This window comes from Phragmites australis, chromosome 2 (genome assembly GCF_958298935.1).
Source record: "Phragmites australis chromosome 2, lpPhrAust1.1, whole genome shotgun sequence".
NCBI lineage: Eukaryota > Viridiplantae > Streptophyta > Magnoliopsida > Poales > Poaceae > Phragmites > Phragmites australis.
Genome location: NC_084922.1, coordinates 51,036,940 through 51,277,206, shown reverse-complemented (window position 1 = coordinate 51,277,206; position 240,267 = coordinate 51,036,940). Strand labels below are relative to the sequence as shown.

The window sequence follows — 240,267 nt, the reverse complement described above, 5'->3', positions numbered from 1 at the left end:
AACTGCTCCTAGCTCCTAGCTCCTGGTGGTAAAGTGGTTTTGCACCGTAAGACACACTGATCCTCATACTCAAACTTGATCCTAATTTGAAACTAAAATCTTCTTGAAACCACAATGACATAGAAACGGATGTTATAAAACTGTTGTACCAGAAGCTCTCTGGCTTGGTATCTAGTATTGTAGTATTGCACCATACGTCGAAGAACTATTGGTACAACAGTATCACAACATCTGTTTTATATCTTGCGTTATCCGAGTGGCAATAGTAAAATACAATTATGTTGAACCAAATGTGTTTTCTACCACTCATTCATATCTGCCTAGTGCCGCAATCTTGAACATTCAACTTGCCACTCATTTAGTTAGGGAGATGGGGAGACGAGCTCGGCAGATGAGGAGATGGGGGCAACAGGATCGGGAGATGTGGCAACAGGCTTGGGAGATAAGGAGATGGCTTAGGCTCGGGAGACGACTCAATCTCAGGGAAACGAGGGCGGATGCGAGATCAACAATAGGCTCGGAAGACATGGAAGATGGACCCAAGGGTTAGAGATGGTTGAAGTGGCGATGGTGGTCATCGCACCACTTCGACCGCCACTGCCCCTCGAGATCGATTTCTAGAGATGAGAGCGAAGTGAGATGGTGAGTAGACTGAGGGAGACATGCTAATTTATAGAAGGATTATCATTATCGATTCGTATTTTGAACCGACAGTGAAGTATCACTGCCGATTCTTAATAATCCATGATTAGATCTGTTGGTTCAGCTTATACCTTATCACTACTAATTATTTTTGAACCGACAGTGAACGAGGGAGCAGGGATGACCCTTTTGTAGTAGTGCCAGACTAAACATGTATATTTGTATCTATCAAGCCAGACTAGAATAGTGGATGTGGCCAACCAAACACATTTCTTCCTAATATTATACATATCCACACGAGCCATACTGGGCAAATTTAGTCAATCAAACACACCCTATATAACCTCACCGACACCGAGGGCCATTCTATTTCACCGTCGTCCTTGCTAGGTTAGGTTTCTAGCAGTGGGGCCCTGAAATGAGGCTGTCGGTTTGTAAGGAATTGACACTACCCTAGAACAGGTATTTACGGACATATTTTAAACCCTATAATAGACGGTTATAAGTTCTGTCTCTGCAAAAATTTATGTGATATCGAGCTTATTACAGACGGTTTTAGAACCGTCTGCAATAAACTTACACACAGATGGATTTCCTAGATACTTACACACAGATGAATTTTCTATATAACCGTCTATGTATAGTAAAAGTCATAGATGGTGTTTGTTTAAACCTGTCTGTGAGTACTGAGAGTCACAGGCAGGTTTTGTTTGAACCCGTCTGTATTAATTATTACAAAAGTATATTTTTTAAAATCGCCTATCTTAGACATGAAGCAAATTCGCTTATAGGAGGAAAGTGGTCACACAAATATATACTTTATGATTCTTGAATTAAACACATTGACACATTATTCATAACACAAAACATATGCATTTACATATCATAAAGTTTAAGAACATCACACATTATTCAAAACACATAAACCTAACTAGCTATATATTATTGGTCGATCGACACCATATTCCAAAATGATGAAATGATTGATATCATGGCGATACCGTATTCAAAAAGATAAAAAGTGATCGACAAACTTGGGTAAATCGACGCTATCTATCAAAAAGATGAGATAATAGACATCATCTCAGCCTCATGCGTTTCAGCACAATATCAACCCAAGCATCATCTTCAATTAGCAGCTCGCAGTCATCCAAATCTGGCTGCACCTTGACTATCTCATGCATGAGCCAGAAGCAGATTGCGTTGTTGCCAAACAACTAGCCATGGTTCAACAAAAATGGGCATTCAAGCATGCCTTGCAATTGATGGAAATATTTCCATTCTAACGAACAGTAACGGAGAAATTTCCATTCGGTAGAACGAAATAAAGAACGTGGTTGACGGTGTACACATGGTCAACGGAGGGTTTTTTTTTTTACAATAGCGAAGAAAACAAAGTGCACCGAGCCGAAGTCGACGCCAAGCATCCATGCCGTCGACGCCGCCATAGGGACAACCACATCCTGCCACCTTCTGATTGCCGTGAATTGCACCATCGCACATCTATGACGGAAATAAGATTGTGCCATTAGTTGCACATATCGAAGCAATGAAAACCTAACAAACTCAAACTAAACTGCGAAGGGAACCATATGATAGTCACCTTAGTGCAGTGAAAGGGATTTGACCCCCGTCAAGATCTCGTTTCTCTGACGCTGATGACAAGTGAGGACGCTTCTCAGTGCAGTGGAACACTTGGATATTGCGAGTTATGAAGAAAAATACTCCTCGTCGCTTTATATTGAGGGGAGACGATGGGTTGTCCGTGTGGGAAGCCAAAAGAGCATGAGGAGATGAGTGGGTTGTGTGTGTGGGAAGCCAAAAGAGCCTGGGGAGACGAACAATCAAATTTGAAAACGTTCGTGGGTCTTTAAATGCAGATCAGTGTTTATAAAATCTGTCTATGTTTACTGAAATAGATATAGATGGATCTAACAAGAAATCATCTGTGATAATATCACTAAAAGGATAATGATGTCGTCTAGAGGGGGTGAATAAGTGTTTTTACAAAAATTCATCCTATTTTACTGTTAGCCTAAACTTGTAGTGAAAAATAAATTAACAGATTTTTCACAAGTAAAAATCATAAATATACTAGGCTCAAGTAGTGCACAAGCACCCTAAATAAGTGTAAAAGTTGCAATCCTAGAATGACAAAGATTATTCAAAACTAACAAAAGATATGCAAGAAAACTTTAGTTGAAAATCCTGAAAATATTGATCATCGGAGGTTCCAAGTTCAATCCGGAACCACCGGGTTCAGATCTGATTATACAGAATCCGGAACTTCTAGGTTAAATCCAGAACTTCCAGGTTCAATAGAGAATGAACTGAAAACTGAAATTAAAGGACACCTAAGTAGTTCTAGCTCAAACCAAATGAAGTCGTGTGTTCAAATAATGATTCTAAGTAGATCAACAAAGGACTTACAATCAATTTCACACGAGCAAGTAGATCGAGCAATATGCATAAGTAGTGAGCAATAACTCAAGAACAAGGATATAAGAGAGTAGATACAAGATTTGTTTTTTGAAATTCGTATACCGCCTTTAGAGGTTCCTACGTCTTCGTTGAAGAGCTCGGTCACACTTGAGCCGGGCCTCTCTCAACCATTTTCCTCTCCAAACTAGGTCATACTTGAGCTAAACCCGGAGTATCCGGGTTAGCCCGGAACATCCGAGTTTAGCATAGCTGGACTTTTGAAAATAACGATAACTTTTGATCCCAAAGTCTGATTTCGGCGATTTTGGACTCTACGGAAAGCTTATTCAGAGGGCTACACATCCCAGCTAAATTCATGATCTCAAAAACATTTGATAAAGCTAGGAGCATACCAAAACCCAATTCTGACACTTTCGTCATTGGATTCCTAAATCGAACTCTCACTTTGGGTTGATTAGAAACTCTTGAGCACTGAGACATGACAAATAGCTCTACGTTACATCCCTCTTAATAGTGCGGATACCAATACTCAAATTCAAATGTAAAACTCGTTTGAACCAATTTGAGCCTTTGAAAACCTTCAAGTACCACTTTTTTCTTTCAAACCTTGAGGATTGCCAACTTCTATAGCGTATTCACTCCATCTCTTCTTGATTCTTCATGTGACTTATGTGAATAGCCCATAGCTTCCCATGACTTCGCACGGTATTGACGCAAACCATTCACTTGCTATTTACCACCGTCTTGGTCCTTCAGCATCAAGTCATTTGCTTGTCCTTCACCACCGGATTGTCTATCGCAGCCGAGTCTTGTTTGCCCTTCAACGTTTTACCATAGAAAACTATTTTGTATCCAATATTTTTGATAAATTTACTTTATCATATATGGAGTCCAATCTTATTCTTCAGTCTTAGTATATATAATATCTCAATTTAACTCATGCCTTCTTATGGATCCTAACCCCCAACTCACTCTCATGCACAAAGCACATGTGTTAGTACATAAAATTTCATTGACAACTTTATACCTTTAGTTACTTGATCTCCACAAGTTATTTAGCCTTCATGATTCAAGCTTCTTCTTCTTCTTATGAGTATCACTAAGATCTCAATGACTTTGATGTAATTCTTTGAACTCATGACATTTCTCAATGAATCCATACTTCATTACTTATGCACCTCCTAGGGAATACCCTAATAACAATTCTGAATATAATTGTTAGTCCATATGTATTATCATTATGTTAACTGAGCATCACCTATAGCTTATTTATCTTGATGCATATCTCTTATCCATATATTATCTATGGAACGGCATACTAACAATTCTCAGTAACATTATTAGTCCATATGTATTGTCATTAATTACTAAAACAACACTTAGTGGCTAGATACACTTTCAATCACAAATAGTTGTGACTGTATAATACAAATAGACGGATTAATAAAAATCATTTATGGTTCATTCACATCTAAATATTTATCTTGTATAGACATATCTATCTTAACACTTATATGAAAATATTTTATCTAAGAAACTATATGCGATATATATCTGGTTTCAATTAATGATTCTGTGTACCTTGAAGGCCGTCGTTGCTCATGTCACGCCCGGTGGCTGGCGTCGCTGTTGATCGGTCACAGAATCTGCATGCATGATGCCTCGATGGCAGCCGCCCCGCGACTGCGAGTGCTCCGATCTGAAGTACCTCGAGATGATGTTGACCTAACCAACATGTACCTACGTAACTTTCGCCTGAATTCTTTCCTGACCAAGCAGCGTAACTCAGCTGGTACGTTAACTCTTTCTTAACTAATTATTTAGAGCTAGCTGGAATTAAGTCTAAAAGTTTAAGCTCATACTTTAAATACCATATACACAGAGGAGTTAGATCGATCGAGAAGCTAGCTAGCTAGTATGTAGCTACTGCATTAGGTCGATCGAGATCAACTCAGCTCCCTTAATCTGGGCTCTACTTTATGGAGTAGTTAGGAATGCATGGTAACATGCATGCTTTCGTAGCGTAGCAAGCGTACGTGTTACTCCTAGCTACTTACATTTGAGTCGTATTAGTCGTGTCACTTTGTCCCCTCCTACGCGACTTCCCAGGCAAGGCACTGAATTGACCTCGATCCACTTCTAAGCTAGCAGGCTGCCCTCCGATGCTCAAAGTCAAGTCTCTGCGGTGCCATCCATCTCCCATAAGAACCCCTCATCTCCGCACACACAATCACAGCCACCCAGCAGTAGCTAGCCACAGAACAGATAAATTGATCATACAGATCGAGGAACAACTTCATTGAAGCTCCTGCCTCAATGGTGGCGGGGCGCAGCGGCATGTTGGCTCAGCAGCTGGTACTAGGCTGCCTGGTGGTGGCGGTGGCCCTGCTTGCGCTGTCGGGCGGCGTGGACTCGGCGACGGGGACGAACGGGACGACGCCGGTCGTCAATCCCCCGCGCCGCACCAAGTACATCCGTGTAAGCTCCAAAAAGCGCAACTACGAGGTCTCCTGCACCGACGAAGGCAATCCGTCGTGCTACATCCGCTGCCCAACGCGATGCCCCAACTCTTGCTTCGTCTCCTGCGAATACTGCTTGAGCTTCTGCCGTACGTACCGATATATAAAGCTCCCTCGATCTCTTCATTTTTTATCGGTCCTTCGCCCTTACCATAATTACAATATATACCTTTTCTAAGTACATATATATTGCCGTACGTACCCTTACCCATTTGAATTTCATGTGCATATTATACATGTAGAGTGTGATATCTTCCCGGGCACTTCTTGCGGCGACCCTCGCTTCACCGGCGGCGACGGCAACACCTTCTACTTCCACGGCAAGAAGGACCAGGACTTCTGCATCGTCTCCGATGCCGACCTCCACATCAACGCCCACTTCATCGGCAACCACAACCCCGACCTCAAGCGCGACTTCACCTGGGTGCAGGCCCTCGGCGTCAGCTTCGGTGAGCACCGCCTCTACATCGGCGCCCGCAAGGCCGTCGAGTGGGACCAAGACGAGGACCACATCCAGATGGCCTTCGATGGAGTGCCTCTCGACGTCGACACCGTCAAGAACGCCCGCTGGGTGTCCAAGGCCCTGCCCGCCCTGTCCGTCACGCGGATGGACGCTGTCAACACCGTCATGGTGGAGCTCGATGGCGTCTTCAGCATCTCGGCCAGTGCCGTTCCCATCACCGACGAGGACAACCGGATCCACAAGTACGGCAGGACGGAGAGCGACAGCCTCGTGCACCTCGACCTTGGTTTCCAGTTCCATAACCTCACCAAGGACGTCGACGGCGTGCTTGGCCAGACCTACCGCCCTAACTACGTCACCAGGCTGAACATCACGGCTAAGATGCCGATCATGGGCGGCGCACCAAAGTACCTCTCGTCGGGTCTCTTCTCGACGGACTGCGCCGTCTCCAAGTTCCACCGCAGCGGTGGTGTCGTCACCACATTCGCTTCTTAACTATATTGCAGCCCGGCCACTGATCCGTGCCATGAAATAGTAAGTCAAAAATATCCATCACCAGTGTCGTGTGTAGGGTCATCTCTACATATAAACGTGCGTACGTGCTAGTGAGGTACACACGTGCACCCGGCCCGTGACAAGGAAGAAATAATAAGCTAGTAAGGAGCTCTATAATCGAATATGTTCTTCACTATTCATTGTTTTGAGAAAATGTGACATGTAATTCTTGTTCGAATTTGAAGTCATCTGACTGATGAATAAATTATGCTTATGTTAAATTTTGTTCATATTTGTGTTGAATTGTTCATTTGGAATCGTGGGAGTCAATGCGCGTAAAGGAATTACAAGTTTACAATTAGTTCTTCAACCGCCTTGAAATTTAGATTCTTTAACTGAAAGTAACTCACCATTTAAAATTCATAGTCTTCAATATACTTACGATTCATGCTCCAGTCGATTGTGAAGTCTTCTTCTTTAGCAATGGTGGACGATGGTGGTGTCAGGCAGTGGATTAGGGCTCATGTTCGTCGGTGCCCCTATTATTTTATAGGGTCTACGGAGGAATCATTGACTAACTGTCACTACTCAGAATGGATTATCACATGCGGGTTTGGTTTTCATCTGTGTAAAAGTATCTGTGATATCGAGCTTGTCACAGATGGGTAACACTACGTCTGTAATATAGCTACATACGGACGATTTTTGTTGATGTCTGTCTGTATCTTATGACACATTGTAGATAGTTTTTCTTAATGTTCGTCTGTGTCTTCACATCACAGACAAGTTTTCTTAATATCCGTCTGTATTTTATGATACATCACAGATAGTTTTTTTTAATATCCATCTGTGTCTTATGACACATCAGAGACGTATTTTCTTAATGTTCGTCTATGTCTTATGACACATCACGGATATTTTTTAATGTCTGTATGTGTCTTATAACACATCACATATGATTTTTCTTAATATCCGTCTGTGTATTATTACATATGATTTCTATAAAAAATCGTCTGTGACTTTTGGCATACCAAGATGACTGGTCATTTTACAGATACGTTTGTTTTAGCAACCGTCTCTGGTTGCTTTGTCAGTGACGGGTCATAAAAAATTGTCTGTGACACACCGTCTGCTTTCGTTATTTCTGTGGTAAGATGTAGAATTTGTGGTAGAGCAGTTGCGCGTGCGCCCGTGGCAAGAGGTGGTGATGTCAAACCAGCGTCGGCAAGGCATTAGAGACAAGTGGGGCTTGCTGGCAGCGGGGTGATGGTAGAGGGGCTAACAGACGGATGGGGGTGTTACCGGTTGCTGCAGAGGGGAGCAAAATCAATTATTGGAGGGGCTAGCTGGCAACCGCACACTGGCACATATGAGACATCGAGAGGTGGGGGCACATGAACTGAGTGTGCGGTGGGGTGCTATTACGCTGACTAGGAGGATGTAATGGTGGGATGGCTTGTGTTTGAGGGTTGGCTTATTCTGTGAGGGATGAGGAAGCAGGAGAGCTGTTTGATGGAGGTGCAACGTCGAAAGGATGCGTACATCAAATTTAGAATTGACAGGAAATTGGGATAGCTTGTTATGTTTTTGGGCTAAGAGAAAAAGCGGGCTCTTGTAAAACTTAGGGCTTTTTTGAACGCGGGATTGGAAAAACATAAGAATAGAAAAAAAAATATATAGGAATATTATGATACTATGGTGAATGAAAGACACAGGAATTTTAAAGTAAAAGTCAATTGGACAGGTTTGGCTCGAGCCTACTCGAGCATGAAAAAAATAAGCTCCGGTTGGATGCTGAAAATCCTATGTTTTTATAGGATCAGTACAGTATTCCTACGAAATTCATTTGCCTGATTCCTTTAAACCTAACGGCATGAACAGGACTAATTCAAAGGAATGGAAAATCCTGTGAAAATCCAATGAACCAAAGAAGTCCTTAACGGTATGCATGTGCCTGCAGTTGTTCTGGTTTCACGTCCCGTTATTATTGTTGCCACGTCCTCCATGGCTCTAGTGCACGATCGTACATGAAAAATTTTCGAGCATGTGTACCGTGCAATTTAGGTATTGGCCCATGCCCATCCCTGGTGCAATTAAGGGGCGAACAAAATCCAACGGCTGGCTGGCTTGGATCACATGCAGTTTGCGTAAAGTCCAGGTCGTTAGCTGGCTACTTAGCTTGCATTGGAATGATGGAATCCCATCCCATATGGAGACTGGAGTACTCCTACATACTAGTAAGCATAAAGCCTAGGTGGGCTACATGCAGGGGTGCGATAGCTGCCACTGCCACGAGTCGTCAATGGGCAATGGCTATTCCAGAACTAAGCAAAAGAAACGTCCAAAAACGCACACAAGAAAACACAGTGAGCTACATCTACATGTATGATGTAGGGGGTGCTGGGGGCTGTAGCATCCCTGTCAGCATGTCCCTCCTTTAGGGAGACAAGTGGTGTAGAAGAAGAGGAAAAACACTTAAGGAATGCATCAGAGGGTACCATGTTCTTCTTGCGCTACTAATATGGAGCTCCTTCAGTTACATCAGATACTGCTAAAATTTGAATGGCTGAGAACAACAACATGACAGCCACAAAAATGCTGCTAGAAATATGTTTACTCAGACATGCATTTCCTTCTTTTAGACTTCACGAAGACTCCGTTTACTGAGAATTAATAGTGAAACGCGACCTTGAGATGATCAGGGGTCGTATTTTCTCCCTAAACTGACAAATTTGCATAATTGTCTTTAACTAAGACGACACACTCCTGAAAAGACAATCCATGGTTGCTCAAGAGACTTGTGAAAAGACATGCATCGGGATGAAGATTGGTAAAACTCCACCAGGGTTATACACATGAAAAACATCAATCACCATACCCCCCCCCCCCCCACATCATCTTGTTCGGCATCATCACGACAAATCGCATATGATCCGGTGGTTCTCTTTATGAGGATATGAGGAAAGAAAACACGGACTGCTAAAGCAAAATTTTATAACTATGTTATGCAGTACAAGTAGCGTATCAATTATACTGACTGTTGAGAATCACATAAGGCAAGAATATCAGGTGGTATGTTCATCCCAAGCTCATGACAACGAACATAAAAGTCAACTTAGAAACTACTCAAATATCATGGGAGATTTCTTTTAGGAGTTGTCATTGTCGGACTCTTTTTGGATTTCACTTTGCATCTTGTATCAATCCTAAATCAGTAGCTGATATATAAATAAATATAATAGCATCACAACCATACAACAAATAAGATACATTACCATAATAAAAGCTTACATTACCGAATTCAATACATCAACGGCCCGGCATGCCAAAACAAAAGAAACAACGGCAGTAGAACGATAGATAAGTCCATTTTCTACAGGCAACTTGGGTACGGATGTAGTTTTAAACTTCTACTCTTCACCATCACTATTCCTGAAGTCATACTCTAGTTCCTCATCTGAATAACAAGCAAGAGTAAAATACTTAGCAAGCCCTAGCCTAACACTACTCAAAAAGTTTGATAGATGCTTAATGGGTAAATCAAAGGTTAAGACCATACGGCTTAGTTTGAGTGAAAAGCTAGTTTTAATGCAGTGGAGTTATATTTAATCCATATTTCAAAACCTTTGAAAAAGAGACATGTTTAATTGTTAACTATATTTGTTGGTCCTGGAAAAGCTATTCATTCCTCACAATTTATAAGTTTTAAGCTGATTAATACACTTGCGGTGCCAGAAAACTAGAGAAATTGAAACATCACCCTTCAAACTAATTTTATCGCCCCTGGCGGGTGGGGCGGGGCGAGCTGCTGCAATTATCTTTCTTCGGTTGAGGTTGCACTGCAAGTACCGGTATCACCCGATGCCCACGACCCACTACACGAGTTGCGTAACTTTTTGTTGCGAAATTCTTGCAAAACTCGAGCGTTCCAGCCTCGTCCTCTGCTCTACATCTCTGCATCTGTCATGTGGTTTTCCTGACTCGCAACCTATCACTAGCTCACTCATTGTCACTGGCAGCGTGATCATATGGGATTTTATCACGTTGTATATAAATGCTATATTTATATAGAGCGTGATAAAATAGATAAAAATAGAGTATTATAAAGGAACTTATTTTTTTACCATATAACCTGAGGCTAGAAATAATTTTAAAAATTAGTACATAACATAATAAAAATATTAGTGAATTTTCTCAGATTGTTGAGATTTTATTTAAGATCCTAACAATTATTAGAGGTTATAGAGGTAGCATTATTTGGAGAATTTTGATTTAAATTCTACGTAGGATTTTTATGTGAATCCAATTAAAATGGGTTGCACATAGATTATGGAACACGTACAAAAAGTTATAGGATTTTTTAAAAGATAGAAAATTACGGATTTTTGAAGAAATAGAAGACCGCCGTACCCATAAACAATACTATTGGTGAACAGTAAATTTCGAACAGTAGACTGACGGAATCGCAGAAATGATAGTTTTGTGAGAAGAAACCCCAAGATAGTGGTAGTTTTGTGAAATAACAGCAAAAAATAGTAGTTTTGTGACTATTAAACCAAAAAAATAGTGAGTTTATGAAATTAACTCTTTATTTTATAGATGTCTATCCAATGTAAAACGGCTGACACACTAGTATCCCAATTCAAAAAGTGTCGAATGCAACAGTTTGATAAATGCACTGTGTGCAGAAATTCAAACTAACACCTAACTAAATCAGGAATCCCAAACTGTATATTTCCTTGATAGCGAATCTATTTACTTCATCCAATTACCATATTTTTCTATTGACTGTTGCAAAAAGAAAATGTTTTCCTTTGTCTTGGACCTGTAGCTGTTTTGCTTGCTCTTTCCTTAACCACGACAGCACAAAACTAACAGTGAACCAATTGGGTCGATAGTAAATAAACATATCATCATTGATTCCTTGTTAATTTGATATTTAAATGGAGTTATTACATCATACTAAAGTAATCCAGGTCGATAGTAAATAAACATATCATCATTGATTCCTTGTTAATTTGATATTTAAATGGAGTTATTGCATCATATTGCATCATACTAAAGTAAATAAACATATCATCATTGATTCCTTGTTAATTTGATATTTAAATGGAGTTATTACATCATACTAAAGTAATGCAGGTCGATAGTAAATAAACGTATCATCATTGATTCCTTGTTAATTTAATATTTAAATGGAGTTATTGCATCATACTAAAGTAATTGCATTTCCATGTTTGCACATTTGAGATTTTAGCAGCATCTGGTGATTGATATTGAACTGCTCTCTGCTGATCATTAAAATCAGTGATTAAGAAATGGAAGTCTGGAACTAGATCTATGAAACTTGCAACAAGATTACTTAGGGCAAGTGGCAAGACTGATAATCTACGGTCTGCAAAACATAACAGTTCTCTTATTGTTGCAGAGATGTTGTCCAGTAAGTACCTCGAAACACACTTATGGTGCTAGAAAACCATTGAAATCCGAACATCAGCCTCCCAAGCCAATTTCATCGCCCTAAACGATGTTATCTTGAAAAATCGGCATTTTCCCTGCAAAGTGGAGACAGTCAGACATTCCCTTATAGATTTCCAAAGCAATATCTTCCTTAGCTTTCCAGAATGCCAAAATGATCCGAAATTGGATGTGCAAATCAATGGTTATGACCTGATTACTAAGCTACTCTCTTGCTTTGGAGATCTCCCGTTACTTCCCTTTAAAATAAAAGTTTTTAGTTACAACCTCGCAAGTACCAACACATGGGTTCTTGTCTACAAAATCTACTCTCTCATCCAGTAAATGCTTCGAAACACACTTGCGGTGCTAGAAAATCAGAGAAATCCAGACATCAATCTCCCAAGTCAATTTTAGCACCCTAAAAGACATTATCTTAAAAAATCGGTATTTTCGCTGCATCGTGGGGATAATCAGACCTTCCCGTATAGATTTCCAAAACAACATCTTCCTTAGCTTTTCGGAATGCCAAAGTGGTCTAAAATTGGATTTGTAGATCAATACTTATGACCAGATTACTAAACTACTCTCTTGATCCGGAGGACCCCGTTACTTCCCCATAAAATATAAGTTTTTAGTTACAAACTCGCAAGGACCAACACATGAGTTCTTATCTAGAAAGTCTACTTTCTCATCTAGTAAGTGCTTCGAAACACACTTGCGGTGCTAGAAAATCAGAGAAATCCGGACACCAACCTCCCAAGCTAATTTTATCGCCCTAAATGATATTATCTTGCAAAATTGGTATTTTCTCTGCATCGCGGAGATAGTAAGAACTTCCCTTATAGATTTCAAAAATAACTTCTTCCTTAGATTTCCATAATGCTAGTGGTCCAAAATTGGATGTGCATATCAACGTTTATGGTCCGATTACTAAGCTACTCTCTTACTTTGGAAGTCCCCTGTAACTTCCCCATAAAATAAAAGTTTTTAGTTACAAACTCGCGAGAACCAACACATGGGTTCTTGTGCAGAAAATCTACTTTCTCATCCAGTAAGTGCCTTGAAACACACTTGCGGTTCTAAAAAACCATTGCAATCCGGACATCACCCTCCCAAGCCAATTTCATCACCCTAAACGACGTTATCTTGAAAAATCGGTATCTTCGCTGCATCGCGAAGGCAGTCAGACCTTCCCTTATAAATTTCCAAAATAACATTTTCCTTCTCATACCAGCAATCCTCCCAGAGGACACGCCCCCATGAGGCATCCTCCACAAAGATCTACCTCGCTCACCCCCGCCAAAATAAGTTTTTACCACCCGTGGTTTTATTAACACCAACACACCCAATTTTACTCACACACTCACATCACCAAGCACACCACCACACAACACACACATTTTGCAAAAGCATGTATCATGATCGAGTGAGTAATGCATCTCCAAAGAGACAAAGTATTGATCCTAAGCATAATGGTACCAAGGCATTATCCATCACTATTATAGCAAATGATGGTGTATTCCTAGGGTCGGCATTGCATAAGGTATGTGGTAGTGGAAACATGGCTGTAACATACTCGGATATAACTAGATCAACTTTAAAATAAATTACATAGCATGCAAGTGTATAACTACCAAATTTTAGTTGTCATGTTCATTATTTGAGAGCATGGGTTCAACATTATCAAGGAATTATGACTCGCCTTCATTGATGATGTCTCTCCATCTTTACTCGTAATTCAGGTTATTTCTTTTCGGACAAGTCTTTCCATTCGGCCCTTTCCTCGTATTCTTGCTCGTACTCTTAAACTTCTAACAAACGTAGTTTAGTCGATAAGAGTATAATCAAATAAACCTAAATTTGAACTTAAGAGTAACTCCAAATCCGAAAGAACTCCAAAGCTAAACGGAAAACCTGATCAACTCATTACAACTATGCTAGTGTGATTCTATAGGTTAGCTAGCTATGAAAAAGCCTACTAGGATTTTCTAGGTGTAGCCGTGTAGATATGTGCATGTGTGTCGGTATAATTCTAAGTGCTAAAGTGCGTACTTGTAGGAACTCATGTATGTGGTTGGTGTATATATATCATGTGTGCTCCTTACGTATATATTCACATGAATAAACAAAAGATGTGCCCCATGGGAATCAGCCCGCGTGTCGAGACAGAAGTAGCAGACGAGAGCCAGCCAACGCGGTGTGTAGTACAACTCAAGGGATGTACATGGGCCGCCGTAGGGCCCATTTCCTGATAGGAGGGAGGGGTGGCCTTCATCGTCCTCGGCTTCTGTCCACCGTCAATGCGGCGAGGGGACTCAACGGGAGGTGCAGATGTGCGGCGATGATAATGGCCATTGACATGGCATGATGGGACGGAATGGTGCAGAGCCACAACGTCTGTGACACCGCACAGAGCTGAGCAGTGTGTGTGTTTGCGTGCGGGTGAAACACCATCATGGCACGGCTACGGCTTCAATGATGGGCTTGCCATCGCAGCTCAGACAAAGGAAACACCGGTGCTTAGGAGGAAGTGGAAAGAGACATGCAGAAAGAGACGAGACGAAGGGGGCGAGGGGAAGCAATGGGAGAAAGACGACGGACGATGCGACACAATAGTTAGCATGGGTCGAGGCACGTGGAGGAGCTGAGCCGGGGTTTGCAGATCAAGCTGAAGAAAAGGACGTGACCCGATGGAAAAAAAAAAGACAAAAAAAAAAGGAAGAAGTCATTTGACCTCCTCAACTTTTGCGGTTTGAGTTGCCGAGGGAGCCCACATACTTAGTTTCAGTTGTTGAGGGAGCCAATGTGTTGGGTTTTACGTCTGAAGGAGGAAAATCAGATTGAGGCAAGAGTTGGAGGAGGTTAAGTGGACTTCTTCCGAAAAGAAAAGAGAGGGAGAGAGAAGGGTTGGGCTGAAAAGATGAGAAGGAGATGGGCGGCTGGTTGGTTTGATGGGCCGGACTGGGTGAGAATGATAGATTCGGTCCAATAGGGCTTTAGGGATTTGGAAATAAATCTAGGATTTTCACAGAATTAAGAAATTCAAATTTGAATGCAACTCAAAATTGAACTGCCAACCGAAATACAAATAAACTTAGAGAGCACTTTTGTGAAGGCTTTTAGTTCTTTTAAAAGAAATCAATTTAGGTGCATGCTTGGGATATTTTGCTCTAATTAATTTGTTGCAAATTAAAAAAACAATTTTTTAGTGAATTTTATAAATGATGAAGCACGAGGTGTTACGGTTATCATTTAAAATCCATGTTGTTGATGTAGAAATCCTTGTTATTGTTGTACTGGATTGAGATCCTCTGACTATATATATAGGAGGTAAATAAATTTGTTATTGATTTAGTGTATATATTTATGATATTTAACCATTTATGCAACTTGGCGCCTAACAATAACTCTATGTGCGAGTATGTTGCGTTTTGTGCACGAAGATGATATTTTTGCAAAAAAAACACAAATCAGCACATTCTGGAAGCATAGGAGTAAGACGCGAACAAAAACAAGGGAGACTGAATGAACAAGACATTGAAACCTATCAAGGAGGCCGAGAGGACCAACCCAAAGAAACTGGGCCCAGTGTTGCACGTCTCGGAAGCACTATAAGATCTTCAAAATCCAGAGTGTATTTTACTAATAGCCGACGGTTATTGTCCTTATATAGAATTTTTTTGAAGTGGGCGATGGTTTTCTATCCTAATTTGGATTATTTCCCAAGGGTGAAATGAATTAGTAACAAAAAATCACCGACCAATAATTCCCAACATAATATCACCATCGACCATTTAATAAATAATACTCAGGAATTGTCCAAATAGACTAGAAAACTATGTGAACCGTCTAAATTGTATTCTAATTAATCATTAGGGCGATTATTTATATAATCACGACCATGATGGTTAACAATGATCCAATTTTGATAGTCCCGATATGTGTTTTATGTATAAGATCAGAATAAATACCTTTACAACATGATTCACCATATTAAGATATAATAAGAAGCGAGTAATAAAATTAGATTACAAGTCTTTAAGTGTTTATAATTTTATAATAATTTACCTAACGAATACTAGAAGGATAAAAGACAGTTTCATCTCCTAGTGGGTTAGAGTCGCTACACAACGAAAAAAATATATGAACGACAAAAAATGGGTAGTGCTATATGACCATAAGCACCACCTCATTATATCTTGTGAGCATCTACACCTACACATAAGCAATCTTCTATCCTGAAATCATTGACATAACACATCTATCATTGGAAACATCTCAACTCGTCATCAACAACACCATCCATTCCCAATATACCATGACAACGTTCTAATATTGAAACTCTACGATTGATGCAAATGGATAGAAGTATGCTTATAAACGAGAGTACGGTAATTCAAATTGATCTTACACCATGTAAGGGGTACATATTTACCCACATGACACGAGGACCAGTCGGATACTTGTGACAACCTTTTTTAATTGAGCTCCGACCATTTGAACATGCTCCTATAGGTGCCGAGGTCCACTAGGGCTACTTCCGAAGCACACTAGATACGCCTAAAGATACGGAGGTAGCTAGAACTACTCTTCAAACAAACTATATACCTCTATAATACTATCATGTTCACAACACCTTTACGACATTACATCTACAAGCCTATTATGCCCATGACATCATATGAAAATAAGCCAAAAGGTCACAGCTACAAAAGATATTCGGCTTATCTTACCATTATATCAACATGTGATAAGTACGAAAAGTACCAAGACTAACTACAACAACAAATGATGCTTAACTGATGCAAGCGGTCTATGGCATCCGAGTTTCTCCCCCAACTTACCTGTAGCACCGCCCACATCTCATCTCATGCTCACAACTCATACATCCCAACATCATCATTGTGTTTTGTGAACAAATAAAAGCCTTAAGCTCGCGAACGATGGTCAAACCACCGCTCATTTTCTACTGATGACCTGAACCTTCTAAGCACATCGTGTTCATTTTAAGTTTGACAAACACATAACGATAACCCGTGTTACAATGGATCAAGAGATAAACAACATCAAGGTAGTGCAATGCAATAATTAGGATCTACCCATCAACCCGACAACGACTAACTAACATGCATAACATACATAAAACATAAATTATCAAATTAGACATCATGTGATCCAACATAATAGATAATAGATAGAGTATTCTTATATGCTTTCTTTGGTGGTCAGTTGCTTCATACACAAAATCACAATCAGGTTCCACCTCAAGAATACCCATGTCGCTCTTTGGTTTATCGATCGTTAAAAGAAAGAACGGTGCATCATAATTAACGTAACAAAATGATATGATACATGTACCGAATGCCATGAAAATATAACGGGAGATGAGGTATTTGCAACAAGAATCACTTGAATTACGGTTCATTAGCTTATGGTATAATGATTTAAAGAACATCGACAATTTAAACAGCACTTTCATACCAAGATATATTTTTCCTAGAACGAACTGTCAAGTGGTTTCATAATTTTAGGACATGATATTAACTATGGTTTAATAAAGCTGAAACACATTTAGTTATTTAATTAATTATCAAAAGGTATTTTCTTGAGTTTCAACATTTTTAACATGTAATTCACACTTATAAGAAGCTGACACAACTAGTTTCATAATTTTTAAAGTTCGTATGAATTAACTACGAAATACACAAGCTATCAGCAAAGTAAAAGAAAAGGAAAAACGTGTGATGAACAATAAATCTAGAAGTTTAGGGTTGAGGTTGGCACTTTTGGGTGGTCGTAACTTCCGGGTGAGGTTCCGAGCGAGGGTTCTCAATTAAAATTGCTCGGATTAACCTGAAATTTCCGGGTAGAGTTCTTGGGTATTTTTAGCTAGGATTATTTGGAACTTCCGGGTTGTAACCTAGAACTTCTGGGGTGTAGCAGAACGCGAGTTTTGTGATAATTCTTTGGCTGATTTAACTTGTATATCTTTCTAATTTGAGGATAAGCGTGTTTGACTAACCCAAAGGCTCTAGGCTCTATCTACCCACAATAACAAAGCTAAATCCCGGGTTCTACCTCATCCAAATTCCTCCTATAAACTCCAAGTCATCAAGAACGAAGTGGTATTTCGGAAAAGCAAGAATGCCACTGCAAAACTCATCCAAAGCAAAACAAAAATGTGCATTCCCACCACGAGATCCTAGGGAACTTACTCAAGGTTCTTGTTGAGGCCGGAGACCTTCGAGTGTGGAAGAAAATGGAGGAAGAAGATTGGAGAAGAGTATGAAGGCTGCTAAAAATTTTAGAGCAAAGGGAGTGATTAATTTGATTTGAAAATCCAAATTTTCATGCATGCAATAAAATCTTGGGTGGATGGAAAACTTAGGAGGTAGGGATTGCAATGGGTGACATGCATACTTTGATTCTTGCTCTTAGGGTGGGATTTGGGGGAGGAAGAGGAGCTTGAGGGGGAGAGAGCTGCAGCTCTCTTGGGCTGTTTGGTTGGGAGAGTGAGAGGGAGAGGGAGCACGGTGGGGGAGGAAGAGAGGAGCTGCTGCTAGAGCTGAAAAGAGAGAAGGAGGCGGGCCAGCTCAAGTGGGCCCCACTAGAGAATAAGGTTATTCCAGCTGCAAATTTTATTCTTTCTTTCTCTATTTTATTAATCCAAAATGAGGTACTCTAATACTCCAATAACTCTAGGAATTTTCATGCCGCGATTACAAAACGAGATGAATCCATTTTAAATAAATTCACCCACTACGTAAGCGGAGGTTAAACTAAAAGAAAACTCAATGATCAGGTATTTTTATTACTTTGAACAAAAGTAAACCGTCATTTAGAATAACAAACACTTATCGTATGTTTAACAAATAAATATGATGCGTAATGACATGATCATAGAATTGGCACCTGATAAAAACTCTCGACCAAAATTTCTAAATAAAGATAACATTAACAAAAAGACACTCGGGAAGTCTCAGAGAACTTGGAGTGAGGAGTGCTGCGCAACACTATTTCCAAGGTGGGCCGTTTTGGCCCATCTTTCTTTGAGAGGTGGTTTCTACCGATTTTAAGACTTATGGAGGGTTCCTCATGTATTTTGGAATCCATCTACATTGGTTTTTTCATCTCTCCAATAAAAGGACTTGTGGGGCTGGCACTACTACAAAATTATTTTTCAGAATACCTAGGGTATCTTTTCATAAGCGGTTTATATGACAAACTGTTTGAGTAGTTGGTAGGGTCCCCTTGCGGTTTCGAGCCACCTACATTAACAAATTTCAATATGCACTCCTGTGTAAAAAGTCATTTAGATTACCACAGGTAGTCACTTGTGGTAATGATACGATTTCTAGAGGTGGACGATATAAGAAGTCACATATGTAAAAAGTTATTTGTAAGGTGATTTCTTATGTGAATTTCCTCTGGTAATAAGATGATTGTCACAGGAAGACCACATAATTAGCCATCTATGATAATAGATGATAACTTATCTTAAAAAAATTCATACCTTTTTTATACAAAGTTGAATGAGGACAAACTTTATATGAAAATTATAGATATTGGTGAGATATACATATTTGTAGCTAATTTTTTTTTATTTGAAGTCATTTCAATATCCAAATAATTATTTAAAGTTTCAGATAAAAAAGATCAAAAAGATTTCGTATGCTATTAGTATCACCATTACTTTTGTAGTGAGATGATAAGAATGTATCTGAGAGGTCCCGGGTCGAGTGCCAAAAACGCGTGAAAAATCGCGTGACATGCGACGGTGTGGCTGTGGGTGTGAGATTAAAAAAAAAGGATTTTTTTAGACAAAATACGTCTATTCAAAGACCGACCATCACATATGGTTCCTTAAGATCCTTTACGCCTATAGAAATCATTCGTTTTCACGTACCTTCTAACAGAGACGGATGGTTAAACGTCTTTATAAATATGTTACCATGCAATTCCGAAACTGTTTCGGTAGCAATGTGCCTATAAGTACAAAACGTCATCCACTTGCGTATAAAGACTACTTACAATTGATTTGTATATATTTTCACTCGTATACAAGTTGTGACTGTACGATAGAAACAGCCGGATTTATAAAAATCGTCTATGATTCATTCAAATCTAGACGCTTATCTTATTATAGATATATTTATCTTAACAATTATCTAAAAATATTTTATCTAAGAAACTATCTATGATATATATCATCTGCTTTAACAATTCTGTGTACCGTGAAAACCGTCGTCGCGCATGTCACGCCCGGTGGCCGGCGTCGCTGTTGATCGGTCACAGAATCTGCATGCATGATGCCTCGATGGCAGCCGCCCCGCGACTGCGAGTGCTCCGATCTCAAGTACCTCGATGATGTTGACCTAACCAACATGTACCTACGTAACTTTCGCCTGAATTCTTTCCTGACCAAGCAGCGTAACTCAGCTGGTACGTTAACTCTTTCTTAACTAATTATTTAGAGCTAGCTGGAATTAAGTCTAAAAGTTTAAGCTCATACTTTAAATACCATATACACAGAGGAGTTAGATCGATCGAGAAGCTAGCTAGTAGGTAGCAGTTGGTAGCTAAGTCACTAAATCAAGAGAGTCTTCATTCAAGAGAGGGAAAGAGTTAAAAGTCAGCGAGATGCGATATGTGTTTATAGGGGAGATGTGTAGTTTTATTCATCTGTCTCATCCATTACAATGTTAACCTATTTATAGCCCGCACTCAACTACTCTACGTCATAATTTATAGTATTACCCTCTAATTTTCACATTCTCGGTATATTCAGATATTTTGGTACTATTAAGTACATTTACACATATCTCAGAACTCTTTTGACCACAAACCAATGATAATTATACCCCGAACTGCTACATGGGCTTCGACGAACGCGCGCCTACGCCCGAGCCCCTATAAGGCCAGTCGCAAACAGACCTTCAGAGCACCTTCCACCAGCTTTGACGCTGCGTCCCAAGTCACCCTTTGGTCTCTGTCCGACGGCCTTCTAGGGACTTTGCCTACGTTGTTACTCGGCATCGCAAGTCAACATTCGGTCTCCGTCTGAAGGCCCGCCAGAGGCTTCACCTGCGTTGATACTTGGTGCCGCGGGTCGACCTTCGGTCTCTATTCGAGGGCCCGCCAAAGGCTTCCCCTGCGCTTCCTGAAACATAGCTGCATTATTTGTCAATGTACGGCCACCAGTGGACTTCGACTCACCATCTGAAGGGGCGCGTGAGACCATTCCCTAACAGTAACCCCCTACAGGTAAGGTTCATCTTCGATGGGCCGAACCTATGAATCAAAAAATATAGCTGAATGTCATCCCCTTCGGCCCATCGAAGACCCATGAGGGCTCATTTTACCTTTTAGCAGATAGCCCCTCATGTTGTTCATCATCCTTTTTTTTTTTTATATATGAGGATATGACCATTCTGCCCCTAAACAACAGTCAGGGCTCGATGACGCTAAATTTCTTCGACTCAAGATGAACCATCATTTACGGCAATGGTTTAATTTCCGACACGCCTCGTTTCAACCATTGTTAACCCTGTTTTTCACCACTATAAATGCGCTCCACCCGGCGCTTCAATTTTCACCGCTTGAATCTGCTAAAGTTGTAGCTCTCGTACGAAGACTCTCGCAGTGACATTTCTTTCTGAAGCCCACTGAGAATGGCTCCAAGAGGCAAGACAAGCCGCCCGAAGACTTATTGGATCGGGAAATCTAAGGTTGACGAAGAAATCCTGGTTGGACTAGTAAAAGAGGGTTTGATCAGTGATGTTTCGAAGGTTAGGCTCCCGAAGGGCCAAGAGACTCCGGGGCCTGAAGATGACAAAGTCATTGTCTTCGTCGACTACTTTCGAACAGGGCTTCGCCTTCCTTGCGATGAGATGGTGCTGAAGATTCTGAAGCTGTTTGAAATCTACCTCCACCAACTAACGCCGAACACCATCGTTCGACTCGGCCTCTTTGCTTGGGTAGCATGTTCCGAAGGAACAAAGGCAACGGCCAGGGCCTTCACCGTAGCCCACAAGCTCCATCACCAACCGAAGCCGGTTTTCATGTGTAACGTGCAAAGCGAAGCCCACTATGGCTGCTTGAACTTCACTTATTGCGCTGGCCTGGCCACGCCAGTCGTGGCATACAAAAACATATGGCCGAAAGACTGGACGCAATGGTGGTTCTACCACAAGGTGGACTAGGAGGAGTTTCTCGTGTCCAAGTGCGAAGAGGTCACTGGCGATAACCTTCTCTGCTCGATTTCCTTGGAAATTACTATATATGACATTGCACAACTGCTCCCATGAGTAAATGGATTATGGAGGCAACACGGAGTACCACGACCCCGCTATCCCCTTGATCGCTAACACAAGGGCCTTCGACAGTACCGTGTCATCTCCTCCAGCGGATTCAACTGCCACCACGAAACTCATAACAAACTCCTTCGGATCCGACTCTCTGTCAAACATTACCACCTAGGCATCTTGAAGCCCGAAGGCCATGGTCGGTTCTGCAAACTAACGGAGAGCGGTGATTCTGGATCACTCGCGCATGACCTATACCGAAGGTCTTGCGCCGGTCATGTTGCAACAGCTGATGGAGGAGTCATGTGGCGAGTCGGTTTATCTGCGCACTGCAACATGTCTTCTTGCATTTTATCCAGTGTTCTTTTGGCCTCGTCGGCTCGCCAGCGATACTCCGCAGCCTTCCAACTCGCTACCAAGCTATCCAGCGTGCACTTTTTCCTTGCAATCTGCCTCTCCAATTCTTCGGCTTCTAGCCTGGTAGCTCTTTCCTCTTCTATTTCATCTTTGTCTTCATATTCTTCGAAGTTACCAAGGTTGTCCAACTCTTCGATAACATGTGCCTTTCCCCTTTCTCCTGCCAAAGCCTCGAAGCGGGCACAAAGGTTAGCTTCTACCTTTCGCATTGCTGTTGTTGCATCTTCCTGGAGAGCTGCTTCGTGATGATCTCCGTCCTTTGGAGGCACCACATTCACATCATCATGTCCTTGCTGGCTGCCGTCAGCTCCACCGGTTGAAGTGTTGATCAGCTCCGACACCGTCGAAGGGAGTGTCTCGGCCAAAGCCCCAGCCAGAATCAGCTGCTCCGGCAATGTTGCGAATGTACTGAGTGGCTTCATCTTCTTTTTAGGTGGCATGACTTTAGATTGTTCGATCCCCATGATCGGCGCCAACTGTTGGTAGCTAAGTCACCAAACCAGGGGAAGTCTTCGTTCAAGAAAAAGAAAGAGCCGAAGGCGGCGAGATGAGACACGTGTTTATGGGTAGATGTGTAGTCTCATTCATCTATCTCATCAGTTACATTGTCGGTATATTTATAGCCCATACTCAACCACTTCACGCCATAATTTACAGCATTACCCCATAATTGCCACATTCCCGGCATATTCGGGGTATTTTGGTACCATTAAGAATATTTGCACATTTATAATTATACCCCAGACCGGTACATGGGCTTCGATGGACGCGCGCATTCGCCCGAGCCCCCATAAGACCAGTCGGAAACTGGCCTTTAGGGCACCTTCGACCAGCCTTGACATTGCGTCCTGAGTCACCCTTCGGACTCCGCCCGAAAGCCTGCCAGGGACTTCGCCTACGCTGTTACTCGGCGTCACAGGTAGACCTTCGGTGTCCGTCCGAAGGCCCGCCAGAGGCTTTGCCTGCGCTGATACTTGGTGCCACGGATCGACATTCGATCTTCGTCTTAGGGCCCGCCAAAGGCTTTGTCTGCACTTTCTGAAACACAATTACATTATTCGTCAATATTCGACCACCAGTGAACTTCGTCTCACCATTCGAAGAGGCACGTGAGATCAACTCAGCTCCCTTAATCTGGGCTCTACTTTATGGAGTAGTTAGGAATGCATGGTAACATGCATGCATTCGTAGCGTAGCAAGCGCACGTGTTACTCCTAGCTACTTACATTTGAGTCGTATTAGTCGTGTCACTTTGTCCCCTCCTACGCGACTTCATATGTATTGTCATTAATTATTAAAATAACACTTAGTGGCTAGATACACTTTCAATCACAAACGGTTGTGACTGTATAATACAAATAGACGGATTTATAAAAATCATTTATGGTTCATTCACATCTAAATATTTATCTTGTATAGACATATCTTTCTTAACACTTATATGAAAATATTTTATCTAAGAAACTATATGCGATATATATCTGGTTTCAATTAATGATTCTGTGTACCTTGAAGGCCGTCGTTGCTCATGTCACGCCCGGTGGCTGGCGTCGCTGTTGATCGGTCACAGAATCTGCATGCATGATGGCATGATGCCTCGATGGCAGCCGCCCCGCGACTGCGAGTGCTCCGATCTGAAGTACCTCGAGATGATGTTGACCTAACCAACATGTACCTACGTAACTTTCGCCTGAATTCTTTCCTGACCAAGCAGCGTAACTCAGCTGGTACGTTAACTCTTTCTTAACTAATTATTTAGAGCTAGCTGGAATTAAGTCTAAAAGTTTCAGCTCGTACTTTAAATACCACACACACACAGAGAGGAGTTAGATCGATCGAGAATCTAGCTAGCTAGTATGTAGCTACTGCATTAGGTCGATCGAGATCAACTCAGCTCCCTTAATCTGGGCTCTACTTTATGGAGTAGTTAGGAATGCATGGTAACATGCATGCTTTCGTAGCGTAGCAAGCGTACGTGTTACTCCTAGCTACTTACATTTGAGTCGTATTAGTCGTGTCACTTTGTCCCCTCCTACGCGACTTCCCAGGCAAGGCACTGAATTGACCTCGATCCACTTCTAAGCTAGCAGGCTGCCCTCCGATGCTCAAAGTCAAGTCTCTGCGGTGCCATCCATCTCCCATAAGAACCCCTCATCTCCGCACACACAATCACAGCCACCCAGCAGTAGCTAGCCACAGAACAGATAAATTGATCATACAGATCGAGGAACAACTTCATTGAAGCTCCTGCCTCAATGGTGGCGGGGCGCAGCGGCATGTTGGCTCAGCAGCTGGTACTAGGCTGCCTGGTGGTGGCGGTGGCCCTGCTTGCGCTGTCGGGCGGCGTGGACTCGGCGACGGGGACGAACGGGACGACGCCGGTCGTCAATCCCCCGCGCCGCACCAAGTACATCCGTGTAAGCTCCAAAAAGCGCAACTACGAGGTCTCCTGCACCGACGAAGGCAATCCGTCGTGCTACATCCGCTGCCCAACGCGATGCCCCAACTCTTGCTTCGTCTCCTGCGAATACTGCTTGAGCTTCTGCCGTACGTACCGATATATAAAGCTCCCTCGATCTCTTCATTTTTTATCGGTCCTTCGCCCTTACCATAATTACAATATATACCTTTTCTAAGTACATATATATTGCCGTACGTACCCTTACCCATTTGAATTTCATGTGCATATTATACATGTAGAGTGTGATATCTTCCCGGGCACTTCTTGCGGCGACCCTCGCTTCACCGGCGGCGACGGCAACACCTTCTACTTCCACGGCAAGAAGGACCAGGACTTCTGCATCGTCTCCGATGCCGACCTCCACATCAACGCCCACTTCATCGGCAACCACAACCCCGACCTCAAGCGCGACTTCACCTGGGTGCAGGCCCTCGGCGTCAGCTTCGGTGAGCACCGCCTCTACATCGGCGCCCGCAAGGCCGTCGAGTGGGACCAAGACGAGGACCACATCCAGATGGCCTTCGATGGAGTGCCTCTCGACGTCGACACCGTCAAGAACGCCCGCTGGGTGTCCAAGGCCCTGCCCGCCCTGTCCGTCACGCGGATGGACGCTGTCAACACCGTCATGGTGGAGCTCGATGGCGTCTTCAGCATCTCGGCCAGTGCCGTTCCCATCACCGACGAGGACAACCGGATCCACAAGTACGGCAGGACGGAGAGCGACAGCCTCGTGCACCTCGACCTTGGTTTCCAGTTCCATAACCTCACCAAGGACGTCGACGGCGTGCTTGGCCAGACCTACCGCCCTAACTACGTCACCAGGCTGAACATCACGGCTAAGATGCCGATCATGGGCGGCGCACCAAAGTACCTCTCGTCGGGTCTCTTCTCGACGGACTGCGCCGTCTCCAAGTTCCACCGCAGCGGTGGTGTCGTCACCACATTCGCTTCTTAACTATATTGCAGCCCGGCCACTGATCCGTGCCATGAAATAGTAAGTCAAAAATATCCATCACCAGTGTCGTGTGTAGGGTCATCTCTACATATAAACGTGCGTACGTGCTAGTGAGGTACACACGTGCACCCGGCCCGTGACAAGGAAGAAATAATAAGCTAGTAAGGAGCTCTATAATCGAATATGTTCTTCACTATTCATTGTTTTGAGAAAATGTGACATGTAATTCTTGTTCGAATTTGAAGTCATCTGACTGATGAATAAATTATGCTTATGTTAAATTTTGTTCATATTTGTGTTGAATTGTTCATTTGGAATCGTGGGAGTCAATGCGCGTAAAGGAATTACAAGTTTACAATTAGTTCTTCAACCGCCTTGAAATTTAGATTCTTTAACTGAAAGTAACTCACCATTTAAAATTCATAGTCTTCAATATACTTACGATTCATGCTCCAGTCGATTGTGAAGTCTTCTTCTTTAGCAATGGTGGACGATGGTGGTGTCAGGCAGTGGATTAGGGCTCATGTTCGTCGGTGCCCCTATTATTTTATAGGGTCTACGGAGGAATCATTGACTAACTGTCACTACTCAGAATGGATTATCACATGCGGGTTTGGTTTTCATCTGTGTAAAAGTATCTGTGATATCGAGCTTGTCACAGATGGGTAACACTACGTCTGTAATATAGCTACATACGGACGATTTTTGTTGATGTCTGTCTGTATCTTATGACACATTGTAGATAGTTTTTCTTAATGTTCGTCTGTGTCTTCACATCACAGACAAGTTTTCTTAATATCCGTCTGTATTTTATGATACATCACAGATAGTTTTTTTTAATATCCATCTGTGTCTTATGACACATCAGAGACGTATTTTCTTAATGTTCGTCTATGTCTTATGACACATCACGGATATTTTTTAATGTCTGTATGTGTCTTATAACACATCACATATGATTTTTCTTAATATCCGTCTGTGTATTATTACATATGATTTCTATAAAAAATCGTCTGTGACTTTTGGCATACCAAGATGACTGGTCATTTTACAGATACGTTTGTTTTAGCAACCGTCTCTGGTTGCTTTGTCAGTGACGGGTCATAAAAAATTGTCTGTGACACACCGTCTGCTTTCGTTATTTCTGTGGTAAGATGTAGAATTTGTGGTAGAGCAGTTGCGCGTGCGCCCGTGGCAAGAGGTGGTGATGTCAAACCAGCGTCGGCAAGGCATTAGAGACAAGTGGGGCTTGCTGGCAGCGGGGTGATGGTAGAGGGGCTAACAGACGGATGGGGGTGTTACCGGTTGCTGCAGAGGGGAGCAAAATCAATTATTGGAGGGGCTAGCTGGCAACCGCACACTGGCACATATGAGACATCGAGAGGTGGGGGCACATGAACTGAGTGTGCGGTGGGGTGCTATTACGCTGACTAGGAGGATGTAATGGTGGGATGGCTTGTGTTTGAGGGTTGGCTTATTCTGTGAGGGATGAGGAAGCAGGAGAGCTGTTTGATGGAGGTGCAACGTCGAAAGGATGCGTACATCAAATTTAGAATTGACAGGAAATTGGGATAGCTTGTTATGTTTTTGGGCTAAGAGAAAAAGCGGGCTCTTGTAAAACTTAGGGCTTTTTTGAACGCGGGATTGGAAAAACATAAGAATAGAAAAAAAAATATATAGGAATATTATGATACTATGGTGAATGAAAGACACAGGAATTTTAAAGTAAAAGTCAATTGGACAGGTTTGGCTCGAGCCTACTCGAGCATGAAAAAAATAAGCTCCGGTTGGATGCTGAAAATCCTATGTTTTTATAGGATCAGTACAGTATTCCTACGAAATTCATTTGCCTGATTCCTTTAAACCTAACGGCATGAACAGGACTAATTCAAAGGAATGGAAAATCCTGTGAAAATCCAATGAACCAAAGAAGTCCTTAACGGTATGCATGTGCCTGCAGTTGTTCTGGTTTCACGTCCCGTTATTATTGTTGCCACGTCCTCCATGGCTCTAGTGCACGATCGTACATGAAAAATTTTCGAGCATGTGTACCGTGCAATTTAGGTATTGGCCCATGCCCATCCCTGGTGCAATTAAGGGGCGAACAAAATCCAACGGCTGGCTGGCTTGGATCACATGCAGTTTGCGTAAAGTCCAGGTCGTTAGCTGGCTACTTAGCTTGCATTGGAATGATGGAATCCCATCCCATATGGAGACTGGAGTACTCCTACATACTAGTAAGCATAAAGCCTAGGTGGGCTACATGCAGGGGTGCGATAGCTGCCACTGCCACGAGTCGTCAATGGGCAATGGCTATTCCAGAACTAAGCAAAAGAAACGTCCAAAAACGCACACAAGAAAACACAGTGAGCTACATCTACATGTATGATGTAGGGGGTGCTGGGGGCTGTAGCATCCCTGTCAGCATGTCCCTCCTTTAGGGAGACAAGTGGTGTAGAAGAAGAGGAAAAACACTTAAGGAATGCATCAGAGGGTACCATGTTCTTCTTGCGCTACTAATATGGAGCTCCTTCAGTTACATCAGATACTGCTAAAATTTGAATGGCTGAGAACAACAACATGACAGCCACAAAAATGCTGCTAGAAATATGTTTACTCAGACATGCATTTCCTTCTTTTAGACTTCACGAAGACTCCGTTTACTGAGAATTAATAGTGAAACGCGACCTTGAGATGATCAGGGGTCGTATTTTCTCCCTAAACTGACAAATTTGCATAATTGTCTTTAACTAAGACGACACACTCCTGAACCAACAAGAACAGAGTTCACATCACTCAGTCTATAGGTGAGTACAGTCCATGGTTGCTCAAGAGACTTGTGAGAAGACATGCATCGGGATGAAGATTGGTAAAACTCCACCAGGGTTATACACATGAAAAACATCAATCACCATACCTCCCCCCCCCCCCCCCCACATCATCTTGTTCGGCATCATCACGACAAATCGCATATGATCCGGTGGTTCTCTTTATGAGGATATGAGGAAAGAAAACACGGACTGCTAAAGCAAAATTTTATAACTATGTTATGCAGTACTAGTGGCGTATCAATTATACTGACTGTTGACAATCACATAAGGCAAGAATATCAGGTGGTATGTTCATCCCAAGCTCATGACAACGAACATAAAAGTCAACTTAGAAACTACTCAAATATCATGGGAGATTTCTTTTAGGAGTTGTCATTGTCGGACTCTTTTTGGATTTCACTTTGCATCTTGTATCAATCCTAAATCAGTAGCTGATATATAAATAAATATAATAGCATCACAACCATACAACAAATAAGATACATTACCATAATAAAAGCTTACATTACCGAATTCAATACATCAACGGCCCGGCATGCCAAAACAAAAGAAACAACGGCAGTAGAACGATAGATAAGTCCATTTTCTACAGGCAACTTGGGTACGGATGTAGTTTTAAACTTCTACTCTTCACCATCACTATTCCTGAAGTCATACTCTAGTTCCTCATCTGAATAACAAGCAAGAGTAAAATACTTAGCAAGCCCTAGCCTAACACTACTCAAAAAGTTTGATAGATGCTTAATGGGTAAATCAAAGGTTAAGACCATACGGCTTAGTTTGAGTGAAAAGCTAGTTTTAATGCAGTGGAGTTATATTTAACCCATATTTCAAAACCTTTGAAAAAGAGACATGTTTAATTGTTAACTATATTTGTTGGTCCTGGAAAAGCTATTCATTCCTCACAATTTATAAGTTTTAAGCTGATTAATACACTTGCGGTGCCAGAAAACTAGAGAAATTGAAACATCACCCTTCAAACTAATTTTATCGCCCCTGGCGGGTGGGGCGGGGCGAGCTGCTGCAATTATCTTTCTTCGGTTGAGGTTGCACTGCAAGTACCGGTATCACCCGATGCCCACGACCCACTACACGAGTTGCGTAACTTTTTGTTGCGAAATTCTTGCAAAACTCGAGCGTTCCAGCCTCGTCCTCTGCTCTACATCTCTGCATCTGTCATGTGGTTTTCCTGACTCGCAACCTATCACTAGCTCACTCATTGTCACTGGCAGCGTGATCATACGGGATTTTATCACGTTGTATATAAATGCTATATTTATATAGAGCGTGATAAAATAGATAAAAATAGAGTATTATAAAGGAACTTATTTTTTTACCATATAACCTGAGGCTAGAAATAATTTTAAAAATTAGTACATAACATAATAAAAATATTAGTGAATTTTCTCAGATTGTTGAGATTTTATTTAAGATCCTAACAATTATTAGAGGTTATAGAGGTAGCATTATTTGGAGAATTTTGATTTAAATTCTACGTAGGATTTTTATGTGAATCCAATTAAAATGGGTTGCACATAGATTATGGAACACGTACAAAAAGTTATAGGATTTTTTAAAAGATAGAAAATTACGGATTTTTGAAGAAATAGAAGACCGCCGTACCCATAAACAATACTATTGGTGAACAGTAAATTTCGAACAGTAGACTGACGGAATCGCAGAAATGATAGTTTTGTGAGAAGAAACCCCAAGATAGTGGTAGTTTTGTGAAATAACAGCAAAAAATAGTAGTTTTGTGACTATTAAACCAAGAAAATAGTGAGTTTATGAAATTAACTCTTTATTTTATAGATGTCTATCCAATGTAAAACGGCTGACACACTAGTATCCCAATTCAAAAAGTGTCGAATGCAACAGTTTGATAAATGCACTGTGTGCAGAAATTCAAACTAACACCTAACTAAATCAGGAATCCCAAACTGTATATTTCCTTGATAGCGAATCTATTTACTTCATCCAATTACCATATTTTTCTATTGACTGTTGCAAAAAGAAAATGTTTTCCTTTGTCTTGGACCTGTAGCTGTTTTGCTTGCTCTTTCCTTAACCACGACAGCACAAAACTAACAGTGAACCAATTGGGTCGATAGTAAATAAACATATCATCATTGATTCCTTGTTAATTTGATATTTAAATGGAGTTATTACATCATACTAAAGTAATCCAGGTCGATAGTAAATAAACATATCATCATTGATTCCTTGTTAATTTGATATTTAAATGGAGTTATTGCATCATATTGCATCATACTAAAGTAAATAAACATATCATCATTGATTCCTTGTTAATTTGATATTTAAATGGAGTTATTACATCATACTAAAGTAATGCAGGTCGATAGTAAATAAACGTATCATCATTGATTCCTTGTTAATTTAATATTTAAATGGAGTTATTGCATCATACTAAAGTAATTGCATTTCCATGTTTGCACATTTGAGATTTTAGCAGCATCTGGTGATTGATATTGAACTGCTCTCTGCTGATCATTAAAATCAGTGATTAAGAAATGGAAGTCTGGAACTAGATCTATGAAACTTGCAACAAGATTACTTAGGGCAAGTGGCAAGACTGATAATCTACGGTCTGCAAAACATAACAGTTCTCTTATTGTTGCAGAGATGTTGTCCAGTAAGTACCTCGAAACACACTTATGGTGCTAGAAAACCATTGAAATCCGAACATCAGCCTCCCAAGCCAATTTCATCGCCCTAAACGATGTTATCTTGAAAAATCGGCATTTTCCCTGCAAAGTGGAGACAGTCAGACATTCCCTTATAGATTTCCAAAGCAATATCTTCCTTAGCTTTCCAGAATGCCAAAATGATCCGAAATTGGATGTGCAAATCAATGGTTATGACCTGATTACTAAGCTACTCTCTTGCTTTGGAGATCTCCCGTTACTTCCCTTTAAAATAAAAGTTTTTAGTTACAACCTCGCAAGTACCAACACATGGGTTCTTGTCTACAAAATCTACTCTCTCATCCAGTAAATGCTTCGAAACACACTTGCGGTGCTAGAAAATCAGAGAAATCCAGACATCAATCTCCCAAGTCAATTTTAGCACCCTAAAAGACATTATCTTAAAAAATCGGTATTTTCGCTGCATCGTGGGGATAATCAGACCTTCCCGTATAGATTTCCAAAACAACATCTTCCTTAGCTTTTCGGAATGCCAAAGTGGTCTAAAATTGGATTTGTAGATCAATACTTATGACCAGATTACTAAACTACTCTCTTGATCCGGAGGACCCCGTTACTTCCCCATAAAATATAAGTTTTTAGTTACAAACTCGCAAGGACCAACACATGAGTTCTTATCTAGAAAGTCTACTTTCTCATCTAGTAAGTGCTTCGAAACACACTTGCGGTGCTAGAAAATCAGAGAAATCCGGACACCAACCTCCCAAGCTAATTTTATCGCCCTAAATGATATTATCTTGCAAAATTGGTATTTTCTCTGCATCGCGGAGATAGTAAGAACTTCCCTTATAGATTTCAAAAATAACTTCTTCCTTAGATTTCCATAATGCTAGTGGTCCAAAATTGGATGTGCATATCAACGTTTATGGTCCGATTACTAAGCTACTCTCTTACTTTGGAAGTCCCCTGTAACTTCCCCATAAAATAAAAGTTTTTAGTTACAAACTCGCGAGAACCAACACATGGGTTCTTGTGCAGAAAATCTACTTTCTCATCCAGTAAGTGCCTTGAAACACACTTGCGGTTCTAAAAAACCATTGCAATCCGGACATCACCCTCCCAAGCCAATTTCATCACCCTAAACGACGTTATCTTGAAAAATCGGTATCTTCGCTGCATCGCGAAGGCAGTCAGACCTTCCCTTATAAATTTCCAAAATAACATTTTCCTTCTCATACCAGCAATCCTCACAGAGGACACGCCCCCATGAGGCATCCTCCACAAAGATCTACCTCGCTCACCCCCGCCAAAATAAGTTTTTACCACCCGTGGTTTTATTAACACCAACACACCCAATTTTACTCACACACTCACATCACCAAGCACACCACCACACAACACACACATTTTGCAAAAGCATGTATCATGATCGAGTGAGTAATGCATCTCCAAAGAGACAAAGTATTGATCCTAAGCATAATGGTACCAAGGCATTATCCATCACTATTATAGCAAATGATGGTGTATTCCTAGGGTCGGCATTGCATAAGGTATGTGGTAGTGGAAACATGGCTGTAACATACTCGGATATAACTAGATCAACTTTAAAATAAATTACATAGCATGCAAGTGTATAACTACCAAATTTTAGTTGTCATGTTCATTATTTGAGAGCATGGGTTCAACATTATCAAGGAATTATGACTCGCCTTCATTGATGATGTCTCTCCATCTTTACTCGTAATTCAGGTTATTTCTTTTCGGACAAGTCTTTCCATTCGGCCCTTTCCTCGTATTCTTGCTCGTACTCTTAAACTTCTAACAAACGTAGTTTAGTCGATAAGAGTATAATCAAATAAACCTAAATTTGAACTTAAGAGTAACTCCAAATCCGAAAGAACTCCAAAGCTAAACGGAAAACCTGATCAACTCATTACAACTATGCTAGTGTGATTCTATAGGTTAGCTAGCTATGAAAAAGCCTACTAGGATTTTCTAGGTGTAGCCGTGTAGATATGTGCATGTGTGTCGGTATAATTCTAAGTGCTAAAGTGCGTACTTGTAGGAACTCATGTATGTGGTTGGTGTATATATATCATGTGTGCTCCTTACGTATATATTCACATGAATAAACAAAAGATGTGCCCCATGGGAATCAGCCCGCGTGTCGAGACAGAAGTAGCAGACGAGAGCCAGCCAACGCGGTGTGTAGTACAACTCAAGGGATGTACATGGGCCGCCGTAGGGCCCATTTCCTGATAGGAGGGAGGGGTGGCCTTCATCGTCCTCGGCTTCTGTCCACCGTCAATGCGGCGAGGGGACTCAACGGGAGGTGCAGATGTGCGGCGATGATAATGGCCATTGACATGGCATGATGGGACGGAATGGTGCAGAGCCACAACGTCTGTGACACCGCACAGAGCTGAGCAGTGTGTGTGTTTGCGTGCGGGTGAAACACCATCATGGCACGGCTACGGCTTCAATGATGGGCTTGCCATCGCAGCTCAGACAAAGGAAACACCGGTGCTTAGGAGGAAGTGGAAAGAGACATGCAGAAAGAGACGAGACGAAGGGGGCGAGGGGAAGCAATGGGAGAAAGACGACGGACGATGCGACACAATAGTTAGCATGGGTCGAGGCACGTGGAGGAGCTGAGCCGGGGTTTGCAGATCAAGCTGAAGAAAAGGACGTGACCCGATGGAAAAAAAAAAGACAAAAAAAAAGGAAGAAGTCATTTGACCTCCTCAACTTTTGCGGTTTGAGTTGCCGAGGGAGCCCACATACTTAGTTTCAGTTGTTGAGGGAGCCAATGTGTTGGGTTTTACGTCTGAAGGAGGAAAATCAGATTGAGGCAAGAGTTGGAGGAGGTTAAGTGGACTTCTTCCGAAAAGAAAAGAGAGGGAGAGAGAAGGGTTGGGCTGAAAAGATGAGAAGGAGATGGGCGGCTGGTTGGTTTGATGGGCCGGACTGGGTGAGAATGATAGATTCGGTCCAATAGGGCTTTAGGGATTTGGAAATAAATCTAGGATTTTCACAGAATTAAGAAATTCAAATTTGAATGCAACTCAAAATTGAACTGCCAACCGAAATACAAATAAACTTAGAGAGCACTTTTGTGAAGGCTTTTAGTTCTTTTAAAAGAAATCAATTTAGGTGCATGCTTGGGATATTTTGCTCTAATTAATTTGTTGCAAATTAAAAAAACAATTTTTTAGTGAATTTTATAAATGATGAAGCACGAGGTGTTACGGTTATCATTTAAAATCCATGTTGTTGATGTAGAAATCCTTGTTATTGTTGTACTGGATTGAGATCCTCTGACTATATATATAGGAGGTAAATAAATTTGTTATTGATTTAGTGTATATATTTATGATATTTAACCATTTATGCAACTTGGCGCCTAACAATAACTCTATGTGCGAGTATGTTGCGTTTTGTGCACGAAGATGATATTTTTGCAAAAAAAAAAACACAAATCAGCACATTCTGGAAGCATAGGAGTAAGACGCGAACAAAAACAAGGGAGACTGAATGAACAAGACATTGAAACCTATCAAGGAGGCCGAGAGGACCAACCCAAAGAAACTGGGCCCAGTGTTGCACGTCTCGGAAGCACTATAAGATCTTCAAAATCCAGAGTGTATTTTACTAATAGCCGACGGTTATTGTCCTTATATAGAATTTTTTTGAAGTGGGCGATGGTTTTCTATCCTAATTTGGATTATTTCCCAAGGGTGAAATGAATTAGTAACAAAAAATCACCGACCAATAATTCCCAACATAATATCACCATCGACCATTTAATAAATAATACTCAGGAATTGTCCAAATAGACTAGAAAACTATGTGAACCGTCTAAATTGTATTCTAATTAATCATTAGGGCGATTATTTATATAATCACGACCATGATGGTTAACAATGATCCAATTTTGATAGTCCCGATATGTGTTTTATGTATAAGATCAGAATAAATACCTTTACAACATGATTCACCGTATTAAGATATAATAAGAAGCGAGTAATAAAATTAGATTACAAGTCTTTAAGTGTTTATAATTTTATAATAATTTACATAACGAATACTAGAAGGATAAAAGACAGTTTCATCTTCTAGTGGGTTAGAGTCGCTACACAACGAAAAAAATATATGAACGACAAAAAATGGGTAGTGCTATATGACCATAAGCACCACCTCATTATATCTTGTGAGCATCTACACCTACACATAAGCAATCTTCTATCCTGAAATCATTGACATAACACATCTATCATTGGAAACATCTCAACTCGTCATCAAGAACACCATCCATTCCCAATATACCATGACAACGTTCTAATATTGAAACTCTACGATTGATGCAAATGGATAGAAGTATGCTTATAAACGAGAGTACGGTAATTCAAATTGATCTTACACCATGTAAGAGGTACATATTTACCCACATGACACGAGGACCAGTCGGATACTTGTGACAACCTTTTTTAATTGAGCTCCGACTATTTGAACATGCTCCTATAGGTGCCGAGGTCCACTAGGGCTACTTCCGAAGCACACTAGATACGCCTAAAGATACGGAGGTAGCTAGAACTACTCTTCAAACAAACTATATACCTCTATAATACTATCATGTTCACAACACCTTTACGACATTACATCTACAAGCCTATTATGCCCATGACATCATATGAAAATAAGCCAAAAGGTCACAGCTACAAAAGATATTCGGCTTATCTTACCATTATATCAACATGTGATAAGTACGAAAAGTACCAAGACTAACTACAACAACAAATGATGCTTAACTGATGCAAGCGGTCTATGGCATCCGAGTTTCTCCCCCAACTTACCTGTAGCACCGCCCACATCTCATCTCATGCTCACAACTCATACATCCCAACATCATCATTGTGTTTTGTGAACAAATAAAAGCCTTAAGCTCGCGAACGATGGTCAAACCACCGCTCATTTTCTACTGATGACCTGAACCTTCTAAGCACATCGTGTTCATTTTAAGTTTGACAAACACATAACGATAACCCGTGTTACAATGGATCAAGAGATAAACAACATCAAGGTAGTGCAATGCAATAATTAGGATCTACCCATCAACCCGACAACGACTAACTAACATGCATAACATACATAAAACATAAATTATCAAATTAGACATCATGTGATCCAACATAATAGATAATAGATAGAGTATTCTTATATGCTTTCTTTGGTGGTCAGTTGCTTCATACACAAAATCACAATCAGGTTCCACCTCAAGAATACCCATGTCGCTCTTTGGTTTATCGATCGTTAAAAGAAAGAACGGTGCATCATAATTAACGTAACAAAATGATATGATACATGTACCGAATGCCATGAAAATATAACGGGAGATGAGGTATTTGCAACAAGAATCACTTGAATTACGGTTCATTAGCTTATGGTATAATGATTTAAAGAACATCGACAATTTAAACAGCACTTTCATACCAAGATATATTTTTCCTAGAACGAACTGTCAAGTGGTTTCATAATTTTAGGACATGATATTAACTATGGTTTAATAAAGCTGAAACACATTTAGTTATTTAATTAATTATCAAAAGGTATTTTCTTGAGTTTCAACATTTTTAACATGTAATTCACACTTATAAGAAGCTGACACAACTAGTTTCATAATTTTTAAAGTTCGTATGAATTAACTACGAAATACACAAGCTATCAGCAAAGTAAAAGAAAAGGAAAAACGTGTGATGAACAATAAATCTAGAAGTTTAGGGTTGAGGTTGGCACTTTTGGGTGGTCGTAACTTCCGGGTGAGGTTCCGAGCGAGGGTTCTCAATTAAAATTGCTCGGATTAACCTGAAATTTTCGGGTAGAGTTCTTGGGTATTTTTAGCTAGGATTATTTGGAACTTCCGGGTTGTAACCTAGAACTTCTGGGGTGTAGCAGAACGCGAGTTTTGTGATAATTCTTTGGCTGATTTAACTTGTATATCTTTCTAATTTGAGGATAAGCGTGTTTGACTAACCCAAAGGCTCTAGGCTCTATCTACCCACAATAACAAAGCTAAATCTCGGGTTCTACCTCATCCAAATTCCTCCTATAAACTCCAAGTCATCAAGAACGAAGTGGTATTTCGGAAAAGCAAGAATGCCACTGCAAAACTCATCCAAAGCAAAACAAAAATGTGCATTCCCACCACGAGATCCTAGGGAACTTACTCAAGGTTCTTGTTGAGGCCGGAGACCTTCGAGTGTGGAAGAAAATGGAGGAAGAAGATTGGAGAAGAGTATGAAGGCTGCTAAAAATTTTAGAGCAAAGGGAGTGATTAATTTGATTTGAAAATCCAAATTTTCATGCATGCAATAAAATCTTGGGTGGATGGAAAACTTAGGAGGTAGGGATTGCAATGGGTGACATGCATACTTTGATTCTTGCTCTTAGGGTGGGATTTGGGGGAGGAAGAGGAGCTTGAGGGGGAGAGAGCTGCAGCTCTCTTGGGCTGTTTGGTTGGGAGAGTGAGAGGGAGAGGGAGCACGGTGGGGGAGGAAGAGAGGAGCTGCTGCTAGAGCTGAAAAGAGAGAAGGAGGCGGGCCAGCTCAAGTGGGCCCCACTAGAGAATAAGGTTATTCCAGCTGCAAATTTTATTCTTTCTTTCTCTATTTTATTAATCCAAAATGAGGTACTCTAATACTCCAATAACTCTAGGAATTTTCATGCCGCGATTACAAAACGAGATGAATCCATTTTAAATAAATTCACCCACTACGTAAGCGGAGGTTAAACTAAAAGAAAACTCAATGATCAGGTATTTTTATTACTTTGAACAAAAGTAAACCGTCATTTAGAATAACAAACACTTATCGTATGTTTAACAAATAAATATGATGCGTAATGACATGATCATAGAATTGGCACGTGATAAAAACTCTCGACCAAAATTTCTAAATAAAGATAACATTAACAAAAAGACACTCGGGAAGTCTCAGAGAACTTGGAGTGAGGAGTGCTGCGCAACACTATTTCCAAGGTGGGCCGTTTTGGCCCATCTTTCTTTGAGAGGTGGTTTCTACCGATTTTAAGACTTATGGAGGGTTCCTCATGTATTTTGGAATCCATCTACATTGGTTTTTTCATCTCTCCAATAAAAGGACTTGTGGGGCTGGCACTACTACAAAATTATTTTTCAGAATACCTAGGGTATCTTTTCATAAGCGGTTTATATGACAAACTGTTTGAGTAGTTGGTAGGGTCCCCTTGCGGTTTCGAGCCACCTACATTAACAAATTTCCATATGCACTCCTGTGTAAAAAGTCATTTAGATTACCACAGGTAGTCACTTGTGGTAATGATACGATTTCTAGAGGTGGACGATATAAGAAGTCACATATGTAAAAAGTTATTTGTAAGGTGATTTCTTATGTGAATTTCCTCTGGTAATAAGATGATTGTCACAGGAAGACCACATAATTAGCCATCTATGATAATAGATGATAACTTATCTTAAAAAAATTCATACCTTTTTTATACAAAGTTGAATAAGGACAAACTTTATATGAAAATTATAGATATTGGTGAGATATACATATTTGTAGCTAATTTTTTTTATTTGAAGTCATTTCAATATCCAAATAATTATTTAAAGTTTCAGATAAAAAAGATCAAAAAGATTTCGTATGCTATTAGTATCACCATTACTTTTGTAGTGAGATGATAAGAATGTATCTGAGAGGTCCCGGGTCGAGTGCCAAAAACGCGTGAAAAATCGCGTGACATGCGACGGTGTGGCTGTGGGTGTGAGATTAAAAAAAAAGGATTTTTTTAGACAAAATACGTCTATTCAAAGACCGACCATCACATATGGTTCCTTAAGATCCTTTACGCCTATAGAAATCATTCGTTTTCACGTACCTTCTAACAGAGACGGATGGTTAAACGTCTTTATAAATATGTTACCATGCAATTCCGAAACTGTTTCGGTAGCAATGTGCCTATAAGTACAAAACGTCATCCACTTGCGTATAAAGACTACTTACAATTGATTTGTATATATTTTCACTCGTATACAAGTTGTGACTGTACGATAGAAACAGCCGGATTTATAAAAATCGTCTATGATTCATTCAAATCTAGACGCTTATCTTATTATAGATATATTTATCTTAACAATTATCTAAAAATATTTTATCTAAGAAACTATCTATGATATATATCATCTGCTTTAACAATTCTGTGTACCGTGAAAACCGTCGTCGCGCATGTCACGCCCGGTGGCCGGCGTCGCTGTTGATCGGTCACAGAATCTGCATGCATGATGCCTCGATGGCAGCCGCCCCGCGACTGCGAGTGCTCCGATCTCAAGTACCTCGATGATGTTGACCTAACCAACATGTACCTACGTAACTTTCGCCTGAATTCTTTCCTGACCAAGCAGCGTAACTCAGCTGGTACGTTAACTCTTTCTTAACTAATTATTTAGAGCTAGCTGGAATTAAGTCTAAAAGTTTAAGCTCATACTTTAAATACCATATACACAGAGGAGTTAGATCGATCGAGAAGCTAGCTAGTAGGTAGCAGTTGGTAGCTAAGTCACTAAATCAAGAGAGTCTTCATTCAAGAGAGGGAAAGAGTTAAAAGTCAGCGAGATGCGATATGTGTTTATAGGGGAGATGTGTAGTTTTATTCATCTGTCTCATCCATTACAATGTTAACCTATTTATAGCCCGCACTCAACTACTCTATGTCATAATTTATAGTATTACCCTCTAATTTTCACATTCTCGGTATATTCAGATATTTTGGTACTATTAAGTACATTTACACATATCTCAGAACTCTTTTGACCACAAACCAATGATAATTATACCCCGAACTGCTACATGGGCTTCGACGAACGCGCGCCTACGCCCGAGCCCCTATAAGGCCAGTCGCAAACAGACCTTCAGAGCACCTTCCACCAGCTTTGACGCTGCGTCCCAAGTCACCCTTTGGTCTCTGTCCGACGGCCTTCTAGGGACTTTGCCTACGTTGTTACTCGGCATCGCAAGTCAACATTCGGTCTCCGTCTGAAGGCCCGCCAGAGGCTTCACCTGCGTTGATACTTGGTGCCGCGGGTCGACCTTCGGTCTCTATTCGAGGGCCCGCCAAAGGCTTCCCCTGCGCTTCCTGAAACATAGCTGCATTATTTGTCAATGTACGGCCACCAGTGGACTTCGACTCACCATCTGAAGGGGCGCGTGAGACCATTCCCTAACAGTAACCCCCTACAGGTAAGGTTCATCTTCGATGGGCCGAACCTATGAATCAAAAAATATAGCTGAATGTCATCCCCTTCGGCCCATCGAAGACCCATGAGGGCTCATTTTACCTTTTAGCAGATAGCCCCTCATGTTGTTCATCATCCTTTTTCTTTTTTTATATATGAGGATATGACCATTCTGCCCCTAAACAACAGTCAGGGCTCGATGACGCTAAATTTCTTCGACTCAAGATGAACCATCATTTACGGCAATGGTTTAATTTCCGACACGCCTCGTTTCAACCATTGTTAACCCTGTTTTTCACCACTATAAATGCGCTCCACCCGGCGCTTCAATTTTCACCGCTTGAATCTGCTAAAGTTGTAGCTCTCGTACGAAGACTCTCGCAGTGACATTTCTTTCTGAAGCCCACTGAGAATGGCTCCAAGAGGCAAGACAAGCCGCCCGAAGACTTATTGGATCGGGAAATCTAAGGTTGACGAAGAAATCCTGGTTGGACTAGTAAAAGAGGGTTTGATCAGTGATGTTTCGAAGGTTAGGCTCCCGAAGGGCCAAGAGACTCCGGGGCCTGAAGATGACAAAGTCATTGTCTTCGTCGACTACTTTCGAACAGGGCTTCGCCTTCCTTGCGATGAGATGGTGCTGAAGATTCTGAAGCTGTTTGAAATCTACCTCCACCAACTAACGCCGAACACCATCGTTCGACTCGGCCTCTTTGCTTGGGTAGCATGTTCCGAAGGAACAAAGGCAACGGCCAGGGCCTTCACCGTAGCCCACAAGCTCCATCACCAACCGAAGCCGGTTTTCATGTGTAACGTGCAAAGCGAAGCCCACTATGGCTGCTTGAACTTCACTTATTGCGCTGGCCTGGCCACGCCAGTCGTGGCATACAAAAACATATGGCCGAAAGACTGGACGCAATGGTGGTTCTACCACAAGGTGGACTAGGAGGAGTTTCTCGTGTCCAAGTGCGAAGAGGTCACTGGCGATAACCTTCTCTGCTCGATTTCCTTGGAAATTACTATATATGACATTGCACAACTGCTCCCATGAGTAAATGGATTATGGAGGCAACACGGAGTACCACGACCCCGCTATCCCCTTGATCGCTAACACAAGGGCCTTCGACAGTACCGTGTCATCTCCTCCAGCGGATTCAACTGCCACCACGAAACTCATAACAAACTCCTTCGGATCCGACTCTCTGTCAAACATTACCACCTAGGCATCTTGAAGCCCGAAGGCCATGGTCGGTTCTGCAAACTAACGGAGAGCGGTGATTCTGGATCACTCGCGCATGACCTATACCGAAGGTCTTGCGCCGGTCATGTTGCAACAGCTGATGGAGGAGTCATGTGGCGAGTCGGTTTATCTGCGCACTGCAACATGTCTTCTTGCATTTTATCCAGTGTTCTTTTGGCCTCGTCGGCTCGCCAGCGATACTCCGCAGCCTTCCAACTCGCTACCAAGCTATCCAGCGTGCACTTTTTCCTTGCAATCTGCCTCTCCAATTCTTCGGCTTCTAGCCTGGTAGCTCTTTCCTCTTCTATTTCATCTTTGTCTTCATATTCTTCGAAGTTACCAAGGTTGTCCAACTCTTCGATAACATGTGCCTTTCCCCTTTCTCCTGCCAAAGCCTCGAAGCGGGCACAAAGGTTAGCTTCTACCTTTCGCATTGCTGTTGTTGCATCTTCCTGGAGAGCTGCTTCGTGATGATCTCCGTCCTTTGGAGGCACCACATTCACATCATCATGTCCTTGCTGGCTGCCGTCAGCTCCACCGGTTGAAGTGTTGATCAGCTCCGACACCGTCGAAGGGAGTGTCTCGGCCAAAGCCCCAGCCAGAATCAGCTGCTCCGGCAATGTTGCGAATGTACTGAGTGGCTTCATCTTCTTTTTAGGTGGCATGACTTTAGATTGTTCGATCCCCATGATCGGCGCCAACTGTTGGTAGCTAAGTCACCAAACCAGGGGAAGTCTTCGTTCAAGAAAAAGAAAGAGCCGAAGGCGGCGAGATGAGACACGTGTTTATGGGTAGATGTGTAGTCTCATTCATCTATCTCATCAGTTACATTGTCGGTATATTTATAGCCCATACTCAACCACTTCACGCCATAATTTACAGCATTACCCCATAATTGCCACATTCCCGGCATATTCGGGGTATTTTGGTACCATTAAGAATATTTGCACATTTATAATTATACCCCAGACCGGTACATGGGCTTCGATGGACGCGCGCATTCGCCCGAGCCCCCATAAGACCAGTCGGAAACTGGCCTTTAGGGCACCTTCGACCAGCCTTGACATTGCGTCCTGAGTCACCCTTCGGACTCCGCCCGAAAGCCTGCCAGGGACTTCGCCTACGCTGTTACTCGGCGTCACAGGTAGACCTTCGGTGTCCGTCCGAAGGCCCGCCAAAGGCTTTGCCTGCGCTGATACTTGGTGCCACGGATCGACCTTCGATCTTCGTCTTAGGGCCCGCCAAAGGCTTTGTCTGCACTTTCTGAAACACAATTACATTATTCGTCAATATTCGACCACCAGTGAACTTCGTCTCACCATTCGAAGAGGCACGTGAGATCAACTCAGCTCCCTTAATCTGGGCTCTACTTTATGGAGTAGTTAGGAATGCATGGTAACATGCATGCATTCGTAGCGTAGCAAGCGTACGTGTTACTCCTAGCTACTTACATTTGAGTCGTATTAGTCGTGTCACTTTGTCCCCTCCTACGCGACTTCATATGTATTATCATTAATTATTAAAATAACACTTAGTGACTAGATACACTTTCAATCACAAACGGTTGTGACTGTATAATACAAATAGACGGATTTATAAAAATCATCTGTAGTTCATTCACATCTAAATATTTATCTTGTTATAGACATATCTATCTTAACACTTATATGAAAATATTTTATCTAAGAAACTATATGCGATATATATCTGGTTTCAATTAATGATTCTGTGTACCTTGAAGGCCGTCGTCGCTCATGTCACGCCCGGTGGCTGGCGTCGCTGTTGATCGGTCACAGAATCTGCATGCATGATGCCTCGATGGCAGCCGCCCCGCGACTGCGAGTGCTCCGATCTCAAGTACCTCGATGATGTTGACCTAACCAACATGTACCTACGTAACTTTCGCCTGAATTCTTTCCTGACCAAGCAGCGTAACTCAGCTGGTACGTTAACTCTTTCTTAACTAATTATTTAGAGCTAGCTGGAATTAAGTCTAAAAGTTTCAGCTCGTACTTTAAATACCACACACACACACAGAGGAGTTAGATCGATCGAGAATCTAGCTAGCTAGTATGTAGCTACTGCATTAGGTCGATCGAGATCAACTCAGCTCCCTTAATCTGGGCTCTACTTTATGGAGTAGTTAGGAATGCATGGTAACATGCATGCTTTCGTAGCGTAGCAAGCGTACGTGTTACTCCTAGCTACTTACATTTGAGTCGTATTAGTCGTGTCACTTTGTCCCCTCCTACGCGACTTCCCAGGCAAGGCACTGAATTGACCTCGATCCACTTCTAAGCTAGCAGGCTGCCCTCCGATGCTCAAAGTCAAGTCTCTGCGGTGCCATCCATCTCCCATAAGAACCCCTCATCTCCGCACACACAATCACAGCCACCCAGCAGTAGCTAGCCACAGAACAGATAAATTGATCATACAGATCGAGGAACAACTTCATTGAAGCTCCTGCCTCAATGGTGGCGGGGCGCAGCGGCATGTTGGCTCAGCAGCTGGTACTAGGCTGCCTGGTGGTGGCGGTGGCCCTGCTTGCGCTGTCGGGCGGCGTGGACTCGGCGACGGGGACGAACGGGACGACGCCGGTCGTCAATCCCCCGCGCCGCACCAAGTACATCCGTGTAAGCTCCAAAAAGCGCAACTACGAGGTCTCCTGCACCGACGAAGGCAATCCGTCGTGCTACATCCGCTGCCCAACGCGATGCCCCAACTCTTGCTTCGTCTCCTGCGAATACTGCTTGAGCTTCTGCCGTACGTACCGATATATAAAGCTCCCTCGATCTCTTCATTTTTTATCGGTCCTTCGCCCTTACCATAATTACAATATATACCTTTTCTAAGTACATATATATTGCCGTACGTACCCTTACCCATTTGAATTTCATGTGCATATTATACATGTAGAGTGTGATATCTTCCCGGGCACTTCTTGCGGCGACCCTCGCTTCACCGGCGGCGACGGCAACACCTTCTACTTCCACGGCAAGAAGGACCAGGACTTCTGCATCGTCTCCGATGCCGACCTCCACATCAACGCCCACTTCATCGGCAACCACAACCCCGACCTCAAGCGCGACTTCACCTGGGTGCAGGCCCTCGGCGTCAGCTTCGGTGAGCACCGCCTCTACATCGGCGCCCGCAAGGCCGTCGAGTGGGACCAAGACGAGGACCACATCCAGATGGCCTTCGATGGAGTGCCTCTCGACGTCGACACCGTCAAGAACGCCCGCTGGGTGTCCAAGGCCCTGCCCGCCCTGTCCGTCACGCGGATGGACGCTGTCAACACCGTCATGGTGGAGCTCGATGGCGTCTTCAGCATCTCGGCCAGTGCCGTTCCCATCACCGACGAGGACAACCGGATCCACAAGTACGGCAGGACGGAGAGCGACAGCCTCGTGCACCTCGACCTTGGTTTCCAGTTCCATAACCTCACCAAGGACGTCGACGGCGTGCTTGGCCAGACCTACCGCCCTAACTACGTCACCAGGCTGAACATCACGGCTAAGATGCCGATCATGGGCGGCGCACCAAAGTACCTCTCGTCGGGTCTCTTCTCGACGGACTGCGCCGTCTCCAAGTTCCACCGCAGCGGTAGTGTCGTCACCACATTCGCTTCTTAACTATATTGCAGCCCGGCCACTGATCCGTGCCATGAAATAGTAAGTCAAAAATATCCATCACCAGTGTCGTGTGTAGGGTCATCTCTACATATAAACGTGCGTACGTGCTAGTGAGGTACACACGTGCACCCGGCCCGTGACAAGGAAGAAATAATAAGCTAGTAAGGAGCTCTATAATCGAATATGTTCTTCACTATTCATTGTTTTGAGAAAATGTGACATGTAATTCTTGTTCGAATTTGAAGTCATCTGACTGATGAATAAATTATGCTTATGTTAAATTTTGTTCATATTTGTGTTGAATTGTTCATTTGGAATCGTGGGAGTCAATGCGCGTAAAGGAATTACAAGTTTACAATTAGTTCTTCAACCGCCTTGAAATTTAGATTCTTTAACTGAAAGTAACTCACCATTTAAAATTCATAGTCTTCAATATACTTACGATTCATGCTCCAGTCGATTGTGAAGTCTTCTTCTTTAGCAATGGTGGACGATGGTGGTGTCAGGCAGTGGATTAGGGCTCATGTTCGTCGGTGCCCCTATTATTTTATAGGGTCTACGGAGGAATCATTGACTAACTGTCACTACTCAGAATGGATTATCACATGCGGGTTTGGTTTTCATCTGTGTAAAAGTATCTGTGATATCGAGCTTGTCACAGATGGGTAACACTACGTCTGTAATATAGCTACATACGGACGATTTTTGTTGATGTCTGTCTGTATCTTATGACACATTGTAGATAGTTTTTCTTAATGTTCGTCTGTGTCTTCACATCACAGACAAGTTTTCTTAATATCCGTCTGTATTTTATGATACATCACAGATAGTTTTTTTTAATATCCATCTGTGTCTTATGACACATCAGAGACGTATTTTCTTAATGTTCGTCTATGTCTTATGACACATCACGGATATTTTTTAATGTCTGTATGTGTCTTATAACACATCACATATGATTTTTCTTAATATCCGTCTGTGTATTATTACATATGATTTCTATAAAAAATCGTCTGTGACTTTTGGCATACCAAGATGACTGGTCATTTTACAGATACGTTTGTTTTAGCAACCGTCTCTGGTTGCTTTGTCAGTGACGGGTCATAAAAAATTGTCTGTGACACACCGTCTGCTTTCGTTATTTCTGTGGTAAGATGTAGAATTTGTGGTAGAGCAGTTGCGCGTGCGCCCGTGGCAAGAGGTGGTGATGTCAAACCAGCGTCGGCAAGGCATTAGAGACAAGTGGGGCTTGCTGGCAGCGGGGTGATGGTAGAGGGGCTAACAGACGGATGGGGGTGTTACCGGTTGCTGCAGAGGGGAGCAAAATCAATTATTGGAGGGGCTAGCTGGCAACCGCACACTGGCACATATGAGACATCGAGAGGTGGGGGCACATGAACTGAGTGTGCGGTGGGGTGCTATTACGCTGACTAGGAGGATGTAATGGTGGGATGGCTTGTGTTTGAGGGTTGGCTTATTCTGTGAGGGATGAGGAAGCAGGAGAGCTGTTTGATGGAGGTGCAACGTCGAAAGGATGCGTACATCAAATTTAGAATTGACAGGAAATTGGGATAGCTTGTTATGTTTTTGGGCTAAGAGAAAAAGCGGGCTCTTGTAAAACTTAGGGCTTTTTTGAACGCGGGATTGGAAAAACATAAGAATAGAAAAAAAAAATATAGGAATATTATGATACTATGGTGAATGAAAGACACAGGAATTTTAAAGTAAAAGTCAATTGGACAGGTTTGGCTCGAGCCTACTCGAGCATGAAAAAAATAAGCTCCGGTTGGATGCTGAAAATCCTATGTTTTTATAGGATCAGTACAGTATTCCTACGAAATTCATTTGCCTGATTCCTTTAAACCTAACGGCATGAACAGGACTAATTCAAAGGAATGGAAAATCCTGTGAAAATCCAATGAACCAAAGAAGTCCTTAACGGTATGCATGTGCCTGCAGTTGTTCTGGTTTCACGTCCCGTTATTATTGTTGCCACGTCCTCCATGGCTCTAGTGCACGATCGTACATGAAAAATTTTCGAGCATGTGTACCGTGCAATTTAGGTATTGGCCCATGCCCATCCCTGGTGCAATTAAGGGGCGAACAAAATCCAACGGCTGGCTGGCTTGGATCACATGCAGTTTGCGTAAAGTCCAGGTCGTTAGCTGGCTACTTAGCTTGCATTGGAATGATGGAATCCCATCCCATATGGAGACTGGAGTACTCCTACATACTAGTAAGTAAAGATGGCCAAATGGGCCAATCGGGCCGGCCCGGCACGGGCCCATCTCGGCACGGCCCGAAATCGGCACGGCCCGATTGGCCCATTTACTGTTACGGGCCGTGCCGTGCCGGCCCGCGTGCCGAGCCGTCGGCCCACGGCACGGCCCAACTGTCACCGTGCCGTGCCGGGCCGGCCCACGGCACGGTCGGCACGATGGGCCCGGCCGGCACGATGGGCCCGTTCGGCACGATGGGCCCGTTCGGCACGGTGGAGGCACGATAGGCCCGTTTGGCACGACGGGCCCGATCGGCACGGTGGAGGCACGACGGGCCAGGTCGGCACGGGAAGGCACGACGGGCCCGGCCGGCACGGGAAGGCACGACGGGCCCGGCCGGCACGGTGGAGGCACGTTGGGCCCGTCAGCACTCAAAAAAATAGGAAAAAAATCAAAAATAATAGCTAAAAAATCAAAAAAACAATAAAAAATATGGAAAATAAATACATAACATCTTTATTGATTGGTTGCCTCGTTAAAAACCTTTCTACTAGAAGGAAAAAAGAGTACAACCAATGATTATGCTCCGAAAATTACATGGTTTCATTAGAAACCCCAGAATTTTGCTTGCAATTTTTCATATGCTTCCTCAAGTGTCCCGTTCCATGTGAAGATCTGGCACCTATTTCTATACTGCATATATTACACTTAGCAAATCTTACCTGTTCCCCGTTAATTTCTTTGAAGACCTTTTCAAAATGTTGCCACACTTGAGACCATACACCTGAGTTCTCGGCGCCTTGATCCATGAATTGAAATATGGAATTAGTTTCTTGATGTGAAGTGAATACTGGCTACTTGGCTAGCAAATAGGAAAAGAGAGATGGGTGGGCAGGGTGGAGTTTGAGATGGAGTAGATGGTATTTATAGGGATGAGAGGAGAGGTAGGTGGGGGTGGGGCCGCGGGGGGTATTTTAAAAAAATAAACAAAAAACATGAATAAAAAAACTTAGAAATAATAGGGGCACATGATTAATTCTAAAAATGAGCTTTATTGATAGGTTGCCTCATTAAAAACCTTTCTAGCAAAGGAAAAAAGAGTACAACCTAGCTCAGAAAATTTAAAATTACATGTTCTCATCAGCATCTAGATACAAATTTTGGAATGATTCTTCAAGCTCAGTATTTTCTGCAGTGTGTTGCATTCGTGCTTCAGCTTGTTCCCAATCCTTTACTATGGTGAGTATTTCAACCATCTCACTTGACAGATTTGTTCTTCTCTCTTCGATTATCCTTCCTGTAAGACTGAAGGCAGCCTCAGAAGAAACTGTAGATACAGGAACTGTTAACAAATCTCGCGCTAACAGTGAAAGAACTGGATAATTCGTCTTGTGCTCATGCCACCATTGCAGTATGTTGAAGTTTTCTTGTTCGTGGCTGATAACGTCACTGTCGATGAAGGTAGTTAGCTCCCCTCCGGATGTTGAAATTCCGGTGCCCGTAGACGATCGTGACGAAGAGTCTGAACTTCTTGATGAAGAACCTGCACCAAATATTTTTCCCCACGTTGTCGTCTTCTTACTTGTTGTGGGTGCTAGTGGAGGTCGTTGCAGGCGAACTCCGCCATACTTTGTTTCATATTTACTATAAACTTCGAATAACTTAGAACGAACATTAGTATAATAATTAGAATAATCATGGCCAAGAGCATCACCTAGAATTGCGAGAACTCTACAGAAAGCTGCAATTTTAGCTCTAGGATCTAAAATAAAGGCAAAAGCGTATAACAAAGGAATTTCTTTCCAATACTTTAAGAATTTAGATTTCATAGGAACTACACAATCTCTTAAAAGATTGTCATTTTCATAGTTGTTTAAATGAGTAGCAATTTCAACAATATTATGCACTACTAAACAAGATGTTGGATAATAAACTCCTGATAAACTCACAGTTGAATCATAAAAAAATTCAAGAAACTCCAGTATCCTTTCAGCAACATACCAATGCGCTTCCGTGAGTAAAGTTTGACCCCCATGCTGATGGTAATGTGTATGAATAAACACACCAAATGTGCTCTTATATGGTATCAAATTTTTAAGCATCAAGAAAGTAGAGTTCCATCTCACCGGCATGTCCAGAGCAAACTTACGTGGACGCACACCCATTGCAACACAATACTGTTTATATGCTGCAATTCGTTGGTTAGAGGAGTTCACAAAAGATATTGCAGTACGAAAATCTTCTAAGTATCGCGATAACCTCTTCAAACCGGATTTTACTATAAGATTGATAATATGACAAGCACAACGTTGATGTAACAAGAAAGATTCAGCATAGGTACTAAACAACGGAGTAAGAATATCCATTGCTCTAGAATTTGCACCGGCATTATCTAAAGTGATAGAAAATATTTTATTCGTGAGGCCAAAGTCTGCAACTACTTGAGATATTTTTTCAGCAATATTTTCACCGGTATGCGCGTTGTCAATCAAGCGAAAACCTATTATTCTCTTTTCTAATTCCCAATCATTATTAACAAAATGAGCAACCACACTAAGATAATCCTCTCTAGCCCTACCTGCCCATATGTCCGAGGTCAAAGCAACTGAAAATGTACATGTTTGCAACATTTCTTTAAGTTTGCTACGACACGTATTGTAGTATTTTACCATATCCCTACTAGTTGTCTGTCTAGAAACATGCGTGAACCTAGGATTATGAGCTTGCTTAATGTAATCTTCAAATGCAGCAGACTCACCGATATTGAGTGGTAGATCCGCTCTTGCAATGAAGCGACATAGCTCTTTTCGAGCATTGGCAGAGTCGTACTCCCAATGATGAACAGAGCCGTCGGGGTTGTACTGCAACACCGTCTGCTTCATGGCTGCTCCACTCTTTCGCTTGCAACTTATGGCGTGCCTCTTCAAGTGCCCCGTTCCACCCGAGGGCTTTGCAGATAATTCATTTTTACAAATATAACACTTAGCATACCTGACACTTACCCCATCTTTCTCTTTGTAGATCCTTTCAAAGTCTTGCCAAACATCGGAAGTACCGGCTCTTGATCTTTTAGACCCGCTGCTTGCTAATGTGTGCGCACTTGTAGAGCCTGACGATGGCACTCCTGCTGCATCACCTGGATCTGGATGTGAACCAACCGGAGGTTCACCGTCGGGTCCATCATCACCTGCAGCACTAGTATCAAAGGGGCCGTAGTCCCCTGTGAGTCCTTGGAGAAAAAAATCATGATCTATGGATGTATCATGATCACCGGCATCCATGATCAATGTCGAATGACACTACAAAAATTGCAAATATTCAGAGTTAGAAATAATCAAATAATAAAACTAATAATAAAATAAGACTCAACAACGATGCAAAAAAATCACCAAGATTTCTTCAACTTCAAGATAGCAAATCAGCAGGATGACGATTTTGGAATTGCTCGGATTTTTTTGCAATAATTCAAACTAATTTTGCCAAATTATCGCTAATTCTCACGAACTTTGAGACAAGAATGAGAGGAGGAAACAAGAGAGAAAATGGTGTTGCTGGTGTGGAATGGAAGGGCAAGGTGCTCCTCTATTTATAGGTGAAAAATGGTGATTTTTGCAATTTTTTTCGAATTTTTTGGAGCTCAAACGGTCACAAAACGGCTATAAAATTCAAAAATATCGGGTTAACGGGTTAAACGGGCCGTTCCCGGCCCGTTTAACCCGTTAACCCGCGTGCCCCCGCCGGCCCATCGTGCCCCACGTGCCGGCCGGGCCGTGCCCCCCCGCGGTGGGCCGTGCCGTGCCGTGCCGGCCCGGCCGTGCCGTGGGCCGCCGCGTGCCGAGCCGGCACGGTGGGCCGTGCCGTGCCGGGCCGACCGTGCCGTGATGGGCCGCCGCGTGCCGTGCCGGCCCGGCCCGGCCGTGCCTCCTGGGCCAACCGTGCCTGAGCCGGGCCGTGCCGGGCCGTGCCGTGCCCGTGCCGCCCGTGGGCCGGGCCGTGCCGTGCCGGCCCGTCTCAGCCGGGCCGTGCCGTGCCGGCCCGCCGTGCCGCGCGCTCGGCCCAGGCACGGCCCGTGGCCTCGTGCCGTGCCGGCCCGGCCCATCTCGGCTCGGGCCGGGCCGTGCCTGGGCCGTGCCTACAGTTCCGTGCCTCGGGCCGGCCCAATAAGCACGGCCCATTTGGCCATCTTTACTAGTAAGCATAAAGCCTAGGTGGGCTACATGCAGGGGTGCGATAGCTGCCACTGCCACGAGTCGTCAATGGGCAATGGCTATTCCAGAACTAAGCAAAAGAAACGTCCAAAAACGCACACAAGAAAACACAGTGAGCTACATCTACATGTATGATGTAGGGGGTGCTGGGGGCTGTAGCATCCCTGTCAGCATGTAGCTCCTTTAGGGAGACAAGTGGTGTAGAAGAAGAGGAAAAACACTTAAGGAATGCATCAGAGGGTACCATGTTCTTCTTGCGCTACTAATATGGAGCTCCTTCAGTTAGATCAGATACTGCTAAAATTTGAATGGCTGAGAACAACAACATGACAGACACAAAAATGCTGCTAGAATATGTTTACTCAGACGTGCATTTCCTTCTTTTAGACTTCACGAAGACTCCGTTTACTGAGAATTAATAGTGAAACGCGACCTTGAGATGATCAGGGGTGGTATTTTCTCCCTAAACTGACAAATTTGCATAATTGTCTTTAACTAAGACGACACACTCCTGAACCAACAAGAACAGAGTTCACATCACTCAGTCTATAGGTGAGTACAGTCCATGGTTGCTCAAGAGACTTGTGAAAAGACATGCATCGGGATGAAGATTGGTAAAACTCCACCAGGGTTATACACATGAAAAACATCAATCACCATACCTCCCCCCCCCCCCCACATCATCTTGTTCGGCATCATCACGACAAATCGCATATGATCCGGTGGTTCTCTTTATGAGGATATGAGGAAAGAAAACACGGACTGCTAAAGCAAAATTTTATAACTATGTTATGCAGTACTAGTGGCGTATCAATTATACTGACTGTTGACAATCACATAAGGCAAGAATATCAGGTGGTATGTTCATCCCAAGCTCATGACAACGAACATAAAAGTCAACTTAGAAACTACTCAAATATCATGGGAGATTTCTTTTAGGAGTTGTCATTGTCGGACTCTTTTTGGATTTCACTTTGCATCTTGTATCAATCCTAAATCAGTAGCTGATATATAAATAAATATAATAGCATCACAACCATACAACAAATAAGATACATTACCATAATAAAAGCTTACATTACCGAATTCAATACATCAACGGCCCGGCATGCCAAAACAAAAGAAACAACGGCAGTAGAACGATAGATAAGTCCATTTTCTACAGGCAACTTGGGTACGGATGTAGTTTTAAACTTCTACTCTTCACCATCACTATTCCTGAAGTCATACTCTAGTTCCTCATCTGAATAACAAGCAAGAGTAAAATACTTAGCAAGCCCTAGCCTAACACTACTCAAAAAGTTTGATAGATGCTTAATGGGTAAATCAAAGGTTAAGACCATACGGCTTAGTTTGAGTGAAAAGCTAGTTTTAATGCAGTGGAGTTATATTTAACCCATATTTCAAAACCTTTGAAAAAGAGACATGTTTAATTGTTAACTATATTTGTTGGTCCTGGAAAAGCTATTCATTCCTCACAATTTATAAGTTTTAAGCTGATTAATACACTTGCGGTGCCAGAAAACTAGAGAAATTGAAACATCACCCTTCAAACTAATTTTATCGCCCCTGGCGGGTGGGGCGGGGCGAGCTGCTGCAATTATCTTTCTTCGGTTGAGGTTGCACTGCAAGTACCGGTATCACCCGATGCCCACGACCCACTACACGAGTTGCGTAACTTTTTGTTGCGAAATTCTTGCAAAACTCGAGCGTTCCAGCCTCGTCCTCTGCTCTACATCTCTGCATCTGTCATGTGGTTTTCCTGACTCGCAACCTATCACTAGCTCACTCATTGTCACTGGCAGCGTGATCATACGGGATTTTATCACGTTGTATATAAATGCTATATTTATATAGAGCGTGATAAAATAGATAAAAATAGAGTATTATAAAGGAACTTATTTTTTTACCATATAACCTGAGGCTAGAAATAATTTTAAAAATTAGTACATAACATAATAAAAATATTAGTGAATTTTCTCAGATTGTTGAGATTTTATTTAAGATCCTAACAATTATTAGAGGTTATAGAGGTAGCATTATTTGGAGAATTTTGATTTAAATTCTACGTAGGATTTTTATGTGAATCCAATTAAAATGGGTTGCACATAGATTATGGAACACGTACAAAAAGTTATAGGATTTTTTAAAAGATAGAAAATTACGGATTTTTGAAGAAATAGAAGACCGCCGTACCCATAAACAATACTATTGGTGAACAGTAAATTTCGAACAGTAGACTGACGGAATCGCAGAAATGATAGTTTTGTGAGAAGAAACCCCAAGATAGTGGTAGTTTTGTGAAATAACAGCAAAAAATAGTAGTTTTGTGACTATTAAACCAAGAAAATAGTGAGTTTATGAAATTAACTCTTTATTTTATAGATGTCTATCCAATGTAAAACGGCTGACACACTAGTATCCCAATTCAAAAAGTGTCGAATGCAACAGTTTGATAAATGCACTGTGTGCAGAAATTCAAACTAACACCTAACTAAATCAGGAATCCCAAACTGTATATTTCCTTGATAGCGAATCTATTTACTTCATCCAATTACCATATTTTTCTATTGACTGTTGCAAAAAGAAAATGTTTTCCTTTGTCTTGGACCTGTAGCTGTTTTGCTTGCTCTTTCCTTAACCACGACAGCACAAAACTAACAGTGAACCAATTGGGTCGATAGTAAATAAACATATCATCATTGATTCCTTGTTAATTTGATATTTAAATGGAGTTATTACATCATACTAAAGTAATCCAGGTCGATAGTAAATAAACATATCATCATTGATTCCTTGTTAATTTGATATTTAAATGGAGTTATTGCATCATATTGCATCATACTAAAGTAAATAAACATATCATCATTGATTCCTTGTTAATTTGATATTTAAATGGAGTTATTACATCATACTAAAGTAATGCAGGTCGATAGTAAATAAACGTATCATCATTGATTCCTTGTTAATTTAATATTTAAATGGAGTTATTGCATCATACTAAAGTAATTGCATTTCCATGTTTGCACATTTGAGATTTTAGCAGCATCTGGTGATTGATATTGAACTGCTCTCTGCTGATCATTAAAATCAGTGATTAAGAAATGGAAGTCTGGAACTAGATCTATGAAACTTGCAACAAGATTACTTAGGGCAAGTGGCAAGACTGATAATCTACGGTCTGCAAAACATAACAGTTCTCTTATTGTTGCAGAGATGTTGTCCAGTAAGTACCTCGAAACACACTTATGGTGCTAGAAAACCATTGAAATCCGAACATCAGCCTCCCAAGCCAATTTCATCGCCCTAAACGATGTTATCTTGAAAAATCGGCATTTTCCCTGCAAAGTGGAGACAGTCAGACATTCCCTTATAGATTTCCAAAGCAATATCTTCCTTAGCTTTCCAGAATGCCAAAATGATCCGAAATTGGATGTGCAAATCAATGGTTATGACCTGATTACTAAGCTACTCTCTTGCTTTGGAGATCTCCCGTTACTTCCCTTTAAAATAAAAGTTTTTAGTTACAACCTCGCAAGTACCAACACATGGGTTCTTGTCTACAAAATCTACTCTCTCATCCAGTAAATGCTTCGAAACACACTTGCGGTGCTAGAAAATCAGAGAAATCCAGACATCAATCTCCCAAGTCAATTTTAGCACCCTAAAAGACATTATCTTAAAAAATCGGTATTTTCGCTGCATCGTGGGGATAATCAGACCTTCCCGTATAGATTTCCAAAACAACATCTTCCTTAGCTTTTCGGAATGCCAAAGTGGTCTAAAATTGGATTTGTAGATCAATACTTATGACCAGATTACTAAACTACTCTCTTGATCCGGAGGACCCCGTTACTTCCCCATAAAATATAAGTTTTTAGTTACAAACTCGCAAGGACCAACACATGAGTTCTTATCTAGAAAGTCTACTTTCTCATCTAGTAAGTGCTTCGAAACACACTTGCGGTGCTAGAAAATCAGAGAAATCCGGACACCAACCTCCCAAGCTAATTTTATCGCCCTAAATGATATTATCTTGCAAAATTGGTATTTTCTCTGCATCGCGGAGATAGTAAGAACTTCCCTTATAGATTTCAAAAATAACTTCTTCCTTAGATTTCCATAATGCTAGTGGTCCAAAATTGGATGTGCATATCAACGTTTATGGTCCGATTACTAAGCTACTCTCTTACTTTGGAAGTCCCCTGTAACTTCCCCATAAAATAAAAGTTTTTAGTTACAAACTCGCGAGAACCAACACATGGGTTCTTGTGCAGAAAATCTACTTTCTCATCCAGTAAGTGCCTTGAAACACACTTGCGGTTCTAAAAAACCATTGCAATCCGGACATCACCCTCCCAAGCCAATTTCATCACCCTAAACGACGTTATCTTGAAAAATCGGTATCTTCGCTGCATCGCGAAGGCAGTCAGACCTTCCCTTATAAATTTCCAAAATAACATTTTCCTTCTCATACCAGCAATCCTCACAGAGGACACGCCCCCATGAGGCATCCTCCACAAAGATCTACCTCGCTCACCCCCGCCAAAATAAGTTTTTACCACCCGTGGTTTTATTAACACCAACACACCCAATTTTACTCACACACTCACATCACCAAGCACACCACCACACAACACACACATTTTGCAAAAGCATGTATCATGATCGAGTGAGTAATGCATCTCCAAAGAGACAAAGTATTGATCCTAAGCATAATGGTACCAAGGCATTATCCATCACTATTATAGCAAATGATGGTGTATTCCTAGGGTCGGCATTGCATAAGGTATGTGGTAGTGGAAACATGGCTGTAACATACTCGGATATAACTAGATCAACTTTAAAATAAATTACATAGCATGCAAGTGTATAACTACCAAATTTTAGTTGTCATGTTCATTATTTGAGAGCATGGGTTCAACATTATCAAGGAATTATGACTCGCCTTCATTGATGATGTCTCTCCATCTTTACTCGTAATTCAGGTTATTTCTTTTCGGACAAGTCTTTCCATTCGGCCCTTTCCTCGTATTCTTGCTCGTACTCTTAAACTTCTAACAAACGTAGTTTAGTCGATAAGAGTATAATCAAATAAACCTAAATTTGAACTTAAGAGTAACTCCAAATCCGAAAGAACTCCAAAGCTAAACGGAAAACCTGATCAACTCATTACAACTATGCTAGTGTGATTCTATAGGTTAGCTAGCTATGAAAAAGCCTACTAGGATTTTCTAGGTGTAGCCGTGTAGATATGTGCATGTGTGTCGGTATAATTCTAAGTGCTAAAGTGCGTACTTGTATGAACTCATGTATGTGGTTGGTGTATATATATCATGTGTGCTCCTTACGTATATATTCACATGAATAAACAAAAGATGTGCCCCATGGGAATCAGCCCGCGTGTCGAGACAGAAGTAGCAGACGAGAGCCAGCCAACGCGGTGTGTAGTACAACTCAAGGGATGTACATGGGCCGCCGTAGGGCCCATTTCCTGATAGGAGGGAGGGGTGGCCTTCATCGTCCTCGGCTTCTGTCCACCGTCAATGCGGCGAGGGGACTCAACGGGAGGTGCAGATGTGCGGCGATGATAATGGCCATTGACATGGCATGATGGGACGGAATGGTGCAGAGCCACAACGTCTGTGACACCGCACAGAGCTGAGCAGTGTGTGTGTTTGCGTGCGGGTGAAACACCATCATGGCACGGCTACGGCTTCAATGATGGGCTTGCCATCGCAGCTCAGACAAAGGAAACACCGGTGCTTAGGAGGAAGTGGAAAGAGACATGCAGAAAGAGACGAGACGAAGGGGGCGAGGGGAAGCAATGGGAGAAAGACGACGGACGATGCGACACAATAGTTAGCATGGGTCGAGGCACGTGGAGGAGCTGAGCCGGGGTTTGCAGATCAAGCTGAAGAAAAGGACGTGACCCGATGGAAAAAAAAAAGACAAAAAAAAAGGAAGAAGTCATTTGACCTCCTCAACTTTTGCGGTTTGAGTTGCCGAGGGAGCCCACATACTTAGTTTCAGTTGTTGAGGGAGCCAATGTGTTGGGTTTTACGTCTGAAGGAGGAAAATCAGATTGAGGCAAGAGTTGGAGGAGGTTAAGTGGACTTCTTCCGAAAAGAAAAGAGAGGGAGAGAGAAGGGTTGGGCTGAAAAGATGAGAAGGAGATGGGCGGCTGGTTGGTTTGATGGGCCGGACTGGGTGAGAATGATAGATTCGGTCCAATAGGGCTTTAGGGATTTGGAAATAAATCTAGGATTTTCACAGAATTAAGAAATTCAAATTTGAATGCAACTCAAAATTGAACTGCCAACCGAAATACAAATAAACTTAGAGAGCACTTTTGTGAAGGCTTTTAGTTCTTTTAAAAGAAATCAATTTAGGTGCATGCTTGGGATATTTTGCTCTAATTAATTTGTTGCAAATTAAAAAAACAATTTTTTAGTGAATTTTATAAATGATGAAGCACGAGGTGTTACGGTTATCATTTAAAATCCATGTTGTTGATGTAGAAATCCTTGTTATTGTTGTACTGGATTGAGATCCTCTGACTATATATATAGGAGGTAAATAAATTTGTTATTGATTTAGTGTATATATTTATGATATTTAACCATTTATGCAACTTGGCGCCTAACAATAACTCTATGTGCGAGTATGTTGCGTTTTGTGCACGAAGATGATATTTTTGCAAAAAAAACACAAATCAGCACATTCTGGAAGCATAGGAGTAAGACGCGAACAAAAACAAGGGAGACTGAATGAACAAGACATTGAAACCTATCAAGGAGGCCGAGAGGACCAACCCAAAGAAACTGGGCCCAGTGTTGCACGTCTCGGAAGCACTATAAGATCTTCAAAATCCAGAGTGTATTTTACTAATAGCCGACGGTTATTGTCCTTATATAGAATTTTTTTGAAGTGGGCGATGGTTTTCTATCCTAATTTGGATTATTTCCCAAGGGTGAAATGAATTAGTAACAAAAAATCACCGACCAATAATTCCCAACATAATATCACCATCGACCATTTAATAAATAATACTCAGGAATTGTCCAAATAGACTAGAAAACTATGTGAACCGTCTAAATTGTATTCTAATTAATCATTAGGGCGATTATTTATATAATCACGACCATGATGGTTAACAATGATCCAATTTTGATAGTCCCGATATGTGTTTTATGTATAAGATCAGAATAAATACCTTTACAACATGATTCACCGTATTAAGATATAATAAGAAGCGAGTAATAAAATTAGATTACAAGTCTTTAAGTGTTTATAATTTTATAATAATTTACCTAACGAATACTAGAAGGATAAAAGACAGTTTCATCTCCTAGTGGGTTAGAGTCGCTACACAACGAAAAAAATATATGAACGACAAAAAATGGGTAGTGCTATATGACCATAAGCACCACCTCATTATATCTTGTGAGCATCTACACCTACACATAAGCAATCTTCTATCCTGAAATCATTGACATAACACATCTATCATTGGAAACATCTCAACTCGTCATCAACAACACCATCCATTCCCAATATACCATGACAACGTTCTAATATTGAAACTCTACGATTGATGCAAATGGATAGAAGTATGCTTATAAACGAGAGTACGGTAATTCAAATTGATCTTACACCATGTAAGGGGTACATATTTACCCACATGACACGAGGACCAGTCGGATACTTGTGACAACCTTTTTTAATTGAGCTCCGACCATTTGAACATGCTCCTATAGGTGCCGAGGTCCACTAGGGCTACTTCCGAAGCACACTAGATACGCCTAAAGATACGGAGGTAGCTAGAACTACTCTTCAAACAAACTATATACCTCTATAATACTATCATGTTCACAACACCTTTACGACATTACATCTACAAGCCTATTATGCCCATGACATCATATGAAAATAAGACAAAAGGTCACAGCTACAAAAGATATTCGGCTTATCTTACCATTATATCAACATGTGATAAGTACGAAAAGTACCAAGACTAACTACAACAACAAATGATGCTTAACTGATGCAAGCGGTCTATGGCATCCGAGTTTCTCCCCCAACTTACCTGTAGCACCGCCCACATCTCATCTCATGCTCACAACTCATACATCCCAACATCATCATTGTGTTTTGTGAACAAATAAAAGCCTTAAGCTCGCGAACGATGGTCAAACCACCGCTCATTTTCTACTGATGACCTGAACCTTCTAAGCACATCGTGTTCATTTTAAGTTTGACAAACACATAACGATAACCCGTGTTACAATGGATCAAGAGATAAACAACGTCAAGGTAGTGCAATGCAATAATTAGGATCTACCCATCAACCCGACAACGACTAACTAACATACATAACATACATAAAACATAAATTATCAAATTAGACATCATGTGATCCAACATAATAGATAATAGATAGAGTATTCTTATATGTTTTCTTTGGTGGTCAGTTGCTTCATACACAAAATCACAATTAGGTTCCACCTCAAGAATACCCATGTCGCTCTTTGGTTTATCGATCGTTAAAAGAAAGAACGGTGCATCATAATTAACGTAACAAAATGATATGATACATGTACCGAATGCCATGAAAATATAACGGGAGATGAGGTATTTGCAACAAGAATCACTTGAATTACGGTTCATTAGCTTATGGTATAATGATTTAAAGAACATCGACAATTTAAACAGCACTTTCATACCAAGATATATTTTTCCTAGAACGAACTGTCAAGTGGTTTCATAATTTTAGGACATGATATTAACTATGGTTTAATAAAGCTGAAACACATTTAGTTATTTAATTAATTATCAAAAGGTATTTTCTTGAGTTTCAACATTTTTAACATGTAATTCACACTTATAAGAAGCTGACACAACTAGTTTCATAATTTTTAAAGTTCGTATGAATTAACTACGAAATACACAAGCTATCAGCAAAGTAAAAGAAAAGGAAAAACGTGTGATGAACAATAAATCTAGAAGTTTAGGGTTGAGGTTGGCACTTTTGGGTGGTCGTAACTTCCGGGTGAGGTTCCGAGCGAGGGTTCTCAATTAAAATTGCTCGGATTAACCTGAAATTTCCGGGTAGAGTTCTTGGGTATTTTTAGCTAGGATTATTTGGAACTTCCGGGTTGTAACCTAGAACTTCTGGGGTGTAGCAGAACGCGAGTTTTGTGATAATTCTTTGGCTGATTTAACTTGTATATCTTTCTAATTTGAGGATAAGCGTGTTTGACTAACCCAAAGGCTCTAGGCTCTATCTACCCACAATAACAAAGCTAAATCCCGGGTTCTACCTCATCCAAATTCCTCCTATAAACTCCAAGTCATCAAGAACGAAGTGGTATTTCGGAAAAGCAAGAATGCCACTGCAAAACTCATCCAAAGCAAAACAAAAATGTGCATTCCCACCACGAGATCCTAGGGAACTTACTCAAGGTTCTTGTTGAGGCCGGAGACCTTCGAGTGTGGAAGAAAATGGAGGAAGAAGATTGGAGAAGAGTATGAAGGCTGCTAAAAATTTTAGAGCAAAGGGAGTGATTAATTTGATTTGAAAATCCAAATTTTCATGCATGCAATAAAATCTTGGGTGGATGGAAAACTTAGGAGGTAGGGATTGCAATGGGTGACATGCATACTTTGATTCTTGCTCTTAGGGTGGGATTTGGGGGAGGAAGAGGAGCTTGAGGGGGAGAGAGCTGCAGCTCTCTTGGGCTGTTTGGTTGGGAGAGTGAGAGGGAGAGGGAGCACGGTGGGGGAGGAAGAGAGGAGCTGCTGCTAGAGCTGAAAAGAGAGAAGGAGGCGGGCCAGCTCAAGTGGGCCCCACTAGAGAATAAGGTTATTCCAGCTGCAAATTTTATTCTTTCTTTCTCTATTTTATTAATCCAAAATGAGGTACTCTAATACTCCAATAACTCTAGGAATTTTCATGCCGCGATTACAAAACGAGATGAATCCATTTTAAATAAATTCACCCACTACGTAAGCGGAGGTTAAACTAAAAGAAAACTCAATGATCAGGTATTTTTATTACTTTGAACAAAAGTAAACCGTCATTTAGAATAACAAACACTTATCGTATGTTTAACAAATAAATATGATGCGTAATGACATGATCATAGAATTGGCACCTGATAAAAACTCTCGACCAAAATTTCTAAATAAAGATAACATTAACAAAAAGACACTCGGGAAGTCTCAGAGAACTTGGAGTGAGGAGTGCTGCGCAACACTATTTCCAAGGTGGGCCGTTTTGGCCCATCTTTCTTTGAGAGGTGGTTTCTACCGATTTTAAGACTTATGGAGGGTTCCTCATGTATTTTGGAATCCATCTACATTGGTTTTTTCATCTCTCCAATAAAAGGACTTGTGGGGCTGGCACTACTACAAAATTATTTTTCAGAATACCTAGGGTATCTTTTCATAAGCGGTTTATATGACAAACTGTTTGAGTAGTTGGTAGGGTCCCCTTGCGGTTTCGAGCCACCTACATTAACAAATTTCCATATGCACTCCTGTGTAAAAAGTCATTTAGATTACCACAGGTAGTCACTTGTGGTAATGATACGATTTCTAGAGGTGGACGATATAAGAAGTCACATATGTAAAAAGTTATTTGTAAGGTGATTTCTTATGTGAATTTCCTCTGGTAATAAGATGATTGTCACAGGAAGACCACATAATTAGCCATCTATGATAATAGATGATAACTTATCTTAAAAAAATTCATACATTTTTTATACAAAGTTGAATGAGGACAAACTTTATATGAAAATTATAGATATTGGTGAGATATACATATTTGTAGCTAATTTTTTTTATTTGAAGTCATTTCAATATCCAAATAATTATTTAAAGTTTCAGATAAAAAAGATCAAAAAGATTTCGTATGCTATTAGTATCACCATTACTTTTGTAGTGAGATGATAAGAATGTATCTGAGAGGTCCCGGGTCGAGTGCCAAAAACGCGTGAAAAATCGCGTGACATGCGACGGTGTGGCTGTGGGTGTGAGATTAAAAAAAAGGATTTTTTTAGACAAAATACGTCTATTCAAAGACCGACCATCACATATGATTCCTTAAGATCCTTTACGCCTATAGAAATCATTCGTTTTCACGTACCTTCTAACAGAGACGGATGGTTAAACGTCTTTATAAATATGTTACCATGCAATTCCGAAACTGTTTCGGTAGCAATGTGCCTATAAGTACAAAACGTCATCCACTTGCGTATAAAGACTACTTACAATTGATTTGTATATATTTTCACTCGTATACAAGTTGTGACTGTACGATAGAAACAGACGGATTTATAAAAATCGTCTATGATTCATTCAAATCTAGACGCTTATCTTATTATAGATATATTTATCTTAACAATTATCTAAAAATATTTTATCTAAGAAACTATCTATGATATATATCATCTGCTTTAACAATTCTGTGTACCGTGAAAACCGTCGTCGCGCATGTCACGCCCGGTGGCCGGCGTCGCTGTTGATCGGTCACAGAATCTGCATGCATGATGCCTCGATGGCAGCCGCCCCGCGACTGCGAGTGCTCCGATCTCAAGTACCTCGATGATGTTGACCTAACCAACATGTACCTACGTAACTTTCGCCTGAATTCTTTCCTGACCAAGCAGCGTAACTCAGCTGGTACGTTAACTCTTTCTTAACTAATTATTTAGAGCTAGCTGGAATTAAGTCTAAAAGTTTAAGCTCATACTTTAAATACCATATACACAGAGGAGTTAGATCGATCGAGAAGCTAGCTAGTAGGTAGCAGTTGGTAGCTAAGTCACTAAATCAAGAGAGTCTTCATTCAAGAGAGGGAAAGAGTTAAAAGTCAGCGAGATGCGATATGTGTTTATAGGGGAGATGTGTAGTTTTATTCATCTGTCTCATCCATTACAATGTTAACCTATTTATAGCCCGCACTCAACTACTCTACGTCATAATTTATAGTATTACCCTCTAATTTTCACATTCTCGGTATATTCAGATATTTTGGTACTATTAAGTACATTTACACATATCTCAGAACTCTTTTGACCACAAACCAATGATAATTATACCCCGAACTGCTACATGGGCTTCGATGAACGCGCGCCTACGCCCGAGCCCCTATAAGGCCAGTCGCAAACAGACCTTCAGAGCACCTTCCACCAGCTTTGACGCTGCGTCCCAAGTCACCCTTTGGTCTCTGTCCGACGGCCTTCTAGGGACTTTGCCTACGTTGTTACTCGGCATCGCAAGTCAACATTCGGTCTCCGTCTGAAGGCCCGCCAGAGGCTTCACCTGCGTTGATACTTGGTGCCGCGGGTCGACCTTCGGTCTCTATTCGAGGGCCCGCCAAAGGCTTCCCCTGCGCTTCCTGAAACATAGCTGCATTATTTGTCAATGTACGGCCACCAGTGGACTTCGACTCACCATCTGAAGGGGCGCGTGAGACCATTCCCTAACAGTAACCCCCTACAGGTAAGGTTCATCTTCGATGGGCCGAACCTATGAATCAAAAAATATAGCTGAATGTCATCCCCTTCGGCCCATCGAAGACCCATGAGGGCTCATTTTACCTTTTAGCAGATAGCCCCTCATGTTGTTCATCATCCTTTTTCTTTTTTTATATATGAGGATATGACCATTCTGCCCCTAAACAACAGTCAGGGCTCGATGACGCTAAATTTCTTCGACTCAAGATGAACCATCATTTACGGCAATGGTTTAATTTCCGACACGCCTCGTTTCAACCATTGTTAACCCTGTTTTTCACCACTATAAATGCGCTCCACCCGGCGCTTCAATTTTCACCGCTTGAATCTGCTAAAGTTGTAGCTCTCGTACGAAGACTCTCGCAGTGACATTTCTTTCTGAAGCCCACTGAGAATGGCTCCAAGAGGCAAGACAAGCCGCCCGAAGACTTATTGGATCGGGAAATCTAAGGTTGACGAAGAAATCCTGGTTGGACTAGTAAAAGAGGGTTTGATCAGTGATGTTTCGAAGGTTAGGCTCCCGAAGGGCCAAGAGACTCCGGGGCCTGAAGATGACAAAGTCATTGTCTTCGTCGACTACTTTCGAACAGGGCTTCGCCTTCCTTGCGATGAGATGGTGCTGAAGGTTCTGAAGCTGTTTGAAATCTACCTCCACCAACTGACGCCGAACACCATCGTTCGACTCGGCCTCTTTGCTTGGGTAGCATGTTCCGAAGGAACAAAGGCAACGGCCAGGGCCTTCACCGCAGCCCACAAGCTCCATCACCAACCGAAGCCGGTTTTCATGTGTAACGTGCAAAGCGAAGCCCACTATGGCTGCTTGAACTTCACTTATTGCGCTGGCCTGGCCACGCCAGTCGTGGCATACAAAAACATATGGCCGAAAGACTGGACGCAATGGTGGTTCTACCACAAGGTGGACTAGGAGGAGTTTCTCGTGTCCAAGTGCGAAGAGGTCACTGGCGATAACCTTCTCTGCTCGATTTCCTTGGAAATTACTATATATGACATTGCACAACTGCTCCCATGAGTAAATGGATTATGGAGGCAACACGGAGTACCACGACCCCACTATCCCCTTGATCGCTAACACAAGGGCCTTCGACAGTACCGTGTCATCTCCTCCAGCGGATTCAACTGCCACCACGAAACTCATAACAAACTCCTTCGGATCCGACTCTCTGTCAAACATTACCACCTAGGCATCTTGAAGCCCGAAGGCCATGGTCGGTTCTGCAAACTAACGGAGAGCGGTGATTCTGGATCACTCGCGCATGACCTATACCGAAGGTCTTGCGCCGGTCATGTTGCAACAGCTGATGGAGGAGTCATGTGGCGAGTCGGTTTATCTGTGCACTGCAACATGTCTTCTTGCATTTTATCCAGTGTTCTTTTGGCCTCGTCGGCTCGCCAGCGATATTCCGCAGCCTTCCAACTCGCTACCAAGCTATCCAGCGTGCACTTTTTCCTTGCAATCTGCCTCTCCAATTCTTCGGCTTCTAGCCTGGTAGCTCTTTCCTCTTCTATTTCATCTTTGTCTTCATATTCTTCGAAGTTACCAAGGTTGTCCAACTCTTCGATAACATGTGTCTTTCCCCTTTCTCCTGCCAAAGCCTCGAAGCGGGCACAAAGGTTAGCTTCTACCTTTCGCATTGCTGTTGTTGCATCTTCCTGGAGAGCTGCTTCGTGATGATCTCCGTCCTTTGGAGGCACCACTTTCACATCATCATGTCCTTGCTGGCTGCCGTCAGCTCCACCGGTTGAAGTGTTGATCAGCTCCGACACCGTCGAAGGGAGTGTCTCGGCCAAAGCCCCAGCCAGAATCAGCTGCTCCGGCAATGTTGCGAATGTACTGAGTGGCTTCATCTTATTTTTAGGTGGCATGACTTTAGATTGTTCGATCCCCATGATCGGCGCCAACTGTTGGTAGCTAAGTCACCAAACCAGGGGAAGTCTTCGTTCAAGAAAAAGAAAGAGCCGAAGGCGGCGAGATGAGACACGTGTTTATGGGTAGATGTGTAGTCTCATTCATCTATCTCATCAGTTACATTGTCGGTATATTTATAGCCCATACTCAACCACTTCACGCCATAATTTACAGCATTACCCCATAATTGCCACATTCCCGGCATATTCGGGGTATTTTGGTACCATTAAGAATATTTGCACATTTATAATTATACCCCAGACCGGTACATGGGCTTCGATGGACGCGCGCATTCGCCCGAGCCCCCATAAGACCAGTCGGAAACTGGCCTTTAGGGCACCTTCGACCAGCCTTGACATTGCGTCCTGAGTCACCCTTCGGACTCCGCCCGAAAGCCTGCCAGGGACTTCGCCTACGCTGTTACTCGGCGTCACAGGTAGACCTTCGGTGTCCGTCCGAAGGCCCGCCAGAGGCTTTGCCTGCGCTGATACTTGGTGCCACGGATCGACCTTCGATCTTCGTCTTAGGGCCCGCCAAAGGCTTTGTCTGCACTTTCTGAAACACAATTACATTATTCGTCAATATTCGACCACCAGTGAACTTCGTCTCACCATTCGAAGAGGCACGTGAGATCAACTCAGCTCCCTTAATCTGGGCTCTACTTTATGGAGTAGTTAGGAATGCATGGTAACATGCATGCATTCGTAGCGTAGCAAGCGCACGTGTTACTCCTAGCTACTTACATTTGAGTCGTATTAGTCGTGTCACTTTGTCCCCTCCTACGCGACTTCATATGTATTGTCATTAATTATTAAAATAACACTTAGTGGCTAGATACACTTTCAATCACAAACGGTTGTGACTGTATAATACAAATAGACGGATTTATAAAAATCATTTATGGTTCATTCACATCTAAATATTTATCTTGTATAGACATATCTTTCTTAACACTTATATGAAAATATTTTATCTAAGAAACTATATGCGATATATATCTGGTTTCAATTAATGATTCTGTGTACCTTGAAGGCCGTCGTTGCTCATGTCACGCCCGGTGGCTGGCGTCGCTGTTGATCGGTCACAGAATCTGCATGCATGATGGCATGATGCCTCGATGGCAGCCGCCCCGCGACTGCGAGTGCTCCGATCTCAAGTACCTCGATGATGTTGACCTAACCAACATGTACCTACGTAACTTTCGCCTGAATTCTTTCCTGACCAAGCAGCGTAACTCAGCTGGTACGTTAACTCTTTCTTAACTAATTATTTAGAGCTAGCTGGAATTAAGTCTAAAAGTTTCAGCTCGTACTTTAAATACCACACACACACACACAGAGGAGTTAGATCGATCGAGAATCTAGCTAGCTAGTATGTAGCTACTGCATTAGGTCGATCGAGATCAACTCACCTCCCTTAATCTGGGCTCTACTTTATGGAGTAGTTAGGAATGCATGGTAACATGCATGCTTTCGTAGCGTAGCAAGCGTACGTGTTACTCCTAGCTACTTACATTTGAGTCGTATTAGTTGTGTCACTTTGTCCCCTCCTACGCGACTTCCCAGGCAAGGCACTGAATTGACCTCGATCCACTTCTAAGCTAGCAGGCTGCCCTCCGATGCTCAAAGTCAAGTCTCTGCGGTGCCATCCATCTCCCATAAGAACCCCTCATCTCCGCACACACAATCACAGCCACCCAGCAGTAGCTAGCCACAGAACAGATAAATTGATCATACAGATCGAGGAACAACTTCATTGAAGCTCCTGCCTCAATGGTGGCGGGGCGCAGCGGCATGTTGGCTCAGCAGCTGGTACTAGGCTGCCTGGTGGTGGCGGTGGCCCTGCTTGCGCTGTCGGGCGGCGTGGACTCGGCGACGGGGACGAACGGGACGACGCCGGTCGTCAATCCCCCGCGCCGCACCAAGTACATCCGTGTAAGCTCCAAAAAGCGCAACTACGAGGTCTCCTGCACCGACGAAGGCAATCCGTCGTGCTACATCCGCTGCCCAACGCGATGCCCCAACTCTTGCTTCGTCTCCTGCGAATACTGCTTGAGCTTCTGCCGTACGTACCGATATATAAAGCTCCCTCGATCTCTTCATTTTTTATCGGTCCTTCGCCCTTACCATAATTACAATATATACCTTTTCTAAGTACATATATATTGCCGTACGTACCCTTACCCATTTGAATTTCATGTGCATATTATACATGTAGAGTGTGATATCTTCCCGGGCACTTCTTGCGGCGACCCTCGCTTCACCGGCGGCGACGGCAACACCTTCTACTTCCACGGCAAGAAGGACCAGGACTTCTGCATCGTCTCCGATGCCGACCTCCACATCAACGCCCACTTCATCGGCAACCACAACCCCGACCTCAAGCGCGACTTCACCTGGGTGCAGGCCCTCGGCGTCAGCTTCGGTGAGCACCGCCTCTACATCGGCGCCCGCAAGGCCGTCGAGTGGGACCAAGACGAGGACCACATCCAGATGGCCTTCGATGGAGTGCCTCTCGACGTCGACACCGTCAAGAACGCCCGCTGGGTGTCCAAGGCCCTGCCCGCCCTGTCCGTCACGCGGATGGACGCTGTCAACACCGTCATGGTGGAGCTCGATGGCGTCTTCAGCATCTCGGCCAGTGCCGTTCCCATCACCGACGAGGACAACCGGATCCACAAGTACGGCAGGACGGAGAGCGACAGCCTCGTGCACCTCGACCTTGGTTTCCAGTTCCATAACCTCACCAAGGACGTCGACGGCGTGCTTGGCCAGACCTACCGCCCTAACTACGTCACCAGGCTGAACATCACGGCTAAGATGCCGATCATGGGCGGCGCACCAAAGTACCTCTCGTCGGGTCTCTTCTCGACGGACTGCGCCGTCTCCAAGTTCCACCGCAGCGGTGGTGTCGTCACCACATTCGCTTCTTAAAATTAAGGAGCTCTATAATCGAAGAAATAATAAGCTATAAGCGCTGGTGCTTAAACCATTAATCCGAAAAAACTAAGGAGCTCTATAATCGAATATGTTCTTCACTATTGATTGTTTTGAGAAAATGTGACATGTAATTCTTGTTCGAATTTAAAGTCATCTGACTGATGAATAAATTATGCTTATGTTAAATTTTATTCATATTTGTGTTGAATTGTTCAATTGGAATCGTGGGAGGAGTCAATGCGTGTAAAGGAATTACAAATTTACAATTAATTCTTCAACCACCTTGAAATTCAGATTCTTTAATTGAAATTAGCGCACCATTTAAAATTCATAGTCTTCAATATACTTGCGATTCATGCTCCGGTCGATGGTGAAGTCTTCTTCTTAATTTGGTGACGATGGTGGTGTCAGGCAGTGGATTAGGGTTCATGTTTGTCAGTGCCTCTAGAATTTTCTAGGAGCCTAGCTAGGGAGGAATCATCAACTAACTGTAGGATTTGTGGTAGGGCAGCCGCATGCGGTTGTGGTGAGAGGCGGTGATGTTAAACCAGTGTCGGCAAGGAATCAGACATAAGTGGAGGTTGCTGATAGTGGGGTGATGGTAGAGAAGCTAACCGATGGATGGGGATTTTGCCGGTAGCTGCAAAGGGAAGCAAGAACAACTATTGGGGAACCGGCTCCTTTACTTTACTTTAGCAGTATCATGACTTTGTTCCTCTGTGAGCCGTCTAGATTTGATGCTACAACACACAATAGTATTGCTACATCAAAATCATCGCAGTATGTTTACACCCAATGCATGTGCTACAGTGCTTTACTGTTTGCGACACTGTTCACCCACTCACAACTTATTGTTTATGGCACTGTTCACCCATGCCTTTTCTTAGCAACATCAGAGGATTCAAGTCCAACTATTGGAATCGGCTTCTCTCACTTTGCTTAGTCAAATGATAAACAGTACCATGATTTTATTCCTCTACCATCGGATTGGAATAGATCGTCCAAATTTGATGCTATAGCGCACCACACATCGGAACATATGAGACATCGAGAGGTGGGGGCATAAGAGTATGGGGGTGGGGCGCTGTCACGTTGACTAGGAGGATGTGATGGTGGGCTGACTCGAGTTTGAGGGTTAGCTTATTCTGCGAGGGATGAGGAAGCAGGAGAGCTATTTGATGGAGATCGAAGGTCGAAAGGATGTGCACATCAAATTCAGAGTTGACATGAAATCGGGCTAGCTCGTTACGTTTTTGGGCTAAGAGAAAAGGCAGGCGGGCACTATGGTGGGCTGGCTCGAGTTTGAGAACGATGTAGTCGGCTCGCCGTGCCCATCCGGTGGCAACGACAAGGTTTCCACTATGGGCGTTGTGTCGGGTGCACAGTCCCGCCGTTGTGACATCGTCGCACAAGCCTCCAGGTGGTTAGTGACCAATAGTGGAGCGTAGTCAAATGACTCCTTAGAGATAAGAGTGAGCGTTGGAGCCGAAGACAGACATGTTATCTGACAGAACGGGAAGGACTGCTCGTCAAAAATGACGTGACGAGAGGTGACCATGCGACTCGTCGTGGGGTTATAACATCGATAGCCTTTGTGGTTGAGAGAATATCCTAGGAAAACGCAGATGGTCGTAGAATGGGCTGGCACTAAGGAGGAGCTCAAAGGGAGCAACAAGTAATGTCGCCATGCACGGTCGCCAATTAAGGAGGTATGTAGATGTGGCAAGAGCTTCGGCCAAGAAGTTTGTTGGTAGAGAGGCATTATTATGCCCATTTATTTATGTTGAGATTCGTGCTAGAGGAGTATGTAAAAAAAAATATAAGGTAGGTAAGAGAATTAATTGATATATGAGTATAAAATGGAAGGGATGGACAGATGAGATAGACCATATATGTGCAACGGCATACGGAGTTGCATTTTCCTGAAGGAGACCTCGTAGTTGCGCTTCTTGCCGAACTGCATGTTTAGGTTTGAGGGTGATGAACTTGGAGTTGCAAGGGGGCACGCGGCCGTTCAACCGCTTGCGACGTGGAGACCTCCCCGCCGCTGAGGCGACGCCGCACGACAGCACAAGCGTGACCACCAGGTAGCCTAGTACTGTATGTTGTTGTTCACCCACTCACAACTTACTGTTTGCGACATTGTTCACCCATGACTTTACTTAGAAATATCAGAGGATTCAAGTTCAACTATTGGAATCGGCTTCTCTGACTTTGCTTAGTCAGATGATGAACAATATTGTGACTTTGTTCCTCTACCATCGGATTGGAAATAGATCGCCTAGATTTGATGCTACAGCGCACCGCACACCGGAACATATGAGACATCGAGAGGTTGGGGCATAAGAGTATGTGGGTGGGATGCTGTCACGCTGACTAGGAGGATGTGATGGTGGGCTGACTTGAGTTTTTGACGATTAGCTTATGCTGTGAGGGATGAGGAAGTAGGAGAGCTATTTGATGGAGATCCAACGTCGAAAGGATGTGCACATCAAATTCAGAGTTGACATGAAATCAGGCTAGCTCATTACGTTTTCGGCCTAAGAGAAAAGGCAGGCGGGCACTATGGTGGGCTGGCTCAGGTTTGAGAGTGATGTAGTCGACTCGCTTGCCCATCCTGTGGCAATGGCAAGGTTTCCACTATGGGTGTCGTGTCGGGTGCACAGTCCCGCCGATGTGACGTCGTCACACAAGCCTCCAGGTGGTTAGTGACCAATAGTGGAGCGTAGTCAAATGACTCCTTAGAGATAAGAGTGAGTGCTGGAGCTAGAGACGGACATGTTATCTGACGGAACGGGAACGACCACTCGTAAAAAATGACGTGACGAGAGGTGACCACGCGACGCGTTGTGGGTTATAACATCGATAGCCTTTGTGGTTGAGAGAATATCCTAGGAAAATGCAGATGGTCGTAGAATGGCCGGGCACTAAGGAGGAGCTCAAAGGGAGTAACAAGTCATGTCACCATGCACGGTCGCCAATTAAGGAGGTATGTAGCTGTGGCAAGAGGTTCGGCCAGAGGTTTGTTGGTAGAGATGCATTATTAGGTTCGTTCATTTGCGTTGAGATTCGTGCTAGAGGGGTATGTGAAAAAAAATAGAATAAGTGAGAGAATCAATTGATGTATGGGTATAAGATGGAAGGGATGGATAGACGAGATAGACCATATATGTGCGATGGCATACGGAGTTGCATTTCCGTGTAAGAGACCTCATAGTTGCGCTTCTTGCCGAACTGCATGTTTAGGTTTGAGGATGATGAACTTGGAGTTGCCCGGGGCACGCGGCCGTTCAACCGCTTGCGACGCGGAGACCTCCCCGTAGCTGAGTCGATGCCGCACGACAGCGCAAGCGTGACCATCAATCAGCCTAGTACCAGCTGCTGAGCCATGCCGCCGCGCCTCGCCATTGTTGCCACAGTACAATTTATCGACGAGGATCTTGTTCCTCGTTCTGTGGCTATGGTGCCTGCAGGCTGCTATTTTGCGGTGATCGTGTGTGCGGTGACGAAACAGTGAGGTTCTTAGCTGTCGGGAGATGGATGCATGGAGGCCAGATAAAGAAATGATGATGATATGCGACTTACTCCTAATCGACTTTGAGGAGCTAGTAGCTAAAGTGGAGGTCAAGCGAATTATTTGGGAACCAAGTCGCGTAGGAAGGGACAAAGTGACGATTATAATACAAATCAAATACATGTACTTCTACCTGATGAGCTGCTAGCATGCATGCATAAATTATAGGGCGAGGAGAGTTGACCTACGTACATAAATTAAGGAGATATTCTGAACTAGCTTCCTTCAATTCGTCTCTCTCTGTGAAGTATGATCACAAAAGTTTCGACTTATATATTATCTAAAAAAATGGTTTCGACTAATATAATTCCAGCTAGATGTAAAGAAAGAAGTAGAGTATCATCCGAGTTACGTACGCTGCGGCTTGATCGGTCTGGAAACATTCACCCATTCAGGCCAAAGATACGTACGTACTCCGTCAGGTCAACTATTAAGCCCAACTTGCGCGCGAACACTGAACACACTCGCCGGATGCATGGCGTCGAGGCATGCATGTTGATCGATCCGTAACACATTCATTTGCTGCATAGTACTGGAATTATATGAACTAAGATATCAAAATGGTTATCATGTTTTTACCTGGACATATATTACGAGATTTAATACAGACAAAACTGCATAACGAGACAATTTTCAATCTCGATATGTAATTTATAAAGAAATGGATTGGACGGCTAATTCCGACACAATAGCAATAATGATGCAATTATTCTTTGCAAAGATGGCTTTTTTTGCGTGAACATCCCCTGTGTCTAGTTAACTTGTTGACACATTTATTTATGCTCTCACGATTGCTTACCAAATGATTAACGTGTGGAGTCATTCTTGTTGCGTCGACGTCAATGCGAATTAAGGTAACTTTAATTATTAGTAGCTAGGCCCGGGCGGTGACCATGGAGATGCCGGCGAGCGCCGCGCGGAACGTTGCGACGGCGCAGTCGGTGGCGAAGATGTCGGAGGAGACATACTTGGGCGCCCCACCCATAACCGGCATGTTGGAGCTGACGCCGAGCTGGTTGATGTAGTCGGGGCGATAGGTCTGGCCGAGAACGCCGTGCACGTCGTCGGTGAGGTCGTAGAACTTGAAGCCGAGGTCGAAGTGCGCGAGGCTGTCCTCCTCCGTGACGCCGTAGTTGTGGATGCGGGAGTCCTCCTCAGTGATGGGCACAACGTTGGCCATGACGTCGAAGACCCCCTTGAGCTCTACCATGACGCCGTTGGTTGCGGCGGTCCTCGTGACGGACAGCCCCGGAACGGCGGTGGACACCCACCGTGCGCCGCTCTCCTCGGGGATGGCAAGGGGCTCACCGTCGAAGGCCATTTCCAGGTGATCGACGTCGCTGTTCCACTTGGCGGCTTTCTGGGCGGCCATGTAGAGGCGGTGGTCGTCGAAGCGGATGCCGAGGGCCTGGATCCAGGTGAAGTCGCGGCGCATGGTGGGGTTGCGCTTGCCGATGAAGTGGGCGTTGATGTGGAGGCCGGCGTCGGTGAGGATGCAGAAGTCGTGGCCCTTTTTGCCGTGGAAGTAGAAGTTGTTGCCGTCGCCGCCGGTGAAGCGCGGGTCGCCGCAGGACATGCCGGGGTAGAACTCGCATACTTGCACGATCAATCACAAAATGAAATTAAAAACATGCATGCGTGCATGAGCTAGAAACACAAGCTTGTGATGAAGAGTATATATATAAGTGCAACATGGTGCGTACTGCAGAATGTCTCGCAGCTGGGGCAGAGGACGATGCACTGGTTGGGGCATGGCTTTTTGCACTTGGCCACACAGCCTGGTTTCTTATTCTTGTAGTCATAGCACGCTGTGTCCTGGTTCCTCTTGAATTGTCCCGGGTTGATAACTTGGGAGTGCGGCGGCGGCGGCGGCAGCGGCAGCGGCGCAGGTGCAGAGGCGGCGGCTGTGCGCACCACTGAGACCACCATCACCACCACCAAGGCGGCAATAATTGCACCTGCAAGCTGCCGGGCCATTGCTAATACTATGAGAGCTTGGTGTGGAGGTGGGGGCCAGGGGAAGGCGAAGGTGCCCATTTATATATATCTACCTAGGGTGCGCTAGTTGCTGGTCGCGTGGACGTTCTGTTTCCGACAACACGCCGAAAGATTGACACCTCATTATTAATGGATCTCAAAGCACAAGTTATGGCAAATAGACCTTTATACAAACCGTTTCTACAAATAGATTGCTTGAAAAACTATATGTAAAAATAGACCCTTTTTCTTCTGTTGATGCTAACGGGGCGGAGGTATAACGTCTCAGCGTCACCTTCTTTGATGCCGAGCCTCTTGCCACACGTCACACGTTCGATGTCGCTTGCTGAGGGATCTTAGGGCCGAGGACTTATATTTAGGATAAGAGGAAGTATGCCACAGCTGCACATGTCTGTTAGCAAATTTGGATGCTAAACTCATGTCAAACTCACTTTGTCTCTTTGAAAAAAATTAGTTTTCATTTGGTAACAAAAACTTAGTCGGGTACCTTTTTAATCATTTATACTGCGCCATACACACCACATAATTGATTAAGCTCCACATATATATGTGCTTACTAGAGCATAAATCGTTGGAGTTTTAATAAGAAAGTGATTAAAATTTTCAATTTTGTTTTCCCATTTTCTGAAAAAACAAAAAGGAAATTTGGAGGGGGTGTTGTATGTAGCGGGGCCACCTGTCATCTATAGCAAGAGAGGAAAGCGAAGTATGCATTGTTGCTGTGTGCAATGGAAGCACAACTGAGAGTTGGGAGGAAGGGGATGTTCTGAGTGCGCCTAACTCCGATCCCGTCCGTGAGCTGCGACGGCGACCAATTCCTCAAGTGCGCCGGCCGGCGATCCGATTCTCGAGGCTCCCTCGTTGGGTTCATACATAGCGGCCTGCGCTCCCTGTCACACAAGCATACATACAGGTACTAGCTCCTGCTCCTCAAAGAGAAAATTATACAGAATTCCACCGCTCCCCATGAACGGGGTGAGAGCGTTGGGCTCACTGGATCTACGCCGGCGAGGCAGCTTTTCTATGAGTGTCACCCCCTCTGCGGTACTGTGCTACAACCTCCCAATCCTCAATCCGCCGGTCGTCTTGTCGTGGCCGCCGAACGTGCTAAGCGTTGGCAAAGTCGGGGTGCTTGTTCTCCCTAGGACAGCGTCACAGACGTGCTTTACCTTGCATCTGCAGCTTTCGTCGTCCATCTGTGAGAAAATCTCTTTCCTCTTCTCTTCTGTGCCTTTAATTTGACTGCACGATTATTACAAACAAGTCACTATCCCTATCAAGTGTCCCACTTGAGATCACTAACACATTCATTTGCTTGAATAATATTAGATAACAGTATTTGCTGGAGCACTGGAGCTAGCTATATCATGATTTCTTTGCAGCATGCCATAACTTATAAAACAACCTTCGATAAACACTGGATTCTCATTGCTTCCTTTCATTTGCCCGAAATTTGGATGCATGATCTTTTGAAATTTCTAAGTCATAGTCACAAGGGTATCAGGAGTTTCTATGCTATGAGCATCTGAATTGCGCAAATTAATCTTGTGGGCGTTCAATTGCACTGGTAAAAAAAAAGTCATTTTAGGTTACATGCAATCAACATATTTAAACATTGATCATCAATATCTTTTTTATATTTTGAATAAACTTTTAATAATGTTATAGCTACTTTTGTCTTCAAAAGTAGTTTCATAATATTATAACTTCGTTATATTGTACATATATTTTGTAATTATAATTAGTGGTCAAAGTAGTGTCTCGGTGACCGTTTTAATATCCAAAACGACACTCTTTTATGACTGCAGGGAGTATGTTGTATTGAGAATTAAGATATCAAATGGTTATGATGTTTCCTCATGAACAGATGAACTTATATTAGGAGATTTAATTAAATGCAAACCAAAGTAAATAACGAAAGATGTCTTCAATCTCGATGTAAACAAATGGACTGGCGATTAATTCCAGCAAATTCATGGCAATGACGATTACAATTATTCCTTGCGAAGAAACATCCCACGTTCCTGCGGACAATATTATATTATTTCTACACTCATGATATTGATCTGGGCCAAATGATTAGCGTGCCGTGGCATGTTTTGTTGGACCGACGGCAATTTAATTAGTTTTGAAGAAACTTTAGTAGGCCCTGTCGGTGACCATGGAGATGCCGTCGCGGCGGGCGCCAAACCTTGCGACGGCGCAGTCGGTGGCGAAGATGTCGGAGGAGACGTACTTGGGCGCCCCGCCCATGATCGGCATGTTGGAGCTCACGCTGAGCTGGTTGACGTAATCGGTGCGATAGGTCTGGCCGAGGACTCCGTGCACGTCGTCGGTGAGGTCGTAGAATTTGAAGCCGAGGTCGAAGTGCGCGAGGCTGTCCTCCTCCGTGACCCCGTAGTTGTGGATGATGGAGTCCTCCTCGGTGATGGGCACAACGTTGGCCATGACGTCGAACACCCCCTTGAGCGCCACCACAAAGCTGTTGGTTGCGGCGGTCCTCGTGACGGACAGCCCCGGCACGGTGCGCGACGCCCACCGTGCGCCGCTCTCGGTGGGTATGTGGATGGGCTCGCCGTCGAAGGCCATGTCAAGGCGGTCGACGTCGCTGTTCCACTTGGCGGTCTTCTGGGCGGCCATGTAGAGGCGGTGATCGGCGAAGCGGATGCCGAGGGCCTGGATCCAGGTGAAGTCGCGGCTCATGGTGGGGTTGCGCTTGCCGATGAAGTGGGCGTTGATGTGGAGGTTGGCGTCGGAGAGGACGCAGAAGTCCTGGTCCTTCTTGCCGTGGAAGTAGAAGTTGTTGCCGTCGCCGCCGGTGAAGCGCGGGTCACCGCAGGACATGCCGGGGTAGAACTCGCATACTTGCACGATCGATCACAAGAAGAAATTAAAACATGCATGCATGCACGAGCTAGAAACACACAGCTTGTGATGAAGAGTGTATATATATAAGTGCACGCGCATGGTGCTTACTGCAGAATGTCTCGCAGCTGGGGCAGAGGACGATGCACTGGTTGGGGCATAGCTTCTTGCACTTGGCTACGCAGCCTGGCTTGTTGCCCTCGGAGTCAACGCACGCCGTCTCCTGGTCCCTCTTGAATCTTCCCGGGTTGATAACCTGGGCGTGCGGCGGCAGCGCGCGCGGCGCAGGTGCTTGCGCAGCTTCAGAGGCGCACAGTACTAGGGCAACCACAACCAAGGCGGCAACCGCACCCGAGAGCTGCCGTGCCATTGGTGGCGCTAATGAACTCAGCTCGCGCTATATGATCTGGGTAGCTAGCTAGCTGTGTGTTTTGCTGGTGGGGAGGACGGAAGGGGAAGGTGATCGATGCCAATTTATAGGCCGGCTGGGGTGGCCCATGCATGAAGCGGGAAACCGAGTGAGATAAATATTTTTACAGTCAGTTTTTCATGACAGTTCATTTAAAAGTCGACTGAAATTATTAACTTATTTGTAGTAGTGCTCGTTCCGCCTGGGCCGGGATGAACGTACGTACGTCGGTACTAAGCGAGAGAGCACCTCGTACGTAAAGCGGTTAGAGCATCGCTTCAAGTGCATGCATGCTGCGCGCATCTGAATATGGGCAAGAAGCCTGCTGCTGCTGCTGCTGCTGCTTTCTGTGCACAAATTTAACAATGAGCTAGCCAAGATTAATTTTACGTACATGCATGTGACTACCATGCATGCAGGAGTGGTGGTCAAATCATTTTTTTTTTTACCAAGGAATCACTTGCAGATGCAGGCAAGCAACCAGTGTAATAGTATCTAGCTAAAAAGAATTGAAATATAGTTTGCCACCAGCAGGGACGGCCAGAGATTGATTAGGACGATGAAAAGGTAAACACTTTGCCGAATAAGTCAACTAGCTACTTGTTCGCTCAATCACGCCATGTACTAATTATAAACAAGTAATAATTAATTAATAAGTCAGTCTTTACATCTGTCGACTGAATTTTTTTTTGACAAATTAACCAAGTTTTACAAAAAGCTCTGACATTAGAAAATTGGACTAAAGAGTCTGAAATTTTCAGAAATCAAATGACAAATTTAAAATTGATCATCCTAATGTTCATATGCTTGAGTATGAGTTCGAGAATTCGGACGATAATGATGCTGATGTGTGTAGCCGAATGGGCTTGGTCTTCTAAGTCTAAACCATTCGTTTGCTATTCTCTTAAGTTGATTCCTCCCAAAAATCGGCAAGAAGAAATTAAATTTACTTTTGATGTAGCCAAGTGTGATAGGATTTTCGATTATTTGCTACAAGAAAAACAAATTAAACTTCCTCATAGTCATATAATTCCACCATTAGAAAAATTGAAGAGGCGAGCTTATTGTAAATGGCATAATTCTTACTCTCATGCTACTAGCGATTGTAATGTCGACAGATTCAATCAGCCATTAACGAATGATAATTTAAATTCTCGGAGATGCAAGTTGATAAGCAACCGTTCCTGGTTAATGTAATTAATCTTCAGAACAAGAGTGTTCTAATTCGTCCAACTCAAACTGAATTAGCTAAAGGAAAAAATGTGATCGTCGGTGAAGATAGGCCAAAACCTTTGAGAGAGAACAAGAATTTGCTAAGAGCAGTGCTACTTGAGAAGACTCCCGAAGGCAAGGAATTGATCAAAGTTGTGTTGAACACTTCGACCCCCGGGAGGCATGGCAATGCTAGGATGATCAAACCCAAAAATCCGGAGGTTGGCAGGTGGAAGATTAATAAAGCCAAAGGACATGACAAGTTTGTGAAATTCAAACCCATGTTCGAGCAACTTCTGTCCAAATATAAAAAGGATAAGGCCGTCCAAACTCATACGAATCGATCAAATAATCTCAAGTGACCAAAATCACCTTTGAAGCAAGAAGTGTATGGTCATCATCAACCAAAGGAGGATTGTGTTGCTGCTACTCACCCACCACTTGGGCCGGCACCATGGCCATAGATGCCTCCTCCGATGTCTTTTCCTCCTTGCCCAATCTAGGGTTATAATGGTATGTGGATGCCTCCTCCTCCTGCGCAATTAAATTATTTTTATCCGGGATGGACAACACCATGTAGACCAGTATTTGATAGAATACCACGTCCTGTCAATGACCGATTATGGCAGTCTAGTGATGTTCGACATGATAGAAATGCGAAGAAGGTATACCGGGTCAAGGAAAGTGTTGTTTCTATTCGAACTTCAGATCCTAGTACTGCTGAAACAAGGACCATTACTGCTAATATTATTGAAATAGGGTCAATGAAAGTGGTAGGCGAAGAGCTTGGTAAAGAACCGATTGCTATTAGCAATAAATCGGTCACATCTGAAAGTATACCTACTGCTGCGTATGTTGTTCCAAATGATGATAATTATGAGGCAAATAGCAGCTGGTGGTGTCCCTTCGGCTTATCTCACACAAAAAAAGAGAAGATTGCAGCGGCTACGCAGACAGGAATTAATGGAGCAGCAAGTTGAAAAATTGCGGTATGACACTTTCAATGAAGTTAAGCCAATGAAACCCGCGAAGCAAGTGTGGAGACCCAAGGTAAATGCAATGATAGCTCCTACATCAACCCATTTTTCAGCAACAACACTGGTGCTTATACAAGAAGACAAGGAAGATGAGGATTTGATTGATTATGATGATTCACCGGTGCACCCTAGTGATGCTTCACCGACCGAAAGTATGGATATAAATATGGTTTTTATGTTACCTTTGGAATTTCATGTTGTAGATGAAGGTAAAGTGGCTCAATTGAATTTGGGGTCAAAAGAAGCTGTTTTAGAGAAGCCAAGAGAGACAGATCGGCATTTGAGGCCCTTGTATGTGAAGGGTCATATTAATGGGAAGCCAATTTCTAGGATGCTGTTGATGGTGGAGCTACTGTAATTTGATGCCATACTCAACTTTCAAGAAGCTTGGTGGAGATGATAGCAAATTAATGAAAACTAATTTGGTGCTCAATGGATTTTCATGTGATTGTAATGAGGCCAAAGGGGTTATCTCTATGGATCTCACTATTGGAAGCAAGACATTATCCACTGCCTTCTTCGTTGTCGAGGTGTAAGGTAACTATAGTGTTATTCTTGGGCACGATTGGATTCATGAAAATGGTTGTGTGCCTTCCACCTTGCATCATTTTTTAATTCAATGGGTGGATGATGAGGTAAAGATAATTCATGCGGATACTTTGGCCTATGTTGCGTTGGTTCATGCTTTAGCCGATTGGAGATACGACAATGTTCAGTGCTTGCATTGATTTTAGAGATTTGAATAAAGTTACTCCTAAAGATTAATATCCTATGCATGTAGCCGACATGGTAATCAATGATGCTTCAGGATATAGAATAATTAGTTTTTTTGATGGTAATGCTGGTTATAATCAAATTTTTATGGTCGAGGAAGATATGTCTAAAATGGTTTTTCGTTTTCTTAGTTTGTTTGTTTATTTGAGTGGGTTGTTATGACTTTTGGTTGAAAAATGCCGGTGCTACTTATCAAAGAGCGATGAATTTAATTTTTCATGATTTGCTTGGTGTCATATTAGAAGTATATATTGATGACATAGTTATTAAATCAGATGGCAATAATTCTCATGTAGCCGATTTACGTTTAGCCTTTGAACGAATGTGTCAGTATGGTCAGAAAATAAATCCACTCAATGTGCTTTTGGTGTGTCGGCTGAGAAGTTTTTAGGCTTTATTATGCATGAGAAAGATATAGAGATATATCCTAATAAAATAGAAGCTATACAAAAAGTTCAGACGCCTACCTGTAAAAGAGATATACAGAAATTTCTGAGCAAGGTGAATTACCTGAGAAGATTTATATCAAACTTGCCCGGCAAAATCAATGCCTTTTCACCTATACTTCAGTTGAAAAATGTGACCGAATTTACTTGGCAGGAAGAGCAACAGTGTGCATTTGATAAGATTAAGAAATATTTGTCTACTCCTCCGGTGATTCGGACGCCTAAAGTTGGATTAACTTTTCGGCTATATATTGCTGCAGGAGATAATATGATTGGTGTTGTTTTGGTACAATAACTTGATGGTAAAGAGTATGCAATCGCTTATTTGAGCTGACATCTTCTGGAAGCGAAGACAAGATATACTTTTATTGAAAAATTATGCTTATCGCTATATTATACTTGCACAAAGTTAAGGCATTATTTGCTATCCAGTACTTGTGTAGTAGCATGTCAAGCCGATTTGATTAAGTATATGTTACAAAAGCCAATTTTGAGTGGTAGAATTGGTAAATGGGCTTATGCACTTATATAATATGATTTAGCTTATAAATCATTGAAATCTATGAAAGGTCAAATTATAGCTAATTTTATTGTTGACTATCAGATTGATGATAAGCATGATTTAGATGTCGATTTTATATCTATTAAACCATGGAAGCTTTATTTTGATGGTTCGGCTTGCGGAGTTAGACAAGGTGTTGGTATTATTTTTTGTCACCAAGATGTGCTGTTTTTAAAACATCTTGTCATCTAGAATATTTTTTAACTAATAATCAAGCCGAATATGAAGTTCTCTTGTTAGGATTAGAAATTTTGAGCTCCATTGATGTGAAGAACATAAAGGCTTTTGCTGATTCGTTGCTAGTTGTGTAGCAAGTTTCCGGTAATTATCAATATTTTGATAGATCACTAAATAGTTATCTTATAACTGTCTAGATATTATTGCTATTTTGGATGATTTCACTATCAATCATGTGTCTAGAGGTAATAATTTTAGAGCTATGATTTAGCACAAGGGTTATCAAGTTGGTAGAGGTAAATTCTTTGTGATTGAAAGACCGATGCTTGAAAGTGTTGATCCTTGTATAGCCGAATATAAATTTTTAGGTTCAGTTGTATCTTATTCATTGGGAGACAATGTTGAAGTTGCTGAAGGTGAAGATTGGAGAAAGTATCTCATTGATTACTTGAAAAATCCAAGTAAGAGTGTCGATAGAAAGATTCGGCGGCAAGCTTTCAAGTATACATTGTTGAATGATGATATATAACATCGGAATGTGGATGGTGTGCTTCTCAAATGCTTGGATTCTATTGAAGCTAGAATTGCTATGGGAGAAGTACATAAAAGCATATGTGGCACACATCAATCAATGTGCAAGATAAACTGGTTATTGAAGAGAGCTAGTTTTTATTGGACTACTATGTTTAATGATTGCTTCAGGTATTATAAATGATGCGAGGTGTGTCAAAAGTTTGGTGATATCCAATTAGTTCATGCTGCTATGATGCATCCTATTATGAAACCATGGTCGTTCCGAGGTTGGGGTTTGGATTTCATTTGCTTTATTTTGGTGGCTATTGATTATTTTACTAAGTGGATTGAAGCTGTTCCTCTCAAGAACATGACATATAAGGAGGTAATTGACTTTATTTTAGATCATATTGTTCATAGATTCGACATTTCGCAGACTTTAACTACGGATTAAGGTACTTCATTCATGTCGCACCAGGTATGTGAATTTGCCGAATCATTGAAAATTAAGCTTCTTAACTCATCTCATTATGCTCAGGCCAATGGTTAGATCAAATCTAGTAATAAAATTTTGATTAAACTTATCAAGAAGAAAATAGAGGAACATCCCAGGAGATGGCATGAAGTTTTTATCAGAGGATTTGTGGGTACATCGTATATCTAGATATTGTACTACTAAAGTAACGCCGTAAATCCTAATGCTTTGAGATTAGTCGAGCAGAATAATCTATCGACTGTGAATTATTATGATCTAATGATGGACATGATTGATAAAGTGATGGATGAAAGGTTGAAAGCTTTGAGATAGATTGAGAAAGATAAGTTGAGGGTAGCCAAAGCTTACAACAAGAAGGTAAAAGCAAACTCATTTCAGATTAGTGATCTTGTGTGGAAGACTATTTTGCCTGTAGGATCGAAGGATAATAGGTTTGGCAAATGGTCTTCGAGTTAGGAAGGTCCATACAGAATTGTAAGCATTGTCTCTGGAAATTCTTATTTGTCTGAAAGTTTGCAAGAAGAGAAATTGTCTAAAGCTATTAATGGACGATACTTAAAGAAATTTTATCCTAATGTATGGCAATATGCTTAGAAGAAATAAGGCCAATATATTAGCTACCACCGTCCTAAGGTATTCATGGCCGATGTCTTGATCATCGCCCTAAGAAACGTAAAAGTAGAAAAAATATATTTTTTGGACGCAAGCTTCACCAAAAAAACAGGGGGCATGTGTTGACAAGCGAAATTGGCATGTTGTGAAGAATTTCGGTTCTGAAAGTTTTCTGGTTGATCGGTGAACAGTGGTCCGACCAGATGAACAGCAACCTCCGACCAATGAACAGTAACCTCCGACTAGTGAACAGTCATCTACGACCAGTGAACAGTGATTTTAGACGGTAAATAGTGATATCAGATTATTGGACACGATCAGTGGTCGTGACCAATGACCAGACGACCAGTGAGCATGGTTTGTGTATTTAGTTGGTCTCCAGACAAATAGAAGAGTTGTTTGATTTGAATTAGAAGTCTTAATCTCTTACGGATAAGATATGCTGCCCTTTAAATATGAAAGGATCATAACCGATTGAGGACATCAAGTAACCGACCAAACACAATTTACTTTACCTTTCGTCTTTTACGTAGCTCTCGTAGTCCCGTTCCTTTTTCATATCTATATTGCTTCATGTTCTTGATCTTGACGATCAAGGATAAATCGCCGGTCACCCGCACTCCGACGGGGTTCCTCCCGAGCGTGGGTGATGAAGAAGGTTCGATGACGTAGCGTCACGACCAAGGTATTTTAGGTGCTGCTCGCTGAATATTGCACATAAAATACTCGGCGTGTTTGACGTGACAACTTCCGCACTCCGACGGGGTTCCTCCCGAGCGTGGGTGATGAAGAAGGTTCGATGACGTAGCGTCACGACCAAGATATTTTAGGTGCTGCTCGCTGAATATTGCACATAAAATACTCGGTGTGTTTGACGTGACAACTTTTCGCGTCAACAGATGTCTACCGATTCGAAAACTGAAGATTTACCTCTACAGTTATTCTGGGCGATCTCTCTCGTGTAAGTTAATTTGTCTTCGATCCAACGAAAAATGTTTCCATGATATTTCTCAACCGGAACTGTCAGCGCTTCTGGAATTGTCAAACGAAATATGGTTTTGTAATAAAAGCCTGTATTGTAAGATAAGGAAAACGTACAAAAACAAGAAGAAATACACACTCGTATGTAAAAGAGATGGAGAAAACAGCTGTTCTAACATACTGACACGGAAAACTAAAAACAAAAAATACAAACAGGTCCCTTAAGACTCCAGTGCTTGCTAAAAATAGAAGCGAAAATACAGAGGATGTCCATCGGCCGGGGACATGCCTCGTGTTTCTCCAATCCTGGACTTAGCAGATAGCCAGAAGACGGTAAAGGAGGAGCTCAGATCCACTCGTGACAAAACCACAATCAACGAAAAATGTTTCCATGATACAATTTGGCTAGCGAAAAAAAAAAGTGTGCCACAGGAGTGTAAGCCCCGTTCTGTTGGTCCAAAGGGAGACCAAGTGAATAACTGTGAGATCGGCCATTTGACCCAGAGCTGACTCCCTACGATTGGGCTCCACACGCGTCTCAGCCCCCCACCGAGGCGGGGAGAGCCAGCTCGTGGGCCGTTCCACGTCTCCGTGGGCGCATCGCTGCGCATGGGGGCCCGGGGACTTTCCAGGGCTGGTTATGCCCGCTCACTTCATCCTGTGGCGTGCCAGTAGCGCCCCCTGCGCTCGTTTATAAACGCGGAGATTTAAAACTGAACTAGCAGTATGGGACTATTATCATCAGACAGCCTCAAATGTGTCCGTGCATCCGACGACACGCACATCGGCAGCTTATGGAGTTGTGGGCCTCCTAATCACCCCAAAGCCCAAACCCGCGCGCGCCTCAGGGCTCTTCGTCCACCCCTCGCCCCAGCCGCCGCCACGCCCATGGCCACCACCACCACCACCACGCGCCGCCGGCCGCGGCGGGGCTCCAAGGGCCCCAACTCCGACCTCTCCCGCACCCTTACCGACTGCACCCGCCGCGGGGACGCTGCCGCCGCCATGGCCGCATTCGACGCCGCCGTCTGCGACCCCGACGCGGCCACCGCCCCCCGCCTCGCCGCCCACCAGTACAACCAGCTCCTCCACCTCCTCGCCACCGCCGACCGCTCCTCGTTCCCCAGCCCAGCCGCTGCCGCCCGCCGGGTCTTCGCCCACATGCTCCAGGCCGGGGCCGCCCCCTCCGAGGCCACAATCACCTCCCTCGCCCGCGTCACCGCCTCCGACGAGGCCTTCGAGCTCGTCGCGACCATGAAGGAGAAATACGGCCTCACCCCGCGCCTCCGTTCATACAGCCCCGTGCTCGCGGCGTTCCGGCGAGCCGGGGAGGCCGCGAAGGCCTACGCGGTTGAGGACCACATGAAGGCCTCCGGTGTCTCACCTGAAGAGCCCGAGCTTGCGGCACTCCTAGATGTCAGCTCGAGGGCTGGGGACGTGCACAAGGTGTATGAGTATATGCACAAGCTGCGGCAAGCAGTGGACTGCGTCAGCGAGGAGACTGCAGCGGTGGTGGAGGGTTGGTTCAGGAGCGAGATGGCGATGATGGCCGGTAAGACTGAGTGGGATGCCACTCAGGTGAAGGACGCCATTGTGGCGAACGGTGGTGGGTGCCATCGCCTTGGGTGGCTTGGAAGGGACCCATGGACGGTGCAGCGAGTGAGAGTTGGGGCAGATGGTCAGTGTGGAGGGTGTGGATGCCGGCTAGCTTGTGTTGATATTGACGTGGAGGAGACGCAGAGGTTTGCTGATTCTGTCGCTGGTTTGGCCCTCGAGAGGGAGACCAAAACAAATTTCAGCCGGTTTCAGGTGCAGATCCTCTCTCTGGTTGCTGTATTAACTTGTCTCTCTAGCTAAATTGGTTGATATGCCATAGATTTTGTTAATTCTTGTTACTTTGCTGGCAGGCATAGTCAAGCATTCATTTGCTTACTTTAATTTGATCTAAAAAGTAGCATTGCTTTGTGTGATCAACAAGAACATACATTGGAAAATTAGATAGGGAGATAGTAGCTCGCCATTTTCTTCAACAGCTACTTACGGTGCTATACTGCTATGCTGTGGCATAACTGAAAGGTAGTGTGGTAATATGCCCTATTTGCATTGATTTCCATATCCTTCAGGGAAACTTGTGAGTCTGTGACAATAAGGCATCCTTAAAACACCTTGTGGTTTCTTGTCATGCCTTTACATAATTGCTGGCGTAAATCCTAATAATTAGGCAAATACATCATTTATAAACCATCCTATAACCAAAGCACTGCATTACATGTCTAGGTACTAAAGCTAGCTTACTGAAGTAATTAGGGGCCAGTCAACACATGCTTCAGATACTCTATTTATTGGACGCTTGTATTGAGACAATATCAATTTGTATATAAAAAAAGGTTTCACAATTTGAGTAATATGACTTCTATAGGAGTGGTTGGAAGCAAATAACGAATATGAAGCTATAGTTGATGGTGCAAATATTGCACTGTATCAACAAAATTTTGCGGACGGCGGTTTCAGTTTGACTCAGGTCTGTGCACCGTTTTACACTGAATTTGACATTTTGATGTTGCCAATTAAGCCAGATGTGCTAATTCATGTTCAATTTTTCATGCTTAATATAGAGCAGTTGGATGCCGTTATAACAGAGCTATGTGATAGATATAGTGGAAAATGTCCACTTGTTATACTGCATAATAAACGAATTGCCAGGCTTATGGAAAATTCATCTAATAGACATTTGATTGAAACTTGGAGAGCAAACGGGGCACTGTACACTTCACCAAGTGGGTCAAATGATGACTGGTAATGCTCCTCAATTTCTAGTCTTCAGTATCCCTGCACATACTGTTTTGCTTGGTGCATCAGCTTAAAATATTACTGTATGCTAAATTCTCAAATACAATTGGAAACACCTTGTGCGCACTGTTTTTGTAAATTGGGAGGTGTATTTTAACCTGTAATTTTGCACAGATCAGTAGCATGTACAGTTAGATTTTATCTTTAATTTTCACCAATCCCTCATTGTTATGTTTCACTCCTGGATGTTTCTAATTATACAAGATGCAACCTTTCAGGTATTGGTTATATGCAGCAATCAGACTGAACTGTTTGCTTGTGACTAATGATGAAATGAGAGATCACATATTCGAGCTTCTAGGATTGTCCTTTTTCCTGAAGTGGAAGCAACGTCACCGAGTGAGCTCTGCAAAAACAATTTTATAGTTTCCATTCTCCGTGCATAGTTTATTAGCACAGATGCCTGGTTATAGAAGTTTAGACTTTAGAATGCCAGTTTGAACTAAAAACAATGTAATTAGTTCAGGGCCTTGATCCTTTTGAAACCTGTTTTGTTACAACTGTGCAGGTCAAGTACACCTTTAATAAAGGAAAAGCAGTGCTTATGATGCCACCCCCTTATTCTTCAGAGATTCAAGTAAGTGAGTGTTTCAGGCATATTCTAGAGCTTAGTATCTGCTGTTTGCTCACGTGATCTTCATTACAGGAGTCGGAGATGGGATCTTGGCACGTGCCGATGGAAGAGAAGTCTGGTGATGAGAGAGTTAGGATTTGGCTTTGTATTAGTAGGACAGGGAGCTGCAAAGTACTTGATGAAGCTCCTGTGAGTAATGGAGTTGTCCAGGATTTACTTCCAACTGAGGCATCTAATGGAATGCAGCAGAGGCTACCAGAAAATAAGGCCGAGTCAGTAGCTGGTAAAAGAAAGGATAGATATTGATCGCCTATCCAGCTGCAGCATCTATCGGGGAGTTGCCATCGGTGAGAAATTGAGGCTTACTATGTCTCTGCAGTCTTGGCTGTGCATTCAAATGAGGCGGTCCGAGAATAGGGATGCAATGATAGTGCCATCCCAAGTCTGTGGGATGACGAACATTGTTAATCAGACCTAGAATCGCTTGAAGTTGTGCACAAATTGGGTTATATTTCAGGCGAAATTTTTTGGCACCAAGGATTCGGTTGCATCCATGACTAATGACACACTGGGAAACTGAATTTGGTTGTACCTTTTTTCCTTCCTCCAGTTAATGAAAAGGTGAATTGCATTCTGGATGCATGATAACCTTTCCAGTTGACATTGTTTAGCGATACCTTTCTGAAACTCTTTATCAGAATGTTGTACTAGCTAACGTGGTTTTCTTCTTTTACCAAACGAAGCGGTATTGGGATTTTTATTTTACAAGATTACAGATCTTAACCCATCATCCGCATCCAATATATATAGCGAGAATAAACCAGTGCACCGAAGGAGAAATGGAAGTTTTAGGATCAAAATCATTTCCTCAAGAAACAGAGGGGTCAGTGTGTCGCCTTGTATTTATACTATTAAAATTGATTTTCCAACCCATGTCGTGTCATGAACGGTACAGCCAGACTGGATGTTGGTGTGTATATGAAGTTGATACTATGCTAGATAGCTACAATTCGAATTTTCATTACTTAGGATCTATTTGGTAGAGTTTTAACTATCTAAATTTTCTGAAGAGATCGATTCTCTAATAAAAGTGATTCGAGTGATTCTCTAATAAGACGATGATTATATCAGCATACTGAAGCTGCTGGAAAAAAAAAACAGAAGACAACTTATTCCACTATCTTTTATTGAAAAGAGTCATGCCCTTCATGCACCAACAACTACCATGACCAAATGGATGGAAAATATTACACCATCAAATCTACAGTCCTACAAAGTAGGATATGATAGTCAACACGAAAACCGATACACAAGCCTAATGTATCAAACAACTAATCCGAAATTACACGCCTTTCGGAAGTCCTGTGACTGAATCAATCAATGCTTGGCTTTCATCGGCAACAACCTTTGGGCCAGCCCCAAGCCTGCTGCAGATGAAGTAGCTAACACCGCCCTTGAATTTTTGATCCGGCATCTTCATCTCTGGAGGCGCTGGAAGGGCCTCTACGTCTTGTATGGAATGCAATCCGGCATCACTTAGAATTGATTTATCGCCAACCAAATAGCTGCAAGATCATGTTGGTCAGATAGATCCATAGGGCTTTTCAATACACTTAGTAACAATACTTCTAATCGTGAAAATATCAAGCACACCTGCTCAAATCATTATCTTGTGGAGGGAAACAGTATAAGAGCTTCTGGAGGAGAAGGGTTGCAGTTTTACGGTTTGGTGCAATTAGGACCGCATTAGGCCCAGCATCGAAGGTGTAGGCAACCTGCATTACAAATGCTCAACAGGAATTAGACGTCTACAACACAGAAGTCTACTGCATCCACACTCATAAATGGCTTCACTATCACATCAATTGCACCAGCCAGTACCATGCTCTTGCAGTATGGATGAAATGCATCAGACACCACAACTAGTCTAAGTAATAAGTACAAGTATCACCAGGGCTGAGTTGAAAAAAACTGCCTTAGGGCTTTAGGTACTTCCAACTTCTGATGACAACTTGATAGATATCACACCCAACAGAGGCATTTAAAAAACTTTGGCTCTAGAGTACAGTACACACGTTAATAGTTCACACCTTCTGGTCTTCATGGTGACCATCAGAAAAGAAAAACGGATTCAAAACATGAGAAGAAACTCAATTTTTTGCTATTTTAGAAATATCTTAAGGGTATTACCACAATTCACTCTTGAGGTTACATTACTCCATCAAGTGAAGCAAGTCATACATCTTTTGGCCAATGCAGTAAAAACTACTCTAACTGATATATTCAGGGAAGTATAACCAGCCCTATTTGATGGTAACTAGAGAAATATTCACTAATGTAGCACAACAGAACCGACTATATGTTAATTTCTAGGATAGAGTTCAGGAAAAAAAAAAAGATAGCAGATGTTCAACGACAGCAGAAATTACCTGTGGGGTTCCTTCTGAGTGGTTCCACTTTTCCACAAGGCTAATTATCCTGTGATTGGTTGAGAAAGCAATTTTTAACTCTGGGAATTCAGCAGTAACAGAATCCAAAACGGATGCACTGTTAAAAAACCGACCTGTGTGATGTATCATTCATATAGAAGATGGGCGGGCTCGTGTCTAAACACACAGCATGGAACTGGTTGCTATCTGCACAAGTTAACTTGGCAAAGGATTCAAAATCACGATTCTTGATAGCCTCTTCCATTTTCAACACCCGACTTGGTACTACAGTCTGGAACATAAGAACAACCAGAGTAGTGCACAGTAAGAACAGGAAAAGAAGTTAAAGTCACATATCAGTTTAAAACCCAAAACACTTGATAGTGTTCCACAACAGTGAAAGGATATTCAGATATCAAAAGTGCAGGTAAATGATTATGCCTCCTCGATGTTTTTCTGAGAAATTTTATCTCTAACATGTAACAGTTAAAACAAAAACAAAAAATCAAGTCCAAGATGAGTCACCTGGGCCCTGTACTGCAAGAGGGGACTTGTTTCAACACTGTCTTGCATCCCACTCGTGCTACTCATTTCCTTTTGCTTTGAACTGACCTAATTCCACAAATCAATGTGTCAACTATTTATGATACCAGATAAAGCACAATAAGAGAAAAAAATTACTAGTATAAACATGAAAAAGAGTAACTATGCAACTCAGAGAGTCAGAGTGCTATCACTGAAGCCACAGGACAATGAGCAGAAGATGTAGTAGGAGGTCATGTGGAATATAGATCACATACCACTGCAATGATAATAACAAGATCATTCCAATGCGCCTCATCAGCAAGTTGTACCGCAAAACTGTCGCTTCCATCATCATTCTGAGAGCATAAAATCAGACCTCACTCAATCGTTATTCAATCGGAAATGCGTACTTTTAACCAATGCTATTTCTCTGCCAAAGCCATATTACTCACTTTTCCCATACACCATTTCACAAATCCACCATATATACTGCGGCAAGCACTTCCAGACCCCTGCCTACATTGAATAGATGAATATGGATTTTACAAGAGACAAGTTCTTGGCGTGCTGATTGGTAAAAACAAAGTACTCGTTGCACTATCTAAACAAGCAAACAGCATGAAAAAGCTAGAGCATAAAAAGGTAGAACTAGATACTGTACCAATAACATGAACTGACCTTGCTATTGAAGAAAGTTCTCCATAATCTTCTTTCACATTCATTAGCTTTCCAAGGGTGAAAACTGCAGCAGTATTAAAACAATAAATGATATGATGTGTTGCATGGTTTACGAAAGCTAGAACATGAAGAAATGTTTATAAGCAGCTAAGAAATAGTGAACCTTCATTTGATCTTGGATAGTAATATGTGGAGCAAATTTAAGTAATATGTGGAGACAATTGGACTACTACTTGAACTGTTAATAGCACATGCAGGTGCATTTAGAAACTTAACAGAAAATTTTCAAGCATAAAGCATAAACAATGAAAGCTTGGAGATGGCATGTACTTTCAAAATGTTACAGATTTGCAGTTTTCGCTAATGTAATTGTCCAACAGACTATCATTCGTTGCACTAGGGACAACCAGAAGTCAACGACAACTTATATTTGAGAGCAGAGGGAGAGTATCATGATATCAGTCAGAAGACTCTTTACCGAGACAAGCAAAGCCAGCAGCCGAAGAGGCCAAACCAGCAGCGGTGGGAAAGTTGTTGTACGATGCTATGTGAACATGCAACTTCTCCCAGTCCTCTTTCTTGATCCTGATCCCCTTCTTCTCATCCTCGAAATCACGAGCGCGCTTCCGGATCTCTCTCAAGCAGTTCTGAAACCTTCCTCCTGACAGCGAGATCTCCTGCTCAATCCAAACCAAAAGCATATCTCAGCCGGTCCATACTAAAGGACTCGCCACAATTCACAGTTATGATCATCAATTTAAAGCCCGATACTAGGATTCTATATCTGCCACTTTCTCAATGTCCAAAAGAAATCATAGACACTGGCACACGCGAAACAAAAAGGTTGCGATTTTTTTTATTCAACAAACGACAAAATTTAATGGAGCTCTGTCGACTTGTAATTATAAATGCGAGAAGCTTTTAAATAGATCCGATCCAGATCTAGGCAATAACTGCCAATTCGATCAGCACAAGCATCAACTACACTAGCACACTTGGAGGTTCAATCCTACCCAAATTAGTGTAATTGCGTTCGAGCGAAGAATGTATCAGACGACTGATGATATAGGTAAATAAAAGAGTGGCGGTAACACCTAATCAAACAACTAAACAGTTGAGGCGGCGGCGGCAAAGGGTTTAGCGGCTGGAGGTGAGTTAAAGTCGCAGTGAGCTACGAACCTTGCCATTGAGCCACATGCGGTCGGAGGGGAAGGAGGGGCTGACGGCGACGGTAGTGGTGGCGGAGAGGTGGTCGGGGTCGAGGGTGACGCTGACGCTGTCGTTGACGGGGAGGATGAGCGCCTCGTCGCGCTTCCCCCAGTACTTGATCACGGCGATGTTGGTCGGAGACCTCCCCGTCGCCATGAGCACCCACTGCCCCTCCGTGGCCATTGGATCCCTTGCGCCGCTTCGGGATTCGCCGGGGATCGGATGTTGGCGCGCGACGGCCGGCGGAGACTACGAGGTGGGGAGGGGAGGGGAGGGGGAGCGGGGAAGCACCGAAGCAGGCAGGGGCTTAAGAGGGCCCAGGGTTTTTTTTGCATGCACACCCTCCTTTTCTTTCGAAATTATTTTGGTTTTTTTTTCTTGTCCTTATGTTTGATCAGTGCTCCTAAAATTCGAAAAACTTCAGCTCTACTCCGCACAAATTCTCTAAATTCATGTCCAAATTTAAATCAAATATTTTACGACTGGCGAACCACCTGTGCAACTTGCCATAGAGCACAACTTACTCCACCTATATTATATATGTATGTATCTTTGATTATCGCCATGGTTGTAACGTAATTGTACTGTAACTGAACAACACATGTACATGCATGCATGGCAAATTAACATAAGACCTGATAGATTGAGACGAACGTATGAATCTGTACGTTCAACTTGTGAGATTAGGCCGTGCAATTTGCTTGATGCACATGCATGCCATGCGGAGCATGATCCAGAATCAGAAGACTGACCTATAGTTTTACCACAATCTTCAACCAAAATCTAACACCCCGCGCAAGTTGCTTGATTACTCTTTTAGTTGTCCTACTCGTAGCAGTCTCTCTTTTAATTAATTTATTGGATTGGAAGAGAGCATATCATCATCATGGCTAAAAAAAGAAAGAAAGAAAGAAAAGATGCATTGGCGGGTCATGAGTTGGCGTAGTGGTGCCGCCCACGTCGTCGTCGTCGTCGCCGGTAGTTGGCACAACTGTACGTATATGGTCTGGATCCAGCAACCACCTTCTAGCCTGCTAGTCATCCATCAATTCATCATCAGGGATACGGCGCTGCATCCCCTTCCTGTCTCGATCTTGCGCTGCATGCTAGCCGGCATTGTGCATTAGGGCCGGTGTGCTTGCTTGCAGTTGCAGACAGGAGAGACGACGTACCAGCAGGCCCCCCCGGGAAGAAGGGAGGATCGTATCCAAGGCGCGTGTTCCATGGTGGACATGGGCGGCACCGGCGAGGAGGAGGAGACGGAGGTCGGTGGCGCCGGCGAGCAGCAGCGGACGGAGATGGAGATCGGGTGGCCCACCGACGTGCGGCACGTGGCGCACGTGACGTTCGACCGGTTCCACGGCTTCCGCGGGCTCCCCGTGGAGCTGCAGCCCGAGGTCGACGGCAAGGCGCCCAGCGCAAGGTCGATCTTGATTATTCTAGCTTCTCCCTGCTCCCTCCCATGCATGCGAGTAGCAGTGCTGCTTAATATATACTCCTATCTTTCTCTCTCACACTTGCATTGCATGCATGCTTAATTACGCACGCGAGCTGCTGAGCACGAATGAACGAACGTCGTTGCAATTGCATGGATGATAAAATGCAGCAAGACGGTGTTCGGCGTGTCCACGGAGTCGATGCAGTGCTCCTACGACTCGCGAGGGAACAGCATCCCCACCATCCTCCTGCAGATGCAGCAGCGCCTCTATCACCAGGGCGGCCTCAAGGTGGAAGGCATCTTCAGGATCACCGCGGAGGACAGCCAAGAGCAGTACGTCCGGGACCACCTCAACTCCGGCCTTGTACCGGACGGCATCGACGTGCATTGCCTCGCCGGACTCATCAAGGTAGCTCAACGTACACATAAATTAAAGCTGCGTACGATGATGCATACATGGATATGCTTTGTTGGGAAATTAGTCCAATTCATCCATCCATTCTGTAATTCGCAGGCTTGGTTCAGGGAGCTGCCCGGCGGCCTGCTGGACTCGCTGCCGGCGGACGAGGTGACGCAATGCCAGTCGGAGGACGACTGCGCCCGCCTCTGCACCAGGCTGCCACCGGCGAAAGCCGCCCTGCTCGACTGGGCCGTCAACCTCATGGCCGACGTCGCGCGGGAAGAGAAGGCCAACAAGATGGGCACGCGCAACGTCGCCATGGTCTTCGCTCCAAACATGACACAGGTAGTAAAAGTAAATCAAATCAATCGTATCCATCTGTATATTTTGCTGCAAGTTAATAAGATACAATTGTGACTGATCGATGCATGACGCCGGCCGGCTGCTAATTCTGATTAAATTCATTGCAGACAGTAGATCCGTTGACAGCGCTCAAGTACGCGGTGCAAGTGATGAACTTCCTCAACATGCTCATCGAGCGAGCGCTCAAACAAACCGATCAACCGCCGCAGCAATCTTTCTGACGCGTCCTCTGAAGCTTAATTCTGTGCTCCAAGCTCCTATGACAAACTGAAGAGGCATCACGCATCACTATTATTGTCGTCACCTTCGAATTAATCAAATTAATTAAGTAGCAATTTGTCGAGAGATGTAGTAGAACTAATGGTTTAAGTGTGTGATCGTGGTTTGGTTTGATTTGATTACCGTAGGATTCAGCAAATCAGCGGCGTGCGTTTTCTGTCTGATAAAGTCCTGGCTATTAATCTAAGGTTTGAGGTACTGTCACTGCAGCATTTATTCATCAGCTCCATGCGTTTGTTTTCTGCGGTTTCTATTTTTTTTAAGTAAATGGTTAATTGTCTGTTGATAGATATGGATGGAGCCAAATCTGTCGAACTTTGGGCCGTCTTTAACTTCTCTTTGCTCCTGAGCCTTGTCTACACATCACCCACTCCGTTGCCTCCTCACCTTATCCACACCCCGCCGCCTCTCCACCGTCCCGTGCGCCACCTCCACCGCCTTTTACCTTGCCGTCATCGTCTCCAGCGCCGACGTGGTCTGCCCTCCTCCATCGCTCCTCCCCCCCCCCTCGTCGTCATCGCTTTTCCTCCCTACGCTCCCCTACTGCCACCGCCTCCCCGCCCGTCCCCGCCCTGCTCTAGCGGCGCCCCCATCGCCGGATCCACCTCCCTCAACCCCCATCGCCACTAACCACTACAACCATGATATCCCCGCTGCCATCCCTGTCCAACCATTGGTCCTCCGCCGCTCGCGGTCGACGGCGCCCCTGCCTCCATGACCGCCTCCGTAGTCAGGCCGACGACTTCCCTAGGGCTTCCCTCTAAATTTGGGGACCATAAATCCACCCGAAATCCTAAACCCAACCCCTAACACTAACCCTAGTTATCGTCGGAGAAGACAAGCTCATCGTAGCAGTCGCCGGTAAGAAGGCCACATGAATCTTGGCGTGGATGGTACAATAAGAAATTCGATAGATTTCTCATTCATTTTTCTATTTATAGATAAATAGATTTTTTATTTTTTATCCTAACGCAATAGAAAACGCTAGGAATCAAATTCGAGCTGTACAAAAATTCAGTCAAAATACCAAAAAAAAAACTTCAGGAAGAACAAAGGCCGGAATAAATAAACTATTTCTCGGCCCAGCCTAGCTCGGCCCAGTGCATACAAGGTCACGCGACTAATTCCATAGCAACACAGGGGGCACCATGCAAAAGCGCAGCTCGTCCTTCCAGAAAAACCTTCGCCTCGTCGAGCCTAGGGTTTCTCCTCGCCGCCGCCGTCGTCTCGCCGCTCCGATTCGCCTCCACGCCCAGGTAAATCCTTCGAGCCCGAAAATGCACCTCTCTTCCTTCTCTCGTCGGCGCCCTCGTCGCCACCATCCCCCCGTGATGGAGGCCACTGTCGTGGAGTGGAGATCCATCCGGAGGATCTGATTACCTCGTTCGTTGGTTAGGATGCCCTAGCTTGCTTGCACGGATCGCTGTTTCGCTCCGCAGAGTCTTTTCTTTGCTATAAGATGAGCCAGCGGACAAGTAGATTTCTGTTACTGGGAATCGCTACCTAGAAGTTTCATTCGAGCAAATAATGATATAGTTTTTCAATGTGCAGATTGCAGGCTCTACTTGGTGAGCCCTCGCACCGATGGCGGAGGAAGCCAATGTAAGCACAAAGTTGCCGCCTTTCTTCCCCTAGTTATGTGGTGTCTAGGATTTTAGGTCTGAATTAGTAGTGATTTGTTTCTCATGTGGTCCTCGCCTTTGTTGAAACAGGGAAAGAAGGAGGAGGAGGAGTTCAGCACGGGCCCTCTGTCAGTGCTGATGATGAGCGTCAAGAACAATACCCAGGTTGGCCGATTTCTTCTACTATTGAGATCTCAGTTTACTGCAGAGCACAGTTTCTTCTTTACTTTCTGTCTTTCTATATTGATATCGTCTTCCAAGCATGAACTATGAATATGCTGTATGCTCGTCATGTAACCTGGCCACACGTTAGCTGAACATCCTGTTATCTGAGGTTCCTGCTGTCCTGTTGTGTTAATGCTCTGTATTTTTCTCAGTTAGCTTCCCTGAAAATTAGATGTATCATCAGGTTTTATGTGTCCATACTTTCTGTATATCCTTTGCTCTAGTGTGATTGTTGCTGCTGTATTTTTACTTTTTAGCTGAGACATCTGACAAGTAGCACTGTGTAACCTGACGCTCCTGTTTCAGCAAATCATAGGAGCCATCTCTACGTTTCTTAGCGAAAACATGTTCTGTAGCTGTGATTCTCACATTATTTGCTTAAACATATCATGTAACTTTGATTCTCACATTATTCTTGTGCATGATGATGTGGTAGTCTTAGTATTCGGTATCGACAGTTGTGAGTATAGTACTAGTACCTCTCCATCCTAGGATCCTTGGTCCTCTCTATCTACCTTCCTACATTACGGTTACGGGCCATGTATCCATTTTGAATGTTTTTATTATGAAGTGGTTTATGGTTCTTTGCCTGGATTTGTTTTCTGAATTGAATTAGTTTTCTATCTGATTTATCTGATGTTGAGTTCATTCAGCCAAAATTGCTTGTCACTTGCTCTTTGGATTGCTAAAAACGTATCATGGAACTTTATTTCTTTGATGAATAGCAAAAGTAAGCCATAAGATGTATGCAATAACTGATTCGCATACTTGTTGCTACGAACCGCCAGACAAGCAAGTCTCATTGTCTCAGATGGCCGTATTTCCTTTCGCTTGACCGAAATTGTGCATTTTATAACCCTGGACCTTTGTTTCCTACAAGTGTGCTAGGTATATCATTGTTACCCAACAACTGTATCATTGTTTCTCTCTGATACATCGCACCTCAATCACTTTATGCTGAATTGCTTAGTACTGAGTTACTGACTGGTGACTGCAGATAGTGTGCTTTTTAACTGCACTTTATTCTGATTATATATCTTCTCCTGTGTCTTAGGTTCTTATCAATTGCCGGAACAACAAGAAGTTGCTTGGTCGCGTGAGGGCATTTGATCGGCATTGCAACATGGTTCTTGAGAATGTTAGGGAGATGTGGACTGAGGTATATGACACGTTCTTCCAGCTGTTGAATAGTTTCCTTCTCTTGTATTGCTGTGTTGATTAACATATGTTGCTTCTGTTACAGGTACCCAAGACTGGTAAAGGCAAGAAGAAGGCTCTTCCAGTGAACAAAGACAGGTTCATAAGCAAGATGTTCCTCCGTGGGGATTCAGTCGTCATTGTTCTCAGGAACCCAAAGTGAGTTGGACAGTGTCTTGTACACGAGAAGGGTCTCTTTGCTACATTGCTATCTAGTCTGTATGCCAAATATTCTAGACATGGAAGTGTAAGAGACGATTCTTGAGCCAGAATTAGCCATGTTCATGGTTGAGTGTTGTAGTTGAATGCTATGAAATTTACCTCTTGTTGCTGACTTGCACTGGTAGTTTCTGTTTGGATCATCTATATATCGGCTGAAGACAATTTTAAAACTCCACTGTTTCAATAGTTGATTGCCATTCTGTGAATCGTCAGGTTCTTAATGGTATGTAATTGCGAAATGTACGGTTCTCATTTGAGAATAGTAAATGCCTTTTTTTTTGCTGAAAGAGGTGGTGCACCTTTAAGCACGATCAAATCACACCTTATATTTGAGCAATAAATTTTGTTGTGGACAATCCAGTTGTAACTCAGTTTTTTTTAGGACTCAACCGAGCTAAGGCTTTATCCATCACACATAATGTCACAATCATGGTCCAGCTGTAACTTATGATCGGCAGTTTATTAACGTCATTCACTCATTCATCACGCTTACGGTTTCAATCATGGTCCAGGTGTAACTCAAGTGGAATTATAAAAAGGAAAGGAACTATGGTTTAACGAACAAATATTATTTAGAGAGTCGTGTGCACAATCGGGTCCATGGCTCAGTGGTAGACTGCAGATCAAGAGGTCTCCGGATGGGCCCCTTCTCGTTCTTCTTCCTTTTCTTTTGGCTGCTCCCCTCTCCTGTTTAAGCTACATCGACTAACATTCGAGCACTGCTGCACAATTGTTGTCTGCAGGCACGATCATTTAAACAGTAGATGCAAATCCATCACCGGCGCTTGAACATAACAGTAGTTTAGAAGAAAAAAATTGCACTTGAACAATGGAGCACTGTCTTCCTCACCAGTATTCAATAATAATCTATGTTTCCTTTCTTTCTAACAAGTAATGAATTACAGAATCTGAGGTCAATGATCTCTCTCTCTCTCTCTCTCTCTCTCTCTCTCTCTCTCTCTCTCTCTCTCTCTCCAGCGAGCTAAAGAATGGGCATGGAAGCAGGAATGCATGATGCCATATAGTAAGTAACTCACGCAGTTCTCCAGTGGTCAGAAAACTTTGTTATTACGAAGTGATGTACAGTAGTAATTTGCTTATCCCTTTTGGACATTCACTCGTGCTCTCCTCATGCTCCAGGCCTTCAACTGAGGCACCCTGACGGTGCTAGTGCCGTTGTTGAACGCGTACATGCGAGTGCCGCCATCGACGAGCGCCACCGGGTAAACTCTGGCCATGATGCAGACCCTGCCACCGCCACCGAAGCTTTCCACCGCGGAACGATCAATCTGCATGTTGCCAGAGGTATTACTGCTGTTACTCATCATTCCTTTTGTTTCTTACATGAGCGCATGAAGAACAGTGGAAGCAAAGCCCCCAACTCACCAACGTTCTCAAAGATATCTTCTTCTCTTTCTCGAGGTCGAATTCGAAGAAGCCTCCATAGGCTGGTGTGTACAGCTCTGGTCTCAAGGACGACCTGCAAAAACGAAACAAATTCTATTGCTTAATTGATGCAACGAAGGGTATGAAGTTTTTATAAACATCAGGATATCTGAAATTTTTAGTGAAAACTGAAAAAGAAGAGATGAAATTGTATGTACTAACCTTCTCAGATCAGAACACATAAGGATCATGTACTTCTGCTGTGATTTGTAAACTCTGAAGTGCACATCTGTGTGCTCTTCCATGTTATCAGACGCAAGAACCACAAGTCCAAATGGACCCACGCCGCCATGAACCGACGCATCTGCTTCCCGACAATGCTTCTCGGGGTCCAAAAGCCAGGAAGGATCAAAAGGGTCAGCACTATCTATGTCTGAAGGCTCAAAATCTATCTCCACATCTGCCTGTTTCAAGAAAATGATGTGCCGGATCAGCTACATTTGCTACGGAAAACATACCGAAATGGCAAAACCTAAGCGCATATATAGTTGATTGTCACAGATTTGACTGTTATGACATCTAGTTGAAGTAAGAAAAGGGTTGTTTGGACGATCAAGCAAGCAAGTGTGACCAGGAGAAACTAGCCTGTAAAGTATCGATTTCCTTAATCTCAAACAGACTCCCTTTCTTGAGCTCCATGCCTTGGTGGCTGACTTGTTTTCTTCGAAGCGACTCGATCTCTTCAACAGGCCATTGCAGCAATTGCTTACTGTCGCTATCTAACCATATAGTCCTGGGGATTGCCTAAATGTGACAAATGAGGATACATAGTTACGCCGACAAAAATGCGTGTTAAAGCAAGGATCACTAATTCAATAGAAAATAGTTGCTGCAGTTAGAGGTAGATTTGCTTACATGGATCCCAGCCCAACCTTTGGCAACATCATCTGACGAACTATCTGTCTCATTAGTCCAACCCCATATAATCCTCCTGCCCTTTCTTGAATCGAAGAACGACTTTGAAGCATAGTAATTTCCATAATCAATCCTCAACCACAGTCTACGGTCATCAAGGACGGTATCTGGCGCAAAGGTATCACTTTTCAGATCATAAACACCAATCATGTACTTGTCGCAGTAATCTAGGCTCATTTTGAGGACATGCTTAGCGCCATTCGGGATAGCTGCAGACAAGTCCAGTCCATTGTTCTTGCCGGGCAGTACTGCGAAGAAATCAGGGCACTCCCACATGGTGGAGGCATTGGAAGAGTACAGTGGGTGATCAACTCTAGTCCAGTGCTGAAAATCCTCACTCTTGTACAAAAGTGCAGCACTGTAGCCGTTCAGCTCAGCCCCAACAGCTATCCTCCATAGTCCATCCGGTCCGATCCAACCGGTTGTCGGATCTCTGAACTGATTTGAGTTCAAGCCTGCTCCGACAGGTTCGATCAGCGGGTTGTTGTCAGATTTGATCCATTCCCTCAGGTATGGATCAGAGAGGTTGTTTGGAAACACAATGTTTTGGACCTGACGCTTCTCCGTGTCGGCACCGGTGTATATGATGGCAGGCTTGTCGCCGGTGAGGATTGTGGCTGAACCTGTCCAGCAACCGTTTATGTCACTAGGAGTAGTCCGTTCTATCGCTGGTTCAAGCCGGATCCAGTTGATGAGATCTGTTGAGACCGAGTGGCCCCAAACTATGTTACCCCAGAGTGAACCGTTTGGGTTATACTGGTAGAATTGGTGATATATACCATTGTAGTACATTGGTCCTGAAAATTGAAGACAACCTAAGTTTTGGAATGCTTCAGCTTCTTCTACTCTTTGTTTGAAGTGGTGTGAGAAACATACATACCATTTGGATCTTTTGAGTTGTCGTAGATTCGCAATGATTTCCAATTTATCAAAATTTTGAACAAGAAAAAGGAGAGAGATGATGTCAGAAACTTGTGATCAATTTTAGACAGTACAAACAGAAGCAAAGATGCTAGAGTTCATAACATGTCAAAACTTCATTTCTTGCCCAAGTACTACGGAAGATCTTTCTGATATGTCAGACACATATTTTCAGTTGGCATAATAGGAAAAGACTCTTGCATTTGCAAAATATGGCAACCGAATACAACTTTTGTGTAATGGATAGCTTCGATTTGCACATGCATCTAAGTATGGCTATCACCATTTTATGGTGTTGCTTAACATCTAACTGCAGTGCCATAAATGTGAGCATCTATCCTATGCGGCATTCAGCAACAGGATTGCACAAGTTATGAGTTGGCTACCTAACTTCCCCGCTCATATCATGAACACACAAAAATTAAGGTCACACTAGTCCACTATTGGGTTCAAATTCTCTAGTTAGTATTTTTTTTTTCAGAGAAAAAAGGAAACTGCCTCCAGTTGGGAAATATTAGATCAGTTGACTTTCTTGAAATCAGGAAAAGCACCTCAAATCAGAGAATACACGACATGACCAAAAGTCAACAGGTGAAAACTAGAGACGAAAGCATAGAGAAGCACATACCATTTATCCAGTTCTTGGGAGGCTGGAAGTGGTATGCAGTTCTGTACTTGTTGCTCACAATAGAGGAGACCTTTGGAGACTGTGGATACAGGAGGACTCTCTTTGTGGCCTCGACTCCATTCTTGCACTGAAGGTTTGATTCGTGGGAGAAAAGTGCAAGAAAGAGAAGAAAGGCCCAGAGAGTCCATGGTTGGAGTTGGAGCTTCGCGGCCATGGAGGAGATGGGGATGTTAGATTAGATGGGAAGACTTTGTTAACTCTTAACTTGATGAGGTAACCAGTACTAGTAGTTAAGTAAAGAACACTTGCTTAGGTTGGCCCAAGTAGGTTTTCAGAATATTCAAAGGAATACTTTATTCCCACTGACTATGGCTGGCCACTTTTCATCCAAAACCTTGCTCTGTAGAAATATCACAAAAGAATACGACGTTGAGGGGGTAATAATATACTGAAGTGATGTGTGACATTGCTGCAAATCAAGGTTCAAAATGAAAAAAGAAATCGAACCATATGAAATAAGTACTACTGTACAGATAAATATTTTTTAAGACCCCGAAAAGAAAACATAGTTGGAAGAATCAACCTAAGCTTCATTGTTGTAGTTTTTGTATTGACTTAGTCCGTGGACTTGGAAGTTCCAGGTTTTTCTTCCTCCTTCGTCGCTTCCTGATCTGCATCTGCATCTGCTGCTGTTCATGTTCCCATCCACATGTTTCTTTCAGCCTCCTCGGCATGACTACCCCTCAATTTCTCTCCAATTATTTGTCTCCTCCGAAGCTTCTGTCTGATCTAGTATGCAGTCCACAAGGTCTCTTCTATGGTGAGCGAGGAATACATGACTACGCACGCACCACTCATTTCCAGCCTAGCTCCCAAGAACAGGGTCGAATCAATGGCGTGTCTTGCGATCACCAGCTCCCATTTAGCTGTTTCATTTGTTCCTGCAGTATCAAATCAACAACGAATCACAAACTTAAAATACTAGTAATTTCCAAAACTGTATATGTCTTTGTTTTGCTGTATGAGCTGGAGCTGCTTTGGCCACTGAAAGTCTGGAACCTGTTCATTTGATTGAGACTGAATGAATACTGGTCTCAATCTTTATTCTGTGTTGGACCGTCCGTCCACTTGTTGCAACATGATTCTGACTGAACCGAACCAATGAAATGCTGGTGAGGTGATGAATGCCGTTGTGGATGTCGATGTTTCTGTGAAGATGATGGACGGAAGGACAGACAGATAGACAATTACAGTGATAAAAAAAAGGGAATTACAAATACCCTCTACAAGTCATTTGAAGTTACAAATACCCTCTATAAGTTTTATAGTCGGATTTACCACCTCACAAGTCTAATCCTGTTGCAAAATCTCCCCTACGGTTCTCACTTGAGATCATATTAACATATTTGCTATGTCGTGATATTGATTCTTCCACGTACGCTAGTAGCATAGATAGGAAATGATTGGAGAGGGTTTAACTAAGTGTTAGGACCACTAAACGTCTTTTTTTGTCTAATTTGTGTAGAGAATTGTAATGGCATATTTGATTCAATGGACTTTATAGTTCACTGTTAGTCTCTTCCTCATCCTTATATTTTTATGCTAACAGCCTATGTGGAGCACACCAGTGATATCATGGCAAATATGTTACTATGCCACCAAGTTAGAATCCCGAGGAAGTATCTTTGCAATAGGTTTAGATTTGCAAGGCGGTAAACACAACTATTTTACTTGTAGGGAGGTATCTGCAACTTCAAGTGATTTGTAAGGGGGTTATTTATAATTTTCTAAGAAAAAAATTACAACCTCAAAAAATAAATGGAAAAGTTGACAGCTGTGGGATTTGAACCCACGCCCTTTCGGACCAGAGCCTAAATCTGGCGCCTTAGACCACTCGGCCAAACTGTCCAACATGTTACGTTAGGAATAGTTCTTTTAACATACAATTCCGATAGCAGCTTACATTTTTTTTTGGCGGTAAATGTACTAATTTTCTTCTGACCTTGCGTATTGCAGTTTTTTTGCCGGTAAATTAATATGAAGGGCAACTGTTTTTTTCCCTGCATTCATCTTTACTTACTTTAATGGCATAGACGCACGAGAAATCGCAACTTCATGTTGTTTCAATACGTAACTCAAACTCAAGGCATTGTGATTTCAGATTGCTGCCAACGCAAGGCTTGTCCCGCAATCGAGTTTTCAACAGCTCGCTTTCAATAAAAGCAGTGTGCACCTGATTTTCTTTTTAAAAAAGAAGAGTTTTCAACAGTTCAGAATCAAACAAAATATCGTCATTAAATTCCCAGTACTTCATTGATAATAGGTTAACGCAATGTAGCAGCCAACCAGGGAAATAGGACGTCTTCCTGTGCTCTTGGTCATGTTTTACACGGATGGTTCACCATTGAACATGTGACGAGAATATTGACAAAACAAGCGAAGATAGAACATTTGCGTTGCCACATGACTACAGAATCTTAAGAGTGTCTATAAAACATCAGCCACACGGCTTCTTTGTACAGATCGATGTTAGCTTCCACATGATTTTTCTTAGCGTAGAGAGAACCGGCCACGAAACGGCTATCCATCACGGTCCTGCACATTTACCAGTCTTCATCCTGGGTAGCCCTATGGAAGCACAGCACTGTGCACACAAGAATGAAGAAGGATGTGAACTCGATGAACATGGCACCGGTCTCAATTAGGCCAGCGTGCCTCAGAATTGCTGGAATGGCAATGCTTCCCATGGCAGACGCACCAGTCAGGAATTTTGCAGCATTAATCCATCTGAAATGATTAGTGCCTCCGAGTGATCAGTATTGTATTGATGAACATGAGATAAATAATGCAACAAACGAGTATCCTAAGCAAATTCCTCTAAGTGGCCTACTCTGTACGACTGTACATCTGTAAATTGTACATATCTGAGTTGTTATCCAATACATGTGATACAGTTTTCCAAAAGTAACCAACGGCATCAAACATTAGAACTTACCCTCCACCATCCCTGCTTGTCAAGAACTGTGTAGATCCACCGCCAAAGAACATGCATGGCATTGGCACAAGGACATACATGAGAGCTGCATAAGTAAAAGAGTATAACAATGTCAGTAGAAAGACCATGATGGCTTTGTCATTGATTGAGGAGGGTAACAAATTAATAATCACCTGCTAACATGGGCCACCAATTGTTGTACAAAGCACATGCCTGTACCATCAAAATAAAAACCAGACATTATAGAAGTAACAGCTTAGTCAAATGACAATAGCATGACGAACCCATGCTGCCTTTCAAACGAAAATGATACAGGTAGGATGTAGCTTGATGGTGTCTGGTGTCTACACAATCTTTGTGTGCATTAACTACAAAGTGGTTTTCCCAGCATGCATGACTCTTAGATATGATGCTTCTACAATAATCCTGGCAAGCAACTGATGCTCTTTATGCTTTTCTATTTCATGTGTATCATGTTTATGTCACAATCACAGGACAAACTAATGGACGTAAATTGTAGGCACGGAACGTGAGATCAAATTTTTAAGTCAATGGACATAAATTGTAGGCATAAAGCATGAGATCGAATAGTTAGGTTCTCGCTTCTCAAAGCTACTAATGCATGCCATAAGTAACAGTTAACTGTCATCATATAAAGCTTTCAGAAATCTCATTTAGTTCCTCAAAGATGCTAATAGGAGCATTAAATAAGTGAGCACCTCGTACCAGTATTTGCAGTAGAATGGTCGTGGAGAACATAAACGCGAGTCCAGCGAGCCTGTAACAGAAGGAATTAAAATGAAGAAAACTTTGTGTGAATGCAAAACAAAAGTTCAAAAAGATTCATGACAACAAACTTACACTGTCAAGACAAACACCACGAGTACGTGAACGGCATCATCCAGCACAAAGGTACGGAAGCCAATCAGATAAAGAGCAGATAAAGTTAGCCACGGAAGTCAACTCTTGAAGCAATTTGAAGAACAAAGATAGCTGGTAATCTGATCCTTGATACTCAGAGCACTAGAGTCTAACAAAAGTTTGGAAACAACAAACTAGTCAAACGCAAAAGATCGAAACCAAGATGAAAACACTATAGCCAACTACATTTCGTGGACTGTTTTGCACAAATCTAACTTGTACACTACAACTGCTAGTGCCAACACACAAGACCAATACCATAGGATGATCTAACTGGATCCGAGTTCTCAACGAATGCGACTGATCAAACAACCTTATGCTAGTAAATCACTTTCTCTAAGACTAATCTGGACAATTTCCATTTATCCAAAGTGAACACTTACACAACGTCCTGGATCGCACTAACAATCCAGCGCTGGCGCTGCAACAAAGGAAACACACCCAGGTACCTAACAGTTCCATACCCTAAAGCACACCACCCATAATCCAATTGGGATCTCCCGAGCCCTAATTCGCTGAAACCCCTAGCAAGTCGATCCCCCCCCGATGCCATACTCAAATCGGAGCTCAGACGACGCAGAGATCGACAAGAATATGGAATAAGTGACTGAATTTTCGGGGAGGAGGAGCCCTACCTTGGACGGTCATCGCCATCTCCGCGAGCAAAGCCAAGCGAAGCGCGCCTTCCTCTTCTTCCCCCACCTCACCTGCTTCGCTGTCCCCCGTTCTGACCGACTCGTGCTATAGCGCCGTCCCGTTCCGTCTTGTTGTAGACTGGCAGGTGGACCCCACGTAGAGATGAAGCCCCACATGTAAGTTGGTGTACATGAATAGCTTTAGCGAGCGAGGCCAACGCCGCGCGCCGTTAGGTTAAGCTATCAACAGAGGCAACGAGCGCTTCACTCCCCCGGCGGCGGCGCTTGAGGAGGAAGAAGAAGCCATGGGGCGCCTCACCGCGGAGAAGGCGGTGCTCGAGGCGGGCTCGGAGGGACGCGGCGCCACGGTCCTCAACCTCTCCCACCGTGCCCTCTCCGACGTCAGTGCAGCCCCGCCCCTCCCCTTCCCCCTCCAGCTCGGTTGCTCATCCTTTTCGCTGCGTGGTTGGTCGGTGTGCAGGTGTCGTGCCTGAGTAGCTTCAACAACCTGGAGCGCCTCGACCTCGGCTACAACTGCCTCCTCACCCTCGAGGTAGCTGGATTACACTTATTAAACTGGTCGGTGCACAATTATATTCTTGCGTGCAGTATGTTAACGTCAAGCACACAAAATAAAGATACAAGTTTTATGTACATTTTTTTGTGGCATTTTCATACTGGTCGATATGACGTGGTTATTGTTTCGTGACCCTGTCTGCACACGCTTATAATAGACCGATAGACAATATCGTAAAATCGTCCTAGAGTGAAATAACTTGATGGCTCTCTTCTTTAATGCAATGACACACAGTTCTCCTGCATGTTCGAGGGGAAAAAAACATGTTTGTTGAAGCTGTAGCTCTTATGTTACCCTGTGAACCTGAACCTGTCTATATTTGCTTTCATTTGGCACTTATGGATATGGCTTTTATGTGGTGAAGGGTTTGTCCTCCTGTGTCAATTTGAAGTGGCTTTCGGTTATCGAAAACAAGCTTGTGAGCTTAAAAGGTGTCGAGGGGCTCTCAAAGCTGCAGGTGAGCTACCTTTCTGCCTATGCATTTCCATGTGGCTTAATTCAGTACTGAATCTAAGTGAACTACTTGACTCACCACACTTGCAATCGTTCTCCCCTTCGGTTGTACAGGTATTGAATGCTGGCAAGAACAAACTTACAAAAGTGGATGAGGTCACATCTTTAACAAGCCTGGGAGCATTGATTCTGAATGGTATTGTAATGGATGAATGCTAGAGACTGTCAATTACTCTTCTTTCCCTTGTTGGTAACTTGCTTGATTTCATCAGAGGATCTTTGCAATTCCTAATGCAGATAACAATATTTCTTCCATCTGCAAGCTTGATCGACTGCAAAAGTTGAATACACTTGGTATGTATGTCGAAATAACACATATGTAGTAGCTCGAACTGGATCGCCTTACCCTGTCGACACATACTTATATCCTTTCTTAAAATGACATCTTGGTCAACTCTAGTAATAGAAATCAAAATGTTTGTAGCTTTTGTAAAGAAGAGTAAGCTTGAAATGTAAAACTGTATGCAACTTTGTTGTCAGAACTATAAGGAAATTTGCATGATAAGTAATAGTTGTGCATAGGACGTTCATTTTGTTTCTGTCTATATACTGTAACTATATAGTTGTTTATATTTAGTAACTATGAGACAATAAATTAATCATGTTTCCTTTCACTTAGTATTGATTTTTGAACATTTACTCTGCTGTAGTTCTTTCTAAGAATCCTGTTGTTACTATTGGCAATGCTTTGGTCAAGGCTAAATCTATGAAAAAGGTAGTGTTCACTTCTCTATTCTTAGTAAACATATAAAAATGCTTTGTTGCTTTTGTATGAAGCATTTCTAGCTTTGAATGACTAATGCGTCATTGTTACTTCTTTCCATAGCTATCCTTGTCTCACTGCCAAATAGAAAATATTGGATCTTCTCTTGCTGCGTGCGTGGAATTGAAGGAGCTTAGGCTTGCTCACAACAAGATCAGTGTATGATTTCATTTGGTGATCTTTTTGTACGATTGCTGTTGGTACCATGCATTGTCTTGATGATTTTTTGACATCTTGTTTGTACTTTGACTTGCAGACAATCCCTTCAGTCTTGGCCAAAAATGTCAAGATCTTGAACCTTGATTTAGGAAATAATTTAATTGAGAGGGATTCAGATTTGAAGGTTTGCACCTGATTAATGTTTCCCACCTAATCTATCATGATTAATTCAGACTGTTACAATCAATTGTTTGGTTGCCAGGTCCTTTCTGAATTGCACTACTTGAGGAACCTTAATTTGCAGGGAAATCCTATTTCTGAGAAAGACAGTCTTGCGAAAAAGGTGATTTCCCTCACTTTTTAGCATGGATTGCAGACTCTGGAGTAACTCCAATATTCTTGCAGGTTAAGAAATATGTGCCAACGCTGCGCATATTGAATGGAAAGCCCATAGAGGCCAGCTCCAATTGTGATAAGAGCTCTAGAAAAGAGAATCTTCCAAGCAAAGATAAAAACATGTATGATCATGATTCCCTTGAGATTGATACAAGAAAGAAGGATAAAAAAAGGAAGCAGTCAAAACAACAATTAGAGGGCCCTGAAGAGCCTGCAGTCGAAACTGTCCCCCCGGGTGTCATCACTACTGCTCCAAGCAAATCTGAAGTGCTAGATGGTAAGGAAAGGAAAAAGGAAAAGGTAGCCATGGAACATGTCAATAATAGCAAATTAAAGAGGAAGGATGATAAATCTTCTGTCGATGATGCCAGTAGAATGGACAAGAAGGAAGCCAAGAGGAAGAAATTTGTTGACAAAGAAGATATAGATGCTGAAGGAATTGACAACACAGAAGTTTCATTTGCAGATTTAGTGTCTTCCATAGAGGACAGTCAAGAGCCTAAGCGAAAGGACAAAATCCAGGAAGCAGCTCCAGATGGAAAAATTGTTGGTGGCTTGGTAATTGATCACACGAAGAAGAGAAAGAAGTCAAAAGGTGCAGTCACCATCACCGACTCCTCTACTCTTAAGCTGATATCCTCTGTGCCAGAAGTAGGGGCAGGCGGACTCGGTCTGTCAGGATGGGATGAGTAGTGTCTAGACTGATGACTGATGGATAGTGTTTTACTGTAAATCTCTTGTAGCGTCATCTTGCAAGAAGACTTATGTAGCCACTACCTTCTGGTTTCTTTCAACGGTGCTTTCGATCGTCGCACTTCAAAAATGTAACATCTGACTTGCAAATCTTGTAGTTTGGAATTTCGTGGACCAAACATTTTTATGTGAACTTAAGTGCATGCTTTTCTTTTCTCATAAAATAAACCTCTAGTTTAGTTAAGATTCAAAACTTTACAAATCATTTATACAGGAAATCTAATGTAGTGCTGGAAATTTAAGAGCAACAGAATGTCAAGAATCTGGTCTATCCAGCCACTCCAGATAAACCAACGTAAACTTTGCCACGAAGAGATCATATATAGGTTTTTGACAATTGAACAGCCAGCTACCACCACTATCCACTACCATAATGAAATCGATGTAAACATGACAATAAAAGCACAGATGCATCATGGAGGAATGGCTAATTTGCTGCAAACAAACTTTGCAAAATTTCATTCCTGTCGACCTTGTTCCATTCGTCTGTGTATGCTGTTTGAACAATTGGACTTGAACGTAGCTGCTAAAATCCTAACTCCATTCATTTGTAGGGCTAGGCCTAGGCTGATTCTGAGCTAGGCATAGGCGCCCATTACAACATCATTAAAAACAAAACTCCACGAAGGATTCTTCATGTCCACCAGAGGTCATTGTGTAGGGGTACTATTGCAACCGCTTGCAAACAAATTCATATGGAGGAACTTTGTCGACTGCAAGGGGGGCAAGAAAATCAAATTAAATCATAAACTACATATTTTCAACTTCATATATCAAATATAATTCAAAACCAGGGTGGCATTAAGAAGCATACCATTTCCCCAGCTAGCCATTGTGGGTTGCGAAGCTAACATCTTCCGGGCAAATGCTGTAACGTCATCTAGAGTCATTTCATCCATACATTGAAGGAAGTGATCAATAGGCTTCCTGTTGTGATGCCAACAAAGAGTAAAAAGGATCAATAATTTTCTAAGCGAGCAAAGATAGCATTGAAGTAACAAGCATGCTGATTTACCTGCAACCGTAAGTCAAAAACTGCCTTCCTATATCTTCTGAAACAATTACCTGCAGTGAAGTTGACAGAGAATGTCAAATCTTATTGAAGTATACCTGACATAAACGGGAAAAGAGAATAGGGACGCAAAATTACCCTGGATTCAAGATTCATTAACACGGATGAAATCGTTGAGTTTTTCGCTCGTTTCAGCTCAACCTCTGTCACTGAATACATGCAAATCACATGTTTTAGAACAGGCTGTTTCAGTGAATATTCCGAGCCCATCCACCAAGTAGGACATGACACATACCTTCTCCAGGCGTTGCAATAGCAATCAACTCATTTATCGCAACATCAATAGCCTTTGCAACAAAATCTGACGGCTGGATTAATTGAAATAGACAAAAGATATATCAAATCCCCATACAAAAAGGAAAAGGCAAAGTCGCCATGTTCAAATTTTAAAGACAAAAGCATAGTTTCAGCACAAGCCAAACTACTGTTGTTCATACTAGAATTGACTGCTCCAAGATGTCAGGCATATCTCTAGCATAAGTTTGTGATAAGAAAGCAAAGCAAGTCCATCCAAGATGCTTAGGAGTAATGGGACGATTGAAGCTCACTTTGGCAGGAAAGTATAATTATCATGTTGACCAAGTTCAATCATCACTGCACTTATTCACATTGTGTCTTGTATATAGACTGATTAGGCTCCCATATCACCAGCACGAATTCACTGGAAGACAGGTACATCAATGCCGGCTAGTGCCTGCCGGAAGTTGTGGGGATAAAAGCAGGAATGATAATATAGTAATATCAATAGAGACTTGATCCACATGCTTTAGCTACTCCAAAAGTCATAATCACAGAACATGATCAAATAGCTAATTTACAAACTTTAGTTGAAAGCTGCAACAAATTTAATGAAGCAAATATACAAGACCCAGAACCACATAGAAAAGATTAGCTCACCGTTGTCAAGTAGATACCAAAGAGTCCACTATTATCATATACATTACTAAATGCTGAAAAAGATTGGACAGAATGATATTTATTTAGGACCCGCAGATCTGCAAAGAAACAACAACTGAACTTAGCCTTTACCAGAGATTTCATCCACCTCGAAAACTGCGGAAATAACCAAAACTGCCAAAAAAAAAAACTGGATAATGCAGCATGTGCCACAATTCTTTAGTGTAAAAACAGCCATTAAAATGACCAGAATCTAACCACAGTCAACACCATAGCAATCCTACTACAGTTGAACAATCACAGAGAGTTCAAGACTTACAAAGCCGTGAATGCATCCCTTTTCCAGGACCACCAGAGGAGAATGAACCACCACCACCCATTAAAGTCTGCAAAATATCATTGTTGCGAATGAGCATTCATGGATTAACGATTAGAAAAAGAAGACACAATACAACCAATGTACCTCAGCTGATAACTAGTGAAATTCAGAGTATTAACTCTACCTGCATGACGGTCATAATTGTAGCATCTCTCTCTTGAAGCCAGCCCCCTGGCACTTCAAAAGCTAATGCAACATGTGTCATCTGCATAAGGCAGGGAGATGAGAGAATTGCCAATCTAGCATGTCGATGTAGAACAAAAGGAATACGCCAAATGAGGAGGGGGGGGGGGGTATTTTCTGTAGATTGGTAAGAACATATTACATCTGAATCTGTTTTGTGTCTGGAATCACCACCGACATATGTAGACTTTGGCTTTTCCACTGGGGACCCCTTGTGCCAATCAGACAATAAAGGTTCTGCAATGTCTAACAAGTTTTGATGATCAACACCTGATGCTGCTAGGACCAAGCGGTTGGCAGTAAAATTTTCCTGTTACAAAATAGCATTTTTCTCACTCTTTTTGCATAATATTTCTTCATCAATTTGTAGAAAGAAAACAGAACAATGAAATGTACTAAGTCGTTTCTTATGAGGAAAGCAGAATGAAATGTGATACAGAAACAGGGCCTTACATGATAGAACTTTTGAATGATGTTGCCATTGATTATCGCAAGAGCATCCTCGGGAGCTATTAGCGGATTTGCAAGAGCACCTGTATACCCAACAAGGTTGAGTGTTTCGTTAAGAAACTTCTCCGGATTCTTTTGTAGCTCCTGGACCTCTTCTCGAGCAAGGGCCAGCTGAAAGCGACACAAAAGTCACCATGGATAACGAACGAAAATGCCTAATTACTATATGTTGTGGGAGAGATTATCTATTGAGCCCAGCATCCAGTACCTGCCGTTCGACTTCGTCCTGGAGGAACAGCGGGTTCCTCACACAGTCGACAAGCACCTCGACGGCCTGTGGCAGGTAGGCCTTGAGCGTGTCGTAGCTGTATACCATCTGCTCCCTGGACGCGGAGGCGCCGACGTTTCCTCCGGCGGCCTCAAGCTCCTGCACAATCTGCAGGTGGCTCCGGTGCGCGGTGTCCTTGAAGGCCAGCTTCTCCAGCAGATGTGAGACGCCGGTGGACTCCCCGGTCTCGTAAATCGAACCAGAATTTACGAACACCCCAATGCACGCTGAAGGCCCCTGTCGCAGAATCCCCCACAAAGCATCAGCTCCAAGCCCCCCATCGCCGCAGCCCGCAGCACAGCACACGCAACGATGACGTGAACTATAGGAAAACAGAGGAAGGGAAAACTGAGCGGCGGCGCGGCCGTGTTTACTACCGGGACGTCCTCGGAGGCGACGCGGATGCCGTTGGGTAGCGTGGTGATCCTGGTGGGGCTGCGGCCAAGCTGGTCGGGGAGGCACGGAGGGAGGTCCAGGCCGGGGAGAGGGCGCAGGAGCGAGGTGCCGCGCAAGGCGGAGGCCGAGGCGTCTGCTCCGGAGAGCCGTCGCGCCGCCGCGGTTTCCACTCCGCGCAGCTGCAGCGCAATGCGGCGGGAGCAACCAGTGTCAATCAAGCAGCGTCGCTGGCTGCTATATGCAAGAGGAGATGCGGGTGGTTTACCTTGCGGAGGAGGCGAGCGGAGGAGCGCAGCATCGCGGCGAGGTTGGAGGGAGGCGACGGGGGAGACTTTGGTTGGTTTCACCCAGTCGGCAAGGCAAGGGTTTTTGTTTCGTTTACTGGGCCTGCGCCTTCTACTGGGGGCCCAATAGAAAGTGCGAGCATTCCTGCATGGGCCCGGACCGGCCCGGCCCTTATCCTCCACACACAAGGCAGGCAGGCAGGCAGGCCGGCCAGCCAGCGGTAGCTGCTGCTGCTTCCTCCGCCTCCGCCTCCGCCTCTCATGGAGGCCTCCAAAACCATCCATGGTCAGGACCGCGTCCTAGTTCTTCTCCGCTAGAGGACCATCCAGGAGGTGCCTCTTCCCCGCCGCTGCCAGCCACGGCAAGGTCGTAACTCTTCCTCAGCTTCTTGGAGCTGAATTGAGGACGCAATGTTGCTCATGACTGCAATTCTCAATTCTTGTGTTCAACAGGACCTCCAGACCCACTCAGAGTCAGAGAGATGTAACGATGGTGGCGTTCAGCGAGTAGCGTCAGGCAAGGTGACAGCTCGTGGCGGCCTGTTCGCCGTTGCCGCAGCGGCCATGAGCAGCGTCGTACTACCGTGCCATGCCTCCGCCTTGGCTTTCGATCTGCACCTGTACCGGGCGCTGGCGGTGCTGGCTGACCTGGACCCCGCGACGGCCAAGACGGTGGCCGGCGCTGTCGGCGTTCGGGTTCCTCTTCATCCTGCGGATCGTCATGTCGTGGTACCCGAGGCTCCCCGTGACGGAGTTCCCATACGTGCTGGCGTACGCGCCCACGCAGCCGTTCCTCGCCATCAGGGGTTCGTCTGGTTCGGCCTCGTCAGCTTCCTGAACGAGATCCTCGTCGGCCCACAGGGGCTGCTCCTGCTCTTGCTCCTATCCCAGCAGGTCTAGCAAGCAGCTTATTTTCAGTGATCGACCAGTGCATGTTTTGTGTTCATCGTCCATCGTGTCAATCAATGTACAATGATCGAACGATCGGAGGGCTCCGAACTTTTTGTGCGTAGGGGATGAACGGATATGCTTGGTACTTCTGATTCAATACTTAGTTTATTTTTTTAGCTTAGTTAGATGAAAGTAAATTTTTAATTTATTTTTTGAGTCGACTCAATAGAAAAAATACTAGTAGCCATTGTCCTGGGCAACACCACAAATTTGGCAGCTACAGGTCAGGCAAGACAAAAATACATCAAAAATATGGATTTCTATAAAATTAGTCGCCATTTACAAAGAGCACGCTTCGTGCCCATGCCCACCCATACAAAAAAATAATTGCTAACATGCCGCCATCCGGTTTTGATGGCCACCGCCGACTTATTGTGTATTTCTTTCTTATAAAATCAATCAGTTTGGGATAACAAAGGCTATATGTACTATGCTATCCTATTGGAGCCGCAAGGCTCCAAAGAGATCAATTAAAACCTTTCCCCTCTCCTAACACTGGTGTATATCCTTCTGTATCACAAAATTTCTAACACGCGAACGAAAATCTTCAACAAGTCGTTGGCATCCCAGTGGAAGAGTTTCTTCTTGTGCATTGCGGTTGCCTTCCTGGCTTGTAAAGAAAGACAGCCTCTGATGATTTAGCAACAGATGACAACAGCTCTTTGTACAACTGACATGTAACTAACGATCAAAGTGAGATGACGGCATTGATTATTGGTGGATGGCACATAGCTCCCACTTTCCTTCACCATCAATCAGTCTCAGTTCCAAGGAATGGAAGGGTATGAGGGCAGGTCTCTGTAGGTGAATAAATAAACAGAGACAAGGCTTCAGCAACACGCATTTCACACATGGCAAAGATATATAGGTTTAAATTGTGAGGGGCCACAAAAAAACAACTGCCGACTAGAAACAAAAAGGTTCCAGCACAAAAATGGAAATCAGACCCAATTCCCGGTTACTTGTCCACATTCCGTTTCAAGATTCAGGATGGCAACATGAAATACTTACTTGTGAGGAGGTGATGACTGTTATGCCCATGTTAGTTGCTAGCCTGTACAAATGCTCCTCAACATCGACACTTGTGGCACTGCAAAGAGTACGCTTTGTAAATGCTGCGCAGTGATTGATCTAGAAATGGTAATGAAAATACCAAAAACGTTGGGACATACTTAGTGCACTCATCGAGGATGCCATATTTCGGACAGTGGAAGAATAAACGAGCCTGAAAAGAAAGCAGTTATTCCCACTTAGCACAAAGGCAGCGATTCATGGGAAACATATGGAAATTTGTTAGACAACAAATGCAGGTTAAAAATGTAGGTCTTAATCACTGACCATCCCCAGCCTCTGCTGTTCTCCCAAGGATAGGATATCTTCCCAGTTAGGAGTAGCATCCCAACCTTCCCTTTCTAGAAGATAGACCAAGCGAACATTCTCTAGAATCGTCTTCAGGTGATCATCCAACAACTTGGAAGCTGTGGACTTGTCACCTGCACACCAACGTTTATGGTATAATGCCATGTCACCAAAATCAATAAAAAAGATGGACGACCCTGGCCTACAATGGTGACTTTAAGCCTGGTCTATAAATATGCTTATAACAATAAAGGAGATGATCAACAAACTAAAAATTTATTAAGATTCCCAATTATAGCAGCAAATGTAACTTAATTTTAATACTTTAACTTTATAGAAAGCGATAACAATTGATGTATACTTCTAACTTAGTTAAGGAGGTTATGTAATATATTGAGGGTTAAATATTGCATAGTTAATAAAAACAGCTAGACATCTGCAGAGATCGGTGGCACCTACTTGTTTTTTTTTATGGGAAACTGTGGGGGGAAAACCCCCAGCAAGATTTTATTGCCACAACAAACTAAAAAGGGGATACAGAAAGGGAGGAAACTAACCTGAGAGAAGAACAAAAGCCCTCGAGAGGGCCAAAGATAAAGGAGCAGAAACAAAAGAAGAAGGCACCTACTTGTTTCGTACGACAGCATCTTCAACTCTGCCTCCTCACGCGAGAGAGGGTATATGATCTGATCCCTCAAGGTTCCAAGACAAGTATATGGACGTTGAGGAACATTAAAAATTCCTTCGGATGGCTTGGTCAGTCTGCCAGAAGCAATGGGCCACAAACCTTGGAGCACCCTAAAAATGGAACTCTTCCCACTACCATTTGGACCTTCAAGGGGAAAAAACATAAAAGATATTAGAGAAACAATGTTATCACGGTGCTAAACTTAAGTAAAGCAGAAGCTGCAAAATGACATACCAGTCACAAGAAGGCTTTTTCCTGGAGATACATCACAAGACAACTGGCTAGCCAATAGCTTCTGCGATGGCGTTACGATATCCACGTCACGGAAGGAAATGATTTCTTCAGAGGCGGCATTAATAACATTAGAAGGCACCACGGGATCTAGATGAACAACAAAACCAAACTCAGGTGCAAGTGATAGCATCAAGAACAAAAATAAATAAATATCATTTTGTTATCAGCTGACAGTTAACCTGCCATTCCACTACCTACTAGCACTAAGGTCCAGCATGACTTGACTTACTGCTTTGTGATGCCTGTAGAAGCTCCTCAAGCTCAAATATTCTATTAATACCACCAGAAAGTTCAAGAAGCTTCTTATGTAACTCGAGAATATCACCAAATGCTACGAAGCTTTGTGACACCACAGATGCCAAGAACCGCAAAGCATGTGCCAGCTCTCCTGTAATTCAGAAAAACAAGTCTTAGAAAATGAAAGGATTTTCAAGATATCTTTTTTTGAAATAGAACTTTCAAGATTAATTAACCTTGAATTGAAGTCAAAGCTCGGTCTCCCTTGTGCTCCAAAGCATATAACATACTCAGCCCCCATGTCACATTATGAGGTAGTTGCTTTGTCACAAAATCATCAAAAATACCATAAAGCCACCTTTTTCTCAATAGAAGCTTCGAGTGGTCAAGCCATGTTGTGAATTTAGCTTCGATCATCTGATTTTTTGGGGAGAAAACACAATGTGAGGGCATAAAAATTTACTAACATATCATTATCAGATGGTAAAATATAGAATTGTCATTTTAGCATTTTGATTTTAATCTGCAGACAAACTCGTGATTGAACTACATATACAACACTTGGTATTTAGGATTCTGATTGAACCTCAAACCTCAAAACTGTGATTAAAGATAGCACCAGAAATTACCAAACAACACACTGTTCACAAGCATCACAATACGGACATGTGATAATTTTGAGCAGCATTCATGTGGTATGAAGAAACTTACAGCCTTTTCCCTTGATCCACCACCAAAGAAAGCTATTGACTCAGCATGTGTCCGCAATCTTGAGTGCATGAACCTTCGCATAAAGGTTACAAGGTCAACACTTTTAAGCTTTTTAAATGATAAGAAAGTGAACTTTGCTAAGGCTCAATGAAGTATGTACTAACCTGAATGTGCCTTCAAGTTCTTGTTCTTGGTTTGCAAGATCACCAAAGTCAGGGGACACGGCTCTTAGAAACCCAAGACCTAAGAGCATGTAAGCATACAGTATAGCAACTCCTCTTCGCCCAGACAAAAGCTTCATTCTCCATGTAAACCTGGTGAACTCCACTAGTTACAAACCTCACTAATTAAGGAACACATAGCCCAAGCTCTGAAACCATGAGAAACTCACCAAAGAATGTCAACTAGTGGCTTCACCATTCCAGTAACCAAGCCAGCAAGATCATTGGTCAACTTCTCTACATCATGTGTTATTCTTTGGTCTGCATCCATACTCATACCCGGAATGTTGAATACCTGCAAAAATAAACTTAAACTGCTCAGTTCTCCTGCAAACATAGATAATACGCTCAATGCAATACACAAGCCCATTCTGCAACCCAAGATCTCTAGTGAATTTGCAATAAGCACACCCCTCGGCCATCCAAAAATGTAAAAAGTGTTAGGCGAGCAAGCTAGAACCAAATTTTCAAAAGGAGGACCAATAGAAACTTTAGCTATCCAATCGACAGTCAACTTAGTCATAAAAATTAACCCGGAAATCAACCTGATTGATGCAGAAAACTTTCAGTATCACGCCTTTGAATCGGCCCACTACACATTTTCAATATCAACTGCCAGAATACTTCAATGTTCTGGTGGTAAGCAACTTAGGAAGTTTTTATAAACAGATTAATCAAATACTTATTGCCAAATGCAGAGTAAAAGACGATGGGGTAAATTGTCACATTCTCAAAACCTTATTTCTCCAATAACTCCAGATATATGGGCCAATAATAAGGTGGTGCAAGACTGAAGTTATACACTACTATGCAGGCACATGAGTGATACACCAAAACCAGATGCAGGTGAACAACCAAACAAGATTTGAGAGTCAAGCCAGAATTCTCGAATGCCTGCTCATCCAAACTGATAGATGATGTTATGCATGCCACACAAAAATACAAATGACAGATAAAGGAAAGAAACACTGCCACAAAATGCAACAGAAGGCCGCTTGATGAGTATTCTGTTGGAGACCAGTTCACCTTGTAAAAAGCATTTCTTTTCAAATAATATTGAAGGAGATGGTTGGTCATGCGAATCCGCCATCCAAGGGCAATTCTTGAAGTAAGATTTCTGTAAAAAAAAAGGACTTAATCATACTATGAAACAATTTATATAAATCAGTTGAGTGCACAGTAGCTAATATGTATGCTTAGGAGATTCCATGAGGCACCAAATTTAGTATCTACAAAATACTCCAAATGAGTGGAACCGCAAATTACCTCAGTGACGGTGACACAATGGAATTTGCAGCACTTTGCAGCACACTGATGCAAGTCAAACGAATGAAGGCAGCTTTGTCCTGCTCCAAGACATACTTAACGCTTGTTCCTGTCAAAATGAAATATATTAGAAACTAGGCACACTATCAGTTCTACTTAGTATAGTTAGCGAAGAGTAGCAAACAAACTACCATTCAACGAAGCTATACGATCTGAAATCCAAGTGCGAGAGAATACAAGTAGTGCAACTGCAAGCAGCTGCCCTCCTTGCTTATCAAATAGCTTTGGAACCTGGAAATCAAATATTCGAGAACACTATTAGAGAACTGATGAACTTATAGCTGCTCACAGCCAGATGTGTGGTATGTTTGCAACTTTGCATTAATCCAATTCAAGATTTAAGCTGCTGATGTCTTCAGATGTAATACCAATTTCGAGAGTAAGAGGTCACTGAATACTAGGGAGCGTAAGTAAATGAGAAAGTAATTGCATATTAACGAGCGAAACATATCCTAACACCATTAAAGGGATTATGAAATGCAACCGTGTACCAGTATTTGAGACATTGCAGCAACTCTGACAGGCAAAGGTCTCGGGGAGCATTGCAATTGTGTGACAATAGGTGATTGTGCAGTATGTTCCATTTCCATACTGGGGGAAGATGCTATGACCTCTGTTGAATAGGACTGTTTGTTGGGCTTCGATGATGCATTACCCTGAGAAATAAAATCCAGTTAAAGATCAAGACGAGCAAAATAATAACACAAAGAAGTGGTATTCTGAAATCAGAAGTACCTTGGTACTGGTGACAAAAGCCCTTTGAACAGCAAGTGCATCAGACTTGCGATCAGTTTCTGATAACTTCAAGACATCAAACTCTATTTCAGGAGAAAAGGAAGAACCATTTCTACAAGAATGAAAGCAATTTCAACCTTACTTTGTCAGTGCTTCAAAAGAAAAGAAAAACATAATTTCATGTCTATAACCTGTTATCCTGAACATTCCACCCTCCTTCACCATCCAAGGACAAAACGATATCATGAAATGCAGCTAATGCTGGACGGTGAGATATTGTTATGCATGATGTGCCCATTGCTCGAACCCTTTTGCAGAAGCGTTCTTCCATATCAGTTGTCACAGCACTAGTACATTCATCCAGGATAGCAAACTTGGGCTTATGATAGAACAGTCTAGCCATTCCTAGTCTTTGCTGCTCGCCAAGAGACAATTCATCACCCCAGTTAACTTCCATATCAAGAGGATAGCGTTCTAGCAAGTATTCCAGATCAACCTGCAACCATAAAACAGCATTAAGGATTTCCAACAAAGTTTATTACGTGCTTGTTTCAGCTGTTTGGGAAAACAAAGTACACAAAGGAATATTGTATAGCTTAAGAGGCTAATTCATGAACCACATAGATAAGATTGTTATTACATTCTTTAGAAGAACCACCATGCCACCATAACTGAGTGGTTCAGTTTCCTGGTCAGCTGTGAGCGGATAGATTAACTGGTCACGAAGTGTTCCAACAGCTGTATATGGTTTCTGGGGGACATAAAATATTTCCTTATTGAGATTAGAACCAACACCAGGTTTGACAATATGACCAGATACCAGCGGCCACAGACCCCCAAGAACACGGAAAAGGGAGCTTTTTCCACTACCATTGGGACCTGAAATCAGAGTAATGATGCATCACGACATTAATTTACCATGGATGCTACTTTCATGTAAGGTGAAAGCATGGAGATAAAAATAGCATTAGCATACACATAAAATGTCCAGAAAGAAACATCTACTTGACACATTAACCTTACACACGTTCAAGCAGATGAATTTCTCCTTTCTTTCTTTTTTTAGGACTAAGCGGATGATTCTTGACAGCTGATAAGGCTGTTAAGTGCGTCATCAGCCAAAAAATAATTAAAATGTTTGATCCAAGGTTAGTCATCAGTAGAATCCATGAACCACACTATCAAGTTCAATGCTTTGGGAAAAGAGCCTGAATCTGCTTGGTTTGATAATTTTAATTGGCCTTTAAGCTGAACAGAACATCTAAGGCTACTTAAACAGAAGGGTTGAAGGAAAGAAGGCCAATGATACTCAAAAGAAATATAAAAAATTCTATGCTGCAAGCTGCCTGCTGCACCTGTTGCCACGAGTTCTTTTCTACAAGCCGGTTTAGCCCTTCTTTTTAGTTAGTTTTCCCAGTGCAGTAGCCTATGGTATTGTGTTTTCTTCTTCTTTGATAGTACTGTAGCGGCCTGTGCGCAAGAATGGCAGAGCTCTTGCTCTGTTATCGGAATTTTTTTTGCCAGAGCTCTTGCCAGGTTATCGGGAAAAAAAAGAATGAAATATCTATACAACATAAGCATTGAAGCTAGACCAGTGCAAATTGTAATGCCTCTGTAGCCAAGGATCAAGCAATTTCAGGCCAAAGTGCAGGTTTCAAGACTAGTCCCAGAGCAATGCTCTACAGTCAACTGACTGATTTCAACAGGGGGGGTGTGAAAATATTGGACTATGACACCAACAATATGTTGTATCATACTATCGTACTGATAAATGAGAGCATCTTACTAAAAGGAAAGGCCAAATTATTCTTGCACGAATTTTCTCATTCCTTCTTGCATTGCATTGTGAACATTCAAATACTCAACAATCAATTCAATTTCCGTAACAGCAAGCATTGAGATAACTAACATAGATCCAGATTTACGGGAGCAAATATGTAATAGAGAATTACCAGTAATCAAAAGATTAGAGCCTGACTCTAACCGGAGCTTTAAATCATCAACCAAGACATTCCCAGAGGGTGTCACCACCTGCAACCAATTATTTCTTAGAATCTTCATATAGGATACGGATAGAAAATTAGTATGATATATTATTACCTTGACACCTGAAAATTCTATATAATTTGCCTCACTGATATAATTTCCAGGAGAACAGTTTTGATTCATCAATCTATCACGAACACCAGACAGCTCGCGTGAGACATCCAGTAACTCATGAATACGGTCAGCATAGCCACTGCAAAAGGAAGATAGTTAATCAGCACCAAATACTTGCATTTGAAATTTTCAAGCTCATATATACGCAAACTGAACAGTAGCTTGGTTGGTTAGTGCCTCCAGTAGAGGGGACACCCACCCGGGCTCGAACCTGGGGCGCACCAGTTTGTGGGTACCTCCCCTGAGAAATTGGTTTCAACGAGTTCCCTAACCAGCCAGGGTTCGGTACTCCCCTACCTTAAATTTAAAAAATGCCCGGGGGGAGTCTCTCCTCGTGGTTGAGAAAAAAAACTCATATATACTAGAAAGGCATGAAATAATCCTCACAACATGATGAAACTGAAGTCTAATTAAGAGCATATATAACATCATAAATTGCTCCATTCTCAAATACATTGAAAATCTAGAAACATGAATTACCAATACAGTTCTCGGAAACTGGAAGTCGATACTTAAGGCAAATTGCTCAATTTACAAGCAACATATTTCATTTACAGCTAAACTTTTTAGGAGCCATTTAAGCTATGCGATTGACAGATACAAAGTCAAACTACTTTATTAGTGTGTACTTAACCTACAGGTGGTATCAGCATTAGATGCAATGGATTAAGTAGTTACCTGAGAATATTTAAGCGCCTTGAACTGATAGAAAGGGTCCCAAGAGAATGAAATAGTGACATTATCACACTGGTGTGGTACCGAAGGTTGCTCAACATCTCTGCCCGTCCTAATGTGGATGAGTCGGGTCTAAGATTTCCCGCAAAGAAAGGTTCAATGATTAGGATAACTCCCACAGTGGCGCCAAGATACTTCAGAAGAAAATCTTGAATCATGCCAAACCACCAGTTTTCATGAAGAACAACATTCAAGTGCTTAACAAGTGCCTGGAACCGCTGCATAATATGTGATGCTTCTCTGTTCTCACCACCATAAAATGCCACGCTCTCAGCATGGGTTCTCAATCGTGAATGGAGTTGGCGATATTCCCCCTCTAGCTGTTGTTCTGTGGACTTCAACTTGCCAAAAGCAGGAGAAAATTTTCTAATTGTACCACCAGCACCTATAACATATGCCTGAAAGCACCCACTTATTAACAATTTAACTAAATAAGGAACAAACTGGTGCCAATTCATAAAGAGCAATATTTGATCTTTTATAGAAGAATTACCAGAATCCATAAAACATATTTCGGACTTGCGTAAGAGCAGAGGCGCCAGATATATATTAATCCTTCTGCAACTGCAGCCAGATCATCCTGTACAAGGTCACTTAGTTCTGAGCAAAACTTTGGTATATCGCTCGCAATTCTTTGCTCTGGGTTTGAGATCCGATGATCGACATGAGAGATCTTGTAGTAAACCATGTTCTGGACATAAGGTGAAAAAAATCAACAGCTTATTACAGGAAGCATGTATTCAAAATAGAAACCAGTAAGCATATATTCAATATAGAAAAAGCGAGTTAGTTCATTGTTCTTGGGGAAGACAAAAGTGGACAAATTGAAATCATAAGGAACAAAGAGTGCATACGGTTGGGTTATTCGAACTTTATAACCCAACATACCTCAAAATAATCAGCATGGACAAGATCCGTCAAAATTTTCTTGAAGCACAAACCTAAGGACCCTGTTAAGTACTTTGATGTCTGATATATTGTGGTTTGGAGAAAGCATAGAAGAAGATTTTCAATAATCAGACGAGCAAAGGTTGGAACACGCCGAAGGAATGTAGCTCTAAACAAATACCCCTGGACTTTTGCTAACCTGTGGCCAACAGCTGTACGCAAGACCTGCAGAAAGAGGTGCATCAGCCTACTGCTTTAGAGTTTAGTCTGATAAGTAAACGAGTATGCATAACAAAGCTCTGTGTTTTACATGTAGTTGGAGAAGCAAATATAGTGTCACATTGTACACAACGGCAAGGAAAATGTCCAACGTAGTTGAAGAGAAAACAGGAAATACATGTTCAGAAAGCCAAGCTCTTTAATGATTAAGAGTTAAGACTCAGATACAACTAATCGTAACTAATCAGCAATCAAGAGGGCAACACAGTAACACACCACAAAACATAACCTCTCGCGCAAAATACAATGAGAAACAGTAGAAATGCAAATAATGATTAAAAAAAGGCTAATGAAGTGAATATTTTTGGAATAACACCTAGCTTACATGCATGTTTTGATATTCAGAGAATCAATATGACCAATAAATGAAATGAGCATAATACAGAAAACTATATAACTTACTGCTGTCATTATTAAGCCAAGAAGGTAATTCCTTCCATTTGGGCCAATCTTCTTAAGTAAAATAGCAGCCAGAAAATGTAAAGACTTCAGTCCATTTTTCTTTTTCCTTGTTTTAATCAATTTACCACCAACACCGTTTTGTGTACTTCTCCTTTTATTCCCAGTAAGTGTGTTTGCATCACTGCAAGGACACGCTTCCTGGTGTTTTTTCCATCGGCCTGACTGGGCGTATGCTAAAGTTCCACCAGCAAGCAGTGCACCAGAAACAACTGCAAGTGTTCTCCTGTACACATTTGAGAAACGAAGAAGCACAAGTTAACAGCTAAGGATCAACTAGCCAATTTTTAAAAAACAGTATTTTGAATCAGCATACCTTCTTGAAGACAAAAGGTTGCGCCCATGTTCTGTTAGTTGTAATAACTGAAGCGAAGCCATTGCTGCTAGATTGGCCTCTTTGATCAGATATATATAGCTAAAACCGAACAGTTTAGCAGTGAGAACATATGAATGACTGAGGAGACACAAATATCGCCAGGCAAGATTGTCTACTGCTAGGATGCAGCATCAATGGATCCAATTTCAACCAGTGAAGATGCAACAGACGACTGTACAAGACAATTCAACCTGCAGTGCAAAGACATAGTTAAGAAAAATATAGAAAGAAAATAACCAGGAGCTCAGTAAACAAAATAGCCAAAAAAGAGAGGGAAAAGTAGCAATACATTAGTAAGTGTCAGGTTTGAGATAAATTAGTTCCTGCATCAGCAATAGTAAGGATGTGAGATCCATCCTCTAAAGCATGAACAAACTTATTAAGTGTCACAACCCCCTGCCCCGCAGACGCATATCCATGGAGGATCTAAGAACAGTTCCATAACCCAGTAAGCCAGTCGGTGGAACTGGTTATAGCAGTTGAGCACCTTCAAGTGCCCGGTACTCCTCAAAAATTGATAGACAATGGTAACAGTTGATAACAACTAGCCAACTAGGTAGCTATAAACCGCCTAAAGACATAGAGAAAGTCGATGACAGAACTGTTGACAACCAGCATGCTTATCTGACATCTACCCCTTCATAACCAAAGCCATATCACGTTTCTCACACAGCAAAAGCAGCATCAGCAGGAATAGCATGAAGGGGCTTCGTCTCCCACCTACTAGCTTCATCACCAACAAATCAATGACACCAAACTCACCAGGCCAATGGACCGTCCGGTCACCTAGGGCTACAAAACATGGTACCAGTAGCATGTCCTCGGAGCCACGCACCGGATCGATTTGAGCCCATCGATATTCACTATTGAATGAGGCCATTGCAGTAATGAATTCCATGGAACCCAGTTGAGCGCCCACCAAGTACTAGTAGTATGCAAAAGGTTGAGTATTTACTGCTCCCTGCCCCCACTCCAGTTGTGTTGGGTAACCACCTGACGCTACAATTGAGTTTACACGCGTGGTTTCGGCGACGAGAAGCATACAGAAACAGGAACTGAAACTGACGCGATTCAGTTGGAGCACAGCGATCAGTAATGGCGGCGGCGCAGGAAGCTAGTACCCTCGGGCGGGTAAAGAATTCATGGCCCCCCTAAAGCAAAAGGCAATCTTTTTAGCAGCGGCGCAGTAGATACGAAAAGCGATCGAGCAACCTACTGGTATAAGCGGAAGCAGGAACTCAATCCAGAGCCGGCCAAAAAACAGTCAATCCGATCGAATTCGGGCGATACAAGCCAAGTCGGAGGAACCTAAAGGTGCGAAGAGGAGGAGGAGCGGGTTGGGCGGGTACCTGAGTCTCACCACCGATCGGGGATGGCCGCACGGAGGCGAGGAGGAGGTGTAAGGGAAAAGAAATTGGAGAGGCGGGCGGATAAATAAGAGACGGCGAGGAGGAGTAAGAGGTGTGATCGGTCACGGTCCGATGGTCGGCTCGTCGTCGTCGGTCTCCCTCCCATCCACGCCAAAACTCCTCCTCCACCCCTCCCCACGTGGTCTCTCTCTCTTTCTGCGATGTTGCGACGCAAATCATCAGGACACGGATGGCGTCTTATTCATCGACAAATTATTACTGAACGGTTTGTTTTAGTTTTAGATCGTTAGAATTCAATTTAGTACGTAGAATATGTATAAACTTATTCTATTAAATTATGAATTGTGAAATTTTATAGTATAATTTAACTTATGATAGTAAGAAATTGTTTTTATATTGTGATAGCTAGTTTTTCCTTTTACTTTTAGAGTTAAAATCTATCATCAAAATAAAACAAATAGACCTAAATAAACGGTTGGTTTTTAAGTTTAGGATAAACTCCTTTTTGGTTGGGACATATTTTGTTGTACGTGTGCCAAAATTGCTTTCCAGCCAAATGTGCTTTCAACTTTCTCCAGAATCCCAATCCGTCGTTGATTCTTTTTTTTTTCCTGAGTTCCTAACCGTCCTTGATTCCCCATACCCCATCTCTTTTTTTAGTGAAATCCGTCGTCAATTCCTATGCTGGATTTGGCTACTTCACATGTATGACATGTTTGGTTCTGGTCCCAACAGGCTAGATAAATCAAATTTTGGTCATGAGTAAAATTGAAGCAATAACAAAATTTGGTAGAAAAAATATTATTTGGTTTGTGATCAAACTAAGTTAGGGCAACGGTAAATTTAAGGTTAGAAGTGGGTATTTGGATGGTAGACATGTCAAATTTTGGTCAACTTGTAAGTATGATATGTGGGCCTCACACAGTAGTAAAAAAATTAGCGTTAAAATATAGTCAGCATGGGTTTTGATTGGTAGATTTATAAAGATCGATGATGTTCTAAAAGGAAGATGAATTAAGTACACCGAAAACTAATCAGCTCTAAAAACTAAATAAAATAAACCTATATCAATTTCTATTAAATCTATTATAGTTTTATCTAGTATGTCTACTCTACCGTTCAAAATGGTTTGCAAACTATAACTAATTCTAACAAACTACTTTATGAAAAAAATATGCAAAGATAGATTGCAAGTAAGTAAATACGGAAACATAAAGTTGACAGAGAGGGCAAACTCAGCAGAAGAGATTTTTATCTCGTGGTAAAGATGATAAACGTCATCTCTAGTCTACGTTGGAGTAGTCACCTGGGCTTTTGCTCCCAAACAACGCCCGGTCATGACCATCGAGCCACCTAGACTTCAAGTAGGTTGAGCTACCAAGTCACAAAGGCAAGACTCACCACAAGCCTCTCTTCTGGTCATTTGTTGTCGTCTTCACTTTAGAGTTTCAGCCACCAAGGCAAGGGTCCCCGCGTCCCCATACAAATTTCTTGACGTCGTTCCACACAAAATCAGAGGATCAACAAGCTTGAGCTACCAAGACTCAAGGTGCCGAAGAGTCATCAAGACTCTAAGATGCGGGCGTACCACTTGGTACGAGGTATGATCACTCATTAATCACATCTCTAGGTAGTAATACCTAGCAACAACTCTCTCTAGGCCTAATAGTACTCATCACTCTGCTAATCTTATGTTAATTATCTTGAATGATCACTTTTAGTATTTTGGTGATTTAGATGTCTTCTCAAGTGCATATGAGCTTCTCTGTACTTCAGCACACTCAAATGGTCGAGTAGGAGGTATTTATAGCTTCAACCCCGTGAACTAGCTGTTGCTTCAACAGCCATATTTTGTTGTACTTACTGGATGATTCGGTGTGTGCAACATTACAAGCATTGGACCATCCGACGTGTACTATCTGCGAACTAGCCATTGGAACTCCACTGAATTGCTCCAGCAAAGCTTTCTTAGTATGTGTCGGACCATCTGATGAGTAGAATTTATTTCTCCACTGAGTCGAGAGAAAATCTTCTGGAAAATACTCCGCTGAAGCCTCTGATGTATATGTCTTTTAATCGTCGAACCATGCGGCGTTCAAACTCTTTCTACCACCGAAATACAACTCATGGAAAATGCTCCAGTGTGTTCATCACTTCAACACCGAACCATCCGGTGTGTTTTGCTGAAATACATCTTCTGAGTCAAAACACTCCGGCGTGTACAATTTTCTGAGCGCTGGACTATCCGATGTGTACAAACGTCTCTGATGAATTTCCCAAATTCTGTAAAATGCTCTGGTGTGTACTCAGTGCTCCAACATCGGACCATCCGGTGTAGTCTTGAATTTTCTCTTCGAAGTCAAAACACTTCGCGTGTAGAACTTGTTGAGCACTGAACCATCTGGCGTTAACAATCTTTTCAGAACTCATCCATTCAAACTTTCTTGAGTTCCGCTTCGGTGACTTCTTCATGCATTGCATTTATGAGACATACTAAAGCATATATTTGATAAACATGTTAGTCTCATTGACTATGTTACCATTAATCATCAAAATCGCATATGGTCTAAAAGAGCCATGTTCGCTACAAGATTTCATTACAAAGAACACTATGGTTCAATCATATTTGTAATCAGATAAATGGTTTAGCAATTATTGTCATTAGAAAGATGATTAGCCAAAACGCAACACATTTAATGCATCCAACAGCTAGCTGACACATCATCTCTAGCTCTCGTGCGACCAAGCCAAAATGCGGGTGAGAGAATCGGTCGCTCGAAAGTTGCATACTCTCTTTGTTTACTGTGTATGGGTAGTTCCAAAATTTCTTTGGCTAGGCCAAATTTTGGCCCCCCAACCAAATAGAAGACAAACTGACCGAATAAAGCTAAAATTTGGCTTGACATGTTGGGGCCGAGAACCAAACAGGCCTATAGGCCCGTTCATTGGATTAGCTCCGCCCCACCTGCCTTGAATGAAACTTGAAAGCCTGCCACGCATGCATGCGCCTACCTAGCTACCTAGACAATTTCATTCACTCTTCTTCTTCTTCCTTCACCCACCCTATACTATTCGCATGGTCTGGCCACCTCTCTGTGCATGTGCTTGTGCTCAACATTCTGCCTTCATTGACGACGACCCGTACAACATCATCCTCTCAGCAGCCGCCCCCTTAGCTTGCTACGGAAGAAGGAACGCCATCACTGCCAATTCAAAGTTGACATAAACCGGCAGCGAATAAGTGGCAATGATAATCCAGAATTATCAATACTAGTTTGTAACACTAATCGGCAGTGATACAATCTATCCCTATCGATTCTTGATCTTATTCCAGTCGATTTGTATGGTTATCACTACCGGTTCTATCTACGAAACAGTGATACTTAATCCAGGATAAAAAAAAGATAAACATTCATGCATTAATTTAAAGGATATTAACATTACTAATGATCATACTATACTAATTACAACAAAAGTTATCGTCATGCAGACGACAGCGCAAAATCCTAACACATGTAAAAACCCTAATGCGCGCGTCATCTAACCTAGCTAAATAGCTAGCTAGTAGTCGTGCTCGAGTTGGAACTCGATCCATGAATGGAAGTCTGCAGCCTCATTGTCGTCGGCATCGGCGTCTTTGTCCTCGTCCTCCTCTGACGAGCTCGAACGGACCTTCTTGGCCCTCGGTAGCTCGTTGATGAACTTGTCCCACAACTCGTCGTCTGACAAGGGGGATCCCGGTGGCGAAATGCCAGAATCGGATGAGGTGAGCGACGCCTTGTCCGGTGGGTTTGACCGCCAACACAACATCGGTATGACCGCCAACACAACATCGGTCTAACCGCCAACACAACATCGGTCTGACCGCCAGAGGTTGAAACCTTTTGCACGCCGGCAATCTGACCGCCAGTTTAATATCGGTCTGACCGCTAGCCTCTGAAAGCTAAATGGACCTATGTTAGCTTATCCGGAGTTTCAAACTTTGAAACTCTAATCTTTCAATGATCTTTTGCATATGTTTTCGAACCTTGACGCTCTACTATTACTTGAGCACGTATCTTATGCATACTTTTCTGTTATTGTTTATTTATGCATTACATCTATGATTCTTTTAGAGAACGTTGAGCTGATGACCCAAGCGAGTAAAGACGATGTTAATCTCCCGGAGTTTTGTGAGTGTTGTGTGCGTAGCATTAGACGGTCACCTAAGCAGTAAGGCAAGCATCTAAGCGTCTATTAGATGACCGTGACACCTTCATAACTTATATTCCCCTCAACGCAAGCTTCGTGATGATATCATGTACACTCTATCCTCCCGCAGTTTTTGCGGCCAAATCAGGAAACCACTTTGCACGCTTGTCAAAGCGTGACTCACAGCCACTTGCATACCTTATGCAAGCATCCCGATGATGACACGTGTACTCCGTCTTGTAATCTTGACCGCTGGCAAGTTTCTCCCGCTTCTGATCTCTCGAGCCGCCTTGTCACTTGCATCGGTATCCCTTTTGCTTGACTTTGTCAATACGTCATATCCATCCTCCATTTCATGCTTTGCTTGAACTTTATGTGTACAACTAGGATCACCCTTGACTCCGTCCGACTCCCTCGATCGTCCGACACCAAGCTTTCCGTTTAGCCTTGATCTTCCCGCTGTTGGCCACCAAATTACATCCACCACCTACATATCACGAGACATGCAAATATGTACTTCCAACACTATTTAACTCCATCACAAATTAGTCAAAATCAAAATCCCTGCAGAAATGACACATCTCTGAAAATTTGTGAACGCCGGATGATTCGGTGTTCACTCCTCCTGAACGCCGGACCATCCGGTGTGTTCAACTTAGCAGACCAGGCCGCCTAAAATTATCTCCGAAAGAAATAGTTTGGCATGTATTCATGCCCATCGTCGGACCATTCGGCATAGCCATTTTTATTGGAACCCATTTTGCATCCTCTCTAGAAAAATTACTCCGACATACATATTACCCAGTGCTGGACCATCCGGCGTATACAAGTACGCCAAAGCCAGTTTGCAACATCTCTTAAAAAAAACTCCAGCGTTCACTGATACCTAATATCGGACCATCCGATGTATACTTCAATTTTTGCTTCTTCGTTAAAATGCTCCAACGTGTACTGTATATGAACTCCAGATCATCCAGTGAGTTCATTTTCTTCAACGCTAAATCATCCGGCGTATACAATTTTTCTGAACTCAGAGATAAATACGCTAACTCTATTTTATCTACAACTTTAATTAGTTATGATTATAACTACAGTACATAACTATATCTATACGAACTTAAAATCATCAAACTAAATTAACATTATTATCAATCACTTATCGTATATAAATAAAGATATATTTTAAATTGATTTCTCATTTTGCTTTGTATGAAGGTATGGATCCTACGCGACGGCTCAGGACTTTGAGATTTATGCGCAAGATGCGAAGCCGCTGATGCATGGGTACGTCAAGGCATAGTTAGTTGGACGAGGAGGACGAGGCGGCGAGAGGGAGGAAGAGAAGCCAGAACCCGAGACGCCGTTCTACACTAGACGCCGCCTCGGCTCAGCGGGCACTCCAAGGCGGAGGCGGACCAGCTAGCTCAGCCTGAGTGAGTGAGGAGGACACCTCGAAAAGCAGTTGATCCTTTTTTACTTGGGATAATCCTTTTTGTTTCCGTTCCTTTTGGAGCAGAGTTTACCACAAGGATTCGATATTATTGGGATAAGTGTCGATTTCCAAAACAAGTACCTATGAACTGAACTAAAATTCGTAGTTCACGGCTCGTTTTACGGCAGTACGGCGTAGTTCGTCAGCACCTGCAGCCGCTCCCTGAAGCCACGGAGGCTGGCGAGTTTCCAGCAAACGATTTCAGGGGCACGTTGCCGGTGACCAGGTCGGTGAAGCTGCAGAACGGAGCCATCTCCAAGAACGCCAGCTCGTCGTCGGTCAGGCGCGTCATCAGCTGGTCGTCGCCGATCGGAGCAAACGTGTACCTGCTCCGTGGCTCCGAATTTCCCGCTGTTTAATGAAAAACAGTGTTGTTGGGCTAACAGACTGATCATGAACTTGGGCTCACTAACATCATGCTCTGAATTGTTGCGCGCGAAAAGCTTCAGTACCTTGTTGGGGTGGTAGGGGCTGCTGCGCGGCTATGTCTATGGGTTTTTGGAGCAGGGTGGTGCCGGCGATGACCACCAGGCTCAGCTTCTTCATGTCCTCCCTCAACTGAGGCTCCACGGGCCTGAAGGAGAAGGATCTCTTCCAAGTGTCCACTAGATCAGCTATAGCCGGTATCAAGAGATTTTCCACTTGCACTGACGCCAACATCTAATAACAAAGGTCAGAGCACAGTTTTATCGATTTCATTTATGAGGGAAAAAAATCGTTTTACTGACATAATTCTTTCGCAGGAGAAACAAAGGAAGATATAGCTCTGCACCTGCTCAACAGCCTTGAGAAGGCGACGCATCATTCCTTGTCTCTGGTAAGGTGGCAGTGTTCCTGCGAAAGGCATTTCTGCCAGTTTTGCACCATGGAACCTGTTGAGAAACATGGCACGGAGGAATACTAATCATGCATGCGTGTCTATCTTTCCAGCAGAAAAAATGTGTCAAAGCCACCACTAACTAAGCATAAAAAATGCTTTATTGTTCTCTAATCATATATCCAAGTATCTCAACTTTCTTGCATCAATGGCTCTCATTGCTCCATATGTATGATTAAGCAAGCGTTGGAGTCCACTATTTCAGGTGATGGTTGCTGTTTTGTAGATGTCTCTTTTTGTAAGCTACAAGACTTCAAGTTGTCATTGACATCGCATATATGCTTGATAACTGATAGCAATCGCACTGCATTACCCTTACTCAAGCTTTTGCACAATTGACATGCGGTCAAGCATAGGGCAGCAGGAAAAAAATAGGCTACTGCACAAAATTTGAACTTATGTTGGTCTAGTGTACAAAATCGACCATTCTCTTTCTGAATTCTGAGCTGATGAGTAAGTAAAGGGTTCTTAGTCTTTTTCAGTCCACCAATCATAGAGCCAAAAACAAATACACTAAACCCAGAGATGAGCAGAAAGTGGTCCAAACGAGTCCCATCTCAACTGGGTAAGGGACAATTTGACAATGCAACAAAATGCAGCCAATCACGCAGTTACTGGCTCTCTGTTGAATGTCTTGAAGAGTCATCATCTAAGAGAAGTTTTGATTGTGCGCAGTTTGTGCACAAAGGTAGGGGTTCAAATAGGGAGGCTAATATGTTTGGCTAGGCTCCCCTCCTGTATTTCTTGATGTAAACATGGCTACAAATGATGAATAAAGCTCTACTTTCCACTAAAAAAATGCAGTTAGTGGCATTGAGCCATTGACTGTACTAAGTCAATCCTGGTAAACATAGACGAGTAAAAAATTAACAAACTTGTAAGAAACTACCAATGGAATAAAAACTATAAAGAGAAAAATCTGAACCCAAACCTCAGCAAGGCTGCCGAAATGATTTCTCCATCCTTCTCTAGAATAATGGTGTAGAATCCTTGGTAGCTTAGTCGTTTAAACTCCGATCTGTTCAAGCACGAATTTTTTTTTAACGATTCGGAAAGCCAGATTTGATTCGTCCGTTTATAGCAGTAGTACTGTTACTGCTGATCCCCAACACTGACTGAACTTACCCTAGGCTAAAAACAGCTTGATGGAGCATATCAATCTTAGTTCTTCGATCTTTCACTGGATTAAAGCACTCATTTAGCACACCAAGCGCCACTGCAAGCTTCACATTGCATTCAAGAACGACAGGCATGTCCTGGGAACTGGCTGGTTCGTCTTTCTGAATCTTCAAGAGAGCCCATGAGAAACCATCTTCAGTACGGTTCGTTACTCCTATCATATCTGATAGCTGAGCACACAGCTGAAAATCCAAAAATAAAAGGCTCGGTATTCGGTTTAACAAGAATAAAACTAGTTAAATTGTAGGGCAACAAATAAAGCCTGAATAATTTTTGTTTTGACATACTCTAGCACTCTCATTGGAAACTAGAAACAGATACAGGCATACAGCACATACAAATGCAGTTGCTAGCACATACAATGGAAGTAGTATATCCACAAGTGCTCACCTTGTTGCAGGTTTTGCTACAGTACGCACCGATGTCGCGCCCATTATTGAGCAATGGACGGCAGCGCTGATGATCTGCAGAGGAGTTGCCAGTGTACTCCATCAGTTCCTCTTCAGAAAACAGCAGAGAACAGCATGAGAACTAAATGAGACGATGAAGGAGATGCTTACACTTGCGAGTACATTGTTGGCATGTGGACAGGCCTTGATCATCATTTGCCATGCACAACATGCATCGGCAGTAGTGGCAGACCCATGAGCCTTCAGGGACCTGAAATAAGACAGTAGCATCAGCTACATGAGATTATAATTTTGCACTGCTATCAGTACGTATGCAACCAACATTGATTCAGACCAACAGAACGTGCTGATCAAAGAGAGCAGATCAATTCAGACGCTGGTGCATGTTACCTTCATAGCGAGGCACTCAGGGTGGAAGGTGGAGGGGCAGCTGTCGCAGCAGACCAGCTCCCCGCCGTCGGCGCAGACGCCGCAGGCGTCGTCATTGGAATCCTTCTCGCCTGCTTTCGTCTTCATCCTTGGAGACATGATCCTTTCGACAACTCCCTTCTTCTGCTTCGCGAGGAGCTTCCTCTTGGCCGCCTGCGAGCTCTTCTCCTTCTCCTGCTCCAGAGCGGCTCTCACCTTCTCCTGCGCCTGGAAGGTCCTCACCCTCTCCTTCTCCCACGCCTCCTGCATGCACCGCAGGATGGGCTTCCCGGAAGTGAGCAGGAGCTTATCCCACGGCTGCTGCCCGGGCTCGCGGCCGGCGTGTGACTCGAACACCGGCAGCGGCACGATGGCGTCGCAGCAGCTGCAGTGGACGCCCGTCCTGGTGACCGCGCCCGAGATGACCTTCTCGGCGCCGTTGTCTCCTGGCACGTAGAACACCTTCCCTTTGTCGTCCAGGAAGCCGGCGTCGATCAGCCAAGTCAGTATTGTGTGCTTCTTCGCCGGCGCTGCCACGCCCGTGCTGCTCCTCCTGGCGGCCAGGCTGCACCTGCCGCTTCTCGGCGAGGGGGCGGCGGCAGTGTTCTTCCTCTTCCTGCAGTTGCTTGGCGTTGGCGGCGGCGAAGCGGAGACGATCTGAAGATCGTTACTTTGCGCGTCCGGATTCGGGCCGGATTTTGTCAGGCCCGTCTGGCTGTCGACGACGTGGTTCGCGTCAGCCGCAACGGCGTCGTTGCCAGCCGGACGCTGCTTGCCGGCGACCCTCTGCCTCGGCTTCTTGAGTCCGGTTGGATTGTCGCTCTCCTTGTCCTTGGGCGCGCGCTTCCGGACGCGGCCATTTGCCGCGGGGGCAACCTTCCTTTGGGCACCAGCAGCAGTCGGCATTGCGAGCACAGGGGGCAGGCGTTGCACCGCGTCACCTGCATTGCCGCGGCCGGCCGTCGACGCCTTCTTCTTGCTAGCTCCGGCGCCGGTAGCAGCGGCAGTAATCTGAAGCGGCCTCACATTTGCCGGTTTGCCGCGGCCTGCGCTGCTACCTCCGCGTCCGTACCTGCCGGCGGCGGCACTGCTTTGAGCGTTGGCGGGTCCTCTTCCGCCAACGCCGCTGCAACTGGCTCCCGGCGTCCCGGGCGCGAACGACGGCGCCCTACTGGGTCCGGAGGCTCTCCCGGAGGGGAGCAGCGGCTGGCCCTGCGGCGACATGTACGGGTAGTTTTGGACCCATGGCGGGCGGGGACCCCAGCCAGCCAAGATCATAAGCTGCTGCAGCATCTGCGGCGCTATCGCTCCACTGGGAGGACGCGCCGCCACGGTGGTTGGATAGCTGTAGCTGGTGAAGGCGCGCACCGGTGGTGAACGCAACGCGGCGGCTTGCGGAGACCGCACATACACCCCGGCGTTCGCATGCCCCCCGGCCCCGCTGCTAGAGTTAAGCACGTGGAATGTGTTGCTCGCGGCAGTCGCGGCGGCGGCGACGTTCTCCGGCCTGGCCGGCACCGACGACGACGACATGCTGCCAGCTCCACAGGACAAACAGATTGTTAGGGCGTAGGATTAGAACGAAACACAAATAGTTGCTTCCTCTAATGAGAATCAAAACCGGAAGTGAGTAAAACGACTTTAAAAAAACAATGGATGCAGATTGTAAATTGTAATCCAACATTGCACCAACATAGCAATCGTTTACGCACATGATGACATGCAGCCACTAAATGAAAATCCGAATTAATACTTTCCGTAGTCATTTGCGGCTGGACAGCACTGTAAGAAAGATAAAATCGAAGAAAAAAATTGCAACCTTGTCAGGCAAGTCGATAAGTACTATATCAGTGAAATCTCGTGTCTCATCGGCATTGCGTTGCCTCAGGAAAGTGACCGTTTATGGTGTTGGTCGACACGCAGGTGCTCAATGAAAATCAGAATCAATACTCTTTGCTGTCATTTGCATCTCTAGCTGTACAAAAGCTCGATTAGGAAGGAAACAAATAACAACAGGAAGTGTGGCCTGCACATTTTATTTTGGGGGCAACTCCTCCTTAGTCGCGGTTCTTCTTCGTCCCATCACCTCACACCCTGCCCCACCCTCCTCCATCTCCTGCTGCAATCGCCATTCCCAGCTCACCATACCATACCACCGTGCAGTGTCACCTCTGTTCCGATTGCTGTCCATGGCCTTCCCTCTAAGCCCCAACGCACGCACAGCTCCTAGCCCAATGCATGTGACTATGCTTCACGAAGAAAAATCACTTGCAAAGAACAGCCGGTGGCCACACCTCGAAGCCGATCTGCGTTGTCGCGATCAACGCCGGCGTGCCGCACGTGCTATCGCTCCATCCGCCTGCGCCTGAGCCTCGGACCCAGCGCCGGCAGGAACGCCACCACCCCCACGGTTCGGCTCCACCGCCACCGAGCCAGCGCCCGCCGCATCTCCAGCGCAACCGCCACCGCACACGTCACATCCGCCGTGCCCGACGTACACATCTACACATTGCATTCATGCACCCTTCGCGCCAGCAACTCTCAAACGCCTCCGTGAATCTCCAAAAGTCCACTATGACTTTCTTCAACATGGTCGTTGCTCTATCTTGAGCACGCAATAGCCGCTGTGATCTTAATGGTCTGCTCGTCAATCAAATCACGAGTCGAAGCCGCTGCATCTCTTCGCGTCGTCTTCCAGCCGCACCGTCAAATCTAAGTATCATATCTGACTGACCTTTATCGAACAGTAGTCTCCAGCCACCATCAATCCGATCTCCACGTTTGAATGGATCCCCATTGATGCAGCTTATCGGATGGTTCGAGCGGACACATTCGAAATGTCTAAATCCATCGATCGAATCGTCTTCCAGCCGCCATCAAACTTGGCCGTCAGTTCTGACCGACCCTTATCGAACAGCAGTTTACAGCCGCCATCAACCCAATCTTCACGTTTGGACGGATCCCTGTTGATGTAGCTCATCAGACGGTTCAAGCCATCGCGTTCAAAGTGTCCAAATCCACTGATCGAATTGTCGATTGCCATCATGCTCCACCTTGCGCCATGTTTCTCCTTGGACCGTGCAAGATTTACGCGATGTGAAATATCTCCTCGTGTCTTCCCTTGATTTTTCTCCATAGCTCTGGTTACCACTTGTTAATGTTTTAATGAAAGCACACCAAGATCGACAAGCCTAACACAAGATCAACACACCAAAATATGATATTTTTTAACTAGGTTCGACCATCTTATCTATATCCTCAGGGCACGACTACGGACGCTCCTCCCCATATAATCTGTTGTCGTCCCGCTGTTACACAGGTGGTGCCCAATATTTATATATCCGAAAACAAAAACCTGACTACAACTCTTTTCTTATTCCTACCCAATTACAACTTAAATCTATCCGTAACTGACTTTGTATACATGTTCGATATATATTCCAACAAAAGAAGAGAAGAGGGGGAAGAGAAGGGAGAAGTGGAAACCACATTCTTTTAAAGAAATGTGAAAAGTGGGAATTAAATTGTTTTAAAGAAATGTGAAAAGTGGGAAACACATTCTTTTAAAAGAAATGTGAAAAATGGAAACTACACTTTGTTGAGAAATAAAACGACACTCGATATATTTGGAAGTTCGAAGATATTGGAAGTGGGTGTGAAGGAGTATCCGAAATGAATCAAACCCCTTAAATGGCTGACCATGTGCTCGTAGATGGGAAAACGAGTAATTAAAAAAAAATCTATAACAAAGCAATGTAAGATTTTAACGCCTAAAATAAGCGTTTTGATTTGTGACCGGTCAAATTTTTTATTTTATCTCAAACTAAATATTATTTGATACAACCACATTTTAGTATGAGCTTAATTTTAGTACGGTTAAATTTTAACTTAGCTTTTTAGAGACGAGAACCAAACAACCCCTCAGTGCTCGCTTGCTGGTTGAGAAGAATATAGGTGTGGCCGTATGGATGACACGAGCTAGGGAGGTTAGCTAATGGCTTTGGACCAACAAGCTAAGGCCTTCACTTGAACAAGCTAAGAACAGTGAAATAAAAGGCAAAAGCGATGCATAGTGTAGGCTTAAACACATTCAAATCTCACTCAGGATATAAAGAGAGAGCTCATATATATAGGCTCTTCTTCAAATATAGCTATTGCAACTACTTTTCTCTTAAAACCATCTAGTAATAAGATGTTCAAATTGAAGTACAAGCACAAATGACTGTCCAACATAGGCATGACCTCTCAAAACCAACCAAATGTTAATAGAATTTAGCGTCCATTTTAATCCAACTGTTTATAACAAAGTTTATCATATGTCTCATAAAAACTAAAGTTAATTATACGAGACATATGGTCAGAGATAATTAAGTTCGGACATATTACCAAATGTTAATCAAATTTGGACATATAACAGGGATTCCACTTGTCGCTCCTTCTTCCTTCAACATCCTCCACTTCCACCCGGCGGCGGCGGCGGCGGCGGCGGCGGGTGTGTCTTCCTTCACCGGCCGGCGCTCAGTCTTCCAGACCCTAGCTTGCTAGCATGGTCCAAGTCCAAGCCCGCTTCCTCCGCCCAGTCTAATATGGACGCCCCCCGTTGGACGGAGGAGGTGGACGACCTGGTTGACGCCGGCGATGTCCACGGAGCCATCTCCCTCCTCGAATCCGTCGTTTCTAACCTCTCCACGGCCGCAGCCTCCTCCTCCGCTCCTCCGTCGGGCGGCGACCTTCGCCTTGCCGCGGCGCTCGGCGACCTCGCCGGACTCCACGCCTCCCGCGGCAATACTCTCCGCGCGGACGACCTCCGCGCCCGCGCCATCGTCCTCCGATCCCTCGCCGCAGCCCCCGGGCCCTTAGGGTTTGCTCCCCTTCTTATCTTTGCCTTTAACCCCGATGCTTCTCCGGTTCTTGGTTGGGGTATTTGCTTCGTGCAATTTGTTCAACTGCTTATTGGTTGGCTAGATTACTGTTAGAGTTAGGTTCATTGGGTGCATATCATTTTAATGTGAATTGTGATGTAAGATCACGAAGGATTGATCAGTCACTTCTGGATTACTCTTTAGCATCCGAATCTTTCTCTAGTCTATTAGCTGGTACTTGACTATCTGGTTAATCCATTTCTCTGCGTGATTAGGTTGGGTCTTGGCTGTTACTTCTGACACCCAAGATTCAGTTGCAAAATATGATGTGTCTAGTTAGCATCAAAACGACTAGGAGGCTGTGTTCTAGTTTGACTCTCTCAGTTAGTTGGCCTGATGTACACTCTACTCTTTGGGCCACCTGCCTAACTTCTGTTTGTTTTGTTTCGTGTATCGAAGGGATCATGAGGCGGCTGAGAAATCATCTTCAGAGGAGGGAGCTATTGGTTCAAAGGACTCTGAAGTCTCAGATAATCTTGAAAAGAACAATGAAGAGGAAGAGGATGGTATTGTTGCATAGGGTGCCCCAGCTAGTTATCTTGGACAATGATCAGACCAAACCGAGAATTATAAGATCTTGCATTCTTTCTTTGATGCTTGCAGATTGGGAGGCTATTGCAGATCGTGGCGCACATGATGATACACTAGTGCGCTCCCTGGAGCAAGAAGCAAGGGTGTCTTCATGTAGCTCTTCGGAGAAAAGTAGCGCCCTATCTTCAGGACCCAAAAGGAGAGGGAGGGGTTCATTTCTTTACGATAAGAGTGTTCTGTACAGTGACCAGTGTGGTTCGGAAAGAGATTTGGATGACAAGGAGTCTAGTCCTCAGAGTGGATCAAAGGGCCATTTGAATGAGCGGGGGAACAAAGCTGGTACAAGTATTCAGAATATCCATCTTTATTTGTTTAGTTAGCTTGTTCATTGTGAGTTAATGGAAGACTTATTCTTTGGTTTGGTTTTGTAGCTGCAGCACAATTTGGGACAAGGCATGTCCTTGTTCTTTATGACTTTTCACCTAGCACGCGCACAATAGATTTGGAAAAGATTTTTGAGAAGTTTGGGGACCATGGAGTTGCCATTCGCTGGGTTAATGATACTTCTGCGCTTGCAGTCTTCCAGACTCCATCAGCTGGTAATTTGATTCTTACAGCTATTTCTAACTAGCGTTGGGTACTGTTCATTCTTATGGCATGATCTGTCGAGAGAGGTAGCAACAACCCCCCCCCCCTCCCCTCCTCCGTTGGATACAAATTCTGACGTCAAATGTGTTGAACTAGACATGCATAGTTATCGGAGAGAAGGAACTTGTGAACTAAAATGTTAGGTGGTCTTGCCAGAACTCCATCCCTAAAGCACAGCTATTTTCTATCATTTTGTTTGCAAGTCACTTCATCTCCTCATGATATATGTTCTAAATTGGTAAGTAGGCGGGAGTGAAACATCATACTTTGTGAAGTCCAATGTAGACAAAAGGATGTACATTTTGCCATATTTAATAGTTAATTGTTTTAAATTTTATATTTTGTGCTGATTCTCTGTTGTTCCATTCTGTTAGGCTAGAAATACATGCAGATGATATGAAATGTCAAGCCATCCACCATTCTTGTGCTTATAGGTTTATTCTGTCCATTCTGATTCCTGCAACCTTGCTAATTAACTTGTAGCTAATGAGGCGCAAGCTTGCGTATCTCCAAGATACAAAGTGCGGTCACTAAAGGAGGATGATGATCTGTTGACAAAAATAGATGGTAGAGGTAACAACTTGTGCCATTTTTTTTCTCGAGCAAATAACTTTGTGCCTTGTGATGGTTCTTTTCGTGTTGCTCTTGTATCTGTGGATGATGTGTGTATTATAGCTTGTATCTGGATTTTGTGATCTTGTCAAGAATGTATTGCTTACTAAGTTGCTCTTGCGTTGTTGCAGACCTAGAACCGCCCAAGCCAAGGCCAAAGACATCTGCACGAACAGCTCAAAGGCTAATTGCTCATGGGATGGGTTTAAGGCAGTTCTCAAACTTTGGCTCAGATGAGCTGAAGAAACAAGAGGAAGAGAGAAGGAATCGTATCACCGCTCGACAAGCAATGCGTGACGAGGCTTGGGGCTCAGATTGATCTCGAGTCTGTTGCTATGGCTGCTCGCGACCATCACGTCTACGATTTTGTTGCGTGGGTGTTTAGACACTTGTTCTCTTTACCTGGTTATATGTTCATTCCGAGGGAGCTGAGAATGGCATGAAGCCATGAAGATGTGATCAGGTCGCATCACACAATCATGTCGAACACACACAATGGTGTATCAGTTCCAGTATTTGAATGGTGATGGGTATGCTGAGCATGCCGCACTGAACTGGTAGACCGTGATTGCCCTGAAACGAAATGCTAAGCACCGTATTTCCGTCACAAGATGTAGAGCTGGGGCGGATCCTCTTCAGATTGTCAAGTCCATGAACGGTGCATCTCTGTCTCCCTCGCCACCTGGTGGCCGCATCTCGGCTCTTCGGGCTAGGATCCATTCACCGTGCCAACCAGTCAGGCATTAAAATAGGGAAAAATACAAACCCTCAAAGTCAGTTTGGTTTTGAGATTCTTCTCTAGAAGTTATTTTGTTGCAAACCCCCTCTCCCTCAAAAGTCAGTCTCGTTTTGAGGTTCCCCTCAGAATTCAATTTTTTTTTAAATTTGATTGAAATTTAGCTGAAATGAATATAAGAATTAGATTTAAATCTTCACTTGGAGAACTATAAAAATAATTAAATCAAAATGCATATGTTTAATTTATTGTAAGGATTAATTTAGAATTTAATTTAATGCTCTTTGAAATACTTAATCAAAATAATATATTTGAATATATACATACATGTATACGGCGAGTCTAATCTGCGCTTAGGCGTAGATTAGATTGTCGTTGCGTCGCGCACCACCGATCCCGCGTACCAATCCCTGACCGCGCCCAACCAATCCCCGCATGACTATGATCAACGCAGCTTCCACCCTTGCACCTCCCTGACCGATGCCGCACCGATCTCTCACGCAATCCCCGACCGCAACCCACTGATCTCGTGCTATACGAGAGTGAGACCAGTTACTACCAGGATAGTACACTGGTTACAATCAAAACATTCAGGATTTTGAACACATTTAGGCAGGATAGTTGTAACATCAAAATGCAAGGTAGTTACAATATGTAAGGCAATGTAATTACTACCAACACAGTATACTAGTTACTACAAACACAGTATATCAGTTACTATCAACATAGTATACCAGTTACTACAAACACAACGTACCAATTATCAGTAACTACAGTATTGTACAAAACGCAACTGGTGATTTATATGGACGTAATTCTTGTAGTAATTGATATTTCTTGTGAATCGCAACTATACTGCTTTTGAGATCATAACTGGGGTATCTACCGTATTGTAACTATGTTATTAAGCATATTGTAACTCGGCTGTTTCTAAATCACACTATAACACAGGTTGTAACTGTAGTATAACACAAAGCGCAACTGGTGACTTATATGGACGTAACTCCTGGCTCGGTCGAGAGCGCGTGGGAGGGAGGAAGGCTCGGTCGGGGAGCGCAGGGAGGGAGTTGGCTCGACCGGGGCGCATAAGGAGAAACAGGCTCGTTGAGTGGCTAGGCGCAACGTGAACTGCAGTTACACCTAGGCACATAATATACATACAACACACACACACACACACACACACACACACACACACACACACACACACACACACACACACATATATATATATATATATCATTAATTTTATGTTGGTTTAATAATTGGGTTTTTTTTTTAAAAAAAAGAGTGAATTTTGACTATTTTCTAAATACTAAATTCTAATTATTTAGAAAATAGTCAAAATCCTTTCTTTTTTAAAAAAATTCTAATTATTAAACCAACATAAAATAAAAAAAAATATACATACACATGTATGTATATATTCAAATATATTATTTTGGTTAAGTATTTCAAAGAGCACCAAATTAAATTTTAAATTAATTCTTGCAATAAATTGAGCATATGTATTTTGGTTTAATTGTTTTTATAGTTCTTTGAGTAGAGATTTGGATCTAATTCTTATATTCATTTCAGCTGAATTTCAATCAAATTCAAATCTTTTGAATTCTAGATGGAATCTCAAAACCCAACTGACTTTTTTTTTTCCCACAAAACAACTTCTGGAGATTCAAAACCAGACTAACTTTTGAGATTTTTTTGCATTTTACCCATTAAAATACGAGGCGAAACAAGGTATTCAGCACAGTGTCAGGTGCCTGCCCACATCTGATCTAGCCAAGCTAGATTCTACCGGGCCAGAGCAAATGTACACAACACAACCTCCTCTTCAACGGCTCCTGCTGAACTACATAGCAGCAAATGAGCTGCTAATTATACAGCTGAATACCCTACCCTGTGTCGATGCTGAATATGATTACTCGCTCCTCCATCTTCCCCCAAGTTCGATTGGCAACACCCACATGTGCGTGGTGAGCCGGGAGGTTTCGATTCCCCCCTCCCGCATCTCCTCCTATAAAAAACTTCCAAGTAAAATCCTAGGTAAAAAGGACCCGGCTGTAAAAAAAAAAAAAAATCTTCTCCCAAGTTGTGTGTGTATGACTCACTCTTTGCTCCAGAACAGTTCTCCCACCAGGAAGAAAGAAAATCACAACAACCATACCCACAGTTTCGAGCATAGAGGACGATGAACTGACAAGGATGGGGACAATTGCATCCACATTTAACAACAATAAAGCCAAACCGATGGCCACACAATTTGCAAGAGAACATAAGTTTTCTTTCAATTTGAAATGTGCCTCTAACCAGGAACAGTTAGTTCTACTACAACACTCTTATAAATAGACACACACACAAATATTTACTCTCACAAAAGGGATGTGAATCCCTGAATAAAAAATAAAATACGAATGAGAAGATGCATCTTGAGAGCAGGAACACCGAAGATTCCTCTTGGCTCCACAACTGAATGAAGATATTCCTTCACTACCAGTCCCCAGCACCTATCAATTTCTGTCAAATAGGATCTCTTCTGAAAATTGGATTAAATTTGTCATTTGTACCAACAGGCAGTATATAAATTATTGGATTTTGGTGGCAAAACTGGAAATATTGCCAATAAGCCCTATTTTGCCCAGACTCCTTAATATTGGGCAGGTCAAAAAAATTAGGGTTAAGTTAGAGGAAATGATGAGTAGGGTACGCATACTCGTATCCATTGTAATCATAATATAGCTTTTCACCACAAGCTATATCACGGCAGGCGATCAACAAGACATGGCTCTCCCCATCAATGTCGTACCGGACACATTTGACATTCTGCTTCTTTTTGCCATCCCTGCAAGAATTTAATAGTTTCAAACTTAGAATACAGTAGGCTTCCTTTCTTTGAGGTAGAGAACATTGAATTATTTACAACAAGTTCTGCAAGGCAGAAGGCATAAAAATGAATTGCTACAAAATAATAGACAACTAACATGCAAATGCTGACCATAGCATACAGATACATCTAGCTCATTTAACAAAATTAAGGCTCCGTTTGGCGTTGCGGTGGCATTTCGAAAGCACTTTCCTTTTTCTACTTACGAATAAAAGCAGCCAAGGAGCTAGCTGAAAGCATCTTTTTTGGATCCATAGCAACAAAATTTTGTTGGAAGTAGAATCTATCACAGCACAATGCAACAACTGAAAACTGACCCTACAAGCAGAAAAGCAACTACTTACGGAGTGTGGTTATTAATGCCATTAATAAACCGAGAAACGTTTCCACGTTTGTCAGGACAAATAACCAGCCTCTTCGAAGGATCTGCTGGCAAAAGAAGTGTCATTATACAGTCACAATCATCATTGGCCCTGTTCTCCAAATAATCAACATCCCCAATATATTCAGCGATGAAAGTCATATCCTTAATATCCTCATCAGCCTGCACAGTGAAACTGAAAATAGCTATGCATAAGTTTCATTTCTGTGTACTGAAAAAGTAAAGGATATTTTGTGCGTATGCCATTGAGTATTCGACGTTTTGCTTGGGTGCCGTCTCAAACTCGCTACTTGTGTGCATGCCACTGGAAGTTGCGTGTGTGCCATTTTCAGTGGCGCACACACTAGTTCCAGTGGTATACACACAAAGGCGTACACACAAATAGCAACTTTGGGATGGCACGCGAGCAGAACCACGAATTCTCAATGGTATATACACGAATTTTCCAAATGTAAATATCCGAGTGTCTTGAGTCAAGAAAGTACCCTTCACGGGAATAAAAAACCACAAGAAGTGGAGGGCATTCTCCTCTTTGTTGCATGGTTCTGCAGAGTTCAATGGTTTCTTTATCCTCTTTGGTAAGAACCTTGAAAGTTGAGAATGTAAAATTAGAATAACAAAAGGTTCAAATTGTAACATTATTTTGAGCGAAATATTTGCTAACCTGCATACCGCCTTCCTCCAGCCTTGCCTGATTGGAAGATCTAGGGGCCATACCAGGCATGTAAGTCAACTCGTTACTGAACTCTGTTTTTGAAGACGTCAAAGCAGTGGCTAGAGAAGCCATTTGTTTGAGCCTTCTAGCTCTATCTTCAGTTGGAACAAATGGCAGTACCCTCCTCCTCTTCTTGTGCATAACGAGAGAGCGCTTCCGTCGCCTCCTAGCATCTAAACAAGGTTAAGTAAATTACTTGCGTTAAGTCCATAGCAAATGCATATTCATACACAATCTGATTCATATACGTATTCAACACTAGTTCAGTTTGTGTCTGAATCTAACAAAAGAATCCTTAACTTGTACTTGAGGCGCTATGTCCTTAACTTGCCTAAGGCACAAGGCGCAAGACAAGTGTGCACTCAACAAACGTAAGGAGCAAGCAAAAGAAATACTTTCTAAGTGAATAACTACATCAACTTCAACAAAATATTTAGAAGGAAGCTGTGTGTTTGATACTCCTAGTTATTCTATGTAGTGTGTAGTAACCTATCCAGTAAAAATATTATGGAACATGGCAGGCCACCTTTTGTACCAGATTTTGCATTTTGTAGTATCTGTGAGATATATGGCACATACAAAGTTATTACCAAAATAATCCCAATTTTTTAACGCTGTGAACTACTGAACTCCTTTAAGTGACCCTTGAAAATTCACTTTGGACCATCCCATTATCTGATGGGGTTTAACAACGTGGATAACAGTTTTAAAACTTAACCAAAAGCCTACTTTAAGGCTCAATTTGCTTTGACAGGATCGTAGCTAGCGTGTTGAAAAATGAGCAGCTCATAAATAAATAACACGGTATTAATACATCCAGTGCTCAGCAATAAGACCAGTGCAAATATGGATTCTTACGGAACGCGGGAACTATTTTTATGGCCAAATGAATGCAACCAAGATAATCAATAGGGTACACGTGCAACATATCCCACAAATGGAAGTCGGTCAATCCGTTCAAACTTGAATGATCTACAAAGTGAGCCACACCATTTGTTTCAATCTCACATTGCCATTACTACTATGCAAGCATGCATAATTAACACGGACTAAAAATTTTGTTCAATGATGTTTTCCCGCCAATATCTAGTCATGATGCAAGTGATTTCGTCATATTGTAAGGTCATTGTATTGTTCATTGCCTAGAAATTCCAATTCAGTGGAGATATTTGCAGGCACTACTGCATCAAGTGGCCAGCCATGCAGACAAACAATTCGAGAATAAAAAATAGAGCATCCCAAAAAAACCATAGGTGGAATACTAACAGGAATTTTTGCTATTGCTAGCTCTTAACGGGTGCATCAGACCTGTAAAATGATCACATTTTAGATAAAATATTTATAATACAATATAATCAGATGTTGCCAAAGCTTAAGGCCTCTAACAGAATCCAATCCAATAGCATAGCCGCTGTTTCATCGATCATCCACCCAAGCAACGAAAACAAAAGGTCTCACATTTCACAATAATGCAATGGTGCACTTTTCATGATCTCCGCTAATTGGAATTACCTTGGGAGAGCCTACATTTTGCCGCCTCTACATCCTGGTCATCCTTTTGAATCCGGAAGAAATCAACGATCTTTGTCTGCTTCATCGGAAACCCTAAAAAGTCCCCAGAACAGAAGGCACCACGAAAAACAGTGAGAATGTGAGAAAAAGCAACCATCCACAAAAGGCGAGCAGCATGGAAATGAAAGGAGTGGCGAAGATTGAAATGGCGAGATCGAGCTCGCACAGCGCCTCGAAAGACGCACTTTTGATGGTCTTGCGGGGCGGGGCGCAGGCGGGGCAGAACCAGGGGCCGGTGGGGACCCTGGCGGCGATGGGGCGGAGGCAGAAGATGTGGCGGCCGCGGTCGCAGCCGTCGCAGAGGAGCATCTCCTCGTCGCGGTCGCCGGAGCCGCACACGTCGCAGAGAATGCTGCTGTAGATGGCCTCGCGCGCGCGGGCGACGGGGGGCGGCGCGTCGACGGGCAGGGAGCGGCGCATGACGTCGGAGATCGAGCAGAAGCGCCGTGGCGCAGGGGAAGAGGGGGGAGGCGCCGCCGTGCGCTTGCGCCGGAGCTCCGGCGAGCTCGTCGACGATGGCACGCGGCGGCCCATGGCGGCGGAGGGGGTGGAAGAAGGGGGTGGTGACGTGGCGAGGGCGGTGGGCTCACTCGCCTCGCTTCGCTTCGGGAAAGCCACCGCCATCGTGTTATATATAGGCAGCCCCTGCCAGTCACTCTCCAGGTGAGGGAGGTGACAGTTGGTAATTCTAGCTGGGAAGGTGTGTATTTTTAATAGATATATTCTTTTATTATGTTTATTTAATTTGTATAAATATATAAATACTTTATAAATTAATACAAGAGTTTATTACTTTCATTCTCTACTTCTTTATCTCTCTACAATTATATGCAATAATTCTCACCCATCCCTTCACCACCGGCGCACGCGGTTTTTCCTTCTCATATCTACCTTTGTTTTTCGTGTATCTTTCTTTTTTTAGGAACGTATTTTTCGTCTTTTCAACAGAGTTTTCTGTGGCACTTTTTTTACGAATTTCCTCTTTTTTGGCTGCTTGTTGGAGGCTAGAACAATGCACGATGAGACAATGTGTCTGATCAAACTATATGTTACCAGAGTTTTGTTTTCTTCAAAATGTATGACAATTTTGTTTAGCTATCGTGTGCAAGAACCGCCCATATCAACGGAGTTAACTTCATGCCTGGATTCCTTTGGAAATTGAAATGCAGAACTTCTTTTTAGAAAAACAATTTAGGGACACCGTGGGAAAACACAAAAACTTTGAATAGATCAAAGAGCTAGGTAGAGATATTGCATTAGGAACTCAAAAAATATTTAAACATGAGGTTATGTAATTCCTAGAAAAGTTACATACAACGTTCATCAGGCACAGGAGCATGCTGGCTGGTTGGCACTATTTGCTCACATGACATTTGTGATGCAAAAAGGTAAACTTGCAAGTTTCAACCACTTCGAGAATGCAACAGAATCGCAAAACCCTTTACCAGGTGCTACTGAGGAGCAAATAACATATGCAACATGAAATCAGTGAGGAAATAGATTACAAAGATCACCTTTACCACCGCTCAGGAATACCAGGAGCTGTGAAATTGTTCTTTGGGTACATCAACCATACATGCTGCTGGCGACAATCATATAAATTTAGTTTTATTAGATAGTCCTTGAGTCCATTGTACATAGCAGTAGCAGTAGCAGCACTTGGCTGGAAAATTTTGGACCAAGCGTCTTCTCCGAAGGTTACAACTATCCAGGATTTCTATATCTAATCTAGTCTAATTCCACCACCAGCCTGAACCCCCCAAAACCTCCTACGCACAAAATAAATAAGAAAAAGAGAGAGCCACAACTTGTGCAGCTGTTTTTTTTGGGCTCACACCTCGTTAACCAATCTTCTTTCATGACTCAGCACATTTCTGTTTTGTTCCTGATTTCTTGTGCAACCAATGAAGGTACCAACCTTCTCACCAACAATAGCGTTTGCAATATTTCCAGGCTTTTGCAAATTAAACACGACAACTGCAAAATGACGCACCAGATTAAATAAAATAGGGAGTAAGATACAATAAAATGTCTCAAAACTGATTGCATCCATACTGGGAATGTTGTTCTCTTGGCATAGTGTGATGGCAGTCATATCCATTACTGAGAGATCTCTTGTCGTCACTTCATGATAGCTCAGAGTCTCAAGAAGGCGGGCATTTGGGTTATGCTTGGGGTCCGCATTGTACACACCATCAACATTTGTTGCTTTAAGCACTACTTCTGCATTGACTGTTTGTACAATAACAGAAAAAATTGTCAGTGAAAAATAAACTAAGCACAAAAAAAAGCTCTACGGAAACAGTGTTGTTCATCTGAGAAGTCAATCTCAGAAGCTAGTTCCAAGCTCACGTCATGATAACATGTTTCTAGAGGTGCACCACACATTGTGATTGGTGATTGCTTATGTAAATATGTAACATAGTTAGTGAACACACACACACACAAATTTCATACAAGTCCCTGCACTGTGGGGTTAGATGACAGGAAACTAGCATCGCATAGGTGCAGGATTATTTATCTACCCTAACTGTTCCATTTTTTAAGTCATCTGCACCAAGATGTTCATGCAATCATCATCAGCCAAACTAAGAGAAGCGAGGTATTTAACATAAAAAGTTGGTAGTGAGTACAATTACCCGCAACTGACTAGAGCATGACGACTAATGCTTACCTATTTTTAAAGGTGAAATAAATACACATCTCTGCAAGCATATTTCTCTAGATTTTTTTAATAGAAGATGAACTCACTTTCTGCGCAACGGAGAGCAGCAGCTGTATCAGTTGTAAAGAATGGGTTCCCTGTCCCAGCAGCAAATATAACAACTCTTCCTTTCTCTAAATGCCTGACAGCTCTTCGGCGTATGTATGGTTCTGCAACCTCTGACATACGGAAGGCAGTTTGGACACGGGTCGGTATACCAATGCTCTCCATTGTTGCTTGAAGAAATATAGCATTCATCACAGTGGCCAACATGCTGAATTAGGAAAACATAATCAGATGTAGCGTTGAACTATTTTTTTGTAGTAAGAAATAATGCGATTGCTTGCCACAAGAAATGTCTTTCTAAATCAGCTGCAGAGTCACAAAAATATTATGGACAGAGAATAAGTAATAAATTACAGGTGATTTGAGATTCGATAGAATCGCAAGTTTGTTAAAAGTTTCCATAATTTTCCACTCAGTAAACTATTCTGGCAGAATACTCTAGCAAATTTAAATGTGGCTTGTGGTGTAGGAACAATCATCCCTCGTATTACAAATGTTGAACTTGCCAAGAAGTTAACATGAAGGACATACCAATGCTACTACGAAAATGTGTTGATATTGGGCTCAGTTTTTGTTTCATTATCTGGCTCATATTTATTGCGTTTCAACTACTTTTTAAAGGCTACTTAACAGCCGACCACAGATAAGCAAATGAAAATACATCAGTCATTGAACATCTTACCCAATGCAATCAGCAGATGAGCGGTCAAGCCCACTACATCCAGCCCAAGAGGCCCCACGGAAGATATTGCCCCCACCAACAACAATAGCAATCTGCTAGGGCTCTCACATTTTTAATGCACAGCAAGTAGGTAACACAAGATTACTTGCTTGGAAAGCAATGCTGACCATTGAATTAGTGTGTCCTATCAAAAATATCTATGTGCATTCTACTTCATTAGCTCTAAGTAATAAAAAGAATGAAAGGCAGTAGTAAGGACACACCTCTACACCTAGTCTGGTGACGGAAGCAACCTCTCTTGCAATTGCCATTGTGATCTGCAACAAACAACATAGTTACGTTAAATTACAAGGCCTCTGCACATTAAATGTTTACTGTTTGGATCCAAAGATGATCCACCAAAAGAAGCCTCACCTTTGGGTCAATGTTTTCTGTGTTATCTCCAGCAAGAGCTTCCCCGCTTACTTTAAGCAATACTCTTTGCCATCTGTATGGCTTTTTGGACCTAGAAGAACCTTCGTCAAGTGTAAAGCTGAATGGTGGCATCAGTGATGCTTGATTTCTGACAAATAAAAGAGGCATGAGCTGCATTACAAAAGGTAATCCGCAATTACTTGAAGCCTTCAACATCAAAAGAAAGTGCTACAGAATTGGCTGTAGACATCATGAATTGATAGGCAAGCTGCTGATTCCAAAAAATCGTCAGATCCAACATCTCGCAATTGGGGACTTGTACCATGCATAAGTATTGCACGAAAAATTGCTCTTTGTGTCACACACCACACGGCTGTTCAAGTCTTGGTACAATTAATCGCGGCTCTCCCTTGCGAGGCCTAACTGGCAGCTGGTAGCCTCCATTTGCCGCATGCCTCCTACGTCTCCTACCAGGCAAATCGTGGACTCAGTGGCAACACCTTTGAGGGAATGACCAATCTAAACCTTTAGCCCTTTAATTGTGCTCTAGGCTTCTAGCAGTTAACAATCTAGTTCTTCAGGCAAAGAGACGCCACTTGGACCTGTAGAGGCGTTTCTCGTCGAAAGCCTCGTCGCCGCCCCCGTCCACATGACCAAATACAATCATCTAACACACCACAGACGACACTATCCACGTACGCATTGCACCAAGCACCGCAGAGTCGACCGAGTGATGGGAGGGGGAGACAGTTGAATTGCGTACCCGAAGTTGGAAGGGGAGTCGGAGCCGGCGGCGGCGGCGCAGGCGCGCAGCTTCGAGGAGAGGAGCAGTGGAAGCGCCCTCAGGCGCGCCGGGGAAGCCAATGAGGAAGGTAGGGAGAGCGGAGGAGACGGGGACGGGGGCAGGCGGAGGAGGGAGGAAGCCGGCACGGCGGCGGCAGCCATAGTTGGAGTGGGAGAGCAGCAAGCAACCGTCGCTCCGTGAAGCGAGATGAGGAATCGTATCCTATGAGCAAAGTCAGATGATAGAACAGTACTATGATATTGTATTTTTTTTTTAAACAGTTAGATCGCGAACGGAGGCACTAGATTAACTGCTACAGTGACACTGTTGTATTTAGATACAGTAAATTGCTACAGTAGAATAATGTCAGGATACTGTTCGCCAGACTCATTTTACTGTGCATTCCGTGATTTTGTGAATCAATGTTAGAGGGTGGAGAGATTTTTTTTTTCTCGCTTTAGCCGTGCCGTGTCACACCACAGCTTGATCGGTCGAGCCACATCTGAAGCCAAGCGAGGTAGATCCGAGTCTGTCTTTCTCATCCCTTTCTTCCTCTTTCATCCACCACGGACTCTGACGAACAGAAAAACTCCCAACCGATAAACTTTCAAATAAATTAAAAGAAATTTTTTATTCGTGAAATTTTCAACATGGTTCGCAAAAACGTATCACCAAGATTTATAAAAACTATCAACATGCCGAGTGCGGCGGGGCTGCGCCGTGGAGGCAGTCGGCATCGGCGGTAAGGCCGGTCGACGAGCTGACGGTGAGCCCGAAGAGCCGAGCCGAGCCGCGGTGGGCACTGGTATCCTGGCACTCACTCCTCGCCAATGGCCGACGCGGTGACTCCCTGGACTCCTGGAGGTGCCGAAGTGGGGGTGGGCAGCGCCGCAGCGAGGCAGGCAGGTGGCGGCTAAGGCGAGGTGAGGCCGCGAGCAGGTCAGGGCATCAGGGATTCAAGGGCGCCTGTCGCTGCATGACGTCGGGCGAGTTGGGGTCGAAGAGTTAGGCTGGGTCGGATTCTAGGATCTAGGGAGGTACTCAAATTTTTTGGCGGGCCTTGGCCCACCCGATGACCCTGGATCCGCCCCTGATGTCGTGACACAAACGTCAACGACCTCCGGCGACACGATGTGGCAAGGCTAACTTGTGACACATCTTTGCTATATGTAATTGTTCTTTCAATGTCACTATAAAGAACATGCAACACAAAATATCTAGAGTGACATTAGATTTAAATATTAATTTCATAGAGAGGTAATTGGTCTACCAAACCTGCACTGGATCTTGGCTCTATAATCTCTCGATTCTTTGGTTGTAACGTAAGGGGCTAAATGCTTGTAAATATAAAATAACAATTTTATTACTAATTGTAAGAAATAAATGATTCTAAAATTAACAAAGACGACAATAATGATTAAAAGTAGGATACAAGATACCTCGGAACTATGTAGCTAGTTGGTCGTATAGATCACGAAATGACCTACAAGTTAGATAATAAACAAATAAAGATTAATCGTAGAAATTAAATATGATTGTCACTCGGTGGCGCACTATAATCTCCTCTTGCCTGCCGGTCTCTTATGGACCATTGGACAAGAACGACCATTCTTTAGTGCACACGACACTGTCCCCGTACACATATATTAAGAGACGGATTCTGAAATAATGTCTTACGTACTGTAGTTGTACCATTGATCATGTGAAACTTTTTCACTGTAGTCGCATCACGGAGATCCAATCTAAAACTTAGTCATCCACGCCGTCATTGTCTCCATCTGTAGTTTTAATTCTCATATTTGTCCAAACAAACCTGAGAATGGTGAGAGACAAACAAAATGATTTGTCAAAAACAATACTATGTTAAAATTATTACTGATCTACACTAATGGCGTGATGCATGGCAAGCACCTCTATCCTTAAGAGGTCTACTCGCCTATTGCAATGACATATAATAATAACAGAGAAGATCATCATCAAACAAATATATAATTCAATTAAAGGCAAAGATAAATAGCTTTCTTGATGCGATAAATGTTTACACCGAAAAATAAAAGAGAAGACCTATTACAATGGATCTACTGGATGAGAAATTGAGGAACTATGGTAGAAATGGTGATGGCTAGGTTTCCCAGTGGTCCTTCGATGTCTTAAGATGGTTCTGTAATCACTCTCTTTGATGTGGATTGATGCTATCTTTAAATAACCACTTGGATAGTGATTTGCATCGTCTCTGATAGTTAGGGTCTGTTTGTTTCAGCTTCGGATTGTGGCTTTTAGCTTTTACAATCCGAAACTGAAACAAACAGACAGCTTTTAGTTATAGCTTTTTAAAATTTGTTGGTTAGATTGTGGGAATCTGAGAAGCTAATTTTTCTCAGCTTTTGATAGGTTGTGAAAGTTCATTTTACTAAACTATCCATCAAAGTTTTTTAGAATCTACAATCTAAAAGCTTTTCACAATCCAACTTCTATAACCTGCTTTTCAGAATCTCCAACTGAAATAAACAGGTCCTTAATCGACCCTACCACCTTTACGAAAGTTGTTGGATATTGAAAATTGGCTAGATTCCTTACATGTTCCTTTTTCTTTTTGTTGTTTTCTGTTCCTTTTTTGATATGTTTTTTTAAACTTTGTTTATTCCTTTAATATATATAATCAGAAGGGGGCGCTCCCCTCATGTTCTTTCAAAAAAAGAAAAAAAAAGGAAAAGTCCTGTTGTAGTCGAAGACATGAAAAAGATCAATTCACAGCTTAAGGCACAGTGGCACCTGAATCATTTCTGCATGTCTCAGTAGTTTTTTTTTTTTTCAGCCAAACATCCGGCCTTGTAATATACTTCCTATTTTTACACCATATGTTGGGCAAATTTGTCTACTTAGCGTGTCCCACGAACAAATTTGCCTACGTTGTGAAGTACGGAAAAATATTATCCCATCTTTGGCTTCTGATATGAATAAAATGTTGTTAATCGTACCAATTTAGTTTGGAGAAAATGAGGGCTCTTTCACAATGTCTAAAATGTTCTGAAAAAAGATGATGATTGAACTAAAGGATGCTGCCGGTTTGGAATTTGAAAACATAGCTTCAATTACACCAACATCTTTTTCGGTTTACACCAAATGTTAGGTCTCTACCGTAGTTGTTTTTTTTTAGACGTCTCTTCCGTAGTTTATACTCACATAGTTGTGCAACATGCATGCAGCAAATATTTGAATATGATAATGGAAGTTGAAATTTTGGGGGTGTTTGGGTCTGAGGCAAGAAGGGATTGCCTCCCTTTTCGCAAGCCTGCCCGTGGGAGCTCCAGTCTTGGCGCTCTGCAGGTCGTCTGCTGCTTTCGTTCTCCTGCTGCCGCTGCACCTTGGCGTGGCTGTTTGCTCATGACGACCTTGGAGAGCTAGGCAGCGGCAGACCTCCGCTCGGAGATCGTTGACGATCTTGAGAAGAGGAAAGGGAAAGAAATTAAGCAGGTGGCAGGGCAAGGAACCAAACAGCTTTCTTTGCATCTCCTTGCCAAGGATCCAAACATGCCCAGATGCACTTCCCCTCCTGCCAAATAGGCTTCCAAATCCATCCAAGACACGGAACATTCTTCTCAATAAAGTATTAGACAGCAGCGGAAACAAGGGACGCAACCCAGTATCACAGGCAGCTGTATAGTCTTACTATGAGTACGATAGTATAATTTAAACCACAACGCAAATGCATGCCATTACACAACAAAGCACTGGATAATTGTGACACTCTAAGAAACGAAGCACAGCACATGTAATATTAGAAGACTAGGCAACAAACAGATCGTTGTGATAACTAAACTACAGGTCACAACAGGTTACTTCTAGAGTGCTAGCCAACTCAAACAGGTTCACCGGCAACGACATGGAGATAGTGAGACGTATCGAGGGCATGATGGCTTCTACAAGTATTGGACTCTCTTTCCCTTTATGTATCCGTATCTCAGCTTGCAGCGGAAGCCGGATGGGAGTTCATAGTCCTATCAGAATACCTGTTTAACCGAACTCTGTGATCTCCAGCCATTTTCCAGAAATGTGCACCAGAGGGATCACTATCATTGCCAACAGCAGCCTTACTGTCAAACACACAATAAATAGAATTAATAGAAATTATGCTTGACTGAACCTCTTCAGCAAGGTTCTTAAAATGTTCGGCCCAAGTACACATCCTTAAAACCTCAAGACTTAACATATATGACAACCACTTGGAACCAAAAAAGAAATCTCGACATACCTTTTTTCCTCAAAATATGACAGAATGTTGCGAATCTCCTTCCATAACAGGAAAGGGGTTCCTACTTTCCTATCATAGAAGTTCATACCAATAACTTCCCCGTCCAAATTAACAAGGGGTCCTCCGATCCCAGCCTAGCAAGGTGACATGGAGAAGTTGTCATTTGTAATCCAAATAGATATTGGCAGTTAACACATTCTGATGCAATTATTTACTTCCACCGTGACAAAGGAGGCAAGAAAAAACAGCAGCAGTACCTTAGTGATTTTACACGAGGAACGTACAATGAACTTGCAATCAAGTGTGCCCGACCAGGAAACCAGCCACCCACTTGCAGCCATTAATGCGCCTGATTTGAAGCAACGCCCTACAGCTGCTACTTTAGAACTGTTATTCCACTGAAGCTGAATATTTGCTGGACGAAGAGCACGGAAATCCTTGACACTGACTAGAGCAACATTGTAATGTAGACTATAATGCTGTAACGTGCCTTCTCTGTGTTGTTTGTTTGGAAGCAACACTTCAATCTGCAAATGATACAGTGAGACTTAAGCCGTACCTTACAAGAACAGCAATCACAGAATAATGAGGAGCACCAACCCTCAAGTTTTCATCAATCTTGTTTTCATCACCAGAATTTCTAACCAAGCTCGCTGACGTCAGAATAGCCGTAGATCCATTCCATTCAATAAAAAAACCCGTGCATGCGAAAAACCTTTTTTCTCCTGCGTACCATGATTTTGATTATTAACTAGTGATGACCAAATACAAATATGAAATAGTAAATGGCACATTACTGTAAAATCACCATTGAATGAAGCGATTGCGACAACACTGCGACGTATGTTAGAAGAAGCTTTTTTACTGAGTTCGCTCCAGACACCTTCACCACATATATCGCCAAAAGTCTCTTCAAAAGTATGAACCAAAATCATGCCATCTGGTTGAAGATAAATGGTACAATTGTTGTTAGTGGTATAGCACTACAGCAGAGCTAGAAAAGGGGTCATGCGGGAAAAGTCAGCAAATTTAGAAGCACTGACTCACCATGTAACATGGTTATTGGTAGCTTAGGGTAACCCATGGAGTCTAGATCCTCAAACTGTTCCTTGTTGACAACATCTCTATAGACTGGTGCAACAAGGTCAAGTGATTAGCACAGACATATACTAATACTAAATACGACAAGTAAATTCACATAAAATTCTGCGCATAATGATCAGCATGCAGAATTAATTAGGTTATGGTGAAAACCTGAGCAACAATTCACATTAGAAGTTGTTTGTCTCGAACATACCCAAGAACATAGTGTAACAATGTTAACTGATTAGCACTAACACTGTGAAAGTACAAGTGAAAAGGCCAAACTAGTCGATAGTTATTAAGTACAAATGTAAAAGCTAAACTTGCACTACTTGTGAAGACTTAATAGATGTCATTATAATTTACAACAATTTGCATGATACCACAATGTTTAGCGGTCTCTAAGGAGTGGCTGTGTGCTCACCTTCTGGATTGCAGTTAGATGTCTCATCAATGGGTCTTGCTCCAAACCTGCGGAAGAACATCAACATGACTACTAACCCAAAAGTAAAATGGATCAAACCAGTGCGTTAAAATATGCAACGCGGTGCCAAAACCTGCATGGGTAAGTAGAATCGTAGACAAGGAACAAGATAGAGAAAAGAGGACCTGAAGTTGTATGGATATAAATATTCACGAAAAAGAGACTTGAGCAAATGATACAAAGAATCACCAGAACTGGGGAACATCGTAATGCCTTCTAGTGCGCACATTTCCTTTCAATAAGACATACAGTTTTCAACATCGGAACAAGAAATATGACTAATCTAGTACAGGGCAACTGTGATACATGCCAATGGACAGCAAATATCTTGGTAGAGGTGGCAAAGAAACAAGTTAATATTAAAAGTAAACAGTGAAAACTGCAAAGCAACTACAGATGCCAAAAAAGATAAGGAACAACAGATGACGATCCACATTATTGCATAACCCATAAGCCTCATACATTGTTTGGCATAAAAAATGGTTACCTTAAAAGCTCATGTAGGGTAAGGGGAAGTGGGATAGTATAGAATAGGTGAACCAATGAAGGGTGAACATCGATAAGACATACCTGACCCCCTTCAAACTTTTTGACTGTGGAAGACCTGTCTTCTTTTGCAGGGATGTCCAAAAATGATCCAGACGCTCGAGAATTGTGCCCCATGGTAGGAAAAAGGCTCTTTCCATAACCAAACAAATGTTCATGCCAACAAAGTTCCCATCAAAAGAAAAAAGTGGCCCACCTTCCCAAGCCTAACACAAGTAAAAGGTGACAGGCAACAAGGGTTACATTTGAACAAAATGAAGTGATATGGAACAAGAGTTACATAGGAAAAAAGATCTTTTTTATTGCCTCCAAGATAAAGTTTAGTGCATATAATAACAGAAACAGAATAAAATGCTCGTATCATAATGCAAGCGTACCTCCGAGATTTTACAAGTAGACGATATAAAATCTTCATTAATTTCAGATCCACTTAAATCGTCAGTAAGTATCACACTTGTGGCCATTAATTTGCCAGAGATGCCACGCCCTACAGCTACTACCTTACCACGGGGCAGAATTTCCACCGCATGTTCGATAAGTCCAACATGAACATCAAGGAAGGTCCTGACGTCGACAACAGCAAAGTTGCTATCTAAACTATATTCTGCCAAAAACCCCTCATACACTTCATCACCTTCATGGCGCACTTCAATCTACAATGATAAGGCAAGAAAAGAGCAATCATCTTAAACAAACAAATTAGTAAAGGATGATTGTCAGGACCAACCTTTAAGCTATCATGGCCTTTTCTTTTTTCTTTTTTTTTGCGTGGATCATGGCCTTTTCTTGTATCATTGAAAACTCTAACCAAACTTGCTGAAGTCATAAATCTTGTAACATACCCCTGGCGTTCTATAGCTATGCCTGAGCATGCAAATACCACTGTGTCTCCTACAGAAGATCATAATTTAAATCACTTCTAACTGGTGATGTTTCAATATATATTTGCTGGAAAACTAAGAAGAGTATAGCAGCATATATAATCACCATTGCACAAAGCAAGTGAGGCAACACTTTTAGACAAATTTGATTTAATTTCATCACTGAGCCTAGTCCAGACATCTTGATTAGAGTCCCAATGTAAGTCACCTAGTTAAAGAAAAATCATACAACACAACTGTGAGTGCTCAAATAAAGCTGTGAAAAAACACATGCAGAAAATAGGAAGAACCAGCAGACCTGAGATCGATGACTCAGTTATCTCTCCTCCACCATTGCAAGCTCTTCTATTCTTATGGGAGCTTCTTGTGAGATCATCACCACCCCTCTTAATTTTCCGCATCTTTTCCAAAACTGAAACAGATTTATTTAAAAAGGAGGGGGGGGGGGGGGGAGCAAAATGTGGGGTCATAAACAGTAAAGCAAAGTTGTAAAACTATCACAGACCAACTAATCAAAGGGACGCTAATACAGGTCTTATGTAAAGGGATGATGTCCTTGACATAGTATATGCTTAACCCTAAGGTGCCTGACGTCACACAACAGAGAGGGAAGGGATGAGGAGGGCGATGCGATGCACATACCTGGTGTCCGGTCTTAGCAAGCGAAGGGTGGCGCGGCACCCGTAGCAGTATCGCCCGGCCGTCGCTCGCCAGGAGAAGGGACGAGAGGGAAAGAGAGAGAGGTAGGAGACGCTTCCAAGTTTCTCTCCAGGAGGAAGGTATCGGGCTCCTGTAGTTTGTGCCGTTGGATTGTGGTCGTGTGGTCGGATGTGCTCGTCTCCTCTCGTACGCTGGGCCGGGCGTTTGGATTTCGCTGCTTACAGTTCCAGAGGAAAGGCTTCTTTTATTAGTAACTGGTAGCGTAAAATGGTTACGAAATAATTATGTTTTGGATACAATATATACCGAGTATATAAATTTGCAACAAAGGAACATGTGAAATATTCCACCATTTTATCAAACTCGAGAATAAGATTACTTTTTATAAAAAAAATAGCTTTATATAGAAGAGCATCATCATCATCTTCGGTACGTGTGAAGCATACTTGTAATACCAAGTATTTTTAGAATCAAAGATCTCGCAGGCAACATATAACTTCTCACCTGCGAGTTTGATAAAATAGTTCAGTTTTCATCATTGAAGCCAACAAAAACCAAAATCTAACAACCAATAACTTCTCGATATCAACTCATTTAACAAAACATCTTTTGGCTCCACCCCTGCCGCTAATACACAAGTGGAAAATATATTGCGATCTTACAACGCTCAAATAACATAGAACAACACAACAAAACCCAAACATTTGGATCGACCAAAATCCGAGTTGTCTGCCTGGACACATCCCTCAACAATGCAACATAAAGCTGCCCATACGAGAACGCATGCTCATGAAGGTAAATACCTGCATTTGGTCAAGATAAGGAGGCATACATAATCACCACCAATAGTCTCTTTAATTCCATTGCCAATTCTCTGGGCGAAAAGTAACCAAAGTTCTAATTATACATGTTAATCAGCCAAACATGTGATTAAGCATTACATTTGTCTTTAATGAAGCAACTTTATATGATGCAGGGTCCAAGCCGACACGCCAGTTTCTCTATTGAGCTCATAGTATGCTTACTCTGGGCCTCCCCATGTACTTCTCCAATTGGCTCTGAACCGGAGAAATTATGTAAGAAAGACACAAGTCTGTAAAAGGAAGCCAATACGAACTCTGCAATTTCTTTCTTTTGTAATAAGTGTGAAGAGAAGAGAGAAACAAAAGGGGATGTAGTGCCAACTCTGCATAGTGCGAATTCTGCACTTCTTAAAGCCAAGACAATATTGAGTGCCAACCACTTGATGTTTTGCGATCAACACCAAAAAAAAAGTAATAACCACCAGTGAGGACATAAAATCCCACAACAACAGGGAAAAAAGTGCAACTGCACCCACTAAGCATCACCAACGTAATCTCAATTCTCATCACCACCTGAATACATATCCTAGGCATGTTGCCCAAACACGATCCAACAATTTCTAGATTGGTTCATCCCCTTGCACCATGGTCTTGTACAGAGAGCTAACTATGAACCTTTCAGTTTGGTTTAAACTCCATTTAAACTCATCTTGGTCCTCAGACAACGTAATGGTGGTGAGACGTGCTGTCCATTCATTCCACAATTAATTTCGGATCAATCAAGTCTCGTCTGAAAGAAATATTAGTAGGTAATGACTCTATCGATTTAGCTATCGAGTCTTGTTTGTTTCACACTATGCTATATAAAGAAGAAAATTGGACTCTCAGTGGTCAATTGTTTAACCAAATATCCTCTAAAATCCAATTTTAGAGTCATCATTTACGTTAAAAGTATCGTATCGGAATATGATATTTTTCACTTTCAAAAGTCCGGCCCAGAAGTGCGAGTCGCTTGGCTTTCCTTCAACTTGTGAAAGTGGTTTTGCCCCCCTGTATTTGTTTTGAAGGAGTTCTTGCCAAGTCCATCCTCAGTCAGTAACTTGTACAACCACTTATATAGGAGAGAGATATTTTGGATATTAAGATCATTTATCCTTAATCCACTCAGGTCTTTGGGTTTACACCTGACTTTCTATTTCGCTAGGCGGTACTTCTTTTTGTGATTATCACTTTATCAATAGAATCTTGATTGAAAATAATCGATCTTTTTTATACCCCGAGTGGGATAGGCGGGTAGGCTACTAAGAATCGAGTTTAGAAGTACCAGTCTGCCACCCGCAGTTAAGTATTTGGTTTTCCAGTTGCTTGGTCTTTTTTATTCATTCATCTACTCCTTTCCAATCTGAGTTTCTGAGTTTTCGATAGTGAATCGGGATTCCTAGATACCACAGGGGCAGTTCACCTATTGCACATCCAAATATATTAGCATATTGATCCGCCCTGTCTTGAGCCGCCCCAAAGCAAAACGATTCATTTTTATGCAAGTTTATTTTTAACTCTGAATGCTACTCAAATGTATAAAGCAAAAGCTTCATGTTTTTGGTTTTTTTCATGTCATCATCAAGAATAAGATCGTGTCATCAGCATATTGAAGGATTGATAGTCCACTTTTTACCAAATAGGGCACAACTCCTTCAACTTAACCTGTATTTTTAGCCTTCTCAATCAGTACTACTAACATATCTATGACAATATTAAACAGAATCGGAGAGAGCGAATCCCCTTAGCGTAGAACCTTTTTTTTTAAGAATTTGTCGATATCATCATTGACTTTAATTGCTATACTTCCATCGTAAATGAAACTTTCTACCCATGTATTTCTCCAATTGGCTCTGAACCTGAGAAATTATGTAAGAAAGACACAAGTCTGTAAAAGGAAGCCAATGCGAACTCTGCAACTTCTTTCTTTTGTAATAAGTGTGAAGGGAAGAGAGAAACAAAAGGAGATGTACTGCCAACTCTGCATAGTGCGAATTCTGCACTTCTTAAAGCCACGACAATATTGAGTGCCAACCTCATGTTGTTTTGAGATCAACACCAAAAAAAAAGTAATAACCACCAGTGATAACATAAAATCCTACAACAACCAGAAAAAAAGTGCAATTGCACCCACTAAGCATCACCAACGTAATCTCAATTCTCATCACCACCTGAATACATATCCTAGGCCATGTTGCCTAAACACGATCCAACAACTGCATAACCTAAGCTGAAAGATAGTGTTGGTAACCTAAGAAGAAAGCATTTTGGCATTATATTTTCTTAAGGATAGTTGTCTGATATTCAAAGCTCCAAACAAAAGTAGATGAAGAATTAACACCTAGCTGCTAATGTCAGATTCAATGTTGAGTTGATAGACTGAAGAAGGAAATTCCATGAGGCCAAATGTTAAGCTTTTTATTTTGATATATACATCACCCACAAATAATTGATTGATTGAAGTCCGAAAGGAGTACCAAGTGAATTGTCATTTGCATATTCCATTTGGCCAAATATAGTTCCAGAAAAGCTAAAATTGACTAGTCGATTCGATTGATTACCAAAGCCGTGTACATGCATGACGGCTTTACGCTTCCATGAACTGAAAAGGTACCAACAGTGAGGAAGGTTTTGTCCTGGGGAGGACCGGCGGAGTGAACGACATACCTTGTTGTGCAAATCGTAGGCAAAGCCGGCGCCTCGTTCGCGGAGGGCGTCCACTGCAGCGCGGCAGCAGAGGGGTACTTGTAGCACGTCGGTCAGCAGAGGGTGATGGGAGGGGAAGGGAGACGGTAGGAATTAATTTGTGTTTTATATAATAGAGATTTATCTTGTCAAATCAATTGAACTAATGGATGATTAAGGTGAAAGTTAAAATTCTTATGTTGCAAACGTTTATTCCTATAAAATTTATGTGTTTTGCAATCCTCTATTTTATACCTACATTCATTTTCTATTCGTACATTTTCTCTCTTTCCTCACCTTTGTTCCGAACAGGCCCTAATGGAAAAAAACCAGAAGAAATACTCTCTTGGCCTCTCTCTCCCTCACACTCGCCTCCCTCTACTCTTTCTTCCAAGCGGCACGGCGGCGACCGCCTCCACCACCGGATCTCCTCTCGTCGCCCTAGTTCCCGTCATAGCTGATGTTTTTTATCAGGCCAAAATCGAACTAGAAAAAAGATTTTAAGCTGATTAAGAAACATGGATTCATCACAACACATGTGTTTTATTTTTCTAAAAAAGAAAATATATTAACCAATATTAAAAGAAAAATATGATTTTTTTATGAGGATCAATTTAATAGCTTATAAAACCGATTCAAATTTATCTCTCAACCCCCTTATCGTCCTATCCTGGTTCCGCCCCTGCGGCTATCCTCACCCTCGAAGAGGGAGAACTCGACGGCCGTGCCCTCAATGAGGGAGTGGAAGCACTCTCAGAATTGGTAGACGACTGGTGCACGAAGAGATCCTTGTTACCATTGTCGGGGAAGATAAAACCGAAGCTTTTCATGTCGTTGAACCCACCGTCCCACGCTATCTCGCCGTCACCACCGCCGCAAGTAAGCCTCATCTCCATCTCGTCTCGTTGTAGACATGTGCAGCAAAGGGCGACGGCCCTATCCGAATGGAGATGTCGACCCCGTATGTCCCTGACCCTCGATTCGGAATTGTGAACGCGAGGCCAACCCCGTATCCGGTAACTATGGTTCGTCAAGGTCTGATTAAGACTAACCTGGTAGGTCATAAGTTAATCAAGGTTGGATGGGTGATCTGTGTCGATCAAAATCACTCAAAGAACGAAGAAAGAAAGAAGCAGCATGGACATTATCTCACTTTCACCGATCAGCTGAAGAAGTCAACAATAGTGCATTGTTGATCACTCATCACTGCAAATAACACTAACTACTTTGATTAGCGCGTCTACGCCGCGCCTGTTTTTTATTTTTTATATGGAGCACGATAAAAAAAGACTTAAAAAATTAGGTTCACAAATTTGATATATTTCAATATTTATTTATAAAATTATTAATGTTAAACATATTTAATTAATTATAAAGAAACAATAGTACTTTTATGTATGTACATAGTTTTAACATGCAGGTGAAAGTAATACTAACCTAAAAAAATTTGTTTCATATTTTTTTAGTTTTAGATATTTTTCTTTGCATTTTAGATTTTTTTTAGCTGATTTATTAATATAACTAATATTCATTTCGACATTTTCTAAATTTTCCGAAAAAGAAAATTATGTATGTATGTATACATATATGTATATACGTATACATGCATATACATATGTATACATGCATATATATACCCAGGGTCTACTGCTACAGTAGAAATAGTAGCAGACGCCCTGAGAGCTTGAGAATTCTTCCACTGTTAGTATATTGATATTGATTTTTTATTTTTTGTATAGAGTACGAAAAAAAAGATTAAAAAAATTAGGTTCACAAATTTGGTATATTTCAATATTTATTTATAAAATTATTAATATTAAACATATTTAATTAATTATAGAGAAAACAATAGTACTTTTATGTATGCACATAGTTTTAACATGTATGTGAAAGTAATACTAACCTAAAAAAAAATTGTTTCATTTTTTTTTTTTGAGTTTTAGATATTTTTCTTTGCATTTTAGATTTTTTTAGCTGATTTATTAATATAACTAATAGTCATTTCGACATTTTCTAGAATTTTCCAAAAAAAATTACATATATATATATACATATATGTATATACGTATACATGCATACATATACGTATGTGTATATATATATATATATATATGTATATATATGTATATATACATATATATCAGAGTCCCTGCTTGAGAATTCTTCCACCGTTAGTATATTGATATTGATACATCACTGAGTTTCAGAAAATTAGATAAATTTGACAATTCCATTTAACAGCTTAGTGCAAGATACAAATTCCACATTGAGCGCATCAGTGAACTAGAGACCATAAGAAAGAAACTGAAACAGTGCTATTTCTTCACCTTAACAGCTGGCCAGGCAAATCTGCATACTTGTAAAGCAAACAGGTTGGTCAAATAAAACGATTTGCACAATGGATCAGTGCAAAGGATATGTGCTATCGATTTTTAGCTATTTCGAACAGTAAAAATCCCTTCCACTGTTCCAGAACTTAAGACAGAATCTCCGCGCTCAAATCATTTCAGCAAATATTGAACAGAACCAAGAAGGGAAACATAAAAACTGAATGGTTAACAAACTCTGTATTTTTCTACTGGCATAGCTACAAAATTTATTGTTGACCCTCTCTCAAGGTTTGAATAAATGGCAACAACTTATTAGCACCATCAGAAGCCAGCCAATTATCTAGCCACATGCAGTGTACTGCAGACACTTGTGCAAACAACTCTATCGAGCATGAGGGGCGCTGGACAGGGTTCACAAATACTTCAGTTACCGCTCAAAAATTACTGTAACCAAGCTTATTGCTTCCAACGATAATATAAACCGTTCGGTAATCAAATTTGAATTCAAAAAATTAAAAAAATTAAAAAATAAAAAACATTAAAAAATAGAGACAATTCTAATACCTTATGTGATTTTTTTTTCAAAAATAATGTTGTTTGCATCATATTCTTTAGGGAGGAATTTTGAAAAAAAAGGATCGAACGGCGGAGATGGAATCTACCTTGGCTTCGGTGATTTGATGGCGGCGGTGGCGGAGGCTCATCGGAGAACACGAGAATGGCGCTATGCGGTACAAATGTCGACAGCGAGAGGCGGAGCACCACCAGCGAAGATCGATGAACTCGTTTGGAGCGTCGCGGGGCATCGGGGCATGATGTAGAGGCGCAACGATGGCAGGGTTCCTTGGTGGCGATGACGACGCGAAGCAGGGGCCCTGGGGTGGCGCTCTTGCAGCAAGGAGGTTAGGCATGTTTGCTGAGTGGCGTGGGGTGCTCGGTGCGGGGTCTAGGGCGATATAGGTCGGGGAGGTGGGGTCCGGGCCAGGTTGGGTTTCACGGCGGCGCACGGTGAAATCACGGTGGACTTCCTTTTTCTAGCTCGGTTTCCTTCAATCTGCTAGGAGCTTCGATCTTGAGGCTGTTTGATTCCATGTGTGGCGCCAATTGACGATCTGTAGCCTTATTCGCGCGTGGATCAAAAGGGGATCAGAGCTTGGTTTTTTCGGTGCACAGAAGGAAAGGGGGAGGGAGAAAGTAAGGTCCTACTGCCCCAAAAAGGTCAAGGTCATTGGTGTGCTCTTGACGTTTCCTAATCGACCTCCTCACGGGGTCCCGATGGAGCGTGGAATCAGCGGGTGTGTCGGATCCGCTACAGAGGGAAGAAAAGGAAAGGGGGAAATAGGAGGAAGGAGGATCTGACGAGCAAACCTGACGCATGAGTGAGAGAGGGTGGGAGGCGGGAGCGCAGTTCGGCCCAGAGGGGCGCGGGGCGCGCATGCAAGGAGGGAGAGGCTGGCTAGGGTGGATCAGGCTGGGAGAGCGCAGCCCAGCGAGCGCGCGGGAGAGGGAAGGGAGGGAGATGGACCGGTGCTGAATTGGGCCAGTGGGAGGGAGAGAGGCCAGGTGGGTTGGGTTGGGTTGAAAGAGGAGAGGGCATAAAGGGGGATTTTTTTTTTCATCTTTTGTTATTTCCAAGCATTCTTTATTTCATTTGTATTTTTTTCTGAATCCGTTTACTTGGTTTATGAAAAGGGCATTAGGAACATTTATTTAATGTTTTCTTGAGAAATTTTCAGTAGCAATTTTTGGGGTGTTACAAGCAAGACTACGCTATGGTCTCTTTGTCAGACCCACTGATATTTGAGTTCTCTGTTTAGTGCAAGGTTAATAGATGCCGTAGTTCAAACTTTAGTAAAAACCTGTATTAATATACTATTTACCTCATAAATTGTCTAGTTCTAGTTCCTACTTTCGGAGTAAACTTCTTAATTTGATATTTCTTCTTTGCAGTGAATGTTTGTGTGACCATGATCCAGGTGACGAGGAAACCTTGTAAGTTTCCTGCTTGCAGTTTTTCCTCGATGCAAACATTACCACAGGACAAACTGAATCTACTGTTGTCCCTCTGATGACCAATACCATTTTTTCTACACTCTTAGAGACAATTATAAAAGGTAAAAGAAGAATTCACATTGACATACAAGCATATGGAAAACCCAAATACTTATGCTGATGTAATTTTGGCTTATGAGGTTCTGCTTACTTAAGAGCAAAAGACAGAACTGGCACCGGAAATCACAGTGGAAAAGGCTGCAGCTGCAGAGAATGGTGACGCCTGGGGAGTAGCAATGGATGCATATGTCCCTGTGATGGATCTGATCGACACTACCAGATCCATGCCTTACAGTATCCAAGAAGTTCAACAAGTGTTGGGCGTTTGCTGTGGCTTTGATCGAATCACGCAGGTCAGTTCTTTTGTTTCTCCTTTCTGATGAACTCGGATCAACCATAGCTTATATTGAAGGTTTCTCATGTTCTGCTCTCCTTTCGTATCATCTTTTCAGCACCTTTCCAGGGCCGTTGGAATGGTTACAAAAGCAGTTCTCAAAGAGCACCTGATATCTGTTGCAAGCAGCATGACCTGCACAGGTAGCTTGCATGGCTTCAATAGCTCTGGTTACAAGGGCACATTCCAATCCCTGAAGGTTCTGGCACCATTTACAGAAGCTACACTATCTGTAAGTGCCGTCCAATTTTTTTAGTTCCCTATTCTGGTGGCCCAATGCCTATTGCCAACCATAATACAAAAATGTGGAAACATGATGCAGAGACCAATGCAATGCTTTCAGAAGAGTGCAGAGAAGGTACTCTGATCAGCTGGACAATGTGGTGTCAGCTTGCTCTTGGGGCAATCATGCAGCAATCGGGACTGGCTCATCTTTCGAAATCTACTGGAACAATGAGAACCAGGTACTTAGACCATTTCACTTATCTGTTCACTTTTTCATCTGCAAGGCACAAAAACACCCGTTTCCCATCTCTTCTGATTTCTGAACTTATTTTGGTCTCTCACAGTCAGCAGGCAACGAAATACTCGGAGGGTATGGTTTATATGACTTCCTCGGAGCAGTAAGAACAATAGGAGCTACTGAACACAAGACAGTTGTTCCTCATAATTCCTGCTTGTATGATGTTGACCACCTTCCAGAGGATGAAGTGGTATGTTTGGAAGGAAACAATCTGATTTCCTGGACAGACAAGTCAAAAGTTGATTATCTGCAGCGTGATTTTGAGGGTAGGAGGACTGGAATGCACAGTACTGGCCAGAAACATCAAGGAACGCAAACTAAGAGTAAACGGAACTCAGTTGCAAACTAGAAAATGGATAAGCCACGTTGGTGTGAGGGAAATGCCAGGGTCCTCCGCTTTTGCAGGATCAACTAGCACCAGTGGATGGAACAAGAAATGGTTTACCGGCCAAGTGTTTGAGAGAAAGCAACCAAAGCATAGCTGGGGTTCTGCTACAACACGCCAAGACGATAAGCCAAATTGGTGCAGAGAAAATGTTGCACGCGCACAGAACTTTGCCATCGCAGAATCATCTAGCTCAGGTGGATGGAACAGGAAGACTAGTACTTTTGGTCAAGGCGGCGGTAGAGCCGTGTGGAAATCAGAGGGATCACACCGTGGAGGCAGTGACAGCGGGAACTGGAAAGCCGAGAAAAACAGCAGTGCCAGACAAGGAGGGAGTTGCAGTTTCACACCAATGGAGCACCAGATATATGCGCAAGTTGAACCAATCATGAAGAATGTAAAGAGGATCATCCGTGAATCAAGGTACATTTCCTGGCCTAATGCAACTTGAAAAATGCTCATAAGTGCTGACAAGTAGCTAGGATTCTTCAAGTAGTATTCTGAAAGATAAGATGAGCAATGATAGGTTTAAGTTTGAACATCAAAAGGTCCAAGTAACTGCAACACTAGAAAAATACTTATTTTTTCCAGTAGACACCAGGTGGTCCCTTCTGCGTCTGTATCCCTTATTCGCAATCCATCTTGTTCAATACTGTGCAGGGATGGCATTAAACTTTCTTCAGAAGATGAGAAGTTCATCGTCAGAAATATTCTAATGTACCACCCAGAGAAGGAAAAGAAGATGGCCGGTCAAGGCAGTTACATTATAGTAAGAACTAAGCAGCTCATCTTTGCATCAGAAGAACTAGGGAATATTCTGATTAACTGCTTCCCTACTTGCAGTTGCTAAGCACCAAGTTTACCATAGCAGCAGGTACTTGTACGTTGCGTCCACAGACAGATCACATTCAGATTTCTCCTACAAGAAGTGCCTAGAGAATTTCATCAGGATACGCTACCCAGTGGTGCTTGCTTGCACTAGTGCCATATTCTAAGCCCCTGAAATGACCCAGACCATATACAAATTCTGCTACAATGTTGCCTTTGATGTCCGCTAATTTATCTTTTACTTTAATGCGCTTGCACTAGACTTTTGAAAGTTTTCAGTTATATTTTGAAAGTTTTCAGTTATATTATGACTGATAATAATGGTAACCCACTAACGTATAAGATCCCAACTCATCTAGACCACGAACTATCACATTGAGTCTACGCTCATACAGGGATAGAATCCATGCACCTGAACCACACTCAAGATCATATAACTTGTGCTAGTGTAGTCAACTAGTCATAGTCCCATATTACAAATACAAGTTAAAAATCAAAATAAAATCAACAAAACTGTCTGCTTATCATTCGCAGAATTAACACAGTTTCATATCCAATCGTATTATTATGAATTTAGTTGGTAAAATCATCTAGGAGTGAAAAAATAGCCACTGAATGAACATAATCTATTTCCCATAAGCTGCAAGGTAAAAGAAACATCTAGGAGTGCTAGAACTAGAACAACCAAATGGTCAATTGCTTGATATTATTATAATTCTTATGGTCTTATATCATTCAACTCTGTATTGAATTTTTCATGATGCTAAAGCCGAAACATTTAACAAGTACATGAACTGCAAGGTAGCATACCTAGGTAGCCAAAAAGAAAGAACACTTCACAGTTCACACTCCCAATACTAGCAGAGGATGTCACTAAGAACCGACAACAGTTACCTTCCCTCAAGGAAAAGGAAAGCACACAGCAAACTCAAGAAGCAGCAGCAATAGCTCCGGTCTTCATCTCCCCTGCAGCCTTCCTCTCACAGCCTTCAAGGTGCCACTTAAGAATGGCAAGCCTTGCTGTCTCGAAGGCACAGTACCCTAGCGCGGCAAAGCACGCGCTGTGAAGCACCCTGGGCCCAATTCCACGGGATAGGCCCATAAGCCCCTCCTCCGCAACGACCTCCCTCATCGTCCCCAGCACGGTGCGACTCCCCTCCGTGCCCACCCTGGTCATCAGCCGTGTCTTCACCACGTCCAGCGGCGTGGTGAGCGCTGCTGATATCGCCCCCGCAAGAGCGCCGCACAGCACGCTGTCCCCGGGGGTCAGGCTCTCCTTGTTGCGCTTGTTGAGAGTGAAGGCCTTGAGGTACTCGAACGAGGAGTAGCTGAGCACCCCGGCGGGGAGGTTGCGGAGGAGGGTGGCGGTGTAGCCTGCGTAGAGGCCGAAGAAGCCGTCGGTCTGGAGGATCTGGAGGAGCACCTGCCAGGAGCGGCCTTTTGCGGCGCCAGACTGGAGGCGCTGAGTGATGAGCTCCTTGGGGACCATGATGGCGGAGGAGGAGATGTTGCCGCTGGCGCCCGCGAGCGGGGGCACGAGGAATGGCGGGAGGTGCGGGCGGAGGAGCGACTTGGCGAGCTCGCAGGTGCCGAAGTAGATGGCGGAGGAGGAGGCGGAGCCGAGGATGACAGCGGAGAGGCCGCGGTAGAGGCCGAGCGGGCCGTCGGTGCGGAGGATGTCGAGGAAGACCTGCCAGGAGGTGGCCGAGGGCGCGGCGGCGGCCTGGAGGCGGGTCTTGACGGCGTCAATGGGAAGCAGAGCGGCGTAGGTGAAGGCCCCCGCGGCGGCGCCCGCGCAGGCCCCGATGGCGGCGCGGGCGAGCGGGGTGGGGACCGTGGCGGTGGTTGCGGGATTGTGCTTGGGCTTGGGGATGGAGAGGGAGGAGGAGGAGAATACGGGTGCGGCGGCGCCGGAGGAAGCAGCGGGGGAGTGGAGGAGCAGGGAGGTGAAGGATGGCATGTCGAGGTCTGCTTGGGTCGTCATGGTAGAGAACGCGAGGCGGGGCGGGGAGCTGGACGACGGCGGCATCTCGTCGGCGAGGATTTGGTGCGGGTTTTGGTGGGCGTGGGGAGGCGAGTGGATTTGGAGTTGAGGCGACGAGCCGCCGATCTGGGAGGGACTGGGAGCTCCCCTCCTCTCGTGATGGGCTTGGAGCCCAACATGAGGTCCGTCGCGCAAACGCGCTTGTAACGCGTAGGCCCGGCAACGGACGGGCTGGGTCGGGTCCCTGCGGTTTTACACCATGTGAGGGCGGGCCAAGGCTGAGTTTTCGTCCACAGAGGTTGTGGATCAGGGCCTTATTGTGGGTTGAGTAAGGGGCAAGGGCCGATTTTCACTGCAGGCCCTCGGTAGGCACCCGATTCTCGATTGTCGTCGCCTGCCCGCCACCCGCCCCGTGTCTGCTGGTGCCCACCCGCGCTCGCCCGTCGTCGCCTGTGCTTGCCACCGCCCGTGTTTGTGTGCCCACCGCCCGCGGGTCTTGCACGGATTTCGTGCCCCTGCCAGGTTTGAGGCCGGAGGCATATTTCCACTTGTTAAGTGAATCATGTCCGAATTAGGTTTTACAATTTGGATTTTGAGTCGACTCGACCTATTGCCAAGTCATGGTAGCACGGTGGTGAGTGCTGCCGTTGTACAGCCCACCCATCCTGGTTCGACGCTGGGCATCAAAAGATGTTACACCAGCCTCGTTTGCTCGCGTAAAGCCACAATGTCCACCTCTACAAAGGACGCGTTCTTCATTTCTGTATGTAGATGTAGTCCTGAGTGTGTGCTTCGATACGCATGCGTGTGTATGTAGTAGACGTGAGTTTAACCCATATACAGATACTATGCTTATACTCAGATTAAGAGGCTAAAAAAACATTAGTTCCGTCGCACAGAAAACAATTACCAAAGTAGACAACATTGTTGTCTAGTCTTTCTTCAACAGGAATGGGCATGTAAATATGTAACGGGGAAAAGGTGACAGATGATTGGAGAAAAAAAATTGCAACCTCTTTACAACTGCATTACATAAAAGGGAAGCAAGGGCCGCCGAGCTCTCAACACACCACCGACCCTCCCCCGCTACCTGCTTCGGTGTTTCACAGCTCTATTTACATTCCATCAATCAGGGAAGGATGGACAATGACTCAATTTCAAATCAATAGCAATAAAATTATCGACATTACACGGGCAAAAGAGAATTTCTCAAGGCCTTGCCATGCTGCCAAGGCTCGCACTACGGCTTTGAAGCCTCCTCCACTTCATGCTCTCCAACAACCGCCACGCAGCGGGTCATCGAGCTGACCTGGTTGATGACGCCGATGAGACTCGCTCAGAACTCCTCACATTGTACTTTTCATATACCTTGTCACGGTTCTCATTCCACCAGCTCTCTGCTTGATGCTCCCCAAACCGCCTTCGACTGGAGACAAGATTTTAGAGAAGAGGCCATGGCGTAGGCAAATTAGAGGTTGCTGACAGGTGTTTGTGCAATTTTGTAAAGCAGGGTAGCAATGCTTGCGGTGATGATGAAATAAGACGGTAACAAACAATTTATTAAATTGTATTGCACGAAAGATTAGAGCAGAAATGCTTATTAGACAGTTAAATCATAAGGTCGCACAGCCTTCTAATTTTTGCTCCAATATGCCACTATGCACTATTCTGGAATGTTGACCCATGGGCAATTTACAAAATCTTATTTTAAGCAATAACGTGTCTAATTAATTATAAATGAAAAACAAAGAAACAACCTAATAGACATTTGGTTAAGAAAATAAGGAACCATGACACTACTTGAGAAAGAAGACAGAAAATCTCACTTTACCTGAAGCGTACACGCTTTAGATCTCGAGTCCCATCACAAAGTGTTGTCAGGGTTATGTATACACCTGGTTCATACTGTTCAATCCACTCAGCCTGAACTTGGTTGCTGGACAATGATATCGTGCTTCGAGATTTGTAACCATCCTCACCATTTAGAAGGGACCTAGCATCCATGATGCTACTATCATCTGCTCTACTACTTGCACTGAGCCTCTCATCACTACTGATGTGCGCTCTTCGATTCGAATTTTCAGCATCATGGGGATCTGAAACCCTATGGCTGTGAGCAGTCACTTCGCTATTTTCACTAATATTTCCTGGTGACTTATGTTGACTTGAGACTCCATTTGGGTGCAACAGCCGTCCCGTGTTCAGTATAGGTGTGCTTAAGGCACTGATAGACTCATTTCGTGGTTGATGAATACCATTCATGCTAGTGTATATAGAAGCATGCATCTCAATGCCATTTGGAATGTGTGATGGTTTTGCTTCACTACCATTGTAGGCTCCCTGATCTGGAGGTAACCTTTCTGCCATATCCTTGAGCTACACAAGCCACAGTAAAAGAAACACGCAACAATCATCAGACAAAGGAATCTCAGTTGAACAACCAAAGAAAGTTGGCACTTCGCTAAAATAAAGAAAGCTCAAATTAATATTTTGAGAGGCTAGGAGCCAAATACGAAAGGCACTTTAGATCAGTCAACAATCACCAGATATATAGTATTGAAAACATGACTATCTAAGACTTAAGTACTATACTATTTTGCATTTGTGCAATTCAATGACATTAAGCCATTACTGTTCTTGCAATTGGAAACAATGAAACCTCCACCAAAAGACCATTAGCATGTAAATATCTTGCCATTCTTAACCGGCAATGATTTGATTTGCAAGAATACCAAGGTATGGAATAGTACTAATTCGTGATTGCTGGGAAGAAATAAGAGCACTATGTCGATCAATATTACCTGCGCTGTAAGGGACTTTATGACTTCCTTAGCAGCCTTGGACTTTGCTGATTCCTCTGCAACCAGTGCCATGGCTTCTTGTACTTTCTTGGCTGATTTCTGCAACTCAAGTTCTTGAAGCTCACAGCAGTGCCTCAGATTATCAACCTAACGAGGCGCAAAAATTTAATTATTTAGCCACATAATAAATACCAAAGCTGCATACTACATAAATCAAACATCGTACCTGTGCACGGAGTCTTTCAACCTCTTGATTTAACATCTCATTAGTTTTCGAAAGACTGTCGGCAGCACTTTTAGCAATAGAAAGGCCGTGAGTTGTTGGGACTGGTGTGGTTGAACGTGGTGGGCTAGGCTTACGAGAGAAAGGAGAAACAGCCCTAGAAGTGTTTAATGATCGAACCGCTGATGTGCGAACTGCTCTTGGAACTGATCTGTTCAGATCAATACCACCAGATAAAGCAAGATCTCTCAGCTGAAGAAGTGAACTCATTTGAGGAGTCCGAAGAAATGACAGTGCATCAGTTTTCTTCCCTTGTTTTGCTGCCTTGCTATCCAAACTTCTAATCATATCAAAATTGCTAGGTACAATTGCTTTAGCTAATTTAGCATCAGGGTTGCTCTCACCAGAGTGACGAGGCACAGTCTCTTTCCTCTTATTAATTGTACTGGAGTATGCAGCACTGTTCAATTTCATGAAACAAGAATCGCAGACACGGTAAGGTTTCGCAGGATTAGGAGCCAATGCTGCTCTCAGAACCTTATGCGAGGTGCATGCATTACAATGGACAAGTCCACAATTATGGCAATTATGCCTCTTTCGAGTGAATCCAAATGGTTGCCGACATGAGGCACATTGCGACTGCTCAGCTCCTGAGACCCACTTATGCTGGCATATAGCTGCAGTGAAGTTTGAACCACAGGCTATGTGCCTAACAGCCCTGTCTCTCAATGCCTCAACCAGTGTAGGTAATTTCCTATCCTCTATATCTCCATGGCCCAACCTTCCATTGGCCCCTTTTCCCCATGTAAAAACCTCACTCTTATTTGTCAAGACTGCAGCATGGTAGGAACCACAAGCAACTTGCACAACATGTTCACCCATAATATCTTCAACTAAGCATGGAAGTTTACCATCTGAACGGGGATTTCCAAGCTGACCATAAACAGTATTACCCATGCTCAGAACTTGTCCAGATGTCGTCAGGCCCACAGTAAGACTATGACCACATGCTATCCTGTAAAAATCATAATCAATAAGTGAAGCGACACAAGTAGGCTTAAGCCTTGGCTCCTTGTCACCATGACCAAGTCGATGTTTGTCACCATCTCCCCATGTGAAGAGCTTTCCCGAAGATATACTTGAACTGGACTGGGTTACTATAACTTCTACAACAGCTGCAGTGTGCCATACACCACATGCAACAGCAACTGTTTTCAACCCTGATAAAGACTCTACCTCCCTTGGACACGAAATGCTTTCGCGGTTTCCATGGCCTAAAACTCCAAATGTACCATCACCAAAGGTAAATAGCTGACCTCTCGATGTAATCAAGGCTGTATGCCAGGTCCCACAAGAAACATAAGCAACTTGAAGACCTTCCAGTGCTCCTGAAATCCTTTTAGGAATCCAGTGACTTACATCGGTACCATTGCCTAGAAGTCCAATATTATGTGTCCCATCCCCCCAGGTATACAGTTCTCCAGCTGTTGTCACGGCACAGGTATGGAACTCCCCACAAGCAACAATATCCACATTGCAAATTGCTAATAACTCGACTAAACGAGGGTGAATAGAGTCTTCCCTTGATCCATGGCCAAGACGCCCTCCAGATTCTTCACCCCACGTAAAGACTTCCCCATGTTTTGTGACCAAAGCAGCGTGCTTGACCCCACAATCCACATGATACACATCAAGAACTAACTTGGACTCCAAGGGCTTAGGCAGTAGAAAATCAGTCTTCCCAGTTGACCTGATTACTGTATCGGAACCAGATCTAACAGAGTTGTCACAAATAACTTCACCCCACACATACACGTAGCCTGAAGAGTCATAGTCATCTTGTGCAGAACCATGACTTGATGTACTAGGGGCACTAGAAGTGCTAACTCTGATGGCATCTGAAGAAGCCCCTTTGGTGTGCATATTTGTCGCATCTGATATCCAAGTAACTGTGGAGTTTCAAGCACAGTAGCAATACGTATGGACAGCTGACAATACCAAGAGGGCTGACTAAATTATCGAATAGACTGCAAATATTTAACAACAATGTGATAAAGCCCACTATAGCACATCAACTGATACGCCAAGGTAAATGTAAGTTAAATTAAATTATAGGAAAGAAAGAGAGGTGGGAAATTTTTGGGTGATGTGACTGCGAGAATGGCTTAGGAACAGAGTATCAGCAACCTATGAAGGTGAGGCACCAACAAAGGAGCTTACTTGACAGTAAAAACAAAATTTTGATTCAACCAAACGAGCTCAAGAATATAGGTAAACTGGTGTCCCGAGTGGGTGGGATTTAGAAATGAGCTAAGAGGTTCGTAGCACCAGATGTAGCTGCAAGCCTACAATTACAAACTGCAGGCATTGCAATACAACTGTTTGTGATGATTCTCATCTGTAGTCCTGTGAAGCGATGCAAAGTAGTTAATTGTCCAAGCTAGCACTAGCCATCAATTTAACATAGAAGCTACTGGTTAAAACAAATACGCATTGCGGGGATCAGACCTAGCATGTAAAGGGGGTTCATTTCAGCTGAACCCCCAAAATGTTGGGAAAACAAGCTGCCCCTAGATAGCGCCCCTCCGCGCAGCAAACGAATCGGCAGTAAACTGGACAGCAAGAAAGATTCGGATTTGATTGGTTGCGCGGCAAAAGAAGGATCCCGCGGGACAAGACTCGGTCCTAGAACACTATCGAAGCAAGCTAGGGCTTCCTTACCAGGGAAAGAAGGAAGGAACCGGTCCCAACTCCGGGTGGATCTCCGCTCCGCGGCAGCCTGGAAGACGGCCGGCTAAGGGAGAAGGATTCCTTCGAAATCTGAAGCAGTTGGAAACGGGCCTGGAGCGGGGCGGAAGCAGGCAGCAGGCCTCGCCGAGCGGTCGCGTCGCCTCGATTTCGCTCTCTTTTTTTCTCCTTCGCCTCTGAAATCTGAAGCGGTGCCAGAGTGGGAAGGGGGTAGAGGAGCCGAGGGCGAGAGAGAGAGCTCGGCTGCTGGTGGTGTGCTGCGGCCGCAAGTCTTTGCTGCTGCACGAGGCAGGGAGGGGTTGCTTTGCCGCTTGTTCCTTCCTCGCTTCGTCCTGCCTGCCTGCCTGCCTGCCTGCTCGCTCTTTTTCTTTCCTTTTCAGTTTCAGTTTTTCTCATCTTCACTGTAGGCGTGCTTCTTTAACAACATGGTAATTGCAGTTGTTCTTCATGATCTAATCCAAGTTTAAGCTACAAAATTTAAACAAAGGGGCTGTCTATAGCTCACTCAGACAAATTATCGTCTCCCTTCACCGAATTTTGTGACCATCAAATCGAGATCCGACGATCATCTTCCTTCTTCTACCTCTCGCTCGTCCCTTGCCCTTCTCCTCCCGACACAAATCCGTCTCATTGGTGATGCCCCGTCATGCCCTCCTGCTCTCGTCTTCGGCAACTTCCGTCACCGGATCCACCTCCACCGACCACCGTCGCACTAACCCGGTTTTGTTGAGCTGTTGTCGTGACACCCATGTTCCGACACCGTCCAACCGGCAGCGTCCCCACCACTTTGCCGCCTCGTCCACACGACCACCACCACCGCCAAGCCAACCTATCATCGCCAGCCTTCCCTCTAATCCTGCTGAACACCAGTGAAACTCTAGCCTCGAAACCCTGAAATCTTAACCTCTCGGTCTCACCAGAGCTCATCGGAGAGGGAGTAGATCGGGACAGATCTCGTCGAAGATGGAGAAGTTGGAGGCGAATCTCACCGGAATCAGATAAGAGAGGAAGAGAAAAAAAATTAAGTAGGAGAGGAAAGAAAAAAAAAATCCAATGACGTATAGCAGTCCCCTAAACAAAACCTTAGAAATAAGGTTTTTGGTGTAAGTCTATTTTTAGTCCATCGATTTCATTTTAGTCACTCGTTTTTAAAAACTGGTCCTCGAAACCGATGCAAACTACACCACCCAAAGCTTAAGTTTAGACTTACACACCTACCTTCGCTAAGTGGCAATTTATGCACATCGTGATCTTTGAGTCTTCAGTAACTGATATGATACTACGATGTAGCTTTCATTTTATATAATAGCTTCAATAGTTGCTAGCTCTAAGCATTAGAACTGTTCGTATGGGGCTTCTTGCGTGTCTCTAGTTTGATGCATCGCTTGATTTGACCGATCCGAATCGTGGACCGGCTGCTGGTCCAGGCATGTCCATTCCATGTTCATGAGCAAGCAGATGGGCTCCATCCGATCAGGACTCAATTCGATTGGATCGGAGTCTGAGCTATCACTGATTTGTTACTGTCGGAACAATGCTCCGTCGAATCTGTCACTTTGGCGCGCTAGGTAATTACTGATTCTGTCAAACTAGTCTTGTCAAACAAATTGGCAAGATCCGTGGCATTAATCAGTCAGAATGCCAGATGTCTGATCTGGATCATCCAATTCCAACCTCTTGATTCTTGAACACTGCTAGAAATCTTGTCGTGATCATTTGCTCGAGCCAAGTGGTAACAAACTTACGTGCTGTTGCTTTTGAGGAGATCAAGATAATGCAGGCCTCTGCAGATTAGATTAGTAAAAGTTTAAACTAAGCTACCAGACTTGGCTTTACAACAAGCAGCAGCAGCAACAGCTCTTCATCGGAAGAAGTAATCAATTGTATCGTGTTACACGTATGTCTCCCATGTACCATCAACGTATATGTTGTCCACAGCATTGAGCCCCTAAGCCCCCTACAATTTTTAAACATAGAAGAAGAAGAGAAGAGGACAAAAAGAATAAGGAAGAAGAGAAAAAAGAGGAGGAAAGTGAGGGAGAAGAAGAGATCGAGCTCTTCTAAATGTTTGCTCTATAGATTAAAAAGTTTCTACTAGCTGTATGGGTTTTAGTGCTTATGTTGTCCTTTGAACGACCTCATCTCATGGATTCATTATGTGTTCTATAGCTTATGGTATCCTTTCAGAGTATGTTTGGGACTTAATTTCACACAAGATGGTACCATTCTTGCACGATTCAGGTAAAAATCTTGCGTTATTTATTTATTTTTCATTATTACTGCAGGCTTCACAAAATGTACTTATTTGGCAATAGTAGCATATACACCTTCCCGCTTGGCGAAGAGGGGAATATAATTCTACCGAACCTGCAGCTTGTGCATGCAATAATCATGCAACAAACAAGTCTTGAATTCTCATGAAAGGCCAAATTTAATGTGTTGGAACGGAAGGCTCCCTTCCTGCCACAGTACAGAAAGGGCGAACCAAGGGTGATTCTTATCTATCCGCTTCCACCATCGTCTTTGCCGGTGCCCCTCTCTTCTAGTGACCTCACCAATGCCGGAAGGGAAGAGGACTCGATTGTCGGTGACAGATTGTAGATATCTACTACATAGATCTAGGTTCTCCTCCGTGGTGACACATCAGTGGAGGATCTTTTGTTTCCTCTGACTCATCTTCGGCAATAGTGCCACTTTCGACGTCCACTCAGGTGACGAGCTCGTTAGGTACATATTCCTTTGGATGTTTAATGGATGGGTTGAAGGCTATTTCAACCACCAGGAGAGGTTTTTTTTACCCAGGTTGTCGATGTTCTTGTCGATGGCACAAGTTTAGCTCTCTGGGTCATCAGTTCGAACACCAGTGACACCAAATCTGCTTTCTGGACCATTGATTCTCTCTTCTCCGGTAGCGGCGGCATCAGATTTGTGCCCTTCCATGTACTACAAGGCGACAACCGATGTGTCACAATGGCTTTCTTCTCTTGTGGTCTACTATCAATGTATATTGTCCCCTTGCCGTCTTGGATGGAAGATATGGTACATGTCCTTAGTGTTTGTCTCCATCAAGATCGAGCTTGGCACTCCGGCGAATGATCAAGGCGGTTGGCAGTACCGAAGAAGACCCATGTATTTTGTTTTGTAATTTCTTTGTTTGCTAGGGTCCTCATTGATAATTGTCAAACTGGAGAAGTAGTTGTAGTGTGCCTTGTTGTACTTTTATTCTTTCGCGGGGTGCTTTGTGTAACACCAGGGGTGTAACTGTAAAAAAGAAATCTTGAATTCTTGAGTAAATTTCAAAAACCTACAACTATTTTGATATATGTTGCAGAAAATTACAATTTTTAGTGTTAATTTTAAAAACCTATAACTATTTTGACACATGTTGTAAAAAACTACAACTTTCTTACCGTGAGCACACTGTCATCATATGACAATATGTGAGCTCACAATTAATCCTCTTATTATATGTCATAGATGATGACATGTGGGTTCACGGTGAAAAAGTTATAGTTTTTTTAGCATGTGTCAAAATAGTTATATATTTTTGAAATAAGCACTAAAAATTATAGTTTTCTTTGATATATGTTAAAATAGTTATAGATTTTTTAAATTTACTCTGAATTCTTCGGTGACTTGGTTATACTGCACGCCTTTCTTGTGCCGGAAGTGACAGCTACAGACACGAAAATGGAACAGGATTGCACTTCACACATCAATCAGGCCATCATCACAAAGCTTTCGACAAATTAAATGGAGAGCTGAAACTGCAATTAGTTGTAGTGCTTTGTTTTATTTAGATTTGTTAGTACTGAAGATGACACTGGAGCTCCATCGCATGATGAGAGGAGCAGCATGATGGCATTCCTATTTGCCAAGATCGCAACGGACCAAGTAGCTAGGTTAGGTTGTTGACCTATATATAGATCATGTCGATATATAGGTTTGATGCATGCTGTTAGTTTATTGCATTGCTGCTAAGCAATTGCCCACTAGTAGTTGTTTGGTTGCTGTTTTAAGTAGTAGTTTGATTGCTGAACAATAAGACGATCAAAAGTCGATCCAGCTAACTACCATCCCTTTCTTGTGACACCACTGATGATGCACGTCCGTCAGAATTGGCGTCTTGGGTCACATGTGCTTGGAACTTGATGGCCATTAGATATATATATCATCCTCTAACTTTAATTTGTAGGTAATTAAAAAGCTAGGCTCCATGTTGCCATGTTGGCAAGGTCACCAAGCAAGACAAATAAACACAGTATCCAAATCCATCACCTATTCTAAGTTTCGAAGTTCTAACCCCTCCCTCTTGGAGTACTCTCATGGACTGGGCTGGGCTAAAAGTTTAAGCCTGATGCTTTTGTTTTGGTAGGAGAACAGCCCATTTCTTTGTTCAATGTCGAATAATTTTAAAGTCCTAAACGTTAGCAGTCTGGGTTGAATAATTCTCAAAAGTCGATCCAGCTAAAAAAGAAACTGACTGCTGACGCACATAAACAGAACGTCACTTGCGCTGAATTGTCATTGTTGAGACAAACAAAAATAAAAATAAAAAACAGGTGGAATTGACCAAACTACTTTAGAGCTTAAGCTCATCGGACCAAATTAATAAGAGTAACATCAATAATCTGATATATATTGGAAAGTGCTTAACAACAAAGCACAAAGACATTTCGCCACATGTCATTACCAAGGTGGAATTTGGTTGTGATACGATGCTGCTCCCGTTCCGTTGGAAAGGTCAGTTCCTGGGACAAAAAGTCGTAGCTCCAACCACTAGCCCAGCCACCAAACGGGACCATCGTATTTTCTGGGTCAATTCCTTGGCTATCTATCGATTCGAGAGGACGATGTCAAACATCGTGGGTAAATGTGGAAGTGACCAATGGGGCCGATTGAAGGTCAGCAAATAAATACTATGTTATATTCCATGGATGAATCAGCTTGCTTGCAATACAACAATCTTGGACTAACAACAGAACAATCATCTTGAGAGGATATACTAAGAATGTATATATCATGTACGCTACATACTAGTCAGACGGCCAGTTGATCACTAGCACTACTTCTTTTGCAGATATGAAGCTTAGGCAAAGGCATCCATGGTTACTCTGAGCTTACTTAGCTTGGCTATGGCTAAACCCATCCATCTGCTGTTGCTAGCACTCGCCATACTTGTTCCCCTGATCGTGTCAGGTGCGCAAACAAACATCACTTCGGGGGCCTCCCTACAGGCCGCCGCCGGCGCGGCCTGGCCCTCCCCATCTGGCCGCTTCGCCTTCGGCTTCTACGCCACGGACGGCGGCCTCGCCGCCGGCGTCTGGCTCGCCACCGCGCCGAACGTAACGGTCACGTGGACGGCGAACCGCAACGACACGCCGGCCACAGGCGGCGCGCTCCGGATCACGTACGACGGCCGCCTGCTCTGGACCGGTGCCAACGGCCAGGACAGGAGCCTAGCCGTGCCGCCCCAGCCGGCCGTCGCGGCGGCCATGCGCGACGACGGCAGCTTCGTGCTTTACGGCGCCAACGGGACGGTGGTGTGGTCCACGTTTGCGGCCCCGACGGACACCCTGCTCGCCGGGCAGGACCTCGCACCCGGCGCGCAGCTGTTCTCGAGCGTCTCGGGGACGAACAGGGCCACAGGGAAGTACCGGCTGGCCAACCAGCTCAACGACGGCAACGTCGTGATGTACCCGGTGGCCACGGAGAACGTGGCGGCCGCGGCGTACTGGGACACCGGAACATTCCAGATCGGCTTCCCCCTCACCTTGCGCCTCGTTGCCAGCGGCGTGCTCTACCTCGTGGGCAACAATGGCAACTACACCAAGAACTTGACACAGCCCGGAGCTGCACAATTGCCCGGAGAGCAAGTCTTCTACCGAGTCACGCTCGATCCCGACGGAGTTCTGCGGTTGTATCGCCACGTCGTCGCGTCCAACGGCGCGTGGAAGACCGACGTCCAGTGGATCGGACCGAGCGACCGGTGCCATGTCAAGGGCGCGTGCGGGCTCAACAGCTACTGCGTCCTGGATCGCGACGCGCAGCCCAGCTGCTTGTGCCCGCCGGGGTTCGACTTCATCGACGCCAGCAACGCAGCGCTCGGGTGCACGGAGAACTCGGGAGCCGGCGACTGCGCGGCCGCAGGTGGTTCCGCCATGGCGGCGATGCAGAACGTGTCATGGGCGGACACGCCATACGGGGTGCTGGGTGCGGGCACGAGCGCAGCCGACTGCCAGGCCACGTGCATGGCAGACTGCCTCTGCGCCGCCGTGCTGCTGAACAGCAACGACGGCACGTGCACCAAGCAGCAGCTTCCGCTCCGGTACGGCATCTCGGGCGGTGGGTACACGCTGTTCGTCAAGACCGGGGGAGAGACGAACCCGGCGCTCGGTGGCAGGGGCCACCGCGTCGGGCGCGCGACCACCATCGCGTTGGTCTGCATCGGGCTCCTGACGTGCGTGTCGTTAGCCGCGTTCCTGGTGGTAGCTCGGCTGGTCTGGACGAACCGGAGGATCGTGAGGCACCTGGTACTCGCGGACGCGGTCGCCGAGGCCCTGGACGAGGAGGCGCCCCTGAGGTCGTACAGTTACCAGGAGCTGGAGCACGCAACGTTCAGCTTCCGGGAGCCGCTGGGCCGCGGTTCGTTCGGCACAGTGTTCAGGGGGACGCTGCACAACGGCGAGAAGGCCATCGCCGTGAAGCGGCTGGAGAAGCTGGTGGAGGAGGGCGAGCGTGAATTCCAGCGGGAGGTCCGCGCCATCGGGCGGACGAGCCACCGCAACCTGGTCCGGCTGCTGGGCTTCTGCCACGAGGGCGCGAACCGGCTCCTGGTGTACGAGTACATGAGCAACGGTTCCCTCGCCGACCTCCTCTTCAAGAGCTCGTCCTACCCGGCGTGGGGCGAGCGCGTGGGCATCGCGCTGGACGTGGCGCGCGGGCTGCACTACCTCCACGACGAGCTGGACAGCCGCGTGATCCACTGCGACGTGAAGCCGCAGAACATCCTGATGGACGCGTCCGGCAGGGCCAAGATCGCCGACTTCGGGCTCGCCAAGCTACTCCTCCCGGATCAGACCCGCACGTTCACCGGAGTGCGCGGCACGCGCGGGTACTTGGCCCCCGAGTGGTACCGCGGCACCGGGCCGGTGACGGTGAAGGCGGATGTGTACAGCTACGGCGTGGTGCTGCTGGAGATCGTGACGTGCAGGCGGAGCATGGAGCTGGAGGAAGCCGGCGAGGAGCGGACGCTGATGGAGTGGGCGTACGAGTGGCTGGTGAGGGGGGAGGTGAAGGGGGTGATGAGCAGCGACGAGGCGGTGGAGGCGGCGGACGTGGAGAGGGTGGTCAAGGTGGCGGTGTGGTGCGCGCAGGGGGAGGCGCAGGCGAGGCCGTCCATGAAGAGCGTCATCTTGATGCTGGAAGGGCACTTGGACGTGCCGTTTCCTCCGCCCCCAGCCTCTTCTTGAATTGAATCTTTCCTGGAATATCTTGGCTAGATTTGAACAGACTGAGATGTTTATGTTGTTTGATTCGACGGATAATTTTTTGAGCAACTTCGAATCTTCACAGTATTTCTTATGCTGATCTGGCTACGATAAGATCTGGTTTAAAGATTTATTATTCCAAAATGTTCGATACCACGATAATCAGAGAACAAATGAACAGCTAGCAAAATTGACTCTTGACTTACATCAGGAATTACAAATCGATCCAACAATGGAAGATATGGACACAAATAATTAAACAACAGCAATCAAAAGAAGGAACCGATGGAGAAACAGACAGTAACGTTTATGAAATCGGTAGGAGATGTCGCCGTGGGCATCGAGTGATCAACCATGGGTAGCCTGCCGGCGATATATGGATGGACGATGGCACATATATGATGGGGTGCAATCTCACGCCACGGGCGCGCCCGCTGCTGCACCGGCACCCGCGAGCCCCGCCGCGACACCGGCACCGGCACCGGCCTTGTCGGCAGCGCCACACGCCTGGTTGCACATGCTGGTGCAGGCGGGGTCCTCCTTGCCATTGGCGCATCGTAGCAGCCGTACGCGATGGCCGCGGGCACGGACGTTGCCGCCACCACGATGGCGACGAGGAGCAGCGCCACCGCGGTCGTCCTGCTCTGGGCCGTTGCTGCGATCTGGCTTCCTTGAGTATGTGTGGTGAGAGGCATACGTGGGGGTGTCTTGTCCGTGCCGAGTTGTTTCAGATGTGCGTATCAATACTATATCCTAATGGTTTAGGAATCGGCGTCCTCAGTCTCTATTACTGTAGTAGTGGGCCATGTATATATACGTGTACATATATATGTAATTTTTCTTTTTTGAGAAATTCTAGAAAAATATCGAAATGAATATTAGTTACATTAATAAATCAACTGAAAGAATTTAAAATGCAAAGAAAAATATCTAAAACTCAAAAAAAATGAAACAAATTTTTTTAGGTTATTATTACTTTCACCTACATATTAAAATTATGTGCATACATAAAAGTACTATTGTTTTCTCTATAATTAATTTAATGTGTTTAACATTAATAATTTTATAAATAAATATAGAAATGTACAAAATTTATGAACTTAATTTTTTAGTCTTCTTTTGTCATGCTCTACATAGTAAAATAAAAATGGGCGCGATGTAAGCGCGCCAACCAAACTAGTATATGTAGGTGCGTATGGGCAGTGTGAGAGCTTGGCGGCGAATTGCATGTTGGAGCTACAATTTTGTCCGGTATGTATGTTGACCCACCCCCAGAGGACGAAAGAGACGGTATCGGCATGCATGAATGCCAAATATCTAACGTACGTACATTTTCAGTTAAATCGTACGATCAGTTTAACTGGATCATAATACTAGTATCATATTTAGCTTCTCCTCGATACAAGGTTCACTATGCTGCCACGTGTATCTCTATCTTTATCACGGTTTTGAAACTAAACTATGAAACAGTCTTACATGTTTCTTAAAACGTGACTTCCCACTGCTTACTTATATCTTAAGCAGGTCTTTTCGATGTCGACGCATGTCACCTCATCCTATAATCCTGACCACTAGTAAATCTCTACTACTCCCACTCCTCGTGCCGTCTTATCACTTGCACATACATCTCACTCAATTTGACTTGGTCAACATGTCACTTCATCAAATATTTGGTACTTCTTGACCTCTCCATGTGTATGGTATGGATCACTCATGATTTTATCCAGCATCCCGATCGTCCGATCCTAAGCATGCCCGCTTAGCATCGATCCTCCTCATTGTTCACCATCATATTAACTCCATTAACCTACACATTATAAGACAAGAAAGCACACTTCTATCTTCACAAATAACTTCCAACTTCTTCACTAACTATAGTTAGCATAATATATCTCCAATGCATTATACCATGCTTATGCGATCCCAAAAGCTAACAAATTCAAACTCCAAACCTGAAGCAAATACTGAACATAGCAGAACAAACTACCAAACATAGCACAACGGAACTACTAAACACAACAGAATCAATTACTCACCACTACTGAACCATGGCAGATTACTGAACATATGTCACATGGTTCTTTACACACGCACGCGACACACGCTAGCTAGTATAGATTAGCTTCACGTCTCTCTTTCTCTCCACCCATCGTCTCCAATCCGCCTACAAATACACCACGATGCATGCTAGCTGCACATATATCTTCGTTTCTTATTCTCTCATCATAGACTAGAGTATGCAGTGTGATAAGACGGGAGTAACACTAGTGCAGGAGGAGCAACGGTGGCCGGGCCGACCGGCGGGGGGCAGCGACTTCAGCTGGATGCAGCTGCTAGGCCGACTGATGACCATGTGCAGGCGCAGGTGCAGGTGGCAGACAAGGAGGGGATGGTCGCAGTAACTATGGCGGAAGCTTTTGCGGTGGAGGAGCCGCCGGTGGACGAGGAGGCCGCGGCGGAGTGGCAGGCCGACGTCGCCCGCCTCCTCGCCGAGTTCAGGCACCACCTCCACGTCAGGACTGCCCACCACTTGGGTTACCCGTGCAATCTGGACTTGGATTTCAGGCAGCTCGCGCAGTTCCAGAGCCGATCTGCATCAATAACCTGGGCGATCCTTTCATCGAGAGCAACTACGGCCCTTGGAGGTCGGAGTGCTGGACTGGTTCGCTCGCCTCTGGGAGCTCCAAAAGGATGACTACTGGGGCTACATCACCAACTGCGGAACCCAAGGGAATTTGCACGGTCTACTAGTCGGGTCAGTATCAACAAATTCAACACAATCTTTTTCTTAATTTAACCGTGGAACAAAATTCCTCTTGCAAATTAGTGGCTCAAGATTGTCTCGTACTCTGAACAGGAGAGAGCTTTTCCCTGATGGGATCGGATCGGATCATGTATGGGTCTTGCGAGTCACACTACTCTGTCTTTAAGGCGGCTAGAATGTACAGGGTCAAGTGTGTCAAGAACTCAAGATGCACGCACTGCTTTCCGGTGAGATGAACTGTGCTGACTTCAGATCCAAACTGCTGCAGAACACCGGGATCCCTGCCAGTGTTAATGTAAACATCGGTTAGTATTGTATTCCAACCTAAAAAGTGCTAAAATTCATGCATTTAAATTAGAGATATATTCATTCAGCTCTCATGTCTCCCCTTGAATTGGTATTGAGACTTCCTTTTGCTTCTGTCGCTTGCAGGAACAACTGTGAAGGGACGCAATCATCATGGGAAGCCGCAATGGCCATGCTCCAATTTTCTTGAACAAAAAGGGGCACCGAGGCATTCGAAAAGAAGTCTAAAAGTGCTCGAGGAACGCGCACTACCTTGTGTACCATCTCAGAGAAATTGGAGTAAGTGCATCTTTGAACCCTTTGAGTAATGTTCGAGAGATGAAGCCCATTCGATTTCGTGCACAAGTGGCAGCTTGCGTGAGAGGGAAACATCACCGGCACATGTGGTGGTGATGCATAATGTCACTATAGAAATTAACCAGCTTTGTTGAATTGAAGGCCCTGCTACCAAGCCAACTAACTGGTATCAAGATTATAGACCTAATGTCCCGTCCGTGTATTGCAAATGATACAGGGCAAGAAAAAATTTGTGTATGCTGTCTCCATAACAAGAAGCCAAGAACCACGTAAAACTATTGAAGTGGCAGGGAGTACAAACTTAGGAAAATGGTCTCTTAAGTGATCATAATGGTTTTTCATGAATTGGGGATCCTTGTATTCTAATTATCATTTTTCTGTTGATGTATCTATATATCATGGAAACTTGTAAAACATATATTGCAATCATGTGTCGTCAATAAAATACCGGGCCGACGCTCAATGTTGTATTTTTCTTACAACAACAGTTCCAAATGCCTTGCCAAGTCCCCTTTCCTGAACGCTTGTCAGTTAACTTTGAGTGCATATTTATCACGTAATATTCATCAACGAAAATGCAATCATTTCAAGATTTGTAACCTAGGATCAGAGAAATGTTGGCTGTGACATTTTTCAATTCCATAAAGCCAAATGCTAAAAAAAATAAAAATTCTCTCTCTAGAAAAGGTTATTATTATCCGAAAGAACACCTGGAAAAGCAAGTGCTAAATTATTAGGAAGACTCTAGAAAACCAGGAAAGGAATTTCCTAGTGGAAAGAAAATGCAGCTGGTCCTGCTGGCTGTCCCTCCCAGTCAGTATATAGGGGATGGCTGCCGCCTCCGCTTGAGCCAGCCACCCTCCAAGCTCCGCAGCTACTCCCTCCCAAGCTTCGGCGGCCGCAGCCCACCGGCGCCAACCCCTCGCCGTCTCCACTCCGTCCGTGGTAATCCTCTCCTCTCTCTGCCTTTCACGCGCGATCAGGCTTCTCTAGTCTACATCTCTTCGTGCGCTAGTCCCTACTCCTGCATTTGAGTGTTTCGCGGCCAGATCCGAGCAACGTGGCTCGAGATCCGCGGCGAGCCTTGTGTTCTAGTCGTTTCTCGTGGCCTCGTAGTTGCTCCCGCCAGATCCGAGGGTGGCGAGCGTGGGATCCGCAACCGGATCGGATTAGCGAGTCGTTGTGGTAGGCGTTCGTCTGGTATGTGATGTCTATGCTTGATGGACTCGTGAGGGGCAAATGGTAGCTTGGGTGTTGCTGATCTGTAGTGTTTCTGCGCGTCGATGCATCAGATGTCTGCAAATTTGTTCGTGTGCGCGCACATGTGTTTTTGCCGGAATGTCATGGGAGATCGTGTAGACAGGGGTAGTGGCTGTGGTGTGCCTGCATAGGCAGCCGCCTGAATATGCTGAAATTGCTAGGTTGCGACGTTTGAGCTCTTGTGACTGGGTGCCGGTACTCATGTTCTAGTTGCCAAGAAGGTGTGCTGGGGTCCTTTTGGTGTCAGTGGGAGATGTTGAGATTGGTTTGGTCAGTGGTCGGGGGTGGGAGGAATTTCCTCCTGGTCAGGTTTTATTTGACCTGTGGAAATGACTGTAAAGTATGGTCTTCATGGTGTTCTAAACTAGCTAGTCCAGAACTCCACATAGTTATGATAATATGGTTGGATAAAAGCAGCAATTTCTTCACTTGGTGTAATCAGACTACCAGAGTCTGGAATTCGTGTGTAATTCATTGACATTATCGTAAGAGCAATTCCTTAAGCATATCTGCTTTTTACGATGTTTCATCATGATGAGTACCTATGGAGTGCTCCCAAAATTAGTGCTGCAGGTTGACTGGTCCTAGTCAATATTCTGAGTCGTGAATATAAATTTTCTGGGTGATTGACTGACTATGAACTATGGAGTCAATTAGCATGCTCCTTGTTTTTGAGATTTCGCATCTTGAAATCGGCTGGTGGGTGCCTAATGTTTATATGTTATCCTGTTAGGCAAACACATTCAGCATGTGAATTTAGGTAACTCTGCAGAGCACATATCAGAGAAACAAATGTTAATTTGGACTCGTCCATTTTCTTGTACAATGGGTCCAACGTGGGTCATAACTCATAAGTCATAGGTTAAAATGGGGTTACTAACTAGTTCATTTGCAGTGTTTTTTCTAAGCAATGCGAGATTGCTCGTACCACGTTTAGTCATAGAAGTGTTTGGTTATGATGCTTTAGGTATTCTAATTTATGTTGGAAAGTGCAGTCAACAAGTAAATCTTAGATGGTGGTAGTGGATTTCATCTACATTTTGTCACAACATTTTGTCAGTGGAATTGGATCTCACCATATTTTGTTGTCAATGTCTTCTAAACTATGCCATCAATTTAGTAATTTAGTACATATTCTGTACATATTTTGTTTACTAATGCTTTGGATTCCCACTGCACAGCAGGATATCTTCATTGTTAACTGACACCCTTTTTATGCTACCTCTTGCAGAGTAAATCTACAGGAAATGGCTGACGCTGAGGATATCCAGCCTCTTGTCTGTGACAATGGAACTGGAATGGTCAAGGTCAGGAACTGCATCTCTTAACCAGGGTTACATCTGTCATCTCCCATTGCAACTATACTGATTTGAATTGTATTTAATTTGACAGGCTGGGTTTGCTGGTGATGATGCACCAAGGGCTGTTTTCCCTAGCATTGTTGGTCGTCCCCGCCACACTGGTGTAATGGTTGGGATGGGGCAGAAGGATGCATATGTCGGTGATGAGGCACAGTCGAAGAGAGGTATTCTCACGTTGAAGTACCCAATTGAGCATGGTATTGTGAGCAATTGGGATGATATGGAGAAGATCTGGCATCACACATTCTATAATGAGCTCCGTGTTGCTCCTGAGGAGCACCCTGTGTTGCTCACTGAAGCTCCTTTGAACCCCAAAGCCAACAGGGAGAAAATGACACAGATTATGTTTGAGACTTTTAATGTCCCTGCCATGTACGTCGCTATTCAAGCCGTGCTTTCACTCTATGCTAGTGGACGTACAACAGGTATGAAGTATTTCATTTTACCTATCATTTTTTCTTTCCAGTTCCGAATTAATTTGCTGACTAATATATCATTATGATTCAATTGTGCCATACATCACCAAACTAACAGATACATTTAAATTTGTATCGTAATGAAGTACTTGTTTATATCCAATCTATCAATTCCACATTTGTATAATTTGGGTATTCTATTATCTTGGTTAGGACCCAGTAGAATTAGGGAGATGAAAAGGTGATTGTGCAGCAGTGAACCAATTATTTAAATCTACTAGTATTCGGCTAATACTGTTCATAACTGACAGGTATTGTTCTTGACTCTGGTGATGGTGTGAGCCACACTGTGCCCATTTATGAAGGATATGCACTTCCACATGCTATCCTTCGTCTGGATCTTGCTGGTCGTGACCTGACGGATTCTCTTATGAAGATCCTCACTGAGAGAGGTTACTCATTCACAACCTCTGCTGAGCGGGAAATTGTGAGGGACATCAAGGAAAAGCTTGCATACGTGGCGCTTGATTATGAGCAAGAGCTGGAGACTGCCAAGAACAGCTCGTCAGTTGAGAAGAGCTATGAGCTGCCTGATGGCCAAGTGATCACCATTGGCGCAGAGAGGTTTAGGTGCCCTGAGGTCCTCTTCCAGCCATCCATGATTGGAATGGAATCTCCTGGAATCCACGAGACAACCTACAATTCCATCATGAAGTGTGACGTTGATATCAGAAAGGACCTGTATGGCAACATTGTGCTCAGTGGAGGTTCTACGATGTTCCCTGGCATCGCTGATCGTATGAGCAAGGAGATCACTGCCCTTGCTCCGAGCAGCATGAAGATTAAGGTGGTTGCTCCACCTGAGCGCAAGTACAGTGTCTGGATCGGAGGGTCTATCCTAGCTTCTCTCAGCACTTTCCAACAGGTACCACTCGGGCCATTTCAGTTTATAGCACATTTGTTGAATTTGGTTTAGAACTGATCAGGCATCAAGCCCTCTTTTCCTTTTATACCACCACTTCATGCCATCTAATTATATTCCTCGTGATTGATGAAACAGATGTGGATATCTAAGGATGAGTATGACGAATCTGGCCCTGCAATTGTTCACAGGAAGTGCTTCTGAGTTGTTTTCACAGCCCTTTCGTGTAGTCCGATGTGTGGATTTTTTCATGGAGGGAGAGATTGCAGGCTATGTTTGTGTTGTGCAGCTAGTCGTTATTTTGGCCACTCTTATTTGTGGTTGCTCCAGGTATCTGCACGCTACCTTTGTACTATTTTGTTGCTGTGTGATTGTGTGAGGTCACTTGTGGAACTTGGTTGGCTTAATCGGTTGTAACTGTAATAGCTGGTAGCTCTATAAATTGTTCTGGGGGTAGAGAATTATGTGGATTTTTTTAAAATATTTTCTTGCGCATGTGTTATATTGCCTTGGGTTGCCCATCATTTGAAATCTATGGGGGTGCCAGCTTTCTCGATCTACCGTTAATTACCTCCCAGAAGCATGAGTAAATGTATAACATGTCAACGTGCAGGAATGTCTTTATTCCGGCTCTGCGTAAGATGAAATTGACTCAAACTCAATTGCTTTGAACTTACGAAGAGAGCGCAGGAATTGCATGTTCTTTTTTCTTCTGAGCTTGGCGTTTAATGGCATGTTAACAAAACGCTGGTAAATGTATTATGCCTTAGGAAGATGACTCGTTTCAGAACATATCACAGATAACATCTGGGTTTGTAAAATACCATCAAAAGAGTTCCCTTATTTACCATGCAATACTTGCGAATTTAAAAGGGAAATACTCCTAGAAAAAACCAAATCTCTAGAAGTGGTCCACGTTGGCAGCTTCCTCCCTTCCTTTTCGGGTTAATTAATTTTTTACCACTCTAGCATATGATATATTTCAAAAATCACTCATTTGAGATGTTGTGTTAAAATACCATCTAAGCTCCACAAAAACTCATTCATTTGCCCCTTTGTGGCATTTCCCCCTTTTTTTTAGCCCCTGTCAACGTGTCCTCCCCAACTATCGAGGCGACACCATGGGAGCCCCTCAGGATCCTGCTCCAGCACCTTAGACGTGGACACCAGTGGCACGCGCATCAGCACCGACGCCAACACGAGCGGTGGTGTGGGTGGGCCTAAGGAGGATATAGCGACAGCGGAGGGCTCCTCGTCTTCACTGTCGACGGTGGAGACGTAGTAGGAGGAGTGCGTGGAGCCCATCGCAATGACGAGATGCGACTGATAGAGGTGGGAACACGAGTTGGGCGACTGAGGACGACAGGAGCATCCGTGGATGTGCTGACCCTCTTTAGCCTCTGCACCGGTGACCTCCTTCGCGCAGATGGTATCTGACTTGGTCTCGGACTCCTCTGATAGGGGCGGGAAAACTAAGCCTCGTGACGGTGCCACGTTGTTTGCCATGTCGTGGCTGTTCGCCAGGCTTGCCACGAAGCGCGCACCGGATGGCCACCTCGAGGCTTCACACGTCGATGGTGAAGAGGTCGTAGTCATCAGAGTGTGCCTCCGGTTTAAGCCGCTCCTGGGACATATACGCCATTGTGCCAACGTAGGATGTACATGGGTTGAGCTGTCGCTGCAGCATCCCGCACCAAAGTCGACGATTTTGACCTCGTCGGTGGCGCTACTCCACCTCTCTAGATCATCAGCGAAGGAGCTCCTGCCAACAGCAAATCGGGGCGACCAAGATCTGAGGTCATGGCAGAGTTGCCGACAACAGGCGCGACTGAGTGACGCGGCGGAGCTAAAGAGCTCGACCGTGGCAAGCGGCCGCGCTTGGTTGAGTCGAAGGAAGATGAATTGAGAGAGTAAAAAGGATATTTTCACTCACTTTTTATGTCGATAGGGGCTAAAGAAAAAATAACACGTGGCGGAAAAAATAACACAAAGTAACAAACGGGTAAGTTTTCGCATAGGCTAGATGATATTTTGGCATGACATCTGATTGAGTGGTTTTTGAAAATATACCATTCGAGTGAAGAAAAAAAAAATTAACCCTTTCTTCCCCTAACGGCCTAAACTTCCTTCCTCGACCACTCCTCCTCGCTTCCTCCCCCCGTAAGGAATCGTATTCGCCTACGCGTTTCGCACCGCACCGCACCGCACCGCATCGTGTTCTCTTCCAAATTCCCAACTCCCCGCACGCCACCGTTCGTCGTCGCAGGCACCCAATCCCATCCCGCCTTCCTCCCGCCCGGATCCCGCGATGAAGATCACGGCGCTGCTGGTGCTCAAATCTCCCGGCGATTCGTCCTCCTCCTCGTCTTCGGGAGGCGGCGAGCAGCAGGCGGTGGTGCTGGCCAACGCGTCCGACGTCAGCCACTTCGGCTACTTCCAGCGCCCCGCCGCCCGCGAGTTCATCCTCTTCGTCGCCCGCACCGTCGCCCTCCGCACCCCCGCCGGCCGACGCCAGTCCGTCCAGCACGAAGGCATGTCATTACCATCCACCCCTGCTCCCTCTTCCTTCCTCCCCACCCTCGTCTATCCCTCTGTCCCAACCCAAGCAATTGACTTGATTTAACCCTGCACTGCAGAGTACAAGGTGCATTGCTACAACCAGAATGGCCTCTGCGCCATCGCCTTCACCGACGACCATTACCCCGTCAGGAGCGCTTTCTCCATCCTCAATATGGTACCCTCTTCTCCATCTCGCCTCTTCAACACTGTTCTCCACCTCCAACTCTGTGAATACCTATTATGCGGTTACGCTCAATTCAATTCAATGACGCTGATGTTGTGCTTACGGTTTTGCATGCTGATCTGATGAGCCATGAACATAGACTTCTTGCAGTTTCCATATTTGCGCCAATTTAGTCCTTTATAAAAAAAAATCCTAAATTTTAGTCCTTTATCATGATGGTCTCATCTATATGTCTTGAATTAATCAAATAGGTGCCAATTTGCTTTCCTCTGTGATGTGCCTGTCATTACTTTTCCCACCCTTTACTGTTTGTGATCATACGACGTGTCTTTTCGTTGTAATGTTGCTCCTTTGCAGTGGATTTTGTTGTAGACTAGATGCTTGCAACAATGATTGTGATAGTGCATGTTCCCATTTGTCATCATGATATGAAATAAGTTGACGCGTCTTCTCACAAAGGTCATTATTTTCACAGGTGCTGGAAGAATACCAGAAGGCTTTTGGAGAGTCATGGAGGACAGCCAAAGCTGATGCAACCCAACCTTGGCAATATCTGAATGATGCCCTAACAAAATACCAGGTTTCGTTTATTTGCTCTCATATATGATGTTTTTCCATCTCTACTTACGAATAAGTAGTTACTCAGGGGTACTATAGTTTTGGACGAGAGAAATGAACATCTATGCAGTCTGACTTAGTGCCTTGCATTCTCAGTTTACACTCATCATTTATTCGACAGTAAATAGTGCAGTAAGTTAATCACAGGCTCTGCCTCAAGCCCATGCACATCACTTGCCATGCTCATGCTTTCGAACTTAATAGGTTATATCGTGGTGTCCAATATAGCTTATCCATGGACATGATTCGGAACAGATTTTTGTCATGATTCGGAACAGATTTTTGTATGCAACAAAATGGTTGTCGTACCTATTACTCAGGCATATCTCCATATTTAGAAATTAATGCATATACTACTTTTTTCTGGTTGAGTACAACATTGTTTTACTGATTAACTGAAGCTTGTTTCGTCAGTGATTTATTTGTCTCCCAATTCTGTTCTTTGCAGGATCCTGCAGAGGCTGACAAGTTGTTAAAAATTCAGAGGGACCTGGATGAAACCAAGATCATTCTGGTAAGCAATGTTATATTAGCTAACCCTCTGAAACATAACTAAATAGCTTGTTGAATACCAAATGGACCTATTTCCATGTACAACATGCACAAGTTCATATAAGTTGGTCTAAGGCTATAAAGACTTTGGGGGAAAGTTTTACACTGCCAAGATTTAGAACAAAGGAGCAGGATGTTAAAACACTGCCAAACTGGAGCTGGAATGAGTTTAGGACATCATTACCATCTTCTTAGTTTCTTTCTTTATGATTTGCTATCGTAAAAAAAATAATGTATGAAAGAATGCATATTTAAGGAGGGTCAAATAGAGTTTGATACCGTCCTCCTCGTTACTGTTTGAAACTAGCTCATAGAATCTGTGGAGTCAGTGTGCCACATCAATTGTATGTTCCATAGTTCTACCACTTCTACGAGGAAATCTTGTGGTATGTAAATAATGCGAAGTTGATGCTCTTGATTTTTTTTTTGTTTGCTGGCACTTTGAACTGTGGGACTAAGTGCTCTGCAGTGCTCACGGTTACATTTTTTTAATCGCCTGCCATTTTCAGTTCTTTGCTATTTATATAGCTGATGAGGATTTCATGAATGACTGTTGAGGCTAGTTATGCTATTTTCTGATTCTGCAAAACCGTTAATGTCTGTTCATGATTTTGATATTTGCAGCATAAAACCATTGATAGCGTGCTTGCTAGAGGCGAAAGGTTGGATAGCCTAGTGGAGAAGAGTTCGGATCTAAGCGCTGCTTCACAGGTAAGTGCATTCTTATTGTGTTTTTTGTTGTCCCAAGACATACATGCCATGGCCTATGGTTAATTGGTCAAAATGAACCTTTATTGTCCTAAAAAGAACCATTATCCAGTTAGAACCCTCTGAGTTAAATACTGCTTGTAGGACAATTTCTCCCTAAGTTGTGTAATCTTAGTTTAATGGCACCATATATTTGTATAATTTGCACAAAAAGTATGTATGAATCTTTGCCAGCCACATGACTTATAATTTCTTGGCCTGCCCTTGATTGTGGCTTTTACAGGCTTAGAAATAAAAGGTGGATGTAAAAGAGAATATTATTCACACTTTGTAGAGAATTGCAGTAAAATGAAACCTGGTGGTTTCTTTTGTAGTAATAGATCTTGCTTTCAGTGACATCTGATAGTTGGCCCATTGTTTGCTTAGAGAACTTGCTCAAACAAGATAGTAGTGTATGCAGCAATTAGTCCTACGTTTACGCTGTTTAACCAATTCTGCTTATTTTTGATATGTTGTGCTGTTTTTTGCCCCACTTGTGTGCAGATGTTCTATAAGCAGGCCAAGAAAACCAACTCTTGTTGTACAATCCTGTAAGGAAGTTGTACATCCCAAGGCAGTGGTGTGTTATTTAGTGGTGCGAAACGATATATGTTGCCACTTTTCTTTGTTCTTATCTCTGACGAATGGCATAAGCATCACGTTCTTGTCCGAAGTGTTTAACGAAGTTGTGCAAACTTATTAGTAAACAAGTTGGCGCACATTTGTGATTCTCTGTAAGTAACATAAACGTGGCCAAGCTGTTATTGTTATTGTTACGGGAAGTGTCGTTTGCCTTTTTGTGTTAAAGATGTTATGTGATTAGTCTCTTCTGTGTTTTTGCATCGGAAGATGGTTGCTCCTTGATCTTAATGGTGGATAATATAAAACCGGCCATTTGACTTGTTGCTAAGCACATTTGTGATTGACATCGTTAAGAGACGTGCTGCACTGATATAATAGATCGCAATAGATGCAGACATGTGGATATTTTTATATCAGAGAGTAGAAATGCTGGTTTTGTCGCATCGTCAGAGGTGAAATTTAGTAGGATATACCACGAATTCGCAAAGCCAAAGTGAAACATGATGCAGTCGAATTTACAGGAAGATGAAAGCAAAGTCTCTAGATGCATGCCATCAGTTCACAGTAGTTTCGATGTAGGTAGCACAATTAGCTCGTCAACAAGAAGAAGATGGATGAGAAAAGCACAAGCCCAATCATGGAGCCCTGAACACGAACGGACGCGGCGAACCCCACCACCTGCTGCATCAAAGCGAGAGCGCGCATGAGCACCAGAGATCGCATCGCACAGTAAAGAGAGATCATCACATGTACCTTGGTGGTGGTGGCGTCCCCTGTGTCGGGCAGCGGGAGCACGGTGGCGGTGTCCGTCATGCCGGTGGGCAGCGGCACCGTCGGGTTGCTGCCGACGAACGGGTACCCCTCGCCGCCGCTCGGCCCCACCGGGGGCGCCGCGGAACCGAACGTCGGCTGCAGCGGGAAGCCGAAGTGCGGGCCCGGCTGCTCGGGGGCGCGGCTCGGCGGCAGGTCGGCTCCAGCGGTGGGCGGCGGAGCGGAGAGTGGTGGGAGGCCGGCGTGGTGCTGCGCGGGGGTCCGGCGAGGTAAGGAGCCCTTGCTGCTGATGCCGTCGGGCCGTGCAAGACTACGATGCCACTGCGAGACAGTTTTTGCCGTTTAGTGGTAACTGTAGCTCAACTGTATTTGCAATGCAAAACTGGAATGCAACGAATTCACGTGCTTCGGTACAGAATTCCAAGCATTTCCTGCCTTAAAAAACAAAAATCCAAGCGTCCCATCCCAGCAGAGCAGAAAGCAGCTCAAGCATCAGGAGGCCTTCCTACTCCCTGAAGACTGAAGCGACTTCAATCTTCTGAAAGGAACGGGGCGCTACTATGGAACCTTTAAGCTTTGCTAGACTTTACTACATTCAGCACCAGGAAATTAGATCAGGTGTGAGTGCAACAACAGCTCTACTCTACAATCAGTACAACTCAACACAAGAGGTTCCATTTGGACCAACAAGAAGAGGCGAGGAAAATTACCGTGGAATCGGCCGCCCCGGAGGACTGCGGCAGCAAACACGCCAGGGCGCCAGCGCAGAGAAGGCAGAACACGCTGAAGGCGCCGTGCCACTTGCCCATCATCTTCTCCACCTCACTGGAAGAACCCGTCTTCCTCTCCCTCTCCCTCTCCCTCTTGTGCAGCTGAGCTTCCCTTGTACTAGTAAAACGCTAGCACTACTTGCAGTTGCAAGTGTACGAGCTAAACTGACACGAGAGCTATTGCTCTGCGAGCTTTCCTAATTCTTGATCTGAGCAGAACAATGGCAGCAGATGTGGACTGGCTTCGTCCTTTATTGTTGTCCAGGGCCTTCCTGCCTGCTTCTTCTGTAGGTAGGACTGCAGCAGTGGTGATGATGACGCTACAGACACAGTAATGGCTACGGGAGCAGGACGGACGCAGCATGCGGAGAGGAGAGGACACCACGCTACAGTGGGGCATAGGATGCCACAGGATTTGCACAGAGAAGTCGCCGTGAAATTCTTGGGGGTTCAAAGCTAGAAAGAAGCTTAGTTCAAACAACAACAATTAAAAAAAAGCTAGAAAGAAAAATACTGCTGCTGCAACGTGAAGAAACAGTAAACAGACAAGCCAAAGAATGTTGGACCCTTCTTTTCCCAGAGAAGAATCTTTGGATATTTTACCTAAGAGACATGCTGATGCAGGCTGAGAACAAGTTTGCTGTTCCCGGAAGCAGCGCTTTTGACTACAGTTGTGATGAGAAAGCACTGGCCGTGGTTAAATAGTAAAACTTACGCTTATAAAGACGTGCTAAAGGGTAATAAGATGCTAATTACGACGCCTTCTTTTCTGTTGCCAGAGTGCGTGCTGTACTGTACTGTACTGTAGTGTAGTGTCCTGTCCTGGTTGAATGGGAACGACGGCGTAGGTACGTTGGCTTAGTTTAGTTTAGCGATGGCGCGCGACACCTTACCTGTCCTCCATTTCTGCTGCATTGTAGGAGCACAGTGCTATTCACTCCCGAATAGAGTTGAGGCGACCGACCAGATCTTGCCCTTTGATTTGGTGTTTGTGTTTGGAGGGCCTACGCCTAATCCTGTAGTGTCCAGATTTAAATACTCCTCCACATTCGTATTGTCGTGTATAGTAGCTTGCTGTCAAAAAAAGAAAAAGGAAAAAAGAATCGGAGCTCTATTATTGATGTAGAGAAAGCTACTTTACAAACATGCCAAGAATGTAGGTGCTTGCATCAGCCAAGCATGGCGCCAGACCTGTAAACAAACGGATGACATCTCTATCTAATACAAGGTTAAGGTTATCGATCGGAGCTCGGTTACCGATCGGAGCTTGGTTATCGAGTTCTGTCGGTAACCGAAAATTCGCGATATCCGCGGTTACTGGTCAAAAATTTAAAAAAAATTGGAGAAAATTTATTTGGCAAAATTTGAAATTTGGAAGAAAAAAAAAATCATGATTTTAGCCGTTCGGTAACCGGTCGGTTTGGACCAGTTATCGAGCGTTTTTGCGATTTATCGAGCGGTTTTCTCGAATTTTCCGTATTGTTGGTAACCGTTTGGTTTTCTCGATTTATCGAGCAGTTTTCTCGATTTTCAGTGAAGTTCAACAAAAATCCTAAAAATTATCTCAATCTTGTAAAATTAATAACTAATTCATCTGAGCTTCAAATCAAGTGAAACAAATTTTGTTAATTTCCTTGTAACATGATCTACATGATAAAAGTATTTATACTCATAAAAAATTTCAAAATTTTCTGTGAGAAATTGTATTTGTTAAACCAAGTTAAATACATAGTTTACTCTTTGCTAATCCAAAAATCATGAAACTAATTTTCTTAGTCTTCTTACATGATCCTATGTCTTTTAAAAATACATGAACTCATGAATTAGTTATTGTAATATGCATGATTGTGTAAATATGTTGTGACTAGATTAATTCATAACTGACCCATCACACCTCAAAAATTAGTGAAACAACTTTCATTAGCTTATTTATACTATGATTTACGTAGAAAAAATAATAGTAGACATGAAAAAGTTAATTACAGTGTTGTTTCTTAACATATTCACTTTATGCTTGTGAACTTTGTAAAAATCATAGAGAAATTAATAAAACTCTAAATAAAGTTATATCAATTTTAAAGATTCTCTTAAAATACATTTTACACAAGAAAAATATGTGTTTGTATGTTAAAATTTTCCTTAACCTGAGTTAATAACTGAGCCGCACGTTTCAATTTTTTTCATTTTTTCAAACTTCATCCCTATAGAATACGATGCAAACGACATTATTCTTGAAATCTTTTTCACATAAGATCTTAGAGATATGTCTAGTTTTTTTTTTAAGATTTTGTTTTGATTTTTTTTTATTTTTTTCGAATTTTTTAAATTCAAATTCGATTACCGTTGGTTTCTGAAATCGGATTAGATCTAAAAGATCGGTTATTACGATTTTTAAACGGTTACTGTTGGTTTTTTAACCGTGATCTAATAGTACTACATGAGCAATGAGCATCCTTATTTCTCTCCCTCCCCTCACCTCATATCTGATATTCCGACTCTCAACTCTTTCCTGGATCTCATTCAGGATCGAGTGACACATGGTGACACACGATGATGCCTAGCCGGTTTCTTCACATACCAGTAAGGCCATCTCCAGCAGCTACCTCAAAATTTCATCCTTAAAAACACTATTACAGCATACCCTATCACTATTACAGCATCTCTCAATCCCTCCATCTCCAGCAGCTACTCTAAATCTCATCCACTATCTTCTCTCCCCTATATTAAATTGATTTTTTCCCAACCGCCATAACCGACGCAGGAGGAAAGGTTTTTCGCAGGATCCCGTTGCAGCGCCTATCGAAAAATACGGACACAATATATTTCTAAGAAATAAAATTTCTTAGAAATTTTATTTGCGGACGATATTGTTGCATTAAATATTTGAGTGATTTTTTATGGTCTGTGCACCTGCAAGGACGCACTCGAAAATTTTGGTTTGAAACGTACCGAAGGATGATATGGGAGCCATGCAATGTACTGTGTACATTAGAAGGGCCGAATCACCTCTGCGGGTTATTGACCATGTCTGGCTTAGAGCGGAAGGAACTGGGCACCATCATGTGTAAGAAGGACGAGAGGCTTGCCGCCGAAGCCTCACGGGGACTGGCTTCCAGGGGAAGGAACGGGGTTGGCTTCCGTCACAAGGCTCATGATATCCCTATATATATGAGGCTATGGTACTCATAATTCCCAAGCCATGAAAAAATGGATCGTCGCGAAGCATGGAAGGAGACTGTGAGGGAGTTGTGTTTTGGCAATGACTCTTACGATGAGGAAGATAATTTGTTCCTAGCCACTGTGAGTGAGTTGCACCAGGCGGAGGCATCACAGCGGGGACCGTGGGGTGGTTCATTGCCAGGCCGACGGCGTATCGAGCGGAACCGGCTGGAGGGGCATCATAGGTTGTTTAATGACTACTTCGCCGATCACCCGGTGTACCCAGATTACATCTTCCGTCGCAGGTAATGTTACGAAAATGTACAATCTTATCGCAGTTGTACGATGAAATGGCTTATGCTCGTCGGTCCTGCAGGTTTAGGATGAAACGGGACCTATACCTCAAGATTGTACAGGCAGTTGCGGACCAGGACCCGTGGTTCCAACAGAGGAGGAATGCTGCTGGCGAGCTCGGCCTGTCGGCGTTGCAGAAAGTCACTGCGGCGTTTCGTATGCTCGCGTACGATGCTCCCGCCGATTCTCTCGATGAGTGCCTCCGCCTAGGGGAGTCCACTATAATTGAGAGTATGAGACGGTTTGTACGAGCCGTGGTCGGGGTATTCGGGGACGAGTACCTCCGTGCTCCTAATGAGGAGGACACGGCGCGCTTGATTACTATGAACGAGCGAAGAGGGTTCCCCGGGATGCTCGGAAGCATAGATTGTATGCATTGGAGGTGGAAGAACTGTCCGACAGTGTGGTCTGGTTCCTTCTCGGGCCACGTGAACTCACCGACAATTATCCTAGAGGCCGTGGCGTCACAGGACTTGTGGATTTGGCATGCTTTCTTCGGCATGCCTGGTTCGCTAAACGACATCAACGTTCTTCACCGCTCCCATCTCCTCGACAATCTTGCCACTGGAGTGACCCCCCAGGTCCAATATTCCATTAACGGACATGACTACACCATGGGGTACTACCTTGCAGATGGTATCTATCCGGAATGGGCCACCTTCGTGAAGCCTATTCCTTGTCCAGTTGGGAGGAAGCGCCAGCACTTCGTCGTTCAGCAGGCGGCGTTAAGGAAGGATGTGGAACGTGCCTTTGGGGTCCTCCAAGCCAGGTTCCCCGTAGTGAGGGGGGCTACGAGGATATGGGACGAGGAAACACTGCACAATATCATGACCGCCTGCATTATCATGCATAACATGATAATCGAAGATGAGAGACCCGAAGGGGACGTCGAACACGTGTACGACGGTTTAGGTGTTCCTGTTGAGGCATCACGCAACCTAACACCCACACTTGAAGCATTTGCACACCGGTATGGGATGATAACTAGCAGGCATGGGCACCACCAACTGCGTGACGATCTTGTCGAGCATCTGTGGCAGTTCCACGGAGTAGAGTAGTGTGTATTATGTTCAATAATGTGTAATATGTAATCAAGCGCAGTACGTATTATGTTCAATAAATTGTCCCGTTTCCTTAGTAAACTGTCGCACGGCCAAAAGAAGGATGTGGACCATGCTGCCAGCAGCATGCGGGCAGCAGCACAGCACACACATGAGCTATCGGGTAGCAGAACAGCAAACCCTTCAGCTATCTGGCACCAGCACAAACCCTTCAGCTATGAGGCAATTAATACATTATCAAAAAACCGCAAACATCATGTTCAGGAGTCCAAAAAAAATGCAACACATAGATCACCAACTGCAATACCAGTACCATGCCCTAACATACACTGGACAAGCTCACAGCAAATCAACCACACTCAACGAAAACTGTTATGGCAGTAAACGAAAACTGTTATACTTTCACAAGGATAAACTCGACCACGATGTCGCCATGTCATACAAACCCGCAATCAGGTTCACAATTACGAAGATGGGCCTCCGGTGACGCGCCGAGCGGCAATGATGCTCTGCCTGAGGCTCTTGTAGTAGGCCTGCTGGTCCTCGTCCATTTGAGACAGGTCCATGCTCATTATGTTCCTCTCCTCCTTCTCCTTTTCCATTTGCATACGCTCCGCCTCGAGCCTTAACCTCTGCTGCTCCTTCTCCAGTTCCATTTTCATTCTTTCTTCCTCGAGCCGTAGCCTTCGCCGCTCTACATCCATCAACTCAGCAAACCTCTCTGCTCTTTCCTTTTCAATTTTGTCTTTCATTGCCAACTGGCGGTCGAACAGGTCTGTCATGGGTGCAGAAGCCGAACTGGATGACGACGTACCTCGGGCTTCCTTGGACCGAGTGCGACCAGGAGGATGTTTGGCACGGTCACCGGCGTTGGATGTGGTTGCATCAACATCCTCTGCTCCGTTCAAGCCGCCAGACGAGGCTACATTGGGAGTGGAGGAGGGGCTTGCCGCGGCGGATGTCTTCTGCCTTTTCCGGGAGGTTTCTACATGCCACTTGGGATGATCCCTCAACTCCCTCCAACATGGCAGCATGGTGAACTCCTTGTGCTCAGCGGCTTGAAACATCTTGCATGCCTCCACAACCTCCAATATGCAAAAAACATGGTTCATCAGCGGATAGAAGTGCAACAGATATTGCATATGAGCATTGTCAGAAAAGATGCTAGTGTAGTGAACGGAGAAGTACTATCAAAATGATGCTGTACAAAGTGGATGAATCAGTACTGTGCTAGGTAAACAAGGCTGAAATGCAAGTATTTTTGGTGACCTAATGACGTACCATCTCGGCCTCGGTTGTGCCACTCCTCCTATTGCGCTGCGCCCTAGCATAGTGGCCGTAGAACTTCTGCACCATACCGTTGATGAATGTCCATCTCCCCTGCAGCGACTTCCTATTGCGCGTGGAGGTGAATGTTTTGTTTTCATGGTAGAAAGACTCCACCCGCTGCCAGAAAGCACCCAAACTTTGGTTGGTCCCGACCACAGGATCCATGCTCACTTGCAACCATGCTCCCACCAGTAGTAGGTCCTCCTCCACCCTGTAACTAGAACCACGGCCACCCCCAGGTGCGACATCTCCCGGAGCCTCCACGCACTGCACATCTCCCGAAGGGATCTGGCTGCCAAATATGCTGTCCTGGGTTAGCGGCGTAACATCGGCCCAATTCATTTCCTCACTGTCGCCACGAAGGAAACCGGCGTACTCCATAGATTCCCTGAACACATCAACAAAAGCAAATGGACAAACTTTCCACGGACATGAGTATACTGATTCTGAAATTAACTTTGGAAAATAACATAGGTACGCGACCATCACATAAAAACCTGCCATAGCAGTTCATGCACAAATTGTTACGTCTTACGCATTATGACATACATAACAGCTTAGAAGTGCAACACACACATTACGGCATAATCGACACAGCTAAGTATGCACCTTGACCAACTACATGCTACCAGAATGATCGGATTCGTAGGGCATGCTATCCTCCGAAAAGAGTAACTCATCAGGGCTCCAATCAACGGGGACCAAGTCATCATCGGGGACGGGCAACGATCCAGAACCTTCCTCTGCCTCGTCATCGCTCCCATTGTCGTCCTCACCAACTCGGTTCAAAGCATCTTCCACTTCGAAACCAAGTTGTTCAAGGTCTGCCGCAATGGTCTCGACCTGAAGAAGTGCCATGTTTAGGTCGACGGCAGCTGGGGTGTTCTCCGGACTCAGGTTATCACTGACCACCTGCTGCAAAGCGTCAGCCGCCACCTGAACACGGGCTTGCATCTTCGACACAATATCGGCTAGCTCGGCGGAGTCCATCTACAAGCAAGGGAGCGGGAACACAAAAGCGACAAACTAAATTGGACCTCAAAGTAATCACTTCAATGAAATTTCATGCACAATACATAAGTACACAGTACTTCCCTCTAGTATATGTCCCATTATCACTAATGTTCCCCCTTATTTTACATGAAGATTCTACAACATACCCCTAATGTCACATTATCCATATAGTAACTCAACCTACATTTCAGTAACTACTCCATACAGATTTCAAAACCTTCACCTCAAAACTATCACAAACCAACCACATCAGTGCCAGCACTTGCACTCAAACTTCAATTATCACTTCAATGAAGTTTCATGCACAATACATAAGTACACATGACTTCCCTCCAGTATATGTCTCATTATCACTTGCACTCAAGCACAATTGTCATTTGCAGGTTTTTTCATCAGTGGCACATAAAGCAATTCTGAACTCACTATGATCACTATTACATTTCACATGACTAAATTTGCAGTAGCCTATTCAAGGTTGTTCCCTGCCCCATTGTGTTCTCAACATCCCAGCATTCCATTAACAGTAAGATCATTTGGTTCAAAGGTACCCTGTGTACAGCCCCCAGAACAGCAAAACCATTTCACACTTTCCTACAAATTCTAATCCTTCAGAGGAACAAACATCCTATCACAGCCCATTTCGAAGCCAAAGCACAGCAAAAAATGAAAGCAGGTGTCTACTGAAATTATGCATAGTAGGAGTACTTCAACTACCAGACAAGGTGTTCATGTATTTCAATTCTTTCTGTACAGGACCTGCTACGAAGAAATGGATTGGGCCGGATTAACCAGACAACTACCCTCTATTCCTTAGTAATCCAGCTGATTGCCAAACCATTTCACACTGTGAGGTAAATTCTAATCCTTCAGACGAACAAATATCCTATCACAGCCACAGAATAGCACACCATTTCAACCTAAATCCTTCTAATCTGAAAGAGAACTCCAACTCAGATCACGCCGTAATCAAATTGAGCTCATTCGCTCCTTAACCTACAATCCGACCATTTTGCTCCCCAAATCACTGCAACTACGCATCATTGGCTGCCAGATCCGGATGCTAAGTGTGCCACACCCTCAGATCCGTGATTAAAACAAAAATCTCTGGCACAATCGCACCCAACACCCTGCAAATCGCTTCATACAATGGCCGAACCTTCCCTACACCACCTACATCGATCAATCCCCATCAGTGGCGATGCCAACCCCCTGCACCACCACCCATCCTAGCCGCGTATCCATGGATCGAGGAGCGGAGGACTTACCACAGGCTTCGGGTCGACCTCCGTGTTCCTTGGGCGCCGGCAGCCGAGCTAACCGAAGGTGGGGAACCCGCCGGATCCGCGTCGTCTTCCGCCTCACCGGAGGCGCGTCGCTTGCGCTGGCCCCCCGACGTCCCCGCCTCGCCGCCGCACCCTCTCGCCACCTCCACTTCCGAGTCTCCGCGGGACCAACGGCTTGGACTCGCTTCCCCTCGCGCACAGGGTTGCAGCGCCCGCATCGCCCCGCAAATTTGCCGACGGGCCTTCGCTCTTCGCTTCCCTGTGCCACGCGATACGGTAGCCGCTGGAGAGCGTTGCGGCCGGCTTCGGGCGAAATGTCGAGCGCTACAGGCGTTTACGGAGCGGATAAGGACTTCGCTGGAGTTGGTCTAACATGCCCAAAGCAGCCAGCCAGCCAGGCATGTTTCGGCCTTGGAACCCTGGTCCTGTGGTCCAATCCATGTCGGTTTCGTGTTCATGACAACCCAATCACGCATCGGAATCAACAGAAACTGACATACAAGGACAACCCATCAAATCAATACCATTAATTAAATCGTATACACAAGCGTGCAAGGACAAACCATCAAATCAACAGAAACTGACTAACATACGTACATAGGGTAGCATAAACGAAACTGAAACTAGACACCGGAACAATGGAATGACGACATATATCAGCATGCATGTACAAGTAGTACGTAGATCAGGATCAGCGCCTAGATAATCTTGTGACATTTACAATTTTTGTTGCAGTGAAATTTGTCACTAAGATAGAGATTATACAGTCGATATGCATAGATGTAAAGATGTTTTCTCTCTCTCCGAAAAGAGCATGCGATAATTCGCCAACTGGGAGCATTTTTTTGCAGCACTCACTTAAGTTATTCTTTCTGGTTAGTTTGAGTATCAAGAAATGACGACACCGATTTCATTTCTTCTTTTTAATGAGAGAATGCACATCTTTGTTAAAAAAAACGTATATCTTCGGTATCAAAACTGAAAAGAAGATGTGCGTCTGCAGCTCCCATCCCCATTTCAGATTCTTCGTAATTAATGTATATTTTCTTTTAAAAAAGTAGAGTGATGCGCAAAAACAACAACTTACCATAGGTCTTGACAAACCAAAAGAAGACGAAAAGATTTCAGACACACCTTCTGATTGCAAATCTAGATTGTTTTAGATTTATGTATAAAAATTAAAAAAGTAAAACAAAAGATCTTACTACCCTTCATTTATATTGCATTTGAAAATATAGCTCATTTATTTGAGAGCGAAAATATTTATTAAGCCAGGAGAAGGAAGGAAGAAAAGTAAAATAAATGTCTAGAAGTTTGAGGATGACTTACATTTATAAAATAGATGAGAAGTCTAAAACAATATATATTTATAATCGGAGGAAGTAGTACGAACCATTAGCACAACCATTAAACCACAAAACTATAAGCATTACATTAGGGTACTCGTAATAAGCATACAAATCCTTCGCAGAACTCAGCTGATACCTTTGGGTGGTGAGAGTGAGACCATGCACAAGCAACAACCATACAATAACATATGCCAAAATTGCAACATCACATAAATAGCTCTAGAATGTATCCAGCAGCACCACTTCGAAGCTTTACAGAAGAGCACAAGTCTTCCACTAAGCAAACAAAACACTAATAGTCTAGGATTTTCAAAGATCCACTCTGATATTGTCGGTGTATCAGGAATCGGGGGTCCCTGAATCTCGAGGCCAGGCCAGCCTTTCGTCACATGGCGTAATCCCGCGGGGTCTCTCCTGCAAGATGAGAAAAGATCAAGTCCCGGGAGAAGGCGCTCGGGGCCACAGTCGGTGACCCCCGAGTACCCCAGATCCCCGATGATCCACAGAATCCAAGTACCGGAAAGAAAGTGCTCGGGGGAGTGTACGGTCACCCCCGAGCACCATAGTCCCCCGACGATCAGGAGAGCTAAGTTCCGGGAGAGAGTGCTCGGGGCTACGTGCGGCAACCCCCGAGCACTTGGTTCCCCGAGGATCCGTACAAGTGTGTCCGGGAGAGAGTGCTCGGGAGAGATGAACAGTACCCCCGAGCACTCGGTACCCCGAGGACAAGGAAAGGCATTCTCGGGAGAGAGTGCTCGGGGAGGTGAACAGTACCCCCAAGCACTCGGTACCCCGACGACCCAGGAAGGCCCCCGAGGGGCCACCGATGAGGTGTCAACCAGTCAAAGGCCTGAGGTCGCATTTAATGAGCGTGCGTGGCTTGTCACCTCCAACTGCTCCCGTCGCGCTCAGCGTCAGTTCCTGCCACGTTCTGACAGAGAGGCGTGGGGTTATTAATTGCACATGTCCCATCCCGTGCCATCCGGCCTGTCTCAGATAACGTCGTAAGGACCAAGGCGTTCCGTCTGTCGCGCTGCTGTGGCAGGGGAATAAGATAGGGCGGGCACGCCGGGCTGCTCTGCGGCTGCCCGATGGGCCCTCTCCACGGCGTCCGTTGCCAGGGCATTTATTGTGACGGATGACCGGGCGTGCGACGCATTTTCCACCCCCGGTCACTTCGCCCAGAGGAAATGATGACGCCCTTTCCATTTATGGTGTCTCGGAACTCGTGCCCCCCTTCTGTTCGGGCCATGTTGCTGCCGGCGGGTACTTAAAGCAGCCGACGGCACAGAAGCAGGATATACGAAAAAGAGAGCTGAAGAAGACAGTTGAGAGGCAACGAATAGACAAGAACACAGCGCAAGAGAAACACGGTAGGGAAGGCTGAGCCCAGTCCCAACCGAAGAACAAGGAGCCCCAAGCTCTTAGATAGACCAACATTCTTGTAACCAGCAATATCCTTGAGGGACTTTCTCAGGACAGTTATAGTATCCATATAGGAGTAGGGTATTACGCCCCCGTGCGGCCTGAACCTGTCTAAATTCTGGTGCATTTACTTCTTTTTGCACTAGGTCAACACCACCACCATCGGCCGTTGCATTCATTCCCATTTATTTCTCCGACGAACGTATTCAGGATCATCCCCCGGTCGAATATCTAAAAAAAGGTCTCTCGGGATCCCTGTGACAGGAGTTAACCCTCCGACAGATACTATGTTAGAAATAACAATATGTATTCAATGGTAGTCTAATGATAGTAATATATAGAATATAAGAGAAAAATACTTAGACTAAAAAGTTACAATAATACCTTTAACTATTATACTCTTTAACAACTCTCACCTACTTAGCTCTCACAACGAAAAGCCGTCCAACACCAACCGAGCACCACCACTCATATTTACTCCAGAAAAATCGGATAAGTTTAAAGGTTCGGCAAAGGGGTTAAAATATAATCTTAGGGCTTATCTGGATGTTAGGAAGAAAAAAACTAGAAAATGAAAACCCGGGGATGATTTTTTATGGGCACATGACATCCTTGTCAATCCACAGGGAGATCACCGGTAGTCATTTGGGCGACGAGACAAGGGATGAAAAATCCCTACCAGAAAATAAATTCACAAAAGACAGAAAAATCAAATAATTCAGAAATGGAGGAGAAAATTCAGAAATGCATGAACGTTGTATAAACATTCATCAAATCCACATTAGCACTACATGCATTTGATCCATTTTGTACCGTCGATCATTTGCGGAAGAGGATAGAACAAAAGGAACATGCATTAATTCCAATCTGACTCTAAAAGTAAAATAAAAAAATAAATTATTTTTCTCACACAAATCGATAGATCTGGCGTGGAGTAGTAGGAAGCTTGGGCTTCAACCACCAGGTCAACTACGATTCCAACAGGCCAGGAGGTCGGCCAATAGGAAACGAACTCTACACTCTTAACGCTTCGTTCCTTGGACACAACAGCTTCTCCTCTCGACACGGACCGGACGACGATGAGAGGGGCCAGCAGCAGTGTACAAGAGGCGATCGGGGAGGAGGGGTGAGGCATCGGCAAAGGATTCAAGGGGAGCGGCAGCGGGGTCGCTTCATCCAAGGGGGCTTCACCACCACCACCAGATCAACTACGATTCCAAGGGGACTTCCGTGCGTGCGTATTTCCGTAGCTTCATATTTAAATTTTTTTACTGCTCCAATCTCCTGACCTTGCCGGCTGTTATTAAAAAAGAGCTGTGACTGGATTAAAAGTATTTAGTTGATCTATTTAGTTTTTATTTTGAGTTCAAGATAAAAGTTTAAATCACTATATTTTATCCTACAAACTTTAAATACAATATGAATCTCCAAACTGAATAATCGAGGGAGAGCAAGAAAGCAACAGGAAGAAAATTTCCCATGTCCGAAGATATTTTTTATTTTTCCTGTGGGCGAGCCGGATTAAAGGAAGGATTTTTTTAGCCCGCGTGAGATACAAATAACGGCCGGGGATGGAAGTGGAAGAAAAACTACCGGCCAAATGTACCTAGGAATGGGCTAAGATCCCTGTGGGGAATGGACCATTCAAATAAACCCTTAAAGGGATATTTATGGCACTTGATTATTCACTACTCAAGCAGATATTCTAAGGTGGATAGATGCTGGAATCCACAATCGTCAGGAAAAAGAATAATTTCATCCTCCAACATGCTTTCCAATACTATGGTTTGCAAGCCAGCTAAAGGATAGAACATGAGAAATTACAAATGGGAAACAAACGTTATGGAATAAGGGAAACGGCTGCAAATGCCGTGTCTATGAAAGTAAATTCACATAAGAATGGATGGAATATGGAGATGGGTAATTTTCTTGTCACTGACAAATACTACAAATGGAACCGGAGGCACGATGTAGGAAAGAAAAATCTAGTAGTTGACTAATGTACGCGGCAAAACATGCTAAAAAAATACCAAGGTATGATGGATGTACACCTCCACCTCTTATATGTACCATAACTTGAGGCCATTTACCTTTGGCAGACGATCAATTCATTGGAAATTCGTTCACATGCATAGTCTGCCAAAAGAAAAAGGTAGCTTCAGCTGGTAGAAATAACTGAATCGTGAAAGTCAACATTGAATATCAATTATGATCACAGATATAAGCAGCCAACATGATTTTCTTTCCAAATATTTAGTAATACAGAATGACCCAGTTACTATTTTTACTTTCACCATGACAAAGAAATATGTTTCTTTAAATAATCAGAAAGTAGGGTCAGACCACTGGTTTCTGTGAACAACTAGGCTAAGGTGAAGAAGAAATCAGTGTAGGATATGTATGATTGAATGTTTGCAACTTGAATTGCATCATGCTTTTAAATATGGTCCTTCTGAATAAAATTTTGAACTGATCCACCGTTTTAACACCATTTCTTTTTAATTTGTTTTTTTTAAAATACATGCCACACAATCTATTCCTCAATCAAACTAAATTGAGTACCACTGCGGTGTGCAAATGGCAATGAAAAGATTTGAACCAGGGTGCATATTTCAGAAAAGTTACAGGAACCAAGTGGTTTCTGGCCAAACCAGCTTGGAGTGGGACATGACATAGCAGATTGTTTCAACACTGAGATAATACTGATTAACTCCAGTTAAGTTCAGTGTAGTCCTAATTTCACCAATTACCAACAATTCCGGGTGACTCTGGCCGATTCACAACATTTCCAATAAATCTCAGGAGTTACCCTGGAGGGGAAAAAATCCATTCAATTCTGATTTTCTCTTTACCCTATATACTATATATACTAACAGGTGTAGAAACGGAACCGTATATACTAACAGGTGTAGAAAGAATAAAGAACAAACATGGGTACATGTCTGCCAATCTAAAAGGAGTGTGATCGCATAAACTTTGTATTGGCTTAGCTGCTTGATTGGTTTAATCTAGGATCCCCAAAGAAAGAACCCCCTCAATACCTGCCAAACGAGGTTCCATTGACATCCGCTCCTAAAAGTTAGTGGAGATTAAAGAAATAATCAAAAGAGAAAAGCTTACAAGGGTAGGTGTTATTTGGCAAAAGAAGAGCTGTATTGTATACATAGATAACTGAAGTTATTAAAAGGTGAATAGATCTAAATTGAGCAAGTTCAGGTGAAGACTAAAAAAACATGGTAAAATAAACCAAACAGCATATGTTATCGACATGGCCTTCCTTTACTTACTTTTACATAGCTTCACTGATTCATAATCAGAGGGGAAAGGAAACAAGTATACTTCTTCCTTTTTGTAACTGTACTTGTATGAAACCAATATGTGACCAACAACGTTCAGTATTTTTGGCCCTCGGCCCAATACAGTAAAAGATCAAGTAGCAGGGGATTCAGATTTTCAATATCAAAGTTTGAGATTGTAACTGTGAGGAAAAATGTCAATTCATATCGTAATCCAAGTAGGGTCTTTTGAACAATAATCAAGAATGTACATCTCTGATCATAAAACTTAACATGTAGAGGCACATGTTATGAGGTAGCAGCACACATTCTTGGGAAACATTTCTGCCCTCCTCACCATATGTGCTACTTTGTGACCGCCAAAGCACTCTCAATCTGTTCGATCAGCTGGTTAGCAGGCAATGCACCCTCCTGAATGCCAGGTAGCAAAACAGACCACAAGGACATAAGATATAGTATCATTAGCATAAACTAAATGACTATTCATGAAAATTGAAAAAAAAAAGGTTTATTCAAAACTTACAAAGCGATAGCAAGGCTTCCCATTCTTGAAGATGATGAAAGTCGGTAATGCTTCAATTTTGTAGCGATTTGCAATGCTTGTGTACTTCTCAGTATCAATTTTCACAACTTGAATCTTGTCACTTAACTTTTCACTAACTTCTTGAAGTATGGGAACCATGTATTGGCATGGACCACACCTGACCAAAAGAACAAAAATTAATACAATTGTACGCTATTAAAGTGTACTTTTATCAACCTCCTAAATCAAGGTACATAAAGGCAGAGAGCCATGCCGATGTATGGACTGCTCGCCATTGATTTAAATGATCAACCAGATGCCTAAGATGCATGGCATAATGAAGCTAAGAAACCAATAGACATTAGCTGCCAGATGAGTATACTGTGAGCTGCGATACTAGGTTTCTGGTTTTGTTAGCACTTCGAAGGAAACAATGCACAGCATCACGAACAGTACATGAACAATTGAGTAATTGACCAAAATGGCTGGTTTTGCTAGAACTTAGAAGAAAACAATGCACGTCATCTTGAACAGTACGCGAATAAAATGACCACACAAAGAAAAATCATTGAAATCAGTAAGGTACATTTCAGATATTTCAAATATCAGTTGTGCATGCACTTGTAGTCAACATGGTGAACACTAAAGACAGAGTGGAAAACATACCCAAGCTCTTCCTCTTCCCCACTCGAGCAATAAAGACTGGATAAAAACTAGTAATTCAGTTTTCATCAAACCTTCTGTATATTCTCGGAAGGAAAAAAACAGGGTAGGAGATGGATATTATGCATGCGATTCACATAGAAGATGATCACAAGACCAGTCCAAGTGCAGTTTCCATTTCCCACATGGTTGGTGGTACTTTGGCAGGAACATGGCATACACAAAACTTGGAGACTTAAAAACAGAGATACTGGAGATAACTTATATCTAGAATAGAGCAATGATATAATCCATCAGGACATTTGTCACCACCAATTTCACTACTTCCAGTAACTTACCAAGTTGCATAGAAGTCAACTAGTAAAGGCTTCTCAGACTTCTCCAGTAACTCATCAAATGAAGAAAAAATTTGCCTCTTCGCTTCAACCTATGAAAAAAAAGAAGATAAAACATCAGAAATAAGTGACAGAAATCCGCAGGTTTTGAAAATGTTATAGAAGGCTATCCAGAACAATAAGCACACACAAAAAACTGCAAACAATATCGGTTGGCAGTTTGGCACTTGATCATTTCTAGAGGTACTCAACAAATGAGAGCAAAGCTACAATTTCAGCAAACTCCTATAGTGATGTTCAGGAAAGTAATATCATGAGTAGTAAAAAAACATCATAGCTATTATATGGCATAACTTCACCTACATCAGGTTAACAACCTTAAAAAATAATTATGTTTTCAAAAAGTTAGATACTGTCACAGAGATATCGAATTACTAGGTTATTGTCTTTGAGCCCAGAGAGGCCACAGACTCAGAATTGGCATTTTGATACAGTATAAGAAATATAATTCGATAGCTCATAATTCCAAAATCTCGAAAGTATGAGGACAAAACGCAGGCATTTAGGCAATGCCAATTTTCCTAATTTGGATTGAGGTTTCTCCTATGATAAATTCCAAAGCAACAATTCTGCCGTATAAAATCCGCGCATTCTGTTTCCTTGAGCTAACTGACACAGTAGCCAAACTACTTGTTCGGGTAACAAGAATCAACGAGTAAAGGAACGTCACGACGGACTCACCAGGAGCGTAGCACCCCGTCGAGGCTGCGCGGGCCCTCGCCGGAGGCCCACGGCCGGCGGCGAGCGACGGAGCGGCGTCCACCGTCCCACCGGCGAGCGCGCGACAAGGATGGAGGGGCGGCACGGAGTCGGCACCGCGGCAGCGGTGGCAGTGGTGAATGCCACCATGGGTTAGGGTTTTGGCCGGCGCGTTTGTGGTTTACCCTTCTCCTCTCCCGATGTTCCGGAGGAAGAAGGGGGAAGGATGATGACTCAGCGTGCCTGCGTGGTGGACCCGGTGCGTCAGCCATGTAGCGTTCCGTGGACCGGGTTCAGCAAGCAATTGCATCGTCAGATAGTGCACCGAGTCTACAGAAGTGTCCGTGGACCAGCCCAGAAGGAAGCAGCGACGGGGCACCGAGCAAGGAGAGATCTCCCGCACCAAATCCATCCCAAATCCCTTGCCCCAAATTCTAGGGTTTGGAAGGGAAGAGATCCAGTCGCCGGAACCCTCTTAACCATAGAATCCGCTCCCGGAGATAGCATGAGCTCCGCGCAAGATCCATTCTACATCGTCCGGGAGGAGATCCAAGACTCGGTAATACTTGCTCTTTACTCTCGTCGTCGTTTCCACAAAGTGCAAACGGGAGTCGTCGTCCTTGCATTGATCAAGATTGAGAATCCGTGCGTGTGCACAAACCCGTCTTAGTCTAATCTCATGGAGTTTGCAAATTCTGTCAATCGGCCTGTTTCCGTGGATTTCGGGTCCAACTCGAACTAGTTAGATACCTGACGCTAGAGTACCCCGTGTGCCCAATGGAGTGGAAGAGTGCGTGCCAGTGACGGTTGTTCTGTCCATGAAAGCGATCTGGTGTTGCTTGATGAACATTTGGTGACGTGAGGAGAGAATTACACACACATGTGCAAGAAGGATAACGGAGTGATTTTATAACACCTTTTGAATTCTTTGCAGTAGATGTCGTCGAAAATATATTTCACATTATGAGGTTGTTTTTCTATGTATAAAACATATGTATTTGTGGATCTTAACTATTTTGCTACATGATACACCTTCAGCACCGAGTCCTCATGGTAGATATTCAGATCTTAGCTAGCTCTCTACATCAGATAACACAAGACCCTTTAACTTGGGAAGTACAAGAGATGAGCTCTTGGTCTACCTTTGATTCTTTATTCTGTCATGATTTCAGAAACATATTGATATGGCATCATTATGCTTTTTTTTCCCTGTGGCTTTCTGTTATTCCTGAAGATAAAGCATTTCTGCATTTGTGTTTCTTATCTCTCTCATAGCTTCAGAAACATATTGCTTCATTCACATGTGTGTTTCTCTTCTTTTAGTCCTGAGGATAAAGGTCTTTTTCTTCCAGATTGATAAAATGCAAAGTACTTTCCACCGATGGGAGCAAACTGCTTCAAACACAGGAGAATATGTTCATCTGACAAAAGAGCTTCTTACCAGCTCTGAAAGCATCGAATGGCAGGTTCGAGAACAGAGTATAACAGTGCCATACATCTTTGTTGTTGCGGTTACTATCTTCCTTTGGTACATGTAGAAGAAAATGTTAGCACATGTGGAGAAACGCAAAAAAAATCTTTGGTCATTTTCCACTACCATCTTTATTCCTTCATCAGGCTACGCATGTAATATATGTAGAATTATTCTGATATGAATGTTGCATGTTTTTGTTGAAAGGTAGATGAGCTGGAAAAGACAATCTCAGTTGCATCAAGGGATCCAGCATATTATGGACTTGATGAAGTTGAGCTTTCAAGACGACGAAAGTGGACTGGTGCTGCTCGTAATCAGGTATATTGTTTGGTTTTTCATCCTTCATTTTGCCATTTCATCCTCTTTTTTATAATATATCAATATTTCATGACTTGATGATCGCTTAATGCAACAACCCTTTGATGTCTTTTCTTCTACATATTTCTTAGTACTATCAATGAGGTGTATCTTGAGCATCCATGAGTGACACAACTACAGATAGCATGATGTCCTGTAGTTGCCAGTGTAATGTGTATTTATTCTGTGTTCCCACTTACGGATAAACATATTCAGGTTGGTATAGTCAGGAGAGCTGTTGAGAAGGGGAAGAACAATTCAGCAATCTCAACACATCAGGACTTAACGGGCACAAGCAGAACCAACTTCTATTCTGGCCAAGACAACGATGACTTTATTGCTTCAGAATCAGATAGGCAGCTTCTACTTATGAGGTGAATTTGATTTATTGTTTTTGACAAACTGTGCAAATATATTGGTTTGAAAACACATTTTCAACTCAGAGGTTGTGACAACTCTGCTCAGGATTTTGGCTTTGTGTATGTAGGTAGTACTTAGTTTATAAGTTTACTATTTTTCTAGTCATCATATATATATAATACTTTTGTACTGTTCTAGTTGATGCCTATGTAGCTCTTTCTAGATTATCACATAGGAACATCTAATCCTTTTTTTTTACTAATTCTTGTCTTTCCACCCGCACCCATATGAATTGCTCTGAATTATAATTAAAAGTTTTTTTTAATCTAAGTAGCCACCATACTTTTTGGTTTTGTTGATATTTTCTTGTTTCTGCAAGGCGTGCGTCTATAAATTGCAGTCAAGTTATGGCTGACCTTTATTTTGCTTTCAGTTGTCAAAAGATATAAAAACACAGATTATGATTTGAACTTCAAAATTCTTGCCAAAATCTTAGCTACATATTTTGCTTCAGTAAACACATGAAATTCGTATGTTTTGCATTGGTTTTAAATCTTTACTGACTTCTTCTTTAGGCAGCAAGATGAAGAACTTGATGAGCTCAGTGCAAGTGTTGAAAGGATTGGAGGTGTAGGGCTAACCATACACGAAGAGCTGTCTGGACAGGTAATTTCTATTCGCAAGCTGCAGTGATTTTTTATTCAGGAGCTAAAATGTTCCTGTGCAGTAAAGCAAGCTTGGCAGTTATGGTTGATCGTTGAGACACACATTCAGTTCAATTTTCAGTTGTTCAAGTGCATTGCCTCGTCATGTTTAGCCGATTATTTGCTTGAAGGAAGTGTAACATTATAAAAAGAATATGGCAAAGTAATTGGAATTCGTACGGCTATTTTTCAGGAAAGGGTCCTAAACGACCTAAGTTTGGAGATGGAAACTACTTCGAACAGACTTGATTTTGTGCAGGTATGTTCTTTCGTAATCTTCAGTGGGTACTTGTATTTATGTTCCAGTTTGCATATCCACATGTCAAGACACTAGATCCTGCACTGCCCTTTACTTCTTTCCCCCCAAGAATTTAATTGCAAAGTAGAGCTCTGACAAGTATTCTCCCAATTTCGGGTGCAGAAAAAGGTGGCCATGGTAATGAAAAAGGCTGGCATTAAGGGGCAGATTATGTTGATCGTGTTCCTGGTTGTTGTGTTCATTATTCTTTTCGTTTTGGTGTTCTTGACGTAGCCTACCTGCACCAGGCTTCAGTTTTTCTGACGTGTACCTGCTCCTTGTTGTAAGATGTGCTGGACATAAAAATACGAGCTGCTACCCATCCCTTATAAATTTTCTTTTCACGTGTACGCCATTCTATTCTATCTGTGATCGTCGACGCTTATGTAGACAAAAGGAAATTATCCATGAAACCGGATTCGCATTACTAGACAAGCATGCTGACAGATTTTGTTACAACGGGCTTTGATTTCGTGCCATGGTCACTTCTATTTCCCCAAGACGCGTGCCTTCGGGCGCTGCAACGTTAGCCACTTACACCGACCACTGTCACCGGCAAGTCCACGGTACGAGCAACCGGAAGTAGTCTAGAAGACGAGGCTCTCTGCCTCGACGACGCTCTCCACGACGGACCATGGCAGGGCGGCGCCGGGGTTGCGCGCCGAGCAGTTGCTGCGGATCTGCCCCTGCGAGCCGGTGAGCACGTTGATCTGCCCCATCTTCACCACGGAGAAGGCGAACTGGTGGAAGAAGGCCTTCTGGCTCTGCGCGAACTTGGCGACGATGGCCTTGGTGGTGGCGTTGGTGAAGAGGTCCTGGTCGGAGGTGAAGAGCCCCTCCCGGTTGACCAGGTTGACGTAGTACTTGTTGTCGAAGATGTTGGGCGTGCGGATGTCCAGCACCGTCCTCCGGTCGGTGCCCTTGGCCGGGCAGGTCCGCTTCAGGCCGCTGGCGAAGGTGTTGTTCAGGGTGGGGTCCTGCTGCGGGAACAGGCGGTCCTCGAAGGAGGTGCAGTGCCCGAGCCCGATGGTGTGCCCGCCGGAGAGCGCCACCAGGTCGTTGGCGTCCAGGTTGATCTTGGACAGGACAGCTAGGAGCGCGGGGACGCTGGCGCTCGGCGGCGGGAGCCCGCTCAGGACGTCCTGCTGCGTCGCGAAGTTGGGGCTGTCGCGCCGCCCCAGGGGCACCTTGTAGCTCGGCCCTCCCGACTGCACAACGCTACCGCAACATCAGGTTTCGCATGCCGGTGCGAATTCGAAACCAGAGCTGGAGCAGGCAGTGCGTGGTGTGCGTACCTCAACGACGGAGTCGCGGGCGGCGAGCGCGAGGATGTCGGAGCAGGAGACGACGGGGGCCCCGCACGCCTTCTCGAGGCGGTCGCGTATGTCGTTGATGGCCTTGAACGCGGACGGGCGGAGCGTGAGGTTGGGCGGCGCCTGCTGCTCGCCGGGCCCGGTGGCCGACCCGTCCAGCAGCACGGACGCGTCGCAGCCCTGACACGACACGACATGTTAGTTGTTGAAGAGATGGTCACGCGTACGTGAGCTCTGCGCGTGCACGAGTCAAGTGTTGAAGAGAGGGAGACCTGGACGAAGCAGTCGTGGAAGTGGAGGCGGAGGAGGCCCGCGGCGAGGCCGATGTCCTTGCGGACGGCGCTCTTGACGAAGCTGCGCACGATGGACTCCGCCTTGGGGCAGCTCCGCTTGTAGAAGTCGAACGACATGCCGCCGACCACGGGCGGCTGCCTGGCCTCCGCAGCCGCAGTCGTAGAGGCGCAGAGGAGGGCAACTAATGCCAAAGCGGCAGAGACCGTAGCACCACGAGCCATCCCTGCTATGCTACCTCCTCTCCTGTAGTCCTGTGTTTCAGTAGTCTCTGCTAGTGGGGAGCAGCAACACAATGGCTTTCTGCCTTACTCTAGCCTTCCATTTATACACGTTATTTTCTTTTTCCAACAACGAAGAAAAACAAGCAAGCGTGACATACACATTGACGTGATGATTGCAGAACGCGAGAAAAGAACATGTCTCTTACGCACGTCCAAGATTGAATAGAAGCGAAACAGTGACTCTGGTGCCATACTGCTGCCATGTGGCCGGTGACTCTTGTCCAAGGTGGAGGATGACACTACTGTGTTGATCTTTGGATTCTGCTACTCGAAGCTTGGGGCTGTCAGTCAGTCAATTGAGGCGGGCGGTTACTTTCACTTGCAGTGCTACGTCTTGGGTTCGCAGGTAGACACTTGGCTTCCCTGCTACTCAAACTCAACTCGTGATGGAGGTCCTGTCAATTTACATGACCCAAAGCCGTGCGGATTGGAATGCAATCGCATTACATTCTGCACCAAGTAGTGCTAGCTCCTTCCTGTACCAGTTAGTTCATCGGTTGGTTGATAGTGCTCTACTCTGGTTTGAATCCTCTTTGCCACTTTTGTGTTGCGCTGAAGCTTCTTGACTCGGAATTGGAAAAGCATGTGACCGCAACTTATCCCTGTTTTGGCCATCGGACGAAATGGAAGTGAAAAGGCATCGTCACGATAGCTGCATGATATTATTAGAGCCTCTGTCTGCATGCGAAAGTTGGCTTGGCAAGTGAGGGAGGAAGGCGCTCATCCGGCCGCGCGACCCGCCTCGGCGTGCATAACTCTTGTCGGTGCAGTGCTGCCTCGGAATTGGAAAAGCTTTTTGCGTTCGCCGTGTCAGCGAGAGGGCAGGAAACCAAGGCGTTCATCCGGCCGCGTGTAAGGCACACGACCCGCTTCGGCGTGTCGTGGCGGCTTCCCAGCGAGCGGCGCCCGGCAACCAACCGCACCGCACCGCAGCTTCCGCGGTATGGCTGCTATCTCTTCAATTTCCCTCACTAGCCCACCGTACATTCAGGGTGGTTGTCTACACAATAGTAACTTAGTTCAATAAATACGTATAGTTTAAAAAAATATGTTTATTTATCGTATCGTATGTATATCTGGTTTATTTGATGTATATTGTCGGTGATATGAGATTCAGGGTTTTTTAGTCTCGAAGACAGGACAGCGTAGTGCTATATGGCGTCTTCTCTCGGGGATCATCTCCCCGAGGACCCCAGGGAAGCCAAGTCCGGGAGCAGGTGCTCGGGGTCAAGAACAGTTGGTCCTCGACTACCCAGAGTGCCCCGAGGACCCGAGAAGAGTCAGGTCTGGGAGTGGACGTTCGGGGCCAAGAGCAGTTGGTCCTCGACTACCCAGAGTGCCCCGAGGACCCGAGAAGAGTCAGGTCTGTGAGTGGACGTTCGGGGCCAAGAGCAGTTGATCCCCGAGTACCCAGAGTGCCCCGAGAACCCGAGAAGAACTAGGTCCGGGAGTGGACGTTCGAGACCAAGAACAGTTGGTCTCCGAGTACCCGGAATGCCCGAGGATCCGAGGGAAGCAAGGTCCGGGACTGGGCACTCGGGGCCAAGTACAGTTGGTCCCCGAGCACCCAGAGAGCCCCGAGCACACGGCAAGCCTATGCTGATGGACTCCGCAGGGACTTCACGATAAGGTGTCGGTCGGTGGGAGGCTCGATACTGCATTTAATGGGGAGCGTGGACGACCACATCCAACCACTCTCTCCCACGCCTGTCGTACTGAATACGCCAGTCCGTGTCGCAGCCTGGCAGGAAAGCATGGGCATAATTAATGCGACGAGCCCCATCGCATGTCCCCTCGAGGGTCCCATAAAGAAAGACGGCTTGAAGATATCTTCGATGGGCTTAGGCTTATCGCTTATCGCCCTGTTGCATCAGACAGTCTCAGACCTACTCTGACCAGACGGGCATAAGAGAGTACTCAGAGGCTGGCCGGTGGGTGCCTGTCGGAGGATGAACTCCTGTCGCAGGGATCCCGAGAGACCCCTTTTTAAAGATTCGGCCGGGGGGATGATCCTGAACGAGCTCGTCGGGGAAATAAATGGAAACGGAAAGAAATGCAACGGCCGGTGGTGGGGGATGATCGACCTAGTGCAAAAAAGAGATAAATGCACCGGGTTTAGACAGGTTCGGGCCGCACGGTGGCGTAATACCCTACTCCTGTGTGAGTGCAATATCTTTCCTTTAAGGGAATTCTTCAAGGATGTGTCTGGTTACAAGGGTGTATTGTCTACAGAGAGCTTGAGGCTCACGTGCTCTAGCTCTGCTCGAGCTTGCTTGTGATGTTCTTCGTCTCTTGTGGTCTCTTCTCTTGATGTTGTTTTGTCTGGCTTAATTGTTTCTTGGTTTCGCTGCTTTCATGTGTTCTCCATCCTTTCCTTTTATACACACGCCAACCTCGGCTTACCCCAAATGGGAAAGAGGGGGCGCGAGTGCCAAGGCGCCACGAAGAAAGGCGTCATCATTCCGTCTCGGCGAAGTGACAGGGGCGGTGGAAAAATACGGCGCGCATCCGACCACCCGCCACTGCGGACGTCCTCCGGCGCCGTTGAGAGGGCCCACCGGGCGGCCACAGAGGCGCCCGATGTGCCCACCCTGTCTTGTTCTTCTGTCAGGGCAGGGTGGCAGGCGAAACGCTTTGATCCTGACAACGTTATCCCAAGGTACCCTGGATGATACGAGACGGGACATGTGCAATTAATGGACCCACGCCCCCCTGCCAAAGCATGGCAGTGACTGACACCATGGCATGGGCAGCTGAGAATGTCAGGATGTCAGGCCGCGCGTGTCCATTAAATGCGTATTGGACCTTTGACTGGCTGACACCCCGCCGACGGGTTCCTTCGGGTCGTCGGGGTGTCAGGCGATCTTGCGCGAACCTTCGGGGAACCGAGTGCTCGGGGGCTGCCACGTGCAGCCCCGAGCACTCCTGTAGGACCCTTCGGGGAACCGAGTGCTTGGGGGCTGCCACGTGCAGCCCCGAGCACTCTCTCCCGAGCACTTCTGTAGGACCCTTCGGGGAACCGAGTGCTCGGGGGCTGCCACGTGCAGCCCCGAGCACTCTCTCCCGAGCACTTCTGTAGGACCTCTCGGGGAACCGAGTCCTCGGGGGCTGCCACATGCAGCCCCGAGCACTCTCTCCCGAGCACTCCTTTAGACCCTTCGGGGAACCGAGTCCTCGGGGACTGCCACGTGCAGCCCCGAGCACTCTCTCCCGAGCACTTGGTTGTTCGGCCCATCGGGGGACTATGGTACTTGGGGGCGAGGGGGAACCCTTCCGAGCACTGTCTTCCCGGTACTTGGACTCTGTGGGTCATCGAGGAACTGGGGTGCTCGGGAACCAGAGGCTGTGGCCCCGAGCACCTTCTTCCGGAACTTAGATTTTCCTCATCCTGCAGGGGGGACCTCGCGGGATGGTGACACGTGGCGAACGGCCGGTCTGGTCTCGGGACTCAGGGACCCCTGGTTCCCGATACACCGACAGTGCCCCTGCGCCTGCTAAAGCTGGGACGTGAAGACCGATAGGACCGTTCGAGAGATGCATTTTCAACCTCTGTAACATCAACTGTAGACCCATGATAGTCGTTTTCTATTTATTGTTTACGGGAATTTGTACTCTCGTTCTGAGCACTTCATAAAGGGCCTCCCCCGTAGATAAAAGAGGGGGAGGGAGCACCTTGTAATGCACAACCAATAGAAGAAAACCTGCTTACGGTGTTCATCCACCGACACATACTCTTGTATTTTATCATACATGTGAGCTCGATTATATAAAATTATCTTTATACGAGTAAATAATCACAATTTTAACTTTTATATCCACTTATTTCAACTCAAATTTAATCAACCAAATATAAACTAAACTTGACCAGGCGTTGCGGATGCTGTGCAACTGCTCCCGGAGCCGAGGTACCGGAGCCGCGTGTACAGTAGACGACTCGCTTGGTGGCGGCTTCTCAGCAAACAACGTGACTGCACCTTCCGGCGGCTTCCAGTAAGGGACCTGTAGCCGTTGCTGCTCTCACTTAAAGTTCCCTACTGCTCGTACTGACACGCACCTACCCTATCCTCGACTCTGAATTGAAGCCGGCTAGAGCACCCAGCGCGCGGGCACGGCTGCAAAATGATGGCGCGTCCGGACGTCACGCTTGCGTCTGGTGTAGCGCATACGATCCGTCGCATGGTGCGGCTGGTGGCTTGACAACCCATCCTTCTCCTGGCGCCGCCGCCTCTCTCAACTTCCGGGGGGGCACCCATGGAGGCCTAGATCAAGGCCTGCAAGAGTCGAGATATCTGGGCCATGGATTAGCCGGCCCTAGTCAGCCTTTTCTCGGCTACGTGAGAATATTGCAACGGAACAGATCAACCTGTTTTCGCTTCTTGGGTTGCAGCTAGCACGTCATTTTACCTTTCACTAGATGGACTTGAAGCACCAATAGATATTTATAAATTCACATTATGAAACCGAAATGGAATGATAAGGTTGGTTATCGCGATTTTCGACAGTAATAATCGAATTCATGAACCTGGCTCCGCTGCCTCCTCTGCCTCGCCGTCACCGTGTGCTTTCCACCCTGGATCTATCTCAGTCCGGCGTGGGTATCTATCCATCGTCATCGTCCTGGGTGCAGTGCTTCTCATCTGGTGCTCCTCGTCAAATTGTGCTGCCTGTTAGCGACCAATTCTTGCATGTAAAGCTGCTGCCACTCACCTATCTGCATTTTACAGTATTTAATTTTGCAAAGAACAAACAGCGAATTAATGATGGGGAATCAGTTTATATTACCAACCCTTGACGAACGTTCTTCTTGCGTAGAGGTGAACGTACAAAAAAGTTAACATCAAAATAGAGAGAGTTTATATTTGCTCCATACCTAGCTAACAAAAGGGAAACAAGTAGTAACTAGCATTTTATTGACGGCTTCTCCCGTATACAATTTTTCTTTAGATATATATAAACACAACACAGTGCATACTTGTACATGCAAACTAAGACGGTGCAGCTATAGCAGACGAATAGAACCCTAATCTGAACCACTACCATCCTTACAGCGTTAACCACCCTATTTACACACCCTTTATTACCAACCCCTCCCACCGCCTCAGCCTCCCTCTAAATCCGATACCTCAAACTACCCACCGAAAACCCCTCCCTTAATTTAGTAGTGACGACATATTCATATAGGCGTCTGGTATCTCTTGGAGATTTCAGACTTTTGAAATATAGGAAACGTGTAAAATAATGTTGCACCATCGTATTGTCTCTTAATTGCTGCTGGATTCCAATCAGTGAAACAAAAATCGTCATCGTTTTTATCACCGTTTATTGCATAATTGGGTCATCGTTTTATCAGCCTTCAATATATTATTGCATAATTGGGTCATCGTCCCGGATTTGTTGGGTTCACGTCCCACGTTTTGGCAGGCAGCGTCTCGCGTTCCTCGACCCCTTCGACCCGGGAACCTGCCGGTGACTAAGCTTGTGCTGCCGGTGACGGGTTTGTGAGTTACACATTAGATTCGATGGCCCCCAAAGGTTACCTCGCATGCGTGCATATATGATCCTCGCGGGGAAGAGTTAGTTGCAGGTTTGATATTATTCTTGATGTGTTTCGTACGCCGGTGCGTGTTGCATGTACGAACGAGTGTTGCTGGAAATTAGACGCTAGATCTCTGCTTTGCATTTGCAAACCAGCATCCAAATGTGTGGCATGATTCCAGGGGGGGGGAAGAGTTACGCAGCACCATTGCCTTCATCAAGTCTTTTTTGTCTTTGCACTTGGCAATGTTTGTTTATTGCAGAGCGTTCATCCACACATTACGAATTACTCGACTATACATCGAGTATTCGAGTAGCGCTACTTGTGCCCTTGTCCATAACTCCATATACGTGTGTGCCACGCCACTTATTCGATCGCCGGCTTGGCATGCATTCCCAACAAAAGATGAACAAACCAAAGCACGCGAAGAAGCTCTAGAGCACGAGGCTCTCGGCGGCGTCGACGGCGGTCTCCACGATGGACCATGGGAGGTTATCGCCGGGGTTGCGCGCCGAGCAGTTGGCGCGGATCTGCCCCTGCGAGCCCGTCAGCACCTGGATCTGCCCCATCTTCACGTAGGAGAAGATGAACTGCTCGAAGAAGGCGTTCTGGTCCACGGCGAACTTGGTGACCATGGGCTTGGTCCTGCCGTCGGTGAAGAGGTCCTGGTCGGAGGTGAAGAGCCCCTCCCGGTTGAGCAGGTCCACGTAGTACTTGTTGTCGAACGTGTTGGGCGTGCGGATGTCGTTGACGGTGGTGTTGTCCGTGCCCTTGACGGGGCAGGTGAGCTTGAGGTGGCCGGCGAACCACTTGTTCATGGTGGGGTCCTGCGTCGGGAAGAGGCGTTCGTCGAAGGACCCGCAGTGCGCGATGCCGACGGTGTGGCCGCCGGAGATTGCCACGAGGTCGTTGACGTCGAGGTTGATCTTGGCCAGGAAGCCGAGGAGATTGGTGACGTCAGAGGTCGGCGGCGGGAGCCCGTCGTTCACGGCCTGCTGCGACGCCGGCTTCAGGCTGTCGCGCCTGCCCAGGGGGACCTTGTACCCCGGCCCGCCGGCCTGACAAGATTAACAAGCGAAGCCATGCATCAGTTGCCATACCATACAGAATCTCATGATCATTACCCAACGTTCCAGTAAAGTGATAAGATCACAGCCGACGTCCATGACCAAGGAACAGCTCAGAACTGTGGTGGACCATATAATAAATCGGAACAGTCATTGATGCATATGCATGGTCCAGTGAGCCCATGATCCACATGAGGGTGACAGTGATATGGTTCCTGTGCTGTGTTCATCTTTATATATCTCTTGCGCGCATTTTCTCTGGGAGACCATTTAACGTTGTACATGGACGGTGGCGGTTCCATGTCGTTTCGATCTTTGTTACAACCGGCGGGGCGGCACTTCATCATCCTCCGTTGTTTATCTTGTTATTCGACTCTTCTGCTTTTCGGTGAATTTTCTCTTCACCTTTCGATGTTTTGTGGATGTGACTTTATTTCGACGTCTTATGACCACATATGTTGAGTTTGTGATTTAACGTGAAAACCACTAGTCGAGTTGGATAGTTAGATGAGAGAGCAGAGCTCCACCTGTTAAGTTATCAGGATAAATGTTTTTATTGAGGTGCTAGCTAAGGACAGTTACACGCGAGAGATAACGTCGTTTGGTGTAGATACCGTTTGGCTATTCATAGATGCCAGGTTATATGCTAGTTGCTGTGGTTGCCGAGTTATACATTGCTTGGTCGTGTTTTGTTGCCAGGTTGTTTAGGGGTTTAGGATTTTTTTCTCTCTCTCTTATTTTCCATGTGAGCTGAATAAAAACAGTGTTTGTTAAGATTTTTAGATTTAATTTTTTTATAAATTAGATCACTTTTCTTTTTAAATCAATAAGAAAAAAAAACCGTTCTGCATGGACTTGAAACGGACTGATATATAGTTCGACCGCGTTTTCAAGCAGTAAGCCGTATCTATATATTAGTATGCACCCAAAGTATACATTTGGACTAGTTTTGGAACGGAAAAAGCAGGGTCCCTGTCGTGTGATTGATCTTTACTGTTGCAGTACCGACTAGCTAGGCTACTACCTAGTCCTGTCCTGTGCGCTGATAAAGCAATCCTGTTACATTATTCGTTGCCAAAAGAAGCTACGTACATGCGTATCATGGTTGTTTTTTCAGCTATTTCGGCCTAATTCCACGATCTATTACTGTATATTATTATTGGAGTGTTAAAAACAGAAACATGTTTGCCTTCAAAATGACGAAAAAAGAAAAGGCTGAGACGGCTGATGTGTAGGTGCTCACGAAAATACGGCGGGGGGAAGACGGAGTACACAGCTTACGTACCAGGCCGACGGACTCGCGAGCGGAGAGGGCGACGATGTCGGCGCAGGAGACGACGCGGCCGCAGGCCTGCTCGAGGCGGTCGCGGATGTCGTTGATGGCCTTGAACGCCGCGGGGCGGAGCGTCAGGTTGGGGATGGCAGCCTGCTCACTCTCCTCGGTCGGCGTCGAGTCCAACAGGATGGAACCGTCGCAGCCCTGCATCACGCATCCCAGGTTAACTTTTTGACTCATCATATCGGATGGGAAGAGTTCGTTCGTTTTGTTTACCTGGACGAAGCAGTCGTGGAAGTGGAGGCGGATGAGCGCAGCGGCGAGGCCGACGTTCTGCATGATGGCCGTCTCGAGGTAGTCCTTGACGATGCACTCGGCCATGGGGCAGCTCTCCTTGTAGAACTCGAACGACAGACCCGGGGCCAGCGGTGGGTACCTGGCTGCTACGTCGGCAACCGCCGGAGCGCTCAACAACACAAGCACCACAGTTGCCGCCGCTGTTACCAGCGAAGCAGGGACTGCGCGCCGACGAGAAGCCGCCATTGCCATGCTTGCCACTTGTCTCGTGTGCCTTTGGCTAGCTGGGCAGTTGAGCTTGTGGCGACCTTGCGCCCTCCCGCCTTCATTTATAGCCATCTCTCGTCTATTGGCCGCCCGCCACGCTGCTGCAAGGGATGTAGGTGGCAAACAGAGACAAGAGTGTGCTCGTCAAAGATGAGGCTCGAGAACGATCGAGGAAACTGCATTGACACGCAATGTCACATGTTGTTGACTTCTCCGAGCCAAAAGCATGCATACACGCGCGTGTACTGTGCATGATTCAGTGCACCAAGATATGGCCGTCCGGGCGCGGGAAACCACCAACCGTACTACAGAGACAACATCGAACTAGCTAAAGGAAACAAGGTTCAAAGATGACAATTTCTCAGTACCTTGCGTCCGTCCGTGGGAAAGAATCTATACTGTTGTTCTACAGTTGCACAACATCTAGTAGCCACATCCAGTTCAACGATTCATTAAAATAGATCTTGCCAATTTTTCCCATCTCGATTCCATCCGCCTCCCTCACCTTTTGTTTCCCAGCTTAGCTTTGGAGTTTGGAGTCGGCAACTTGCAACTTCTTGGTCTACTTTATAGAGTGGAAACTAGCATTCTCGCTATAATATTTTATTATTATAGTATTTAATTAAAAATTAGTCTATTTTTATTACTAATTTTATTTTATTTAGAATTTTGATTTAGATATTTTAATTCCTAAATCGTATGAAAATCGACTACTAATTTTTTATAATTTTAAAATTAAAATTTAGCTATTTATTAATTATATTTTATATGAGTTTTTGGTTTAAACTAAACCGTTAACGATCTATATCTTTTTTTATTAACATGTTAATTTTATAGCATTAAGAGTGAATATGGTGGCTATTTTTTCTTTCAAATAATAATATAATAGATTAAGGCATCATTTGGGACACAGAAGTCTTCAATCACTTGACTTTTATACGAGTTCAGGTCCGTAAGAGAGCGGATCAAAGTTGGCTTCTCTGCAGATGATCATTTCAATTGACTAGGGATGCTTTAGTTACTCTCTTTCAGGTAACAGACTAACAGTCTATCTAATACACGGATTCTTTCCTCATTGCCATCTTCTTTTGTTATGAGGTATGAATTATATATGCCTTTGTCGGTAACAGGAAAAAGTGATGTAACACCCGGCCAAGTTCGCTGCCTTGTCCAACTTTCCTAAGTATCCATCTTTTCTCCTTGCTGAAGTTGCAAAGTTGGAAGCAAATCAAACGGTTGAATCGACTTTTCCAATCTTGATTGCGATACTACTACTTTGTCAATCATCCTGTCATCATATATAGGCCGGGCATGACAAAAGTCTAGATATTGATCGATCATCATCAGAAAAAATGTAAGAATACCTTTAGGGGCGTGTTAGTTACCAAGTTGCGAGTTGTTGTGGTCCATGGCTGTGTAGTTCCGCATAAGCTAATTTACAGAGCAGTGGAAGATTAGCCATGCCATCTGTCCATCCGTTACAGGTTGCACCTGAGCCTGTGCCGTTTCGCGTCGCTCTCTGCTGCACACTTGCAGGCAGGGGCGGATCCACTCACGGGCGCACCGGGAGCCCACTTCAATTACTAGGCACGGAAGACAGCGAAGAAAGAGAGAAGGGATGTTAAGTATAAGATCACGGTTTCCTTCTAGATGTAGATCTTTTTTTTTAAGGATTTTCGTTCTCTTTAGTACTTTAATAATTTTTCTTCATAGTTCTTATCACACGAAGAGATTTTTAAAATTATTATTTTTTCAAAACGGAACTCTTTCTCATTTAACTTCACGATTCTCTTCGAAGAAAAACTGTTAGAGATAAAAAAAATAAAAATAATATGAATGAAAAGGAGAATCGTAAAGGGAACGAAATGAAAAGAATATGTTCGTAGATGGACTAAGAGAGATATTTATCTTTGTTTTATCATTTAGATTTTTAAATGAATTAGTTGGTGTATATCTCTTAGTAAGAGAGACTATTACTTATTAGTTTTGGATCTAGCACTACTTGTTACACTGATCTAGCACATGTGTCGCCATGTCTCGTCATGATCAGTCATCGCTAGCACAGTATGCTACTTGGCTATTTTTTTAGGGATACTTGGCTAGTTAGGTGAGCAAAAGACGAGTGGGACGACACCTCATCCTCATGTGATCATAAGGGATGTAAGATTTGTATTTTTTATTACATTGATCAAAACTAAAAAAACTAAAAAATTATTTATACTTAATTAAATTAAGAAAAAATGAACTAAGTAATAACATAAAATTACTTATTAAGTATCCACTTACATCCTGATAACTATGCTGAAAGGTTTTTTTTAAGGACTGGAAGGTTCTTCGAAGGCCCAGCCGTTTCCTATGGCGGCCCGAAAGAAAATGTGGGCCCGCGCGGCCCAGGTCTGCCTCTCTCTATATCTCGACACACCACACACCTAGGGTTTTTCTCCCCGCAGCGCGCCACCTCCCCTTCCCAAACCCACCCAGCCGGCGCCGCCGTCCTGCCCCTCCCTCCGGCGCCAGTCCTTCACCATGGCAAGCCACGAAATTTCTACGGCAGAACGTTTACTGTTGAACTGCCCCGGTCTTTCCGTCATCTAACGCAATGCCGTGTCGTTTTCTCTCCTCCGCAGATCATCTCCAAGAAGAACCGCCGCGACATCTGCAAGTACCTCTTCCATGGTGAGCTTCTTCTCCCTTTTTGTCCCTCTGGGCGTGGCCATTCATTTACGTTATGCACACTGTGATCGCAAGCCACAATGCATGCCCATTGTTACAATTCTTGTCCCCATAGCTTCGTTCAACTTAGTGCACAACGATAAGGCCTAGGCCGTTGCATTCACATGACGGGGACCTTCTGATTTGCAATTTTGCAACTGGCTGTTTTAGATTTTGATTTCAGTTTGTGTGTATTGTAGTCTTATCTCCAGTGGTACACACTGCATCGGGATGCACTTGTGCTATGTGAAATGATATATGCCACCGATTCATACCTTAGGATTTGAGATGAGAAAACAGTATGCTGAGACGTTTACTTATTGGGCGACAAGTTTTTCTAGAAGAAATATTGGGCGGCAAGTTAGTATTGTATGTGCAAAATGGATGCTTATCCTTGTTATACGTTGAGGATATATTGAAAATTCTTGAATTTATGTGCAGAGGGGGTCTTGTATGCCAAGAAAGACTACAACCTGGCCAAGCACCCCATGCTCGACGTGCCCAACCTGGAGGTGATTAAGCTCATGCAGAGCTTCAAATCAAAGGAGTATGTCAGGGAGACCTTCTCGTGGCAATACTACTACTGGTACCTCACCAATGATGGCATTGAGCACCTCCGCACCTTCCTCAATCTGCCATCTGAGGTGGTGCCTAATACCCTCAAGAAGTCTGCCAAGCCCCCGTCTCGCCCCTTCGGCTCTGGCCCACCGGGTGACCGCCCCAGGTGAGCTTTTGTTTTTTTCCTGTTAGATTTGTTCATGACCTTTTCTGATTAACTTTCAGTGGAATCGTGTTGGTTCTTTTTAGCATTCTGACAGCAAAAACTCAGATAATGCAAATTGAACTTACTATTATGCCCAGAGATGAGATTTGATGATCTCATTGGACAAGCCTTCTTCTGTTGTTCCATATCATTATGAACTGGGCGACAATCAAGGCTATCACTCACTAACAGTCTTATTTCCTAATTTTGGGCTCAACTTGGGATTGTATCTTCTGCTAGCTTATGTTCTAAAGTTCTATTGATGTGCACAATCTTTATATTTGTTTACAGAGTCACTTTTCATTGTTTACCTTTCCCCTACCATAATTGAATTGATCTAACCAGAACCCCAGACGTAGTATTGTATGGCCCCAGAAAAGAAATCAAAAGCAAACCTAGATGCATTTGCTGATTATATATATATATATATATATATCAAAAGAATCTAGAGGTGAGTTCATGGTTATTGGCATGTTCCGTTCATTTTGCAGGGGCCCGCCTCGTTTTGAGGGTGACAGACCAAGGTTTGGGGACAGGGATGGTTACAGGGGAGGTCCGCGTGGTGCTCCAGGTGATTTCGGCGGTGAGAAGGGTGGTGCTCCTGCTGAGTTCCAGCCATCTTTTAGGGTAAGAGTTTAGATTGTTGTCACATTGTCCATGGTTGTTTGATAATGAAGTGTGATCATTCCGCAGTTGCTTATGTGGATGCTGGAATTTACAGTGTCTGGTCCTTTTCAGTCTGTTAAATTATTAGCATATCAATGCTCAACTTTTCTTTACTTCTCAAACATTGTTATATCAGGTTATAACGATGGCCTTGTTGTTGTATTCCTCCTATCTCTTTGTTATTCTCAACCACTGCTTAGTTTTGTGCTTGAATTTTATTTTACAAATGTCAAACTGATTGTAGAAATTTTCAGTAAGCAACTGGGTGATCTGTATTTGGTAACTTAGCGTTTTCTTGCTTGCTCACTAAATGTAGCATGGAAATTTTAATTTCATGCCATGTTAGCAGGGCTTATGTTTGGCAGCTGTTTTGTAACTAATTCGACGCCTTTTTCGTTTTGGTTCTTCAGGGTAGCAGACCTGGCTTTGGCCGTGGCGGCGGCGGTGCTTTTGGTGCTGGGGGATCTTCCATGGAGTGATGCTTCGTTTAGTCGGCACATTGATTTGATCAATAGCTTTTCAGATGCAACGTGCAAGGGGCGTCTTCTCTGTTGATCTTTGAATTACGAGAACAATGAGATTTGTTTATCAAATAGTAGCCGTGGTTGCTGGGGACATGTTTTGTGATATTCGTTTTTGTTAGATGGAACTACTCTAATCAAGGAGGCTGTTGGGTTTTTTTTTTGACAGGAGAAAGATCTCTGCTTCTATTGAGAGTAAAATAACAGAGTACACATATCATACAACATACCAACTGAAAAAGAAATAAAAGGCACAAAAACTAGTGTCTAAAGGACCAGCAGTCCACAGGCCGCCTACCTCACAGCTCAACTACATCAGAAAGCATCCACGCAGATGTCTGTAGATTGTTGTAGCACGCTACGAGGTGATCAAGAGCCGGATCGAGCCTCTCCTTATCGCCCTCCTTGAGCAAAATCTTCCAGCTCTGCAAGCAAGAGATACCCTTGAAAAGAGAATCAATCGGCTTGTTGAGGAAGACCCTTTCAATTGCCATCTTGTTTCGGTTGCACCACATTGCCCAGCTTATACTGCAAAAATGAAGAGACACAATATTACGGGCATATTTAGATTTTGTTTCAAACAACCATCAGCAAGGTCGGCAAGGGACCTGGGGTGTTCAACTCAGCCAAAACTTTCTCGGATAACACTCCAAGTGAATATGGCCAAGACACATTGGAAGAAAATGTGATCGACAGTTTCCTTTTTACCGCATACACAACAGAATTCGCTGCTCTTCCAGCCTCTTCGTTTCAGTGAGGCAGCAGTTTGAAGCCTGTTGTTAAACATCTGTCGGAGAAAAACCTTAACTTTCTGAGGGACTTTGCTTTTCCATGTTTCTCTGCTGACCTTGCTTCTCACACCCCCATCCTTGATAAAACGATAGAGAGATTTAGTGGTGAAGTTCTTGGATCTCTCTAGAACCTAATGAACTTCATCATCTGTGTTGTCCAGGCTAACATGGGACATCAAAGTCTTCAGCTCCTCGAATCTCCCTGATTCCGAGGCCATTCTTTTGAAGTTGATTTTGAAAGTACCTCCTTCGAAGTGGTCAGCCACCTTGGCCGAGGGATTTGAAGCTCATGTGGAATAGCTCGGGGAATTGAATTTTAAGGGAGGTGTCTTGCATCCAGGTGTCAGTCCAAAATCTGGTCTTTTTCCCATTGTGCACCTTGTAGACGGCCCCCTAGTGGAACAGGTGTTTCACTTTGTGTAGCCCCTGCCAGAATTGAGATGAGCCTTTGCTCTTGGAGGTAAAAAAGTTCCCATCTTTTATGTATTTTGCTTTCAGAAGCCTGCACCATAGCGCCTCCTCGTTCTTTAGGATTTTCCAAATCCATTTTACCATCGGGCATTGGTTCATAATATGCGTGTCAATAATCCCTAGACCTCCTTGGTCTTTTGGTCTGCAAGCGATCTCTCATTTGACCATGTGATATCTAAATTTATCCTGGGCCCCTCTCCAGAAGAATTTAGATCGGATGGAGTCCATCTTCTTGTGAGTGCCCGCCTGAAGAAGGTAAAAACCCATTGTGTACATGGGTAACCCATTGTTAGGCAGGTGTTGGAAAGCACAAGTCTCCCCCCGAAGACATGTTCTTCCCTTTCCAAGGGTCCAACCTTTTGTGAAGTTTTTGCACCAGGGGAACAAAAGCAGCCAGACCAAGGCGTTGATCATCAATAGGAATGCCAAGATATTTAATCGGAAGGGCCCCAAGTTTGCAATTGAGCATGTTGGCATACTTTTCTTTAGTTGTTTGATCAGGCCAGAACACAAACAGCTCACTTTTGTGAAAATTGATTTTGAGCCCGGACAACCATTCGAAGCAGTAAAGAATGATTTTCAGGTTCAGCACGCTAGACTCTGAGCAGTCAATCATGATCATTGTGTCGTCGGCGTATTGCACATGAGTCACCCCTCCAGGTATAAGATGGTCTATCAAGCTCGATACAATGCCTTTGTGCCTAGCCTTATTCATTATTACACCGAGAACCTCCGCCATCGTATTGAAAAGGGTGGGAGATAATGTTGGAATGTGGCCCATTTAAAGCCCATTCATGAGAATGCAAAGCAAGAAGGTTTAGTCCCGTATTGCCAAGCAAGGGGATGTAGAGCAACTTAAATACTTGAGTTCTCTGGCCTCTTTGAAATAGAGAAAATGAGAAAGAGAGAGTATACTTTGCTATATTCACACGCACGCGCGCGCGCGTATTCGCGTATTTTTCGCGTGAATATCCGCGTGACTTGTGACTTGCGACGCGCGGCCGTGGCGTGGCGTGGCAGCACAAAATTGCCAGCCCTTTTGCTGCTCTCCCTTTTTAATTGTGATCAATGCCATAATCAGCTGTTTTAATCGCGATCAATGCCTTAACTCTGAGGGTTATTGGTCAGTTATGGAGGCTGCAATTGTGGGAATTTTATGAGAGAAAACGGCTCCAAGAGGGCAGCCATTTCCCTATAAATCCTTGAGACGTCCAGGCTTTTGGGACAGATCTCTCTGCTCCTCATTTTCTTCTCCACCCATCCAGATCACTGTCCTGAGTGCTGTGCTGCTGGATCTCGCCGGCCCTTCTCCTTGCCGTGCACAAGGTTGGAGGGTGAGCGGTATCTCCGAGCCTCTGCCGTCGTGAAGCCCGCACGAGGGACGGCAATAAGGTTTCTGGGCAGCGCACCTGCGCGACCGCTCTGCACTGCTTCATCTTCGATCTGCACGGCAGCAAATCGACACATCGTCAACTTCATCCCTTCATCAACCCGACTGTGAGTTCTTGATGAAACTGATGGATTTTTGGTACTTTTGCTTGCTGCTAGGGTTAGAAGTATGTTCAAATGTTATAGATCGTGAAATATGCCTTTGTATAAAATCTGGAATTAGATTTTTGCGCATATTACCAACATTCCAGAAACCTTATTGCGCTAATTCTTATTCAGCAATGGCTGGTGCTTCGGATGCAATGAAACCTGAGAGGTTTACTGGTGGCATGAACTTCCGTAGATGGCAGACTAGAGTCAAGTTTTGGCTCATGTCGTTGGGACTGTGGTGGGTAATCCATCCACAGATGCCACTCACGGTTGATCAGAATACCAACTTTGGGAGTGCAAGAGACACTGCACTCGGTTGCATCTTGACCTTATTATCAGATCAGTTGTACGATGTGTATATGAATTACACAAACCCCACAGAGTTGTGGGAAGCACTTGAGCGCAAATTTGCGGTCTCCGAATCTGGTCGCTTGCTTTATACCTGTGAGCAATTCTATGACTACAGCATGGATGCTGCGAAGTCGATAGTTGCACAGGCGCATGAGTTACAGCTTCTAGTTGGGGAGATCGCAAGTTTGGGTTGTGTCCTGCCTGATAGGTTTGTGGCAGCGGGTATTATTGCCAAACTTCCTGCATCATGGAGGGATTTTGCCACTAGCCTGAAACACAAGAGGGAAGAGATCTCCACCGAGGATCTTATTATAGCCCTTGATGTGGAGGAAAAGGCAAGAGCAAAGGACATGCCGATTACATCCGCGGCAGCGGAAAATGGTGCTAATGCAAACATCATAGAGAAAAAATTGTACAACAAGAACAAGGGCAAGATGCAGGATGGTGGAAAGCCAAAGAAAACCACTAACTTCAAAAAGAAGAACATTGAGAAGAAATTGAAGGACAAAGCATGTTTTGTGTGTGGCAAAGATGGGCACTTTGCAAAGAATTGCCGCTACCGCAAAACTAGAGAAGATGGACAACCAAACAAGAAGGCTGTGAATGTTACTATTGGCAACAACGGCAATGAGGCCGGATCTTCTGGGTATGGTAATCTACCAGTTGTATTCTCAGTATTACAATCAACAGATTGGTGGGTTGATACTGGTGCCAATATACATGTGTGTTCTGATATTTCCTTATTTTCCTCTTACCAGGGAGCGCGGTCTTCCTCCGTCCTGATGGGAAACGGATCTGCTGCTTCTGTTCTTGGTGTTGGTACGGTCGAACTGAAGCTCACTTCAGGGAAGATTGTCCATTTGAAGAACGTGCAGCATGCTCCAACAATAAACAGGAACCTTATTAGTGGTTCTTTGCTTTGTCGGGATGGTTATAAGTTAGTGTTCGAGTCCAATAAAGTTGTCATGTCTAAATTCGGGAACTTTGTTGGTAAAGGCTATGAGAGCGGAGGCTTGTTCCGCCTAAGTACTATTGAGTCTAATTATAATTTGAATGTTGCATCCATGAATAATATTTGCGAGACCAGCTCTTGGCACTCTCGTTTTTGTCATATTGGTTTTGACACCATTGCTCGAATGTCCAGATTAGAGTTAATTCCGAAATTTGATTTTGTCAAAGGATCAAAGTGCAAATCGTGTG

The 240,267-nt window shown here is 43.8% G+C and overlaps 31 protein-coding genes, 1 long non-coding RNA gene, 1 other non-coding gene and 1 pseudogene across 44 annotated transcripts; 17 read left to right on the top strand and 17 right to left on the bottom strand.

Moving 5' to 3' along the window:
• Positions 1-5,303: 5,303 nt before the first annotated feature.
• On the top strand, positions 5,304-6,842 carry LOC133910263 (uncharacterized). Its single transcript, XM_062352777.1, has 2 exons — positions 5,304-5,692; positions 5,846-6,842. The coding sequence occupies exons 1-2, from the start codon at positions 5,401-5,403 to the stop codon at positions 6,559-6,561; spliced, it is 1,008 nt and encodes a 335-aa protein (XP_062208761.1). The 5' UTR covers positions 5,304-5,400; the 3' UTR covers positions 6,562-6,842.
• An 18,058-nt stretch (positions 6,843-24,900) lies between these two features.
• Positions 24,901-26,439, top strand: LOC133910262 (uncharacterized). The gene is made up of 2 exons (XM_062352775.1): positions 24,901-25,289; positions 25,443-26,439. Exons 1-2 carry the CDS (start codon positions 24,998-25,000, stop codon positions 26,156-26,158), a joined length of 1,008 nt encoding a protein of 335 aa, XP_062208759.1. The 5' UTR covers positions 24,901-24,997; the 3' UTR covers positions 26,159-26,439.
• Positions 26,440-44,534: 18,095 nt separating this feature from the next.
• LOC133910261 (uncharacterized) lies at positions 44,535-46,073 on the top strand. The gene is made up of 2 exons (XM_062352774.1): positions 44,535-44,923; positions 45,077-46,073. Exons 1-2 carry the CDS (start codon positions 44,632-44,634, stop codon positions 45,790-45,792), a joined length of 1,008 nt encoding a protein of 335 aa, XP_062208758.1. The 5' UTR covers positions 44,535-44,631; the 3' UTR covers positions 45,793-46,073.
• A 22,266-nt stretch (positions 46,074-68,339) lies between these two features.
• On the top strand, positions 68,340-69,787 carry LOC133910260 (uncharacterized). Its single transcript, XM_062352773.1, has 2 exons — positions 68,340-68,731; positions 68,885-69,787. Exons 1-2 carry the CDS (start codon positions 68,440-68,442, stop codon positions 69,598-69,600), a joined length of 1,008 nt encoding a protein of 335 aa, XP_062208757.1. The 5' UTR covers positions 68,340-68,439; the 3' UTR covers positions 69,601-69,787.
• A 3,999-nt stretch (positions 69,788-73,786) lies between these two features.
• Positions 73,787-75,175, bottom strand: LOC133910258 (uncharacterized). The gene is made up of 2 exons (XM_062352772.1): positions 74,884-75,175; positions 73,787-74,776 (listed from the first exon to the last, which is right to left on the bottom strand). The coding sequence occupies exons 1-2, from the start codon at positions 75,155-75,157 to the stop codon at positions 74,055-74,057; spliced, it is 996 nt and encodes a 331-aa protein (XP_062208756.1). The 5' UTR covers positions 75,158-75,175; the 3' UTR covers positions 73,787-74,054.
• Positions 75,176-77,302: 2,127 nt separating this feature from the next.
• LOC133910257 (uncharacterized) lies at positions 77,303-78,413 on the bottom strand. The gene is made up of 2 exons (XM_062352771.1): positions 78,155-78,413; positions 77,303-78,042 (listed from the first exon to the last, which is right to left on the bottom strand). The coding sequence occupies exons 1-2, from the start codon at positions 78,411-78,413 to the stop codon at positions 77,318-77,320; spliced, it is 984 nt and encodes a 327-aa protein (XP_062208755.1). The 3' UTR covers positions 77,303-77,317.
• Positions 78,414-85,973: 7,560 nt separating this feature from the next.
• On the top strand, positions 85,974-89,336 carry LOC133909681 (proteinaceous RNase P 2-like). The gene is made up of 6 exons (XM_062352217.1): positions 85,974-87,071; positions 87,682-87,783; positions 87,883-88,058; positions 88,331-88,451; positions 88,621-88,689; positions 88,759-89,336. Exons 1-6 carry the CDS (start codon positions 85,989-85,991, stop codon positions 88,990-88,992), a joined length of 1,785 nt encoding a protein of 594 aa, XP_062208201.1. The 5' UTR covers positions 85,974-85,988; the 3' UTR covers positions 88,993-89,336.
• A 510-nt stretch (positions 89,337-89,846) lies between these two features.
• Positions 89,847-93,816, bottom strand: LOC133909677 (diphosphomevalonate decarboxylase MVD2, peroxisomal-like). The gene is made up of 10 exons (XM_062352213.1): positions 93,498-93,816; positions 92,797-92,995; positions 92,319-92,382; positions 92,093-92,156; positions 91,916-91,996; positions 91,641-91,727; positions 91,250-91,407; positions 91,116-91,164; positions 90,340-90,461; positions 89,847-90,251 (listed from the first exon to the last, which is right to left on the bottom strand). Exons 1-10 carry the CDS (start codon positions 93,708-93,710, stop codon positions 90,029-90,031), a joined length of 1,260 nt encoding a protein of 419 aa, XP_062208197.1. The 5' UTR covers positions 93,711-93,816; the 3' UTR covers positions 89,847-90,028.
• An 853-nt stretch (positions 93,817-94,669) lies between these two features.
• Positions 94,670-96,157, top strand: LOC133909678 (rho GTPase-activating protein 4-like). The gene is made up of 4 exons (XM_062352214.1): positions 94,670-94,950; positions 95,134-95,374; positions 95,480-95,710; positions 95,836-96,157. Exons 1-4 carry the CDS (start codon positions 94,751-94,753, stop codon positions 95,947-95,949), a joined length of 786 nt encoding a protein of 261 aa, XP_062208198.1. The 5' UTR covers positions 94,670-94,750; the 3' UTR covers positions 95,950-96,157.
• A 968-nt stretch (positions 96,158-97,125) lies between these two features.
• LOC133909679 (uncharacterized) lies at positions 97,126-99,443 on the top strand. Its single transcript, XM_062352216.1, has 5 exons — positions 97,126-97,263; positions 97,559-97,609; positions 97,720-97,794; positions 98,909-99,013; positions 99,098-99,443. Exons 2-5 carry the CDS (start codon positions 97,592-97,594, stop codon positions 99,212-99,214), a joined length of 315 nt encoding a protein of 104 aa, XP_062208200.1. The 5' UTR covers positions 97,126-97,263; positions 97,559-97,591; the 3' UTR covers positions 99,215-99,443.
• Positions 99,444-100,074: 631 nt separating this feature from the next.
• On the bottom strand, positions 100,075-104,199 carry LOC133909675 (beta-fructofuranosidase, insoluble isoenzyme 4). Of its 3 annotated transcripts, XM_062352211.1 has the most exons (8): positions 103,767-104,199; positions 103,184-103,583; positions 102,515-102,523; positions 101,575-102,431; positions 101,301-101,463; positions 100,882-101,119; positions 100,660-100,753; positions 100,075-100,562 (listed from the first exon to the last, which is right to left on the bottom strand). In XM_062352211.1, exons 2-8 carry the CDS (start codon positions 103,395-103,397, stop codon positions 100,371-100,373), a joined length of 1,767 nt encoding a protein of 588 aa, XP_062208195.1. In that variant the 5' UTR covers positions 103,398-103,583; positions 103,767-104,199; the 3' UTR covers positions 100,075-100,370. The 3 variants fall into 3 exon arrangements, with proteins under 3 accessions (XP_062208195.1, XP_062208194.1, XP_062208196.1); XM_062352210.1 differs by having other exon boundaries at positions 103,184-104,199; XM_062352212.1 differs by lacking the exon at positions 102,515-102,523 and having other exon boundaries at positions 103,184-104,199.
• On the top strand, positions 100,250-101,351 carry LOC133909680 (uncharacterized). Its single transcript, XR_009908419.1, has 3 exons — positions 100,250-100,324; positions 100,414-100,578; positions 100,696-101,351. It is a non-coding gene; the product is annotated as an uncharacterized LOC133909680 (long non-coding RNA).
• An 812-nt stretch (positions 104,200-105,011) lies between the features above and the next one.
• TRNAL-UAG (transfer RNA leucine (anticodon UAG)) lies at positions 105,012-105,091 on the bottom strand. Its single transcript has one exon. It is a non-coding gene; the product is annotated as a tRNA-Leu (tRNA).
• Positions 105,092-105,474: 383 nt separating this feature from the next.
• On the bottom strand, positions 105,475-107,477 carry LOC133909674 (vacuolar protein sorting-associated protein 55 homolog). Its single transcript, XM_062352209.1, has 5 exons — positions 107,040-107,477; positions 106,905-106,956; positions 106,352-106,391; positions 106,179-106,263; positions 105,475-105,970 (listed from the first exon to the last, which is right to left on the bottom strand). The coding sequence occupies exons 2-5, from the start codon at positions 106,935-106,937 to the stop codon at positions 105,787-105,789; spliced, it is 342 nt and encodes a 113-aa protein (XP_062208193.1). The 5' UTR covers positions 106,938-106,956; positions 107,040-107,477; the 3' UTR covers positions 105,475-105,786.
• Positions 107,478-107,921: 444 nt separating this feature from the next.
• Positions 107,922-110,970, top strand: LOC133909673 (protein phosphatase 1 regulatory subunit SDS22). The gene is made up of 10 exons (XM_062352208.1): positions 107,922-108,135; positions 108,216-108,287; positions 108,676-108,768; positions 108,879-108,960; positions 109,062-109,118; positions 109,475-109,539; positions 109,651-109,746; positions 109,844-109,930; positions 110,009-110,089; positions 110,152-110,970. The coding sequence occupies exons 1-10, from the start codon at positions 108,040-108,042 to the stop codon at positions 110,833-110,835; spliced, it is 1,413 nt and encodes a 470-aa protein (XP_062208192.1). The 5' UTR covers positions 107,922-108,039; the 3' UTR covers positions 110,836-110,970.
• Positions 109,156-115,073, bottom strand: LOC133909672 (mitochondrial-processing peptidase subunit alpha-like). Of its 2 annotated transcripts, XR_009908418.1 has the most exons (14): positions 114,866-115,073; positions 114,582-114,779; positions 114,145-114,441; positions 113,880-114,047; positions 113,569-113,736; positions 113,368-113,448; positions 113,184-113,250; positions 112,865-112,962; positions 112,203-112,275; positions 112,046-112,116; positions 111,911-111,960; positions 111,710-111,822; positions 111,343-111,608; positions 109,156-109,171 (listed from the first exon to the last, which is right to left on the bottom strand). XR_009908418.1 is itself a non-coding variant. In XM_062352207.1 (13 exons), exons 1-13 carry the CDS (start codon positions 114,896-114,898, stop codon positions 111,562-111,564), a joined length of 1,464 nt encoding a protein of 487 aa, XP_062208191.1. In that variant the 5' UTR covers positions 114,899-115,073; the 3' UTR covers positions 111,152-111,561. The 2 variants fall into 2 exon arrangements, 1 of the variants encoding a protein (XP_062208191.1); XM_062352207.1 differs by lacking the exon at positions 109,156-109,171 and having other exon boundaries at positions 111,152-111,608.
• A 1,002-nt stretch (positions 115,074-116,075) lies between these two features.
• On the bottom strand, positions 116,076-127,889 carry LOC133909671 (ABC transporter D family member 1-like). Its single transcript, XM_062352206.1, has 26 exons — positions 127,653-127,889; positions 126,244-126,494; positions 125,871-126,153; positions 125,190-125,414; positions 124,795-124,992; positions 124,245-124,699; positions 123,507-123,645; positions 123,359-123,437; positions 122,047-122,285; positions 121,598-121,902; positions 121,407-121,518; positions 121,163-121,327; positions 120,803-120,902; positions 120,612-120,720; positions 120,372-120,462; positions 119,516-119,640; positions 119,289-119,438; positions 119,125-119,197; positions 118,650-118,830; positions 118,406-118,564; positions 118,117-118,263; positions 117,823-118,026; positions 117,174-117,328; positions 117,008-117,060; positions 116,847-116,925; positions 116,076-116,633 (listed from the first exon to the last, which is right to left on the bottom strand). Exons 2-26 carry the CDS (start codon positions 126,303-126,305, stop codon positions 116,547-116,549), a joined length of 3,975 nt encoding a protein of 1,324 aa, XP_062208190.1. The 5' UTR covers positions 126,306-126,494; positions 127,653-127,889; the 3' UTR covers positions 116,076-116,546.
• A 12,749-nt stretch (positions 127,890-140,638) lies between these two features.
• On the top strand, positions 140,639-143,497 carry LOC133909670 (uncharacterized). Of its 2 annotated transcripts, none has more exons than XM_062352205.1 (6): positions 140,639-141,091; positions 141,552-141,658; positions 141,756-142,022; positions 142,121-142,282; positions 142,815-142,904; positions 143,075-143,497. In XM_062352205.1, the coding sequence occupies exons 1-6, from the start codon at positions 140,817-140,819 to the stop codon at positions 143,260-143,262; spliced, it is 1,089 nt and encodes a 362-aa protein (XP_062208189.1). In that variant the 5' UTR covers positions 140,639-140,816; the 3' UTR covers positions 143,263-143,497. The 2 variants fall into 2 exon arrangements, with proteins under 2 accessions (XP_062208189.1, XP_062208187.1); XM_062352203.1 differs by having other exon boundaries at positions 140,642-141,091; positions 142,115-142,282.
• Positions 143,498-145,867: 2,370 nt separating this feature from the next.
• Positions 145,868-149,870, bottom strand: LOC133909669 (probable Histone-lysine N-methyltransferase ATXR5). The gene is made up of 6 exons (XM_062352202.1): positions 149,415-149,870; positions 149,170-149,262; positions 147,607-147,830; positions 147,428-147,528; positions 146,905-147,117; positions 145,868-146,518 (listed from the first exon to the last, which is right to left on the bottom strand). Exons 1-6 carry the CDS (start codon positions 149,851-149,853, stop codon positions 146,359-146,361), a joined length of 1,230 nt encoding a protein of 409 aa, XP_062208186.1. The 5' UTR covers positions 149,854-149,870; the 3' UTR covers positions 145,868-146,358.
• A 942-nt stretch (positions 149,871-150,812) lies between these two features.
• On the bottom strand, positions 150,813-154,125 carry LOC133909668 (uridylate kinase PUMPKIN, chloroplastic-like). Its single transcript, XM_062352201.1, has 7 exons — positions 153,859-154,125; positions 153,096-153,243; positions 152,945-152,998; positions 152,682-152,773; positions 151,981-152,207; positions 151,285-151,461; positions 150,813-151,206 (listed from the first exon to the last, which is right to left on the bottom strand). Exons 1-7 carry the CDS (start codon positions 154,038-154,040, stop codon positions 151,061-151,063), a joined length of 1,026 nt encoding a protein of 341 aa, XP_062208185.1. The 5' UTR covers positions 154,041-154,125; the 3' UTR covers positions 150,813-151,060.
• Positions 154,126-155,613: 1,488 nt separating this feature from the next.
• Positions 155,614-161,905, bottom strand: LOC133909666 (uncharacterized). 3 transcript variants are annotated; one of them, XM_062352200.1, is made up of 15 exons: positions 161,768-161,905; positions 161,424-161,537; positions 161,232-161,333; positions 160,972-161,135; positions 160,750-160,897; positions 160,622-160,653; positions 160,269-160,450; positions 159,639-159,685; positions 159,179-159,262; positions 158,940-159,071; positions 158,732-158,856; positions 158,389-158,658; positions 158,132-158,265; positions 157,890-157,973; positions 155,614-155,692 (listed from the first exon to the last, which is right to left on the bottom strand). In XM_062352200.1, the coding sequence occupies exons 2-15, from the start codon at positions 161,524-161,526 to the stop codon at positions 155,629-155,631; spliced, it is 1,671 nt and encodes a 556-aa protein (XP_062208184.1). In that variant the 5' UTR covers positions 161,527-161,537; positions 161,768-161,905; the 3' UTR covers positions 155,614-155,628. The 3 variants fall into 3 exon arrangements, with proteins under 3 accessions (XP_062208184.1, XP_062208182.1, XP_062208183.1); XM_062352198.1 differs by having other exon boundaries at positions 160,622-160,897; XM_062352199.1 differs by lacking the exon at positions 155,614-155,692 and having other exon boundaries at positions 157,473-157,973; positions 160,622-160,897.
• Positions 161,906-172,513: 10,608 nt separating this feature from the next.
• Positions 172,514-179,950, bottom strand: LOC133909664 (PH, RCC1 and FYVE domains-containing protein 1-like). Of its 5 annotated transcripts, none has more exons than XM_062352197.1 (5): positions 176,836-179,950; positions 176,610-176,756; positions 175,640-176,184; positions 175,159-175,234; positions 172,514-173,235 (listed from the first exon to the last, which is right to left on the bottom strand). In XM_062352197.1, the coding sequence occupies exons 1-5, from the start codon at positions 178,753-178,755 to the stop codon at positions 172,753-172,755; spliced, it is 3,171 nt and encodes a 1,056-aa protein (XP_062208181.1). In that variant the 5' UTR covers positions 178,756-179,950; the 3' UTR covers positions 172,514-172,752. The 5 variants fall into 5 exon arrangements, with proteins under 5 accessions (XP_062208181.1, XP_062208180.1, XP_062208178.1 ...); XM_062352196.1 differs by lacking the exon at positions 172,514-173,235 and having other exon boundaries at positions 174,777-175,234; positions 176,836-178,766; positions 179,554-179,950; XM_062352194.1 differs by lacking the exon at positions 172,514-173,235 and having other exon boundaries at positions 174,777-175,234; positions 176,836-179,444; positions 179,554-179,949.
• A 4,566-nt stretch (positions 179,951-184,516) lies between these two features.
• On the top strand, positions 184,517-187,139 carry LOC133909663 (G-type lectin S-receptor-like serine/threonine-protein kinase LECRK1). The gene has a single exon (XM_062352192.1). It carries the CDS (start codon positions 184,686-184,688, stop codon positions 187,050-187,052), a length of 2,367 nt encoding a protein of 788 aa, XP_062208176.1. The 5' UTR covers positions 184,517-184,685; the 3' UTR covers positions 187,053-187,139.
• A 2,006-nt stretch (positions 187,140-189,145) lies between these two features.
• On the top strand, positions 189,146-189,929 carry LOC133910256 (serine decarboxylase 1-like; annotated as a pseudogene).
• Positions 189,930-191,225: 1,296 nt separating this feature from the next.
• LOC133909662 (actin-2-like) lies at positions 191,226-194,931 on the top strand. The gene is made up of 5 exons (XM_062352190.1): positions 191,226-191,382; positions 192,929-193,004; positions 193,090-193,483; positions 193,786-194,399; positions 194,535-194,931. The coding sequence occupies exons 2-5, from the start codon at positions 192,945-192,947 to the stop codon at positions 194,598-194,600; spliced, it is 1,134 nt and encodes a 377-aa protein (XP_062208174.1). The 5' UTR covers positions 191,226-191,382; positions 192,929-192,944; the 3' UTR covers positions 194,601-194,931.
• Positions 194,932-196,545: 1,614 nt separating this feature from the next.
• LOC133909660 (VAMP-like protein YKT61) lies at positions 196,546-199,878 on the top strand. The gene is made up of 6 exons (XM_062352187.1): positions 196,546-196,927; positions 197,033-197,130; positions 197,615-197,719; positions 198,206-198,271; positions 198,934-199,020; positions 199,561-199,878. Exons 1-6 carry the CDS (start codon positions 196,705-196,707, stop codon positions 199,609-199,611), a joined length of 630 nt encoding a protein of 209 aa, XP_062208171.1. The 5' UTR covers positions 196,546-196,704; the 3' UTR covers positions 199,612-199,878.
• A 239-nt stretch (positions 199,879-200,117) lies between these two features.
• LOC133909661 (uncharacterized) lies at positions 200,118-201,526 on the bottom strand. Of its 2 annotated transcripts, none has more exons than XM_062352188.1 (3): positions 201,120-201,526; positions 200,392-200,730; positions 200,118-200,319 (listed from the first exon to the last, which is right to left on the bottom strand). In XM_062352188.1, the coding sequence occupies exons 1-3, from the start codon at positions 201,219-201,221 to the stop codon at positions 200,227-200,229; spliced, it is 534 nt and encodes a 177-aa protein (XP_062208172.1). In that variant the 5' UTR covers positions 201,222-201,526; the 3' UTR covers positions 200,118-200,226. The 2 variants fall into 2 exon arrangements, with proteins under 2 accessions (XP_062208172.1, XP_062208173.1); XM_062352189.1 differs by having other exon boundaries at positions 200,118-200,316; positions 201,120-201,525.
• A 3,162-nt stretch (positions 201,527-204,688) lies between these two features.
• Positions 204,689-205,750, top strand: LOC133908338 (uncharacterized). The gene has a single exon (XM_062350323.1). It carries the CDS (start codon positions 204,689-204,691, stop codon positions 205,748-205,750), a length of 1,062 nt encoding a protein of 353 aa, XP_062206307.1.
• Positions 205,751-205,971: 221 nt separating this feature from the next.
• Positions 205,972-207,657, bottom strand: LOC133910255 (glutathione S-transferase T3-like). Its single transcript, XM_062352770.1, has 2 exons — positions 207,035-207,657; positions 205,972-206,838 (listed from the first exon to the last, which is right to left on the bottom strand). Exons 1-2 carry the CDS (start codon positions 207,584-207,586, stop codon positions 206,218-206,220), a joined length of 1,173 nt encoding a protein of 390 aa, XP_062208754.1. The 5' UTR covers positions 207,587-207,657; the 3' UTR covers positions 205,972-206,217.
• A 7,975-nt stretch (positions 207,658-215,632) lies between these two features.
• On the bottom strand, positions 215,633-218,016 carry LOC133909659 (thioredoxin Y, chloroplastic-like). The gene is made up of 4 exons (XM_062352186.1): positions 217,712-218,016; positions 216,974-217,062; positions 215,973-216,150; positions 215,633-215,860 (listed from the first exon to the last, which is right to left on the bottom strand). Exons 1-4 carry the CDS (start codon positions 217,877-217,879, stop codon positions 215,795-215,797), a joined length of 501 nt encoding a protein of 166 aa, XP_062208170.1. The 5' UTR covers positions 217,880-218,016; the 3' UTR covers positions 215,633-215,794.
• Positions 218,017-218,078: 62 nt separating this feature from the next.
• LOC133909658 (syntaxin-61-like) lies at positions 218,079-221,268 on the top strand. The gene is made up of 7 exons (XM_062352185.1): positions 218,079-218,288; positions 219,082-219,195; positions 219,408-219,521; positions 219,777-219,934; positions 220,496-220,586; positions 220,818-220,883; positions 221,046-221,268. Exons 1-7 carry the CDS (start codon positions 218,235-218,237, stop codon positions 221,154-221,156), a joined length of 708 nt encoding a protein of 235 aa, XP_062208169.1. The 5' UTR covers positions 218,079-218,234; the 3' UTR covers positions 221,157-221,268.
• A 55-nt stretch (positions 221,269-221,323) lies between these two features.
• LOC133909657 (cationic peroxidase SPC4-like) lies at positions 221,324-222,928 on the bottom strand. Its single transcript, XM_062352184.1, has 3 exons — positions 222,508-222,928; positions 222,218-222,415; positions 221,324-222,130 (listed from the first exon to the last, which is right to left on the bottom strand). The coding sequence occupies exons 1-3, from the start codon at positions 222,748-222,750 to the stop codon at positions 221,510-221,512; spliced, it is 1,062 nt and encodes a 353-aa protein (XP_062208168.1). The 5' UTR covers positions 222,751-222,928; the 3' UTR covers positions 221,324-221,509.
• Positions 222,929-228,540: 5,612 nt separating this feature from the next.
• LOC133909656 (cationic peroxidase SPC4-like) lies at positions 228,541-231,313 on the bottom strand. The gene is made up of 3 exons (XM_062352182.1): positions 230,966-231,313; positions 230,699-230,893; positions 228,541-229,404 (listed from the first exon to the last, which is right to left on the bottom strand). Exons 1-3 carry the CDS (start codon positions 231,236-231,238, stop codon positions 228,781-228,783), a joined length of 1,092 nt encoding a protein of 363 aa, XP_062208166.1. The 5' UTR covers positions 231,239-231,313; the 3' UTR covers positions 228,541-228,780.
• Positions 231,314-233,666: 2,353 nt separating this feature from the next.
• LOC133909655 (small ribosomal subunit protein eS10z-like) lies at positions 233,667-236,078 on the top strand. The gene is made up of 5 exons (XM_062352181.1): positions 233,667-233,782; positions 233,881-233,929; positions 234,407-234,689; positions 235,220-235,355; positions 235,805-236,078. Exons 1-5 carry the CDS (start codon positions 233,780-233,782, stop codon positions 235,871-235,873), a joined length of 540 nt encoding a protein of 179 aa, XP_062208165.1. The 5' UTR covers positions 233,667-233,779; the 3' UTR covers positions 235,874-236,078.
• The last annotated feature ends 4,189 nt before the right edge of the window (positions 236,079-240,267 follow it).

Coding starts and splice junctions, on each gene's coding strand:
- LOC133910263 (XM_062352777.1), top strand. CDS start 5,401: ATGGTGGCGGGGCGCAGCGGCATGTTGGCTCAGCAGCTGGTACTAGGC. Junction 5,693..5,845: donor ATACTGCTTGAGCTTCTGCC/GTACGTACCGAT, acceptor TTATACATGTAG/AGTGTGATATCTTCCCGGGC.
- LOC133910262 (XM_062352775.1), top strand. CDS start 24,998: ATGGTGGCGGGGCGCAGCGGCATGTTGGCTCAGCAGCTGGTACTAGGC. Junction 25,290..25,442: donor ATACTGCTTGAGCTTCTGCC/GTACGTACCGAT, acceptor TTATACATGTAG/AGTGTGATATCTTCCCGGGC.
- LOC133910261 (XM_062352774.1), top strand. CDS start 44,632: ATGGTGGCGGGGCGCAGCGGCATGTTGGCTCAGCAGCTGGTACTAGGC. Junction 44,924..45,076: donor ATACTGCTTGAGCTTCTGCC/GTACGTACCGAT, acceptor TTATACATGTAG/AGTGTGATATCTTCCCGGGC.
- LOC133910260 (XM_062352773.1), top strand. CDS start 68,440: ATGGTGGCGGGGCGCAGCGGCATGTTGGCTCAGCAGCTGGTACTAGGC. Junction 68,732..68,884: donor ATACTGCTTGAGCTTCTGCC/GTACGTACCGAT, acceptor TTATACATGTAG/AGTGTGATATCTTCCCGGGC.
- LOC133910258 (XM_062352772.1), bottom strand. CDS start 75,157: ATGGCCCGGCAGCTTGCAGGTGCAATTATTGCCGCCTTGGTGGTGGTG. Junction 74,777..74,883: donor CAGCTGCGAGACATTCTGCA/GTACGCACCATG, acceptor TGATCGTGCAAG/TATGCGAGTTCTACCCCGGC.
- LOC133910257 (XM_062352771.1), bottom strand. CDS start 78,413: ATGGCACGGCAGCTCTCGGGTGCGGTTGCCGCCTTGGTTGTGGTTGCC. Junction 78,043..78,154: donor CAGCTGCGAGACATTCTGCA/GTAAGCACCATG, acceptor CGATCGTGCAAG/TATGCGAGTTCTACCCCGGC.
- LOC133909681 (XM_062352217.1), top strand. CDS start 85,989: ATGGGACTATTATCATCAGACAGCCTCAAATGTGTCCGTGCATCCGAC. Junction 88,452..88,620: donor AGTGGAAGCAACGTCACCGA/GTGAGCTCTGCA, acceptor ACAACTGTGCAG/GTCAAGTACACCTTTAATAA. Junction 88,690..88,758: donor CTTATTCTTCAGAGATTCAA/GTAAGTGAGTGT, acceptor TCTTCATTACAG/GAGTCGGAGATGGGATCTTG.
- LOC133909677 (XM_062352213.1), bottom strand. CDS start 93,710: ATGGCCACGGAGGGGCAGTGGGTGCTCATGGCGACGGGGAGGTCTCCG. Junction 92,996..93,497: donor GCATGTGGCTCAATGGCAAG/GTTCGTAGCTCA, acceptor TGGATTGAGCAG/GAGATCTCGCTGTCAGGAGG. Junction 92,157..92,318: donor GAACTTTCTTCAATAGCAAG/GTCAGTTCATGT, acceptor TATTCAATGTAG/GCAGGGGTCTGGAAGTGCTT.
- LOC133909678 (XM_062352214.1), top strand. CDS start 94,751: ATGGTGGACATGGGCGGCACCGGCGAGGAGGAGGAGACGGAGGTCGGT. Junction 94,951..95,133: donor GGCAAGGCGCCCAGCGCAAG/GTCGATCTTGAT, acceptor GATAAAATGCAG/CAAGACGGTGTTCGGCGTGT. Junction 95,375..95,479: donor GCCTCGCCGGACTCATCAAG/GTAGCTCAACGT, acceptor TGTAATTCGCAG/GCTTGGTTCAGGGAGCTGCC.
- LOC133909679 (XM_062352216.1), top strand. Junction 97,795..98,908: donor GCGTCAAGAACAATACCCAG/GTTGGCCGATTT, acceptor CCTGTGTCTTAG/GTTCTTATCAATTGCCGGAA. Junction 99,014..99,097: donor TTAGGGAGATGTGGACTGAG/GTATATGACACG, acceptor CTTCTGTTACAG/GTACCCAAGACTGGTAAAGG.
- LOC133909675 (XM_062352210.1), bottom strand. CDS start 103,397: ATGGCCGCGAAGCTCCAACTCCAACCATGGACTCTCTGGGCCTTTCTT. Junction 101,120..101,300: donor AATCGATACTTTACAGGCTA/GTTTCTCCTGGT, acceptor TGAAACAGGCAG/ATGTGGAGATAGATTTTGAG. Junction 100,563..100,659: donor AGATATCTTTGAGAACGTTG/GTGAGTTGGGGG, acceptor GGCAACATGCAG/ATTGATCGTTCCGCGGTGGA.
- LOC133909674 (XM_062352209.1), bottom strand. CDS start 106,937: ATGTTCTCCACGACCATTCTACTGCAAATACTG. Junction 106,392..106,904: donor CCATTCTACTGCAAATACTG/GTACGAGGTGCT, acceptor TTGATGGTACAG/GCATGTGCTTTGTACAACAA. Junction 106,264..106,351: donor TTGGTGGCCCATGTTAGCAG/GTGATTATTAAT, acceptor TTACTTATGCAG/CTCTCATGTATGTCCTTGTG.
- LOC133909673 (XM_062352208.1), top strand. CDS start 108,040: ATGGGGCGCCTCACCGCGGAGAAGGCGGTGCTCGAGGCGGGCTCGGAG. Junction 109,747..109,843: donor TTGCTCACAACAAGATCAGT/GTATGATTTCAT, acceptor TTTGACTTGCAG/ACAATCCCTTCAGTCTTGGC. Junction 110,090..110,151: donor AAGACAGTCTTGCGAAAAAG/GTGATTTCCCTC, acceptor ATATTCTTGCAG/GTTAAGAAATATGTGCCAAC.
- LOC133909672 (XM_062352207.1), bottom strand. CDS start 114,898: ATGCTGCGCTCCTCCGCTCGCCTCCTCCGCAAG. Junction 113,449..113,568: donor GACACAAAACAGATTCAGAT/GTAATATGTTCT, acceptor TGCCTTATGCAG/ATGACACATGTTGCATTAGC. Junction 112,117..112,202: donor TATTGCAACGCCTGGAGAAG/GTATGTGTCATG, acceptor GCATGTATTCAG/TGACAGAGGTTGAGCTGAAA.
- LOC133909671 (XM_062352206.1), bottom strand. CDS start 126,305: ATGGCTTCGCTTCAGTTATTACAACTAACAGAACATGGGCGCAACCTT. Junction 126,154..126,243: donor AACCTTTTGTCTTCAAGAAG/GTATGCTGATTC, acceptor AAATGTGTACAG/GAGAACACTTGCAGTTGTTT. Junction 117,329..117,822: donor GATGCTGTCGTACGAAACAA/GTAGGTGCCTTC, acceptor GTTGGTGTGCAG/GTGACAAGTCCACAGCTTCC.
- LOC133909670 (XM_062352203.1), top strand. CDS start 140,817: ATGGACGCCCCCCGTTGGACGGAGGAGGTGGACGACCTGGTTGACGCC. Junction 142,283..142,814: donor CTTCCAGACTCCATCAGCTG/GTAATTTGATTC, acceptor ATTAACTTGTAG/CTAATGAGGCGCAAGCTTGC. Junction 142,905..143,074: donor GACAAAAATAGATGGTAGAG/GTAACAACTTGT, acceptor GCGTTGTTGCAG/ACCTAGAACCGCCCAAGCCA.
- LOC133909669 (XM_062352202.1), bottom strand. CDS start 149,853: ATGGCGGTGGCTTTCCCGAAGCGAAGCGAGGCGAGTGAGCCCACCGCC. Junction 149,263..149,414: donor GCCCCGCAAGACCATCAAAA/GTGCGTCTTTCG, acceptor GGGACTTTTTAG/GGTTTCCGATGAAGCAGACA. Junction 147,529..147,606: donor TGGAGGAAGGCGGTATGCAG/GTTAGCAAATAT, acceptor TCAACTTTCAAG/GTTCTTACCAAAGAGGATAA.
- LOC133909668 (XM_062352201.1), bottom strand. CDS start 154,040: ATGGCTGCCGCCGCCGTGCCGGCTTCCTCCCTCCTCCGCCTGCCCCCG. Junction 152,999..153,095: donor CAGAAAACATTGACCCAAAG/GTGAGGCTTCTT, acceptor TGTTTGTTGCAG/ATCACAATGGCAATTGCAAG. Junction 152,208..152,681: donor TCATCTGCTGATTGCATTGG/GTAAGATGTTCA, acceptor TTCCTAATTCAG/CATGTTGGCCACTGTGATGA.
- LOC133909666 (XM_062352198.1), bottom strand. CDS start 161,526: ATGCGGAAAATTAAGAGGGGTGGTGATGATCTCACAAGAAGCTCCCAT. Junction 160,451..160,621: donor CTACTTGTAAAATCTCGGAG/GTACGCTTGCAT, acceptor TACTTGTGTTAG/GCTTGGGAAGGTGGGCCACT. Junction 158,659..158,731: donor AGATTGATGAAAACTTGAGG/GTTGGTGCTCCT, acceptor TATCATTTGCAG/ATTGAAGTGTTGCTTCCAAA.
- LOC133909664 (XM_062352197.1), bottom strand. CDS start 178,755: ATGCACACCAAAGGGGCTTCTTCAGATGCCATCAGAGTTAGCACTTCT. Junction 176,757..176,835: donor TTGAAAGACTCCGTGCACAG/GTACGATGTTTG, acceptor GCGCCTCGTTAG/GTTGATAATCTGAGGCACTG. Junction 173,236..175,158: donor AGGTATATGAAAAGTACAAT/GTGAGGAGTTCT, acceptor GTGCTCCTCCAG/ATCCTCCAGACCGACGGCTT.
- LOC133909663 (XM_062352192.1), top strand. CDS start 184,686: ATGGTTACTCTGAGCTTACTTAGCTTGGCTATGGCTAAACCCATCCAT.
- LOC133909662 (XM_062352190.1), top strand. CDS start 192,945: ATGGCTGACGCTGAGGATATCCAGCCTCTTGTCTGTGACAATGGAACT. Junction 193,005..193,089: donor ATGGAACTGGAATGGTCAAG/GTCAGGAACTGC, acceptor TTAATTTGACAG/GCTGGGTTTGCTGGTGATGA. Junction 194,400..194,534: donor CTCTCAGCACTTTCCAACAG/GTACCACTCGGG, acceptor TTGATGAAACAG/ATGTGGATATCTAAGGATGA.
- LOC133909660 (XM_062352187.1), top strand. CDS start 196,705: ATGAAGATCACGGCGCTGCTGGTGCTCAAATCTCCCGGCGATTCGTCC. Junction 197,131..197,614: donor CTTTCTCCATCCTCAATATG/GTACCCTCTTCT, acceptor TTATTTTCACAG/GTGCTGGAAGAATACCAGAA. Junction 197,720..198,205: donor ATGCCCTAACAAAATACCAG/GTTTCGTTTATT, acceptor TGTTCTTTGCAG/GATCCTGCAGAGGCTGACAA.
- LOC133909661 (XM_062352188.1), bottom strand. CDS start 201,221: ATGATGGGCAAGTGGCACGGCGCCTTCAGCGTGTTCTGCCTTCTCTGC. Junction 200,731..201,119: donor CCGGGGCGGCCGATTCCACG/GTAATTTTCCTC, acceptor ACTGTCTCGCAG/TGGCATCGTAGTCTTGCACG. Junction 200,320..200,391: donor GGGACGCCACCACCACCAAG/GTACATGTGATG, acceptor GCTTTGATGCAG/CAGGTGGTGGGGTTCGCCGC.
- LOC133908338 (XM_062350323.1), top strand. CDS start 204,689: ATGGCTTATGCTCGTCGGTCCTGCAGGTTTAGGATGAAACGGGACCTA.
- LOC133910255 (XM_062352770.1), bottom strand. CDS start 207,586: ATGGCAGGTTTTTATGTGATGGTCGCGTACCTATGTTATTTTCCAAAG. Junction 206,839..207,034: donor GCACAACCGAGGCCGAGATG/GTACGTCATTAG, acceptor TGCATATTGGAG/GTTGTGGAGGCATGCAAGAT.
- LOC133909659 (XM_062352186.1), bottom strand. CDS start 217,879: ATGGTGGCATTCACCACTGCCACCGCTGCCGCGGTGCCGACTCCGTGC. Junction 217,063..217,711: donor GACGGGGTGCTACGCTCCTG/GTGAGTCCGTCG, acceptor TTTTTTTCATAG/GTTGAAGCGAAGAGGCAAAT. Junction 215,861..215,972: donor GGAAGCCTTGCTATCGCTTT/GTAAGTTTTGAA, acceptor CCTGGCATTCAG/GAGGGTGCATTGCCTGCTAA.
- LOC133909658 (XM_062352185.1), top strand. CDS start 218,235: ATGAGCTCCGCGCAAGATCCATTCTACATCGTCCGGGAGGAGATCCAA. Junction 219,196..219,407: donor CTGAAAGCATCGAATGGCAG/GTTCGAGAACAG, acceptor TTTTGTTGAAAG/GTAGATGAGCTGGAAAAGAC. Junction 220,884..221,045: donor ACAGACTTGATTTTGTGCAG/GTATGTTCTTTC, acceptor TTTCGGGTGCAG/AAAAAGGTGGCCATGGTAAT.
- LOC133909657 (XM_062352184.1), bottom strand. CDS start 222,750: ATGGCTCGTGGTGCTACGGTCTCTGCCGCTTTGGCATTAGTTGCCCTC. Junction 222,416..222,507: donor TCCACGACTGCTTCGTCCAG/GTCTCCCTCTCT, acceptor GTGTCGTGTCAG/GGCTGCGACGCGTCCGTGCT. Junction 222,131..222,217: donor CCCGCGACTCCGTCGTTGAG/GTACGCACACCA, acceptor AGCGTTGTGCAG/TCGGGAGGGCCGAGCTACAA.
- LOC133909656 (XM_062352182.1), bottom strand. CDS start 231,238: ATGGCAATGGCGGCTTCTCGTCGGCGCGCAGTCCCTGCTTCGCTGGTA. Junction 230,894..230,965: donor TCCACGACTGCTTCGTCCAG/GTAAACAAAACG, acceptor TGCGTGATGCAG/GGCTGCGACGGTTCCATCCT. Junction 229,405..230,698: donor CTCGCGAGTCCGTCGGCCTG/GTACGTAAGCTG, acceptor TAATCTTGTCAG/GCCGGCGGGCCGGGGTACAA.
- LOC133909655 (XM_062352181.1), top strand. Junction 233,930..234,406: donor CTGCAAGTACCTCTTCCATG/GTGAGCTTCTTC, acceptor ATTTATGTGCAG/AGGGGGTCTTGTATGCCAAG. Junction 234,690..235,219: donor CCACCGGGTGACCGCCCCAG/GTGAGCTTTTGT, acceptor TTCATTTTGCAG/GGGCCCGCCTCGTTTTGAGG.